The sequence below is a fragment of the Podarcis cretensis genome (genome assembly GCF_951804945.1).
Source record: "Podarcis cretensis genome assembly, chromosome: 5".
NCBI classification, from domain to species: domain Eukaryota; kingdom Metazoa; phylum Chordata; class Lepidosauria; order Squamata; family Lacertidae; genus Podarcis; species Podarcis cretensis.
The window spans coordinates 35,826,468-36,067,359 of record NC_137174.1 but is presented as its reverse complement, the minus strand read 5'-3'; the positions used below and the strand labels follow the sequence as shown (position 1 = coordinate 36,067,359).

The following is a 240,892-nucleotide window of genomic DNA, read 5'->3' as shown; positions in this document are numbered from 1 at the left end:
CCTTCAATATTTCTCCTTTTAGAAACCCCATCCTTCTTGGACTCCCTTCTCATTGAGTATTTCTGACCATGGGATCACACCCAGTAGCTCCTTCAGCTTTTCGAAATTGGCCTTCTTAAAGTCCAGAGTGCGTTTCTTGACTACACTCAGTTTTCCCTTGCCTCTGTATCATGAAACCCAGGAGAACATGATCACTTCCTCCCAAGTTTCCAAGCACTCCACTTCATCAATCAGTTCCTCCCTATTGGTGAGGACCAGGTCCAAGATAGATGATCCCCTTGTTTGTTCTTCCACCTTCTGAGAAATGAAATTGTCAGTGAGGCAATGGAGGAATTTGTCAGACCTTACACTCTTTGCAGAGTTTGAGTCCCAACAGATATCAGGGAAGTCCCCCGTGATTACTATTTCTCTCCTTTTTGAATGTTTGGTAATCTGCTCTAGTAAGGCATCATCCAAGTCTTCAGTCTGACTTGGTGGCCTCTAGCACACACCCACAGTAAGGTCACTGTTGTTTCTCTCTCCTACAATTTTTACCCATCTCAATCTGCTTTTCATGCTCCAGGCCATGGATTTCTTCACATGTGCACACATCCTTTATATACAATGCTGCTCCCCCCCCTCCTATTTGGTCTATTCCTTTTGAACAGGTTGTACCCCTTAATCCTACATTCCATGAGTCTCCATGAGTCTCATCCCACCAGGTTTCAGTTATGCCCACCAAGTCGTATTTGCCATCCTGTATTAAAAGCTCCAATTCATCTTATTTGTTTCCCATGTGCATTTGTGTAGAGACAACTGAAACCATGAGTTGTTCCATGAAGCTGCTTTCTTCTTGTAGTTTCTTGCCCTTTAGCAGGTTTCTGGAGCACCACCTCAGTTTCTTGTGCATCAATGAAGCTATTACCTCCAGTGCCATGTGCTCTTTTGTTGTTCGTATTGTTTTCTCCCTCCCCCTCAAGATCTATTTAAAGCTCTCCTGATCAGATTCTCAAGACTCTTGGCAAACACATTCTTGTCAACTACTGTGAGGTCCAGCCCATCTCTCACCAGAAGTCCTACCTAAAGGAAGCTGAGACCATGATCCAAGAAGCCAAATCCTTGCTGACGACACCACCTGCGCAGCCAGTGACTTGCCTCTGTATTTACCTCTCTCTTCTTGGGCCATGACTTTTAACAGGAAGGAGTGATGAAAAGACTACCTGTGCCCCATGTCTTCAGCTCCCTGTCCCATGTCTCATAGTCCCTTGCTATGTGTTGCAGTATTATTTGTACCCACATGAATCAAAAAGAAGGGGTAATGAGAATATAATCCTTCTTTAGGATAGGATATAATCCCCTCCTGAAGAAGGGGTAACTAGGATATAATCCTCATCCAATTTAAGACCATAGATCTAATCCTGCTCCCTGGATTCATTCCCTCTTCTCTGTGACAACCTTTCATTCCGCTGCCCTCCCCAGTCTTCAGTTGTGTTATTTCAATGAATAACCTGTGAAGTATCTTAGTATTATTACAGCATTATTATTATTATTATTATTATTATTATTATTATTATAAAAGCTTGATGCTGAGAGATGACCTAAAGACACCTAAAGCCATCTATGATGGAGGTGACATTTGAACTATGTTCTTTCTAGTTCAATGCAGATTCCACAGCTCTCAAAAAGTAAGTTCTTGAATCAAATTAGAGAGTTCTTCAAAAGCCTGTTCATGTTTAGCTTATTATCTTATGAGTACTAATGTCAGGGGTGGGATACCTGTGCAACCCTCCAGATGTTGTTAGACTCCAACTCCCATCAGCCTCAACCTGGCTGGCTAGGGACTAGGAGAGCCAGAGACCAGCAACATGTGGAGGGTCATAGATTCCCCACCTCTGGTCCTTTGGCCTGATCCAGCTGAGAATATATTATATTCTTAATGTTCAATTTATAGGATAGTGCAGGTATAACTATTATTCAGTTCTACAGTACATTCATAGAGAGCTCTGCTCAAAATGCAGGCTATACTTAAACACAAGCTTTTAAAAAAGTCGTTGCAACAGGGGGGGAAATTACACCACCAAAATCAAATTGAAGGGTATTACTTACCGTCTCCACTCCCAACAGCGTCTGAATCACAACTGAAATCTGCAAAAGCTTTGAAGGGAATTTATCTGCCTGTGTTCTGTGAATAATTATGGTGATGCTATATGCTGAGAACACAGTGTCTTGGATACTATTACACACCCAACCTCAGACCTATGTTAGTTAATGAGACATGCCATGGATTTGGTAAACGTTTGTGGGCGTAATTCCACAATCCTTTAGGGTGGTGATATGCTACCCTAATCGGCTTGTTCTTACTTTTAAGGTGGCCTTCATATGATTGCTTTGTGTGCGTGCTTTAATTCACTCCTGTTCCTTTCTAGTTTCAAATTAAATGAGACCTAGAGGTACAAAATCCTTGAAGTTAGAAAGTTCTGAAGAATTGTAGATTACATACAGCATGAGTATCCACTTGGCTGAACCAAGCAGAGCATATTTTAAATAATACAAAGTGTGAAGGAAATTGTTTTTATTTTATGTATTTTGTTTTTTTATATTGTGATTTTTATCCTGAGACCTGCGGGTATAGGGTATCATACAAATTTAATAAACAAACAAACAAACAATATTCTTCCCAACATCTCCCAGCCCCCATGAAGCAGGCTTTAAATCCTACTTGACCCCAGTTTACATTTTGGGGAAACAAAATGCAATTATAGATACAGTGGTACCTCGGGTTAAGAACTTAATTCGTTCTGGAGGTCTGTTCTTAACCTGAAACTGTTCTTAACCTGAAGCACCACTTTAGCTAATGGGGCCTCCTGCTGCCTCTGCGCCACCAGAGCACGATTTCTGTTCTCAACTTGAAGCAAAGTTCTTAACCTGAGGTACTGTTTCTGGGTTAGCGCAGTCTGTACCCTGAAGCGTCTGTAACCTGAAGCATATGTAACCCTAGGTACCACTGTATTCCAAAACATAAGATATTCTTGCTGGTTAAACCTGTTTTTAAATTAGCGTATAAAATTTATTTAGATGTTTTTAATAGCTTTAAATGTTTTAAACATTTATTAAATCATACTTTCCTTATGGAGGAAGGGCAGGCAACAAATTCAATTCAGAAAGTAATGTATAAATAATTCTGTACACATTGTGCAAGGGTGTTGCAAAAAATAAAATGCATGATGCATGTTTTATAATATATGTTTGCGATTGTGCAAAATAAAATAAAATAAAATTATGTAGAGTACTTTGCACACATATAAATGCTAAATATAAGTTCACCATCAGTAGGAGTTCTTTTATATTTACACTACATTTTCATATCTATCAATATCTTTCAGAAGTGAGGAACAGGAAATCTTCCCATCTTTTCCACAAATTGACTAAACAGTTTCTAGTACAGAATTTTATGGTCTGGATAACTACTAAAAACCATTTGGCACACATATAGAATCATTCATCAAGTCTATTCAATGCATAATAAGGTAGGCAAGGGTGAGCATGCTTTGAACAACAAAATAACATTAAATGTCAAATTCCAGTCACTGAACTGCAAAATATTGAGTGTTCACGGAAGGAGGCATGCTACACATTCTAGCCATTAGCCTCTCTTCCTGCTCACAACTGCAGATAGAGCATTTGGGCTGGATTCAACTAACCCAGCGTGCTTGTGTAAGCCAGCTCAAGGCATCCAATTAGCATAATGGGGTTTTCCCCACACAAACACTCTGTGCATCCCGAAATCAGCTGTGGAGAACCTCAAGAACAGCATGCAGGGGAAGAGCACATGGGAAGGGGGGGGGAGGCAGGAAAAATTGCTCTGTCTGGCAATCAGAATTGCTTGTGCTGTTGGAAAGATTAGAAGAGTACATTCCTTCTCACATTTTCTTTCCCAGGTCAGACCATAGCTGTCAACTTACAAATTTGAAAATAAGGGACCAGCAGCCTTGAAAATAAGGGACCAGCAGCCAAAATAAGGGACCTGCAGCCTCACCTGTTCCAGGCACTCCAGTCTTCCTGTCCTCCTGCAGTCTGGTCAAACTCATGCTGGGTAGCTTCGAGAACACTGTCCAACCAACTTTGTAACCAGAGGTTCAACTGAATATAATCTGAATCACATGCACCACAAGGCCTATGCAGCCTCCACTTAAGATGGCTCCCCGGCCTGGCTTTGCACTGCAAAGTTTGCAGCAGCACGTGCAACAAAATGGCATCCAGCATTCAAAAAACCTCTCAGCTTGCATTAGCTAGCCACACACAAGGCATGCAAGCTCCACCCCCCCAGTCGTTCTTAGATTTCTTATTGGGTGAGCAACACAACCAAGCAACACAGTTGGAGCCTCCCTCCTCCCTGGCTGGCAGGGGGGGAGGGAGAGGAGCTGCTTCCTTTGAAATTTAAGGGACATCATTTAAGGGACATTTAAGGGACATCCATCAATAAGGGACAGCAGCGGGACATGGCGCTGGAATAAGGGACTGTCCCTTCAAATAAGGGACACTTGATAGCTATGGGCCAGACTTCATGTTAGTGGTTATTACTGTACGCACAATGAAATGAGCCACAACAGAGTCCACCATTCCTGGCTGGGTGTCAGAGAGACATTAAAGGAAAGCAACTGGTAGTGACAGCCATGTAAATTATGAACATCTAACAAAGTTATAGCTGCTAGAACACACATCTCTTAAAATATTTAATAAACCTATCCGCTGTTCATGTCATTTGAAAGAGCTGCAAGCCATTACACAATTGCAGTCTTTGTGAAAGACTAATAAAACATATTAGTAATCCTACCCAGAATCAGTCATCCAATTATCTGACAGTTGTGTATTACTGTTCTTAGCTTAGATGCATTTTCTACATTTTATTAGAGAACCTCCTTGTTTTGTGGAGTTTGCAAATGTGTTTTTCTTTGTACATTACGAACCTCTTGGTGGCTGCAGGAGGGCAAGGAGTCACCACCAGCTTTGCTTTTGTTCTTTTCCTCTGAATTGGAAAGAAAGCCTGACTTGCCGTTTGTTCCAGTTCAGCATTAAAGAGTGGTTTTTCAAGAGGAAAGCAGGACACAGATCTGGAAGTGCAGGCCTGTGGCTAGAACGCTCAGGACAAAAGTAAGTGTGAATGAGATATCAGATGAAACCACTGATTTTCTGGGGGTACTCATGGGAGTACGCAGCACTGGCAACCTTTTTACTAGAAGAGAAGCACTGGTTAAAAGTGTGGCACTTACTGTAACAACTTCATGGTGAGTACTGGCACCCTTTTCCCCTGAAGAAAAGCACTGGATGAAACACACTTATCTCATCAGAGATTCCCACAGTGCATAGGAATCAACTCCTAGGGGCCACAGGGGCTTCGATTCCCACAATAAAATGTTTAAGGGTGCTGGGCCCCCACAAAGTTGATGGGCATTCCCATTAAAATGGTGTGTGTGCACTGCATCATGTGATCAGTTGTGTGAGGCGGGTCTGCTGCCATGCGATTTCTGTTCTCATCCTGAAGTAAAGTTCTTAACCCGAAGTACTATTTCTGGGTTAGCGGAGTCTGTAACCTGAAGCCTCTGTAACCCGAGGTACCACTGTACTGTGTTGTCCCCTGGACTATGTGATTTAGAATTTGCTGTCCTGCTTTAAGCAAAACCTGTGCCTATGTAACCTGTATGTCTTAATTAGGCCTGTTACTTTATGGCTTGCAAGCTCTTGTGGGCAGACTTGTATGGGGATAGGGAGGCAGCTTTCACACTGGCTAAGAGCTTCAGGAGTGGAATTCAGGGTTCACTGGAATTTCTCTTTGCTTGCCTTCAGAATTTCCTAGTGCAAAATCAGTTTCTTCTTTATCCTCAGAAACAAGCTTTTAACTTGACCTGAACATGTTTTGGGTTTTTTTGTGAAATTTATGCAGTTGGCGTCATTCCCCCCCCCCTCGCATTAACCAAGTTCACAATTAATAGTGCAACTGAAATTATAATAATGTAAATTATTGAATGCTATATTCACAGATGGCGTTGTGGCATCAAGGTTCTTGGTGAAACAAAGAGTTTTTTTCACCTTCTCTAACCATTTCCATAAGCAATGAATGTTGATTTGCAGTGTCCAAGTGCACAGCGGAATGATGAGGAATACGTGCCAACATGCTCTATATTGCTTTATTTACATTTCAAAGCTGGTAGATTACAGAAAAACATCTTGCCTCTGCCGGAGCAGAAAATGCATCCTCTCTCCTCTGAAGCACGGAGAGAATCACACTGAGAGAACAGTGAAAAACAGGAAACCAGTGTACGTCACATCCAGTCTCCCTTTCCCGTGGGAAAACCCAACAGTACAGACTGTGGAATGTAAACATTGTCTTGTGACAAGCCTTTCGCAGCACAGTGAAGAGAGCAGAAACCAACATCCTCCCCCTTTCTGTGAACATCACTGGGCAGCGTGTTCGTATAATATCAGTACAAACCCAACTTCTGCACATAGGTACAGTGTTGATCCCTTGATACAATCTTGGACAATACATCAGCAGGAATTTCATTACCTGGCATATAGGACACCGTTACGAGTCCCTTCTGAATACGTTCCCTAGCATGTTGCAATTTCTATTGCAAGTGCTTCGTGCTTTGCTTACAACCTTCAGAATTCAGCAAAGCCAAACATGCTTTGTTGTCCTGGTAAACCTGGATTGGACATTTGACAGGAATATTCATGTCTTTGCACAATTGCAACAACCATTCACAATCTTTGAGTGAATAAGACAGTGCATTCAGTTCAGCTTCACAAGTACTTAAGCTAACTGTTGTTTGCTTCTTGCATGACCAATCAAATAGAGCCTGATTGTACATATAGCAAACTCCAGACGTGCTTTTCCTGTCTGTAGTGTCACTTCCAAAACTTGCATCTGCAAATATCTCAAGACCACCAGACTTCTGATTGTTAAATCTCAGTCTGTAATGCATAGTGCCTTTCAAATACCGCGCTATGCGTTTCAGAGCTTTCCAATCCTTAACAGTAGGATTGTTGACTTGTCTGCTTAGCAAATTACAGCTAACAGCAATGTCTGGTCTTGAACATCTGGCTATGAAGTTTAGCTTGCCTAGCACACTTCTGTACAGTGTAGTGTCAGAAAATGCTTCTTCAGTGTCATCTACCTGATAACCTGTTATCATCGGTGTGTCTACAGGGTTAGCATCCATCAGGTTTAGTTTGCCTAACACATCAGCAATTTTCCGTGACTGGTGTACTAGAATGTTACCATCTTGATCTCTCTCTATTTCCAGAGATAGGTAGTTGTTTACCTCACCAAGATCTTTCATGTCAAAGTGTTCTTTCAGTTGAGCTAGGGCGTTATTGTACATTGTGACATCTTTCCAAAAGAATAATAAATCATCAACATAAAACAAACAATACAGTTTCTTTTGCCCCTCCTCTTTGACAAATACACATGGATCAGCTTTCCCTTGCTGAAAACCTAGAGAAAACAATACTTCAGTGAGTTTTGTGTGCCAACATCGTGCACTTTGTTTGAGACCATAAAGGGACCTTTTCAGAGCACAAACAAATCCCTGTTTTACCTGTACGCCATCAGGTGGAAGCATATAAAGTGATTCACCTAGAGATCCGTACAGAAAAGCTGTATTCACATCGTGGTGACTAATGTGTAGATTCTCCTCTGCAGCTAGCTTGAGCATAAGCCTAATGCTCTCATACCTCACTGTGGGTGAGTAGGTCTCGTGATAGTCTTCACCTGGTACCTGTGCAAAACCTCTGGCTACCAATCTGGCTTTGTGTCTGACTATCTTGCCATTTTGATCAGTCTTCGCTTTGAAGACCCATTTGCTTCCAAGCAGTTTCATTCCTGGAACTACTGGAACAAGTTCCCATGTTTTGTTCCTTTCCAAGGAATCAAGCTCAGCCTTCATGGCATTTAACCATGGCTCAGCTTCCTTTGAATCCAAAGCCTGGATTTCTTGGAAACTTGAAGGTTCAAATACCTTCTTGGAGCTTTTAACAGCTGTCACTGCTATCTTAGCAAACTCATCAGCAAATCTCTTTGGAGGTCTGCCTTTTGTTGCTCTCTGTGACCTGCGAATTAGCCTTAGGTCTTCAACACTCTCCTCTTCCTTCTTGGGTGAAAAGTGGCCTATTGTGAACAATGGTTCCTCCAATTCTTGATCAGAGCTTTCAGAGGGTCGCATAGAGGCTTTCGCACTCTTGAAATCCTCTGAATCACCCGATTCAGTTTCAGACTCAGAATCAGAATCAGAACTTTCATCAGTGGGTGTGGGTTGCTGTGGTTGCTTTTGACTATCCTCAGTCTCATCACTGTCATCAGGATAACATTGGAAAATTCCCACATTCTCCCCCCACTTGGCATTGTACTCAACACTTCTTGTGAGCTTAATGGTCTTAGAGTCAGTCATCCTTATTCTGTAAGAACCTTTCTCATAACCTAGAAAGATACCATGCAAACCACGCTTGTCCCAACGCATCCCCCCCTGTGGAACATGCCGCAGCCATTTTGTTGGCTGGGGCCCACTCCCCGGCAGCCCTGACCCCTCCCCTTAAGAACAAAATAAGACCTTAAAACAATGAAACCAAAACAAAAAAGAAACCCCAAAAAACAAAAAACAATACAAATAAAAAACTCCAAAAATTACAAATCCATCAAAATCAAAACAAATTCCCAACTAAACATCCATCCCACCCCCACCCCATCCCTGCATATACAGTAATAATAATGACAATAATAATAATAATAATAATAATAAAGAAATAAAAAGGAAAAGGAAAATTTTAAAACATTTTAAAAAGAACTCTGCACCCCTCCGGATCCCCCTGGGCCGCAGCAGCAGTGACAGCAATCGTCCCTGTCAGGCCTGTCAGGCCCCGCCTAGGCCAGATGGTGAGTGGCAGGAAGGAGCAGGGCCCTCAGACACCCACGCAGGAGAGTCCTCCTGGGCAGCAGAGCACAGCAGTCCTTATGGGGCTTCAGGCCCCGCCCCAGGCCAGATGGTGAGTGGCAGGAAGGAGCAGGGCCCTCAGACACCCACGCAGGAGAGTCCTCCTGGGCAGCAGAGCACAGCAGTCCTTATGGGGCTTCAGGCCCCGCCCCAGGCCAGATGGTGAGTGGCAGGAAGGAGCAGGGCCCTCAGACACCCACGCAGGAGAGTCCTCCTGGGCAGCAGAGCACAGCAGTCCTTATGGGGCTTCAGGCCCCGCCCCGGGCCAGATGGTGAGTGGCAGGAAGGAGCAGGGCCCTCAGACACCCACGCAGGAGAGTCCTCCTGGGCAGCAGAGCACAGCAGTCCTTATGGGGCTTCAGGCCCCGCCCCGGGCCAGATGGTGAGTGGCAAGAAGGAGCAGGGCCCTCAGACACCCACGCAGGAGAGTCCTCCTGGGCAGCAGAGCACAGCAGTCCTTATGGGGCTTCAGGCCCCGCCCCGGGCCAGATGGTGAGTGGCAGGAAGGAGCAGGGCCCTCAGACACCCACGCAGGAGAGTCCTCCTGGGCAGCAGAGCACAGCAGTCCTTATGGGGCTTCAGGCCCCGCCCCGGGCCTGATGGTGAGTGGCAGGAAGGAGCAGGGCCCTCAGACACCCACGCAGGAGAGTCCTCCTGGGCAGCAGAGCACAGCAGTCCTTATGGGGCTTCAGGCCCCGCCCCGGGCCAGATGGTGAGTGGCAGGAAGGAGCAGGGCCCTCAGACACCCACACAGGGACAACCGATCTCAGTGATCTCGGGTAGGAGGAGGAGTTACGCTAAGACCAGACCATGTCATTACAGAGGAGGCAGGTTTAGTCGTTGTCTGAGGACTATCCCTGCCTCCAGGTCTGGTCCTGACCAGATGGATACTAGAATCAGCAAGGGATACCCACATGACCTGAAGGTGCTGCTGTGCAATGCCAGGTCAATGATTCATAAGACCACTGCCATCCATGACCTGATCATGGATGGGGGATTTGACCTGGCATGTGTAACAGAGACTTGGTTGAATGAAGCGGATGGGCCTGTCCTTGCCGCTGCTTGTCCACCAGGTTTCTCTTACGCACAGCAACCCAGGCCTTGTGGGCGGGGAGGGGGGGTTGCAGTGATTTTTAGGAAGTCATTAGTTTGCACCAGGCGTCCTATTGGGAAGACCCAGTTCTCTGAGTGCATGTTCTGGAAGCTGGGCAATAGGGGCAGTACAGGATTCCTTTTGGTGTACCGACCTCCCCGCTGCACCAAGGATTCCCTGCCCGAGCTGCTTCAGGTCGTGGCGGATGTTCTCCTGGAGACACCTAGTTTGGTTGTCCTAGTCGATTTTAATATCCATGCCGACACGACCTTACAAGGGGCCGCTCGGGACTTCATGGAAAGCATGGCCTCCATGGGGCTGTCCCTGAATAGGTTTGGCCCAACCCATAGCCGCGGACATGCCTTGGACCTGGTGTTTACCTCTACGGATGTTGGTGACCTGACACTAACTAAAAGTGAAACAAAAGAAGTGCCATGGTCAGATCACTTCCTGGTGCAACTGGACTTCTCCGCGACCCTTCCCCTCTGCAGGGAGGTGGGACCGATTCGGATGGTCCGCCCCCACCACTTAATGGATCCAAATGGTTTCCAGAGAGTGGTAGGGGATGCTTTATCCCATGTTGATGGCCTTTCAGCCGATTCCCTGGTGGCCCGCTGGAATGTGGAGTTAACCAGGGCTATTGACTGTTTGGCTCCGAAGCGCCCTCTCCGATTGCATGGAGCCCGGAGAGCCCCGTGGTTTTCCACGGATCTGAGGGCAATGAAACAATCGTTGAGACGGCTAGAGCGCCGGTGGCGGATAACTCATTCTGAAGCTGACCGGACACAGGTTAGAGCTCAATGTCGAGCCTACCAAGTGGCGGTAGCGACGGCGAAGAAGACTTTCTTCACCGCCTCTATTGCATCTGCAGAAAACAGCAGCAGGAGACTTTTTCAGGTGGTCCGCAATTTAGCGGAACCACCTGCTACATCAGGGCCCAGTACGGGCCACATGATCTCCTGCAATGATTTTGCAAAGTTTTTTGCAGATAAAGTCGCTCAGATTCGGGAAGAGGTAGACGCCACCGTGGGAGCAGGGCCGGGGCGGGAGAGTGCTAGAGTCCTGTCTAGTCAAATTGCATGGGATCAATTCCAATCTGTTACCTCCGAGGATGTGGACAGGCTGCTTGGACGAGTGAAACCAACCACCTGTCTCCTTGATCCTTGCCCATCCTGGCTTATAAAAGCTAGCCGGGAAGGACTGGGCGATGGGCTTCGTGGGGTGGTGAATGCTTCCCTCCGTGAGGGAGCCTTCCCAGACCCGCTGAAAGAGGCGGTTATCAAACCACTTCTTAAAAAACCATCTTTAGATGCGGCCACGATGGCCAGCTATCGCCCAGTCTCAAATCTTCCATTCTTGGGCAAGGTGATTGAGCGAGTGGTTGCTGAACAACTCCAGGCACGCCTGGAAGAAGCGGACCATTTGGATCCCTTCCAGTCGGGATTCAGGCCTCATCATGGGACTGAAACTGCCTTGGTCGCACTGGTTGATGATCTCCAGCGGGCTAGGGACAAAGGTGAGAGCTGTTTCCTAGTTCTGCTGGATCTCTCAGCGGCGTTTGATACCATCGACCATAACATCCTTCTGGACCGTCTTGAGGGGCTGGGAGCTGGGGGCAGTGTTATACAGTGGTTCCGCTCCTTCCTCCTGGGCCGTGTTCAGAAAGTGGTGGTGGGGGATGAGTGTTCAGACCCCTGGGCTCTCACTTGTGGGGTGCCTCAGGGTTCTGTCCTCTCCCCCATGCTTTTCAACATTTACATGCAGCCGCTGGGAGAGATCATCAGGGGCTTTGGGCTGGGTGTTCATCAGTATGCCGATGATACCCAGCTCTACCTCTCTTTCAAATCAGAACCAGTGAAGGCGGTGAAGGTCCTGTGTGAGTGTCTGGAGGCGGTTGGAGGATGGATGGCGGCTAACAGATTGAGATTGAATCCTGACAAGACAGAAGTACTGTTTCTGGGGGACAGGAGGCGGGCAGGTGTGGAGGACTCCCTGGTCCTGAATGGGGTAACTGTGCCCCTGAAGGACCAGGTGCGCAGCCTGGGAGTCATTTTGGACTCACAGCTGTCCATGGAGGCACAGGTTAAATCCGTGTCCAGGGCAGCTGTGTACCAGCTCCATCTGGTACGCAGGCTGAGACCCTATCTGCCTGTGGACTGCCTCGCCAGAGTGGTGCATGCTCTGGTTATCTCCCGCTTGGATTACTGCAATGCACTCTACGTGGGGCTACCTTTGAAGGTGACCCGGAAACTACAACTAATCCAGAACGCAGCAGCCAGACTGGTGACAGGGAGCGGCCACCGAGACCATATAACACCGGTCTTGAAAGACCTACATTGGCTCCCAGTACGTTTCCGAGCACAATTCAAAGTGTTGGTGCTGACCTTTAAAGCCCTAAACGGCCTCGGTCCAGTATACCTGAAGGAGCGTCTCCACCCCCATCGTTCTACCCGGACACTGAGGTCCAGCACCAAGGGCCTTCTGGCGGTTCCCTCACTGCGAGAAGCCAAGTTACAGGGAACCAGGCAGAGGGCCTTTTCGGTAGTGGCGCCCTCCTTGTGGAATGCCCTCCCACCAGATGTCAAAGAGAACAACAACTACCAGACTTTTAGAAGACATCTGAAGGCAGCCCTGTTCAGGGATGCTTTTAATGTTTGATGTATCATAGTATTTTAATATTCTTTTGGAAGCCGCCCAGAGTGGCTGGGGAGGCCCAGCCAGATGGGCGGGGTATAAATAATAAATTATTATTATTATTATTATTATTGTCTAACTTGGAGTTTTGTGGTGAGTGAACCCACATGTCAGAACCAAAAATTCTCATGTGTTTGATGTATGGCTTCTTGCCAAACATCTTCTCATAGGGGGTACAACCAATCGCTGAAGATAACCTGCGATTATAACTGTAAGTGAAACATGAGAGAGCTTCGGCCCAATAACTCTCTGAAAGATTTGCATCATGCAGCAAGCTTTTTAACCCTTGAAGCAATGTTTGATTTGCTCGTTCCGCAAGTCCATTCTGCCATGGTGAGCGAGGACTAGACAAATCATGTTGAATTCCTTTCTCAGTCAGAAAAGCTTCAAACTGCTGAGAAGTGAATTCCCCTCCGCGATCACTGAAAAGAGTCTTTACCTTCTTACCTTGCACATTTTCCAACCAAGCACAGAATTCCTTGAACCTAGGAAAAGCCTCTGATTTCTGCTTGAGATTGTACACATAAATATACCTGGAAAATGCATCAATGAGAACCATGAAGTACCTATTTCCACCCAAAGAGGGCGCTAGTGGTCCAACCAAATCAGCATGAACAATTTGGTATGGTTCTGTAGCTTGCCTACTAGACACCTTACCTTTCGCAGCCATTTTCACCTTGTTTGCTGCGCATGCCTTGCACTTCATGTGGTACCTGCAGGGTTTAATAGTCATACCTTCAACCAAGGCAGGCATTTTAGATACTGCCTCAAAATTCAAATGACCAAATTTTCGATGAAAATCATGAATACATTCTGCATGCAAACTTTTGTCAGAACCTGCAATGCAACAAGTGTCATCCTGCACAACATCATCATAATACAAGACATATAAACGATCAACATATTCAGCATACAATACATAATCATTTTTCTTTGTGATGATGCACCTTTTGTTCTTAAAGGAAACGTCAATGTTCCGCTCATTCATCTGTCCAACGCTGAGCAGATTATGTTTGGCATCCGGCACATAAAGTACATTCTGTATCGATAAGTCCAAACTGTGAAGAACAACAGTTCCATAGCCTTTACTGGGGATTGTGTGGTCATCCGCCTGGTGAATCGCACCTTCCTGCGGTGTAAAAGACACGAACAGTCGCTTATCGTTGCACATGTGATGGGTTGCCGCTGAATCAACAACGAAGAAAGATCTAGACGTCTTCTGGACCTCTGCAACTTTTGGAGTGAAGCGTGAGACCATTGCCTTGGGCTGCGTTGTCCTGGACACTGGACCTTTGCCTCTGCTTTGGCCTTTTCCACGCGATGAGCTTTCGCTGCGCTGCTCTGTTTTGGCCCTGGGATATTTGCATTCCCTTTTCATATGGCCTAGACGTCCACACGAGTAGCATTTCACTGCCTTCAAAGCTTTGGCGCCATCTGGTGGTTCCACTGCACTCTGGGATGACGTCTGTGAAGACTCCCCCTTTCCCATGCAGCTATCACCCTGGCGGTATGCTTCATTCTGAATCATGGCAGTATCACAGGCTACTCTGAGCTGAGCATGTGGCTGATTGGCTTCAGATTCCCCACTTGCCTCAGCCAGCCTTCTGCAGCTAGCCACCATGACTCTGGCATTAGCCTTCTGCGTCATCTCTGCTGCTTTAAATCAAGCTGCTTTATACAAGCTGCGTCTCTGCTGCTTCAAGCCTCATTCCAAAGGCAAGTTCAAAAGTGCTTTCTCTCTGCTGCCTTAAATCATGCTGCGTCACTGTTATCTGCAGCTGCTTCAGCCCAAATGCACTTTTAAAAGTTACTTTCGATTTCCCCAGCATAGCCGCTGCCTGTTCCCGGCAAACGGACATAAAAGTTCAAAGTCCAGCCATAAAGCCATTAATTAGATGCTGGCAGGCTGCCCGGAGCAGTACCACATACCAAAATCTCAAAAAATAGAATAAAAATGAAGCCATATGTCCCAAGTTTTTCACCCAGAAGACAAATCCCTGGATAAAAACAAGAAAATAAGTAAAACAGAACAGCAAAACAATGCCTCCCAGAGACACATTTAAAATGCTATAGAATATTGATCAGCTAAAGGCCTGGTTAAAGAGGGATGTTTTTGCCTGGTCCCTAAAATATATACAATGAAGGCACCAGGCAAACCTCACTGGGGAGAACATTCCACAAATGGGGAGCCACTACAGAGAAGGCCTGTTCTCGTGTTGCCACCCTCGAGACCTCATATGGAGGAGGCACATGAAGAAGGTGTCAGCATCCCCCCTGAGCCAGTACCACCGACTGGACTCATCCACTTCAGCCCCAACTGGGCTAGGCGAGCTGGGTAGCACTTCCAGAGCCCACCTTCTGCACAGGAACAGGTCAAAGTGCTGTGGACTCACAGCTTAGTGTTGTGAGCACCGGATTCACTCCCACAAGAAGACAGTCATTGCACAGCAGAGTATAGCAGAGTATAGCAGAGCATAAACGACTCAGAGAGCAGCTCTGTAGAATATCTTCTTTATTCTATCTACAACTATAATATACAACTATATACAGAGCTATATGAGGTCTAAACTAAAAAACTGAACTGCACTGAGTATCTGCAGCTGCTCTTAGCAGCAACCTTATCTATACACACAATCTCTAACACTCAGTCCCTCTCTCTCTCCGACACACTGACTGACTGACTGACTGACTGACTGATGTTAGGGTGGAGCGGAATAAGTACAGAGCAGAACACTGCCCCTCCTCTCTGGAAAATCACCAGACTCATCAGCAGATTCTTGGATATGGGAGGGGTGAAATCTCATCAGAAGGGCCTCAGAGGATGAATGCAGAGTCTGGGGTGATTTATATGGGGAGATGTGAACCTGGCAAATGCACCATGGCCCTGCCAGTTTGGCATGCACTCTAGTACATTTTTCAAGCCTAAAGGGTGGCAGTGTTTTTATTTATAATAATCTTTATTTACCCCTTAAAAATTACACATAATCAGATACATTGTTCTGCTATGAAAGAAAAAAATTACCCAAAAGAAAATGGGGGGAAGAAAAAAAAGAAAAAGTAGAAGAGAGAAAAAAAGATGGAAAAAATAAAAAGAAAGTTTAACAACACATCTTATCAATGACATACAGTCTTTTAGGAAATGCAAACCATCATTGACATTATTTTAAACATATAATTCCAATAAGCCATCCTTTTATCTTCCCCTTGTTGATTTCTCCTCACTACTCTTACTTGCTTATCAGTGTCTATTCTCTGGTTTTATTCCTTGATTTGTTTAATGACTTCCTTCTACCACTATGCGGTTCCTAATTTCTCATATCTTAACATTTCTGTGTCTATTCTTGTTCTGCAGGAACCCATTCTCTTACCTCTGTGGAATTTACAGTAGTCTATCATTGGAAACATACTTCATCATGTAATTTTTTAAAACATCCCATTCTTTTTAAATTTTATTTCCCGAATGATTTCTTATTGAGTCTGTTAGTTTCACTAGTTCAAGATATTCACATAGCTTTAGATGCCATTCTTCTTTTGTCGGTTTTACAGTACTCTTCCAATATTTTGCTACAAGAATCCTGGTGGCTGTAGTGGAATAAAGAAAAACTCTTTTATTAACCTTTAAAGAAGAAGAAGAGAAGAAAAGTTTGGACTTGATATCCCGCCTTTCACTCCCCTTAAGGAGCCTCAAAGCGGCTAACAATTTCCTATCCCTTCCTCCCCCACAACAAACACTCTGTGAGGTGAGTAAGGCTGAGAGACTTCAGAGAAGTGTGACTAGCCTAAGGTCGCCCAGCAGCTGCATGTGGAGGAGCGGGGAAGCGAACCTGGTTCACCAGATTACGAGTACACCATGCTGGCTCTCCTTTGGGATATGTGTTGTGAAAATACCCAATAAAAATAATTCTGGTGGGGTTTTTGGGGTTTTTTTTTTCGAAATGTGGATTTTAACATTTCATTCAATTTATCATATATCATGTCCCAAAATTATTTAGTGCTTTTCAGCCAATAATGCCTCCTGAGCATTATTTACCCCACCAAATCATAACTTGTCTGCCCAGACTAGAAGCCAATTAAACCAATCAAAACTCCCACTCAAAGAACAGGACTCCAAGCGGTATGGAGTAAGTGAAAATGAAGAGTTCCAAGGTCAATCAAGGAGTCCCCCCAAAAAATTCCCAAATAGGCAACTAGCAAAGCTTCTACGGCTTAGGGCAAGAAGGAGAGTGCTGATAAGAAGTGATAAAAGTGCTGTGTTTGCAGAAGAAGAAGTTTCTGGAATCTTTCCCAACTCATTTGGCCTGATGCCCTACTTGGGCCTTCCCTAATTTCTCCCCAGGGCAAAACCATTTTGAGTCTTCTTCCTATGGGAGCTGAGGGTGGAAGCAGTACTGTCTCGCTCATACCTGTGGGGGTTTTTTTATAGTTTAGATTTTCCATTCCCTTTCTTATTGTTGTTGCTGTTCCTTTTAAAATAATTCTTTACAAATTTTTGATGGTGGAGGTATGGATTTGTAGTTAAAGGATTTTTAAACCTGGGTCACGTCTATCATCTTCATTTGTAGCTTTTGTTCTGGCAAGCCCATTTTTTTTACTGTACTCTCATTTTACACATCATTACCTCCCAACTCCCTCTCCAGCCCCTCTCCACCAGTCCCTATCCGCTGCCCCCAAATTTTCTCCTGTGGTCACTGACTATATTGATTCATTTATTATTACTCATACAAGTGATCCTTTCCATGTATATTCTTGTTTAGTCATTTAGTGGTGTCCGACTCTTCGTGACCGCATGGACCAGAGCACGCCAGGCACTCCTGTCTTCCACTGCCTCCCGCAGTTTGGTCAACTCATGCTGGTAGCTTCGAGAACACTGTCCAACCATCTCACCCTCTGTTGTCCCCTTCTCCTTGTACCCTCACAATCTTTCCCAACATCAGGGTCTTTTCCAGGAAGTCTTCTCTTCTCATGAGATGCAAAAGTATTGGAGCCTCAGCTTCACGATCTGTCCTTCCAGTGAGCGCTCAGGGCTGATTTCCTTCAGAATGGATCGGTTTGTTCTTCTTGCAGTCCATGGGACTCTCAAGAGTCTCCTCCAGTACCATAATTCAAAAGCATCAATTCTTCAATAGTCAGCCTTCTTTTTCGTCCAGCTCTCACTTCCATACATCACTACTGGGAAAACCATAGCTTTAAGATTGCCTGAATTCCATTTCCCCACCCACCAATCCAGAGGGATAAGTCATACTTAAACAACTTCGAAGAGTCTTGGATGATGAACAGGAGTCTCTCTGAGGACTCATCTACTGACACAATACTTTCCTTTCCTGCTGTTTGGTAAGTTACCACTATGCAGTTGACTACATAAACTGTGTTAGTTTGTATTTTTACATGCTAGTCTTCTTATCTACTACAGAGGTTACATTTAGCTTCTTTGTGGCATCTATATTATTCTGAGACATGGGTCATATGCAGAAGCTGAAATGTTTTAGAGATGTACTCCTGAACTCTGTCACTCGCTCCTTCAGGCTGGGCCCCAAAATGTGTGTGAAACCAGCAGGAATTTCACAAACACTGATAAACAGAACATGGAACTACTTTTCAGATGTGCACCTTCCTGTTGCATCATTGTGATCAGTTTAAAGATTTTGATCAATTTCTTATTTGCCTCAGATCACACTGACAGCTCTCAATGGAGCCGACCTTGTAATGGCTGTTGACACTTGTGTGAGCAATCAGCGATGACATGTGCAGTAGAATATCTGTGAAACCTGAATTTCTGGTTGCAAATTGTGGGCAGAGCAGTTTATGATTAATGCCACTGTAACTTCTTTTCTCCCCAAATAGTAATGGCTCTATTCTGTATTATAAACACCTACACAGAGCTTTCCGAACTGTGTGCTGTGACACATTAGTGTATTGGCTGCAGTGTGTAGGTATGTTGCGCAAATTCTCTCCGCAGTCCTCCGGTATGCTAGTAAAACTGAATTACTGTGTCACAAAATGATGCATGTCTAAATTGTGTGTCACAAACAAGAAAAGTTTGGAAAGCTCTGCACTACAATATAGACAGTCCATGCTTTCTTCCTCCTCATTTCAACCATCAACCTTGGCCCATACGTAAAGTTTTAACACACTGGTATAGAAGGCTCAAATCTCCCTGAAGTACATTTTTTGCTTTCTTCCTACTGTGCCTTTGCTTTTCCTTAGGGGTTCTCATACATACATACATACATACATACATACATGCATGCATATTTAAGGACGCACACTGCTTACATGGGTAAAGGTAAAGGACCCCTGGATGGTTAAGTCCAGTCAAAGGTGGCTATGGGGTTGCAGCGCTCATCTCGCTTCAGTCTGAGGGAGCCGGCGTTAGTCCACAGAGAGCTTTCTAGGTCATGTGGCCAGCATGACTAAACCACTTCTAGTGCAACAGGACACCGTAACGAAAGCCAGAGCACACAGAAATTCCATTTACCTTCCCGCTTATCTACTTGCACTGGTATGCTTTCAAACTGCTAGGTTGGCAGAAGCTAGGACAGAGCAACGGGAGCTCACCCCATCGTGCAGATTCGAACCGCCAACCTTCCAATCAGCAATCCCAAGAGGCTCAGTGGTTTAGACCACAGAGCCACCCGCGTCCCTTTACTGATCACATAACAAAGGTTACCGGTAACAAGCAAATTGAGCTCGCAAACAGACTTTCTATGGAAGCCGCCCAGAGTGGCTGGGGAGGCCCAGCCAGATGGGCGGGGTATAAATAATAAATTATTATTATTATTATTATTACTTCTTTACTCTCTTAAGAATCAGAAGGCACCAAGGCTTAAAGGTTGGGCAACACAGGTGAAATCAGCTAACCACTGATGGCAATCAATGAGTTTTTCACCAACCATCAGAGGCAAGGCATGTGGAAGAAACCATCCCTTGATGGCCCAAAGACAGCTTCTCTCTGGCCCTCAGGGTTCTTCCGCTGGAGCAAACAATAGCTCCCTAGTGAAGGCTCCTAGGGTTTGGCAGTTGAATGTCTTAGTGGCATAGCTTATACATCCTCTGGTTGTATTTTTCCCTATGCTATTTTTTGAACTGTAGACTGCTTCCACTTTGTTGTGATACTTACTGTATTAGAATCCTAGAACTGTAGAGTTGGAAGGGACCCCAAGGGTCATCTGGTACAACCTCCTGCAGTGCAAGAATCTCAGCCAAAGCATCCATGACAGATGGCCATCCAACCTCTGCTTAAAAACCTCCAATGAACACAACCTCCTGAGGGAGACTGTTCCACTGTTGAACAGCTGTTATTGTCAGAAAGTTCTTCCTAATGTTTAGCTGGAATCTCCCTTCTTGTAACTTGAAGCCATTAGTTTGAGCAGGTGAAAACAAGATTGTTCCCTCTTCCATGTGATAGCCCTTAAGATATTTGAAGATGGCTATCATTCCTTTTCCAGGCTAAACATACCCAGACGCTTCAACTGTTCCTCATCAGGCTTGGTTTCTTGACCCTTGCTCATCTTGGTTGCCCTCCTCTGAACACATTTCAGCTTCTCAACCTCCTTCTTATTGAACTTATTTGAGAGTGTAAACAAGCAGGTGGGTAGGGATAATCAGAGAGACAATGTAACTTCAAGTAAGTCTATCAGCAACTATTAGTTATGCTAGTACAGAGATGGCAAACCTTTTTGGATCTCTGGGCCAGATCCTTATAAGGATCAACCTCATGGGCCACCCACTTGTCAATCACATGGCATCATTATGATGTCACATGATCTGCAGGTGGGTTGTCCCACCCACCTGCACAAAATCCCTTGCACAGAGTTTTCTCAAGAGTGCATGGGAACCACACCCAGGGTGTGTTGTCAGCCCCATGTCTGGCACTATGGGAAGGTCAGAGCTCAGGGCTGGGAAAGGGCTTGCTTTCCCCTTCTGGCCCCTTGATGGGGATGAGAGAAAAAAGGCAGCAGTAAAGAGAAGGAGTCCTGCTTGCTGTCACCACTTGCAAAATACTGCTTTGTTTTGCCCTTGGATGGAGACCAAAGCACAATGTGCTGCTTATGAGCTGTTCAGATGCATCTGGTTAGCCATTCTGAAAACACAGGATCCTAGACCTTGTGGACATATTCTTATGTTACTATATCAGCTCTTTTTTAAAAAAAGTTTCAACTTTAATATGGAAGATAGGAAACACATACTTTAAATATAGAATTTATTTGAACTTCTGCATCAGTTTAAGCACATCAGGGTATAGCCGCTTTGGAGCATCGAGACCAAAGATATAATCCAGATGCTGCCAATCAGGGATATTCTTGTAAAAAACTAAATGAGGGATTCAAGGGATTAAGAGTTGAATATCCTTTACGTCTTCCATAATGTCCTGTCCTCCACTCCACAAAGCTGTTGGCACTTCCATGCATTCTATTTTATAAAATGGGGGTGTGGTCTGGGGGTGAAAAATAAAACAGAAATAGGTTTCAGTGATGACGCTGACATATTTTTGTACCTTTCTGACATTTCCTCATTCTGAACCTTCAGTCTTCTGGGATGTATGGCATCGGAAAAACTATTATATTTCCCTTTATGCATTTACCCCTCTTTAGTACTTGCATGTTTTCCCTGGGCCAGTAATACATAGCAAAACCTCCTGTGTTAAAATGTTAGTTACATGAAGTACATTTTTGCAGATCCATTAATTTGGTAGTTGAAGATTAATTACTCTAATGTATAATATTATGCTCCGGATCATGTGAATCAAGATCAGCAAGGAATGTGTGGAGTGACGATCCCATAAGCATGTAATAGCAAAAATGGATATCAATGCAGGAATTTAATTTACATATTTCATATTTGATCAACATTTACTTAGTGACTGTTAATAGTATCCTACAATAGTTTACTACAACCTGAGGAAGAACATTACGAAATTTTACTGACTCCTTTATTTAGGAAATTCTAGCATTTTAATGTTGAGAAGAGAAAATGATTTCTCTAATGTGCAGAGGGCACCGTGCTAAGCCTGCCAGTCAGATTCACACAATAATTTATACATGCTAAATTCAATGAAAGTTCTCATCTTAAGCTGACCATCTCTGCTCCCCAGTGGGAAAAACAGCTTCTTAACAAATGGTACAAGAATCTCTGTTGATTCCCACAGATAAGGAATATTTAGTGAACACATCACAGTTAAAATGATGATGCTGACAAGATGAAAAGAATTGTAAAGACATTAATGAGAATAACAATCATGGAGGGTACAAAATGAAAAAGTAGAGTACTTATGCATGTGAAAACATGTTGCAATATTAAAAATGAAAGAACTGATTACTCAAGAAGAAATATGATGGGGTCCTGCTGTTTTTTTTAAGAAAGTAGATGGACATCTAGTAAGGAAATTAAAAGAAGCAAAGGTCAGGATCCAGACTGGAATGCATATTTGTTATTTGTCTGTTTGCTTCCATAGAAATAAAACCATTGGATTGTATCCAGCCCTGCAGATCTGTTTATGCTATAGACCTCTGCATGCACTACTGAACTTCTGCCAACCAGCACACTCTTAAAATCTGTGCCAAGGATTGAGAGAGGTCCCAGAGCAGAGGTAGGGGATCCCTAATTATGCAAGTGGAACTTTGTGCACACAGTGTTGGATACAACCCATAATTCTGTGTACTTCTTTGATGTTCTCTCAGTCTTTAAGAGTCCCTGAAGGAAGTGTGCAAGAATTCAAACATTACAGCATTTTTTTAACGCGGAATTTTAAAACAGAACCCAAACTCATCCTTTTCCTTACCATATTGTATACAACTTTGTTCCTGCATCCATAGTCAAAAAATCTAAATTTATGCGTCCTAGTGACCTAGAAGAAGGACAAGAATTATGTAGAGTTTGAAAATTTTAATTTTGAAACATAGTCATGTGCTAATACAAATTCAGGTGATATGAATTGCTAGAATTCCTCCTCATGCAATATTTATGAAACCTCTTGCTTAAAATAGTGGAGCCCCTTAAAAAATATGTGTAAAAATATTTAATATATTTAAGGAATTAATATATAATATTTTATATCACTAAATATACATGATCCCTAAGTGGTTTACATAGAAAGATAGATGATAGATAGATGATAGAAAGAAAGAAAGAAAGAAAGAAAGAAAGAAAGAAAGAAAGAAAGAAGGAAAGAAAGATGATAGATGATAGATGATAGATAGACCATAAACTTAAACAATAAAACAATTAACATATATAAATAAAAGCCAAACTATTTTACTATTTTTGTAACTATTGTTTCCACCGGGAAAGTGGCATGTGGAGCATACTCCAGAGGGTGAATAACACTTCCTTGATGTCACAAGTTGGCATTCCATTTACCATGGTATAGCCAGTAGGCCTCTGCTGAAAATCTTAGCAATCTTTTGAGGGCATATAAAGCTATCCTAGTCCCAAGTTGTCTAGGGCCTGTGCTGATCTTTAAATATTGGTGTAATCAGTGCTTTTTTTCTAAAAAAAAAATATTTAGGAGAACTCTCATTTTGGCTGCTCCCCCTCCCCCTCAGCCCCCTTCCTGTCCCCCAACACCTTCCCAACCCCTAGACGAGGGGACTTGAGGAGGTGGCACTGAGAGTACGGAAAGGCCCACAGCAGAGTCGGCTTGAGAGAGAAGGGGAGAGTGCTAGCTGGCTGGCTGTAGCCCAGCATGAGGAGGAGGAGGAAGAAGAAGAGGAGGAGACCATTGCCCTCACCATTGCCACCCCAGACTCCCCTCCCCGGGCACCAGTAAGGAGAATGATAGAGCTCCAGTCCACGCTGTTACTGAAGAGACAGCTGGCATGTTGGTCCGTCCGTCGGTCAGTCAGTCAGGGCAACACAGAATGTTTAGGGGTACACGTACCCCTGCTTTTTCCCCCCAGAAAAAAGCACTGGGTATAATATATGTATAACTAAGGACTCTATTAACCAACCTGGCATACCCTCCAACATTCCTCAGATGAAAATAGGGGCATTTCTCACTCTCCCCCAACTGACCCTCCTTGACACCTCATTTTTTTGGCCCTTCCCTGCCACCGCAGAGCATTTCCTACCAGGAGGAAAATGAGTGCCAGCACTGCACCGATGGGATGCAGTACACATGCCCTCCACTGCCCCTTCATTCTAATTTTATTTTATTTTATTCTTTGGTAAATTCACAAAAAGAAAAATATACACTAAAATATAAGTTTTCGAAAGGGGCGAGATTAGATGTAGATGGGGGGGGGGATGAACCCTTTTTATAAAATAAACAAATAAAGACTCCTTGCGCTCTGCTCCAAGCCCTGCCCTCAGCCTGCCCCTCAGAGCAGGCACTTCACACAAGGCTGGGCCGCCACAGTGGCAGCCCCTCTTCCTCTTCGCTGCTCTCCAGCAGCTGCTACGAGCTGCCCATGGTAGGAGGCTCCCTCTCAGCCGCAGACACTGCCACTCGGTACAACCACTTGCTTATCCACCACCCCAAGTTTGGTGGTAGCAGCATTGGTGGGGGAATGAGGGACATTCCAGGATCAAATCTGAAGCAGGAATAGCTTTCATAATTCGGGGACTGTCCCTGGAAAATTGGGACATTTGGAAGGTATGCCCTGGAAAATTGGGACATTTGGAAGGTATGCCCTGGAAAATTGGGACATTTGGAAGGTATGCCCTGCCCATTTGATTATTAATAAACACATACTCTAAATGGCACATTCAGTCCAAATACCAGACTTTGGACTAAGGCCTTGGCACTGCTCTGAAGACAGTTATCAAAATCTACCTGGCTCCAGTGGTCCACTGCTTTGACAGAAGAAAAATCAGGAAAGATTCCAACATACACGTCTGCTCGACTCTGGGAAAACAAGGTAAGATGTCCTGCCTTAAGTTGTATGAAAACAGCAAACGCATTCCACAGTCTCTCTTATTTTGCTCTCTTCCAATGATGCTTTTGTGTAGCAAGCTCTTTTCATTCCTAATTCTCTTCCATGACTGGTTAGGGGCAACACTGCAGCATGAACCAGCACAATACCAGTGCTTAATATGATACCCATATGCTTTATGTTCTGATCTCATACTCTACAAATAACATCTTGCATAGCTTATTTTATGTTGCAGAGCACCATCCTATAAATATTCAATAGCAACTTTAAACATACAGAGAAATCTCATCTAAATGGAGGGCGCTCTGCTACTTGGGGTACACTATAGAGAAGGCTCACCCAGTGGGCCACACTCATCAGTAAAACTTCAAGCTGACCTCCCCCCTGCAGACTTCAGGGCCCAGGTTCTTTATTAGAATTCAATATGCAAAATATAACATGAAAACAATTGTTTAGTGTGTGCTGGGCTGCTATAGTGCTGCTGCTGCTGCTGCTGCTGCTGCTGCTCCATACTGTATAGAAGTTCACTTCTCTTTTTCTTGTGTCAAAAGATATAAAGAGAAAGCACCTACCACATTATAGTTTTTCTCGTTAAATCCCACCCCAAGGGAAAGGAACCGGAGGCACCATTTGTCTATAACTGGGTAGCTGCATATCTTGGCAGTGAGGGCTTTCAATTCCTTGCTAAGAAGACAGTATTCTTTATTGCCCCATATGAGCTGAAATACAAAAATGCGCAACTAATTCCAAATCTGCTTAGAAGCATGTCCAATTACCTTTAGCTCTTTATCACAGTCATAACACAAAAATGGATGAGTGTTTGGAGATCCCTTCTTTTATCCAGCTCACTTGCAAATTGGACAAAGGGGAATCACCCAACACTCAAAACTATTCAGAAATAATGATATTGAGTCCACTGTAATTAAATCATATAAGAAATACTTACTCTTCTGAGTCCATCAGGAATTACCAAAAGTTTATAGAAAAGTCCTTTGCTGTTTACCAATGTGTAGCCAGGAGCAAATGACAGATAGAGACTGATTTTCAGAGCAAGCTGAGGAATGATGGAAAAGGTAATAAAACCTGCAAAAAACAACAACCCCAAAGCATTCCATAAATGGGAGCCGTAAGTATTTGGGACAGTACATTGGGGTGGGAAACAATACTTGCATTGTTCTTATGCTCCTATGAATCCTTAACAGTGCACTCCTTTCCGGGCTACTCAGAAGTCCTACAGAATGCAGTGGGGCTTACACTAGGGATTAACAAATTGGTCAATTTCAGATTCTCTCTCTTCCTAATTTTCCCAGTCCAAAATTCAGTTTTCCACACTTCCACACCAGTTTGTGATTCTGTTCCACGAATAGATGCTTTTAATCATCAGAGCAACCCTAATTGGCTTTCACCTTAAGCAATTATCTCTTTCTAGAGTCGGTCACGACTAAACGACTAAACAACAAGTATGTAAGTGGCTCTTTTTTTTTCCGGTGGCGCTTTGATTTTTTTTTATAAATAATATTTATTGCTTTTAAACCTTACAAACCAAAAGAAAAAGAAGAGAAAAAAGAAGAAAAAACAAAAGAGAGAAAAAACAATACAATACAATATATAAACAATACACCACACAACATTAACGCATTAAACTAAACAAAACAGAACAAAAACAATTTAAAAACATACATCATACCATTTCAATGCCTTATCTTTCATTCCCTTGTTTCCTCGGCTTCCTCTCACCTCCCTTTTTGTATTCCACTTCTATTAATTGTTTCAGCAATTCCTTTCCATCTTTCACAATTTTCTGTCATATAAATATCTTAACTTATTTTAACCTTATTTTCCATTAATTCTATAATACTTATCTATACTTAACTCCTTATAACACTTCTACTAAAGCCATATAATTTCATTCCAACATTTTTCTAACACTCATTAATTTTACCATATTTTTATAAATAAACTTTAAACTTTTTCCAATCTTCTTCCACCATCTCTTCTCCCTGGTCTCGGATTCTGCCAGTCATTTCCGTCAATTCCATATAGTCCATCAACCTGGTGATCTTCTGTCCGAGGCTCTTAACTCTTTTCCAGGTCCCTTCTGCAAGTCTTCTTCATATACTTTGTCTTCTGCTGATCTTGTTCTTAATTTCCTTCCTTTGATGCTAAAGAGTAGGTCTCGGGGGAGCTCCAACCTAGCAATATTTTTATTCCTTCTCGACATGTCATCCACATCTCCGTGGTTAAAACTAAAATCCAAAAGATATTTCAGGACGTGTTTCAAAATCCCTCCAAATCTGAAGGTCCCCACAACTCCAATTTCCTTCTGACCCAGGTCCAGATCCCAAAGGTCAGTAAATCCCTGTATGAGATGATCTATCCAACTTTCCTTTTCCAGTCCAAACAGGGTTCCAATCTGACTTTCTCTGAATTCAATCATAGAGGGCAACAACTTGTAGCCATCAAATTGCCTCTGTAAGGCTGGAGCTCTCTCCCTCTCCACTTGTATTACCCTAGGTTCAACAACCACAACTCTCTCCCTCGGCCTCTCCACCATTTGGCATGTCAAAGTAGATTCCTGCATCGGTTCCTGAATAGTTTCTGTATAGATGTTCACTTTTTGTCCCAAATTAGTCGCTTTTTGTCCCAAAATATCAATTTTAATATTCATCACATCCATCTTCTTGTGAAGATGACTGACTTATCTTGCATAGTGCAATCACTAAGGCTTCTTCTGTTGACATTCTCAAGCGATCCAAGGTCAATCTCACGGTTTTCTCTTGCAGCTGGAGATTCCACCAGCCCAACTCTTGTAACAATTTCAAAAGCTCCCTCCAGAGGAAACAATTTCTGTTTGTATCAATCCTTTTAAGCACAGTTCAAGCAGTAAGATTAGTTTCAATTTTCAACTACTTTTACTCCTTTTTAAACGCAGAAGGAGACAGTGGAAACAATGTATTTCTCTTATTTAACTAACTGTCACAGTCAATGAACTTTCCCAAAAACGTCAGTCTTACTAGCAGGCCGTTTCCAGGTTCAGATCGGTGGAGAGGTGATCCAACTTTCTTCACTCTCTCCTGCAGGCTTACATGATCCAAAATTTCACCCCTCTTCTCCTGCCTCCAAGGGGGGTTTAATGATTTTAGCTGATGAAAGTTTATTCCTTTACATAGGACTTCCAAGACTTTAGCTTGCAAATTCTTTGCTTCAATCTATTTACAAAAGGGGAACGCGGACTTCCTGTTTGAAACCTCCCCGTTTCAGTGCCAAATTAAGACGTTTAAAAATCCAATTTTCTGTTCTACTCATGGGTAGTTGTTTAGAGTCAAATTGTCCACAGGAAAAAGTCAGCGCTCTCCGGCAACAGCAATGTGGCTTCACTCCGTGAAAGAAGCAGTCAACTCGAAGCACCGCGCCGCTCACCCCACATCGCTCCGGATCCCCGAAACCGGGTCTCCCTGCGAGTAGGGGAGGCACAAAAGGTGCCAGCCGAATCCCACGTTCACAGGCTTCTCCTGCCTGTGATTTTTAGTGGGTCTCCGCCTTCGGCGTGGCAGCCAGACCCTGAATTCCATGGAGCAAATTCCTCCCGATCAAAGGAACTCCGCCATTGCCGGAGGCACTAACCCAGAAGTCTCTAAGCGTGTAAGTGGCTCTTTATGCTGTCCCTGAGTTGCAAACTATTTGCAATAAAGCATACATGCAGGATTCAACAACAGAAGGGTTCACCTTAGTTTCAGTGGATTAGTCTTCCTAGAGACTCAGTACTGCATATTCAACTTCTTCTTTTTTCCCAATAGATTTTTATTGAGATTTTAAAGGTTACAAAAAGAAAAAATAAAGAACATATTTAAACAGAAAAAAGAAAATAAAAATACAGAACAATACAAAAACAAAGGAAAAACAGAAAAAAGATGCAGATAATTAAAGAAAAAAAAAGAAAAAACAAATCAATCCTTTACATAACTTTCTTTCCTTTGCTTATTTCCTTGACCTCCTCACACCTTCCTTTTTTGTATTCTAATTCAATTGATATTTCAGCAAATCCTTTCCATCTTCATTTCTATCCTGATGATTTATCTTAATATACTATAATTTTACATTCTGTTCTTTCACCAATTAACAATCCATTTTTACTTAATCCTTTATATTATTTCTGCTAAAACCACATTACTTCATTCCAACATCCTTCTAACATTCCTTAATTTTACAATGTTTCTGTAGATAAACTTTAAATTTCTTCCAATCTTCTTCCACCAACTCTTCTCCTTGGTCTCGGATTCTGCCAGTCATTTCCGCCAGTTCCATATAGTCCATCACCTTCATCTGCCATTCATCCCGGGTGGGTAAATCTTGTGTCTTCCAGTACTTTGCAATAAGTATTCTTGCTGTTGTTGTGGCATACATAAAGAAAGTTCTATCCTTCTTTGACACCAATTGGCCCACCATGCCCAGGAGAAAGGCCTCTGGTTTCCTCTGAAAGGTATATTTAAATACCTTTTTCATTTCATTATAAATCATCTCCCAGAAAGTCTTAATCCTTGGGCATGTCCACCAAAGGTGAAAGAATGTACCTTCAATCTCTTTACACTTCCAACATTTATTATTGGGCAAATGATAAATTTTTGCAAGCTTGCATATTCAACTTCTAGTCCCAACGCAATTAACGAAGGCTACAAGGATGAAATACGTTTCAATAACTTGATCATAACTTACCTAGTGTCCCACCTTGGGAATGGCCAATATAATATAATTTTTCTTGCCTAGTTTTCTTTAGGATGAAGTCTATAGTTGCTGGAATATCGTATATTGCTATTTCATGAAAACTGAAATACAGACATACAAAACACAGTAGTTGTATTGCCCACCTACCCTTAGATACAGAAACAGAAGATCCTGGAAGAACCTCTTTCTCGCTTAGACAAACAACTGCCACAGTGTAAAACAAGGCTAGGGAAACCTGTAGACCTTCCATGTTACTCTTCCCCTTCCTTTTTAAGGTAAACATCTAACAGCATACTACTAACCATGTCAATTCAAAGTAAGTTCAGTGGGGCTTAATCTTAAGTAACTGGGGTTATATATGTAATAATATACAGATATCATATGCATATACATGCCAGATTTACTAAAATAATCAGTGCATAAACAATACATGCAACTGTAACATGCAACAATACATGCAATTCTGTAACATTGGAGTAGCGTAGAAATTGCTAAGAGGTTAACAGTACAGAGTTATGCAGAGTCATATATATTGCTACAAGACCTCAATTGGAACATCTTCTGCCATGCTTCAAAGCCCTGTCCAAGAGTGAAGTGCTTTCCCTATAAGATAAGATTGCTATAGATGTTTGTCAGGGACAGCATTCAGGAAAAGCGTACTTCTTGTCTAAGCTCCAAAATGTCCTTTTAACATACCTGAAATTCCAAAATTCTTCTTGGTCAATTGACAAGGTCTTGTGTCTTCTAGACCAGCTGCTCCCTCTAGTATTTATTATCCAAACATCATAGCCAGCATCTGCTAGGAAGAATCCCAGGCTGTTGTTGGGAAGATTGGCAATCCAGCACCTACCTTCAGCAAGCAAGCCATGTACTAGTAAAACAACGGGCTTAGGCCCTGGAAAAGAAAGCAAAGAAATATAATCTGGGGGTGACCTCTCTGCCTTATACTGGAGAATCAAACCTGCCCACTGTGATGCTTTGTAGTGATGACTCCAGCAGGGTACACCTGAACTTACAGAGTTACTGAACAAATGTCGCTTTTTCTAGGCCAGACATGGTTACTTGTTCCTGTAATTCTTTTGCACCTCTTCTTACCACCTAACATTTCACAGATAAGAAGAGATGTTGTTATGGTACTCCTCATACATGAAGGACCACTAACCCTGCCCCACCTTTCACATTAGACACTGCTGTTGATGTCTTTCAGAGATTACTCAGCTATAGCCTGGCTTCAGAATCAGGATATGTTAGTAAACATTTGTTTTGATCTTAAGCATGTCTAAATGAATGAATGTTTATAGCCCGATCCCAAGCGCATCCACTCAGAAAGTGAATATCGTGTAATATTTAAACAGGAAGCATCTCATTTCTCTTTCATTCCAGGATAAGTACCGTATATGTGGCTAAAATCAGTCTGAAGATGGGATAGCCAACCTGGTGCTCTCCAGATGTTTTGGCTTCCATCTCCCTTGGGCCCCAGTCAGCATAGCCAATGGTCAGAGATGATGGGAGTTGTAATCCACAGCAGAGTGTGATTTTGACTACCCCATTTTATTCAGCATGACAAAGGAGTGAGCATTATTGATCCAGAAGGCCATACAATAAAATAAATGAAACCGTTTTTAACAAGGTAAGGTGTGAGAAGACAGGAATTCTCCCTAGTGAACAGGGACTGTTTAGCTCATTTATTAATTAATTGTAGCTTTTGCTGGGACCTTCCCCCCCACCCCCAAAATGAAACTCAAACAACTTACAAAAAAGAAATATGAATCCAAATGCACAGCTGTTACATTCCAAAATTATCTGTCTTGCCAGAACTGTTCATTCCACAAGGAATTCTGTTTGCTTGTAAGTAATAGCCATCCTCCGTCAGAATTTCATGCTCTTCACTGGGGTATCCCCAGTATTGAATGACTTCATCCTGCAGATTGGGAGGAAAAGAAATCATGACCCCATCCCACACCCCAAGGCATATATGCATAGCCAAGATAAATAACTTTATGAGCCAGCCCCTAAGCCACAGGCACCATTCACATGTGGGTGGTTGGACTGTAACTTGCATAATCCTTGCCTAGGGACCAGGCTGACTGAGGTCCAACAGAACCAACAGGTTTCCCACCCCTGCTTTTAGCTTTCTTAAACCAAGAACATAAAAGTGAACCAATCTAAAAACAAAAAAGCACTTTCTAATTTGATTCAAGAACTTAATTTTGAGAACTGTGTTATCTTCACTGAACTAGAAAATGCCTAGTTCAAGTCTCACCTTAATCACAGGCCACTAAGTAGCTCTCAGCATCAGGTTTTTGCATCAGCAGTTAGCAGCTGGTAATACTAACACACTTCACAGGGTTTCAGTACCCTAAACGGCCTTGGTCCAGTATATCTGAAGGAGCGTCTCCTCCCTCATCGTTCTGCCCGGACACTGAGGTCCAGCTCCGAGGGCCTTCTGGCGGTTCCATCACTGCGAGAGGCCAAGTTACAGGGCCTTCTTGGTAGTGGCGCCCGCCCTGTGGAACGCCCTCCCATCAGATGTCAAAGCAATAAACATCTACCTGACATTCAGAAGACATCTGAAGGCAGCCCTGTTCAGGGAAGTTTTTAATATGTGACATTTTAGTGTATCTTTCATCTTTGTTGGAAGCCGCCCAGAGTGGCTGGGGAAACCCAGCCAGATGGGTGGGGTACAAATAAATTATTATTATTATTATTATTATTATTATTATTATTATTATTTTCAGTAAGGGTTGTTTCTTGAAATAATGAAATAGCACATTTGAAAGGCTTTGAAGATTCAAAAGCACTGAAGGGTTACCAGAGAAGAGGGAAAGAACATGTTCTCTGCTGCCACAGAGGGCAGAATTAGATCTACAGGCTTCAGCTGTTGTTGCTGCTGTTTTCAATTTAGTACCCATCAGGTCTCAAGATGGCTTACAATATTCAAGAACAGAAGCAATTACCAAGAAGGGGAGTGTCACCTCTCTTGCTGGTGATCTTTAAGCAGGGGATGTGCTATAGCTCTGAATTTGTTGCATCAAGCAGGGGGTTTGGATTAGGTTGGATTATCTCAATGTTCCCTTACAACTCTATGGTGCTATGGTTCTATCTAATTTAGCATTGCCAAGAAGTACAAATCCAGGGAACAGACAAAATCCCAGACATTTCCTATTAAATTAAAAAAAAATTCCCAGGCGCCAGTTTCCCAGGCTCCTTAATCTAATTGCTAAATATTGCCACCAGTCTCAACAGTGCTATTTTTCTAGAGAAAGAAGTGCTGGACCTCACCATGAGTGGCAATGGTGCCCAGCTGAGAGGTGCAGGAACTGAGTTCCGGTGAGTTCCTGCTGAAAAAAAGCTCTGATCCTCAACATTTCCTGATTCTAGACTTGTTTCCTTCCATATGGGTGTACATTAGGAGTTCAGCAGAGCAGGGATTAGCTTTAGCAAAGTTCAGAGAGGTGCTCATGGGGACACTTTCATGTATTCAATGAATACAGGAGCAGATTCTGAGAAATACGCTAGGACCTTCCTCCACCATCGTCCTGGTAGGCCCACATTCAGCTCTTGTGAGAAAGGAGTCCCCTAACAGCAGCACAAGAGGGCAAGTGTAGAAAGAGTAAGCACCAAAAAGCTCAAAGCTAAAGCCCAGTTAATACATTAGAGCTGTCAAAGAGGCTGGTTTTAATTCCATCTAACAAAGGGATAGGCAATGTGGTACCCGCCAATTTTATTTTATTTTTGAACTACAACCCCCACCTTCTCTGATCATTAGCCATGCCAGCTAGAACTGATGGGAATTAGAATCCATTTTGGCTGTCTTTGTCCTAACAGCATCAATCAACATTTGGCCAATATTTTTGTGTGCAGTGGCCCAGCATGCTGATTGCCTCTGGTTTTCTCCATGCTGGTGCAAAACAGTCAAAGAAGAATCATTCTGTGCTACTTTAAGGCAAATTGCTTAATTTGTGTGGTAAACCAGCACAGAGAAATACATAAGATGTATGCCAGGTTTTTCATAATGGACTCATGTTTGCCTTCAGGTAATAATCTCCTGTAAACACAGGCAGGCTCAAAGTCAACATTTACATTAAGCTAGGCCCTCTGAACTTTCAGCAGGGCATAAATTAGCCCGATTCAGTCATTCACCTAACCAGAAAAGATGGCTTGTGTCAAACACTTGCAAATGAATAATCAGTTTCTTTGGGATAACCCACACAGGATCTGAAATTCTGCAGGAAATGCATTTAAATAAGCAACTTACGACAGTCATAAATTCTTGAGGATTCAAATGTCTCCCACTTATAACTTCTTCTGCAGCGGAAGCCTCTTGGATTAAGCAGGCCACTACCAAAATGAGCCACATTGTAGGCCTGGGTAAAGCAATACCAGTAGTTTCAAAGAAATACAATATCAATGTATTACAATATTCTTAAAGGTTTTTACATTTGCATTTGACGTATGGAGACCTTATGAGACAGCAGGTGTACAGTGGCAATTGGTATTTGGCAATATTTGATAGATGCCACAGAGTAGAATGGCTGCACTCTACATCAAACGGAGGACGCCCTTTGCATGCCTGAGCGCAGCACCCCCGATCCTACATGTCTCCCGGCAGAGCACTCCTGGACCACCTCCCCAAGTCATGAACCTTGAGGTTCCAGCAAACCTCAGTTTAAATAACCAATCGTGACTGGGGAGGTGGAGCCAGGGGAGCAGACCAAGTAAGGGTAGGGTCTACTCTTTAAGCATATAAGGAGGTGGAGCCTACCTAGGAGCTCTCAGCCAGCTCCAGAGTTTCACCTGCCCTACCCTCACTTTGTTTAGGCCTTTTATTGCAGGTTAACCTCTTCTTTACAGGTATGCAGACACTGCTATGGTCTTGCAATGGTTTCTGTTAAAGGAATTTTCACCACATTGGCAGGTTTCACCTTCCCCATAGCAAAACGTCACAACTTTGGTGGTTTCAGGCCTTGAGCAGAATCCTTTAGTCTTTCTTCCCTCAATGGGGGGGCATGAAGTGGTGACACCCCCCGTGGGTTCAGTCCCAGGGTTCCCCATTAAATGGGCTGTGTTGAGGGGAGTCACTGGCCATATGCTGAAAGGTTGTCAGTGCACTCCCCTGTGTTGCGGTGAAATGGGGGGCGGGCTGTCTGCTTAAACATACGTCATTCAGAGCTAGCCCAATCCCCAGATAGATTGGTTAACCCTGATGTGCCCCAGATGTGCCTGGGGACTGGGAGGGATAAATGCCCAATGCCTAAGCCAAGGTGTTCCCACATCTAAAAGTTTAATAAAGTTGTAGCCAGTTTTAATCCCATAACATGTGTCATGTGTCATTATTCCCCCTGGGTGTCACCTGGGGTCGGGGGGTCTCTGCCTGGGCACGCAATGTAATAAAGTGAATATTATTATTTTTTCAGCTTGTCAAAAATCAAATTTTGGTATCAACACTTGGTGTGAGACAAAATTCACATTCCGAAATTTGGAAAAGTTAGTTCCAGCTCTAGAATTAACCAACTACTGCCAAAATTATCTGTGTGCCACTGATTTGCCATCACTTCACCAATTAATAAGAGGACTGCACATTCCTGAGAACACCAGTGAGGAGAAAACATAGTACCCAAAATCATGATGCAAACTGCATCTCACTTCAATGGGATGTGAGAAAAATCTTGCCTAGTACATGACACCCAAAAAACAACAACAACACTTTATTTTATTTCTATTTTTTTAGTAGAATTTCCTAGGCCAGTGACCAATCTCCTGCCACTTCTCATGTCCAATAGGATTTTCTTTGTTGGTGCCAATTGCCAAAAAGGGGGTGGAGGGTAATTTCCACCAAGATTTTGACTGGGAAGGCTTCAAACCCCCTCCCAAGATGCTGTGGTGTCAAATGACAACCCACTTCATGCTTTCAAAACTTTTAAAACCATGTTACAATTGTTCCTCATGTAATTAACGCCATATCTAGCTAGGTCCACTGTTGTTCCACATGGTGGAAACACCATAATCTGAAATCTCTTAATGTTGCTTGGCAACTAATAGAAACATTAGAATAAAGGCAAATGTGGGGTGAATGATAGATACTGAATTTCATCCAGAACACAAATATGTACCCCACAATTTATAAAATAAGATGGGCCTGAGCAAAAGTTCACTGTACAAATTCTTGCAGGACTGAATCCAATGATCATATTTGCACTTCACAATTGGACTTTCATTCAGGTACTCCAATTGTGGGACTTCATCTGTTCCCCCAAAAAATATTTCTAGAAGATCCTATCATTTTGCAGTGTAACATACAACAACACAGGCATAAGGAATTATTTTAATGATTGCATTGTATTGCTTTTCAGTGTTTTTATGTGGCTGTACATTGCCCTTATATTTTGTGAGAGGCTGGTATAGCAATGCTCTTTAAAGATTACTTAATTTTATTTATAAAAATACAAAATTGCCTGAGAATTTCCCCATATTCTTTTCTGGAAGCCCAAACAATGCCCTGGAAGCCCAAACAATGTATTTCCAGCTGCTTTCTTTAAATCAGTCTTTTAAAAAGTACATGCAGTTTTTTGTACTCAAAAGTAAGCCCTACTGGGTTCAATGGGACTTACAGGTGAGTACAGGTTAGCAAGGGACGCAGGTGGCGCTGTGGGTTAAAGCCTCAGCACCTAGGACTTGCCGATCGAAAGGTCGGCGGTTCGAATCCCTGCGGCGGGGTGCGCTCCCGCTGCTCGGTCCCAGCGCCTGCCAACCTAGCAGTTCGAAAGCACCTCCGGGTGCAAGTAGATAAATAGGGACCACTTACCAGCGGGAAGGTAAACGGCGTTTCCGTGTGCGGCTCTGGCTCTGGCTCTGGCTCTGGCCAGAGCAGCGATGTCACGCTGGCCACATGACCCGGAAGTGTCTCCGGACAGCGCTGGCCCCTGGCCTCTTAAGTGAGATGGGCGCACAACCCCAGAGTCTGTCAAGACTGGCCCGTACGGGCAGGGGTACCTTTACCTTTACCTTTACCTTTACAGGTTAGCAAGCAAAAAGATTCAATGCTACATACACTTACCTAGAAGCAAGCTCCACTGAACTCAAGGGAGCTTACTTCTATGGAGAGACATGCATAGGATTCCACTGCAAATCTCACAGTGTGAAGTGCTTTAATTCTGCAAATTTCATTGGGGCTTAAACATGTATGACATTATATTAAGCATTATTCATTCATTGAGATTCGACATCTACAGGATTGAGTCTTATGATAATTAGCAATCAGTTATATTTTCATTAAGAGTACAATTTGGAAAATGTCAAGATAAAGAATATATCACCATACTCAAATTAAGAAGATCAGTGTTTTGTTTTGTTTTTAAAAAATAGCCCTTTGCTTACCTGCCGTTGGTACTCAGATGGAGCTGGGACCTTGAATAAATGTTGCAAAAGATCTAGAATGTAACAAACTGCAAGGAAGCAAGAAGTCATTGTAGCAGTGCAGCATTTAATTATACAACAGGTGTGGTGGCATTAAAAATGATGAAATGGAAGCAGCGCTTATTCATTAGACCAGATTTGCTTGGAACATAATAGCTGACTAAAGAGGCACAGCAAATCTATTTGAATTTCTGGGTGCTATGTTGTGACTTAAGGATTTAGAGGCAAATTAGTCTTGACGGCAACTACCGTATTTTTTGCTCTATAAGACTCACTTTTTCCCTCCTAAAAAGTAAGGGAAAATGTGTGTATGTCTTATGGAGCGAGTGCAGGTTGCGCAGCTATCACAGAAGCCAGAACAGCTGCTTTCACTGCACAGCTGTTGGGATACTGTCAGAGAGATAAAAGCCATCATAGCCCCCAAGCCGCCTCCGGACGATCCATCGATCTCCCGTAGATACAGTATCAGTCAATTAGCGACACGAAGCCTCGGAAATAGCTTTCCACATTCCAGAGCTCATGCACGCTCTATCAGCAGAGTTCGCACAACGAAAGATGCACTCAGGAGAGCATATTTACAAGTTTATTCAGCATTAGTCAGAACAAAGAAAAAAAACATGACTGCCTGCTTCGATGTCTCAGGCAGAGAGAAAAATGAAAGCAATGTACAAACATAAACTTCCTGTGAACAGGAAATACGCAGGCTGTGACACAACAACCTGCTCCCTTCTTAAGGTGGAACGGAAATATCCTAACAGCAGCAATCCCTCTTGCTGTTCTGGCTTCTGAGATTCAGAATATATTTTTTTCTTGTTTTCCTCCTCCAAAAACTAGGTGCGTCTTGTGGTGTGGTGTGTCTTATAGAGCGAAAAATACGGTAAATACAATTTTAATTAAAAAATATATATCACTATGGCTGTAATCTACCCAATGTTGGGCAATTTCCCTTCTGTATTCCCCATCCCTCATTGTTCAGGAGGGCAGCCAGAAGTTTGTGTTTCCTTTGTCAACTTTTTATTAAATTTTTAAGTCTTTACATATAAATTCCAGATTCCAAATGTGTTATACATTTCTTCTCTGCAGAGGTTTTTTGAGAGGAGTGCAGGTGACTTTACCAGGCAGGTGGGGAACAAATTTCCTAACATTATCTTGCAATTCAAGCCCACATTTGCAGTATATTTGTAATGATTTGAGCTTAAGAACAGCTTGAGCTTAAGGCCTTTTTTTCAGCTGGAACTAACCGGAACTCAGTTTTGTCACCTTTCAGGTCCCACGGGAGACTTTGCAAGTCCCCAGGGTCTGGGGAGATGAATGTGAGCCACATGCAGTTCTAGCTATTTTCAGAAACGTTGTGTGGATATTCTACCAACAAGCCCCTCACCTAGCTTAAGTTCAAAGTCTCTCCAATGAAAATGAATGGAGGAAAATGTTGGTGTTGTCATTTTTGCTTAGGTTTTTTGTGAGTGTTGTGAATTTTTGAAATGAAACACTTGGGGTTGACACCGCCCTGGATATAACTTCACATTGACTCCAAATGAAAAAATGTGCTCCCTAATCTCAGACACAGCAGAGGTTAATTATGATTAGTCTAGTACGATGTACTCTACAGAAGTAGAGCTTATCACTGCACATTTTCAGGACTGAAACATGCATTGCAAATGTGTTTTGATGTGCTCTGCCTCAAATGAAACCATCATTTTTTGTGCGTTGGTTGGAAAACCTGTTCCTTTACTTTAGAGTATAGAACTGTTTTGGATAATAAAAAGTTAAATTGATTTTTTTGAGACAGGAAAACTGCATTCAGCAGGAAGCAAGTGTTCTTCAAAAGTTTTTTGTGTTTTGTTTACTTTTTGGCAATGGATCTGGGTGCAATCGATGCATGAATTCAAAAAGCTTCACATCTCCATTTTGGCAGAAACAGAACACAATGTATTCATTATTCACACTTTAGAATGTTCAGGGAGATGTACTTGCATTTTTATGTACACAAATGCAACTTAATTTTGACTATGTACTTAAGCTTACTGAGAAAGCAATAAATCTCAGTGACTCGTTGCAAATGTCTAACTAGACATTTGTAAATGTCTAACCGTTGTAGCTTACTTGTTTTATCACATATATTTGTCACACTATTATATATTTAAATCAAACACTAGTCTAGGTTGTTTGAAACAAACGCCTGTTTTTTCCAGGAAATTCAATAGGATATAATGCATCACTCTACATACGGTACCTTCCTGATGCAATAAATAAATAAAACCTTCTTGCTTCTTACATTAAGACCTAGTGGTGCTCATACCTGGGCCTGGGTCTAAAAAACTTATTTTCATTTCAGTCCTTTCTGGAGCTGATTTTCATTGCGATCCTTTCTGGCTCCCTTGGAGAAGGGCTGTCTAGGAGGTTTGCAAGCAAGGCCAATTTAATAATCAAAATGAGGTGACATATATTTAAACTTTATTTCTGAAGATTGTGGGGATCTCAGAATCCCACCTTGATTTCACCATTAATAGAGCAACAATAACCAAACAGTTTCCCAGCTACTTCTCCATCAGGTCAAGTATTTCTGGGTACATCAGCTGAAAAGCATCGAGGCCCCAAATGAAATCCCAGTGGTTCCACTTAGGAAACTCTGTGTCATGAATGAGATTAGTAATTCGAGGCCGCAATTCTGCAATTTCCTTGGGCTGCGAAACCCAGTCCTGTCCTCCACTCCACATCGCTGTTGGGATGATGATCTCTTCAATTCTGTACAAGGGAGGAGTTGTCTAGGAAGAGACAGATAGATTGAATATCACCTAGATACATGCACACATCTGCAGCTTAAAAAAAATAATCTGTGAAATTGCACACAACAAACTTTCACCAAAGTAAAACCAAGTGATTTTAAATTGGGTTCTTTTATTGGATTATCAATAAGTTGTGAAAATCAGAAGTACCGGTAATTTGAGGGAAGTGTGGACTGCTACTTGAACAAGGATGGTGTTGTGTGGATGATGCACAAAAAATGCACACAAGGGATGCATCAAATCCAATTTAAACTGCCCCTTTGTACACACCCACACTTTTAATCCCCTTTGCAGGCAACACAAAAATTCAGCAAATTCCTACCTGGTCTATGTTCTTTGAGCCACAGTCAAAATATCTGAATTGACCTGCCATAGCTGTCTAGAAAACAAAAGAGAACAATAGATAGGTGAGTATACAACCCGCCAACAAAATCGAACAACAAGCAAAGCTAACCCAAGAGGAAGATGTTAGGAGAGGGCACTCTCTGAGAGTATCTTTCATTTTCATTTCATTTAACACTTAATTTGTATACCACCTTTCTATTTTACTATACCCAAGGTGGTTTACAAGCTGAAGAAACAAAGAATGTACACCTTGTAACACCTTATATGTACACCTTATAACAATCTAATCCAACACAAAAATGTGATAATAAAACATAACTTTAAAATAAGCAACTTATATCAAATAAAGTAATATTCAACAATCCATTAGAATAGTATAGAATATCAAATATCAGCATATAAAAATCCACCCTTAACAATTACAATAAATAATTTCTAAACTATCATCAATAAAAAGAACAGCAAGCCACAGTGCATAAAATAATACAATACAAATTGAGAAGCAGAGACTGGAGGGTGGGTCAAGGCAGGTGGAAGGAGGCCTTGCCTGATGAAGTCTCTCCCCTCACAGTTCTTCCTCTAAGCACAGCTCCCTTATGAGGACTCCTAGGGCTGGAAGGTGGAGCAAGGCAGGTGGAACGATGGTGACTGCACTGGCAGTTGAATCTTGCTGGAACTCTAGCAATGGAGAGCAACTTATGCTGCACATGAGGGCAACAGGCTAGCTTAAGGGCCACAAGGCAGCCCACACAGCTCTCTCCTCCAGCACTTTGCTTGATTCTTGCACACTTCCCACTCAAACAAATGCCGTGGGCCAGGCTAGTAGCTCCCTCTTTCCCTGCTCACTCAGCCAAGGACCTTTCTTAATGGTGTTCTCTTTGATGCGTTGGGAGAAAGTAAATAGACAAGACTTCCATACCGCCCAGTTTAGCAATAAGCAAGCATTACTGCTACTGGGGCACAGGCTCAGGAGAGGGCCACTGGCTTAAACATAAGGTGGGCTTCTGCTGCTGCACCTCCAGCACCCACCACCTAAGTTGACAGCTTCACTTTACCTCATGGTAAGGCCAATTTAGGCAGTGTCTGGGTTACAATGGCTTGTTGGTTCTGGTTTTGCCACTGCTAAATTGGGGGCTCAGCTATACAGCTGCAAATATAACGTTAAAACTTTGTTTTAAGTACATTATACAGATTTGTCACTAGATGACGATGGTGAGGTTATGTAAAATTCAATACATTTTTCAAAACGTTTTTCACAGCGTTTTTTTTATATGTGTCTAGTCATTTTACTACCTATCCATTCTTAAGGAAATCAGCCCTGAGTGCTTACTGGAAGGACAGATCCTGAAGCTGAGGCTCCAATACTTTGGCCACCTCATGAGAAGAGAAGACTCCCTGGAAAAGACCCTGGTGTTGGGAAAGATGGAGGGCACAAGGAGAAGGGGACGACAGAGGACGAGATGGTTGGATACTGTTCTCGAAGCTACCAGCATGAGTTTGACCAAACTGCGGGAGGCAGTGGAAGACAGGAGTGCCTGGCGTGCTCTGGTCCATGGGGTCATGAAGAGTCGGACACGACTAAACGACTAAACAACAACAAAAGTCATTTTACACTGGAAACTCATCTACAGTATATTCTGGCTCCCTTCTATTCAAACAATATCTAAGTTTTTATAAGGCAGACAACATTCAACAGAGAGAGAATGAGAGAGAGAAGGGAGATCTTAGTATCTCTACCTGGCCCCAGTGGATCATGTTTTTCACAGAGGTATAATCTGGAAATTGTGATACATATACATCAGTCTGACTCTGTAAGGGAATGGTAAATTTAGAAGTCATTTCACTTAACAAAAACTCTTTGTACTGGACTGTTGGCAGAGACCAAAAGCAGATATATGTTATTACATGTTTTTCTGAAGTGCAAAACTAATGCTGAGGAAACCCTGACATGCAGTTCATAGCAACTGGTACATCATGAATGAGTTGTGTGAACCAGCTGGGTGCCTGAACTCCACAGTTCTAGGATTTTATGATTCAGATACCTGTGAACAACCCTTCAAATGAACAGCCCTTATGTTCCGCAAGGAGTTGGATCATGGCTATCTGGCCCATTTCCCCACCCAGGACGCACCTGTTGTCTGTGCCCACCACCACCCACCTGCCCATTCAGTGACATGTCTAGAGCTCCCTGACATTATATGGAGTCTTGATTCGGCCAGGGTCTCCCCCATCCTTGCTTGTGAGCCTGCAGAGCCCCTTCTTACATTTGACAAGCCCCATCTGCCCTTCACTTCCCTCTTCAGCATGTGCAGAAACTGCCTTCTTGAGCATTGGACCCAATACTGGTCTTGTCCACTCAGTCTTCCACAGCCTGTCTAGGCATGCAGGGGAAATCTCTAACTCACCAAAGGTTTGAGACCCATTGCTTACCCTCACCTAGTTTAGCTGGCCAGGGGAAAGCTGACTGTAGGGTGGGGGGACCAATGGTGTACAAACTACCCCAGAAGGAGCACGACGTGTCGCCCAACAGAAGTACTACCTCTCCTTTAACACCCCACACACCCCAGTCATAAATACGATAAATAAATGAAGAGACATACCACATTTAGATTTTTTTTCATTGAATCCACCGACAAGAAAAAGAGCTTGTTTGCAGAGCTCATCTACCGGGCGCCGGCTGCACTTTCGGGCCAGAAGGGCTTTCAGTTTCGGACTCAGCAGACAAAATTCCTTTGTGCCAAATATAGCCTACAGAAAGCCAGAGATACTTCATAATCCCAATCTCTCAAAAGCATTTCTTAAATGGGGCAGTTTAAACGCTCCTGTAGCTGGTTCATATTAAGGGTTTTTTTGTTGCTGATTTGTAAAAAGGTTTTAATCGCCAAATATAAAAATTGCAAAGTTATCGCATTACAAAACAAGGGAAAAAAGATGAATCTATTGGACTGATATGATTTATAAGTTATTCTTTAAAAGGTAGAAATATTATACGTATCTTCCAAATGAAGAGTTTTAACTTCAAAAAGGTTGGGTGCAAGTTGATTTGACTGATTGATTTAGTTTGCACTGTGTGGGTTGGCTCTCCTAATATATCCATGAAGCTCAACCCTTGCCATTGCTTGTCTTGCACATCTTGGTAAACTTTAGTGACGCTAATGTTGTGACAGAAGCTCAATGGCACCAGACCACACAGTAGACCAGACACTCCTGCCATTTCCAAAACTCTATTAATTCTCCTCCAGGCTTTCCCTTTTTATATCCTTATAAGGTGAGCCAAAACATCTTGTCTGGTCTTCTGTGTTATGATCCTTGGTCTTCTTAATTTGGACTCTATATATCCAGTCTCAAGAGGGTACTTTTTAGTGAAAAACAAATTCCATGTATGTCTGAAAATTTAAGGGTGTTGGAATCTAAATTATTAATTAATCCCCCCCAAAAAACCATGTTTTTCCAGCTAATATTCCTATTAAAAAACTGGGCTTGAGCCATAAAATTAGACATCTCCCATTATGTCATAATGTCAATTAGAGCTTACGAAAATTGTGAAAAGATAATGATTGCACACATACCTTCACCAGTTCTGCTGGAAAGCGTATGATTTGTAGTGGGACGCTGATAGTGTACTGCAATGTATAGGAAGGGGCCAGGGCAAAAAACATCTTAATTTTTTCAGCCATTTGAGGTAAAATAGAAAATGCCACAAAAGCTAGAGAGGAGGGGGAAATGGAGATCCAGTTTAGTGTCCCTTAGTTTTGAATTTAAGTAATGCAGCATTTATAGGCAGACTCTAACTTTAAAACATAGTTGAGCAAAATTAACATTCATTTCATGTGGCACAATTCTTTTTCAAAATGGAAGAGTTAGACTACATGCAATATACAAAGCTATTTTATAGGATGGAATTGGAACCTCACTAAATGACATAATTATCACCATTGCAAAAAAATGACATAGGCTTTGTGTCAGATGAATAGATACATGTTTGAAACCTACGTGCTTTGCGATGGGGCAGAGTTGGAAAGCCCTCTATCCTATATATCAATTTCATTTACTCTCAGATTCTCATTTTTCCAATCTTAAATTCAGTTCTCCTCATTTCTACATCAATTAGAAATATTTTTTAAGTCTGCATGGAAGGCTCTCTCAATGTAATCATGCCCCTGAAAACTCACACTTCCCAATTATGTAGAAAATGTTCCCCACACATACACTTTCAGGCTCTATAAAAGGCTTATGCAAGAGATCAGGAACACACAATCCCACTCCCCCTTTCATGCATTCAAATAAATATCCAAAGAGTACTATGTTTCTTATAAAGACAGCAAACCTATCACAGGTTCTTGGATAACTGAAACTTCAGTAGATATCTGGTGCCATCTATAGTAGATACCTGGTGCATTCAAAAATGATGTTGTTTTTATGCCTTTATCTGAATTCTGCATATGACCAAGAACTAGTTCAACATTGGACCATCCCATGCCAAACTGGCCCTCTATAGAGTGCATGCCAAGGTTTATAGTTGTCATACCCACAGAGCATCCTTGAGAATGGCAGACATAATAGATGTTCTTCTGTCCAGTTTTCTGCAGAATGAAGTCTGCCATGGCAGGAAGGTCATAGATGCCCATCTCATGAAAACTGAAAACCACAAAACAAAGTAAATGAGAATTAAATGCACTCATAATCTTTGGTTACAAGCACAAGCTCTTTCTCTAGAAAGCACTACTAAGCATATTTAAGGAACAAAGGGGAAGATTAAGCAGACTTTACCATCAAATACCTAAAATTAGGCAATAAGAGGAGGGGAAAGAGAAACTTACTAGGGCCAGCTGTGCCCAGGCTGTGATACAACAGATTAACACTAAAAGCATGAGCACATTTACTAAGAAAAAAGTTTCTGCTTACAGAATCACAGCAAAGTCAGATGGTAAAACTTTTCCTGGACCATAAAATCAGACTGTCAATGAAGGGATTGCAGTGAAATCATTTCATGGATGTGTCCATAAATTTTATGACCTGGGTAAGCACTAAAAACAATTTGGCACACATATAGAATTATTTAAATGGCTGAATATAGCCCGACATTAGCCTTCATCAAATCTATTCAATACATAATAAAGTAGGCAAGGGTGAGCAAGCTTGAACTACAAAATAACACTGAATGCCAAATTCCAGTCACTCAACTGCAAAAGAATAAATCTCATTGAATGGTGAATTCCAGTGATTACACACCAAATGAACTTACCTAAAATCCCAGAATGCTTCTTCTTCAATTGAAAGGCTTTGGTGTCTTCTAGACCAGGAGTTTCCTCTGTTGTTTCCAATCCAAACATCATATTCAGCATCTGCTAATATGAAGCCCAGGCTCTGATGCGGCAGATTTGTGACCCAGATGCTGCCTTCCATGGTCAAACAGTGCAACAGCAGTATAGATGATTTGGAGCCTGGAAGTAAAAAAGACATTGATTGATTGATTGATTGATTGATTGGCTGATTGACTGACTGATCAGTACCTCCAAAACACAACACAAGTTACAAAATTAAAACTTAATCTGACATGGAGCAGTGGGCTTGGGTCTAAATGTTGGGTTTGGATGCAAGGAAGATAGGCTCCAGTTCCTGTCCAGCTGGAAAGCTAGAGTCTCAATATTACATGCAGAAACATTGGAACTGAACCTTGAAACCTAAACCCCCTTTCTTTCTTTTTTTAAAAAAGAGCTAACCCAAAAATTCTCAGGAAAGAACATTTGATCTGTTGTTGTTTTTTTTCCTTTTGTCTTGTCTTGTCTTTCTTTCTTCCTTTTTTGGAGCACTTAATAAATAGAGAATTTTAGTCCTTCTGGAAAAAATCTTTGTTTCCCCAGTTTTGCTGCCCACAAATACTATGGAGGAATTATCTATATACCACTTCCTCCTGAAGCAGCTATCTATTTCTTTATAACTTTTATATGCCACCTTTTTTCTGAAGAGCTCTAGGCATTGTGAAAAGTCCCACCTCCCACATTCGTATTAGAATCACAACAATTCAATGAAGTTGTTTAGGGTAAGAGAAAGTCACCCAGGAAGCTTCTTGGTCAGTTGGGGATTTGTACCTGGGTCTTCCTAGACTTGGGCCAAAGCTCTAACCATTGCACCACACAGAGTTAATAGAGGCAGAGCAAATCAGTGTTCATGGAAGGAGGCATGCTACACAGTCTAGCCATCAGGCTCTCTTCCTGCTCACAACTGCAGATAGAGCATTTGGGCTGGATTCAACTAACCCAGCATGCTTGTGTAAGCCAGCTCAAGGCATCCAATTAGCATAATGGGGCTTTCCCCACACAAACACTCTGTGTCTCCTGAAAATCAGCTGTGGAGAACCTCAAGAACAGCACACAGGAAGGGAGGGAGGAAAAATTGCTCTGTCTAGCAGTTAGAAATGTTTACATTCCTGAGACGTTATGGAATAAGAACCTAAAATTTACTACTTGCTGTGAGCTAAAAGAGAATTTCATGAAAATGATGTATAGATGGTATTTGACTCCTACAAGACTTGCAAAAATGTATAAGAACTAAGATATGTTGGAAGTGTAAAGTTTAAAGAGGGCATATTCCATCATATGTGGTGGACGTGTAAAGTAGCTAAGGCCTTCTGGGAAATGATTTATAGTGAACTGGAAAAAATGTTCAAAATAACTTTTAATAAAAAACCAGAGGTTTTTTTATTAGGTTTAGTAGGAGAAGAATTACCAAAAGATAAGAAAATATTGTTTATGTATGCGTCAGCAGCGACAAGAATATTTTACGCCCAGGGATGGAAAGAAGAAAGAGCCCCATTGAAAGAAGAATGGAAATTGAAGATGATGGATTGTGCAGAGATGGCAAGGCTAACCAGGAAGATCAGGCACCAAGAGGATAACAAATTTAGCGGAGAATGGCACAGTTTTATTGAATATATCAAAGAACACTGTAAAAGTTTTAAAATAGTAGTAGGATTCACATAACACTTGTAATTTAAAACAACAAAGGATAAAAATGAAGTATAACAAATTGGAATAAATTAATTAGATGCAGTTAAAAGAGGGAGAACTTCGGAAGCCAAGGGAGGAGTTCAGGGAACTCCATAAAGGTAAGGATTTGATTATGGGTTTTTTTAAAAGAAAAAAAAAATTGTGTGTGTGTGTGTAAAAAAACCCTGTGTTTTATTTTTGAAACATTGAAAATGTTTTTTTAAAGAAAAGAAAAGAAATGTTTACACTGCTGGAAAGATCAGAAGAGTACATTCCTCCCCATGTTTTCTTTCCCAGACCAGACTTCATGTTAGTGGTCATTACTGTACAATGAAATGAGTCACAACAGAGTCCTTGAGACATTGGGTCTCATGAGCTTTTCTGTACCTCCTGGGATCCTGTTCAGGCTCAAGTAATAGCCGTCTTCTGTAAGGACCTCATACTCTTCCGAAGGATATCCCCAGTACTGGATTATCTGACTCTGTAAGGATACAAGGCCACATGTTAGACCATTTCCTCCACCAGCAGAGGTTTAAAAGTAATTGCTAGAAGCTGAAAGCTTTCGCCAAAAGGCTCATTTCTAAGCATTAAGCATGGATCCTTCCTGACATGATCAGAATGACCCAGGAGAGCTGTGTACGAGAGTGAATATTTATATTTGTATCTCTTTGGATATTTGGGTAAGAATGAGCCAATACCGGTAAAGTTTATCAGCAACCCCTTGGGGGGAAAGGCAGCACAAAGAAAGGTGAAAACAAAAAGATCCATGGAAAGTACAAACCTATCCATTCTGAAGGAAATCAGCCCTGAGTGCTCACTGGAAGGACAGATCCTGTAGCTGCATTCTTCATGAGAAGAGAAGAATCCCTGGAAAAGACCCTGATGTTTGGAAAGATTGAGGGCACAAGAAGAAGGGGACGACAGAGGACGAGATGGTTGGACAGTGTTCTCGAGGTTACCAGCATGAGTTTAACCAAGCTGTGGGAGGTGGTGGAAGACAGGAGTACCTGGCGTGCTCTGGTCCATGGGGTCACGAAGAGTCGGACAGGACTAAATGACTAAACAACAACAATATTTCCTTAATATTTGTATGCAAAAAAATTAAACTATGTCCAATCTATTGCCAAAAGCCATAGCATATGCAATAATGACTCAATCTTTTATGCCTTTGCAACATTTCTATACAAAGTATTAGCTCACATGAACACAGATGCTATTGTCCAAAGCCTTGAAACATATTGTTGAAAGAAGCTGCATTCCAAATGGTTTGCCCATATGTGTTTGGACCTTGAACAGTCTTCTCCTTGTGCATGGACCTAGACCTTCCTAAAAAATATGGGGGAGGTTGCTTCTAATTAACAAAAAAATAACAGCTCTCTATTAAACCTTAATAAAAAGTTGGACTTACCATGCAGCATACTGTATATTGCTGTGCAGGTTCAATTTGCAATAAATAAATTCCACAATGCAGCAGTATGCAAGACCCTGGAAAAAAAATCCACTCTAAATTCTTATAATGCAATTTATTTAAAAACCTAAAAATTAAAACAATCTATCCTTGTTTCATAAAAAAAAAGTTGCGTGCTCACCAATAATACTTCGCCTGGTCTAATGTGTGTGAGACCTTGTGGGTAGGCTCCCTAACCTTTCTTCAAATGGGCCATCAATTCACAAGTAAGCTTCCCAGCCTACTGTTTCATGGGGCAAGACAGTAAATCTACCCATTGTTGGTGGACTGATTCTCAGAAGCTGATAACTGATATAGAAGTCAACTGGAAAGTGTACTCTAGCCTTCTAGTGCTGATGAATTTCAGGGCTAGCCCAACACATTTTGCTACCAGAAGCAAAAGACAAGATGGTCCCCTTTGTATACAAAAGCCTTCAAACTGGCAACAGGCCAATACCCTCCACTACACATGAGGGTAGGAGGTGAGCTTGAGGGTGCAGGGTAGGCTGCATGAAACACACAGCTCTGTCCAGGGCCATAGCTAGGGGTGGTGAGGTGGGCCCCCACCAGGGGCGCAGGCGATAGGGGGCACAAAATCGGCTAAAAATATGTCCATAAATATAAATATTGATTATTGCCTCATAAGGATGCGGGTGGCGCTGTAGGACGCGGGTGGCGCTGTGGGTAAAACCTCAACGCCTAGGACTTGCTGATCACATGGTTGGCAGTTCAAATCCCCGCGACGGGGTGCGCTCCCGTTGCTCGGTCCCAGTGCCTACCAACCTAGCAGTTCGAAAGCACCCCCGGGTGCAAGTAGATAAATAGGGACCGCTTACTAGCGGGAAGGTAAACGGCGTTTCTGTGTGCACCTTTGGCTCGCCAGAGCAGCTTCGTCACGCTGGCCATGTGACCCAGATGTGTCTGCGGACAGCGCTGTCTCCCGGCCTATAGAGTGAGATGAGCGCACAACCCTAGAGTCTGTCAAGACTGGCCCGTACGGGCAGGGGTACCTTTACCTTTATTGCCTCATAAGAAATGGTTTTTAATAGAGGGTGAATTGAATGGGTAGAAGGGGGTTAGAGGAGAGGCAGAAATAAGAGCTACTGTATTTTTCGCCCTATAGGGCGCACCTCGTTTTGGTGGTGGGGGAAATAAAGAAAAAAAATTATTTCCCCCCCCCCAGGCATGGGGGTGGGGCGGGGAAAACCTGAGCTTCCCCTGACCACAGCCCCCAGAACTGGCTGCTATCCGTAAGCCTCGGGAGCCCGGCGGGAACTCCTGCGGGCTCCCAAGGCTTGCGGATAGCTTCCTGAAGCCTGGAGAGCGAGAGGGGTCGGTGCGCACCTTCAGCGAAAGCCTGCATTCGCCCCATAGGACACACACACATTTCCCCTTCAATTTTGAAGGGGGGAAAGTGCGTCCTATAGGGCGAAAAATGCGGTAATTTGTCCATGGCTAGGGGGCGCAGTCTGGACGGTTCTGCCAGGGGTGCAAGATCACCTAGCTACGGTTCTGACTCTGTCCTCCAATGCTACCCCACTGCTCCATGCATCCCAAAATGTGAGCAAATTTGTGCTCAGTTTTGAGATAATGAACGAGCGTGCACAGCATGACAATAAACAGCCACCCACCATGAATACCAATGGCACGTAACCAATGATAATAATAATATAAGAATTAATAATACAGGCGGTGACAGGGATAGTCTAACTTCTGTGGCTTAGGCTCTGGTAACCTCTTGGTTGGATTACTGCAATGTGTTATACGTGGGGCTGCCTTTGAAGGCAATTCAGAAATTTCAGCTGGTGCAAAATGCAATGGCCAGACGCTCACCAGAACAAGACGGTTTGAGCATATACCACCAATACTGGCACAACTGCAGTGGCTGCTGATTCAAGTCCCAGTTCAAAGTGCTGATCATGACAGTGGCCAATGCCTGGCTGAACAGCAATGAATTCCCCCATAACTTGGGCCCTGATTGACCCATTGGAACTCAGTTCACTGGCCAGGCAGGTACACCTCCACAGCTGTGATGGCTGGGGGGGGGGATTCCACATCGGACAGTGACCATGTGGGTCTGGCTGCTGGGAAGGAGGTGGAGTGGGATGGTCTGCAACTGATGCTCACTGGGGAAACGGTAAGCGTCCATTATGAAACACAACATTTAGATTTATAGATGTATAGCTTGTTCTCCTGCTTCCAACTCACAAAAACTTTTAGAGGAAATGGTAAACTACTTTTTAAAAATTTATTTAATCATTTTTTCATACAAACATCAACCGCAAAAGACACATACAGCAAAAACCATAATGACAACACAATTTAACAATTCAGATTTGAATACACTGATATACCTATGACTACACCTTTTTTTAACAATATTTTCCCACCTCTCTCTCCTCCCCCTACTTCCCACCACTATCCGCCTTATCGCTTAAATATTTGTTCCATATTTCTTCATATTTAGCCATTCTTATTTTGCACCAACATGCAATTTGTTCGTATGTAGCTAATCTGTCCATATTATCAATCCATGTGCTTCTAATATAGCACGGTACATCCAATTTTTTTTACCCTTTGAAATCTCCCACATTTCCAGAATATAATTTAGAATTAGATTCAGTTCTCCTAAATAATAATTTCTTTTTATTACTCTTACTATAAATATCCTCACCTCGCACCAAAATGATCTTATCATCGGGCAGTTAATCAACATATGTGCTAATTCTCATTTTTACTCCCACATCTCCAGCAGTTGTCTGCACTTGTTATTTTCCTTTGGTATAGTTTTGCTGGAGTCCAGTGGGCTCTGAATATTATTTTCTGTTGAATAAGTCTTAGTCTTAGAGCCATAGAGGCTATTTCTGTTGATTTTATACTTGACTCTCATATATCATTTGTTATCTGTACCCCTAACTCTTCACTCCATTTTTGTCTATCAAATTCTAAATCATATTTCTTCCTGTTGCATAGGATTTTATATAGTGCAAGTGTAGAGTTTTCTGATTTTGTTGCAGAGATTAAATCATGTAGCAGCATGGGTGTTTCCAATGCTGCTATAGAGCCAGTGGAAGACCACTGTTTTAAAGAAAAATCGTTGCATAACAAAAGAGAAATCCCACAGCTATTTCTGCATCAGGTCAAGGATTTCCATGTACATCCGCTGATGAGCATCAATGCCCCAAATGAAATCCCAGTGGTCCCAGTCTGGATACTCCTTATGGTAAACAAGGTGAGTGATTCGAGACCGCAACTGCGCAGCTTCCTTTGGCCTGCAAACCCAGTCTTGTCCTCCGCTCCACATAGCAATCGGGACTGTGATCTCTTCTATCTTGTAGAAGGGTGGAGTCGTCTGTGAAAAGAAGAAAAAATGAGAACAAACTACAGATGCCACTGAAATGTAATCTAAAACAATTTTAGAATTTCTAAACTCTAATTCAAGGGATTCCCAGCCGTGCCCTCCCAGCAAAGCTCAAGAGCCGTGTGGAAGTATTACTATACCAGTCGACTACTATTTTTGGTTGAAAAATTTCGGAGGTGGAAGTTGCGAGTGGAGATAATTAGAACAAGTGTGTGATGTAGGACACTGGAACCCGGGGTGGAGGGTGTGGGGGGTACGCTGGGGGATGCCTGACCCGGGTGTCACCACTGAAGGGGGCGACAAAATGCCAGGCGGCACTCACCACAGGGCCTGCAGTGCGCCCGAGCCAAGCATCTCTCCTGAGAGTGATGTGGTGGCTTGGGCGCCTGCAGGCTCCGCACTACCCCAAATGGTCCACCCGCCGCCTCCCTCTCAGCTATAGGGCAGCTGAGTCTGAGGAGGCAGGCAGACTCCTCAGATGCCCCGTGGAGCGTCCTGCCCCAGATCGCCATGCCCCTGGGCGCAGGGCACGCATGCCACCCTAGGCGCCTGATTGGCTTGCTCCGCCACTGCTGGAACCAGACCTTTCCTAGTCATCCTTATCCAATCCAAGCAAAAAATATACATACCTGGTTGTATTTATCTATGTTTTGGGGGCCATAATCGAAGTATCTGAATTCCCCAGTTCTACCAGACTAGAAAATGAAACATAACACCACAGCTGTGTGAGCCTGTGTGCTTCTGCCAAGACATCAAAGCAGAGATTATCAGAAGAGGAAACAATTTAAGAAGAGTATTTCACAATTATTGCTCTATATCAGAGGTACGGAACCTCAGGCTCAGGATTCAAATGCAGCTTCCTTGTATTTAAACAAAATCATTATGTTGCAATATTGTAGGTAGAGAACACACAACAGATGTATTTCATTTTCCTAACTGTACCTGGTTCCAGTGGATTAAATTTTTCACAGAAGTATAATCCGGGAATATTGATGTGTACACGTCAGTTCGGCTCTGAAAGAAAAGGTGTATTTAAATCTCCTTCCACTTCAGAGGTTTTTGCACCATAAGCTGCAAGAAACAGTGTCTGCAGCTGTCTGCATACCAGGCTTTGAAAGACCATACAAAGACCATCCCCCTAGAACTGCAATTTCCAGCACCCTTAAACTAACAGCTCCCAGGTTCTTTGGTGCTTGCTTTGAATGAGCTTTAAAGTTTTGGTGTGTATGGAGACATAGTCTTGTGTGCATGTGTAGCATGGCTTCCTGGGATAAGCTAAGGAGGGATAAGTGTTGTGCTGATCAAAAGCAGCCACATGCTATTGTATTAGTTGCTCAAGTGTATTGCTGATGGCTCAAGGAACACATGTATAGATAGGTAACTGGCACCCCTTTAAGAAGTCATAAGTCAGTCCTTCTTAACTTGGAGTTCACAGTGATTCAGAGGCCGTGACATAAACAACCTTTGGCTTTGCAGGAGCCACGTCAGACAAACTCTTGAAAGTGGTCTTATTTTCCAGCAGGTTAAAATGCGTACACTTCAAGCTCGACTTTGTAACTTCTTTACTTTGAAATCAAACACCCAAAATAATCAATTTTATTATTTGTGCTGGAGAGTTTTCCTGATGCTTTTCATATTAAGTATTTTTATTGCTTGAATTAAGCCTATTTGAGCAATGTGAATAGAAAAGTGTATAGTAGGAGGGATATTTATCAAGCACACATAAATACCGCATTTAAATTTTTCTCGTTGAATCCACTGATAAGTAAAAGAGTTTGTTTGCAGATTACATCAACTGGTCGGCAGCTGCACTTTTGAGCCAAAATTTCTTTGAGTTTGGGACTCAGCAGGCAGAATTCTTTCGTGCCAAATATAATCTGTAAAAATCCAGAGACTCTTTACATGGTGACCCAATATATTTCCTAATACAGCAACAGATGTTCATATTATAATTTTAACCAGGATTACAGATTTTGCTGTCCTGACTTGATCAAATGCATTATTTACATAATTACTAATTTTATTTACTTAATTCCTGCATTGCAGGGGTTGGGTTGGTGACACTCAGGGTCCCTTCTATGATTCTGCTATATTTATAGGCCAGCTTTCAGTTGTGAAGGCTTCCAAAGCAACTCACAACAAATTACCCATGCTTTGATGATGACTCAACTCATTCTATGTATTCTCCTGCATGAGGATGGGTAAGAAAGTGAAATCTGAGCTAGCTCCCTCTTCTGGCAGGTTCGGTGTGGACAATGAAGGGTTTAGAGCTAGGCTACAGGGCCCCGAGGCATCTTAATGCTGAAGAGTTATTTAGCCAATCACCCTCTCACAGCCAGTTGGCTCAAAGGAATGTGGGAGGGGAACTACTCTTGGGCCCTGCTGGCAACATCACCTCTAAGCTAAGATGAGATGAGGCAGTCAGATATGTCATTAGCATACTTTAAGATACGCAGGTAAGAACGAGATATCAGCCAATTGACTGATCTGGTCCTTGGAGTCAGGATGGAAGGCAATTGCCCATGTTCAACATTGGAACAGTCTCCCTCAGGAGGTTGTGGACTCTCCTGCATTGCAGTGGGTTGGACTAGATGACCATTGGAAGTCCCTTCCAACTCTATGATTGTATGGTGCTACGTAAGCTAGACAGTGGGAGATGTGTCCTCTTAGCTCTTGCCCTGCTGCAGGGGTGGAGTTAGACAACTTCTGCTTATTACAGTTCCCTGTAAATTAAATAAAGTTGTGGCCCATTTTTATACCCGTATGCTTTCCCCTTAGCATCATTCCAATGTGTGCGTGTAGAGGCGAGATGAGTGGATCCTTTGCACCCTGCTATGTTCATAGTCCCACTATTTCTCTGACAAGCTTCCTGCTCTGTTCTACCTCCAGAGGCAGAGACAGTGTGCCCAGAATACTTCAGTTCTTGAACGTAATCCATTCTGGAAGACTGTTCGAGTTGAAAACATTTGGAAACTGAGGCAACTGAGGCAGGAATACCAGGTTCCACCCAACACTGATAGTGCCCAGCACACGCGCATGATGTCATACATCGCCCCCGCCGTGGGAGGGCATGACAGAGCGACCCACCGCAGCATGCAACACATTGGGTTGCCTGGCAGGGCACCCACAGAGATCATTTTGTGGGTGCCTTGGCACCCGGTGCTCCAGAGATTGCATCTATGACAAAAAGTAAATGAATTTAGTTTTATTTTCCCCTACAAAAGCTAGCCTTGCTTGTTTATTTTTATTTTCCTATAAAACTTGGATAAGAATGTAACACTTGACATTACTGATCTTGTAAACCCTACATGGTAATAAGAAAATCATCCTTTTACACATACCTTGAACAATGTGTTAGGCATACGCAGCACTCGTATAATGGGACTTATACTGAAGTGGAACGTGTATGCAGGCCCCATGGCAAAAAACATCTTTATTTTTTCAGACATTTGAGGGATTACAGAAAATGCAACAAAAGCTGGGAGGAAAAGATGATAAATTCCATTTAGCATTCTTTTAATGGGGAGGGGATGGTGTGCAAAGCAAATCAGTATTTACAGTCAAAAACTTGTAACCAAATCAGTAATTTAAATTGTCAACCTGTGTGTATATAGAATTAGATTGGGCAGTTTTCTAGACTCTAGATGCCTAGTACTGTTGATTGGTGTGTCCCTACCTGTTATGCAGATGAAAGGAAAGAAGGTAAATGGCAAAACTGGAAATATTGCTAAGGCCCTGCAGTCTATACAAACCACCTTTATGTCTGGACCTTTTCACAGCAAGTCATTTTGAGTCTCAGAGTACAAGTAGGTTAAACAATGCAACAGGTGTATGTTGTGCAACAGTGAATGTGATGACAGGGCCGATATTTGCATTCTCCAATCAGCCAGGATGAAGTTCAGCACTCAGCCTTTTCAGTTAATCTGATTCTTGGATAAAACACACCTGACATGTGTTCCCCTGCATTTCTACTGCCCCTGAGTGTGTGAGGAGAGAGCAAATAATGCAGTCACAGACTACACATGTCTTTTTCACAGCTAAATGCCAACTTTTATGCTTCACATACCTACGGTGGATCCCTGAGCGTGGCCACCACAGTAGATTTTATCCCGTCCGGTTTTCTGCAGAATAAAGTCTGTCATGGCAGGAAGGTCATAGATGCCCATTTCATGAAAACTGCAAGTCAGGAGACATCCGTAATAATTACGTGTGTGTGCTATGCTATGCTTACATGCACTGGCTATTTTAGCGAAGAGAAGGTAAGAAGATTAAATGATCTTCCGATAAATATGTAGAAAGAGAATATTTTCCAGGAACATTTGGTTTCAGGCTGAGTGAAAACAGTTTATGGTTACAATCCTGGGGTAAGTCTGCCAGGAGGTAAGTATCCATTTATACCATCACTGACCTCATCACATGTCTAGTGACATCATTAGCAGTGTGAGAGTTTTCAGAGGGGCATTCCTTCCAAAAAAATGTCAAGCTCTTTTGCTCAGCCGAATTCTGAATCAAGTCAAGAGTAGTTCACCCATCACTACTTCTGAGTAAATATGCTTAGGATCAAACTATTCAGGACCAGGAGTTTGTCTTCAAAGTCACCTGTGAGAAATGCAACTTGGATTGAGACAGTGCGATGATAGAGCTGGGGTTCTTCTGACCTTTGACCCAATATTCATTAACCCACCCTCAAAACTGTGACCAAAACTGTGCATATAATTTCCCAGGGCCAAGAAATCATGCACCTGCAATGTCCCAGGATCAGTCCTGCCACCCTGCCAGTGTAGATGCACTGAGCTGAGTTTTCTTTCATTTCCAGAGTGTGTTCAATGCGTATGTCCTTGTGAACTATTGAAAAACATTTTGCACATATATAAAATTATTAAACTTTATCTCATATTGATTACACTTACAAATCATCAAGTATACCTTGTTGAGTTATCTCACACAGGGGAGATCTTCAAAGGAAGAAAAACGCAACAGTCCATTGAGTGCTGAATTCCAGTCTTTTCTGAACTTACCTGAAATCCCAAAATGCTTCTTCTTCAATGGTAAGGTTTTTGTGTCTTCTTGACCAAGAGTTTCCTCTGTTGTTTCCAATCCAGACATCATATCCGGCATCTGCTAGTATGAAACCCAGGCTCTGATGAGGCGTATTTGCTATCCAGTCGCTGCCTTCCAAGCCCAAACCATGAATCAGCAATACAGTGGCCTTTAAGCCTGGAAAATGAAAAAGCTTCAGAAGTTTAAACCTCTATAATGCCACTCATAATGCTCATACTAAGAGTGCAGCGTACAGTGGCTAAAATGTTTTGTATGGAAATGAAGAGGCTAGTTTCAAAGAGTCCTAGGTTTTCTTTTCATGGAATGGAAGACAACTGGCACTGTGTATGACAGAGAGAGAGAGAGAGAGAGAGAGAGAGAGAGAGAGAGAGAGAGAGAGTATGTATACATGCATATCCACCTTAAAATTATTGGATCCAAATCAGAGTGCCCTCAGCAGCTTTCCCCCATCTCATAAATAGTTTTAGCAGCTTTACAGAAGAGGAAATCACAGCAGATGAAGTTTTAGTCACATCTGCATTACATGGTTGTTTCATCTGGCATTGCACATCAATCACAATTCATAGTCTCATGACCTTTATCAGCATTCTAGCCAATTGCTCACAGGAGGGCATCCTAACTGGTTGTTAGGAGTGCCAGGTCTAATAAGCACAGCAGCTCTTTTCGGTAGGCCTTGCCCTGATGAGGCAGTTGTAGAGACTGAAGGTCTGTGCCAGTAACAGTGTTGTTGCACTCTACATTGGTGGTGCTTTTTCCTTATTGGCCCAAACTGTGCTCTTTGAGGAGAAAAGAAGAAGGCTAGTGTGCAAAGAGGCAGCCTTTATTTCCTCTATTACAATCGACTTTCATCCTCAAGTTTACCTCCTGGAATTCTGTTCAGGCTCAGGAAGTAGCCATCCTTTGTAATAACTTCGTATTCTTCAGAAGGATATCCCCAGTACCAGATTTTTTCACTCTGCAGGAATTAGAAAACCCTAACATTGGTGTGACGAAATGAATTTTGTCCTGACTTTACTATGAGTCGAGTTTGGTCTGTTGAATTGTTCATGGGAACAAATACAGTGGAACCTTGGTTCTCGAACCTAATCTGTTCCAGAAGTTCATTCGACTCCCAAAACCGTTCAAAAAACAAGGTGCGGCTTCCGATTGGCTGCAAGAGCTTCCTGCACTAGGACATTCGGCTTCTGAAAAACGTTCAAAAACTGGAGCACTTACCGTATTTCCAGGTTTTTGGTGTTTGGGGGCCGATTTGTTCAACAACTAAGCCGTTCAAGAATCAAGGTTCCACTGTATGTATTTTTCCACTCTTTGTATTCACATATTGGGGGGGGGGATGAGAAGGCATCTTCCAAGTGAATGAAGACCAGCAAATGAGGAGCAGCAAACAGAGAGTCATAGCTCAAAAAATAAAGATCTTGTTTTAATATGAGGTACAGTGTACCATATTTTTTTGCTCTATAAGTCTCACTTTTTCCCTCCTAAAAAGTAAGGGGAAATGTGTGTGCGTCTTATGGAGTGAATGCAGGCTGCACAGCTATCCCAGAAGCCAGAACAGCAAGAGGGATTGCTGCTTTCACTGCGCAGCGATCCCTCTTGCTGTTCTGGCTTCTGAGATTCAGAATATTTTTTTTTCTTGTTTTCCTCCTCCAAAAACTGGTGCGTCTTATAGAGCAAAATTGCTCTGAAATGTTTTAAAGTATAGAGCAATATATATCTAATGAAACAAATCATGTGCTTCCAGAGAGGTTGTCATGCCAGAAGGGGCTAGCAGGGGCACTTGGATAAACATGTTTAGAAGCTTCTTCACAAAAGTGACCCCTGATAACACAGAGTGCCAAATAGCGAGGAAGCTGGTAAGCCAGTTGTAAGTAAGTTCCACTCAGACCTGCTCAACACAGGGAAGCCAGAAGTGGAGAGCTGCGGCACCATCTTCAGGCACACATTTTGCACTTGCATGTTCAGGCTAAGCACTTGAAGAGGCCTTCTGTCATAGCATATTCTGAAATCTCTTTGGATGTAGAAAGTCTTTGGGGGGGGGGGGACTCAGCCATTTCTAAGAAACAAAGAGCTATGAGAATTTGCTTTCCAACACAAAAAATGAGTTCCAAAGCTTTACTGGAAACAATCTTGAAATAGTTCCAAATAAACATTACAAAATGCAAAGCAGCACATTGCTGTTAAACCAGCAATCAATGTGGTTCTGCCTTCTTTTGGGCCTTTAATACAGTTCAATAAACATTCCTGTCTCTGGTCCCATAGATAGATGCTAAGCAATTTGCATGTTCATCAGCGTGGACACTGAGTTCTCAAGTTTGACCTTTCTCCTATGAAAGATCTCTTGGTTTTCAGAATGAGTCATTGGTTAGCCTAAACACTCTCCTAGCCGCATTTACCTAGAGACAAACCTCTCTTGCCTCTCTAATTTGAAGAGAGAGGAACCTATGTAAAAGTTTTCATTTGCAGACTTCAATGTGTATAAACTTTATATTTTATGCATATTGGACATTGCTGACAGTTCTTCAGTACTCTTGAATAAAAATAACATGGCCCAAGTTTCCCTGTTTGGTCAGGGAAGGCACCAGAATACTGTAGATTCACCATGAACTGGGCTCTTCAGATCCTATTAAGTCAAAATATGTGAATTTTCCCCAATGAAAGAGAGAGAAAGAATCAGTTTAATTGGGGGACCACATAGTCAGGCACTTATGTAGATGGCCCAGTTCACTGTGACAGCCACCTGCAAGGTAGGAAGATTTGCTGCCACTTTCCACCACTGCATCCCTACCAAACGTGTGAACCAGGGGAAACTATCACTAACACTGCTATAGTGCTGCTTTGTCTCAAGAGCTTAACTTACAATATTCATATATACTTCAGGATTCACTTCTGTTTTGCTCTTGGATTCTACTGGATTCACAGTGCCTTGTACAACCATCATGATAACCAGCAGCCACATCCTGGAACACCTGAAAAACGGATTATTTTAGAGAAACCTTTTTTTCTTTTAGTGATGAAATGGATCTACTTTTTAGTTGAAAAGCTGCTGAACATGAGCCAGTCGTGTGACATGGCAGTCTTTGGCTTCATTCACAGATGCAGTTTGCTCAGATCACAAGCAGCTAGAGCTCCACTCTCTTCTGCTCAGGGAGCATACATTTCTTTTTGCATTTTAATTGCCCCCAAGGCAACTTCCACCTTTCTTGTTTTCCCAACATAGTTTCCTGAAAGTGAAGGAATTTTAAAAAATCATTTGGGGATGATCTAATTGAGAGTGAAGATGCAGTGAAGGAAACATCGTTTACCTTCTCTCTGGAGAGATACCTATTTATCTACTTGCACTTTGATGTTCTTTCGAACTGCTAGGTTGGCGGGAGCTGGCACTGAACAATGGGAGCTCACCCCATTGCAGGGATTCAAACTGCCGACCTTCCAATCAGCATGCCCTTTATAAATTTACCAATCTATAAAGAAAGGGTTTCAGTCCATGAATGCTTATGCTTACGCATGTTAGAATTAAGGTTCAGCAGGTGACTGACATTTCCACTAGATTCAAAATAACAGTAATGCCCTTTATTCCAAGTCACTGAAGAATGAAAACTTTACAGAAAAGCAGAGAAATGGGAGCTGCCACTATATAAAAACTCACATTTTTCAAAGAAGTGAATATTAAGGTGCATTCTGCTTTGTTAGAGAAGGGAATTTTCTTCAGGGCTTAATTAAATATAGCACATTATTGGTAATAATCACATGTAATACAACTATTGTCCAAATCTTCATTTACAAAGCCATATTTATTTCCCACCATTATCTTTATTTCTGTTTTACATGACATAAAGGGTTAGTGTCTTAAACCAGGCAATAGCTGCCCCCTACATATCCTGAAGACAGACAGTCATGCCATGTATCCACAGCAGTGACCAGATGAAAAAATGAGAATTAGAGAAGCACAGAGAGAAGAAAAACCACAGTGCATCTGCTGCAACAGAATCGGACGCCTTCATTGCCTTACCTGTGATAAAGCATGTCTCTCCTGTATCTGTCTCTACAGCCACAGCAGGTGCTTTTACTCTCCAACAGTTTGACTTCACTCCTGAAAGTGCGGTCTTAAATTGTCTCCCAAGACAGACGGATGCCAAAAACAAATCCAAATCCAAATCCAAGTACAAATACAAATTATTAAATGTATATACTGACTATAATATTTGGGCTCTGGAGAGCTACAAGAGGAACAGAAACCTAAAAATCTCCAATGCCTTCAATAAATTCATGGTCCCCATTAAATGGGCTGTGTTGAGGGGAGTCACTGGCCATACGCTGAAAGGTTGTCAGTGCACTCCCCTGTGTTGCGGTGAAATGGGGGGCGGGCTCACTGCGTAAACATACGTCATTCATAGCCAGCCCAATCCCCAGATAGATTGGTTAACCCTGATGTGCCCCAGATGTGCCCGGGGGACTGGGAGGGATAAACGCCCAATGCCTAAGCCAAGGTCTTCCCACATCTGAAAGTTTAATAAAGTTGTGGGCAATTTTAATCCCATAATACATGTCATGTGTCATTATTCCCCCCGGGTGTCGCCTGGGGTTGGGGGGTCTCTGCCTGGGCACGCAATGTAATAAAGTGAATAATTATTTTGTTCAACTTGTCAAAAATCAAATTTTGGTATCAACACTTGGTGTGAGACAAAATTCACATTCCAAAATTTGGTAAAAGTTAGTTACAGCTCTAGAATTAACCAACTACTGCCAAAATTATCTGTGTGCCACTGATTTGCCATCACTTCACCAATTAATAAGACAATTGCACATTCCTGAGAACAACAGTGAAGAGAAAACATAGTACCCAAAATTATGATGCAAACTGCATCTCTTCAATGGGATGTGAGGAAAATCTTGCCTAGTACATGACACCAAAAAAAACCCAACACTTTATTTTATTTCTATTTTTTTAGTAGAATTTCCCAGGCCAGTAACCAATCTCCTGCCACGTCTCATGTCCAATAGGATTTTCTTTGTTGGTGCCAATTGCCAAAAGGGAAGATTTTGACTGGGAAGTCTTCAAACCCCCTCCCAAGATGCTGTGGTGTCAAATGACAACCCACTTCTTGCTTTCAAAACTTTTAAAACCATGTTACAATTGTTCCTCATGTAATTAATGCCCTGTCTAGCTAGGTCCACTGTTGTTCCACATGGTGGAAACACCATTATCTGAAATCTCTTAATGTTGCTTGGCAACTAATAGAAACATTAGAATAAAGGCAAATATGGGGTGAATGATAAATATTGAATTTCACCCAGAAAACAAATATGTACCCCACAATTTATAAAATAAGATAATGGGCCTGAGCAAAGGTTCACTGTACAAATTCTTGCAGGACTGAATCCAATGATCATATTTGCACTTCACAATTGGACTTTCATTCAGGTACTCCAATTGTGGGACTTCATCTGTTCCTCCAATACATATTTCTAGAGGATCCTATCATTTTGCAGTGTAACATACAACAACACAGGCATAAGGAATTGTTTTAATGATTGCATTGTATTGCTTTTCAGTGTTTTTATGTGGCTGTACATTGCCCTTACATTTTGTGAGGAGAGGCTAGTATAGAAATGCTTTTTAAAGATTACTTAATTTTATTTATAAAAATACAAAATTGCATGAGAATTTCCCCATATTCTTTTCTGGAAGCCCAAACAATATATTTCCAGCTGCTTTCTCACTCTAAAAAAAGTACATGCAGATTTTGTACTCAAAAGTAAGTCCTTCTGGGTTCAATGGGACTTACAGGTGAGTACAGGTTAGCAAGCAAAAAACTACACTGCTACATACACTTACCTAGAAGCCAGCTCCACTGAACTCAAGGGAGCTTACTTCTATGTAGAGACATGCATAGGATTCCACTGTAAATATCACAGTGTGAAGTGCTTTAATCCTGCAAATTTCCTTGGGGCTTAAACATCTATGACATTATATTAAGCATTATTCGTTCATTGAGATTTGACATCTACAGGATTGAGCCTTATGATAATTAATAATCAGTTATATTTTCATTAAGAGTACAATCTGAAAAATGGCAAGATGAAGAATATATCACCATATTCAAATTAAGAAGATCAATATTTTGTTTTTTATAAATAGCCCTTTGCTTACCTGCCGTTGGTACTCAAACGGAGCTGGGACCTTGAATAAATGTTGCAAAAGATCTAGAATGTAACAAACTGCAAGGAAGCAAGTCACTGTAGCAGTGCAGCATTTAATTATACAACAGGTGTGGTGGGATAAAAAATGATGAAATGGAAGCAGCGCTTATTCATTCGATCAGATTTAGATCAGAACAATGGGAGCTAACCCTGTGGCAGGGATTCGAACCGCTGACCTTCTGTATCTGTCTCTACAGCCACAGCAGGTGCTTTAACTCTCCAACAGTTTGACTTCACTCCTGAAAGTGCGCTCTTAAATTGTCTCCCAAGACAGATGGATACCAAAAAACAAATCCAAATCCAAGTACAAATACAAATACAAATCATTAAAAGTATATACTGACTATAATATTTGAGCTCTGGAGAGCTGCAAGAGAAGCAGAAACCTAAAAATCTCCAATGCCTTAAAAAAATTCATTGTCCCAAAAGACAAAATGAGGACCGAAAAAGGCCAATTAACTCTCCATGCACAGATGTAAAGAAATACTCACATCTAAAGTGCATATAAATAGTTTCCCACGATGTTAATTTGCTTTCATTACTTTGACGTATTCTCATAAAAAAGTCCGGTATAACCAGTTTAATACATAATGCTTGTTTCATCATTCCAGTGCCATGGCTTTCACAACCTGCTATGATAGGATATCTAAATTATTCTTCCATTTCACTAACGTATCCAACCAAGTCACCTCATCTTTGCAAGGAATTCTGCCTTTGAAGAGGCGTTTCTTTTCCCCCTTCCCTTGCATCCCTAGGCCCCCCTGAAATTTGCTCTGGAAAGTTGGGTGGAGATCAAGTACAGATTTGGGGGAGCATGGTGGGTGGGAGGAACTAAAGGAAGAGGGAACTCCATTGCACAAGCAGAAGTCTTTGTGTGAACAGGACAACTTTGTTGGCTAAATCCTTTAATTCAAAAGGGTTGTTTCTATACAGTAGACAGGGTGCACTGCATTTTATGTATCTATTTATTTATTTAAACAAAATTTCTATTGCTTTATTGTACAGTGGTACCTCGGGTTAAGAACTTAATTCGTTCTGTAGGTCCGTTCTTAACCTGAAACTGTTCTTAACCTGAAGCACCACTTCAAGGGGAGCTAATGGGGCCTCCCGCTGCCGCCATGCCACCACCGCATGATTTCTGTTCTCATCCTGAAGCAAAGTTCTTAACCCGAGGTACTACTTCCGGGTTAGCAGAGTCTGTAACCTGAAGTGTCTGTAACCCGAGGTACCACTGTCTATAGAATGTGTGAGTGAACTGCCCTGAGATCTTGTGATGAAGGGGTGGTATATAAATCTAATGAATAATAGTAATAATTTACCAAAAAACCACGAAACTAACATTAAAATGAGCAATAAAAGACATTAAAAACTGGAAATAAAGAATTCAAAAAAATCATTCTACTCTAAGCTAAAAACATATAGTAGAGAAAGTTGTCTATGTGGTAAGAATTCACTTCTGCAACACCACAGAACCAAGGAAACTATTTAGGGACCCAGCATTTATTATAGCTATTTCAGCTGTCCATGTTACTATGGCAACCTCACCTTCAGTGAGGAAAGTGCATCATAAAATCCTCTTCCTGGGTCTCAGATAGCTTCAAGGATTGCTGATTTACACTCTGCTGCAGAGACTGTCTGCAGGCAATGACCGCTCCCCACATTAAATGGGGGGTGCCCTTTGCATGGTCGCGCCCAGCCCCTGGGCCCTATGCGGCACCATTAGCACAGGCTTGGCTTCGCCTTCCTCCAGGTGGTATACTTTTTTTTTTAAAAAAAAATATTTTTTATTAACAGGCCAATCACATCACATTAGAGCCAGTGTGGTATAGTGGTTAAGAGCAGTAGTCTCGTAATCTGGGAAACCGGGTTCGTGTCTCTGCTCCTCCACATGCAGCTGCTGGGTGACCTTGGGCTAGTCACACTTCTCTGAAGTCTCTCAGCCCCACTCACCTCACAGAGTGTTTGTTGTGGGGGAGGAAGGGAAAGGAGAATGTTAGCCGCTTTGAGATTCCTTAAAGGGGGTGAAAGGCGGGATATCAAATCCAAACTCCTCTTCTTCTTCTTCATTATTTCCAAATCACATTAGTTCCAAATTATACAGCCAGATTTTTTAATTTTGTTGGGGGTACCCATACATCAAGCTCCAAACAGGGGTCCAAGCATCACTTATATTGCTGCTTTAATTAAACAGTTCTATCCAGTTCAATCCAGATAGTCTCTTTATTACTTTCTTCATCTTCTTGTTGTTATCATATATTCCTTTCTTTGCGATCTCTGATAATCTTTACAAGCGGATTAAAAACAGACATCCTCTGTGTGGGTTTTACACTCTCCAAAGATCATATCACTTAGGGACAGCCGCCATTCCACGCTTCCATAAAAAAATCATCTTCAGTCTGTCCTTTAATTTTCTCAGGCTTGCCAAGTATATCAGGAGGGCTCTGTCAGGTTAAGATCACATTCCAATCATCATTCACATTCCGATGGTCCTGATCCTCCTCCCCCGTCTTTCTTAGACAAGCCTGTCTTAGCGAGACGCCATTTAAAGCTGCGTCATAAAATTTTCCTCCGTTCTCCGTTGTTTACCAATCATCTCTTTAACTATAATCCACTCCATACAGTTCTTGAATTCTTGCTTGTGATTAATAAAACGCAACGATCTTCTTTCTGGGGTGGAGGGTTATTAATATTCACATAAGGCAAAGAAAGGGGGGGGAATTCCTCCACCCCCTTCTTTTTCACTCCAAACATACCAGTATCTTAATGGTGGTTCATCACTTTATTTATTTGTCCCATCCGAAGCTCTGGTCACAGAGATCCATTAATCAGCAGTCTTATCTCCCGAACTTTGCTTGATGTATGTGCTTTAGCTTCTTTCCAATTATATGTTTCCAATTATATTTTTGAGCTAAAGCGAACCAGCACGCGCTAATTGGAAACGGCGTCAGGAAGAGCCGACCTCATCAAGGGCTTGTGCCAAGTGACCGGCACCCCCTTCTTTCGAATCCGGGGGTGCATTATGCACACCGCTGGCAAGGCAGTCCCCCCCATCTCCTTGGGGGGGGGCAGGAAGACTGCATACTTCCCATAGCAGCCTCTTAATTACCTCGTATGGGTCGGAGAGATGTTATTGTCAGCCATCTTCCAATGCACCACCTGGTGGTCCCCCCTCCAGGTGGTATACTTGGAGGTCTCCGCCTACCTCAGTCACTTGCCCAATCCCACCTGGGGAAGCGTTAATAGGTGACCAGGCCAGGTAGGGGGAGGGACTACCTGCCCACACAATAGAGGGAGGATCTTACCTGGGACTCGTCAGTTGGATCCAGAGCTTCTCCCACCCTACCCACCCTCAGTTAAGACTTCTTTTGCAGGTTAACCTTTTCTCCACAGGTATTCGGGCGTTGCTACATCAAGGTCGCTGTTGAAGGGCCGGAAAAGAATTCCCCTGCATGACCCACGCCCTCCTCCTCTTTGCAGTGGCGATACCAGGGTTCCCCATTAAAGGGGTTGTTTGAGGGGAGGCTTTGGCCGTATGCCTAGAGGTTGTCATTGCTCTCCCCTGGAACGGAGGCGGGATCTCTCTGCTTGAACATATGTTCTGCAGAGCCAGCCCACTCCCCACACACACTGGATAACCCTGATGTTCCCCAGATTCCCAGATGTCCTCTAATAATTGAAGTTCATCTTACCTTTCCCTCATCCATCCCACCATTGCATCGAGGCACTAGTCCAGAACCTTGTTTGCATCTTCAGATCCACTTTTTGTGGAGAAACAGAGCTGAGCATCATCAGTATACTGATAACATCTTGCCATCAAAGTCCTAATGTACAGTTGAGGGTTGAGGGCCACAGATAATAATCTAGGGCCTAGTAGCAGGCACATCTTATGATGATGATTTTCTCACACTATCGGGCAGAAGGTAGTAATTCCACAGCAACAACATCCTCCCCACAATTTCTCATTGAGGGGGACCTCCACCAAACCCAACTCCCCATCCCGCAAGGTCTCACCCTGGCTAAGGGTCACAGGCCTGTCTCTTACAGTGCCTGGCCTACAATTCCATTTCCTGATAGACAGAAGGGTCACCCCCTGCCCTGTGCCCCCCCCATGTACCAACCCACAACGCAGATCCCTCTTGGTGTTGGCCCCTCTCTTATAGCAAAGCCAGGCCCTAGAACAGTGTTTCCCAACCTTTTTTTGGCCACGCCTCACCTAAGCCTCTCTAAAATCCTGGTGCCCACCCCCCCCCAAACATATAATTCTTATTTTTCAAAAAGTAAACTCCTATTCACGTGGAGGAAGCGTAAAAGGCCATTTCTTGGTTTAACTCATTCTCAAATTGGCCCCCTTAAAGATCAAATAGCCCCCCTGTGGGGCATGTGCCTCACATTGGGAACCACAGCCCTAGACTCAGGAACCAGCTTTATTCACTCAGGCAGCAATCAAAGAATACCACATACACGAACTAGCAATAAACCTTTTAAACCAGCAGGCAGGCTTGAAGGCATGAATGAACCATGCAAGATTCACAGGCAGGTGCAGGAAGAACACATATTCTTGCTAGCAAAACCAGCCCCTCCTGCTTAGTTTTCCTGCAAGCCTGCTCTCCTTATTACCTACTAACAAAACAATGTCTGAATAAAAGAACAAAAAGAAGCACATGCTCCAATGAGGAGGCTTCTAGACTGCTGCAATTCTGTGGATAGGAAAGTATACTGGCAAAGTATTAAACATGGCCTGTATTGGATCTGAACGTGTCAAATTTCTGTAAATAATTTTACTTCAATTATTATTATTTAATAGGTAGTTAACAGCCAATTCAACACTACCTGCTGCTCTGAACTGCAGAGCCCAAGGATGGCCCTTGAGAATGGTTTGGTGCAGGGATAACCAAAGAAGGATGACAAAAACATCAGAGTGATCAATTCTAATGCTTTATTGTAAGACGGAAGCATAAACTCGTAACACAGCCTGCAGAGCCTCGCCGCCTTTACAGACGCAGAGCGAACAGAAGCAGTGAGAGGCCCTCACGACTTGTCCATGAAGTGCTAACATTGCTAATATGTTAAGCATTATTTATACACAAGGCAAGGTACATAAGCTGGAATCAATAGCCTAATTAACTCACCCATGGCTTAGAGGCTCCCTTTCAACTCTCATCCATCTCAGATAAGGGAATGACTGACAGACAGGCAGCCAGCAGGAGAACTCTCCCAACTAGCTAAACCAAAACTAAGCCTTCAAAGCAGATAGGCCTATGAGCTCATTCTGGTATCAAATAACAATTAGTCTCGGAGTCATCTTAACTACCAAGATGGCATTTACCAGTCTTCCAGAACAGTCTCACTTTTGGTTCAACACAGCTGCATTTAAAAAAATAAAAATAAAATATCCAATATGAAGGTATCAGTAATGTATTCAGTCTTTTATAATTATAAAGAATAACAGAAACGAAAGAGATAGTTAATATCTAGCTTTGGCATAAGAATCCTTTGGGGTGAGTGGGGAAGGAAATTTGGCACCCAAATTGGAGAGAATATGTAGCACCCTGCTTGTGGTTAACGCTCAGCTGGAATGAAATATTCAACGCAGCAATAGAGAAATTAAAATAATAATTTATTTGTCAGACAAATAAATATGAGGCACAGTGGTATATGGTTACCAAGCTCTGGCCTGGCCTCCTGCCATTCTGGCCAGGACTTATATTTCCTTAATCCAGCCCCCTTGCTCCTCCTGTGGCTGCCTCTGTCCAATCAGCCTGGTTGAAATTCCTATTGGCTGTTTGCTAGAACCAATCACAAAAGATACACCCATTTCCTCTTGCCCTTTTATGGGAAACAAAAAGCTATATATTCTTCTATCTATAAATGACAAATAAGTAGTAATATATCTTACATGTGTCTCAACAAGGAACCTTAATTACCAGCTCACCTCGCCCTATTGCCCTCCAAAACAAATGGTTTAATCTTAAATTTTTATCTTAAACAGATGTCAAGGATCTTGAGTTCACATCATCATTGAAAGATCTCCTTCTCTTGGAGGTCTTTAAACAAAGGCCTGACAACCATATGTGTGCTCTAATGATGTTTCCTGCTTGGCAGGGGGGCTGGGCTGGTGGCTGATGGCCCCTGTATGAAATAAGAATCTAGCATAAGGATTTAACATTTCTTTCTTTCTAAATCCTTTGCATAATTACATTTAAGCCAATATATTTAATACATAACATAGATAGCTTTTTAGAAGAATAAACCTTTTCAAAGTAAAAAAGGAAGGAACAGTTTCCAGCCTCAAAATAAGATAGGAAGAAACCTATCTTCTCCAGCCAAGTCAGTTGCCTTTTTCACTGCTCTTGACCTTTCAACCTTAGGAAAATATGGCTCAAGTTTAATGGGAGGCACATGGTTTTATTTTACTATTTATCAACTCTTAATTATGTTTATCTCTTTTTTTATCTTCTGTAATATGTAGGGTCAGTGTAACCTTGGCTGTCAGCCTGTAATTCCCTTTTTACGACTTTGAGAATTGTTTTCTGCTATAAATCAGGGGGCCCCCTTGTCCAGGAGAATAAACATCTTGCCAAGGTTCTTAGGCAGCTGGTCTTCTGCCTGGCATGAACATTTGAAAATCTGTAAGCTCGTCTTAATATACAGGCGTTAATCAAAAATATAAGCTTTGATAAAAATGCAGGCTTATGATTAGATGCCTCAAATATAGGTGTCCTTTCAGAAGCCTATCCTTTCCTCCCTTCCCCCAGACTTCAGCTGATCTATTACTATCCACTATAGATTGAGTTCAGAAGAATTTTTTAAGATGTTGTGGGAAATGTAAAAATAAAAAAAAGTTGTGCAACGTGTCATCATTTTGGGGAACTTTGCAGTTCAGATTGAACTTAAAAATGAAAATTGTGCCTGTAATATAAAGTGTATTGGACCATCAGTCAATTAAGATTTGAACACTCTCCCACCCAGGTGCTTTGTTCTATTTTTGTATAAAAATCAATAGGAGTACAACAACACATGACTTGAATTACTCTTTGAAAACCAGTGGAATAAAAAACTGTCTTCCCCCTCCCTAAAAATCCCAAGTTTCTATTGGGTTTCTCTTCATCATATCAAGCACTTCTGAATAAAGGCGTTGAGGTGCATCAAGTCCAAAGAGGAAATTAAAGTGGCTCCAGTCAGGAAAGCACTTGTAGTGAATGAGATTAGAAATTCGAGGTATTAATTTTGCATTGTCCTTTGGGCGAGACAACCAGTCTTGCCCCCCAATCCACACGGCAGTTGGCACAGTCATAGCTTCTATTTTATAAAATGGCGGAGTTTTCTGGAAGGGAACATTGTCAGATTTTAATTAGTGAACTGCCCACAGGACACTCGGTATATAAATGACAAAAGCAAATAAATAAATGAACATGTTTCAAGTACTGTAAACTTGAATAAAAGGAAGAATGAGAAAAATACCGTAAATTTCAAAGAATTTGGAAACATGCAGCAGATTATATATTCAAATACAGAAAAGCACCACAACTATAGGGGAGGGGCAATGCACTTTGGGCAAATCCCCTTGTTTGGTGAAATCTAAAATGAACAACATTCAAAATTACCAAAGAAATTTAAATTTAAATGTTTTTCCTCAGGGGAAAGTTGTAGAGAATATGAAATGAAGCTAAGACAGTTTGACAAGGGGAAAAACCTATACATTTACCTCATCTTTTGCAATAGTTTTGCTACAGTGTTGACAATTTGATGAATTAAGAGTAAGGGATTCTGACATGTATGTAGCAAGAATGCCATATAGTCAATTCCACATTTCCGTGGGGGTTACATTCTGCAGCACTGCAAAAGCCTGCAAACCCCACATTCGCTCCCTCCAAACCTCCTTGCTCAAACGCCAACTCCCCACAGGCTTCAAAGATTGGTGCGAGGGCTCCTGGGATTACTAAACTCTGGTTTCGTGCGATTTTCATGCTCTCTCAGGGACATTTTTGCCCCTTTCCATGCCATTTCCGGGTTCGTGGCAATGCACGTGTGTGCATACATACCTTGAGCACACATAAATGGGGAGTTGCCTGTATATTATGCTTTCTTTTTTAATAATAATGATTAATTATTATTTATACCCCACCCATATTGAAAGTTCTCCACATGAAATATAATAAAAGCCAAGCTAATCCGAAAAGAAAAGATAAAAAGAAGAATAAGAGAAGGGAGGAAATAAAAAGAAAAGTGAAAGTGAATACAAAGCCGTCTATTACTATTGCATCATACCCCTTATTCCACTCACCTGGAAGTTTCTCCTTCTTCCCCTAGCCTGCCACCCTGGAAGATCCTATCCTGCCTCTTAGGCAGGGTCCTTCATATCCCATCTATCACCTTCCTGTGTGTATATCTTCATTAATGCAAAATAGGGAACTTAAATATCAACCAAAAAAGGAGGAACTCCCGATTCTCTGTCTGCCAATTATATATATGGCAATTATTCAAAATATACAAAGCAAACACTCCAGGATAACATATATATTATAGAGCTGCTTCTCAGTGCACTAGGTGTTGTTTTCTCCATCATCCCAGGCATCTCCAATTCACCTTTTTCCACTCAAGAAGTCCAGCCTGTACAGCAGAAACCTCCAATGCCATTGTACAGGGATGGAAAAAAACTTGTGCCATGCATTTACCAACACTAATGTAACAACAACAAAGCACATCCTTACCTGATGGTATTTTTCTTTGTTCTTGCAGCCATAGTCAAAATATTTCAGTTCCCCTGTTTTTGCTGCCTATAAGGAATAAAATTAAGCAGACATCATATTTATAAAACATTAGGTAGGCTACGTAAGCAGTCAGCAAGCTAATTTGCACATGTCTCCAAGAAGGTGGAGTTTTTAAAGATGGGTGACAATTGAATTAAACGGACCAGTTCTAATGGCTGGAACTGATTTTTTTCCCCTGATTATACCGAAAGTTGCATTAAGCTTGCCTGGTGCAGTTTTTCAAGCTCTGAGAATAATGTCAGCTCTAAAGTACAGAAGACAATAATTGTCAGGGCAAAGCTGAAGAGCAGTTGAAAGCTTTCAGGTCTTTCAATGTGACCTGAATTGTAGAATAATAGTTTGCCTTAAATACAGTGGTACCTCTAGTTATGGACTTGATCCGTTCCGGGGTGCCGTTCGCACCCCAAAAAGTCCGCAACTGGAGTGCCGCTTCTGCGTGTGCACGCACGCGGCACAATGGAGTGCTTCTGTGCACGTGCGAGGTACGCAGAACGCTTCTGCACAGGCGAACATGGCGAAACCCGGAAGTATACACTTCCGGGTTTGCCGCATTCGTATCCTGAAAAAATACAACCGGAGACTGACGTAACAAGAGGTACGACTGTATTGGTTTGTGTCTTCAGAACCATGAGTGACGTCCTGCTCACAAAATGCAGCTTCTCTGCCTCTTCTTTCTCATTACATCCTAGGAGCTTCTATATTTAGAATAAAAATCACAACCTCAGCTGATCATTATTTTTAAAAGAAGTACGCATTGCTTTAAAGACGTTACCTGACCCCAGTGTACAATATTTTTTACAGAAGTAAAGTCTGGAAAGTGAGCCTGGTACACATCAACTCGGCTCTGAAAAAAAAACATTTTAGAAAGACAAACTGTTAATGTGGCAGATACAATGAAAAGGGGCCAAGAAGTGTGAGAAACAAAAATCAGTGCATACGCTAAGAAGAGGCCTTGAAATCTATCTAAGTCAACCCTTATATTTCTCTTTTTAGAAAAATGACAGAATGAAAAAGTACCACAATCAATAGACCTGTAGTCAAGAGATTAAGAATGGGAAACAACAAGCCAAGGGACCAGAAGTAAAAGAGAAAGAAAATAATTAAAGATACATACATACCACATTTAAGCTGTTCTTATTGAAGCCACCTATAAGGTAAAGGCTTTGGGCGCAAAGGTTTTGTATTAATTGGTAGCTGCAAATCTTAGCAACGAATGCTCTCAGACTTCTACTTAATAAGCGGAATTCTTTCCTGCCAAATATAACCTGTGAAACATTAAAAGAATTGTGAACTTTAATTTATGTCTTTGTTCTCTTGCACTTATATTTCTTGTATCACACTCATGTGCCCAAGTGACAAATCTAAACATATATGCAATGAATAAAAATACATATACAATTTACTTGGAAGTAAGCCCCATTGATTCTATGGGACATGCTTCTGAGTAGACATGGTTAGGATTGCATTGTTGGATAGCCCAATACATTTTGGCACCTGAGAGGCGAATCACAAAATTCCCACCGCCACCAGAGAAGAAGGAGCTAGTGAAGTTCTACATCAGGAACAAAGGTGGGAGGAGACCTGCAGTAACTCCTGTTCATCAAGAAGCTACTGTAGAGGTGGGACGTGGGGGCGGGGCTGCCAAGGAGGCGGCAGATCCAGTCTCTAAGGAGTACACCACAGCTGACATTGCCACTGCAGTGGTGGCAGCAGGTGATGCGTTCCTTGGAGGCCAGATCTGCTGACCCTGTGGATCCTGCCACCTGAGGCAGCGACCTCACTTTATCTCACGAGTGGGCTGGCCCTGATAATAAGTCACAGCAAAGAAACACAGGGGAGGTTCAGGTCACACACAAACACACAAATTGAAAGATTATATTGGGGATTATAGGGCTGTGTGGACTAGGCCTTGCTCCAGATGCTGACACACACACAGTGACCACACCCCGCTGTCCGTGTGTCTAGTTGGCATGTGAAGTGCCTTGGTGTGTGTATCAATAGGTCCACACACACATGGAAGCAAATAATAACAAATGGGCTATATATTCTTTTGTAGGGGAGAAGAACTACCGTACTTGCCCCAATACATGAAGTGTTTACCTAAGTGGGCAGTTTTTAAACCCCGAATAAAGAGAGAAGAATGATTTTATTTCTATCTAAGGAGGCGAAAGGCTCAAGAAAGGCAAAAGATAGCATAGACAGGTGTGCAGAACACAAACAAATACAACATGAAATTAAGTTAATACAAAAGCCAATCAGCAGGGGTGAGACATACTCCCGACTTACTGCCATCAGTAATGAGAAGCCATAGCATGATTGACAGCTTAAATAAAGACCTTAAAAAGTTCAATTTATTTCTGTTGCAAGCTTTGGCTAGGAAAACTTATAATATAGACTGGCTCCTGCTCTGAATGCCCTAGAGTGCCTCCTGTGGTACTGAGAACCATTTGAAAGAGCATTTGTTGTTATATTACTATATATAATTATATATATAATAATGCAGCCATATACACTTTATCCTCACGTGGCTGTCTGCCCTTTCATTTGCAGATCAGGTGTGGCAGGACCTAGCTGCCTCATTCAAGCAAAATATTCAGCAATGAGTTTTTCGGGGCATGGCAGGGTAAACCAGCTTTCTTGCTGACTGAAAGATACTGCTGAATGCTCGGTTCCTTAAAGAGACAACACCTGCATTTAGCTCTAGTTGACGCCGTTCTACTCTGTTCTAAGACATGAATCCTCATTTCCCACTTATTGTGTGGTATCTTACAGCCAGCTTGAGCTCCAGTAAGTTTTTAAGAGCTCTGCTTGGTTTTTCCTCCACCCTCAACAAATTAATTCCAATCCCCACCCACAAACATTTGCATTGGGCCTCCAGGGTTTGGACTGGAGTCCTCAGAGAATAACTCCAGGTGTTTCCTGAGACAAGTGCTGGAGATTTGAAACCACATTATGACTAGTTGGGTCCATGCGCAAGGTGCTATCACAACACTGCTGAGCCTTTTAAGAAAAGAACACAGCTACAGGGAGTTGTTGAGCACCCCACCTGTTGGCCAGGGTGGCAAAAAGAGAAAAGAGAAACATGGAAACCAGCCCTGGTTGATTGTTTCAAAAAGAAGTAATGAGACTAGAAGAGGTGATGAGACAGCCTTAGGAGGGACAAAGAGAAGGAGCTGGGCATTAATTCATTCAGATTAGCTTGGGGGGGGGGGGTCATTCATTCCCACCAATAAATCTGTTTTCCTAGTCATTTCCCTACCAAACAAAGGTCAGTACTGTAAACCGGTGAGAGGAGTTGTAGTGGAGAGGTAATCTAGAATGAGCAGTCCCCTGTATGTGGCCCCTATGACAAAGTGTGCGACAGATGTTGGACTAAAAGTCATTGGGATTGCAACATGGGGCAATCACTTTTCCCACCAGTCTCCGTCCTGATCTTGTTTGGGTCCCCTGTTCTTACTTGCATGTTAACTACTTTCATGCAATTAACATCATTTTTAAATTTTGCTCACTTTCAAAAAGGGTTATTTAATGGCTTCCTGTTTACCTCTCATAAAAACGTTAGAGAAGGACACTTTATAAACAATTTGCTGTTTTAGCAAATTTACCATTTTTGTATTATTAAGCAAACTATACAAGTAGCTTGTCTAAGAAAACTGCATTCTGCAGATTCACATTGTGGGAAACAACTGAATGAATCCATAAAGAGCAAGAACAATGCAACTGATACCTTTATAAGAAAATCAGGAAAAAATAATATCTGGATTACTGGGCCTTTGCTGTTCTGAAATGTGTAAGCAGGAGCAAAAACAAAGAATAACTTGATTTTTTCAGCCACCTCTGGCATCATAGAAAAGGCTATGAAACCTGCAAAAAAAAATAATTTATTTACAACGATAATTGGGGAAAGCAAAGGAAGAAAAGACTCATCAGTCAGAAAGGCAAAGGTACAGAAGTCAGTCAGTTTTACTAACTGCCCTGACAAGAAAAAAGTTTTTACTAGGGAATTGGATACATAGTTGTGGGCAAATGTGCATACAGACTTGCATCACACAGAGATTTGTACCAAGCCATGAAGCATCCAATGTGCTCTCCACTCATACTACAGGGTGTTACTGGAGATGCACATTAATTATCATTAATTAAGCTCACAAATATTAGCTCTGGCTCAGGGTTGAGTCTTGAACATACTAACAAGCTCATCATCCGAGTGATGGCAAAAATTGCTAGATTGCAGAGATATCTCTAAGAATTGTATTTAGACTCGGGTATCAACCAGTTTGTGCAACTGGCTCTGTGGGTACCATATCTAAGAGCTGTTAAAAAAAATGATGAAAGAAACTTCTGCAATCACATTGAATCAAAACCTTGTAAGGACAATATTGAAGGAAATTTTGTTACAAACAAAAAAGATAGCTTTTGGCTTGCCGAAGCCAAATAAGGAGGAGATGTGTGTGTGTGTGTGTGTGTGTGTGTGATGACAGCCCTTCTCTATATTTGAAACTTACCTAAAGTAGCACCTTGAGAGTGTCCAATATAATAGATCTGCTTTTGGCCATTTTCCTGCAGAATGTAGTCTATCATGGCTGGAAGGTCATAGAGGCTCATTTCATGAAAGCTGAGGAGCAGAAACACAAAGTTGGGCATGTAATGCTGGTACACAAGATGTCTCATTGTTGATTAAAGCAGCAGCATTTCATATACATGAACAGTGTGAGCTGACCATTCATGGATCTCAAGACACAGAAGTCTCTTATGTTTGTAGTCGTAAACCATGTGTATTTATTTCCTGCAGCTGAAATCTAACATAAACTCCAGAAATAGATTGACAGTTGGGGAGCAGCAACACAACTAGCTTCCTAGCAGGTGGGCCACTGTTTCTTACTGGGTGGGGCAGATATGAGTGTGGCTCAAACGCACTGGTGGAGCCAATCTGGCAGTTCTGTAGTTACCTGTGCACCATGTCACCTCCCCCTCTCCCTCCTGGTAAGTAGCAGAGAGCCACCTGCCAGGTAGCTCACTTAGCTGCTCAGTCCCGCCCAGCAAGCCACTCCTGATAAGCCCCAGTGCATCATTGCTTGACAGTAATGGACAACCGCATATGCATTTCAAAAGTCTCACCCCCAATTTGTGAGGATCTACCTGAAATTCCAGAATTCCTGTTGCAAGACCGAAAGGTTCTGGTGCTTTCTCGACCAGGACGTTCCTCTAACATTCCCAAGCCAAACATCGTAACCAGCATCTGCCAAGATGAAGCCCAAACTATTACTGGGTATATTGGAGACCCAGGTGCTACTTTCCATTATTAATCCAGGAATCACCAAGACAGCAGGTCTGGAACCTGAAACAGATACAAAGAATTAACTTCTGTAAGAAAGACTGCAGCACACTAGGATGGCCATGTGGCCTTCTTTGCAGAGGACAGCCCGTCAAGACCATATAACACCAGTCCTAAAAGACTTACATTGGCTCCCAGTACACTTCCAAGCAAAATGCAAAGTGTTGGTGCTGACCTTTAAAGCCCTAAATGGCCTCGGCCCAGTATTCCTAAAGGAGCATCTCCACCCCTATCGTCCAGCTCCGAGGGCCTTCTGGCGGTTCCCTCACTGCAAGAAGTGAGATTACAGGGAACCAGGCAGAGTGCCTTCTCAGTAGTGGCGCCCTGTGGAATGCCCTCCCATCAGATGTTAAGGAAATAAACAACTATCTGACTTTTAGAAGACATTTAGGGAAGTTTTTAATGTTTGTTCTTTTATTGTATTTTTCATATTCTCTTCGGAGCCACCCAGAGTGGCCAGAGGAAACCCAGCCAGATGGGCGGGATATAAATAATATATTATCACCATTGTTGTTGTTGTTGTTGTTGTTAGGGCTGGCAGAGGGCTATCCTGTATTTGAAGGCACCCTCTGTTTGTCCAGTCCAATGCTAGTTTCAAAGAGAGAGCAAGGACTTTGAAGTTTCCCCATCAACAGTTTGCACCCAGACAGCAGACTGAGCAGGCATACAGGTCACCTGATCACAATCGTCTCCACTGTATATTGTGTTTATATTTAAATTATAGGAATTATATCTAACTTTGCACCTATACACATAAAGTAGCACACATAAATTTTATGCTGTGGAGGAGTTGGGCTCCGTAAGTGGACATCCTGCTGCACATCCAAAAAAAATTATCATCCCTATATTTTACTATCTAGAGTTGTCTGGTTTGGTGTTCTTGGAAAGTAACTTCTAAGAAACAGCCCTGCCCATAAGATTTCTACTTAATTGCTACTCAGATAGTGTTGGAGAATGCATGGGGCTTGCTATTACATTTTCATTTCTTCTTTCACATTGGAGACCCACCATGTTTGCCTCCTCTGCCATAAGGAATTCTGTTCATGGTTAAATAATAGCCATCAGCTGTCAGGATGTTATCATGGACCTCACTTGGATAGTCCCAGCGACGTATGATTCCATCCTAGATAAAGAAGAAACAAAATTTTCCAAAATGAAGTACTTTCAGAAAGGTTGCCTATGCTTCTTGGTCCATTGTTGTTGCGGGATTTAAACTGGTTAAATTAAAACCAGAATTCAGATTTTAGCTCATTTTCACATATACGCACTTTCCACTTTCGGCAGAATAGGGGACAAATATGGAATAGTATAAAAATTCATAATATAATGCAATAAGGTTATGTAAAGGATTGTCTCCAAAGCAGCCTTGAATGCATCCCACTGTGAACTAGTTCATTTTTTATTGATGCATGTATTGTGTATGCATATAAATCGTCACTTTTCTCAGCAAAATGCACAGCAGTGCTGTCTCCAAGCTTGAAGCAAATTATGCTCCCCACCCCACCCCAAATCGCTGTGCAGAGCAACAGGAAAAGGCTCCAGATTCAAAAGGCACTGAATTCTGCTTGCAAATGAAGGACTGAACTATGTTTGCAATGCTTCCTTTGCAGTTTCAAATCTGAGCCTCAGCAACATCAAGCATGGTAAAGGTGGCCAATTCATGCTTCACCCAGAATGGCCTGGCTGGCCAGCCACTAAGGCCTGGTAAACCTAATTAGGTATGTGGACCAGAGATTTCCCATCACTGTATTTGGAGAAACATGGGGAGGGGACACCCTCAGGTTGCAGATTCTTGGGGGACAGTTGGCAGTTGGAGGACAAAGCTGCCAAGCAGATTAAATCCCATTTGCTCTATATTTGGACATGAAATTGTTGATTGGTTCAGGCAGCAAGATGCCCTGAGCTGTACCTGCATCAAGCATTTATTTTTGTACACAGCACCAAGAAAAGTAGTCATTCAAGATACATGCACCTTTCAAATGCACTACCAACCTTGTGTATTTTCTGGTTGAACATTTGCACCCAATACTAAGTACTCTAAGGTGGCAAAATCCTATATGTAGGGAGGATGAAACTGTAAAATAGCGTCAAGCAATATCGTGCTCCTTTCACATCCAGAGATGTACTTACAGTATTCAGAAATTGTTCTGGATTTGGCTTGTTTAACTCTTGGAATTCTCCTGAAGACACAATTCCTTCAGTCATATACACCAACACAATCATCAGCCACATTTTGATTCTCTGTAAAAAGTAAATAAATTAAAGGGTCACCCATAAATAGACAACCAACTGGATGCTCCTTCATTTGAAAATCATCAACACAATAGGAATAGGCACCTGAAGCTGTCTGTGATATTAAACTGAATGGAGAAGGTCTGTTCCTATTAAAATGTTAACCAAACTGAATTGCTCCCCCATTCCACCATGCAGCAGCTTCACTAAAAATAGTGTATCAGCCAACTGCCTTTAGTAATCTTTTATCAGGAAGGGCCTTCCTTGAGGAAGGGCATAGCTCAGTGGTAGACCATCTGCTTTGCATGCAGAAGATACAATTCCTGGCACCTCCAGGTAGGGAGGTTAAGATTACCTGTCTGAAAACCTGGAGAGTCACAGCCAGTCAATCATGCCCCATCTCCATAACAGCAGACAATCTCCCAAATACTCTTCCACATCTTACCTGGTGATAACTCTCCTATCCCTGTTTCAGCAGAGGACAGGTACATTTGCAAATTAGGACCTGGTTTACACAAAAGGCAGGCAGGGACGCTTCTAAAGGATAGGGCCCTTGCCCTTACTTCATCCCAAAGCTTAAATATGGAGGCCTGGCTGGAAGAAACATGGATCATGTCGGGTTGGAGCCTCTCCGAGATTTGGGGTTTAATATTAAGGACTATCAAAAACACCGGCAGAGAGGAACTGAGAGAGATTTAAAAGCCTCGGACGTGAGATCTCCAGGCTAAATAGTACATAGAGAATGATGGTTATTTGTTGGGGACTGAAACCGGGACAAGGGTGGGTGGAGTTTGGGAATCCAAAGGGTATATAAATATAATTTGCTTTGTTTTTATTTTTTATTTGGTTATTTGTATGGAAATTGGGAAAATCATGGAAGGGAAATTTTGATCGACTTTAAGAAAAAGGTTCAAGATTAATTAATGAGGTATAAGTATTTATGTGTAAATTTAGACAAGTTAAAACTGGGATTTAAATTAAATAAAAATAAGGTTTGCAAAGATAAAATGGAAGAAATGGAAGAAAGAAGGAAAGTAAAATAATATTATGTTAGATTAAATTATTAAACTAAAGTGGAGATATATGTTAAGGATTTGCTGTGCTGAAAATTTTTAAATGGGAATACTAGAAGGGGAGGTGCGAGGAGGTCTGAGAAATAAGGTAAAAGAAAATAAGTAATTGAAACTTTATGTGTTTTTAATTGTTTTGTATTTTGTATGTTTTTTGTTAATTTTTGTTTAATTTTTGCTTTTTGTTTTGTATATGCTTTTTGAAAACGCCGATAAATATTCATTTAAAAAAAATAAAATACTTCATCCCAAAGCAAAGACTTAATTGGCATTTCTCCTTCATAGTTGACTTGCCAGTAGCAACCCACTGCTAACAAGGAACCTCAGGATATGACATCACCTGGAAGTAGTTTCCAAACAAATTCTGAACCGTATGTCAACCACAAATGTGAGGCTCCTCCTCACAATTCTTCCAGCAGCCCACTGGTTCCTCTTCCTTGTCACAGTGCTGCTAGAGAGCTGAGGGAACAAATCTGCCAAAAGTTCCTTGCCCAGCCCCCAGCTGGTCCTGATAGTCCCTCGACGGCTGCATCCTTAGAGGGCATTCCTTTGTTGGTATTCATAATAGCATAATCCAAGATCTTGGTGATTAAATAATAAAGCAAAATCTCCAGACAAGTTTTCAGTTGCGGCTGAGTTAGCTCAGTGTTGGAGCGTCTTCATTCATTGCAGGCAGAAGGTTCCATGCTCAATCCCCGACAAGTCTAGTCAGGCCTAGGACAGTTCTCTAGCTGAAACCCTGGTGAAGCACTCCTAGTTTTTGCAGACAGTACTGAGTTAAACGGACCCGTGGTCTAACTCAATATAAGGCAGTTGCCAAGGTACCTAAAAAGAGGTGGTGCTAGTTTTTGGTTTTAGCCAGCATGTTTTGGCCGGCCGGCCAAGGATTAATTGACAACACAGAAATATTGTTAGTGACTGGTTCCTCTGGTCGGATATGTAAAACTCCTTCTGTCAGCAAGGTGGTATACTGTTCTTTGTCAGCATTAGAAGCCTCTGGCAAAAAGCCAATTCTATCTCAGACATCCAGTCACACCCAAACTTTTAGAAAACCTGTAAACTCTGGGATGCATGCTATTTGCTACTTCACACGCTGTTATGCTTGCTGTGATTGATTTGCAAGCCTTGAGATTCCCACAGTGCACGCTGCAGTAACATGCACAAGAAGCCAAAATCTTCTAGGCTCTATTTGTATGCAGAAAATGTGTTTTCTTACCTTGTACCAGAATCTCAAGACCATTGCTGTATCCAGACTATCTCCTTCTTAAAATCTTGAAAGGTAATATTGCTATGGTTTCATTCAGAACATGCATCCCTCCTGTACTGATAAGCTGAGCCCAAATTTTCATAAAGTTGAGGTGCAGCTTTTAATGTCTTCTACAGTGGTACCTCGGGTTACATACGCTTCAGGTTACATACGCTTCAGTTTACAGACTCCGCTAAGCCAGAAATAATACCTCAGGTTAAGAACTTTCCTTCAGGATGAGAACAGAAATTGCACGGTGGTGGCACGGCAGCAGCGGGAGGCCCCATTAGTTAAAGTGGTGCTTGAGGTTAAGAAGAGTTTCAGGTTAAGAACGGACCTCTGGAACGAATTAAGTACATAACCAGAGGTACCACTGTACTTCCATTATGGCTCCCTGCCGCCACCACTGTTCCCTTCTGCTGCTGTCCTAAACTTACGTGCTGCTGATAATTGTAGTCACTTTCATACAAACTCTCTCTCTTATTATTCCACATTATATAACAACAGATTTTCTAATAGATTATGGAATAGATCCAGCAACCCCATTATCCAACTTTAATTTTTAACCTCCCGCACCCTTTATTTCCATCAAAAGCATTCGAAATACACACCATATGTGCTGAAATTCACTCCTTTCACACTTTTCCAGTACAAAGTGGCTATGACCCTGGGAGTCAGCAGTTGTCTGTAGTTAAAACAACAACAAAAAAAAAACTTTCTCATCCAGCCGCTTGTGGTATTCTTGCAAGCCAGGAAAGTGACAGAACACTTCCACTCCAGAACTTTGCCAGAGGTAGTTATAGCGAATATCACAAGTCTACATTCACTTACCAAGTTCTGCAGGATCTGCTAGACACCTGAATGTGCAGGTTCTAATGTTGCTCGGGTGTTAAAGCAAAAGGATATTAAGGAATGCATGATCATAGACTATTACACTTTCAGAACGTACAATTATGCTGTGTACATCCCACCCATAAAGTACCTTGATGTATCTTTTCATTAACTGCTCATTCATTTTAGCTACCTTATCCCCAAAGCCCAATATGATAGAATTGCATACACATAATGTCTCAGCTATATTCCTTCTTTCATAATAAAGAAGTGGCAATTTCATTCTTTGAAAAACAAGATGGTGGTTCATTCTTGGATAGGAATGGGGAACCTGTGGCCCTTTGGATGTTGTTGAACTATAAGTACCATTATCTCTGAACTTGCTGATGGAATCCAACAATTACAGTTGTAATATAGAAGGAAGTTCAGGTTTAGAAACCAGACATTCCTGGTTCTATAGCCTCTGGATCAACTGGTATGCCTTTTGAATTCTCATCTCAGAACAGTGGGGTTGCTGAATTTATCCCATTATATATTAAGAAGCTAAACTAGTAGAGGATCAATTGTATATAAGCATAACCAGGAAACTGGAGACGTGAGAGTTCCGTCATTTATTCACTGCACTGTCTGAAATGTACATGTGAGTTGCAGGAGGTAGTAGGCAAAATAATAATCTGGAAGTAGGGATGGGAGAGAGATTCAATTCAGTTCACATTGAAAGCAAAACCTATAAAATCCGTACTTTCCAAAACAATGTGGACTGAAATACAGTTATCCTTAGAATTCACTGAATTTTGCAATCCAGTTGTCTAATCAACCAATGTTTACAAAAATGCATATATTAGGAAAGTGTGCATAAAAATGAATATATTAATGGAAATAACATATACAAATGCATTGTATTGCTTATAAATGTGCTTACATTAGTCAAAGCTACATGGAAAAGTGTTTATTATGAGAAATTTGCCCTAAAATGCTGGAGAATTTTCATGAAGGATGATTTTAAAAAATCACAAATTGCTGCAGGAATGTAGAGAAGTGAATGTAAGATTGGAAACATGGGAAACTGGGAGAATTGATATCAACAGATCCTTCCATTCCTATTTGGAAGTAATGGAAGCCTGAAGTACCCTCATATCATACAGAATCTGACTAAGCGAGTTCTCAGCCTCTTTCTTAGATGATAATATCATCATGACAGAAACAATTGCTTGAAAAAGACACATTATATTCTAGGATTATTAGGCTGGATCCAGATTTAGGCATGCTTAGAATAGACGCACTGAAAACAATGGGGCTTAAATTGGTCACATCTAACTTGATCTCAGTGAATCTGCTCAAAGCATGACTAACAGTACAATCCTAGCATCACCTTAGAAGTGATTTCTATTTAATGGAATGTGGTAAGTGGGATTAGCAATGTAGGCTAAAGCTGGCTCCAACCCATGTTATTATCCCCATTGATAATTTTTGTCTAATTAGTGGATAAAAGCTACTAGATAGGATGCTGCTGTTATTTGTCCATGTCTCAAATAAAGAGCCATTGGAAGGTTGAGGATGCATGCAGTACATAACTTTGTCTGGAATAATGCACTAGCTGAGGAGCTGAACAAACAACTACAAGCACTGAGATGGCCAGACTATGAGGATTATTTTGTGGGTCAGCAGCAATGGCTTTATTCCATGCGTAAAGAGACCAAAGGACACTATAACACTTTTTTCATGGAACTCTATGGCATGACCTGTTTGGGTGAAGAAGAAGAAAGCTTTATAGGGACATTATTTTTAACCAACTCATCAATGTGAAACACTGTTGTTGTTGGGTTTGTTTGTTTGTTTGTTTGTTTGTTTGTTTTAAAGAAACTTTGGTTTTGTTTTAATCAGTTCATTGAAAAGAAATAGAACCATCCAATTCTAATTAACAGCATTTAAAGAGACCACATAAGTGTTTTCTTGAGATGATGTGCAGTGCAATTCTATACATGGTTACTCTCAGAACATGTTTATAGGCTTGCAGACCTATTAAGGAGAGTATAATTCGGAAACATACTGAACAAATTGCAGTCTGTGACTTCTCCTTATGTGTGATGCATTCATTGATAGTTCGTTCAGGCTTTGTTATTTATATTACTTTTTTATCATTCTGCAGTTTGAAGAGTCAGGTTCCGTAGCCTGTTTATAGCAGAACTGTGCAATCCAATACTGATTTGAGAAGAATTATGATTTGACAAATTTGGAATTGGGCAGTTTATGAGTTGCGTCAGATTTGTGCACTTTGCTGTAGCAGATTATTGGTTTTGGGGCTAACTTAACTGTTTTATGTGGACTTGTGTAACTTGAGGGATTGTGCAATTTTACATACAGTGTGGTACACTCTGATGTGGTTTAAAATTGGAAGCTTTAACTTGATTTGTTTCCAATGAGGCTATACAATCTTCCATATAGTCAGTGTAATTTCATTTATATGGAGCTAGGACTGTGCAACTTTTATTCAATTAGAATTTCCATAACTTTGCCCCCAATCACTTCAAAGAAGTGATGAAACTTAAAAGTTCTCACTGATAGACTGGATAAAATTTTGTGCAAGTATATTGTTCCCTTCAAATTAAAATGATTGATTTCCTTTTATTTATATTTAATCTTCCATTCCTTTGATCCTGCATACTGCTGCTATATAAGATTAAACAATAACTACAACTCAGCAACTTACATGACAACACCATATTCTGAACAGACACATGGCTTCTCTTTGCAGAGAAACCTGTTTCTTGGGCCAGGAGTTCCTCTTGCTAAATGATGTCATTTTGCACCTAGAGCTGCAGGGTGACCTCGTGCCTTGTAATTAAACAGAATATCAGTATATTGGATTATTGTGGGTGTGGCAGAATGGGGAAACTCAAGAAAGCCTTCTTGCACCTTGCCTTGCGCAACTGCTGCACAACAGTGCTGTAGGGTTGGCCAATTGCTTCTTAATAATCTGATAGTCACTTCTTACCTTCCATCTCAACCCACAGCCAGGAAGAAATATGGGGGTGCTTATTACAACCTCTAAAATCCTGGGATAACACTCCCTGCATTTCCAAGCCAGATCCCTTGCAGTCTACTCAGAGAGTAAAGCCAGCCCACAGTTCTCTGAATTCTTAGAGCTCATTGGAGCCTGCTAGTCTTTAACAACCCTGATCCTAAGCTCCTGTAGTATCAACCCAAGTGATCTAAGCCTGTGGGAGATTACACAATCTTTGAGTTTGGCAAGCATATACACTCTAGTCCTCCAAATTACATGAATGAATGAATGAATGAATGAATGAATGAAACTTTATTTGCGTCAGCTGTCAGCCATAACAACAAAAGAACATTGCAATATAATTGGGAAACACACTGAACAAATTGCAGTCTGTGACTTCTTCTCCTTATGTGGGATGCATTCATTAATAGAACAAAATAAAAAGTTGATTATAAAAACACAGTTTAGGGTCCTGAGTCAGCAGTCAGATAGTGGATCTTATTCTGATTGTGCAAGCTTTGCTGTCATCTGCTCCTCTTGTTCTGCCAGGAGAAAGGACACTCTGGCAGTGATTGAGCAACCTAGAAATATGAAAGGTGGCAAATGGACAAAACAGAATGCTGAAATAAAAGAGACTTGGGGAGACAATAACACACATCCTTTCTTAGATAGCTTAAACCAAGAATGAGAAGAAACTGCCAGGGAAGCCAAGGGCATGAACTATTTACTTTCTTCTGCTGCCACCTACTGACTTGTCCAGGAAATGAATAGCAATATGTTACTTGTTTCTGGAAAGCTTCTCCCTATAGATAGACACAGGTGGAATCTACACACATATAAAAGCATTCTGAAAATGCTTGTTTTAAAAATGCATCGAATTTTCCATAAGTCTCACCATCACCATCTAGTGTCACATGTATATTGCACTTAAAACACACTTAAAATGTTTTATTTGCAGCTGAGTCCACAGCCTCTGCATTGCATCCCTCGTATACTTTCCCCCAATAGCATTTTTATTCTTTATTTTTTTAAGTGCTTAAGTAGTGCTGGATTTTATAGCCTGCATAGCAGGAATTTCTGCAAATGAACTTATTTCTGTTTTTTTTGAAAGAGAGAGAGAGAGAGAGAGAGAGAGAGAGAGAGAAGAGAAGAGAAGAGAAGAGAAGAGAAGAGAAGAGAAGAGAAGAGAAGAGAAGAAAAGAGGTAGAAATGAAGAATGGGAAACCAAACAACGTGTCAGGTCCTGAAACCAAAAGATGGAAGAAACACACAATTTGTGGGCAGTTTTGTATATCTGTAGCCTGACACAGATGGAATGGCATAAAATGATCCATTATCAACTTGGGAGTTGAGGGATGAAAGATATGTATAATTCAGATAAGCGTTGGAAGAGGGGTCTTTAAACTCCCTTCTGCCCACACCAACCACACACTGAAGGCTCCACAGGGTCAAAGAGCACTCTCCAAGCATCACTCTCTGGAAAAAACCATCCAAGTAGGACTGGAAGCAGCACAAAGTGGTGCCACCCATCCCTAAACTCAGACAGCTGCTCCAGAAAGATACCATGGCTGATGGTATCGAAAGCTGCTGAGAGGTCAAGGAGAATTAACAAACACACAATTTGGGCAGCTTGAATGCTTACATACTAAGCTGGTGCTTTTGCTCCAGCAGAGTGACTGTCTCCAGTGCAATAAAAAAAATTATTATTATTACATTTGTTAGTTGCTTTATGTTGCCCAGGGCAACCCAAAGCAACTTCCAACCAAACAACCAAATAATAATAATAATAAATCACATTGATACTGTCATGAGTTTGACAGTGTGGGTTGGGGACTAGGCTTTATGTCATTCTAAGCCTGGATCCAGCAAGTGTGAAAATATAAGCCAGGTTAACTTTCCATGTTGAGGTGTTAGTCTGGCTGCCCACGCTTTCCCTCAGCTAGCTGCTAGCTTCAGAAAGTCAAAAGACAAGAGATGAGTGTGGAGTGATGTGACCTTGAGGTAAAACAGCAAGCTGGAGAGAAAGTCAGAGTACCGCTGAAGAGCAATGTTTGATTTACGTTTGAATCCAAGGCTGCAGCTATGGGGAAAATTGTTAGGAGCTCAGCCTACACTCGAGAAGGACCCTGGCAGAGACACATGCCCAATTGGCATGTTCTCTCCCTCCTGGTTGATTGTTCAGAAGCTTCAAAAGCTTTCTTCAGCCCGAACATCACTTAGGGATCCTCAGAGTCTTCACAGCTTCGCGTGACAGACCTCAGCAACTCAGCATTTTGGCTAATCTACTTTATTTGCATATAAACACACACGGAGCACTGCAACATGGCTCCCTCTCTCTCTAGCATCAGACAGCAAAGGGAAAAAAGAACAAAGGACAATAGTCCCACTTCATGGAACACAGTAACACAAACATCCTGTCTCCATCACATCCCACTCTGTGGAGTCAAAACATACCACGTCATGTGAAAGACAACAATCCCATGACTGCAATCATGGAGCAGGAATTCTAACAGAAACAAGACCCCTTTTGGGTGTGGATGCTGTGAACCCCTCCATTGTTGGCTCAGGTTGTATACAGTGGTATCTTAGTTCTCGAACTTAATCTGTTCTGGGAGTCTGTTCGACTCCCGAAACCGTTCGAAAACCAAGGCGCAGCTTCTGATTGGCTGCAGGAGCTTCCTGCACTCAAAAAGAAGCCGCATCAGACGTTCAACTTCCAAAAAAAATTTGCAAACCAGAACACTTACTTCTGGGTTTGCGGTGTTTGGGAGTCGATTTGTTCGAGAGACAAGCTGCTCGAATACAAAGGTACCACTATATATGTGTAAATAAACTGCATATCGTGAGGACACCAGAGTCTCTGCTGTGCCACATATCCAAAAACCCTGGAATATTGCAATGCTTGGAGACTGAGGTGGCGCACAATATTACAATAAAATAGTGGAAAGCTTTTGCTTGGTGCCTAAAGATATATGATGATGGTGCCAGGCAAGCCCCACTGGCGAGAGCATTTCACAAATGGGGAACCACCACAGAAAAGGGCATTCTCCATGATTTTCAGGTAGAATTCAGCAGGGCAGGAGATATCAGATCCTGAGATCATCTCCTGAGGCCCTTCTTCATGTGCCTCTTCCTTGAGAGGTCCAGAGGATGGCAACACAAGAACAGGCCTCTTCTGCAGTGACTCCCTGTCTGTGGAATGCTCTCCCCAGGGAAGTTCGCCTGGTGCCCTCATTATACACCTTTAGGAGCCAGGCAAAAATGTTCCTTTTTAACCAGGCTGTTGATTGATCTGATTTACAACCTATGCTCTTTTAAAATGTGGTTTGCAGGGGTATTGGGTTATTGTTTTTATTTTTATTAGTTATTATGTTGTTTTATATCTTGATTTTATTCTGTGAATTGCCCTGAGACCCTTGGGTATAGGGCTGTATATAAATTCAATAAATCATCATCATCATCAGGAATGTCCTGGGTGATGTGTAAATTGGGCAATATATTTATCAAATCCAATTTGACTGATGTGCATTTAAATCTAAGGTGGGGTGAAAATGTACTGGGTACAGTAATACTATGAGAAAGTTTTATAAATGTTATGTACTGAGTTGAATAGGATCCAAACTGCAGCAGTCTGATTGGTCCTAGAACAATAGGATCCAAATTGCAGCAGTCTGATTGGTCCTAGAACAATGCAGCAGTATGATTGGTTGGCAGGAACCACCCAATCATGCTCCAGATATAAGTGAATCCACAACCTGATTGGCTTACAGTAGAATTCCAGAATTAGCCAATCATGTGCAGCCCATTGTGTAAATAATGTATATAAAGCAGATACTTTGACGGGACTTTCATTCATTCCTCCTCACCACTATGAGCTGAATAAAGAGCATGAAATCACTTTGCGACTCTGAGTATATTTCAATAAAGTATTAGTTTATTTCTTTATTTTAAAAAATCAGACAATCAGGAAAGCAAAGGGACTTTGTTCCTATTCCAAGAGAAACATTTCCTTAAAGGTTCTCTTTTAAATTCTCAATGATTTTATAATACATTCGATCAGCAGCATCAAGACCAAACACAAAATCCAGATGATTCCACTCAGGAATATATTCGTGGTAAAGAAGGTTTTTGATCTTGGGGATTAACATATTGACATCCTCAGGGCCAGAAAGCCAATCTTTTCCAGAACTCCAGACTATTGTTGTTACATTCATATTCCTTATATTGTATTCAGGAGGTTGAACCTTTAAAAAAGATTGAAAGAGAAAATGAGCTCAAATGAAACAGAATAAGATTTTAGCAAAGTTTTGTCCATTTTTTATGTGTAAGGGGAGGGGGAAGAAATGTAAAGAAATATTTCATAAAAGTTATGCACTGTTAAACAAGAAAAACCCTAATATGGTTTACAAAGGAGATTTTTTTAAAAAATCAATAAGAAGAGTTAACAACAATAATCTAATACTTCTGCAAAGTTAAAATAACAAAAAACAAAAAACAGATTGAGATCCTGTAGCGTTTTTTTATTAGCTTGTTTTACTTTAGTTGTTTGGTAAAAGGTACAGATTATTATTATTATTATTATTATTATTAAATTAATTTTAATCACTTCAATGTTTTAATCACTTCATCAGGCAGTGTAAGCCAGCTTACTCTCTTGAACAATCTGCTTTCTTTCTTTTGCCTTCTCACCCTTGCCCCATTGTCACCTGTCAGTTGCTTTTTAGAATAAATACAGCATGGCATTCAATGCTTTAAGGGCAGTGGAGATAGTAAGGGCATTTGCAAACTTTCAGTATTTTTATTTTCATTTTGGAACAAAATCTGAAAAAGTTGGAAAAGGCTCTACCTTGCCATAACGAGCTAGGTTGTCAAACAATCCATAATCATAAGCTTGGAGTTTACCACTAAGGACGCTCTGCAGATAGAAGAGAATCTCAAATGTATGCATGTATCAAGAAAAGTAACAATGGGAGAGGGGGAGGTTAATATTTCCAGTGGACCATACCTGCTTCCAATGGATTATATTCTGCACAGATGTTCCAGATGGGGCTTGGGCTGCATACACATCTATTCGGCTCTGAAAGATAAAACAGCTTCTTTTTCACAACCCCACCCAGGCATCGAAAAGGTTAAACAAGTGACTCAGAATAACAATATTTATAGGATTAGCTAAACGCGCATGCAGTGATGTACAGAACTGTGGCCTGACGACAGCTGAAATTTTGTGTATGATTGCAGTTTGTTCCCTTCTTGCCTCGACTGCTTAGACCAGTGATGGGGAACCTAGTGGACATCGTTGGATTCCCATCAGCCCCAGACAGCATGTTCAAAGGTCAGGAATCATGGGAATTGTAGTCCAATATCTGGATGACCGGAGGTCCTTGGTTTAGACAGAACCAGACAGATAATGTGTCTCTGTTTATCCAAGCCATGCACCATCTACTCAGTTGCATGTTCAGGCTCCTTCCTTGGTCTTTAAGTGGTCTATACTTGAGTGTGGCCATTGCTTTTCATAATACATGCGATTCAGGAGGAGTAGGTGGATGGAACAGATAGTCTTGAGAATGCAGAAGAGCATATATTAAAAAATTCTACTCACCAGGTTTAGGTTCTTCTCATTAAATCCACACAACATGAACAGGAGGTTGCCACAAATGGGGGCCAATAAGTTTCGGCTGCAAAATTCAGCAGCAATCGAAGAACCAAAAAAAGTTTTTGGTAAAAATTCTTTCATTCCAAACATGGCCTGCAAAATTTCAAAGTGACACTTGTGTTAAGGATACGGAATCCTTGTTATTCCAGTTCCGTAGAGTGATAATATGATCTAAAAAGTCCCAAATTATAAGCACTTAAGATAGGCCAGGCACAGACACTGCTCTGCATGGCAAATGTCTCTAGTTTAAGTACTATTGGAATGCGATGAAATGTGGGCCTTAAGACAGCCCTTCTAATAGACAATATTATCTATTAATTGATTACGATACGATATCTTTATTGTCATTGTCCCTTGCGGAACAATGAAATTGAAAATTGAAAATTTCATTGCTATAAATTGAAATTGAAAATTGAAAATTAAAATTTTGGAAAGGCATCTGCACGTGGATTCCAGTGCAAATGAAAATACAAACATTTGTACAATATTAAAACAACAACGTTCAGTGTAATGCGGTAAAATCTAAAGTAATTGTACATCATATATGAAGGACAATCCTAAAGTCCTGAAAAGTTAAAGACCAAGAGTGGCAGGAACAAAGTGAGGTTGGGGCAGGACTTAAAGCAGACAGAATGCACCTCAATGGAGATGCAAATCATCCCCTCCCTGGTCAGCAGATTTGATGGAGTGTGAGGAAACAATCCTCCTCCTTCTCAGCTGACCTGCACAGATCAGCTGACCTGCACTGTGTATCCTGTGTGTGCATGGGATAAGTGTGTGAGCAAGAGTGTGAGGTGGCCACACCCACTGCTGACCACAACCGCTGTTGGCATGGGGCCCCTCAGAGGCTTAGCCATGCGTGAATGTGGTCCTCAAGTCAAAAACATATAGCCAGTGCTGAGTTAAACCAACGGTCTGCCTAGTTTACAAGGCAAAGTTGTCCACTGATGCACTTTTTTCACGGGGCCACTGCAAGGTTTAATAAGGGCCTGGCCAAAGTGCCCTCTGGTGGTGCCCTTTCACAGCCTCCCAGTTGTTTCACCCGAAGCTTACCAAGAGATGGGTGTTGGCAGTGGCAGGCAGCAGAGGAAATGGGCAGCTGCGGTGAAGGCACTGCAGACCTAGCCACCCGATACTACGACTGCCGCCATGCTTCACTTCACAGCACCAGGCCACAGAGAAAAAAAGAGGCTGACCTCAGCTCCAATGCTTGCCCAACCCACGTCAGGTGTTGATGCCCAGCCTGCCAGGCATCACACAGTGCTAAAGGGTAAGGAGTTGCTCTCGTGGTTCTTAGGCCGCAGCAGCACTAAACTGTTTACCACTACAGGGTATTCCGCTCTGGATCTGTATAGTGAAGACTCAGAAGAACGGCATACCTTGATTTGCACTTCATGAAGCAGAGAGAGCTTTGCCAGGGGAGTTTTAGCATATTTAACTGTGGCAACGGGAGCCAAGGCAATGTACAGCTTGATTTTTGCAGCCAGTCGAGGATTGGTAGAAAAAGCTATAAAAGCTGAGGGGAAGAAAGAGGAGAGAGGAACAGGTTTTGTCATCAAAGAAAGGAACTATTGGGGGGGGGGAGTTTAATGGTAAAGTTGAAGAACTGGTTTGTTGACATTTTAGCTTCTAGGGACAAGGCAAAGCCAGGACCCCACACCCCACCCATCACACAACTACAAGCAAACAAGTTTAGCAAAATTGTCATCTACAACTTCATATTTCACTGCATGTGGCTATGCAGAGTGAATGTAAATAGGAACCTTTAAATAGGTTGCAATTCTAGGCTTGCCTATTTGGAAATAAGTTTTACGTGTACCTGTTGGTCAAGTTGCAAGCTTTTGAACTTACCAATGGTGGTTCCTTGTGAATGGCCAATATAAAACAGTTGTTTCTGTCCAGTTTTCTGCAGAATATAATCTATAGATGCCGGAAGGTCATATTTTGCCATCTGATCAAAGCTGGGGGGGAAATATTATCCACATTAAGCTGGCTTCATGGGGATAACAAAGGACTTTCCAGACTCTTTGAATTCCAGAATGTTATGTCAGGACTATTATCTTCCCATTTGCACTGTGCTCAGTAACTACAGATACTCTGAGGTTACTGAGAGAAGAGGGCCTAACATTATGATCTTTTCAGCACAATAGATGCTGATGTGATCAATGCATTCTCCAATGTGGGGCTGTCTGTAATGAGAGCTTTATAGCTGGGACAGGAATGCTGCTGCCAGACTGCACACTTTTGCTGTGCAACAATCAGGTTACCTGAATTCCCAGAACTCCACTGATCTGGGTGAAAGAAAGTGATGTCTTCTGGACCAGCTGTTCCCTCGGCTGTTTCCTAGCCAAACATCATAGCCAGCATCAGCTAGCATGAATGCCAGGCTGTTATGAGGAAGGTTTTGGAACCAGTTTGCAGCATCTACAAGCAAGCCATGCTGCAGAAATACTACTGGTCTTGGCCCTGAAAGAAAGGAAAACAATCTGGGGGATGCTTTGACTGGGCCCATTTTTATGACACAGTAATTTTCCACAGGTGCAGCTTCAACTTGCACACACAGTATATCAGGGACAGGGAAAGAATTTGGATAAATGTCTTCAGAACATGAGAAGATTCTTGTATGATTGGCATGTTCATTTGTTTACTATTTAATAGCACATCCAAGGACAGATGATAAAGTGAGTTGAAATTTTACATTCCTCTTCCTAAAAGGACAGGATATTTAGCACATGCCACCCGTCTACTGTTGAAACGCATCAATAGTATCCTCATCTTCCATTTCCAACTGTGCAGGTGTATCAGTTTCATTAACTGGTCGTCCATCAAGTCTGAATCTAAACTGTCTCATTGACAAACCCTGCCTCTCACAATAGGCCTTCATTACTTCATTACTTAGTGGTGTGTTGCATTTTGTTTTACTTTTAAATTGATATGGTCATTATCCGTTTTTCCTTGGGCTTCTCTTAGGACATGGTGTCGCGTCAGGCAGGGACCTCTCAAGGAGCCAGTCCACGCATGCTCGGAGCCCCCATCTTCCTGCACTCTCCTCTCCCGCCCACTTTCTGGCCTCCCATCATTATCTTTGAATTTTGGCAAGCTCAAAGGCAATGATGTTGGAGGATTCCACAGGAAACAGAAGCAGAAATTGTTGATATTCACTTCTTAGTCCCATGTCCAGAGCAGAAATCAATCCAGCAAATACAACTGGCATTTGCTGTTGTTTTCAGTCCACAAATGATATGTAATTGATTACTACACACACACACACACACACACACACACACGACTTGCATTTCCTCTGCATTTAAATAAATGGTGTGGAATAATGTAACAATAAAATGATTACCTCTGTAATTATGTAAAATTCTGCCAGAGGACAGTGAAAGGAATAACTTAGTTTTGTCAGAAGCTGAACTGCAGAATGGAAACAGTGCTGAATGCAATGAATGCAGGTCATAATTGAAATTGATGATTTTTTACATCACCACTCAATGGTAACTTTTGTCCTGTAATATATCACTTGCTGCTATATTAGATTATGGATCTATTGCTAAATACATATCTAGAAAAGTCTGTATGTCTATTGTAACTACTGGCTGCAAATATTTTGACATGCTCTATCTGAGCTAACCTGTCCCCAGTAGCAGTGATGCCACTCTAATTTTTAACCCCAATTTCAGTGCCCCAGACATGCACAGAGAAGGGTCAGATGAGTGGGAGTGGGGAGCAGAGGAAAGTTGAGCAATTTTAAAATCCAGGAGGCAAACTAGATATTTATACACAGATTGAAGGGAGGGGGAAATGATTCCCCCTTTAAAAGCATATTAATTCTTAAGCATTGTTAAGTCTTAATGGAAATCAAGCAAATAAGAATTTATAGTACAAACTCGTGCCTGGGTCCGGCCTGTCAGCTCTGCCATGTGGAATTCTGAAGATGGTAAGTATATAGCCATCGTCTGTCGTGACATCATGTTCTTCAGCAGGGTATTCCCAGTACTCGATGAGTGATTTCTACAGGGACACACACAATATTTAAAATCAGTTTGAGAAGCTTTAAAAGGCTCTGCTACAAGTAAGTATTGTAAGTATTCTGTCACAGCTCATAGGGTCTGGAGGAGGAGTAAAATCCAGACACAGCCATGTGAATGAGAGCACGCCTTGCTCATGCATTCCCTTCTTTTTCACTTCCTCTCACATCTTTGACAGTGTTGTGGGAGGCAGGAAAGGAGCATACCATGTATGGGGAAGGGGGAAGAAAAGAATCTGCCTCACCCTCTTTGTACAGAACAATGGTAGTAATAATCTGGCCCTCACCCATCCCTCATAACGTTTCTTTTTAGGGATGCTTCTCTTTTTCCAATGATAATAATCATTGTGGCCCCTAGAAGCTTTCCAACTCGTGTGTCCCCTGGAGTAGATCTGAGCTCAGTCAGCGTGAAATGATGTTTGGCAGAGAACGTCACACATTTTGTGGGCTGAACCCATTTAACTGATCCCCTAATGGGCTTCTCTCATTCTGTGTCTTGAGGAACATTCCCTGCTTTACATTACTTACCGCATTTAAAGTGGCTTCATAATCAACCGATCTATCCCCAATAAGTCCATGAGCTAATGCAGAGCCATAAACCAAGCAGATGAGAATGGAAGCCCACGACATCGTCTGTTTGCCTGTTGGGAATGGATCTTAATTAGCACACCCAAATTTGATGAGTTTGAGCTAACTTCACATGCGTCAATGTTATGCGTACTCAAGGCTTCTAAAGCGTCATAAATCGGGTCATTGCACTTCAGGTAAGTCGACAGTGTTTTCAAAGAAAGAAGTGAATTAACTGCTCTTAGGAGCACCGTCCTGGGACGCAGGTGGCACTGTGGGTTAAACCACAGAGCCTTGGACTTGCCGATCAGAAGTCGGCGGTTCGAATCCCTGCGATGGGGTGAGCTCCCGTTGCTCGGTCCCTGCTCCTGCCAACCTAGCAGTTCGAAAGCACGTCAAAGTGCAAGTAGATAAATAGGTACCGCTCCGGCGGGAAGATAAACGGCATTTCCGTGCACTGCTCTGGTTCGCCAGAAGCTGCTTCGTCATGCTGGCCACATGACCCGGAAGCTGTACGCCGGCTCCCTCGGCCAATAAAGCGAGATGAACGCCGCAACCCCAGAGTCGGTCACAACTGGACCTAATGGTCAGGGGTCCCTTTACCTTTACCTTTTAGGAACACCATCCTAGACAGAAATCAACACTCAGCAGATAAGAAGTATTGCAATGTTGGCCACTTATTAAAGTTTGCAAGAACAAAGAAATTAACAGTACCTCCAATTTGGTCCCCTTCTGCAGTAACAAAAATAAACAAAGCACTTCCTGTCAAATAACATGTTACATTAGCTGCGTATCTGTGCCTTTAGGTTTCTACCCTTCCCCCTACACAGCAGCAAACCAGATCAGCAATAGGGAAAAATAAGTTCTCATCGAAGTGAAAATTAGAGGGGTTTTTCCTCAATGCAGATTGTAGGCACTGAGGGGTCGGTTGGGTGGTCTGAACCAGGACTGCAGCAGGTGGGTTAAAGTCACCCTAACACCATGCTAGGGTCCCTATCTGCATCAGGGTCCCTATGCTTACTATCTGTGTAAAACAAACAAACCAGCCCTGCATTTAAAGGCACAGATATGGAGCTAAACGTACCATATCGTTTGGCCCTTGTATGAAACATGGCTACCGCTGCAACTCAAGTTTTCTCCATCCATATACATTTTCCACATTATATATCATAGGTCTCTCTTCTGCAGTAGGCAGCGACCATCAGTTTTCTGTCAATCTGCCCCTCTCTGTGTAGAGAGAGGACATTTTCTACACCTTTATCAGCAGAATCCATGTGCTGTACACATTGTGTGTGAACGATAAATCTAGTATTAAAAACATCTTCGATCTAACCGTATGCACACTTATACACACCCTGGACAGTTCCGAGAACCTTACCTCTGAAGATCCAATGCTTCGAAATGGTTCAACTGCAAAAACAGCAGCACCTGCAAAAGTCAGAAAACGCAAGTAAACCTAATGAAGGGCAGAGCTAAAACATTTAAGGGCAGAGCTAAAACATTTAAGATGGCAAAGGGGAGCCACAGTTCTCTCACTACATACCGTTTAGAATAAACTGTGTCTCTTGTTGACCGAGCCTTTCTAATATATAAACTGTAGAGCTCAGGGGCTAGGGAGGGGAGAAGAATGCAGGGGTGACATAAATAACTGTGACACTGTCTTGGCTATCAAAAGACAACAAGCCACTTGAGATAAGATCTTCTTACAGTTTAAGCAACCACTTGGGTCGGTTCTGCTTACATCCCCCTTTCCTCCTCCCAAAAAATATTTAAGTACACTTTTAAAAAATGATACATCTAACATCTTTACAGGGTCCCAGTTAACCTTCATGAAAAGGTTAGCTCATAAATCAGAGCAGTTGCGTGCTTTCCTAAGCTATTGTGAAACAGCTACGCAAATTACGTTTGGACAGCCAATTAATTGTTGGCTTCCAGAGGCTATTTTGAAAGTTTTTGTCAAACAAGGTTAATGTTAATCTCAAAGTTAATTTTAGGATTAACATTAATCTTAAAGCTAATCTTAAAAAAGCAGGGTTTGTATAAATAAGAGAATGAAGAAATCAGTAAATCATGCTGTTTCAAAATCACAGCCTTGTGGTGATCCTTCAGTGGAATGGGGAAACTCTGCGAGGGTTTCCCCCTGTTCTTACCTGTGGACAACTGGTGGGATAAGGATGTGTCAGTAAGGTCAGACATCTGCCCAGGCTGACAGCCCAGGCACTAGCATTCAGTGCACTGCCAAGTTGCACCCCTACAACTGACTGCCACGCCAGACATAGCATTGGACTATTACCTTTGCACCATGTACAAAGCACTTTTTTTAAAATGGGGGGAAAGAAGCAAAGGTTCAGCCAGAGCAGTAAACAGCTGCTGGTGGTGGTGCTAAGCAAACTCAGCTAAGTCAGTTAAAAAAAAAAACCCTGCTGCAATGCCCCCACCTACCAAACGTCAAAATGAGGGTAGCCTTCACATCGGCAAGATTAATTGTCCTTCCATGAGCAGATTGGATGGGCTGAAACAAAGGAATTCCTAAGAAGGACAGAGCTTGTGGTTTAGTCAATAGAAGATATAATTCATGAATGCCCTTTTTATAATGATCTTAGAAACAATTGCAGGTATATTTACCCATTGTTAAGATCACGGAAGGGAAGCTGATCCCTAGCAAAGACCTGTTTTCTGCTGTCTGATGTAGTATATACTTCAGAATATCTAAGTTTCCTGCTTCAAAAAAATCTGTGCTATTAAATTTCAAATTTCCTGCTTCAAAAAAAACTGTGCTATTAAATTTAAAAATTAAGAAGCAGAAATGTAATTCTCAATAATAATAATAATAATAATAATAATACTTTTGTTATTGTTTTCATGTGTAGAATGGCTGTCTGCTAACACACAATAAACTAACTTGACTTAGCCCAGTCTTTCTGTGTGGCCTTCTTGCTCTTCTGCCGTCTATTCATCACTACACCATTTCAGGTCATAGACTCCAGGGGTTGGGGCTGCTGAGGTCCAGCGGGCAGCAACACAGAGGAGCAGCAACCGTAGTGCCAAGGATTAAGTCATCCCAAGCCCCAGCCTGATCGAGTCAACCCAGCCCAACCAGGCTGTGCGTCTGCAGGTACTGAGATTCTTGTCTGGACCTGTGAAAACCTGGAACAAACCTCTGCCTTAAAGATATGTTGTTGGCATCCGTCTGTCGCAGGCAACGATGGAGGCAGCGCCTCTGGGGGTGAAGTCAAACTTCGGGCGCAGGCTGTAGCAGAGCCCCATGTCTCGCGGAACCGACGAGCTGTGCGCGCGTCCGGGCTGAAGGCATCCGGCAGGCAGCAGCTCTCAGCACTCGCCGTGGTCCCCGCGCGTCAGGGCCACGGAGAGCGCGCCAGACAGCCCCTCCTCACAGCCCTGCCGCCGCCGCCATGCTGCTGCAGCTGCTGGGGCATGTTGCATTTTCCTCGCCTCTCTGCCCTCCTCCTCCGGGCAAGCGGCGTCATTTGGTCGGCAGCGCCAGCGGCAACTCGCCTCAGATCACCTGACATGGACCCGCCGCCGCCGCCGTGGCTACCTTACCATAAATACCCCAGCCCAGGGAGCAGCAAGAAGAAGCTGGCAGCGGCGGCAGGTTAGGGGTTAGGGGCGCAAATTACTTGCCTTGCCCCGGGTGCTGACAACCCACGCTACGCCGCTGGATGGTTGTAGCACCCGCTGCGGCTGTAGAGATGGACATATGGGAAAGACATGTTTTGTTGCAGCTGGGGCAAATGAAGACACCTGGTTGTGGTGATTCGGATGCCCTATGGCATTTCTTTGCGCTCCCCCAGCAGTCATTCCACTTCTGGTCACTGCCATGTATACACGACCTGACTGTCTCCAGGCACTGCGGTTGTCTGCATGGGGTTCTTACATGGTGGGGTTGATGTTGCCAGCCTTCATGTCCCGCTTGCAGACATCTTTGCAACACACGGTTGGTCTGCCCAACGGGCCTTGAAAAATAAAATTGCTAGTATCACAATGCTTTTATATACGATCCGATACTATAAACTTTATTGTCATTGTCCCATACACAACAACAAAATTGAAAAAATCTACATCAGACATTCAAAAACCAACAAGCCTGCTATCCCAGCTATCCCAGCCTGGTTAACCCCCTAAAAACTCTGATACCCCATAATTAAATACAATGTACTCCCACAAAGACTACCTTACACTGCGTCTAAAACCAAAATCACATTTGGACTTCCGGGTCGGCGCCATCGCCGAATGGCGGACTCCCTCCGAGCTCCGGAGGGAGTCTGCTCGGCAGGGGCTGGGTTCTACCGTGCCGGCAACGCGGGGACCCTCAAAAACCATGGGCGCTGAAACCCATGGGCATGGTGACTCGGCTGGCACCATTTGCGCCCCCCCCCGACCACGCGAAGGAGCCTTTTTAAAGGCTGCGGAGCGGGTGACGGGGGGGGGGTGGTGCTGTGAGTCCTCCGCTTCCCCTGCCGAGCGAAGCCGCATGCCATTTGGCGGAGAGCGCTGACTTCTTCCATTGAAAATCTGGACTTAAAAGAATAACCCGTGAGTAATTGGAACTTGGATTAAAAAGGGGAATAAATTTTTTCTTAAATTCGGAGCGAGCGGGGGAGGTATAAAAAGGAAGTCAACCTCCCCCCTGTTGTAGAGGAGCTAAAGCAAAGGACCTCACAACTAAGATCGAGCGCAACCTTTTCTTTTGATAAAGATATTAATTTCGCGATGGAAAATTATAAGCTGGGCTGGAGGAGAAGAGTGGAATGTGAATTAAAATACAACCCCCCCCCCGGAAGCCCCGGGAGCGATCCGTGAGAGCGCCTGGAGAGGAGAAATAGAGGTTTTGACAGCTGTCAAAGGAGCTGCCAAAACTGAAGAACAAAAAGAGAACTTTGTTACGAGGACTTTGCTGGTTACATTTGCTATAAATTGGATATAAACTGTTTAAAACAAGGAATAATAAGTTACTTTGACTGGTGGGTGAGATCGGGAATGAAACTGAGTTACTATAATCCCTCTAGAGGAGCTGTGGGTTATTACAAGTATCGCTGGCATGGAATTTGAATCGGACATTTTATCTCCTGGGAAACTGCAGAAATGGAACACTATTTTGTCTATAGAGGTCTACACACTAAAGGAGACAATAGATTTATCTATTGAAGAATGGAAGGGACTTGGCGTAATGCTTTGTTCCTGAATAACAAAGCCTCTGTAGAGGAATTACAAGCTTTTTGGAATTAGAACATTTGTGCAGGAGAGCAGGGGGGAAAAAAGAAAAAAAAAAGAGGAGAAGAGAGAACATCAAGAACAACAAGAAAAACAAGAACTGGACAAAGTTGGAAGATAGACCCTTTCTAAGATTGGACATTTGAAATTAAAGATGATTAAAAGACGGTAAAGATTACTAAAAAGACGGCAAAGCGGACTAGTGAAGGATTATGGCTTAGATTATGTTAGCATACCAGTTTGCAAGGTGGGGCAGAGAGAATTAAAGTCCTCGCAAATGCTTATCAGCATTTTGGTATGCACCTCTCCTAATATACCCATTTTTCTATGCACTTTCCCCAAATATAGATACAAATAGCCTTCCAGAGTGGGTGGGACAACCCAGTCAGATGGGTGGGGTACCTCAGCATCATCACTGCTACTGCTTCAAAGTGGTTTCCCCTAATATAATGCATTTTGTATGTTATTTTCAGAGATGCGGGTGGCGCTGTGGGTTAAACCACAGAGCCTAGGGCTTGCTGATCAGAAGGTTGGCGGTTCAAATCCCCGCGACAGGGTGAGCTCCCGTTGCTCGGTCCTGCTCCTGCCAACCTAGCAGTTCGAAAGCACATCAAAGTGCAAGTAGATAAATAGGTACCGCTCCAGCAGGAAGGTAAGCTACGTTTCTGTGCGCTGCTCTGGTTCTCCAGAAGTGGCTTAATCATGCTGGCCACATGACCGGAAGCTGTACGCTGGCTCCCTCGGCCAATAAAGTGAGATGAGCACTGCAACCCCAGAGTCGGTCACAACTGGACCTAATGGTCAGGGGCCCCTTTACCTTTTATGTTATTCTCACTAATATAAGCATATACCCTGGTGTGCATTTTTATACATATGGTTTGGCTATAGAGAACTGCACTGCAAATCTCGGAGAAGTTTGAATTTCCCAGGATGGCTGTGTCTTGTTTGCGCATTGTTTTGGAAAGTGAAAATAGGCCAGGTTCATCCTTAAATGTGAACTGCACCGTGCTGCCTTCCCATCCCCTAGCCCAATCAAAGAGTGCCAGCTTGTTCCATAATCATTCAGCTGTTTCTAAGGAAGTACGTTTTGGATTTCTAGTGCACATCCAGCATGCATATCTACACATTTTTGAAAAGGAAACAGGGTTGACACTTATTTCTGCACAAACAAAAGCAAGTACTTAATAAGCTGCCTTCAACAGCCTTTGAAGGTTGCAGCTACTCCATGCCACAGTTTCAAACTTGCTACAGTATTTACTTATTTGTTTTCTAAGAAATATTTATATACCACTAATTTGTTTTTTAAAAAATTGGAACAGTTTACAACAATTGTAGTTTTAAAAAAAGACACTGAAAATTTTTGCTTAAAAACAGAAACCAGGTAACTATTATTTGATACAAGTTACTTTGGTGCACATAATACTGATATCTAAACAGATTCTTTAGGAACTTTCAAATGGTTTCTGAAGTACAGTGGTACCTCTGGTTACATACGCTTCAGGTTACAGACTCCGCTAACCTAGAAATATTACCTCGGGCTAAGTACTTTGCTTCAGGATGAGAACAGAAATCATGCTCCAGCGGCGCAGCAGCAGCAGGAGGCCCCATTAGCTAAAGTGATGCTTCAGGTTAAGAACAGTTTCAGGTTAAGTACGGATCTCCGGAACAAATTAAGTACTTAACCTGAGGTACCACTGTATAGGCCTATAGGCCTCCAAATACCTGTGTTTAGCAGTCACAAGTGGAAACTCAGTCACTCAGTCCCTCCTCCTTTTTATTATAAACCATTACTGAACTTTAATAAGTAAATAAATTACCAAGCACAAAGTGTTGCCTTCCAGGACAAATGCACGTACAGATGTTAAGTCTTGTATGCAGTCATCCACGGAGCATTAAAACTGACTTGGGAAATATTTTACATTACACATTAAGCCCACATCTTGAGGGTTTTCCATAGGCTGCCATAGGTTGGCTGCCAGGATCCTGGATGAGATGGGCCTTTGGTCTGATCCCGCCATGTCTTCTTACATCAGGAATAGGGAACCTGTGGCGCTCCAGATGTTGCTGGCCTACAAATCTCATAATCTCTGACCACGGCCCTTGCTGGCTAGAGCTGATGCGAGTACAGAGTTCAGCATCTGCAAGGCCACAGTTTCCAAATTCCTACGCTGTGTGATATTGTGGTGTGCTCAAAAAACCCCGAATCAGACAAATCGGGTGTCACAAGGCCAGAGTAAAGAGCGAGCTTCTTCTTCACCCCAGGCTGTTCTCAATTTCAGGCGCTTCAAAATCTCGCTTTGCATGCCTTTTCCTTTGCAAATGCCGTCACTTTCGGTTAAAGTGTTGGTTCTTTGACATGTTCAATGGATATAGCTACCAAGCCAACCAAGTTTCTTTTGCAACCTCATTGCAACATAGTTGAGCGTTTGTAAATTTTTACAATTTTGAGAAAAGCTTGTGAAACAACCTGCTGTGGTCCATGTTTTATAAGCCTCTGCAAATTATCACTGCAGCTGTTAGGCCAGTTAGCAGGGTCACTGTAATTCAGATAAAGCATAAAAAATACCACCTTCTTTTGCAAGACTTTACAGTCCTCTCACATTTCTTGACATCCTTTTTTCTCTCTTTGTGTTTTCCAGAAATATCTCCAATTTGTGAAACTTCCGGCTTAGAGTTTATAAATGCAACCAATCAATCAATTTCAGCTCCTTCAGTGCTAGTTTCAACAAGAGTATAGTCATATTCTTGTTCTTCCATTTCTTTCTGTGCACAAAGGTATTTCAGGGGGGAACCCTCTTGCTTTACTTGCTCCTTAACTTTTTCTTAGCCTTTCATTTGCAGCACTGAACTCCAGACGGTAGCTTTTTATCACCCATAGCTCTCTAGAAAAATGAATACATTTTAAAATAAAATTAAGATATGACAGTAATGTATTTAAAATTAAGTAATTTTTCACATAGAACATAGTTGATTGGAATTTATGTTTCATCTCATATACAGTAAGTAAGCCCACGAATTACATGGGGGTTAGGTTCTGGGGATCACACCTAAAGCCAAAATCAGGTATAACCAAACACACTAGTTGCAATGGTGGGCAGGTTTGCCAAAGTTTTTTTAGCCAGATACCTGTCCTATCTCCACCCCCTTTTTATTTTTATGAACTTTTATTTTGCCAAGCACATAAAGCTGAATATGCACAAGTTAAATGCATGCAAGTTGAGGGTGTGTACCATATACCAACCCCCTTCCCCAACAATTCTAATGTATGAATTACTTCAAAAATGATAAAATTATCCAAAATAAAAGGAAAATATTTTCAGAAATTTATCAGATATAAAAACTAATCTGTATAAAGCTGCGCCTCTCAGAGGTCTCTGCCCTAGGCAACTGTCTAGCTGACCTAATTATAGCACTGGCCCTGTCTTCACCCTACAACGAAAACTAGGCTGTACGCACATTGAAATGTACTCCAGATCCACGGCACTCCCACCACTGGTATTTCAAGCTTAGTACACCTAACACCGGCCACAGCCCATGTGTATTCTATTACTTTCTTGAGAAATGCTACTGTTTCGATGCACTTTCCCTCAAACCAGTTTCCACCAGATGTGAAAATGTAAGCTGTGGCTGAGCTGACATGTGTACATTTGAGACACTGCTGCAAACTATGGTTTGCTCATCTCAAAGCAAGAAACATGCTTAATGCATCTGAGCTGTGAACTTTCCTTGGAACGTTTTAATGCATGTTATACTGAGTATTGTGAAATATTCTTAATATTGAGGTGTGTCAATATTACATATTAAGATGCTTCTGTAATTTATACATATATTATTATTATTTTTAAAAATCGCATGCATCTTTCATTATATTTCTTCGTTTCCAGTCAGGACAAGGCTGCCCAGGACCCCACCCATGAGGCAAGGGGAGGCAAGGTGACCTCAGGCGGCAGGATGCACAGCGGCAGCAGATCCTAATGTATATTTTGATTCCCCTGCTTGTTCCTGATTTTGATCTTCACTCCCCCTCCTTCTTCCCCTGTGGGGAGTGGGGCACTGTTTTGTGGTTTACCCCAGGTGCCAAAATGTCTTGGGCAGGCCCTGCGCCGGTAATTAAGTATGTAATTTGGTTCTGGTACGCAATCCAACTGAACAGGGAGCGGGGTGTGTTTTTGCACAAAACAGGGTTCCTATGCACGCTTCCTAACTTGGAGAAATTAAGGTCCTTTTCCTGCCTCCTCCACCGAGAAGGCCGGCTCTGAGGAACCTCCGCGCTCGCAGTGGCACCAGGACCGGGGAACAAGCTACCAAGCAGCGGTTGCCTTCGCGAGGAAGCAGCGCGATCTCCCTCTGCCGGCGGCCCGCTGCGAGTCGGCTCCGCCTCCCGGTTGCACAAGCAACTCAGGAAGAGGGGGAGAATTCCGCCCCCATCCGCCGGCCGGTCCTGCCATGGCGCGGGTTCTGATCGTGGGCGCGGGGCTGACGGGCAGCCTGTGCGCTGCGCTTTTGCGCAGGGAGCTGCCGCAGCGCCTCCTGCGCATCGTGCTGTGGGACAAGGCGCGCGGCGCAGGTGGGTCTCTCTCGTCTTCGGCTGTAGTAGAATTTAAAAAATAAAAATAAACCGGGCAGGCAGGCTGCGGGATCTGGGAAGGCTGGCAGGAAAGGTGCCCGGAATAAACGCGCCCAAGCTCCACTTCTCCACATGAGCACGCTGCAAAGTGTCCGCCTTAAACCTTTGGACGTTTACTCAGAGGCAAGTCCCACCGTGTTCCTTGGGACTTGCAGAGTCTGTGGCCGTCCTGCAGCGCAATTCTAAACTAAAAAAAAAAAGTTGAGCGAGTCCCGACAGTAGATGCGTTAAGCATAGCACACACGGCTTCAGGAGACGTCCTCCCATGCAGGGCTTATTTCCGAGGTAGCGCGCATTATACTCAAGGCTTGGATAAAGGTAGATCGGGATCTACTAATAGATCTGCGGCTGATTTGCCAGGGGAGCGTCAAGGATTTCTGACTCACCGTTTTAATAAAATGACGCACGCGCTTTCCAAATTAGACCGCAGAAAACTCGAGTTAACCAGACTCGATTTTTGGGTGGAAGAGCTGTTGTTGTGTTTTAACACTCTACATCGCTTAGGTATATTTATAGGTTTGTAGAGTCTGTCAGTCAATCAATCAATCAATCAATCAATCAATCAACGAATGCGTGTCCTTTGCACCTAGCTGCAGCTAGTGGATTTGGGGTGGAGGGAAAACACAAGAGCCCTGAAGTCTGTTCTCCCAAGATGTACACGATGAAAAATCCAATTCTGGACGAAGCTGGGGTTGTTGGGTCTTTATAACTTGGAACCGGATTCCTAAGCAGACAGCTTTAGGCAGCAATCCTATAGATGCACTTATCTGGGATTGAGCTCTTAATTGAGCGCTAGGCAACAAACCATCGCCCCTGCTCGGAATGACTTGACCATACCCCTGCCGCTTCCCAGTTACTAGGCGCCACTGGCTTATTTTGCCCCACGGAGGAAGCTGATTGGATACGCGCGGCTGTGCTTTAAAAAACTTCTTGTCTCCACGCACGTGATTTTTAAGGGGGAAGAATGGCTACAAGCCGCAGCACTCAGGATCCGAAATGCACGGCAGATCTAGGAGCCCAGTACGTCACTCGGATGCCCGAATATGCCAAAAAGCACCAAGGGTGAGCGGGGGAAATGAATGACAACGGGCTGGGTTTTTCTTTTGGGGGGTGGGGGGTTCATATGTCAAGGGTGAGACCTGCCAATACTGGTACAGCAACCCGTGGTTATTGATTACATTGCAACCTACCGCTGAGTACCAATGAATGAAAGATTAAAGGGAATTTGGTAAAGTGACTTTTAAGAAGGAAAGTGACACTGCTAATGAAAGTACCTTAATTTTGCTAATTAGATCTTACTGAAACTCTTGAGATGGAATCTCAGTTGGCATTTTCTCTGTTCATGCTCAGCTTTTTCCTGTTTCACTTTTTGTTTTTTGTTTTTAAAAATAAGAGGTTGCTTTAGTTTTGTACACACTTGTAAGCTACAGTTGTGTTTCATCATTTGTGAAGCTTTGGTGTCTGTATGACTGTGTTGACGCATCCTAAGTGGCTCATGTAGGTCTTTTGTCACAAATCTTGCACATTCTTAGTATATGAAAGAGCAATTGCAAATCTTTGTTAACATAAGGATACAGTGAAAGTTGAAATTTTCCCCCCATCAAGTTTAGTCTTCTGTTTCAGAGAGCAGGTAGTGTAAGGTTGCCAAGTTCTCAACCAGCTAATGCACCTATGCCTTTAGTGTGAGTAGCAGACAGTTTTAGCTTGCAGCCCTACCTATCTCCATTCTGTGAAAAGCTTCACCTGTTAATTTTTTGACATCAAAGTCCTGTGAAAGATTTAAGAGTTTGGCAGCCTATTTTTGCCTGATCAGTTGGCATGTCTGTATTGATCCAGTGCCTATGGAAGCTCACAAGTAGTATTTGTTGGAAGAGGACTGTTCTACTTACGACTGACTACAGGCTTGAAGCAGTCCTCGGCAAATTGTCCTCCATGCATCCGGTAGGCTTACCTCGTGATGCTGCTCTGCCAATCAGTGCCTGTTGGCGACCATTTTACTGGCCTCGAACAATGCTATATCAAGTGCTTCAAGGTATTGTGGGAAACTTAAAATGGTGGCTCAAAGCAACCCGGCACATGGCAAGGGAGGCCCTAGACAGGTATTTCCCTTCACATATGGCACAACCCTGATCTAAATCACTTGCTTTTTAAAAAGAAAGTGCCATTTGTAGCTTTGAACATGGATCTCTGATGTAATTGACAGGTTTGGGCCCTATTTGTTCTGTTTCTCTGTATGTAGTGGGTAGTAGCTGCTGCCAGACATGTAACCAGGAAGCCAGTACTACATCTCATGCTAGTGAACTCTTCACGTTCACAAAACCATACCATTAAAAAAAATACAAACATTCAAGATCATAGAATCATAGAATCATAGAATCACAGAGTTGGAAGAGACCACAAGGGCCATCGAGTCCAACCCCCTGCCAAGCAGGAAACACCATCAGAGCACTCCTGACATATGGTTGTCAAGCCTCTGCTTAAAGACCTCCAAAGAAAGAGACTCCACCACACTCCTTGGCAGCAAATTCCACTGTCGAACAGCTCTTACTGTCAGGAAGTTCTTCCTAATGTTTAGGTGGAATCTTCTTTCTTGTAGTTTGGAACCATTGCTCCGTGTCTGCTTCTCTGGAGCAGCAGAGATCAGCTAACTGTTACAGAAATATGCCTTCTTAGTTGCCTGCATAAACCTGACAGAATATGGAAGTTTTCAGCATGTTTTTTGAAGTTGAAAGAGAAGACACCTGCTGAATCTCTGTTGGCAGAGTCATTACACAGGACTATTTTGTGGAAACATAGCAAAGTCTTTATGGCCTGAGGCATGCATCATTTCCTTTTCATGTTCTCCCATGTCACGTTGTTTATCCTTGTGTTTTCCTTCGGACATGACAGTGTGGTAAGAACATGGGTAGCTTCAACAAGAATTTGAGTAGCTTCCATTCTTGGTAAGCTTGATAGGTGTGATGATAAATTTGTGATGATGAGCAACTGTATAGTCATCTTTCACTAGGAAGAGAGAGGGAGTTGGGCACATGGACACCTGCTTCCAGCTTGTAGATTGCTGCTTTATCTTGAGAGGCGGGGCAGGAGGGCTTGCTTCTCCCAACCAGAACATAAGGCAAGGATGGGGAAATGTGGCCTGGACTCCCAACTCCCATCATTCCTGCCTGATGTGAACTGAGGTCCAACAACATCTGGAGGGCACAGACGGCCCACCACTGATGCCTTGGGTGAGCTGTGCAGTCCCCTTACACCTGCTGTTTCCTTCCCATGGAAACTAGGAGTATGTTATTTGAACTGGGATGAAAAGAGTCTGTGCTAGAATGAAATAAATTTAATCCAGATCCTTTGATCAAGGAAAGCCAGAATCTGTGACTTGTGTAATCAGGAGAATTTTTATTTTTATTTATTATTTACTTACTCAGTGGGTTATAAAAATCTCTCCCAGGGTACAATTGCCCTCCCAAGGCTGTGCTCAAGATTTTACAATAGAACAATAACAATAGGAGTACCCAATAATGTAGTCATCCAAATTAAGACCACATTGCATTCCCTTTAAACTGGGTGTGTAGCAATTAATTCATCACAGAAGAGAATAAAGACCTGACTAAAATAAACATATTTTGCAGTTTGCTTTTTTTTCTTTCTTACTTTAATCATTTCTACTGCAGTTTCAGATATTTTTCAGCATTTGCCTTGGTTTTACTAGTTGCAAGAGGATACTGGCACTAACAGACCTTTGCCTTCTGAGGTTTCAGCAGGCAGCATTCGTGCACTTTCAGGCCTTTTTTGGGCCGCTGATTCCTGTCTCCATGCCTGCATTCTGTGCATATCCAGAGGGCCAAAAGTTCCTCAGGCCTGATGTATTGTCAAGCAAAGTGGCCTAGTACCAGATGTTCTTGAAGTTCCAGCATCCCTGACCACTGGCAGTGCTGACTGGGGTTTGGTAGTTGGGGTTTTACCTCCACTGTTGAAGAAAATATGCCTCTGAATGCCAGTTGCTTGGAATCACAAATGGGGAGAGTGCTGTTATTCCCAACTTCTGTGAACCTATGGCTTCCCATAGGTTGACAACTGTCTTACATTCTTACATAGCATCTTTAGGGCAGCAGATTAGCTTCATACACACACACACACACACACACACACACATATAAACTGGTCAATCAGATCTTAAAATTAGGGCTGTGAAATCAGTTCTTGGTAATTTATCTTAAGTAGCAATATCTTTCTGGTGAATGCAAAGGCCATTGCTGCGCATGTGGATATTTTTCCTTTTGATTTTAATGGTTGTGGATTTGATCACTCAACTTTACGTTGGGTATTTCAAACAGAAGCATCCTTTTGGGGATATAGTTAATACAGTAGCTATAGACAATTTGACATCAATTTGTTTATGCTTTTGTTTTGCTTGTTTTCAGCTTCTATGAAGATCTGCTGACTCACGGAGTGCTGCGGCCATTGACTGCCCCTGTAGAAGGAATGCAGATGAAGGAAGGGGCGGAGAATTTTGTAACACCAGAGGGAATTTCATCAATTGTGAAGCACTATTTAAAGGAGTCAGGTATAGACCTTGAAACAATGATCCTAAATATATTCTTGTGGAAGCATGCCCCACATTTAAAAGTGAATCTTTCGGTGCAATCCTACACATGTTTAATAGGAAGGAAGCTCCATTGAGACGAATGCAGTTTGCTTTCAGGCCATTGTGTATAGAATTGCATTCTTGGTGTGTTTATAAAATCACATTTGGCAGGTGACATCTTACTATGGATAAACCCTATAGTCTATTTTTATTTGTTACTATAAATTCATGCTTCTCTCTCTCCACACCCACACATATACTAATGAATGGTGGAACAGAAATAGAACTACTGGATTTGGCCTGTCTATGCATTATTGTACTTAACTTAGTTAAAATATTTATCTCTCTCTCTGCGTCCTATGCTCAGTTCAGCAAATTATTGTGTGCATGGTGGCAAAGCAGTTTCTGGCCTTTTTCATTTGGGTTTCGAACCTGGTTATGATGATAAAACGGCTCCAGAGAAGCTGCAAGGTTCTTCACTCGTAATTAAAACTGCATCATCCACTGTTAATAAAAGCAAACTGCAGAAAAGTGAAACATCTGCTGCAGCACTTAAATATCCAGCCAAAGTGACCTCACCTCCCCATTGCTGTTTGCATAACGAAGGTCTTGCAGCCCATTCTAAAAGCCATCGGGGATGTGCTACTTTGCCTTCCTGACTACCACTCCAAGCAGGTGAGCAAGATCTGGCTGGCTCTCTTAACCAAACAGGTGTCAGTTATGAAGACAGATTTGTTTCTTGGAGGATAGCTGCTTTCCTTACCACAGGCCTGAGATTAACTAATGAAAACCAAAGAAAAAGCTGTTGAACCTCTTCAAGTTGGGTTCCATCCAGCTGGAAGAAACAGAGCCCCAAATTCTTTCCATTCTCTTACATACCTACCCTACTCTACTATTGCTTGTTTCAGTGTCCCAGACTTACACTTTGACTCTCATAGTCCACCCTCTGTGTACAGTAGTTCATGTCAGAGGAGAAAACCAGAAAGTTAATATATCACTTGCATTAGCTGGTGTGGCAGGGCAGACAGAAGGACAAGCTAGCAAGTGAAATCCGGCCAGGAAGGTGCTGGGAGAGAAAAGAATATTTGCAGATTGGTTTTTCTTTCTGTCTCTTCACAGAGCAGAGAAGAACAGGTCCATTGTGATTTAAGGTGGGATTAAAGCCAAGAACCTATGGCATATTTAGCTGCCTTATTCTCAGCTGCTAGAGGAAAACCATGTGAAAATAAGGTCAATTAGTTGCAGTGGAGTTGCTTCAATGTGACAAAAAGAAAGATACAAACAAATCAATACAATTTAAAAACAACAGTTATAAATGAAAGAGAACAATGAACAGCTACATAAAATACCACGTGAAACTTAAAGACCTTAGAAAATGTAAAGGTCTTTGTCACCGAAAAGGCATTTGCAACATATGTGTCTACTCAAAGGTAAGCCTTGTTGGGTTCAATAGCTCTTAATCATAGGGAAGTGTGTAAAATATTTCAGGCACCGTCCCATATTCAGGAGAAAGTCCTGTTGAACGGAGCTTGCCTCTCAGTAGATATGCAAAGGAAGGCGCTGCGAGAATTCCCAAATTGAGGTTCCACAATGGAGAACCTTCCCCTCTCCACTGTCACAGCCCAGCTCATCTAAGATGGCCGAAAAACCCAGAGGAGGGCCTCACTTGCCAACCTGGTGCTGTAGTTTTAGACTACAACTCCTGTCAGCTGCAGCAGGGACTGGAACTGATGAAAGTTGTTGTCCAAAACATCTAGAGGTCACAAATTTGGAAAATGCTGCTCTGATCTACTGCACAAGCAGACTTGAGACAGACCAGGCACCAATGAAGATGGGAAAGGAGTGGAGTCGCATGTTCTGCCTAACTGGGTCCGGTCAAAACCTGCGCAGCTGTGTTCTTAAGAGGATGAAGTTGCTGGACAGCCTTCAAAGGTATCTGTGAGTAAAGTGTGTAGCATCAGCCTTGATGTGACTAAAGCACGGTTGATGTTTGTTCGTTAATTGGTTCAGATATCTCTTAGGTTCTCTCTTTCTTTCGAAGCAGGTGCTGATGTCTTCTATAACCACCACGTCACACAAATCTGCCTCAGAGATGAGAAGTGGGAGGTTTGCGTCAGCACAGGCTCCTCGGACCAGTTTGACATGGTTATTCTCACAATGCCTGTCCCACAGATTCTTCAGCTTCAGGGAGACATTGTGAACAGTAAGGTTCCTCGTTTAGTTTAGTTTTACATACTTGTTTGTTTACTTGCTTGCTATATTTATATCGTTCGCTTCTCACAAGGAGTTTAAAGAAGTATACGTGGTTCTCTCCCCTACCCCCTATTTTATCCTCAAAAAACAACCCTGCAAGGTAGGTGTGGCTGAGAGAGAGTGGCTCAAGGTCTTCCAGCAAGTGTCATGGCTGACAGGATTTGCAGCCAGGGCTTCCATGCTGGCTGGCTGTCAGTTCATACTGGCGTTGTGAAGACCACAATGTTCAGTTATTAATGTAATTTATATGCGCTTTTATGTAGTGTAGTATATATGGAAACGTATACCTGAACTTTGCAGACGTTATCGGAGACATGCCTCCATGCCTCCCTCTGCCCCAGCCATTTTATGTTTGGCATGTGGCGATTGGAGAGATGAGATGCCATGATTGAAAAGGGAATCTATGGAATAATATCCCTAGGGAGGCTCTGCTGGCACTGTCTTTGATGCCGTTTCTGCACCGGGCAAAGATCTGTGTATTTGTTACGCATTCTGGCATGTTCTGTAAGCTCATTTGGGTCAGGTTTTGTCTGTTCTGCCGAAGTGTTTCGTTTTGATGCAGATTCCACCTTGGAATGGTTTTGTATTTCAGCCACCCGGAGAGGTTCGTTGCTTTTGTTTTTTACGTGTGGCATACAAATTCTCTAAATAAATCCGTAATTACTTTGTCCATTACATCTAGGACAACTGAAGGCATAATTGTTATTAAGGTGCCAGGGCTGTGCTACTTTAGACTACAGGTACGGAAAGGGACATCTCAGGTGATAGATAAATAAATAAACAAAACATCCCAGCCCATAGAAAGCTAGGTATAGGAGTTACTAAGCATTCTCACCTAGTTCTAGCCACAGTTGCAGGGGAAATTGTAAGGTTTTTCCTTTAAAAAATTATAATAATAAATCAGAATTTCTTCTTTTTAATAATTTTTATTAAATTCTCCATTTTAACAATCCAATCAAATCACATTAAGTATTCCAAATTATACAAATACATATCATATAGTCCAAATATTCTGCCAAATTATAAATTTTTGTTGGGGCTTCCCATGCTTCAAGTTCAGTGGGGCTCTAATCATCTTATGTTTCTACTGCCTTGAGTTTCTAATAGTTCCTTCTTTAAATCTTCCTGTTGTTATCCTTCCTTCTTTCGAATAAATCAGAATTTCACCATGCCCAGTAGAAAGATTCTTGGACCTGTTTGCTTGTGCTTTGGCAGTTTTAATCCTCACTAAAGGAATGCTGGGCATGCAAATTCCATCCACTTTTCAAAATGAAAAAAATACAGATTATTGTTTATTTCCCAACAGCAAATTGAGGGGTGGAGGATGAAACCTCCCCACCACCAAAGAAACTTTGCCTTGGACCCTAAAACTGAGTTAAACAGCCTTCAAAACCCTTCAGATTGAGGCATGCTGTTTTCTGAAGCTCTGAATGGGGTCTGGACCTAATCTTGGGGGCAGTGCATAATTTGGTTTATCTTATCTGTTTACCAGGTCTCATAACAAAGGAAATAATAGTGTGATAACTGGAAATACTGAGAGATGTGCAGTGATTTCTGTGGTTGCTTCTGTCGCTTAGAACTGAGGAATTGGCATTTCCACATTACTCATCTATGTTAATTTTATTTTTGTTTCTCATTGTTGCTTTAATACCTTTCCTCTTGTGGATGTGATTCTGCAATTGAAGACTATTTCACAGGACACAGAATCTTGAGCAGGCTGCAGCCTAATATTTATCCTGATCAGTTCGAACACATTCAAATGAATAGGCTCCTTTAATGGGAAGACAAAAGCTGCTCCCTTATTTATAAGTTTAAGCTTATTTTTACTTGACATTTACCTTTAGCAATTTCACCCTACATGTGCAAATATTTTAATTATTAAGATGTTTTTTCTCAAAATGAGTCGGTGATTTAAAAACAAAAAAATTGCTGTCAGTCAATGGCTATTGCCACTTCCATGGAATGGGGTGGGGGGAGAGATTTCGGAAACACAAATTCCTAAACATTCAGTTTCAGAATGCAAAAGCCTGCAAGCTAAAACTTAAAAACCAGGAGCAGCATAAGTTTATCAAATTGAATCCCCACTGTGACACTTAACTGCCAGAATTAAGCTTCAAAAGAACCAATATTTTGACATGTTTCAAGTCTAGCACTTCCTTGCATTGGATTTATCGGGCGGGAGAAATGTTTGGCACTTGAAGGGTTACCATTTAATGAACCTGGAAGTGTTTCGCATGTTGCTCTGGAACCAGTCTTGCAGGGGATGAGGCAATCCTGTTCTAAGCTGCAGTATTTTAAAGAGGCAGTGGATGGCAGCATTTTAATGGCCTTTGAAATGGCTAGATCAAAATGCCTTTAAAAATCGGAAGGTAGGTTCAGTTTAGCTGTGAATAAACGCCAGCTATTATTTCAAGCTCAACTTCGGCCTCTAAATCAGTGTTTTCTGCAATTAAAACATTTGTGCTGACTTCATAAGGTTTATTTAAAATTTGAAGGGGGGAAATGTAATAAATAATAGGAAGTTCCTAATCCACACATGTGTAGGGAAGTGAGATTTTAATTATCCATCACATTAACAGTGCAGTCCCAAGCATGGAAGTAACAGCCTCTGAGTTCAATGGGATTTACTCCCAGGTAAGTGTGTAAAGCAAGGGAAGCGAGTGTAAGGTTCCCCAGATGTTGTTAGACTGCAACTCCCATCAGCCCAAGCCAAACTGATAAAATGTCAGGGATGACGAGGCTAGCAGCATTGTGTATAGGATTGCACTCTCGGCCACTACACATGATGAAGCATGTCCAGACTCGCCCTTGATGACTTGCAGCTCCAGCACAGCCTCGAGGTTGAGGGGATGCCTGGTGATTAAAATATGAAAGCCCCATATTTGGTGTTAGATCCTTGGCAGCTCATTCCCACATGCAGGTCACCACTTAACATGCCTAATTTGTGTGTAAACTGCAAAATTGTGTGTAAACAAGTGCTAAGAGAGCATTTTACAGATTTTCAGGTGGATTTCAGGAGAGTGGGAATTATTTTCAATTTCAATAAATAAACCCCCACCCCAACATTCCCCTGTAGTAACATGAAGGCTTTCCTGAACTGGGAATGCAAGGGTGTCCCAACAGAAGTAATCACAAGGTGGGTCCATTCCTTAATTTTTGGGGGGCATTCATTGTGCTCCATAGGCAGTCCCTAAATTTAAGCTTGCATCCTTGCCTAGCTCCTCTTTCCCCAAAATTTCCCATTAAAATAACACTTTTTTTAGCCCTTGGTAGCTTTTGGGGGGTTTTGGTTGGCATGTTCTGTTAAAATTCAATAAGAGGTGAACTGCAAAGCAATAAAGATTTGTCATCAATTATTATTTTTAGTAGTAGTTGTAGTAGTAATAGTAGTAGTAGTAGTATTATACCACCCTATACCCACAGGTCTCAGGGCTGTTCACAGGATAAAATCACAATATAAAAACACAGAATACATAATCAAAATAAAAACAAGAACAACCCAATAACACCCCCAGAAAAAAATACATTTTAAAAGGGCATTGAACGTCAGTCAACCAAAGGCCTAGTTAAAGAGGATCATTTTTACCTGGTGCCTAAAGGTGTATACTGAAGGTGTCAGGTGAACTTCTCTGGGGAGAGCATTCCCCAACAGGTAGCCACTGCAGAAGAGCCCCGTTCTCGTGTTGCCACCCTCCGGGCCTCTCAAGGAGGAGGCACACGAAGAAGGGCCTCAGAAGATGATCTCAGGGACTGGGTAGGTTCATATGGGAAGAGGCGGTCCTTGAGGTATTGCACTCCTGAGTTGTTTAAATATACTTTTATTCAGAGTAGACTCATTGAAATTAGCAAACCAGAGTTAATTATAGCCATTCATTTCAATGGGTCTTCTCTGACAACTCAAAGCCTTTTTGTATACAGGCAGATGTCTGTGTTATACTGTCAGTGAGTGAGTGAATGAATAAATGTCTTTGTGTCTTCATTCCATAAAACTCTACCTTTCCATTTTCAAGGCTTCTTCCCTCTTTCCCCCCCTCTCCTCATCTTCTATCCAAATCCGTGTCAAAATATTCCAAGTTCTGTACGCCAACACTTATCATCGGAATTTGTTTTTGAAACAGAGGAGACCCACCTCATGCCTTATTTGAACAATGTTATTTGGACTGGAGAATTTGGGGTGCTAAAGCAAAAAATAAATCAATCTAGATCTCTCCTTGGTGAAGTTTCCATTGCTCGCTCGCTTTGCATTAATGAAAATGCCAATGGGCATGATAATTCACATTTGTTCTCTGATGCCTTTTAGAGCAATTCCCCATGGCTTTGTTCCATAAAGTTACACAACACAATTGTTCCATAGCACAGTCAGTTACTTGTAGAATCTTCAGTCAATTATTTTCCCTTTCCATTTTAATGTATGGCTGAGGGTGAAGTGGAGCAGTCAAGCTGTCGTCTTCACTGAGGAAAAGGGCAGAGGCTGAGGCTGGCTAATCAAGAGGAATAAGCAAGTGTCTTCTGTTTCACTCTGCAGCTTGCAGTTGTCCCAGTCGGCTATATAAGGATGCTGCAGAGTGGATCATCTTTTTTCTGATCGAGATGTTTGGGACTGCAACTTGCATTGGCCATGCTGGCTGGGCAAGGCTGTCTCCTATCCATGTATACCCTCTTTCAGCTAACACTGCTATCAGAGTTCCCTGATAATAGTGTTAGCTGAAAGACAATAGTACCATACCACCAACACTTCAGATGTGTGAAGTGATTATATTGACTACTTGCGGTTGTATGCATGCATGTATTCCCTCCATTCAACAGTTTTTTTCCTGTTTGTGTTTTTTTGTTTTAAACAATATTTTTATTCAAGTTTTTCACAATACAATAACAGCTACAAAAAAAATACAAACAGAACAAGTAAAACATGGAGTCGTCTCCTAAAGGATTTTCAGCCCCTATTACCCACAAATAGCCCCTCCCAGCTCTCACCTGGCACCCCTGTTTTTTCCTCCTAACATCTCACCCTGGGAGACCGACATTCCCCTGTCTCGCATCCAGGGTCCTCCACAGTCCTTGGAACTTAGCAAGTGCCCCAAACATAGGACTCCAAAGGAAAAAAAGAAACAAGAATGTTTCTTTTCCTTTTGTCTTTCTTTCTTTACTCTCATTCGGCAGTTTGGTTTGTGTGACTGTCCCCTTTCAGCTGGGTATGGTGCCACACACATGAGCTTCCTTTTCATCCCTGCCTGTTCATCAAGAGTTAGCTTGAGACAAGCGCAAGACTGCTGTAAGCTGTATTAAAACAGAAGCATGGAAAGCTGATATCTAGCATACCATCTGCTTTCTGTGAAAACCATGTTGTCACAAACTAGTGGGGGTTTGGGTGTAGCTGGGGGAAGAAAATCATTCTGAAAGAGCCAGGATTTTTGAGTGCCCTGATAGGGAGGAAGCATAACATAATTGTAAATATTTGTATTTTATTTTTTAAAAATGTATATGATGTTTAATTGTTTCAACGATTGTTTTTTCTATGTTTTTAGCAATTCTTGTTTTTATCTGTAAGCGCTTCTTGTTTTTATCTGTGGCGCTTTGTCCTGGATCTTAGGCAAGTCAATCAAAAAATCACTTTTTTTGGAATTTTGGAGTTTTCCTTAAAAAAGCTCAACAGTTTTGGGGATTTCCTGAGGGGGGAAAGCTCAACCACCTTTGGGGTGTCCTGGTTTTTACTTTTTGAAATATGGCAGCCCTATTTAAATAATGATAATAATAGATTCTAATATTTATGCTTGCCAATGCAGTAGACCAGACTACAAGAGAAAGAGAAAGTAATGTGTGGAATATGTCTTAAAACCTTTTACTAGGTGAGAGCCAAACTGTACCCAAACTGTAAAATACTACCTACTTCCTTAGGAATTTGCTCCTATATACGTATGTGCTTCACTTGGGAACCTGGGTAGTATCCTTAATAGAGGGCAAGGCTAGGCCAGGACTGAGGAAACCCAGGTTAAAAAACCTCATATTTGAGGTTCACTGGGTGGCCACATACTGTCTAGCCCACAAACAGGTTGTATGAGGGGAAGAAAATGGAGGGGCGCTGCTTCTCCTCAGAGAAATGATGGGATGTACTGTACATGTAGTTCAATCACAAAAATGCTAATCTCCATATACAGCAAGATAAGATTATTCCTCACTTCCTTCATACCTCAACAAGCATTCAATTAACTTGAGTTTAGTAGGTAGGTAGATAGAAACTTTATTTTCATTAGCCACAAGTCGTAGCGATAAAGGAAAATATACTGGGGATAGAGCTAAATAGTTGGCTATACAAAATACATTCTGGAGGTTTACATCAAAACAAATGGCAGAATTGATACATGATCCTTTAAAGGTAAAGGTAAAGGTACCCCTGCCGGTACGGGCCAGTTGTGTCCGACTCTGGGGTTGCGTGCTCATCTCGCTTAAGAGGCCGGGAGCCAGCGCTGTCCGAAGGCACTTCCGGGTCACGTGGCCAGCGTGACGAAGCTGCTCTGGCGAGCCAGCACCAGCGCAGTACACGGAAACGCCATTTACCTTCCTGCTATATTTATACTTGCACTTAAGAGTGCTTTCGAACTGCTAGGTGGGCAGGAGCTGGGACCGAACAACGGGAGCTCACCCCGCCGCAGGGATTCGAACCGCCGACCATACGATTGGCAAGTCCTAGGCACTGAGGTTTTACCCACAGCGCCACCTGCGTCCCATGTACATGATCCTTTAGCCACAGAGAAAACATGTTGAGCCAATAGGCTTTCATTTGATTAAAAAAAGAAAAGAAAAAAAGCTGAGCAATGTTAGAAAATTAATCATATAATAGATCTTATTCTGATTGCCCCTGCTAAATATTTGCAGTTTTTGCATGCAATTAACTTGAGTTTAGTGTGTGTGTCTTTTTGTGTGATTGTGTGTGTAACAGCCTATATAACATGTCTTGCTTCATCGTGGGAATTCCAAAAGGTGTCAGGCTGGCCTGCACAACCAAATGTAGCCCAAATGTATTGTAGCCTGCCAAGTCCTTAACTCCTGTTTTTGCAGGCCCAGGCAGGCAGTAAAAACAGGAGATTTATTAAGCTTCTAGTAGGCTGAATCCAGCTTTTGGGGTCACAAATTGTACACGTCTGATATTGTGCAGGCATAATTTCTTATTGTTGTCATGTTCTAGCACCCCACACTTAGCTTGAGAGGGCTTCACTCAGCCAAAATTGTTTAATAAAAAGGTGCTAATGGAGCCAAAAGATAAACATTCCCATGCTTTTATAACACTGGTGATTTGCTTATTCCAAGCCCTTATCAACCCAGTGAAGTTTCTGTAGCAATATCTGTATAACATTTGCCTTTCTGGAAACATCACACCATTTTCCATACTGCCATGATATGAGGAAGTATGTCTTTAAAAGAAGTAAGCTTTTTGTTGTTGTTTAGGTTGCTTTTTTTATAGAGTTATTTTCTGCTGACTAGCAGGCAGCTAGAGATTTGCACAGCTTCATAATTGTCCTGGGAATGTCAGAATCCAGCTTCTAATGTGAAGCCAGTTTTGTCTTTCAGCTCTGCATGCGTTTTCTTTCTTTTTAAAAAAGGAAACACTGAGCCCTCATTTCTTTTGGGGGGGGGGGATAAGGCGGTTGGCTTGCGACATGAAAGTCGAGTCTGTTTTAAGATCTATCATCATCAGTTCATTTGCATTCCACTTTTCCACAGTGATGCTCAAAACGGCTCATTACATACCAAATGAGCAATAATAAATGTAACAATTCATTAAGAACAGACAGAAATAATGGCAAAAAATGCAAAAAATAAATAAATCCATACAGAAGCAATACAAATAAGCTAACCTAATTTAAACGGAAGAGAGAATATTATCCAACAAGGAAATAAAATGGTAGCATTCAAACTGTAGCAGGCGGTGGGGGTGAGTCTTTATTCCCATAGGACATTCCACAGAAGCTCACCACAGTTAATTTGCATATTTTGTATGGTAGCCTTATCTCCTAGTTCTGAGATCTCTCTCAATCATTTCCTCATCTCTCATCTGCAGGTGTAAAGATTGCCAGTCCTTCTTAAAAGCTCACCTGCCCTCACAGTTCAGAAACTGCCGATGAATGGATGTCTTTCTTACATACAAGCCATTGGTGTTCCACAGAGACACTGAAAGGCTGTCAGATAACATCACATATTTAAGCACATAAGATTACTGTCATAATATATGTACTATATAGTTTATATGTGCTAAACTTTATGATAAAATGGATTAGTAACACTGAACATTGATTCACATAGATAAACCTATCTAGTGAATCAACATTTAAGGTTACTAATGAATGTACTGTGTCTATTTTAACTTATTTTAATGGAACACAGGAGGAACAGTCGTGGGAAATTATGAATCATAATAGTATCCAGAAACATTTAGGATGACTGAAATTAAGAGCAGAAATTATCAAACATCTGCACAATTCAAACAAACAAACAAACCTTTTCCTAATGAATCACCTAATACTTAAACAGGTAGACCACTAAAATAGCTTTTCCTTTGTTGTCATTTTGGCAAACTTACCAGTTACATTGGCAAAGAAGAAGAGTTGCCTCACAAGCTTACTTCCTGCAGAGAGCATAATAAGGTGGTTAAAGCATGTGGTAGATCTTAACAAGATGCAGACCTTTAATAGTTTCAGTTTACTAAAGGTATGCTTGTCTGTGCAGCCCATGCTGGAATTTAACAGAGGTTGTCACACTGTACTGAGTCTTTATTCATTGCTGACTGTGTCCTTGCAACAACGTGGGTACATAGATTAGTTAATTGTGTGTGCAGCGAATCCAACAGGGATAGGCTGCAGCATGGTAAAGCTTCTTCGAGTGGGTGTTGGGGCCCAGTCCTCCTCTTTCTTGTTGCTTGTTCCAACTTAAGTCTTCAGCCAAGGAAGCACTACATCATGCTGCCAAGCCTACATGTGTTCCTGATCACATGAAACACATGCACTCATGTGCAACATTACTGCAGAGGCATGATATTTTTAGATCTTGGGCCCAGAGTCTCCATGAGGATGTTGCTCTGCATGTCAGTTGCCATGGGGAATTAGCACCATACCACTCAGTCTCAATTTGGATTAAATCAGCGTGGGTTTAGTTGCAGAACACCAAAACGATATCGGAGAGGGAAAGAGCTGTGTAGTTAATACCACCAAAATGGTTAGAGATCATAAAATGGTTACTTGGGAGTAGAATGTATGCGTAAGCACCAGCATGCCTGGACTAATGGCTTACAGTTGCTGCTTTGCTTCTGTGATAGGGATAGATTGGGAAAGAGAGACTTAGTTTGCCTACTTGGTGTTAAAGCAACCCTAAGGCCCAGGGGCCGGATCCAGCCCAATCGCCTTCTCAATCCAGCCCGCGAACGGTCCGGGAATCAACGTGTTTTCACATGATTAGAATGTGTCCTTTTATTTAAAAGGCATCTCTGGGTTATTTGTGGGACATAGGAATTCATTCTTGTGGGGTTTTTTTCCCCAAAATATAGTCTGGGCCCCCACAAGGTCTGAGGGACAGTGGACTGGCCCCATGCTAAAAAAGTTTGCTGACCCCTGCTTTAACAGAAGCAGGGTGGGATGCTAGAGATTTGGTAGGCTGAAATGGAAGCTGAAAATTCAGTAGTGAAAACTAATCGAATGGAGGAGGTTTGGCTCCCATTAGAACAGAAAGGACAGGGGAAACTGAGAAATGGGGGTGGTTAGGGGGGACCAGGAAGTGGAGTGCTGTTACTTGTTGCAAGAAGAGGAGACTGAGTAGAATCAAGTTTCCCAAATTCCCCAGTGACCCAAGAGTTTAAGACCATGATCGTATGTCAAGGTTCCTAGAGAGTCTACGCCCAAGTTCCTGGATGTCATCCACAGGTAGATATACCTCCTTAGGTTGCCTTTAGTCTTGTATTTAATAGATAACTTGTGTTTCTTAGAACCCTCCCCAGATTATTGAAATACTGGGAAATGACCTTTAAGGAAAACGCATAGCTTTGTGTCCCACCCTTAAAGGTCCTGACTAACCAAACAGGGAAGGTAATGGAGTGAACGAGGCAAAAAACGGACTTGGCTGGGGTTGTAGCATCCTCCACACTTCCCTTGGGGTGACTGGAGCAACCCAGGAAGGCTGAAAGGTTTTGCTGCCTGAGGGGAAGGTCTACCCAAGCAAAAAGTGTCTGGGGGACAGGACGGTTTCCAAATGATAGGTGGGTATGCAGAACTCTGGAGGCTGTGTACTTCAAGGGGTCAAGGGTGGGCTTTAGAATACCTGCTCAGTGCATGGCCTTCTTTTGTGGTCCGTAACCGCTGCACTGAAGGTCCAAGGTAAAAAGCCAGATGGGGCAGTTTTCCCCACTCCCTACCTCTGCACCCATGGCGGAACGTACAGCTGAATATGGTTTGGGGGAAAGTGTACATCACAATACCATGTCTAAAGCATTATGTATTTTAGAACCAGCAATAAGGACAGAGAAACACAGCTAGGATATTATTAGATGGAAGTACACAATCATATTTTCCATAATTGGTTAGCTAATTATTGGATGGGAGACAAAAGCTCTGTTACAACAACAGTTCTTGTGTACCATGTAGCTACTGCATTCACAACTTTGCCTTATAATTTCTGAGTAATATAGAGGCATCTGAAAAAGATGTTGGCAGTTTTGACACTGTAACAAATCAAAACTGTTCAGTTTTGGTCTTTTCATTCTCGGACAAGGCACACGTGTTCCATAAATTACGAAAATAATTTCTGAATTTCTTTCGTAGTATTTGTATGCTTTTATGTCTTCGAAGTCTTCATGGTGATTGATATTCTGGAATTCACTGATATGACAATTCTTACTGTGTTACATTCTGCTCCTTATCAGGCTTTCGTTGTTGGCAGCATTTTTCTAAATAAAAATTCCCCCTAGAAATCAAGCTCCTGGGGACAATTCCCACAACCATTTTGGTGGACTGGTTTCAATCTAATGTTTCATCTTTTTATCAGCCTATGTGGAATGTGGGCTTTTTGTGAAGTGAGCATCTGAGCGTTCCCCTGTGGCCCAAGATCTAAATTCAGCACACCACTCTAAATGCCATAAAAAAGGCTGCAGATTTTGTAATGGTGCAGTAGATTGGGATTAGTGCAACATTAGGTGCTTGAGAAATAGAATTAACCATGAAGATCTGGCCCCAGTTCAAGGAACCCAAAGCTCATCTATAGTGTTGTTTAATGTGAATAGTAAGCTTGTACCCTCTCCTACTTTCTCATATGCTCTATTTTTCAGAGTATCCTTAGTATGAAAAAATCCAGAGGGGGTACGTGTGGGAAGGCAGTGATTTGGTGGGAAACCTCATATGGATGAGGGAGAATTAATGGAGGCACAGGACGCCTACTGTTTGCATTAAACAGGAAGTATGGATGAGCCCTGAACTGATTGCTTCTCCATACCCACAAACATTCAGTACAAGATGACCAAAACAGCTTGCTGTGATGGCCTGTGAACCTGCTCTGTTCCTCCTTGGTGCACTAACCCAGAGGTGCCCTGAGCATACTTTCGGATGTGGAAATTCAGTGTTGTTTGTCCTGGCTTCTCGTGCATCGTAGAACAGTAAAGGCAGGGGGATTATTCAGGCAGAGTTCTTGCAGCACGTATCTGTGTGCCATTCTTAGCAGTTATTAAGAATAAGCGCTGGCTATTGCAGTTATATAATGTGAGTGGCTGCAGCTTGGGTCAGTTCATCTTGAGCTGAATCAGGGCACATGTGGAGACAATCTGGGCAATTCTCTTCTGGTGCCTTGAGACGGAGGGGAACTGCGACAACATAGCCGCTCTCCGAGTCCTCTGAACTTGTCGCTCTTTAACGAAGGGATGCTTTATAAATATTTGAAATTGGGTAGAAGTGCAGTGGCACGGTATAAGAAAGTGAGCTGTCTTTAGAGAGGGGAAAAATTGGTTGGTTACACAGTGATCAATGCTGACGACCGCGGTACTTGTCAGAAGTCATACTAACCATATTAATAAAAGCACATGGGCTGTTCAGGGGGTGTATATGCCTCCCATCTGTTGAATTTTTAATTTGAATATAAAGTTGTGGAGTTTTTCCATCCATCTTGCATGCAGCCAGTATTTACTCTACCGCATTATTATTACTTTTTCAACATGGAAAAAAGGATGAACATCTTGTTACGCAATGCCAGGAGATAGGGCCCTCAGAAGACCTTTTCACCATCAGAGAGCTTTATCTGATGCCTTGAAGAACTTCCTTCCAAATGAATAAGATTCACCAATTCATGCTAAACTCAGGCAATCTGAGATGAAAATGGACTGTATAATTAATGCTAGCGTGCCACGCTCTGTGTGCTTACCAAGGACGTTGCTAGGAAAATTATTCCATTATTTAGCATTATAAACCAATTCCTCCAAACCACCTCAGCTGCTCATGCATGCAAGCTTTCATTTCCACAGCGTCGTTCTCTTCAGCAAATGCTGTCTCATAAAACACAACAGGAAGGAAGTCTTTCCACAACATAAAATAAAGCTGTGCTTTAATTTCATCTTGTTTTCACATCAAGCATCAGAAATGAACAATCGGAGAATCGCTTCTTTGATTGTTCTTCTGTTATTCAACCGCACCCCCGACTCCCAAATTTATATCTTCTATGCCCAAATTTCCATCCTTGGGAAAAGTTGCAAGAGAGTGAAATGGAAGTAATATGTGGGCAAGAGAAACATTTTACAAACTTAGGTAGAATCCCAGAGCAAATGGCAGAAAGTTGCAGGGTGGATATTATCACTCAAGATTTCTATACTACATGTTAGCATAATTAACAATTGTAGTCCTATAACCGTCTATCTGAAGTCAACGCCCTTTGTGTTGAATGGGCTTTAGGATTGAAACTTGAGGTTACAATTGTATCTCTTTTACCTGGGATCTGTGCATGTTTTTGCAATTCCCCCAAAATATTACTTATTTATTTAAAACAAAAACCTATTTTTCTCTGAAAGCTTGTACAGCGGTACCTTGGTTTAAGAACAGCTTAGTTTATGAACAAATTAGATTAAGAACTCTGCAAACCCAGAAGTAGGTGTTTTGGTTTGTGAACTTTGCCTTGGAAGCAGAACACGTTCCGCTTCCTGTCGAGTGTGTTCCATTTGTAAATTGAATACCCCACTGCTATGGAAAAGCATGCCTTGGTTTAAGAATGCTTTGGTTTAAGAACGGACTTCCGGAATGGATTAAGTTCATAAACCAAGGTACCACTGTACTGTAATGTCTTTTCTTGCTTGAAATACAGGAATATAATTGTTGTAATTTTATAAAATTGCCAAAATTAGATTTTTCTAACACATTCTTCAAACAGATATTTAAAACTCCTTTTCCCAAGTTATATATATATATTTTGCTCAAATTGTTTTCTGCTTCTAATATGTGCCCTACTGTTTCTCTTTTTTATACGTCTTTCGTGTGAGAACTGCATGTGGCATAAAATGTCACAACCTATTAGTTTTATTATTTATGTATTTTTATCAGTAACTTCAAGTTGGGGACCTGGTTTTAAAGGTGCAAAGAGATTATGGAAAGATTGCTTATTTCCAAACATACTTCATAATTTTCAGCCCGGCCATATATGTAAGAAGTTAGATTTGTTCTTTCTTTTTGGTCTCCTGTGAGCTATATCACTCAATGCAATGCATTTTTATTTTCTTCCCGGTTTGTAATACTATTGAAAAATAAATCCATTTTTTAAATTTTATTGCCGCAGGTTAAATTTCTCTGGGACTTGCTTCCCAAATATAATTCTATCATTTCTTGGATAAGTCAGTCTGATGTTAATTTTCCCATTTTAAAACAATTAATGGCTTAGGACCTTGATTCCTGAAAAATAGCTTCACATATATCCCAATCTTGAAATCTGCTTCTCAGTAGGGCCTTCTCCATGGTGGCACCCCAGCTGTGGAATGCCCTTCTCAGAGAGGTGCACCTGGAGTCAAGTTTATGGTCATTTATATATCAAGTGAAGTTGTTTTGTTTTGTTTTTATTCTCTCACAACTTTAGATAATTTCTGGTCTTAGTCTGTTTATAGGCTGTGTATTTTCAGTGATGCTGTAAAACTGGTTTTATTGCTATCTCTGCTGTAATTTTTTTATGATACAATTTGTTGTTTTATGGTATTGTATTTTATATTGTTAGCTGCCCAGAGAACACTGTTATTGAGCAGCCTAAATAAAATCCTTAAATATAATTGTCATCAAGATGCTATACATTTTTTTTTAAAGTCCTATGCATACATTCAGCCAACACACCTTTAAATCATGTTTGGTCCTTCTGTTTGCACCCTTCAAAACAGGTCCCTAAATTGTAGATGTTGAAAATATAATTAGATTAGTGAAGCTGGTACCTTCTGAGGCATCAAAATTACTGTCATTTCTTGTTATGACAAAGGCTAGGTTCAGACTCTCATATCTTGATGTAATAACCAGATATGAACAAGTCTTGTGCCTCCCACAGCCATTTCCTTCCTTCCTTCCTTCCTTTCTGCCATGTCTGAATGGAGGTCATAAATCTCCAATTAACCATAGTTTCCCATTTGGTACAAACTTTGATATTAAACCATGGTTTAAGTTGGTTTAAGGTTCTGACTTGTTCCAAAACTGGTAACCACATAGTATTCAAGTTTTAAAATTATTGAAACCAATGGTTAATTAGCACTGGAAGTATTTAATCATAGCACATGATGAAATGATGAGGGAATAGATATTTCTCACAGGCAAAACTAGTATGTAATATTTTATAATATTTGGGGGTCTCTAAATCACCCCCAGTACTCTGTTGCATTGTTTTTAACTGTATTAGCAGTATCTCGTTGCTCATATAAAGTGATTCATCGCTTACTGAATTAAACATGTGTTGTGGTGTCCTTACTATGATTATTTTAAAAATAGAAACTAACACTTATTTTTTATATCTGTTACTTGTTCCATCTATGGCGTTTATAGTTACATATCTGTCATGCTTTTAATTATCAGTTGATCAAAATTATCATTGACAAGATTTACCGGTATTTATGATCATAGATCATTTTACTCCTAGACTCAGAGGCAGTAATAATGTTTTATTTCCATATGATGAAGACCAGGCATCCCCAACCTTCGGCCCTCCAGATGTTTTGGACTATAATTCCCATCATCCCTGACCACTGGTCCTGTTAACTAGGCATCATGGGTTGGGGATGCCTGATTAAGACTTTCACTAATTTATTACCCCATATCTTTTGAAGTATACTTAGGAGATCAGTTAACTTTCTTGTGTCCCATGGAATCCTATACATATCTATTTGGAAATAAGCCCACTCAATTCAATGGGACTTATTCTCAGATAGTATTTATGGAACTGCAAACTACGGCAACACTTTGAGCACTTATCAAGATCAATTGATGCATAGCCATGCTCAGTTTTTCTGTTCATGTCTTTTTTTCTTTTATGTTGCTTTTCCAAAATGTCTGTTCCTGTAATACTGTGCAACCTTTTTCTTCCCTTTGCATATAATCAGAGGCTGTACTGATTATTATTATATGTGCAAATCTGTTTTCCTTCACTTCCCATTTTTAGATGTGTGCTTAAGCCCCAAGCAGGCTTTTGGTTTCAAAGTGGTCAGCTGCTTTTCTGCTTTGTTTTGTTGTCACTGTCGTGTGTTTTAAGAGTGGTTTAGGTATAATTTGTGTGTATGCATGCGAATTTATATTTTATACTTTTACTGATGGTTGTTGATACACAGCAGAGTGCGGGGAGACGTTGGGATTTGTCAGCTGGTTTGAATACAAAGTTTTTATAGGGAAGTCGAACGAACATCTATTTAATAATAGCAATAAAATGTATTTATTATCCAGTGGAAAATTGAAAATTGGCAACCGTTTGCAGAATCCTTAGGCAAGCTGAAGAAAGCATCTCCCAGGGCAGCAAGTGTTAAAATGAAGGCTTGTGTTAACTTTTCGGAGCCTTAGGTTTTGAAACATTGTGCCCGTACAGCTATTCCCATAGATTTTGCCTCATATATACAAAGACGGGTGGCTGTAGTTTCTTAGGGAATGGAAAGCTGGGAAAGGGGATGAGGTATTGCTGAGTCATAGCTTTTGAAAATTGCAGAGCTATATGCTTTTGTTCTCCAGCTCCAGTTTTAGATGTAAAACTGAAGGGCTTTCCGATATTTGCTTCTCGCTTTTCTTCTGAATTTCACGGAGGAAGTCACTGTACCATTTAACTTGGGCAGCCATGCATCTCATCTGTAAGCTCAATTATATCAGTTCTTCCATTTGGTTTGAAATGATAGTGCTAATTGGCAGCTTTTTCAGGGTTTCCCTAATTTCTCATCTTGCCCCGGCAAGAAGGCATGATTATCTCCAGATGTATTTCCCGCCCCCCCAGGCAAAAGGTAGCAATGTGTTCAAAGTGAAGTGGCAGGATTCTGTATTGTTAAGTACTGCTTTTAAATGTCTCCCACTCAGAATCAACCACTTGTTTGGTTTTAGTTCTTCGTACTAGAGACGAGGCACCGTATATTTCAGCACAAACACTTGCTCCCATTAAAAGTTTTGGTGTTTTGCACAGATATGATTAGATTTATTTTGAATCTTCACAGCGAGCAGGTGAAGAAGAAGAAAATCTGTTTAGGATTTTTGTTACACACACACATGCAAACGCAACACAATAAAAACCAATGTAAAGGCAGGAACAAAGCAAAAACCCAAATAGAATTTGAAAATTTGATGCAGCAATGCTTGGAACACTTTGTGTTTGGGGTTCCTGTTCTGTTCTATTCTATTCTATCTTAATACCTGATTCTTCAGGCCTGTTTTAAAAGGTACTTTTCTAAGTGGCAAAGCGTGTTCTCCTTCACGGAGAGCACATGTTACGGTGGGGGCCGCCAGGACACTCCAAAGTTGGAGGCAGGCTAATTAACCATTGGCCACTGCGATTGGGGCTTCCCTTGTTGTTGGGTTGATTGACAGCCAGAAATGTTAAAACTTCTTGCATGAGGCTAGGGCTTCCTCTTTTCGCCTGTGCATCGGATTGCCCGTCCCTCCCTCCCTAGAATAGGGTTGTTCGCTTTGACCTTGCTGTGCCTGTCATGGGGTCGTCTGCTTTGGGGCAGGGACCCGGTAAGAATTTTGTCCATCTGGCTGATTGGCTGGGGCCATTTGGTTTTTGCCTACTGCATAGCAAATCGTCACAACTTGTAAGGTTCACGGTTAGGCATTGGTTTATGGTTTGGTTGGTTGAGGGGCATGGATTGGCTGTGCCTGCCCCTCTAATGCTGCTGCTGCAAGAGATTCTGTTAAAGGAATCGGAGGCTAACTATTGCTTGTCCACTCTGTCAAGGAGGCTCGGGCCATAGCAATGAGCTCCTGGTTGCATTTGGGGAGGGCTGAGGGCAGGTTCCCTGCTCCGACGCTACCCCCAAGTGTATTCCCCTATTCTGACTTTCGCATTGTGCGGAATGTCAGTCTGTTCCCCATGGTGGGGGCAGATAGTCGCAACCAATGCCTAAGCAACCACTCACAAATTTGTATTTTAATAAAGTTGTGGCCAAAATTATGCCAAAAATCTTAAACAAAAATTCTGTGTGATGCGTGAGTTATTGGGGTGGCCCTGGGGACCTCGACACCCAACATGTTTTGGATGTCCAAATCCACCTGGGGCCAGAGAAGTAGATTTCTATGTGCGTGTCCCTTGCTGAATGGGGATCCACATACACCAGTAGATGCTCTGCTCATTGTTCCCTTACCTGATGCAACAGCCAGAGCCAAAGATATAAAGAAAACAAAGTCCTGAGTATTTTCACCATGGTTTGGCTTCGCATGGGCCCCATCTCCAAACTTCGATGTAATCACTACTTTAAGCCCCTGAAAAATGTCGGGATCTTGTATCTGCTTCTCTGTAGAATCTTTCCCATTTCATGTGAGCAGGTATCAAAGGGCATGAGTTTTCTTTATGCACACACCTCTATGCTTACGTGGCTTATACCATCCAAACAAATAAGACATATTGTACTTAAGTATCCCAAACTTTTGTCAAGATGTTGCTGTCTTTTGTAATTAGTGAGCAGAAGACTGGGAACGGTGCAAAGGAAAGCACACTTTTGCTGTTGTTTCATTCCTTATTACGTTTCATTTCTTTGTAATAAAATGGAGTTTTATGTACAGGTCAGTAGGTTTATGCACAGTGAATTCATAATGGCTTCCCAGATGTTCATATTTAACTAGCAACCATATTCCTGAAAAGAGCAATGCATTCAAAGGTTATCTCCTTGATTAATTACTTCAACTAGTCACTACTTTCAGCTTAGTGATTTTTATAGTCCGCCAGAAAATTTAACCGTATAGTTACCCAGTTTGCAAATTGAGGCAACTGTGCCACATGCTATGGCTAACACAATACATACATGAGTCTTCTTGACATTCGTGCATTGCATGGAGTGTGTCCATCCCATTGAGTTTTTGAATGTGCATCTCCCCTCTTTAAGCCCCAAAAGATGCGTAGAAGAGGGGGGCAATTTGGAGCACGGGTGTGGTGTGCGGGGAAAGGGTTAAACAAACCAATAGTGTGTGTGTTTGGAGGAGCTGGGCCAGTCAGAGTAGATGGGCAGCGTGAGAAGGAGCGGGTGCTTAACTCTTCCCTTGCACCTTGTAGCCCTGCTCAAATTTGATCCCCGTGCACTTTCATTGATTAGTATATACTAATGCCAGCTTTTGGGAAGGTGTTCTCAGAAATATCCTTTTTAACTATCACCACTGGGGCTGGATCTACATTGACCCCTTTAACATTATTTCATCCTAATAGAACAACATTATATATGTCATTTTAAAACTTTTTAAACAGGGCATACTTGTTAATTAAAACGTTTTTTACCTTGGTGGTCCGTTCCCCCCCCCCCCCGTCAAATGTAAGTAATACCCGGCCACATGATTTTCCAACATGCTGATTCTTTCCCTGCTGGTTGCTCTGCTCCACTCTGGGGTCACCTTTAAACCCCCACTCCCCCGCCTCTTGTCTTTTGCTATCTGCCCCTCAAATACCAATGGAGGGAGGTAGGGACATACGAGCAGTGTTTCCCCGATATAGCAGCGTAAAACGATTTAAAAATAAGTGATAAAAAGACAAGTTAATAATGCATTATGAACGTAAAAAGTAGGACGTCGATATTATCAAAACCATCCCTTAACCCTTCCTTAACGTTAAAAACCATGAGTGTAGATCTGCCTTGGGTTGATATCCTCTAGTCCAGTGTTTCTCAACTTTGGGTCTTCAGCAGTTTTTAGACTACAGTTCCCATCATCCCCGACCACTGGTCTTGCTAGCTAGGGATGATGGGAGTTGTAGTCCAACAGCAGCTGGAGACCCAAGGTTGGAAAACACTGCTCTAGTCAGTAATATGCATTATGCTCCTGCTTTTAAAAATACTACCCAATGGGAAGTAGAGCAGGCTGATCAGCAGTGAGGCACAAGAACCAAGCAAACGGTGGGTGCATGTATGAACTTAATAGATTTGTATCCTGCCCTTCAGTCTAAATATTTCCACAAAGACTGGATGGTGGCTTCTCTTTGGGAGGGCACACTTTCCACACAGCATGTTGATGTTTCATCTCAAAGGTCTTTCCCAAACCGGCATAGCTGGGTTTGTAGGATTAATTGCTTTTGAAATCTCCCTAGTCAGTTCCCAGTTCAGAAAAATAGGGCATCTTCATTCAGCATTGTTTCACTGCAAGCCCACCCACAGTGGAACTCTGGCAAAAATGAATATTTTTTATAAAATAAAATAAAATAAAATAAACACCCTTCAGGATGCTGAGCAGAAAGAAGAATAAAATATTTATTTTGGAGATCAGAAGAATGGAAGTTGTCATGGGGCAGAGGAAGCGAGGCATTAGGGAAGCCGTCAACCTCCACTCCAGAGAGGCTTCCTGGTGCCCTCCTTGATAGATCTTGATGCGCCTGCAGTTTTCACCAACATCCCTCAGTACTGCAGGGCAGAAAAGGACAGTTCATAACCAATCAGGAAATACAATTGAAGCCTCTAAATACGGTTGAGGCCGTTTAAGTGGTTATATATAGTCTAACTGTCCTAATTCTGAACTTTTTCTGTCAGCTCCATGGTAATGAAATATTCATTATCTTTTGAAGTTTACATTGGACTGTACTTCAAAAACTATCAGCACATCAAATTATAATATATAACTGCTCTTTAAAAATCTGATAGTTGTAATCCTTTGTGAGATGCATTCCCTTCCCCCCCTCTTTTTGCAATTTCTTCATCAGTGCAGATGTTAGCAACTCACACGGGACAGCTAAAAATGTCTTTCATAAAAGCTACAGAAGAAAGCTGTAAATCATATGCTCCAATTAAGGGAGAAAAACCGAGGTTTTGCGGCTTACAAGACAGGCTCACAGGAACAAATTAATACAAGGCAAAACATATAATGCTAAGACTAATGCTGTCCTTCCTCGTTATTAGGTTTATTAGGCGATTTGACTTTTTTGTGAGTTAGCATCAGTAGTTTGGGGAACCTGTGGTCCTCCGGCTGTTGTTGTATACAATTCTCATCATGGTCGACAATTGGTCATGGTAGCTGGGGCTGAGGGGAGTTGGTATCCAACATCTGTAAGGAAACAGTTTCTACATCCATGCCACATACGACCCAAACAGTGCACCTCAGAACCCCTCTGCACTCCTTTTCACCTAGAGAAAGGAATAAAGCTTTGACCTAGCCTTAAATAAAACTCATAAGGAAATTGGTTCTTGAGTGACCGTAGAATGTATTGAACAGGGGCAAGTCTACAATCTTGATCAAACTGCTGGCCATGTGGCTCCTTGGTAAGTATTGTTCCAGTCCTAACTAGGAAATATAAAATTGGGGTAGATTTCAATTTTTGAAATTGTGTGCTTTGTTGTCATAATCACTTTTGTTGTTGCAATCACATGATACAGTTTTTAATTTTTTTAGCAAGGCTGCTTACCCACTGGATAACATCCAGAATTTATTGTCTAACTTGACAACAACAATCATCTGCTAGTATTGAATCTAGAACCACTTTCACTGCCAACAGTCATGTTAAAAAAAAGAAAAGAGATAGCAATTATGCGTCTAGAATCATTTGGAAATTAGGTTTGGAAATTACTGTATTTTTCGCTCTATAAGACACACCCGACCACAAGACGCACCTAGTTTTTAGAGGAGGAAAACAAGAAATAAGAAACCAATGCAAAGCCTCTTGAGCAAAGAGGCAGGAGCGCTCCGGCTGCACTCAAGAGGCTTTGCATGGCTATCCCTGAAGCCAGGAGAGCAAGAGGGATTGGTGCGCACCGATCCCTCTGGCTCTTCTGGCTTCAGCGATAGCTGCGCAGCCTGCATTCGCTCCATAAGACGCACACACATTCCCCCCTTACTTTTTAGGAGGGAAAAAGTGCATCTTATAGAGTGAAAAATACGGTAGGTTTTTGAGCCTTTCATTCAGTGTTTTTAATGCTTGAAATACTGTGCTGCTGCTGCTGTTCACTGAAAGCTGATTCCTTTAAAAATACCAAAACATTTTTATAAAACATGTTATCCCTAGAGGATAGTTACGTAATGGCTATAATCAGCACTATTTTTCTAGAAAAAGAGGTGCTGGAACTCACCATGAACATCTCTCGTTCTTTTAGAATGCCAATGGCGCACACCTGAGAGGTGCCGGAACTGAGTCCTGGCGAGCTCCATATGGGGAAAAAGCCCATCTATAAGTCACTCCTGGAAAGAGACAGATAAATGAAATTAAGAAGAGCTGGCTGGGACTGATGGGAGTTGTAGTCCAACAACATCTGAAGGGCACCAGGTTGACCAAGGCAGCTATAAATCAACAAGCAAGGACTACATCAAAATCAGCCAGCTCAGCTATTTCTTTTTACAGACAGGTTTTCTAAAAGGCCCCAGCACATAATTAGGGCCCACAGATGACAGTGATGAACGTGTAACTCAGGAGAGCTTCTCTGTCTGCTGCAGCACAAACCATAGTTAAGGAATTTTAAAGCAGTATGATGAACGGATGTACAGTGGTGCCCTGCAAGACAAATGCCTCGCAAGACGGAAAACTCGCTAGACGAAAGAGTTTTCCGTTTTGGAGGTGCTTCGCAAAACGAATTTCCTATGGGCTTGCTTTGCAAGACGAAAATGTCTTGCGAGTTCCTGCGGGTTTTTTCCCCTCCCCCCCCCCCTTTTCTAAGCTGCTAAACCGCTTATCTGCTTATCCGCTAAGCCGATAGGCCGCTAAAAGCCGCTAAACCGCTAATAGCGCTAAGCCGCTAAGCCATCAATGGGCTTGCTTCGCAAGACGAAAAAACCGCTAGACGAAGAGAATCGCGGAACGGATTCTTTTCGTCTTGCGAGGCACCACTGTAAAACCTGCTGCTCCAGAGCTGGCATTGGATTCTAGAAATTCCAGAAAGGATAGATTTCCTTCCCACTTATGCCTCGATATCCAGTCCTCTGAGGGACTGCAACTGCACACCGTGTTGGATTAGGTTGCAAAGCAACTTCTTTTGCAGAATCAGTTTGCACTTGTTAACTCATAAATGAGGGGGGCAGTGCACATCACGGGGGCAATGGAGCAGGTTGTTATTATCCTGCTCTGTTTTCTAAAAGTAGGACTAGTTGCCATTTGATTTCAGATTTTGTGTCTCCCTTCATACATATAGGAGCTGGCTGGTTAGCGGTAAAGAAGTGTGATACGTTTTTCATGGGACGTAGCAGCAATTTGGTTGGCAGTGGATTTTACCTTCCGAGAGTATGAGTTATGATTCCTCAGTTTTAGAATGTGAAAACCTTCTCCAAGACTTTTTAAAAAAAAACCAAAAAAAAAACAAACCCCAACAACCTCATTCTCAATTAAGATGATAATTATTTCAGCCTTTTCCCAGCAATCAGATAAAGAGAAGGAAGGGGGGAAGCGGGAGACACGGCATCCATCTAGGATATATTAAAGATAAAATCTACAAATCTGCTGTAAAAAAGTACGGAATTAGATTTCTAAAGCATGTCTCAAAGCCTCTCAGGGCCATGTTAATTTCCTGTGGGCAGTTGTGTTGCATAGGAGAACAATGATCCTTTATGTCTTCATTGGATGATGTTCTGTGACCCTCTTAAAATGCAGAAGTGCAATGTCATAATTTTGCATTGCTGCATGAGTATTCTTCTGTGTGTATTCTTCTCCCATTTCTATCCTCCTAGCTTTTGCTTTGAATTATTTTAAGGATACTTTCAGTTACTTATTTATTTGACTCATTTCTTTTTGGAAAGTACCGAGCAACTTTTATAAGACTCTCAAAAGTCTCTCATTTAACAACAGATCACTCGCTACGCCTACGTAGCTTCAGCATTGCTACACTGTGTAGCTGACTTTCATCTTAACAAAATAATTACTCCATACGAGTCTCAGACATGGAAACGAAAAGTTGCCACCCCACCATCCAGACATCTTATGAGGTCCTCCTTCCACAGTTCTGAATACCCCCATAGCATTGGATCAGAATACTCAATAAACTTTTACCCACACATTGGACTAAGGCTGCAGTCCTATACCCACTTATCTTGGGAGTAAATTCCATCAGACTCATGGGACTTGCTTGTGAGTAGAGATTAAAGGATTGCAAGCTAAGTTAGCTATGACTTAAGTTTCAGTAGGACCTTTTATTCCAAATCAGGACCAAGAAAGAAGCCCCCCTAATTCCTCATACTGTAGGATCCCAGTCTAGATTGGGGCCCCTATGGTGACAATTCATTATTATTATTATTATTATTATTATTATTAGTTAAATACTCAGACAGAACTATGAAGATGTGGCCGTGTGTCATTTGGCCTTCAGCAGTGCAGGCCATGCTTTGCTCCATGAGCAGTTCATTCCCCATGTCTCCACCCTCTACTAATCAGTTTAGACAATACTGAGCTGGACGGACCATTGTTCTTCCTGGGTGTAAGGCAGCTTCCAAGGTTCCTACCTATGTCAGATGTACCTGTTTAGGGAAGTTTTTAATGTTTTATGTTTTATTGTGTTTTTAATATTCTGTTGGGAGCCGCCCAGAGTGGCTGGGGAAGCCTGGCCAGATGGGCAGGGTGTAAGTAATTATATTATAATATTATATTATATTATATTATATTATATTATATTATATTATATTATTATAATAATTTTTATTACTTAGTGGGTGGAACTGGTCTGTATGATCAGGATGCCTTCCACACATAGAACATGTCTATAGTCACAGCTGACTATTAAAATGTGTGATAAAACCAGAAATCTGACAAGTGCTAATCTTAGCAACTGATTGAAGGTATGCAATGGCTTGGGGGGGGGGGGGTTGTTCTGAATTTTTTTAAAATGTTTTCCATTGTTTTGAACGTGAGTTTAATTTATTTTAAATTGTACTATTTTAATATTTTGATGTTTGCTGCCCTGGTTTGCCTTGCTCAGAAGAGTGGAATAGAAAATTAATAAAATAAAGTCACATGTGGGAAAAGTACTGTTGTGTTCAGGCACTGCTTCTGGGCTTTCCTTGGTTGTCTGGTTGACAGTGGCAGAACAGGATGCCGCGCTAGCTGGGCCTTTGGTTTGGTCCAGGAGGGTCGTCTTACGTTTGTTGTTGTTTGTTTAAAGAAAGCAAAACTGGTAAAGATGCTGACAGCTACGTTGGGAGTGCAATAAAATAACCATTCAGATTTAATTGTTTATCAAACATTACTCACTTGCAGGTGTGTCAAAAGTGTCCTGCGGCAATGACTTTTACAAAGGCCCCCGTTAGCTTCCAGAACAGCTTTCCTTGTATTCGTTCATTGACGGTAACCTGTGCAATCATTGGTGCAACTGAGTAATTCGCTTTGCAAGAAAAAGAGGTTTTAGATTGATGTAAAAAGGGGATGGCCTTAGGAGTGAATGCTTGCAGAAGTGACTTGAACGAGAAATGGACAAATATACACCTCCTTGCCCTTATGCTCACTGTTGGCTGCTGATCTTATGTTGCCTTCCCTCCTGCCTTTCCTCCACCTCTGGCTTGACATGTCCTACCCTACAAAAATCTTACTCCACTCTTATCACTTAGAATTACTCTCTTGATTATAGGACATAGATGGTTACCTGCCTCTGGTTGTTGTTGTTCATGTTTCTGTTGCTGTTTCATTTTCCTTCCTTCCTTTCCTTTCCAATTATTGTTAACCCAGCCCAATCATAAATTTTGGTTGGATTTGGTATAATCGTCATTGTTTTATTTTTAGCTTTCTGGACCTTAGCAGATTTTCCGTAAGATAATGGGAACCCACAGTGAAGAAGAAGAAGAAGAAGAAGAAGAAGAAGAAGAAGAAGAAGAAGAAGAAGCTCTTTTTAACTTGTGGGAATCCCAACATGAAGAGAGATTATTGTGTTCTCAGAGAGCTGTATGGGTCTTGCTGCCCAAATATGTTAAAGTAGGCGTTTGTTATCATAGCTCCCCCCACGCTCCCATCGGTTGTTCTTCTGAAATCTTAATTATATGATTGCTACAATATGTACGGCTTTTTCATGCTTTTAAGAAGAAATGGGACCTCTGAACTTAAAAAAAAAGAGAAGTGTAAAGTGTTGTTGTATTATCTGTCTGATCTTATTCTGTTATTTATTGTTTTCTTGACTGTGGATGGGCTTCTTGTGTAAGCTTTGTCCTTTCATGTTCGTTTTAAAGGGAGCTCCCACTCATAAACACAGAATGCCCAGACGTCGCTAGATTAAAAGAATGTCTTTCTGTCCAAACAGTCATCTTTTGTAGAATAAAAATTGGCTGTCTGATATTTAATGAACAGAGGTTTTACTTATCGTGCAAAAATAAGTGGGAGCACTTACTGCATTTCTGATCTGTTTACTTTCCAGAATTTAGAGAACATTCTGTCTTTTAAAAATTGCCACGAAACTGACAAGCGCCATTTCACAAACAGCACAGTTCTCATGCTCCACATGTGCCATTTTGGAGCACATGGAGCTCTAGCCAGTCATGGGCTTCCCTGTTCATAAGGATGCCAGGGTTTACTCACACATGAGTTCCATATGCTAATCCATTTTTTTGTTTTGTGTATCTACTAGATTGTAGGCCTAACAGCAGGGACAGTCTTCCTACAGATACTTGAAAGCTGCTCTGGGATTTTATTTATTTTTTCCTGCAGCAGAGCATGGCAAAAAAAGAGAACAACACTGAGTATTATTATTTTTTAGTACAAGAAGTCACTAGATCAGTCTTCATGCTCTGTGCCAATTAAGCATAATAAAGTATGTTTTATTAAATGCAATAATTTCAACAAAAAGCATAATTTCAACGAAAAGCACTGAGTTGTTAGGTAATAATTCTGCTTACTAATATTCTGTGTTACTGTAGCTCTTGCAACACTCACAAGGTGGAAATACTCCTATTCCTATTTGCTTTTCCGACTTCATGAATAAGGGGAAATTTGAGCTGGAGGCTTTCGAGTTTCCACTCATAGCCACTACATGAACTTTTACATTTCTTTGCTATCTGGAGTGATTTTCAAATTCATCTCCACTTGCACTGTATGTTGTCATACCTTAACTTGTTTGGGTGTCTTTTTAAGTGTAGCTTTCATTATTCATTTCCTGGTTATTCAATGCTTGCTCGGTGTAAAGTGAGTTAGAGCCATGTTATGAAATAACCATTCATGTGAACGAGTGCTGGGATACCACAGCTACTTGATAATTTAAAGTAAGGGGAAAGCTGCTGGTTAATTCCTTCCCAGCCTAAAAAAGAGATGTCAAAAGTTTTCGCATTTTGAGTGGCCAAGCCCATTTTCCCTCCCAACTTCTTGAGATGTGGTTGTTGTTCTTCAGGCTGATTATTCTAATAACTAAAGACAGGGAAAGCAATAACAAAAGACAGGGAAAGCATTGCAATGAAAGAAAGAAAAATCCTGATCAGTAGGAAGAAGTACAGAGTGAAGGGAGCAATGAATGAATCCACTTAGATTAGCAAAATTCCATTTGGTTTTTCAAGCACCATTGGGGGAAAAGAGGTTGCATTTCCTGCATCGCTACTCAAAGCAGTGATGTGCTTCTGCTGGAGATGCAGCAGTTATTGCAACTGGTTCTAAATAGTTAATTGCTCACAAGAGTGTGTGCCTTTTCAGGAGCCTTGTAGTGCCCACATCAAACCCTAGTACTTTATTGCTATATTTGGGATCAGGGGGTTCTGGTAAGCCCCCCCCCTTCCTTTTCCACTCTTTCTTTTCCTCCCATAGTTTAGGGAAAGGACTTCACCTCAAGGATGTCATAGGTTGTTAGCGCTCCAGAAGGCCAATCCTGCCCCCAACAAACATTTCCTTCTTTCTCTCGAACAGACACTCTGACTCTTAATCTCAGCATCGCAGCTTCGAACCCCAAGTTGGGCAAAAGATTCCTGCATTCTATGACTCGGTGCTCAACGTTTCATCAGTACTGGAAGTTGAAAAGCATGGGCTCTCTGGCCATTTAGGGACTGGGTGGCAGGAATGCAATTTTGTGAAATGTAATTGTCTTTCGAAATCACAACCTGACGTGCTTCTATATGGTTGCCCTATTTCGGGGTAGCCCTGTTTCACTTCCTATCAGATAGCCATTAAAGAACATGATATCAAGCCTGAATTCCAGGCTTACGAAATAGTCTAGGTGGCTTTGGAGAAGAGTCTCTAAGCCTAAAGTAGGTCATCAGATTGTTCCAAGATAACCCTGTGCACACTTTTGAGTTCCTTGGACAAAGGACAGCATCCAAACAGAGTTTGAGTAATAGCAACAACTGATTGTGGATTTGGTGTCCTGAGGCCCTGCTGCAACTGGAAAGGCTGCACAATTTTCTAATTGTGTTTTAAAGTGCTTTGAACTGAAGGAATGCCAAGTCAATATATGAAACCTGAGACTACTATAGAAAGGTGCAGAGACTAACTGTGATTTAATAATTTATGCAGTGGGTTATATTCTTCGCCTTCTCCTAATGCAACGATTCCTCCAGACAGCATTTACTCCTATTGTAGCTTTATAACTACTACACCTTGAAGGGACTGTGCTAATATTGAGTTGTGTTGGCTGTTCCATTGTGTGCAAGAGGATCATATTCTTCATGACTCCCAACACACCAAACCTTTCAGTTACCACTATTTCTCGTAACAATATTTGAATACTGTCCTTCATGCAAAGAACTCAGAAGCATACAGGGTTGTTCTATGTGTTGCTTTGAAGTTTGTGTATTTTAATACTTGAAAAAACGCCCTTTTGCAACTTCATTTAATGTATCTAGCTTAGCCATTTAAAAATCCTATGACATTGTGTGGCAATATTTTCCCAGAAGATTCTTGTCCTTAAAACCCTACAGATAATTCTGTGGATGAGATGAAGGCTTCACAATGACACAGCTAGAACTTATATTTTAGTTCTCAAAATTAAATTAATATAAGGACAACAATAGTGCTCAATACAGCAGATTGTTTTGTTGGTAAATTACAATAATGAAATGTGAATATATTATGTGATTTTGTGCCTGCCTCCCTCCCTCCTCTGTTAGGGCATTTTAAAGACATAATTTTAAAATGGATGCTTTAAGAACATAATTCCAAAATAATACCAGCAAGGGATTGCTAATAGTAATAACATAATATGCTTAAAACTCTGAGAAGTTGCCAGCATTATGAGTAGGTGCAGCTTCTAAATGCTTATAGTGTAATTCAAAACATCATTAGAGGGGTGAAACAATGGAATCAGAACTAGGTCATAAGGATCTTTTAAATATTTCAGTGCATCTGTTAAGGTTTACATTTTGTCCATTAAAGGCTTAATCATATTGTACTTTTGGATCATTTACCAACCCCTGCAACGACTGACTTGCAGATTTATAGGAGTCTTGTCTGACCAGGGGGGAAATACTATTAGAGAAAAGTATTTTAAAACACATTTCCCCTATGTGGACATCAAAACTACAGATCTCAGTCTACCCAGAAAACATGAAAGCTTAAGCAGCACTTCACACATTACATTTTTTAATATATACCTGAGTAGTATAATACTTTTCATTCCTGGAATTACCGATAAAGTGGTTTGATCCTGTCTATGAGTCCCTTTCACGATCATTTGGCCTTGGATGCTCTGTGTCTATGAAGAGACTGTGGTAGAGACTTGCAGTTTTTTTCATTATCCCCACCCCCAATTTCTAATTTCTTATAATATATGGCTTTTGTAAACATACAGACAGTAAACATAAACAATAAATCAGTATTATTGATGTATGGACAAAGTCAATACAAGTAATTTAAGTATCTAGATCTGGGAACAAAATAGAAGATAGTACATTTAATCAGGAGGTTAAAAGAGGTGAGGAGATATAGAATTGAAACATCTCTGTAGCACAGCTAAAAAGTATTGTTTGTGTGTCCCCCCACCACTAACAATGGCTTGCATACTTTGTGTGCCACGTTGCACATCTAATTTGCATTGTGGTTGAGACAGATTGCCTTTTTTTTTTTTTTTTTTGCCCCGTGTGGCAATTTTCAGAAGTTGAGTTATGAGCAGACTTCAAACAACCAGCTTTCTTTTCTGCCTTTTTTATTTTTTTAAATAATTTTTTATTAGTTTTTACACATATTCTCCAGCATAACATCCTTTTAAACATCATTTCGAAATTTTTGGCTATCACAGCCTAAGACTTCCTTCAACCTCAGCTGATGGTTTTCTAAAGTCTTTCTGATTAAGCATTTTGTTACTATAATTATTGCTATAAACTCAAATTCCCAATACATCTTTTCTTAATTCTTTTCACAATAATTTATAAATTTCTCCTTACAAAACTTCTTTTAACCCTACAAGCGATGTCAGTTGGTTACAATTGCTTTCCAAATTTATCAAAAACTTCTTCCATTCCTTTAGGAAAGTTTGGTCCTGCTGGTTCCGAATTTTCCCTGTTAGTCTCTCCATCTCAACATAGTTCATCAGTTTCTCTTGCCACTCTTCTTTAGATGGTGTTTCTTCTTGTTTCCATCTTTGGGCTAATAGTATCCTTGCTGCAGTTATCGCATATAAAAACAATTTTTTATCATTCTTATGAATTTCTGTACCCACAATACCCAATAGAAGGGCTTCTGGTTTTTAACAAATGTATATTTCAACATTTTTTTATCTCATTCTAAATCATTTCCCAGACGCCCTTCACTTTCTTACATCAAACAACCAGCTTTCACGTGGGCCTTGATTTTTGTGAATCCTAGTGCGCTAGGAATGGGAAACTTGTGGCCCTGACAATTGGCCAAGCTGGCTGGGTCTGATGGGAGTTGGAATCTAACAACAGAGGGTTGTTTGTATTTTTAAACCTATATAGTCCTTTTCCATATTTGAGCAATATTTGGCTATTAATCCATGCTTTTCCTATTTAAATTAGACCAGAGTAGTCCAGATCTCAGGGGAAAGCACTGCGATTGGTGTTTGTGGGTAGCGTCATGTGGACTATACAGATTAAATGGGAATGGAAACAGCTGCAAGCATACCCCATGTTGGCGGGGGGGGAGAGATTTCTGCTCAGGGAATTGTCACAATCAAGTACATTTCCATCATCCACTTCCAGGTTGAGATGGGAGCTGACAAGTGAATTTCCAAAAGTATTTTGGTGTTTATATATAGTTGGATGCAAAATGTACACACCATATTTAACCTTTAAGCAGTAGTGCCTTTGTGATCCCTGTAGGAGGTTACAGCACATTACACTATTTGAATTTGAATTCTTTTCTGAAGTCTCATTTGCCCCAGTTTGCCAAGAAATGGTTCCGAGTGCATTTAAAAGTGCAAATTGCTTTGCAGGCGTGACGAACTCATTAAACCTTATGGCAAGTCTGTGGGATACAGATCATTAACACTCACATTTTGCATTGGTTATGAGTAAGTTTGGTCGTGGATATTCCCATGGGCCTCTGTTAGATAGAGGGAAGGGGTTAACAGAAGGTCATGCTGTGGTTAGAACTTATACGTAAGCCCTCTGCAGAGCTTAAGTATTACAGTCCTGAAAAGCTAACATGAGAAGAAAAGGGTGGCAAGGCTACACGAATAGACGCTCTCCTGCCATCATGCAACATGTGCTGGCTTTGATTACTTCTGCAGCAGGAAACCTTTTCTACTTGTGAAGGCTCCCCTTGCAGCTAAGAACCCTGATCTTTCCAAGTTCAGAGGACAGTTCTCTGTTGGAAGTGGTGTCCAGTCCAAGGTCAGATTAATGATAAAAAATAACTCCACTAAGGAAGAGTAGATAGAGGCCTTGAGGTTTCTCGTCAACAGTGAGCATCTTGAGTCACAGACTTGACCAGGCACACAGATGTATCCCACTATTTCTATTTAAATTTTACTAATTGTTTCCAAATTTGCATCTATGCCTATAAATTAGCACATGACAGTTTTATGCAAGTCTGTGTACTTTGTAACTCTTTACGGCCCTTTTAACAATATGTTGGTGGCTACAGTTCCCAGGATTCTTTGGGGGCAAGCCATATTCTTTAAATGTGTGTTAAATGTGCTTCTGATGTATGGTGTAGATGTGCCTTGTCTAGCATCCTATTACAGTAGTGAACTAGATGCCCGTGGGAGCTTGCATGCAGGACCTGAGTGTAGAGTTCTGAACCATGTGGGAAGCCTACTCGCCTAGAGGTCACCTTCATTCAGACCTTCCCCTCCTCCATGCATGGAAGGTGGGGGAGGGGGTTAAAGAGGGGGGCTGGGCCTTCGAGTGCAGTCCTACTCTTCCCCTTGCACAGTGGTAATCACATGAGGGGACAGTGAGTGAATAGGGCTTTGTGTAACACAAATTCTACTGCAAGATGAACAAGAGATCTGATTCAGAGACGTCTTTGGAACCATCGTTTGGAATAATGGACCGAAAGGGTTGGGAATTCAATAGAAATGGAAGCATTTAAGGCAGACGGGTCAGTAGATGCCCAGTGTTCTCGGCAAAATCCATTTGTTGTCTAAGTGGTTGCGCTTTTGTGGCGCCTACTTTAATTAAGGCCCTGACAGGATTTCCATTATAAGCCCATGTTTTAAGAGGTTTCTTGCTCGGCTGTAAAAATTTGCTCCAGGCGGCCTGTCTCAGCCTGAAAACGTATTCTCAAATTTTGAAAAAATAATAATAAAACAAATTAAGTTATGCAAGTAAGGCTTCTGAGATGCTCGTTTTCAGTGGCATGTAACTAAATCAGCTCTCATGTGACACCAGTCTTGTTCTTCAAGCTCTAGAACAAGGAAATGCCAGTCGAAGTGATCTGATGCTGTTAAAAGCAAGGCTTGCATCTGCAAAAATGTCTCGGTCCTGTGTACCTAAAAGACTACCCATCATAAGCTCTAAGTTCAACCAGGAGAGCTGTCAGCAATGCAAGTACAAGGCCAGTACAGAGGGCATGTGGGGATGTATTTTTGGCATCTGCCCAACCACTTTTGCTCTTGCTAAAGTCCGAGCCTAGGCATTTTCTGAAAATCTTGTTAAACCATTTTTTTTATTTTTTTTTAATCTGACGTTTTTGTGGTTAGGAATAAGGTAGCTCAAGGAGAGAATAGAGATGCTTCCATACGAGACAGTTACATACAAGAATAGCCATACTTGGTTCATTCACAGTTTATGTGGTGTCCAGTCATTTTTCTGCCGTTTTATGTTTGATCCCCCACAATCATTATTGAGACTGCAGAAAATGTGACCATTTATTTGTACAACTAATAATACAGCCTGGCACAGTAGAGTGATTTCCATAGGTGTGTTCGGGAAAAAACTGCAGTTGAGGTACCCGGTGAGAGGATGGTTCAGGAAACCACAGGAGCGGGGAGTTCTCTCTCCCTCGGGTCCTGTTCTGGACATGGCATCTGGTTGGCCACTGTCAAGAACAGGATGCTGATCTAGATGGTCTGATCCTGAAAGCTCTTTCTGTGTTCTTCCAGTCAAATAATGGTGTGGATTAGTGATGTTTTACCATTTCCTGTTTGCAGTGCCAATCTGCAATGTCCCTTCCTGTATTACTTTTCTTTCAGAATTTGTACACCACTTAGAGAGTTTTATGATAAAGCAGGGTATATCAGGGGTGGGTAACCTGTGGCCCTCCAGATGTTTTAAGGACTCCAGCTCCCCCCAGCCCCAGGCAGCATGGCCAGTGGTCAGGGATAATGGCAGTTCCAATAATATCAGGACAGGCACAGGGTTCATCATCCCTGCACGATATAAATCTTTCTCAATAAATAATAAATAATAATAATAAATAATAAATAATAAATAGGTCCTGGAAGAAGGGAGTGGTCCTCATGCTTTCTGTCCTCTTTTGATAATGAAGAACAGAAATTTACTGGTGTCTGCCTCACTCTGCTTGATGCTCAGGCCAGCTCCTGATCTGGGTAACAAGAGGGTCTCCGATTACTGGGAATATTTAATATTCAGAGAGATGTTTATCTAGCAAAGCCGGTTTTCTCAAACAAAGCTTTCACTTGCCCCCAAGATCTCAAAATGCATCTTGTGGAAATAGAAATTAGAAGTTGACTTTTAAATGTACAGTATGCACAGTACTTCTGTGCAAGTAAACTGGAATTCCACCTATGTGGTTTTTTTTATTTGTAAATTATACATAAGCTTTCTAACTGCTGCAAGCATCACCTCTATTATTTAATAGGCTTCCCTATCAATAAATTATGGAATTTCAGTGGTATGCAAATTCATATCAATATTTGGGTCCTTCAGAACTTCAGACCCCAAACACACTTAAATTATACATACTAATGTAGTGATACTCCACAAAAGTGTTTCCCCCGCCCTCGCTTAGATAGTACTTTCTATAAAGCTATGCTTTGATCTGCAAGTTTTATTTCCCAGTATAAGGGCAAGAAAGGTATGTACCAGGCATACTTTGTTTAAAACTGAAATGCCAATTACGCGCTGTTTGAAATAGACAACTGAACTATAACCATTATTTTAAAAGGAAGGGATTTGTGGTATGTAATAAAGGTGGTGGGCCATTGGGTTAAAAAATTTCAGAAATAAAAAGGACTTGCACAGCACAATAAAATGTTCTCTAGCGATGAGTAATCAACCAAAGGCTGAGATATGTGTTTGTGTATGTCTGTGTGTATTTGTATGTATTTCCCCAGATTAGGTTATATATTCCTTTGCCGTTGCTTATCTGTGCCCCGTTCATTCTGATACATTTCATCTAGCAAGAGTCCTCTTTTGTTCTCTCACTAGAACCCTTCTCTGAGGCTACCAGAATACACAATAGGAATCAATCTCATGATTCATAGCCCCATGATTCATCTTCACTTTCTCAAACCAAATTCAGTTTTTTTATGCTTGCTTTCGCATGGTATGCTCCAAGCATCTTTTGAGATGACAAGCCACCATATTCAGATTAAAGGTCTAACATGTTCCCCCAATGCCTAGTTCTGAAATTCTTCCTTTGTCCACCCCTTTCTCCCCCCCCCCTTTATTTTCCTCTTGAGACTAATGCACCTCTATTATTTTTTTGCTTGACGAAGCAGGTTCTTTTGGTGGAGCATATGAAACTGTGTTAACATGAACTATGGTTATTTTAAAATAAACTCACTTCAAAAGTAGGGCAGTACTTTTTATTAGGCAAACAAAAATGTCACAAAAAGATCTTCAAGTTTTCAAGCCGTCCACAACTCTTCATTAGACTAGACAGCTTCTTAAAAATAAAAATAAAAAGGTGTGGGAGAAGAGAAAAATGATCTGGTGATAAATCTATATCTGCATCTAATAAAAGTTTTAATTTGGAGTGTGGAAGAGCTAACAGAAATTAGAGATTTGTGGACTTTGCTGTCCAGGGCGCAGTTTGTATTCCCTTCCCCTCATTACCCCATCCAACATGTTGAAATAGTTTTTTCTCCCTATCCCGTTGTTGTTGGCATCACACAACAGATTATACGTTGTTCATCAAGCTCATATTTAGATTCAGGAATCATGTTCAACATAATCTGCTTCTTTTGTTAAGTAGATCGCTCAGCACATTCTCTTTTGTAGGGACAATGGGCCTTTGCAGAACTAAAGACTTGGCCAAGTATATGTGATTGGTTGCCTTTGTATCTAAAGATAAATGATAACATTTGGCTACAATAATGTCAGCATAACATATACTGTGTTGTTATTTTATGGATACAAAATCCTTTTTTAGAGCCAATACAACTTGCTAATTTGCCATGAAAACTGACAAAACGTAGGAAATGAGCAGATTTGCTCAGGGCAGATAAATGCAAACCCTGCAGGGCACATAGACTCTTACCGTGCATTTTAAAGGGGGTGGGGGAGTCCTTGCATGCTCTGTAAAAGAAGTTATAAACTGAAACATCTCCTTGCCCCCCCCCCCCCGTACAGTTGCTGTGAAATAAACTAGCCTAGCCACTAAGGGTTTTAGCCATTGAGTGAAGCCAGAGCTATGATTGAACCCATCGTTCATTCTCTCTCTGCAAAACTAGGATGAGGTCCAGAAGATCAAAGACTGTGGGAGGGGAATCCCCTTGGGGTTTTCAGTGTGCCATTTTTGTTCACTGTCTACATGCTTCACATGTGGTTGAATTGTAGCTGAATAATTATGAAAGGCTTTTTTTATTTTGAGAAAGCAAATTAACTTTTTTTAAAAAAAGTATTTAGTTTAAGAAAGTAGACTTTAATTTACTATTCCGCCTTGTGCATTGGTGTACCAATATAACAGGGGCACATGATAATAAAGATCAATCCTAGAATACCTTCTGATGTCTAAGTTTGTTTAAGTTGCGAGTAGAAAATCCTGGTGAATAACAAAAGTAAATTGTTTATTCAAAGTGCATATTTTCAAAGATTCCTGCAAATGACAGTAAAGAATGGTTTTTGCCCTCCGACACACACTTTTTGAGTGTGGAAACATTAATATAAAGAAGTGAACAAACAGAAACAGCCAAAATTGAAATTATTTTTCATCTGTACACTGTGTGGAAGATTCCAGGGAGAGCTCAGTCTGTTGCTGTAATCTGGCTATAACTAGCATGGTAAACCATAATGATTCCTTTGGAGGTGAGGCATATAAAATGGGTGAGTCTTACCCCCAACAAATTCAAAATTTTATATTTTTCCTTAACAAGAGGGGACTGCCATATTGGTAAAGATTTATTTTAAAGGGGTGGGGCCACAAGGGAGGAGGAGGAGTGTCATTTGAGGAGGAACGAGTTGTGGGGGACAAAATGCCTACTGCTATCTGACCCCAAGGGCCCCTAGGAAGCTAGACCCATCCCTGCTTCTTGGCAGTAGATTGCTTGGGGAGGGGAGAAAGCAAGGGACCCAATGCACATGCAGTATCCTGGGCCCAGGAAATCCTTGTAGCATTCCTGGTTGCATGCCTACAGATTCTGAGGATTACTTCTGATGTCAACAGTGGCTCTGCACTGAAATGACACTGGCCTTTGTCATCCCTCCCCTCCACTACCACCTTCCATGACACAAGCTAAGAGTGGGGAAAGCTGCTTTCACCTTTATCAGTTCACTGTGGCAATCTTTCTTAGCAAAACTCCTCACTAGCCTTTCTGCCTGTGCTGGAAATGTGTGAATTTATCTCTCAGTAATTTAGGACATTTCCTTTCCATTGCTTGAAAGTACGAAAAATTAATGCGTTGGATCCAAACTAAGTCAGGATCCAAGTAAAATCAATGGGACTTAAGTTTTGATGAATAACTTGTCCCATCTGTTGAGTATCGTGCAGCTAACTTGTAATGCAGTCCTATACATGTCTACTCAGAACCTTGTTTCATTGAGTTAAACGAGACTTACTCCTGGGGAGGTGTGTCTAGCAGGGGTTGGAAGCCTGTTGCCCTTCAGATCTTACTGGACTATAACCCCTGTTGTTCTCAACCACAATAGCTGGCGTTGACAGGAGTTGGGAGTCGAAAATCATCTGGAGGGCCGCCGGTTTCCTGTCTCTGGTGTTTCAGATTGCAGTCAAATCTATTATAGGTATATAGCTCAACTTTCATAGGTGCAGCCATATACAACTGGCAGGTACACAGAGTTGTTCATCACAATCTGCATCATGTCATGAATAATTATTATGCCTTGCCTAAAACTCTACCCAATATCATTTCCAAGAAAGGTGATCCAATGGTATGCAATGCGTTTTGCAATCTTTTTCATCTTTTCACCTTGTTGCCAACAATCTTTCAGGACTGAGATCTGAGATGGACTGAAATATAATATGACCTCTAGAGTGTAGTGTTACAGAGGCTGTGTTCAGAGGATCACTATTGTAGAATGTCTTCTTAACATTTTATCTACCACATCACATTCTATGCAGAAATAGTTAATGGATGATTCTTCCTGATCTTTTGATTTCCCACTCTTGTGGGAGAGTTTTGCACACATTGGAGCCATTGACATTAGTGGAATTAACTTGGTCATCGTCGTTAATTTGAGTGGGTCTACTCTGAGTAGGACTAGCATTGAGTACCACCCAAACTGTCTGCCTCCTGACTTGCCAGGCCAAACTCCTTAACCCACCATTTCCCACTGCAACAAGTTCCTGGCCCCATCCTATTTCTGCCTGTGCTTCCTGGACCTGAGGATAACATGAGACGTTTCTCAGAAGACCTTTTTTGTGGAAGAAATCTTTTATTTTTCTTAGCTAGAAAAAGTCTGCTTTTCATAATCTTCTCCATCATGTGCCGGGGGTGGGGGAGAGAGAGAGTAGATGTCATCCTCTCTGTAGGCCACCTTCCTCCAATGTCGCAGAATGGCACTAGGTAGGTCCAGGGATTTTTGGAAGATGTAAATGGTAGCCAGACTACCAGCACAGTTGCTCCTGCTCCCACCTGCAGAAGCAGCAGCAGCAGCAACAACAACCCCCAACCCTGAAAGGCAAGCAAACAAACAAACAACCTCAAGTGTGCTATTGTGACTGTTATTGGTGAGACCTACTACTCTCCACCACTAGAACCAGGGCTTTTTTCCAGCCAGAACTCACCAGAACCCATCTCCAGCACCTCTTAGGTAGACACCATTGCCATTATAAGAGAACAAGGGAGGCAGTCATAATAAGTTCCAGCATCTCTTTTTCTAGAAAAATAGCACCTTTGGGATAATTTTTACCCCCCACTGCAGAAGTTCAGGATTTATTTGTTTTTAACACATCAGTTTCTTTGCCCACAGATAGAATAGAGCAGTGGGCAAAGAAACTGATGTGTTAAAAAACAAATAAATCCTGAACTTCTGCAGTGGGGGGTAAAAATTATCCCAAAGGTGCTATTTTTCTAGAATAGAGCAGGCGGGATGCGGGTGGCGCTGTGGGTAAAAGCCTCAGCGCCTAGGGCTTGCCGATCGAAAGGTCGGCGGTTCGAATCCCCGCGGCGGGGTGCGCTCCCGCTGCTCGGTCCCAGCGCCTGCCAACCTAGCAGTTCGAAAGCACCCCCGGGTGCAAGTAGATAAATAGGGACCGCTTACTAGCGGGAAGGTAAACGGCGTTTCCGTGTGCGGCTCTGGCTCGCCAGAGCAGCGATGTCATGCTGGCCACGTGACCCGGAAGTGTCTCCGGACAGCGCTGGCCCCCGGCCTCTTGAGTGAGATGGGCGCACAACCCCAGAGTCTGTCAAGACTGGCCCGTACGGGCAGGGGTACCTTTACCTTTACCTTTAGAATAGAGCAGGGGTTTTCAACCAGTGTGCCGTGGCACCCTGAGGTGCCCTGAATGCTGGTCAGGGGTGCCACAGGCAACACTGGCCTCTGTCCCTCTTTCCTCCCCCCCCCTCGCGTCTCTGCCTCCCCAAGGCTTGCACAGCTGTTTGTTGCAGCAGCCCTGGCTACAAGCTTCGCAGGCAAATGGTGGCTCTGGGGCTGGTCAGGGAGTGCTTGTTGCCTGGAGCTGAGGCAGCCTTGGAGTAAGCAGGTGAGGGAGCCTAGCCAGCTAGTCCACCAGCCCTTGCAGTTGGTAATGGACAGACAAGTTGAAGGCTGGGCAGGCAGGCAGGCACTGTGCTGGCCTTTCTTGTGCTTGCTGTGTGCAAGGCCTGCCTGGGAGCAGTGCCTGGGACCGGTGCTGAGGATGAGCCTTTCCACCATGCAGGCCCTGCAGCACCCACTGCTGCCACTGCTGCTTCCCAAGGTAAAGTGTTCACCTTTGGCCAGTCTCCATTAGACCACTAAGGCTTGGTGCATCCTCTTCCCAGGCCCCTGTGGGGCAGTGTGAGGAGGTACCTCTCTTTGGGATGGTAGGGGCAGCTCAGACACCAGGGCAGCAGAGCCCAGAGGACTCCCAAGAGAGGGGAGAGGAGAGGAAGCTGAGAGAACACTGCACAAGGGAGGGTGTTCGAAAAAGGGTGAGAGGCTGCCAGCTCTGCAGGCAAGGGTGACATAACTGGGCTCCTGAGCCCCACAGGGGTGCCGCAGAAAGAATGCAGTTGGTCAAGGGAGCCGTGGACTTAAAAAGGTTGAAAACCTCTGAGTTAGAGAATTTTGTGAAGGCATTTGCTTACAGCTCTGTCACAGGCCTTCTGTCACACATGTGGACAGGAACCTTGAAGGTTATCTGGCGCAAGCACAGAAAACATGACAATGCTAGAAGGCTGTTATCTGCAATATATTTAGATCACCGAAGATTCTCGAAGCCTCACTGGCAAATATTGCATATCCTTCATTAATTTCTAATGTACAAGCTTGAATAACTTGATACATCCAGTCACAGGTAATTAATACATATTTTGAGTAATGCCAATTACTTCCACTTATCTTATCAAATATCTTTCATCTGCCCAATCAGGGTGATGTGAAATTTGAGGAGAAAGCAGGGAGTTTAATTTCCTTATTGAGCAGCGCCTTTTGACCAGAACAGTGACAATTGTTTTCTGTCACTAATTATCTGGTGCAGCAGATAATGTGCTGGATCAAGGATATGTATGCCAGCTGGAAATACTTAAATATATTAATATTGTTATTATTATTTAAGCAATTTCCTAATATATGTCAAGAGAACAAACTGTACAGCGGATTAGCATATGCCTGCCAGCACTTCCAGTTTTTCCTCATGATTCACTGACTCCACCTTGAAGTAAACGGTTCCTTGGCCCAACACAATTCACTTGAGATTTTGCTTTCAAAGAAATGTAGGGACAGGAAAGAAAAAAATGTCATTATATTCTGCCGTAGCAATTCCCATATCTCTTTTAAAGACCATGAAGTTATATTTTGTTTCCTGTTTCACTTTGTGGCCTGGAGTCAGTGGGTTTAGCCTTATAGTTATTTCTTGCTCAATTACTTGTGCGCTAAACAACATCAAGAGACTTTTCTAGTACATTGTCCTTTAACTAACCTTGGGTTAGTTTAGGATTGCACCAACCAAGGGTGTAGTTAGCCAGGGTTGAGGGTCATTGATCCATTATGTTTTGTGGGAGCAGAGTTCTAGGAAAGTCCCCATGTTGGCACCCTACAACCCAGCTCCCAATGAGTGATGATTTGCATTGACTTATGCATTGCTGCTGCAAAGTTCTCATATTAATTGCCCTCTAAGTAGCTAAAGAACGAGACTAATAGGTCATTATCTGCAGCACCCAAGATTTTTCCCTCAGGCAGTTTTGCAATTTTGCACCAGAATGTCCTTGCCAAGAGCATTGCCAAGGACATTCTGGGCTATCTAAAGGCTCTGCTCTCTGCCGCCTCCTTCCCTCTGGGGAAACGCTTGAAACGGGCTTCATTTGAAGGCAAATTGCTATTGCTTTGGGAAGGACCCTGGTATTTTGAAGCTGAGGACTTGTAATTTAATTTCTGCACATTTATGTCTCTGCCCTGTAAGGGTTGGTTTTTTTAAAAAAAATATTTTACTTGTGGGCTGTGTTATTGAAACTTTTAAAAGCTGCTTTGCTTTGTTCTGCAAAAACCCAAAAACGTTTTGCTCTGAGCGTGTGTTTGTGTGATTTGCTCTGAGTTGTAACTTATTCTCAGCAAAAGCCAAGCCTCTTGCTCTTTCTACCTTTGTCGTCTTCTTGATGAACTAAAAACAAACCAACAAACCCATACCCTGATCCCGCATATATTGTTCATCGGAACTCCAAACAAAGCAAGAGACCGAAAGCTCATTTTTGATGTATAATCTTAGAAGATTGTATAATCTTAGAAGGCGGCATGGCTGTGAGGAGGTGTGGAATGACTGTCATAAAGGAACCCTGCACTTCTGAATTTGCCACTAAGCTACCAGTACCAACCATTGGCGTCCAAAGGTTGTTTGGAGAGGATATATGTGTGTGAGGAGTGGGTGAGAAAAGGAGAGAACCCAAAACTGACAGATTTGTTCCTCCCTCATCTGGGAGGTGGGTTCTCAGTCTTTGGCTGAGTATAATAAGATCCTCATTGCTTTAATCTGTTCCTGATTATAAACACCCCCAAAGTGAATTGCTTTATTATGGTGTGAACTTACATAGAACTCACTGTACCAGGTGTATAATACAGACCCTCTATCCAAATATGAAGTGGACTAGTTTTTAAAAAAATGTATTCACAACTCCCCATGAATGTTTCTTAAAAACAGGAAGGAATCATTTTAAAGGGAAATGACAGGTGGGGAAAATACACAGAGGGATTAATCAATGGAAGTAAAACTAACCAGCCCATAATGTCAATGACATGCGATCATGAGGACATAGTCCTACGTAAGAAATACTGTTCCTTATACACAGTGATATGATCATGGGAATGAAAGCGGAGCAGCAATTGCTATGAAGGATCAATATTTCATTGGGTGGGCTGTGAGAGCAATATGCAAATGTATCAAGACAATGCATTAAGTGGTATACAGTGGTACCTCGGGTTAAGAACTTAATTTGTTCTGGAGGTCTGTTCTTAACCTGAAACTGTTCTTAACCAGAAACACCACTTTAGCTAATGGGGCCTCCTGCTGCCGCTGCACCGCTGCTGCACAATTTCTGTTCTCATCCTGAAGCAACGTTCTTAACCCAAGGTAATATTTCTGGGTTAGCGGAGTCTGTAACCTGAAGCGTATGTAACCTGAAATGTATATAACCCGAGGTACCACTGTATGTTGTAAGAGACTTTTTTTAAAAAGAAAGCATGACAAGAAAAGACAGGGGTTGACTATGCTTCGCTTCACAGAAGTGAAGAAAGATTGTTTTATGCTTATAGTATGTCTTTTGTGCTGCTCAGCCCATCAGCTGCTTCCCATAGTGTTTTGATGTGGTTTCGCTGAATCACTTGAGGACTTTAAGTGGGAGTAGATGTCAGCTCTTTGTTCTGGCCCCAGAAGGATAGGCTGGGTCAGATGATTTTTGTGCCTGGGATGCATTCACATGTGAACTTCCACTCTACCTGCTCCCCTTCCATTCAACAGGGCCCCACCCCACCCCAAAGAGTGGGGAGAAGTGGCTTCCAATCTGCTGGAGGTAACAAGCCATTGTTTTCACTTCAGCAACTCTGTGTGGTGCTGCTGAGAATCCTTGACAGTGTCTTGACAGTGTCTGTAGCACAATGGAAGCTCGGTTTGGAGGGAAACTAAGACTGCACTTGGTGGAAATATCTGTCAATATTCTGACTCCAAAAAATGAGCCATGCAAAATGAATGTGGTGGTACATTACTGCAGAAGTGGGGGGTCTATGGCCCACAGGCAAAATTAGACTCAACTTGGCCCATGAGGCCATTCGACAAATAACACCCAGTTGGCCCACACCTGACAGATGTGGGGGGGCAGGTAAAGACACAGCTGCAAAGGAACAAGTGGGAGCCTTGGAATTCACACCTAATTGTTCATTGGTAAGAAAGGCATGTTGTCAGTGCCAATCAGCCAACTGAGAACTCCCTGGTGTAACTTGACTTGTGTCTAAGCCAGGCTACAAAGGAAGAAAGGAAAGAATGGGGAGCGCACTCAGAATGCCATTAAACTATTATTTCTTTTGACGTTGTGTCTCCTGGCGTCTTGCCAGGTGATTGACAGGTGGGCAGCCCTGCCTCCCTGTCAGCATGGTACATGGAGAACTGGGATCTGGCCAGATCCTCTTACCCACTCCTGAATCACTGGGCCAATCTGTGTTGTGTAGAAGCATTAAGGAAGCTTTGTGAATCTTGTGGGTATATTCCATCTCTGGATGAAACAGGAAAGGAAGCTGGTGTTGTGCCTAAGGAAGATGGGATTGCCTTAAATTGTGATCCGCCAACCTGGGGTATTGCCCATATATTTTATTTCTTTTCCCTTCCAGCTGGTCTCACAGTTGTTTTTGACTTCATGCTTTAGGCCACGTTCGGCCTGCTCTGCTCACTTCTCCTGCCAGAAGACTTTTAAGCGTCCCACTGAGCAATGACATCAGGGTGCAGAGATTAATCTGCTCGATTTCTGCCTTTGCCCCTATCTGGTTCAGAGGGAAAGAATACATAGATCTGGGTAGTACACAGAGGGCAGCCCGCTCCAAAGCACCGTTCTTCCAGCATGTGAATGTTGGAACAAATGGGAAGTAAGCATTTTCTGCTTACATCAGGGATGGGGAGCCAAGTGATTTGAACCATTGTCCATGCTGATTGGGGCTCATTGGAGTTAGACTCCAACAGTAACTGGAGGACCACAAGTTACCCATCCCTGGCTTACGTGGTGCAGAGGTTAGGCCAGGTGCCTTACCACAGGTGTGTAAAACCTGAGATCTACCAGCTAGAGCTAGGTGCATGAGTGAATTCTCCTAAACCAAATATTATTTTGATCCATCATGAGTGTGGAGGAGATAAACAGGTCGGTCAAGATCACTAGACGTGTCTTTGTTCTCTGACGAGGGAGGGGCCACCTCAGAAACCCAGATTCTCTTTTGTGTGACTTGAAAGGAGGCTTTTAGTGCCATTTCTGCAAATAGTGTCATGCACGAAGAAAATGAATGCTCTTATTTCATTGTTCACCTCAACTGCTTGAGGCATGCTATGCTTTATGCAAAAGTTATTTGCTAAGTGCTTTGTAATTAAGATTATATAAGCAATGAGAGTTTTATATTTATGGCATGTACCGTGAAAAGGTTCATTGTCTAAATCTCCGCACTTCAAGGTAGGAAACAAAGCTGCCATGGCGTGGTCCAAATGATTACAAAGACCATGGAGTAATTCCAGCTTAATTAATAAATACATCCATGGGGGGGGGGGGAGGCTGTTGCTATGCTACACACCCTTTTGCCAGCACATGATCTTAAAGTCAGACAATTGGAATTCATAATTTTATCACTTGATAAAAGTGAACCAGTTACCCTGTTTTCAAAATGCACAAAACAGAATACAGTATGCGTGCACTTCAGGAACACAGAAAGTTGCCTTATAATAAGTTGGAGCATTAGCCCATCTACTCAGTATTGTCTGCACTGACTGCTAGTGATTTTATAGAATTTTGTCCCAGCCCTACCTAGAGATACCAGGGATTTGAACTTGCAACATTCTGCATGCAAAGCAGATGCTCTATGACCCATCCCCAGAGGAGAAGCTGGGTTTGCTAAAATATGAACTACTGAACCCCCTAAGCTAAATATCATTTCTTCTAATAGTGAACTTGCGTGCAAGGTACGAACAGGATTGTAGCCAAAATGGGGTTACTGAGAAAGAAGAGAGAGGTATCAGTATGCTGAAGGGAACCCTGAGTTTTACCGAAGCACAACAAATTTTTAGCAAAAAAAAAAAAACCCTAAGGAGGCAAGGACTGTGTTCAACTAAGTTCTGTTCAAAGTAGGCCCACTGAAATTAAGGAACCTAAGTTAGTCATGTCTATTAACATCAGTGGGTCTACTCTGAGTAAGATTAACATTAAATATAACCCTAAAACAAAACCCCAATAAGAACGTAGTATAGTGTTTACCTACAGAACATTGAGTGTTAGAAAGGGAAGAAAGTTGTGTGGTGTGAAATGCCCAGTTTGACCTCTTAATGCCTTATAGCAGATACTGTAGTGCTCTCATCATACCTGAACACTGACCATGCTAACTGAGACGGGTGGACACTGGAATTTTACAACATCTGGGTGGCCACAAGCTACCATTTCCTGATTTGTTGCAACCTAAAGGAGGGCACAGCTGGCTGGCTGGCTGGCTGGCTGGCACCTAGAACAGAAGTATTCCTATTATTAGGCGGCAATATACTGAAACGTTTTGTTACAGATCTCACCACCCACCAGTACAATGCCTAGGCTAACAGAAGAGCCATTTCTCCCCTTTGCATAATGAAACAGCATATTTATGAGCAGGGCCCTCCAAATCATTATGATCGGATTTGGAGGAAGGTTTTTCTGGTTAAGCATGAGCTTACAAGAAACTACTATTGGGTGTCCTTGTTTTCTCCGTGCACTTTCTGTATTTAGAAAGATGATTCATAATCTCACTACATGAAAGTTTACCCAGCTATAGCTCTTTTTGCTGCACTTTTCAGAGGATGTACTTAACTCCTTCCCAAAGAGAACCGTGGGACTCGGGTGTTTTGGCTTAGCCAGATAACACATTTGATCTGGAAATATGTGGCAATGATATCACTGAGAGGCATATGCCTACGTAATATTTTTAGAATCAGGGTGTTCCACTTAAGTTGGTCTGTATCAGAACAGCGTTCTAGCTGAGTAATTTAGGATTTTATGTGAATACAGTGGTACCTCAGGTTAAGTACTTAATTCGTTCAGGAGGTCCATACTTAACCTGAAACCGTTCTTAACCTGAAGCACCACTTTAGCTAATGCTGCCGCCACGCCACCGCAGCACGATTTCTTTTCTGATCCTGAAGCAAAGTTCTTAACCTGAATCACTATTTCTGGGTTAACGGAATCTGTAACCTGAAGTGTATGTAACCTGAGGTACCACTGTAGCTGCTTGAGTTTCTTATAACGATTCTGTTTTTCAGTTGTTTCACTGAACTGATACACACACCTGAAAAGTTGTCGTAACTCATTATGTTACTTCGTAAAACTCATTGCGACGTAATTCTTCGTGTCTTTTCCCCTGCTTTGATTATATAACTCCATAAATGTACCCTTTACACATCTTTCACGTGTCACAAACTTCAGGCAATAAACTTTATAGGAAACCATTCATGACGACAGTGATTTAGAAATGCCGCTCGTTAATAGACAATTGCCGTAATGTTCCTAAGCACTGTGCTCTTGCAAAGATAACTATTATGCTGCGGCTCTCAGTAGAAACACCAAAATGGAAGTTCAGCATATTCGAAGTGCACTTACATTTTTGCATATCTCTTTTTTTAAATTGCCATTATTGTGCAAGCCTTAACATGGCTGAATTTATCTGCAGTGCTGCCCTTTAAAATCTGAAGACATGATAAGGAAACGCAGCTCGAGGACCATGTCTTTCTCATAACCTTTGCTACCTCCTACGTAAGTATAAAAGCAGTCAAATGCTCTGCAGCTGGAAATGGCCTATGCGGTGGCAAGAAGCCAGCATCCTTTCACTGTGACAGTTAAAAAAAAAACCTTAATGATTAACAAATGGCTTCTTTTTTTTCTTTTTAAAGTCTCTTCTTTATAGCCTCCTCACAGATAGTATCTTAATAAGCAGCTTCTGATTCTCTGGTAGAGAAATCCCACAAAGGAAGGAATGGTTTTCTTGCTTGCTGACTTCATCAACTTTTAATGTAATGTGTAATTTTGTATAATTCAAGACCTCAGACATAATGCTGTATAGAGTTTAAGGCCTGTCAGGTTGAAACAGTGTCGCTTCTGATTGCAAAATGTCCTTTATTCTAAAGGTAAAGAAAGTATTTCAGGCTCGTTCTCACATTGCGTTTTAAAAATACAGCTCTACCCTTACAAGTCGCAACAGTGTTCAAGGGCGGTTTCCTATGTTACGGTTTCGTTCTCAGAAGTGCTTCTAAAAATTTTCTCCATAACGCAAACAGTAATTCTTTATAGTCTTACATAAAGAGTATGTTTTTAAACTTCCCCTCCTTTTTTATGGATAAGCAGAATTTAAATTGCCTAAATAAATAAACTTTTTACTTGTAAGACAAATGTCCAAAGTTGCTTATAGACAAGGGTGGATCTGTTAATTTTGATTTCTCTCTGTTTCTCCAGCCTTAAATTCAGTTCACCACAGTTCCATTTCTAGATTGCATTAAGGAAAAAAATTATCATGAAAATTCACCATCATTTTAGTGTGTATTTGTTGTAATAAAGATGTTTGTGTGCAGTTTTGCCTAATGTACACATTCTTTGAAAGCAATGTACCCTAATATAATCAAATGGTGTGTGTTGCTTTCATTGGTATACACACTGGCTGGAGAATTGCATTGCAAAATTCAGAGAAGCGTAATTTTGAAAGATGGCTGTGTTTTGGTTCATGTATTCTTTTGGAAAATACAAATTAGGTAGGTTTGGCTTTATAGAATCAAACAGAATCAAAAAAAACTTACCTAGCTCTAGACTTGCATGTCACCATAGCATGTGGGGCTTCGGACAACTGGTATCAGAGCAACCGTCTCGAACTCACACATAAAATTATGCAATTACTGTGCGTGAGCTCCCAGTTACCAACAGTTTTGAATAAAATTTAGGCTACAATACAATACATACTTTCCTGTTCAATAGGCCTTACTTTTGAGCAGACATGCCTAGGATTGTGGTGTCAGTTATCAAATATTATTGTTACTGTTTACACCCTTAATGACACACCAGAATAGCATATTTATTGTAACATGTGGAAGCTTTGCTTATATGTCTGTTCAGTGCTAATGTTTAACTTGAGTTTTACCTAGTTTGAAATTAATTTGGTTGGTGCACAGGAAGCATACTCAACGGATTTAGGCTGAAATCCTATACTGACTTGCGTAGGAGTAACTCCCACTGAACTCAGTGGGGCCTACGTCTGAGGAGACATGTATAGGATTGCCAAGATAGATATGTGATACCCATTTAAAAAATGCACGTTCATGTAATCTGGATGCAACTAATCGTTGTTTATCTTTACCACATTTGTGCTGCTTTCATATCCCAACCCATATTAAGGATTCAAGGTACTGTGCCACAGTGCGTGGTGTACAAGGCACATGAAGGAGCAATCTAGTTGAAGTGAAGCAGGTTTGGGTTTCGTCAGTGCCTAGATGTGAGACATTCTGGGAAACCCATGTACATCTCCTTGAGTTCCATAATGGGAAGAAAGCCAGGGTTATAAATATACCAAATATTTCCTATGTGGAAGTGCTTTCGCTTCAGGAATCTTGTGGCACGAACTCTATGATTCTGTGATTTCTGAGAGTCAAATTCAGGTTTATAGTACATCCACTGAAATCAATGGAGATTATGTTAATCATCACTAACTGAAGTCCCATTTATTTCTATGAGTATTCTCTAAAGGATGACTAAATCTGGATCCATCTCCCAAGTACAGTGGGAACTGCAGAATGCTTGAACTTTGCTTTGTATTGTTCTTCTCTTAGCTATTGTTGTGCATGTATTAATCCCCACCCCCCACCCCAGTATCTTCCCATGCATGTTCAGACATGGCTTTTAGTCTCATGAGTAAATGAATCTCCTTGATCAAAACATTTCAGGAAGTTGCCTTTCTTTCCATTTCCCACCCCACCCCCTTATTCTAGACATTCATTGCTTTGCCATCAGTCTCATGGAATGGAGAAAGGGACTACATGTGTTCTGGTTTAACCCCCTGAAACAAGCAAGGGCTGTATCCGTCCACCCGGCAGCCTTCACAGTCCAGTCCACACTGGCCAACAAGCAAGGGAGCAGGTGCAGCACAGCAACAAGATACTTATGAATAGCTGTAGATGATTCAGGCAAAGAGCCCAACCACACAATGCAAGGAGAAGACATAAAATTCCCAGGGTCTCCAGCCAATTTAGCCAGGGGGGGTGGGAAGAGGAGGATTCCTTCGCAGCCTGGAGTCTGTTGGATCAGTCAGATCCCCTCCAGTGAGTCATCCCAAAAGAACATTTAATTGGGCACCACTTCAACAATCCTATTGCTAGTTATGGCACAATCGATGTTCCTTGTTTTTTGGAACATTCCAACTCCACGGAACTAACACCACATCTTTTCTTGTATCCCTTCTTCTTGGAATTTGGTCTTGGCAACCATCAGCTCCAAGGTAAAAAAAAGGTCAGGCTGCATAATCTGTCAGGGCAAATGTTCTTCTGAATTCTGTTAAACAGAATGCCCACGCTAAAAATACCTATGTTACAGTTTAACCACAATTTCCTTTTTAACTTAAAACAGCAATCAGCAGCAGCTCCAAATACTACAGCTTGTTCAGGCAATCTGTATCTAATTGACTAGTTTTAAATTCTTGGCCAAAGTATGATTTAGTCAGACACTACAAATAAAATCATCTTAAACAAAACAGTCTGTTGAAGGAAGAAATAATATATTTTTTGCACTGCATTGAACATTGTGTGTGTGTGTGTGTGTGTGTGTGTGTGTGTGTGTTCACACAACCCCAAGCATATGTATATACATACAAAAGGAAAGTAACAAAATAAAAGGTGAACAGTACAATTCTATGCTCCTCTACTGAGCAGTCCAGATCTGCCAGTCTCACTTAACCTTTCCTTGTGTGAATAGATCCAGCATAATTCAGTGCTTAAAGTATCAGAGCTAGAGAACTGGGGACATCTAGGTTCAAATTCTCATGAAGGTCACTGGGGGTTGTTCTGATGATCATATGAGGAGAAAGGAGGACTGCACACTGTACCTGAGGAAGGGTGAGATAAGTGTGAAAGAAAGAAAGAAAGAAAGAAAGAAAGAAAGAAAGAAAGAAAGAAAGAAAGAAAGAAAGAAAGAAAGACTTTCAGCCACCTAATATTTAAACCCTCCTCCAAAAGCTTTAGAATATCACCTCATCGCCACATATTCCCCATATCAGATCAACCTTCTGACATGAAAGAAGGGTAGTTCACCAAGCCCTAGATTTTTCTACTGATTCAAACCTCTGTTTGACAAGAAACAGTCATGGGGGAAAGAAGCACAGAAGCAAGCAGCAGGACTCTCTTCCCCTCCTTTGGTTTCTAGCAACTGTATTCAGAAGCATAGTGCCTTGGGCATGCAAAAGTTCCCAGGTTCAGTCCCCCATTACCTGAAGTATCAGGTGATTTGGAGGACTTTGGCCTGAGAATCTGGAGAGTCACAGCCAGCCTGGGTAGTGAACATTGGGCAAGGTGGATAAACAGCCTCACCTGGTTTGCAGCCTATCTCTGTGTATAGGACATTAGAGTCAACTCATAACACTAGTGCGCTGAAAGCTACACTGGTTGCTAATATGCTCCCGGGCCAAATTTAAAGTTTACTGGTAGTGTATAAAGCCCTAAACATGTTTGAGAGATCAGTTTACTCCCTATATACCTGTCTGCTCTCTGTATGGGCCCACCTCATGGTTCCATGGGCACCAGAGGTTTGTTTCATGGTTACTCAGATCAGGTCCTTAAGCACGCCTGTCCACGAAAGTTAGATAAGTACCAACATCATACACATTTCATCAGATGCTAGAAACTATTTCTACAGGACTTCCCAAAAGGTTCTGTCGACTCAATGTCAGATATCAGATTTCTTTTGGGAAACTGTTTTTAATCTGCCTTATTTGTTGTGTTTTTATTATTGCACACCACTAATTTTTAACTATGATTTTTTCCAAATAGATGAATCAATAGAGAGTACATTGCAAAATGACCTGACCTAGTATAAAGAAGATTCATACAAGGAGCCTGTTTCTTCTTTTCTTTTACTATCAAGAGCTCCTTTATCCCTAGTTTCCTTTATCCTTGCCATTTACGGTAATATATTTCATTCAACTGATCCCACTTCCTACAATCTCCCTTTCCTTGCTCATAAATGGTCCTTAATTCCCACACATACTACTGCTTATGAGGGGTTTTCCCTCCAGATCAAGGACATGGGTCTCTTTTTTCTCCTTCCTAGCTCATTCCCCCATCCAGCTTCATCTTGGGTACCACCACTCTTATAAGAAATACAGGATGCTGCCTTACAGCACATCAATCTGTGGGTCCATCTCACTCAGTATTGTCTACAGCAAAAGTGGGCGAACCTGTGGCCCTCTAATTGCTATTGAACTCCAGCTCCCATCATCTCTAGCATAGCCAATGGGTAGGGATGGTGGGATTTACAGTCCAGTTAATCTAGAGGGCACAGTGTTGGCTACCCAACAATTCTCCAGGGTTTTAGACAGGACTCTTTCCCAACCCTACTTGGAGATGCCATTTATTGAACTTGGGACCTTTTCCATGCACAATATGTACTCTTAATACTGAGCTACAGCCCTTCCCCCTGCATCTGGGAGCCTTAGCACGGTGAGGCATACCCTGAACCCCCACCATGTGTTTTCTGCTTTCCTCTTTACAGAACCCATCTGTCCTTTGCTTTCATCCAGTTGCACCAACCTAGAGCCTACACACAAGTCATCACTGACCTTGACCCAGCAGATGACTCTTGCTGGGCATTGTCCCACTGCTCTACCACTTCCAAGTCAATATTGGGTATTCAGGTCAATTCCTTCACTCTCTATAGAGAGTTTGTTGGTTCTCATTTCTTAATTTATAAGTGCTCAACGTGGTTATCTTCCAGCTCTCATGGTACATGGGAGTGTTTTCTGGCTTTTGCACATTGGAGTCCTTAATTTATCACTTGTCCATATTAGGATGGAGCACTAGCATCTTTGTTTGAATGTTGTAGCATCGGGATAGCGGTTTTTCTTTCTAAGTCATAATGGAAGAGGTGTTGCTACATCTGAATGATAATACAGTTTTGTTTTTAGTTTGTTTCAGGGGGAAATAACCATCTCTGTTTCTTTGTAATTAAATTGCCAGTGGGACAGTTATGACCAAGGCTTCCGTTTATGCTCCAGTTGTGGTGGTCTGTTGCAAACCTTCTATCCATGACTTAATTAGCTTGGCTTTTTAGAACTCTCAGAGAGCTCCAGCATCTTGTACTCTGTATGAGTGCAGTCTAAAAGCAAGAGCGCAACTCTGCCCCCAACACCCACACTCTAGAGTTGTTATTAAATCATACCTGCTTTGGGAAGGAAGGAGATATATATATATATATATATATATATATATATATATATATATATTATTTTAGAAACCATGTCAAATCATCTACCTTGTTCAAATTCAAACCAACACACACAGAATTCCCAAAACTGAAACTCTCACCTTGATTGAACTTGACTCACCTCACTGTCCTTAGTAGAAATCTTCACAATGCCAGGCATATAACTGTGCATTGTTATGCAATATTTCTGTTAATCTGATCTAGGCAATGGGTGAAAGACAACACTTAACGTGAACATTTTTTGTCTTTCATTCGAAACTTGAATGTTACGTTGACGTTCAGTTCACAAAGGCTTTTATTTGCTCAGACTAGATGCTAATAGGCCCTCAAACACGACCATACATGTACACTTTCACCTGCCAAATGGCTTCTTAATAATGAAACAGCACAGTAGTGTAGATGCATGGGGAGGATATTGCATATTTTGTGTATATATATATCCATCTGTTCCAATTAAAGGAGAAAGTTGGTGCAAGTGCATTGGTAATTTGAATAATCATATAAACTTACTTTAAAAGATAAACCTAGTAGAGGATTGGTTAGTTTGGCACAGACTCTTTTAAAGGAAGTGTCTGCTTTATATCCTTTTTTGTCACATTAACCATTTAACTGGTGTTTCACCTTGAGATTTAAGCCATGTTTCCAGTGACTATTCAGTCACGGTTATTACTGAGATAGCTAACAAAAGGTGAAGGGCACCATGGGGAGGGTGCTTCATTCAGAAGTCTGAGCACACGGGGAAACTCTATAAGATCCAGATTGTGCCTGTTCACAGATGATCAGCTATCCCATGTGAATGTAAAATAGTATTAATTTCAGCTTAGCCTTCACCTGAAATGTCTGGCACATGGAATACTGTCACTCAATAGTTCACAAGAGCCACAACTAAGGAAGCAGGACTTCTTAACACAACTTGTAGAGGGGGTCACAAACATGGCACCCATGAGGTCTTTCCCTAGCACCCACAAGTCTTCTGAGACACACACACACAACTGACTGCTCATGAAGTGGTGAGGGTGGCTACATTTTTCTCTATTGAAAAATACATGGAGCTGAAGCTGGATGTGCCACATTCTTTCCCACTTCCTCTTTCCTATCTTAAGTGTTTTTCAAAGGTCAGATTAACTCCACAAGATCCGACTTTGACATAGATCTCTTGGAAAAGTGAAGTGTGTTTGTGTGCGTGCCCCCTTATCTCTCTCTGTCTCTCAGTGAGGTTGATCCAAAGGAGGGGGAGATAAGTGGCTAGAGGGTTAAAGTGTCCCACAGGCCTGAAAAGGTTAGTCATCCCTTATTTGTAGAATTGAATGTAGTTGGACTACTTTGGTGTGTTTCATATTTTGAAGTGCTGCGCTTGGTGAGGGAAATCAGATACACAGGTATAGGCTGGCGGGAAGGGGTAAAATTAAATGCACGGGTATAGTGGCTTAGCTGTAGTGAAAAGACCTCAGGATTGTGGGCAATCTTGAGTTGATCGTAAGTCAGTAGTATAACATGGCTGCAATAAAGGAAAATGCAGTTTTAGGCTACATTAATAGAGACATTGTTTCCAAGTAGCAATAAGTAATAGTCCCATTTTATCCTGCAGTCGTCACACCTCATCTAGAGTACTGTGCCCAGTTCTGGGCACCACATATTAAGGAATATATAGCCAAATTGGGGCAAATTAAGAGGAGAGCAAGGAACCTGGTGGGCGTTTGAAACAAAGTCCTATGAACTAGGTTAAAAGAATATTGAGGGGGGATATGATGGAAGTCTACAAAAACCTGGATGGCTGCACTGTGCAAGAAGGCAAAGACTTGTCCTCGGCTGCCTCAGATGGCATGCCTAGACCTCATGGGCTTAATTTACAGGAGGATAGATTTGCATTGAAGTTTCTTTGGGGGGGGACTATTGATGGTAAGAGTGATTTTACTTTGGAACCAGTTACTTATGGTGGCACCAGGTTGTAACTTCATGGGGTGTCTCTAAGCAGGAGTGGGTAGCCACCACAGAGCCCTTGTCTATGTCTCACTTTGGGAGAATGGTCAGTTGTGATGAGGAGCAGGACAACAGCCACAGCAACTAGGATGGTGGAATGCTTCATTCTATGAGGTTTGGGGAGCCTCCTCTCTGATGGCCTTCTGTTGACTTGTGAAGACATCCTTTTCTTTTATCAATCTTTTAATTTTCCACACTGAGGCATTTTTATTGAAGACTGTTTTATCTGCCATGCCCGTGTCTGTTATATATATTTCTTCTTCTTGCTGTATTTTCTTCTTGTGATTTTAATTATCGCAGGGTGCCTTGAATAGCTCATATATACAGGCAACAATCAGTTCCGGACTCCCATGCGTAGCGGTGGGGCCCACGTCAGCCTACCCCGTTCCGTCGCCTTTTCGGTGACATTTTGGTGGTGTTTTTGGGTCACTTCCAGGTTCGGCACGATGCGTGTGTGCATGGTTGAGCACATATTGGATACTCCTAAAATGGTTGCTGCCTGTATTAAAAAAGTGAGGCATAAATCTTCATATCAGGGGTGGGGAATCTCAGATCTGGGGGCCAGATGCAGTCTTCCAGGCCTTCCTATCTGACCTTCTGGACTCTCCTCATGCCACAGAACCTCTCCCCAGGCCATGCTCCTCATCTACCCTGCTTTAGTCCCTCTTTTCATGTTGAAATGTGTCCTGTAGCTCTGATGATGGCATTTGCTTGCCTGGATGGAGGATAGATAGAGGTATGTGTAGAAACCAGCTAACATATAGTACAAAGCTAACATTTACGTTTGTTGCCCCACTTACTTTTGCCTCTGGCCCTGGCCACCCTTGGCATTTGTTCCACCCAACCAACAAGTTCACCACCCCTAAAGGTAAAGGGACCCCTAACCGTTAGGTCCAGTTGTGACCGACTCTGGGGTTGTGGCGCTCATCTCGCTTTATTAGCCGAGGGAGCCGGCGTACAGCTTCTGGGTCACGTGGCCAGCATGACTAAGCCGCTTCTGGTGAACCAGAACAGCACACGGAAATGCCGTTTACCTTCCCACCGGAGCGGTACCTATTTATCTACTTGCACTTTGATGTGCTTTCAAACTGCTAGGTTGGCAGGAGCAGGGACCGAACAACAGAGGCTCACCCCGTCGTGGGGATTCATAGCACATAGCACATAGCACTGTAGAGTTGGAAGGGACCCTGAGGATCATCTAGTCCAACCCCCTGCAATGCAGGAATATCCAGCTGGTCCATACAGGGATCAAACCTGCAACCTTGGCATTATCAGCACCATGGCCTAACCAACTGAGCTATCCAGGCTCATCAAACCGCCAACCTTCTGATCGGCAAGTCCTAGGCTCTGTGGTTTAACCCACAGCGCCACCCGCATCCCTTCACCACCCCTGCATTATAATAAAACATAGGGCCCAGGACCTCAGGCCTCCTGGCCTTGCCTAGCTGTTCTCCAATCTGCCCCCCCCCCCCAATAAAAGACACACACAAAGCCACATACCTACACCCTCTCTTATTGCTTTTGCCTGGCTAAAATGTGTTATTGAACTGCAATAATGGATGGAGGATAGACAGATGTCTGTATGGAAACCTTGTGACGTTTGCATAGCTTGAATGCATCCTGCTGTGCAAATATACGAATCACAGCCGTTGCTTCACCAGCTTTCACAACGGGCCCTGCCCATCATTGCCATGTAGGTTTCTCATGAGGGAATACTTCCCTCAGACTTGGGGTGGGGGGGGGAGGTTTCCTCACCTCTATAATAAAATTAATAACTGTTGGGGATGCTTTAGCTACAGATTTCTTGCATTCAGCTGAATGAAATGGGGGTGGGAAGGGCAGACTGGGTTGTGTCGCCTCCCACTTCATTGGTGTATATAAAGTGTTTTAAAGAGTCATTAAACTTCAATGCCCGTGGGGTGAACGAGGCACCGATGAAAGGGTGAGTCAAGTAGTCAGGGCGGAGGCTGTGAATACAGTTGAAGTGCATGACAGCTATGGATTAGCAGCCCTTCCTATTGCCCTGTGGGGCTTGCGGCTCTGGAGTTTGCTTCACAACCACTGCTGGGTGACGCGAAGCAGTGACAGCTGTGACTACCTGCAGATGGCACTGGTGATTTCTGCAGTTTCAAGGAAGCATCACCTTCATTTAGAACATACAGTCGTACCTTGGTTGTCAAACGCCTTGGTACTTGTCCATTTTGGCTCCCGAACGCTGCAAGCCCGCAAGTGAGTGTTCTGTTTGCGATCGTTCTTTAGAAGCCAAACGTCCGACGGGGCTTCCACTGCTTCCAGTTGGCTGCAAGAGCTTCCTGCAGCCAATCAGAAGCTGCGCCTTGGTTTCCAAACATTTTGGAAGTCGAACGGACTTCTGGAATGGATTCCATTTGACTTCTGAGGCACCACTGTATTTGTCTTTGTCTTTCACAACGTTCTGGTGGATCCTTTCCCCCCTGATGCTCCTTCATTTTTCCTAATGACTTTTTTAAATATAATATCACATACCATGGCATTCTTTTTCAGGCCAGAGCACTCTAATTTTCCTTTTCACAGAAGACATGTGAAAATATTGACTGCCCAATGAATAGCACTCTTCAGAATACTGGCCATATTTCAGAGGACCTTAAGAGAATAATGGACTTATAAAACTTTGGCTGCCACCATTAAGAACATGGGAAGTTGCCTTATACTTATCCCTTATCCCTTATGCCTTATCCCTTCCAGTCGGGATTCAGGCCTCATCATGGGACTGAAACTGCCTTGGTCGCACTGGTTGATGATCTCCGGCGGGCTAGGGACAAAGGTGAGAGCTGTTTCCTAGTTCTGCTGGATCTCTCAGCGGCGTTTGATACCATCGACCATAACATCCTTCTGGACCGTCTTGAGGGGCTGGGAGCTGGGGGCACTGTCATACAGTGGTTCCGCTCCTTCCTCCTGGGCCGTGTTCAGAAAGTGGTGGTGGGGGATGAGTGTTCAGACCCCTGGGCTCTCACTTGTGGGGTGCCTCAGGGTTCTGTCCTCTCCCCCATGCTTTTCAACATCTACATGCAGCCGCTGGGAGGGATCATCAGGAGGTTTGGGCTGGGTGTTCATCAGTATGCAGATGATACCCAGCTCTACCTCTCTTTTAAATCAGAACCAGTGAAGGCGGTAAAGGTCCTGTGTGAGTGTCTGGAAGCGGTTGGAGGATGGATGGCGGCTAACAGATTGAGGTTGAATCCTGACAAGACAGAAGTACTGTTTTTGGGGGACAGGAGGCGGGCAGGTGTGGAGGATTCCCTGGTCCTGAATGGGGTAACTGTGCCCCTGAAGGACCAGGTGCGCAGCCTGGGAGTCATTTTGGACTCACAGCTGTCCATGGAGGCACAGGTCAAATCTGTATCCAGGGCAGCTGTTTACCAGCTCCATCTGGTACGTAGGCTGAGACCCTATCTGCCTGCAGACTGTCTCGCCAGAGTGGTACATGCTCTGGTTATCTCCCGCTTGGACTACTGCAATGCGCTCTACGTGGGGCTACCTTTGAAGGTGACCCGGAAACTACAACTAATCCAGAATGCGGCAGCTAGACTGGTGACTGGGAGCGGCCGCCGAGACCATATAACACCGGTCTTGAAAGACCTACATTGGCTCCCAGTACGTTTCCGAGCACAATTCAAAGTGTTGGTGCTGACCTTTAAAGCCCTAAATGGCCTCGGTCCAGTATATCTGAAGGAGCGTCTCCTCCCCCATCGTTCTGCCCGGACACTGAGGTCCAGCTCCGAGGGCCTTCTGGCGGTTCCCTCACTGCGAGAGGCCAAGTTGCAGGGAACCAGGCAGAGGGCCTTCTCGGTGGTGGCGCCCGCCCTGTGGAATGCCCTCCCATCGGATGTCAAGGCGATGGACAACTACCTGACATTCAGAAAACATCTGAAGGCAGCCCTGTTCAGGGAAGTTTTTAATATGTGACATTTTAGTGTATTTTACATCTCTGTTGGAAGCCGCCCAGAGTGGCTGGGGAAACCCAGCCAGATGGGCGGGGTACAAATAATAAATTATTATTATTATTATTATTATTATTATTATTATTATTATTTTCAGTAAGGGTTGTTTCTTGAAATAATGAAATAGCACATTTGAAAGGCTTTGAAGATTCAAAAGCACTGAAGGGTTACCAGAGAAGAGGGAAAGAACATGTTCTCTGCTGCCATAGAGGGCAGAATTAGATCTACAGGCTTCAGCTGTTGTTGCTGTTGTTTTCAATTTAGTACCCATCAGATCATTGCTGCATCAGACTCAGGACTGTCTACACTGATTAGCGGTGCCTCTCTGTGGTTTCCAAACAGGGTACCTCCCAACCCTAGCTAGAGATTGAACCTGTGACCTTCTGCATGCAAAGCAGGTACCCCACCACTGAGCCTAAAGCCCCACCACTGAGCCTAAATGGCCAGTCAGTCCCTTCTCCCTCCTTGGGGAAAAGCCCCCAAGAGCGGCGCGCTCTTTAAAAAAAGCCAGCAGAAGCCGCACAGCCCCTTTAAAGAGCGTACGGCTTTTGCCTGCTTTTGCGGGAGGTGGGGGAATTCCCCCATCTCCCACAAAAGCCCACAGGAGGGAGAAGGGACGGACTCAGACAGTCCGTCCCTTCTCTTTCCTTGGGGAAAAGCCTGCTTTCCCCCACCGCCAGTCTCAAAGCCGGGTTGGAGAATAGCGGGAAGGCATCACGCACCTTCCTGCTGCCCTTCATCCTCTGGGGCTGGCGATGGGGGAAGCGCTGCTTTCCCCCACCACCAGCCTCAAAGAGCAGACTCTCCTGGCTTCAGCGGAAGCAACGCGAAGCCTCTGGAGCGCAGGCTTCGGAGGCTTTGTGTTGCTATCGCTGAAGCCAAGGAGCCTGCATTCACCCCATAAGACGCACACACATTTCCCCTTCATTTTTGGAGGGGGGAAAGTGCGTCTTATAGGGCGAAAAATACGGTATATATAAGCATGTTTCGGGGGGGGGGTTAGTTCTATGGTACCAACTGCTTTGAGGGTCCTTAGCAGGCGTGAAAGTGGAATAAATAAATGAATGAATGTCTCCATGTGTGTTTAGTCCAGGGAAATTACTCTGGAGCCATGTTGAAATGAAACAGCACTTTTAATCTCTAATCATGAATGCACTGGTTCTTGTCCACGACTCACAATCTTATCTATACTCACAGCAGCATAGACATATATATTTTTGTACTCATGAACTCCCAGATCTAGAGGTCACCAAGAACTGAGTCTGCATTGTCAAGAATGTTGCTGATTAGTAATGAAAAGATTATTTGGTATTTAAGATTGATATTTTCTGGAGTCCTTGTTCTAAATTCCAAACATGCAGATGCACACGTGTGGTTGCATGACTTTCTGGTAATTTTTTGCACGCAAAGGAAATCTTGCGGGTAATTCTACTGAGTACAATATTACGTATGTATTGTTATTTATTATGGAAGCTTGGAAGTATTCTCCTTGACTACTTTTAAAGAGAAAGAGACTAAAATAAGACTCACATTCTTGAATTCATGTCTGCATTATAATAAGAGGACAAGGTCACCAGCCCAGACCACCACAGCGGCCCACCACAGTAGGGGGATACAGTGGTACCTCGGGTTACAGACGCTTCAGGTTACAGACTCCGCTAACCCAGCAATAGTACTGTTTCTGGAGTCTGTAACCTGAAGCGTCTGTAACCTGAGGTACCACTGTACTTCTACCAGCAAATCTGAAATTAGTTCTTAGAGCATGAATAATAATGTAGGCTCCTCACGGTTAACACACGGTGTTGTAGTGGTCAGTGTCAGAGTAGGACTGGGGAAACCCTGGTTCGAAAGCCCACTCAGCCGTTGGGCAACCTTGGGCCAGCCACTATCGCGCATCCTAACCTACCCCACAGGATTGTTGTGAGGATATAATAGAGAACCACATATGCCACCTTGAGGTCCTTGAAGGGAAGGTGGGGTAGAAATGTAATAGCAATAATAACAAAAATTTGAAAGTACACTCAGGGACTTCCTTTGAGTTTTATTCCTTGGGAGGAAATGGATTCCTATTTGCCTAATAACATTTTTGGAACGGGTTTCTGAATGGAGTACCACGTCTCTGTTCTTGAGTGGGCTTTTAGAATTTACTGTAAGTTATGAAATGTCTCAAATTAAATGTATTAATATGTGATACGATACCCTTTGTGAGATGTAATTCTTCTTCTTCTTCTTCTTCTTCTTCTTCTTCTTCTTCTTCCTCTTCTCCTCGTTATAGCCATTAGCTAGTAATCCGATTACATATATTTTGTGGGTGATACGATTTTATCTTGCAGGACTTTCCTCTTAGCCGTAATGTGTTCTCAAGATTCTGTTGTGGCAAAGCTCTCCACCCCCCTTTTTTTTGTGTGTGCAAGTGGCTTATATCGCCTCCCCACCCTTTGCTCTGTTTCACCTCCGCTCGCATCTACCTTTTCCATTTTATGCACAAGGATATATCCCATGTTTCATAAAACGTGGCTTCTTAAGTATCCTTAAAACTGTCTGATGACCCTCTGTGTGACAGTAACAAAGACCCAGGACTACATTCGTGTTCTGTCATTTGAAACTATGCAACGGCGCATGACTTCTGCCGCCCGCAACCCCCCTTCCTTTTATTTCTAGGCACATATGAGTGCTGTTTTAGGAAAAGTCTAAGCGGCTTAACTATAGCATTATTTGCAGGTTTAATGCTCTGAGAGAAAAGTAATTGTCTAATTCCTTTATTTGTCTTTTTTTTTCTCCACAGTAATTAACAAAAGTCAAAGGCAGCAACTGGAATCTGTGAGCTACTCCTCTCGTTATGCTCTGGGCCTTTTTTATGAAGCCGGCACACAGATTGATGTCCCTTGGGCAGTACGGTACATCTCCGATAATCCCTGCATACGCTTCATCTCCATTGATAATAAGAAGCGCAATATAGGTCAGTGCTCCCATTATTCCCTTTAAGCACAGTAACAAAGGAGGGTGTAGATCATGAAGGGCGGGGGGAGAAGCGACTTAATTGAGTGTTGCTATTCTGAACAGAGCAAGTATTTAACTCCATGCCGTAGGGGATTAACAACAAAAAAAAAAGTAATGTCACATTTGGCCTGTAATAAAATGCACAATGAAATTAAGAAGGATTTTTAAAAATCATCATCATCATCACCCGACACATGGTTTATACTATAGCATTTTATGAAAGCAGTGTCAGAGATGGGTTAAAAAGAGAAAGAGGAAGAACAAAGGAAAACATCAAAACCTGGCTATTCCAAGAAATGCCCTGGTTCTGCTGTTTAAAGCTTTGATTTTTGCACAATTTATTTTACCGTCCATCCAGAATTTTACTACCCTTCATCACTCTTCCCCGCTGAGTATGCTTGGCTCCAGAAATGAAATGTGTAGGCATGGCTGCTGAGCCCAGTCCTGTGGCAGTGCTGGGGGGGGGGGGTGTTAGCATGGAAGGACCATGACATTTCCTTAATTCCATATATTATTCAAGAAGACCTTTCCCCCCCCCCAAAGTGCTGCTTTTATCAGTGTTTCGGGATACGTTGTTGAAAATGGCTGTGGAAAAGGCATTGGGTGCCACTTTTATTTTCCCCCCTTCTAAGGCAAATGTCTTCTTTGGAGGAGGAGAGATTTTCATCAGGACTGTGGCATGGAAAGAAAGGTTTTAACACCCACCCACCTTCCACCTCGTTTCTCCTGTCGCAGTTAGGATGTGCTTCCCCCGAACTTCAGCTGCTCCTACATTGCAGTTTCCAAGACGCAGTTAACAAACCACACATTTAATGTGTACTTTGGCTCTAAAGTCTCCAGAATTCTGCATTTTGCCACAGGTTCTAATGATGTGCAAATGGTTGTCATCATCTATCTGTGGCATGGGCCCCTGAAAGTGAAGTCCTATTTCCTTAGAAGTCCCTTTAGATTGTATATTTCCAAAGGTGTCTTCTCGAAATGAAGTGAGTCTTGCCTTTTTCCAAGGCAGGAACGCACACAGTCCGCATGTTGTGTCTTAAGACTGTATTCTTTCAGGGGAAACTGTTCCAAGCTCTTTCTGCAGAGGTGCTGTTGCAAAGGTGCAAGTGCAGTGGCAATTTGCACCAATTGGGTAGAATCTGCAGACATTCGAGCCTCTGCTCTTTAAGGGCACTGCTGTGGGCCATCTGCCAGGAAAGGCTGCCCTCTGCTCCTACTCGTTTCACCCTTGTCCCTGTAACTGCAGCATCCCTAATGAATGCAGCTGTCATGTAGGTCATATCAGGAGGCCATGGGAGGTGCAGCCCACCAAGGGCATAGAAGGTCAAGATCTGGACCTTGGCCTAAATCCAATATTGAACACAGGGCAATGAAGCATGAGAAGTATTAGAGTGATGTGCTTTCAGTTGCAGCCTGCTGTTTCCTAGATGGCTTTCTAAGTTGGTCTTCATTCAAAGATGGTTATATATACATGGCCATCTATGTCTATGTATAGATCTAGATATAGATGCCCAGCCTTCATTTCTCTGCTCAGATCACTAAATAAAAATTGCACAGATTTAGTTTGGTTGTGCAGGATATTATTATTATTATTATTATTATTAGGCAAGCCCTGACTTCCAACAGTGTAAGAACCATATAGAAGACATACTTTTTTAAAAAAATTAGTAGTAGTATTTATAAATTTGTATCCCACCCTTCATCTGTAGATCTCAGGGTGGTTCACAGCATAAAAATGCAAGATAAAAGCACTAAATATATTATAAAAACAAGGACAAACTAAAACAAGCCAATAACACCCCCACACCTCAATTTATAACCAGAAAAATACAGTTATTAATAACTACTTTTATCTGTCCTCATTGTCAACAACAGTCATACTGTCTTTGTTTTATTTATTTTAGAGATTCATATCGTACCTTTCCATAAAATTCCCAGGGCATCTTCCCAGTTTTCACTTCAATCAGCATCCCTTGGACTGTTCCCCAAATCTTGCTCTGCTCTCCCAGTTGGCTTACGGTTTATGTTTGTGATGTGGGAGAGGAATTTTAACCTTCCATCTATTATATTCTGCATTTAGTACAAAATCATGTGTGCTGTGAGGATTCTCACATTTAAAACATCTGAAACATGAAAATATATTAGTTATATTAAAGTATTGGTTAAGAATTGATATTTAAGGGCATTTCTTTTTTTTTTAGCAGAGGGGAAAGACGTAACTTTTCACCTGAATTCTCTGCATGGTTTGTCAGGGAATCTGGCTTGGCTTCTTTCCCTCATCTTCTCTTCTTCTTTTTCTCATCCATTGCCATCTTGCCATCAACCAACTTGTGGTCCTGCGATTGTGGCAGCTGTGCTTGCCCAGATCAACCATAATCCTGCAAGGGCCCACCTCCTGTGGCCAACGTTGGCAGGTGGACAGCCCCACCCACCTGACAGCGTTCTTGCAGGTGCACTTTGGATTCAGACCACACCTGCAAATGGATATTTCTCTTCTGCAAACTGAGAAAATGCACAACAGAAGCTGCTAGCCACTTCTGGAACATTGGGGAGAAATATTTGGGGCTAATAGCTACGGTAATGGGATGGGCAGGTGCCTGTTAGGAAACTTGTATTGCCCAATGAAGTGCCAACTCCATTATTGTTTCTATTGTGTTTAATTAATAATAAACAAAACAAGAAGGGAAGGGGGAATAAAATGTCAGCCTCCATTGATTGAACTATCATGCCATTGTGCCTGTATACATGTAAGCCTGATTTAACCAGCTGCTCCTGATGGATTAAGAGAAAGCCACAGTGTATCAAAGCATGCTCATCCTTCATGACACAGATTTATAAATTGAGAGTTGGGAGTGAGGTGGGGGTGGGGGAGAAATATTTGTTGGCAGTAATTTGTCTAAGATAACCAGCTTTCTCAGAGGGAGTGAACTATATAACTGTTATAAGCTTTATTTAAAAAAAAAGCAGTTGCAGATGAATTTCTTCCCACAAGACCTCATTATGACATATGGTCCTCCTTCTCTTTTGTACTCTGTTGCCCCTTGTTAACTCGGTTGAATTTTGCAAATTGCAACTCCGTTCCAAGAAAAGTAGTAGTAGGACAATGTGCTTATTAGCAGCAAAATAGAAATAGTTGTGATGGCAAGGGCTCTATTTAATCTCAGGGGTTTTATGAGATGGTTCCATATTCTCTGGGTTTTCTTTAATTTTAAAAAATAGCAATGAAATAGCTGAATGAGAACAGTAAGAGTGAGGGGATTTTTGTCCTTAAGGACATACGTCTTTTGCCATGTTTAATGAGCATTCCTGCAAGCCAGGATGCTTATGATGAAGACTATCTAGCCAGGAATAGATAGATGATACATAGATATGATAGATAGATTAGATGATGATAGATAGATAGATAGATAGATAGATGATAGATAGATAGATAGATAGATAGATAGATAGATAGAGGTAGGTAGGTAGGTAGGTAGGTAGGTAGGTAGATTCCCCAAAACTATAATGCTCACAGTCATTGCATAGATATTATAGATGCTTCACATGCACAGGCATGTTAGCTGCCCTGTGCTCCCATTGGAAGGAAGATAAGTACGAGGGTATAAATAAGTGCTTAAAACTGAACTCATACACATTGTTCTCAGTGTGCAGTGCATAACATGTTTGGCCAACTCTGGTGCACGAAACCCACAAAGAGTGGGCTTTGCCGAAAGAAGAAGCAAGCCATAGGGTGCAGACAGAAGGTGTCATTCTTCTTTGTCCTGCCTACAAGCTTCGTGTAGGCTTCTTGGCATGGTGCCAGTTGTGTCATGCCAATATGCATCAGACAGAGCAGAAAACAGTGTTCCTTGCAAGGCTCATTCTCGCCTGGTGAGACTCAGTAGATCAGGGATGGGGAACCTGTGGCCCTCCAGAAGTTATTGAACTACAGTGATCATCATCCTTAACCACTAGACATGCTGCATACTGCCTCTCTTGTGGCTTGCTTTGCAGTTAAGAAATTTGCAGGAAAACGTTTTCAGCTTTTTTAAGCTTGCTCTAGCCTCCGCATATACAGTTTCTTCTCCTCCTCCTGTTGCAAAAAGGCCTTTATTTACTTTGCCTCCATCAGCAGGTCACTCCACCAATACATTTGACTCCTCTTTGCTTTATCGGTTTGCTTTATAGCCCCTTTCGTAGCTCCTTTCAAGGCCACTAAGAAATTATTCACGAAGATAACGAAAGACGGAATAGGTTATCCAGCATTCTCTTTGCAGGACTCCCTCTGATATGTGCTCTATACATTAAGGTGATTCCAGGAGGAATAGAAGAAACTCAACAAGCCATGTGAATTTTTAATAGAAAAACCAAGAACAACCCATCCGTTTGCAAAGTAGTACGTTAACGTCAGTACTGACATTTCAGAGGAAATTCCAAGTTTATTTTTAGATTCGAAGGAATTTATTTTTATTCATTATTCATAGCTAGATACATCTTATTAAATCCAAAATGATTTTTCTCGATAGATATTTTAGAGGCACCCAGTCCGCTCAAATAACGGATTACCTACTTTCCAGGTTTTTTTCTTCTCACTCTGCTTGTCATTAGATCTCTATTTGTGTGTGTCATTTTCCCTTACAAATTGCCATTCAGACTTTAATTCAGGGGTTGCCAGCCCTTTGGGGAGCATTTCAAATTCTGAAAGAGGGCTGGAAGTCCCAGTCACAAAATGGCTACCATGGAGGAGGCATGGAATATCACAAAATGGCTGCCACAGGGAGCATGGCAAAATTCAAAATTAGAGAGAAGGGCACCCCTGACATCCTTATGCTTTCCATGGGAAGTTAGCTATGTCCTACTGGTCCTGATTATGGAGATCTCTCTCTCTCTCTCTCTCTCTCTCTCTCTCTCTCTCACACACACACACACACACACACACACAAACACAAACACACACACACACACACACACAGAGAGAGAGAGAGAGAGAGAGAGAGAGAGAGAGAGATCATTCCTAAGCACTAGGAAAAAATATACAAGGTAGCCACACCACCAGTCTCATTTCACAGAAAATGCATAAAAGTTTCCCACATATTTGCCCTGCAACTTCCTTTATAGGAGAGCTAGAGATTTTATTTATTTTTTAAATGAACACTTGGGGTCTAGGGAACTTGCCCAATGGTGCCTATGGGCACTGAGTTGGAGACCTCTGCTTTGTTGTTTAGGGGAAAGGAAAGGGGAGTGGTCAGAAATGGCATTTTTTCCCTGCCATTCTCTCTACATAATTAAAATAAATTGCACTGGAGGCTAGCCTCTTATATAAATGCTTTCTTATTTATTTCAAAAATTCTAATCATGCAGTCTCAGCACAGTGGACTGTGAAAGCTAATAGCTTATAAAAATACAAAGTGCCACATAATATTCGTTCAGCACTTGCAAGGAATCAGTCCTTCACCATGGCAGCACCTACACTGTGGAACTCCCTGCCCATTGAGACTGTACTGCTTTTGATGCCTGCTAAAAACGTTTTTGTTTATGCAAGCTTACCTAGACTTACACATTTGATATGTATTTTAACATGCTGGGTTTATTTTGAAAAAGTTCAGACTAACTTTCTTTAGCATCTGATTTTATTGGTAATTTTAATGTGCATTTTATGTAAACCACTTAGAGATTTTGCTGATTGAGCCAAATCGATCCTGTATAATAAAACAAGATTAAAAAAACACAATAAAATAAACAGTATTAATTAAAACTAAAAAAAAGAAAAGGCAAGCCAGCGATCTTCCTGAACAAGCAGGTCTTAACTTCCCATTAAACAGGACACGAATGGCAAAACCATTGCAAGGAATGGCATGCGTCAGAATTTGCGCACCTGGAAAGGATCGTTAGATCAGGACACAAATGCAACATTTAAAAAATAGTGAGCACAAACGCCGCTTCAGTAGGCAGACTAATTGCCGTTGTTTTAGCAATATTTCAGGGCAAAACATGCGTGGCACAGCGGATTCTATCTACGCTAAAAGACAGAGTGTTGCCTCTTACCACTTAAAAGTACTGAACATATGCTATGTGTACACCATACCATAAAATGTCTACTGTACCATAAAATCAAGTGGCTAACTGAAATATATTTTTAAAGGAAGCCTGAGGATGTGGTTTGGTCATTTTGCCCTTGGGCAACAGCATTCATATGGTGAGAATAAGGATGAGACTTGAGAAACCTAATTGCCCAGGATTATGGTGTTGGGGGAAGGGCTGTTTTGGGAGGGAGAAGGGTTAGGCACATTGCACATACATTACATGCAACCTCCCGTCTCTCACGTGAGTTCAGATGGCTTTAAAGGGAGATTATTGATTTATTTGCATGTTTACACCCAACATTTTTATATCGACCTTTCACAAAGTGACCAAGCTCTGATTCTAGGTCATCTTATGGACTGACCATCACAACCAGGCCTGAAACAAATACCTATGGTTCTTTTAAAAAGGGGCTTTTTATAGTCATACTGTTCTCCTTTTTTCTCTCTCTTACACATCAATAAAATAAAACACTATGAACCACGGGGCAGAGATGCATATGGAAACTAGCACATGCTTCCTCAGTTTGCCCTAGAAATACCACTTCATTCACAAACGGGAGGAACTACCACTTCTAAAAGCAAATGTGGTTTAGTTTCTCAGCACATTCTGTTCTCTGTATCCCTGTGGAGACCATGAACAAAAGTGTTGATTGTGGTAGGGACTTTTGGCATCAAATCCTTTTTTAAGTTCAGAACTGGGTAACAATCAGCGATTCAATTTGCACAGAATGCGATTATACTTGGGCAAATACAGTTTGTTTGTGTTTTTTATATTAAAGAAAAATCAAAGATTTTAGAGCTTTCTTTTTTATTATAAGAAATGTCAGTTTCTGTGAGAACTTGCTTGATAACTTGTCAAAACAGCATTTTAAAACAACGGCAGAATTATTCTAATTCTGTGGCTTTCTGTGGGGTTGTCAAAAAAATGAATAAGAGCAGAGACCACTTATTTATGGGGGTATGGTATGTGGGGCCCTTCAAAAGCTGCATCATCCCTGACCGTTGTCTAATGCTAACTTGGGCTGATAGGAATAAGAGTCCCACAGCACCGGGAAAATGTCACATTGGCTGTCAGTGGTTTATTCCTTCCCTATTTCACATGTGTGGGAGGCAGGTGGCGCTGTGGGTTAAACCACCAAGCCTAGGACTTGCTGATCAGAAGGTTGGCAGTTCGAATCCCCGTGATGGGGTGAGCTGTTGCTCAGTCCCTGCTCCTGCCCACCTAGCAGTTCGGAAGCATGTCAAAGTGCAAGTAGATAAATAGGTACCGCTCCGGCAGGAAGGTAAACGGCATTTCCGTGCACTGCTCTGGTTCGCCAGAAGCAGCTTAGTCATGCTGGCCACATGACCCGGAAGCTGTACGCCAGCTCCCTTGGCCAATAAAGCGAGATGAGCGCCGCAACCCCAGAGTTGGTCACAACTGGACCCAATGGTCAGGGGTCCCTTTACCTTTACCTTTATTTCACATGTATAAGAAATACTGTAATGTAAATGAAAAGGTAGCTGGCAAACACAGTGAATTTTGCAAAAAGAAGTTTCTTGGTTGAACAGACCAGGCATCCCTGCCTGCTTGACTTTAAACTGTTGTTTTCAGACCTCACCACTTTCTAAAACCTTCCTGAATTGCTGTATTGTTTCCCACTTTCATAGACTATGTATAATTTCTACCTTCTCCAGTCTCCACGGGAAGAGTTCTCACGTTGTGAAGTGTATTGAGAGAGACATTTACTCAAGCAAAACCTTTAATTCTTCATGATTTACAATCTGCTAAGATAGCTTAGACATTACTGAGCGCAGGTTTGTAGTTTAGCTAAGAATACTGTAGAACCATTTTCACTGATACTTCTTTCCTTCAAACTTCATGGATGTCATGAGCACTTTTAATCATTAAGATTAAAAAGTTAAATCACTATAACTTCTTAAACATTTAATGTCTCTTTAACATGAACTTTTCTTTATCGTGATACTCCCAGACCCCTTTCTGGCAGTTAGTTATCTTAAACTCCTTATTTTTCTTTAATTCTTTTTTTTAAAATCCATTTTCCCATAGGCAAAATACATGTGAACAAAATTGTTTCTTGAAAATATGTGGGAAAGCATGCAATATCCATATCTGTCCGTCCCAAAGTCCTTCTTTTATCAGAAACAAGTAGCAATAACATAGCTACTTGTTAGCTATGTTATCACTTTCAGTTTATCCCAGTTCCCCATTTTTCTAGCCTTCAGTTCTCTACATTTCCAGATCAGTTTGCAATTTTCAAAAAGGTGTTCATGAAAATTCAGCGTTTAATGCAAGTTTCTCATAATATACACATTTTTAATTCAGTGCTGCCATATTTGCAAAGCAAATATAATATAAATTCCCTAAGATACAGTCATACCTTGGAAGTCAAACAGAATCTGTTCCGGAAGTCTGTTCGACTTCCAAATAGCGGCTTCTGATTGGCTGCAGGAAGCTCCTGCAGCCAATTGGAAGCCACGGAAGCCCCATTGGACTGGAAAAGTCACTTCTGGGTTTCAAATGTTTGGGAGCCAAAACGTCTGAGTTCCAGGGAGTTTGACAACCATGGAACCACTATAACCTTTTTTATATCATTTTCACTAATATGTACATTGTTAAGTACACATCACTGCGGCAAAGAACTGCACTTGAAAATTTGGAGAAGTGTGAATTTTAAAGAAATAGGCATGTTTTGTTGGTTCATGTATTGTTTCAGAAAGTGTAAATTAGGTGGGTTCACCTCTAAATGTGAATTAGCACAGAACAAAAATACTGTTCAACTGAGATTAGATTAAATGATTTCATTGATGTGCTGTAATCCTTCTGTGTTTCAGCTGATAAAATGAAAATGGAAAGCAATTAATATTTTAAGATGTATGACATCAACAGTGCTAATATATTTTTCCCTAACTTAAGATTCATAGCCCCCATTACAGAATATCAGATGTGGGCCAATTCATAGAAACAATTTTTGAATGGGATGGTTTGAAAACAGTCAGTGTAGCTACAAAAGTGCTAGAATCAGAACTTTTGGGAAACCAACTTGTTGTTGTTGTTTTGCCTTGTATCTTTCTTCAAATTTATTTGACCTGTCTCTTTGCTTTTTTTTATTTCAGCACATGAGTCCTAAATACAATAAAACACAATAAAAATGATAAACCCTAGCTGATTAACTATATGAGTTTTAGCTGAATGGTTAGTTGATTGATCAAATCTGCATGGTTTTTTGTGTGAATAAAACCAATCATAGAATAGAAAACATGTTTTGTTTTTGGACAATGCAAGCATTTGTCACAGCAGAAGCCATGTAGAAAAAAACATATCCTTTGCTCAAGAGGGAATTTCTCTACTAAGATAGCAGCTAATACCAACAGTTTTTTGTAAGTTATTTTAAAATATCAGCCTCCCAATTCATCGGGTAGCAAGTTTCTAGCCAGTCAAAACATGAATATACCAACTGAAACAATTAATTAACCAAATGCTACAACCCTACTAAATACACCCTGGACTTCTGACCAGAGGGATTTCTGGTTAGAATCAAGTGACAGTATTTGTAAACTGTCACAAAAGGGCTTGCAGTCTTCTTGCCCATGTTGGCTATGCAAGCAGCAGTCAATACAAGCTAACAGGTGATTGTTTTAGGGACAACCTAAAACTCTGTTGCCAATATTCGTGATGACATCAGCTTTGAGGACAGAGTAGCACCCAGGCACTACAGGCTCCACCTCCCCAGCTTTATTATGGAGTAGTGACAGCCAGATTGGAGAAGTCCTTTTTATGTGCTGGAAGTCAACAAAGTTGACTTTTCCCAGTGTCATTGTGTATGGAGCGAGGAGCCACAGCACAGTGCTTCTTGATATATATTTCCATATAGTGACTCAGCATGTTCTGGTATTATTTCCTGAGCAAATTCTGACTTGCTTATTTCTGTTTGCCTTTCCACCAGCATCGGTCCCATAGGCTGTCAATTATTTGAAAGGTGAGCTCTAGTAGAACTGGGATCAGAATTGCAATGGAGCTCTTGAAACAAACCCGCAGGAAGGTTCATATGGAATAATCACCTGCAAGTCAGGGTGCAATCTGAGAAACCTGTCTCGAGCAGGTCTAGTTTAAGGAATTGACTAGATAGAAAGGCAAACAGATAAGGATACTATGGGCTGGGAAGGAAGCGGATGGCAGGGGCACGAGCAGAAATACTTAGAACAGTCCAGTGCAAAATCTTCATGAGGTTTCATTATCCCAAGAACTTTCCTCTATGCAGAATGCAAGTAGTATGATGGTCCCCTGGCAGAAAGACGACTATAAATGCAGTGAAAGGGCTGTTTGTTTGATAGTTACAGGGGAAAGACTTCTGCAAAATCTCTAACACTCTGAATAATTTGCATCAGAAATTGGGGGATCAACTGCAGTTTTTCTCCTTAGGTTATTTTCTGTTTTCTGAAGAAGGGATGAAAGGACTCTTTTTAAAATCAAAAGGGGAAAAAGAATGCCTTATTCTCTTACATTTTAACTATACCAAGAAGAGGGGTGTGGGGAAACAGCCTAGCATGGGTACAGCAGGGCTAGAAAACATCAAAGATATCTACTGCTCACAACCCATGGGGTGAATATGGTAACTGCTGAAGGAAAAGGAGGAAAGGAAGAGCAGACTTTTTCTTTTTACAATATTTATCTGTTTCCCCATAGCAATGTTCTCTAGCCATCTACAATGATAAAACATTAGCATACAATAACAATCAATAATTACAGCCGAAACCAATCAACTCATACACCTCAAATCATAATGTTCCTCCACTGGAGTGCAGGTATACCATGGGAAAGAAGAAGAAATAGCTCCAGATAATTCAGTCACGAAAAGGGAAAGAATCTGTCAGGGGCTCAGGAGCAGAGGCACAGGGAAGAGAGGAGATGGAGAGCGAAGGGGAAGAATCCGAGGGGAGCGTAGGAGAAGAGGATAGTGGACCGAGGGATTCCATGAGCCTATCCAGCGAATCGGAAGATTCACAGAAGGGGGCGCCAGTGGCCAGGGGTAGGGGGTTCCCAAGGGGAACTCCCCAGGAGCAAGGGGGCAGCAGGGACTCCCAGAGCAGTAGCTGGAAATCAGGACCAGCTTCCCCACCAGAGCAGAGTGGGGGGGAAGAGTCCCAAGGATCGGGGCCAGTGCATTCCCCACCAGGGAGAGAAGATAAGGCAGGGCTGACCATGCCTCCATCAGAAAGTCGGACAACGGAGGAGAGGTCAGATCCGGCCAGTGTCCCGGAAGAGGGAAGCAGTGACCGAAGTAGTGTAACGGTTAGGAGAAAGGTCACTGGGCTGGCGCGAGAGGCAAGTTCAAATGTACAGGAGCGCGGGACAGCAGAGAATGAGGATTGGGAACCGGGTCCTAAAGCCCGCCGGAGGGAGGGGGAGGAGCTAAGCGACTCAGCGTCGGAAGAGTCCAGAAAGGGCAATGCCCCAGCGGGCAGGAGGACCCAGAGGAGGAGAGAGCAGCGTAAAAGGTGGAGCAGGGCTAGGATCTTAAACTGGTGTCATAGGGGAGGGGACTCAGACGGGACTTCGCCGATCTAGGGTTTAAGACGTAGGGCTGCACGCTGTGGCTTTGAAATGGAAACTGAACTTCAATAAAGACTTTTGTACATTACTACAGCCTAGCGTTGGTCCTCTGTGAGCTGGGACCTAGAGGCAGCTCTGACAGTATCAAATTAACAGGAGACAAAGCAGGAAATGTATGCCTATAAACATATGCAGGAGAGTCATGAAAAAAGACGCAGTGGGAGAGAAGGATGAACAGGAGCATCAATATGACCCAAATGCCTTTGCATGTAGTTGGCAATCCTAACTGAGTAGTAAGTCCTATTGAGTTAAGTGGGGCTTATTCCCAGGTAGGTAGGGTTACGATTGCTCCCTAACTTGTTTTGGAAGCATCTAACCAAATTTAGTTGTGTTAGTCAGGTTCCTAGAATGTTACTGATTCATTCCTTAGTTGGCAATAATGAGTGAATGAATGGTAGTTGGCAATAAGCCGGAGGGCCATTGGTACCAAGATCTTTCCCATAGTTAAAATCACAAATATGGTACTTTCTTCTTAATGGCCTCTCTCTCTTTCTCTCCCTCTCTTTCTTCACTGTTGTGATATCTTGTTTCTCTGAGTTAGACTCGCCACTGCTATTTGTTTATTTTCTATGAGGTATCGGCCATCTTTTTGGAGTGGGCAGTGATACTTCACCGTAGCAAGCTTCTAGTTCCCAATAAATAATCCTCCCCTAGGCTTTGAGCGGTAACAAGTTTTTTAGGTTTGTTTCGAGACTATCCTGGTGGTCATACGCAACAGAACTGGGGCTGTACCAAGTGCTTGAGCCCTGTTTACATTTTGGCTCCAAACACAAGCATGTTTGACATTTCTGAGTGATAAATGAGTTCTGTGCCTGAAATCAGATGAGGCACATGCTGAGCAAAGTGTAGGAAGAGCAGCAAATACGCAAAATACAGGAAGATGCACTCCTATTGTATCACTTTTAGTTTTGGTCAGCTTCTGCATTTCACCACACCACTGTTTTCATGGAACTTAACTGTGATTCCCCCGCGCCCCCCGCCCCCATAAAAACATAGCCCGTCACTTCAGAATCCGATTTCGCTTCGTGTGTTTTCGAATGTCAGCTTCTAAGAAAAACCCTTAATTTTAAGAACGATCTTGCTCCAGTAACCTCAGCATTAAATCCATTGCAGTTTGGGTTTCAGCCTCAGTCACACACAGTTCTCTGCTGCCATCCCAACAAAAAACCAGCTTCTCGGTTGCCGTTTCTTATTGCTGAGTGAGCACAGCGTCCCTCTCTACTTTTACTAGGAAGCTTCCCATCTCCTCTGTGGTTCATTGCTCCTGGGCAACACAACCCTCACAGCACCCCTTTGGGGACGAGCTGAGAAGAGCTTGTGTTGGCAGATAAATCATTTACACATTGCACAAAGTTAGGCCCAAAGCAGCCTCAGGTGGCTTGGGAGGATTTTAGGTGTGACCTGCAAAAGATGTAAGAAAGAAAGAATATCTGAAGCTAGACAGAGACTTGAAGGAGGTCTAGTAAGAACTGCCTCAACCCCTGGAAGTATCTCAGGGTTGCCACCTTGCACTCAGATTCATGGCATTAAATTTTCCACTGTAAAACATCCCTAATTCATCCTGCTAATGCATTCACCCAATGTGGTTAGTAGGGACATGGTTTGTCTGAATAGTGAGGGAAGGGAGAAAGCAGCTGACAGGACCAGGCAGCAGGATCTACCACCATCTCACTGGTGGCAGCACACTTTGATTTATTGTCTTACTACAATTATTTCTCCAATCAACTCAGTGTGGTGCACATGGCTGTCCGCTAACCTGTTTTAGCCTCACGCCAACTCTGGAAAATAGGTTAAGTGAATATGACCAGTACAAGTGTTTACCAATGAGCTTTGTGGCTGAGTAGGCATTTAAACCTGGAACGCACTGGTCCTAGTCTAACCCTTTACCTACTACAACATATTGCATATTGCTGGACTACAACTTCCTTCATCACTGACCATTGATCATATTAGGTGGGGTTGATGGGAAATGGAGTTCAGCAACATCTGGAGGACCACAGGTTCTGCATCCTTGGCACACTGTGTGCCTAGTGCTGAGCCTCTTCGGCTTGCCAATCAGAAGGTCAGCGGTTCGAATCCCCACGACGGGGTGAGCTCCCGTTGCTCTGTCCCAGCTCCTGCCAACCTAGCAGTTTGAAAGCATGCCAGTGCAAGTGGATAAATAGGTACTGCTGCGGCATGAAGGTAAACGGCGTTTCTGTGCGCTCTGGTTTCTGTCACGGTCTTCCGTTGTGCCAGAAGTGGTTTAGTCATACTGGCCACGTGACCCGGAAAGCTGTCTGTGGACAAACACCTGCTCCCTCGGCCTGAAAGCGAGATGAGCACTGCAACCCCATAGTCACCTTTGACTGGACTTAACCATCCAGGGGTCATTTACTTTTTAGCTTTTATATACTTTAGTTACTAGGTGGTACATTCCTCTCTATATGGTCCTCAGGACTCTCTCTCCAAGCTATACCCCCTGTCCCCAAGCCACAACTTTAGTGTTTTTGCCCACTTATATTGTGTCCTTGAACTCCAATAATGCCTCCTGCTTGCACAGATAGATGACAGAGAGGGGCTTGTGAATATGTAAAGATACTAGCCCATTGTACAAAAGTAAAAAATACATTTATTCCCTCTGGCATGTGGCCCTCAGAAGGGGATGCAGTCTTCAGGCTGAAAAAGGTTCCCCACCCCTGAATTAAATGTTGTTCAGAGAGAAAACAGATTATAATGCTTACTTTGTGCTATCCATATTAACTCTTAGGTAAAGGTAAAGGTACCCCTGCCCATACGGGCCAGTCTTGACAGACTCTGGGGTTGTGCGCCCATCTCACTTAAGAGGCCAGGGGCCAGCGCTGTCCGGAAACACTTCCGGGTCACGTGGCCAGCGTGACATCGCTGCTCTGGCCAGAGCCAGAGCCGCACACGGAAACGCCGTTTACCTTCCCGCTGGTAAGCGGTCCCTGTTTATCTACTTGCACCCGGAGGTGCTTTCGAACTGCTAGGTTGGCAGGCGCTGGGACCGAGCAGCGGGAGCGCACCCCGCCGCAGGGATTCGAACCGCCGACCTTTCGATCGGCAAGCCCTAGGTGCTGAGGCTTTAACCCACAGCGCCACCTGCGTCCCATATATTAACTCTTAGGGAGCTACTATGCCGTTACACAGTACGCTGTTTGCTATTAGGTATGTTCATCACACTGCCCCTGAACTAAGTTAAGAAACTATTTTGTTTGTTTGTTTTATAAAAAGTCCATTTTTTAAAGACATATTAACTATCCCATATTAACTCTTAGGGAGCTACTATGCCGTTAGTTGCTTTTGGATTCCAATTGAAGCTGCATTTAAGGTACAAAACAGTGCTGAATCTTGAACATAATTATTTGTACGCCAAATAATATATATATTTCTTTGTGTCTCTTGCAGAATCACCTGATGTCGCTCCATCTGTTGTTGTTCACACCAGCGTTCCCTTTGGAACTAGCCACTTGGAGTCAGACAAGGAAAAGGTTCAGCAGTTGATCCTAGACCAGCTGAAAGATGTTGTACCTAGTTTGCCTGAACCAGCCAGCATCAAGTGCCATAGGTGGAGGTATTCTCAGGTAATCTATAATAAAGGATGATAGCAAAATGCTCAAGTCCAATGAGAGCTTGTTCAGGAATGTGAGAGGCGCACAGGATTTTTATTCAAGCATTGCACTGGCTTCTGAACACTGACTCGCTGTAGTTTGTTCAGCATTTTGTGAGACATTTGAATGCAAGCCACCTACATAGCTCAATTGTATCAGGATGTGGCCCCTTGCTGAAGCTCTGTGGTAGAACACAAAGAGCCAGGGCTTTGTTGTGAGGGCACATGATGCAGTCACCTCATTGAAGCTAAGCAGGTCTAGATCCAGACAGAAGGGAGACCACCTACCAACACCATTTACAGCACTTTGAGTTCTGTATGTGTGGGTTTAGTTGAATTATTGGCATCTCCAGTTAAGAAGTATGCCTGCCGCCAACTATGGAAAATGTGCAGAATTGGGCTAAGCATTCCGTGAGGTTGACCCATTCTAAGGTAGGTTCATACCAACCTTTTTTAGAAAACCACCCTGCATGGCTGGGATTCCGTGCTGCAATGGCATCAGCAGCAATCATGGTGGTCAAGCGTATCACAGAGAGAGATACTATATCCATGCACCACTGTGGTGTGAAAACCTGGTCACACAGAGGGCCTGAAGTCTATTCTTTATTCTGCTATATTCTTTCTGACCCTGTTAGTTCTTTGATCTTGCTACAGGACAACTGAGTGTTGCAGGACAGTTACTTATCAAATGTGTGAAATGGAGCAGAGAAGCTATTGCTATCTTGGTTCCCCGTGTGAGTCCCTTCTGGAGATACATGCCCCCCATCCCAGGCTGGGCCTCCAGCTAGCCAGATGCTGGGAACAAAAAAATGGTGCCTCTGATGCAATCCTGGTTAGCTGTTTTCCTATCTCTGGATAAAAGATAAAGGGAAATAGTATACAGCTGACTGTCAAATATGAGACACCTTGCTCTGGTGGCTGAAATGGCCGTTTTCTTCATACACGTTTCTCTTTTGGCATAGCTCCTTCTCTTCTTCTATGCCTTCACATAAGCAAATGGAGCCATAACATTTGTAGAAGGAGAATGAAATATATATACCGTATTTTTCACTCTATAAGACGCACAGGACCATAAGACGCACCTAGTTTTTGGAGGAGGAAAACAAGAAAAAATATATTCTGAATCCCAGATGCCAGAACAGCAAGAGGGATTGCAGCAACGCAAAGCCTCTTCAGGGCAGCGGGAGGAACGCTCCCCCTGCCCTGAAGAGGCTTCGCTCGGCTATCCCAGAAGCCAGAACAGCAAGAGAGATAACTGCGCAGCATCCTGCATTTGCTCCATAAGACGCACACACATTTCCCCTTACTTTTTAGGAGGGGAAAAGTGCATCTTATAGAACGAAAAATATGGTATATTAAGCAACTGTAATGTGTGTATATACTGTATGTGTGTGCAGATAATTACCAGAAGATGCTGATAATTACCAGTTGTAAAAATAAAGATGGACACATATCTGAAGTGTCTAATTCAGGCCAGGCTTTTCAAAATTCTTTTTTTCCTTTCTAAATGAAATTTAGCAGCCTAACCACTTAGTGCAACTCAAAATGGTGTGTGTGTATGAGTATAGATAGATATAGATATAGATATAGTTAGCAGTTAGTTATGGTTCTTCCATGATGCCCCATAACCAAGGTTTTCGACAGAGGACATCACATCACACAATGAATTTCACAAGATGTTACAGGACAGGACCAGACATGGAGATAGACCTGTTAACACTCACAGTACGCTGTTTGCTATTAGGTATGTTCATCACACTGCCCCTGAACTAAGTTAAGAAACTATTTTGTTTGTTTGTTTTATAAAAAGTCCATTTTTTAAAGACAATACCCTCAAGTAACCAGTAGAAGAATAAACAATACCAAACAGCAAAGTAAACAACAATCAAACTGCATGATAAAAATATCAAGGCCAGCAAATTAAACAGCGGCTTAAAAAAACAAAAAAAAGACAAAGAGGGGATCTTAGAGACATTAAAAGCATGAAAGAACAGTATAATCTTTCCCTTGCACCCAAAATATAACTAAGGAAAGATCCCAGAAAGCATATCTAGGAACAGGATTCCATAATTTGGCACCACCACTAAAAGGACCCCCTTGCTTGCAAGCACCTCCCTGCCCCCAGAAGACTGAAGGGACTCTGAAGATAAGTTCATGTTGAAAGTGGTGGTCCTTTACACACCCTGGCCTTAGGCTGCTCAGCTTTAAAAATCAAAACTATGATGAACATGAAAAATAAATTCCCCTGGAAACAGTGAGTATCTTTGATAACTCCATTTGCTTGTTTTCTTATTTCTCTGCTTTGTTTTCATTTTGTACTGTGCCTTATAAGCCATTATTTTAAATCGCCAATCATCTTGTATGCATTGGTAGAAAGAAGCCATATAAACTTAGCCGCTGAATAGTCTGTCACCTTTCCATTTCTGCCATGGCTCTGGAGCCTGTGTTTTTGAAATTAAAAGAAGAAAAGTAAATTTGAAGCCACGGTTTTTGGCCAATGCACATGATTCATACTCATCTTGTAGCGTGGGTTTGTCCCTTGTTCTTAAACGTTGCGACCACAACACATGTGCAACAGCCTCTTAGGAGGTGAGCATAGCCTGCGCTGAAACTTGAGTTTTATCACTCGCTCATCTCCCCACTTTCATCTAGCTGCAGAGTGGCTCTGGGACTCCCTTTCTGTTGAAGGAAGGGGCAAATTGAGCTTCTGCCTCAGCAGCAGGAGGCTCAAATGCCACTCTTGCTCCAGAGTGGCAGGAAGCAGCCTCTGAACCAGCAAGAGGCCGTCTGAGGACCAGAGGTTAAAAATACTACCATAAGGTAATCTGTTTTGATCATAATATAATAGCAGCAGCAGCAGGATTTCCAGAGTGGTTATCATTATGGCAGCTAGATTTAATTACAAAGATAAAAACACCAGGTTGTTAATTAGGTTTATTGTGGTTATTATAATTCATCACTCGTGCTACTGTAATGCCCACAATGCCTGCACTGTAATAGCTGGTTGAAATTAGGGACATGGTATTTAATTCCTGGAGCCCAGAGAGAGGAAGAGAGATGCACAACTCTGAACACGATTCATGGATCTTAGGGCTGCCATAGAGCAAAAACAGAGGGCACCACTGAGGCAGCCAGGGCTTGACAAGTGTGTGTCTTGTAAATGTGTTTGCAATTATCTGTTTGCCACATTTCATCTTTTAGGTAGGCATCTAAGGTTTCAATCCTATGCACCCTTACCCTAGGAGTTAGCTTCCCTAACAAACATCATCAGCGTCATCACAGCGTACACCGCCTTTCCACACAAAAAAGATGTTGTGTTGTCCACAACAAGAATAACAATACATCACGTAATCAACAATTGTAAGAATAATTTCACACCAACAGCAATAATAAAACAGCAACATACAAGGAACATAAGAGCATGCAAAAGACAACAACATTTCAGTACTATAAATGTAGCAAGATTACACCACTTGTCTACATTAAAAATAATAAGGGTGCTTTGAACAGATCTTTCCATGGACCTAGATATTCTCTAGCCACTAATAATAATAATAGTTTATTATTTTCCCTCTCCCATCTGGCTAGGTTTCCCCAGCCGCTCTGGGCGGCTTCCAACAAAACACTAAAATACAATAACTTATTAAACGTTAAAAGCTTCCCTAAACAGGGCTGCCTTCTGATGTCTTCTAAAAGTTTGGTAGTTATTTTTCTCTTTGACATTTGGTGGGAGGGCGGGTGCCACTGCCAAGAAGGCCCTCTGCCTGGTTCCCTGTAACTTGGCTTCTCGCAGCAAGGGAACCGCCAGAAGGCCCTCGGCGCTGGACCTCAGAGTCCGGGCAGAATGATGGAGGTGGCCTTCTGTGTCCACTACAGGTTAGCCAAGAACCAAGCATAGGGTTGTGTGGCATGGTACTTTAGGGCTAGGCATATGGGGCTCAGGGCCAAAGTAAATGGGACATGAATCTTTGCATTTAACATTTATGCAAACCTTATAATGCACATAATAACCTACATGCCAGATAATGTCCTCTGCACGTGAAATCATAAATCACCTAGTGTTTTGGAGAACATTGTCAGCAATATGCTGATGGCACATAGCTCCACTTCTCCTTTACATTTACAGGTGAGGCAGTGTATGTGCTGGACCATTTTCTTGCTTTGGTAATGGACTGCATGAGAGCTAATAAACTGAAGCTCAATCCATATAAGAATGAGGCATTGTTAGTGAGTGGTTCCCTAGGCTGAATGGCTGGGAGGTGGTATGCTCTTGATGGGGTTACACTTCTTCTGAAGGAGCAGGTACATAGCTCAGGGGTACTTTGCTGTCACTTGAGGTTCACGTGGCCTCGGTGCCGTGGAGTTCCTTCCATTAGTTTGGCTGGTGGCCCAGCTGCACCCATATCAGGACAGGGACAGTTTAACTGCTGTTGTGTATGCTCTGGTAACTTCTAGGTTAGATTACAACAATGCGTCATACGTGGAGCAGCCTCTGATGACAGTTCGGAAACTTTAACTGGTGCAGAATTTAGTGGCCAGGTTGCTCTCTGAGGCAAGACGCTTTGAGCATATAATGCCAATCTTGGCCCAACTGCACAGGCTGCCAATTAGTTTCTGGGCCCATTTCAGACTGCTGGTTTTGACCTATAAAACCTTAAACAGCTTAGGACTGCAGTACCTCAAGGACTGCAACATGAGAATGGGCCTTTTCTGCAGTGACTCCCCATTTGTGGAATTCTATCCCTGGGGAGTCTTGCATATCTTTAGGTGTCTGGCTAAACCATACCTCTTTTCCCAGGCCTTAAGATAATTAAACTGTGACCTTTTAATCTGGGGAGGGGGAAAGAGATACAGTGGAACCTTGGTTCTCAAACAGCATAGTTGACGAACAAATCTGCTCCTGAATGCTGAAAACCCGGAAGTAAGTGTTCCGGGTTTTGAATGTTTTTCGGAAGCCAAACATCCAACGCGGCTTGGATTTTGAATGTTTCGGAAGTCGAACGTACTTCCGGAATGGATTACATTTGAGAACCAAGGTACCACTCTATTGTTTTGGTTTGTTATTATGGTATGTATTTCTTCTGTTTTTATATTGTAAACCACCCTGTAATCTTCAAGTAAAAGGTGGTATAGAAATTTAATAAATAACAATGGTGGTGGTGGTGGTGATGGTGACAAAGAGGTCTTTGCCTGCCCCATTAATTCACACATGCTTATATATTAGATGTGGCTGATTCATAAGAAGCTTATTTGTCAGCCATAGATCTGTCCCCGTAGATGGCATTAAGTGAATGTAATTGAAGAATGCATTCTCAGAAAGGAAGCTCCCTGCAAGAACTGACTACGCTTAAGTGCTATACAGTGGTGCTCGCTAATTACCTTACAGCTATTTCTGCTTTAACATTCCAATCAACTATTGACACAGCAGCAAAAGGAGAAAATGAAGGGTGGACATGGTCCCCCCAACCCCCCGAGGCTTTCAAGCGGGATTTATTCTTTTTGTTAATTCAGTACAGCCATTATGCCCTTCATATGGGCCAAATACAATCCCAGGATTAAAATGCAGACATTACAATTATCCATGGAAGATGTGGGATTAGTCCTCCCAAACTTCTATTGATACTACTTAGCAGCACAGCTGCCGTGCTCTATCCCATGGTTTAATTATGATAAGACAACATTAGCATCAGCAATCAAGGATTCCTGAGCCAGAAAGTCTTTTCAGCCATCATGTTGCATTGTGGTAGGACTCGGGCGGGGGGGGGGGAGCATAGCCTTAGCAATATGGCCATTTCATACTTTTTTATAAGCAGCGCATTTGCTGTATCATTGAAATTATATGTTAAAGGAGCCCACATTCCTAAAGCAAAGAGGTAGCGCCATTTAAAAGCAGACCTGCCTCCCATTCCCAAGCTCAAAGGGTCAAGAGGCACGTTGGCTTGGTCTCTCCTGCTGAATTGGAAGGGCATCTCTGCCACAGGTATCGTACAGCCCAAACGACCCTATGGAAGTGGATTTTGAATTTGGAAGTACAGCACTGTCAGCTAATAATAATCCTACATGGGCATTTCTTCCCTGTGTGCGTGTATATGTATGCATACTTGCGTGATTGCTGGATTACAGTGGGGTTGGACTAGATTACCCTCAGCATCTTATCCAACTCTACAATGCTATTATTCTATGTACACACTGACTAGAAGATCCAATGTGGCCAAAGGACAGAAGACCTCTTTTAACTCTCTTCCCCTCCATAGGATAGGGTTCTCATCTGTCCATTGTTTGAATCAAGAATTGTAGGTCCACAGGCTTGTGTCTTGCCCAGTTGCTTCTGCACACCGTTGTTCACTCCTGTTGCGCCCTGCTCCCTTTCAGGTGGCCCTCTTTTGCTTTGTCCATTCTCCTCCCCATTACAGTCCAGGAACAGGTGAGCTAGGCTCCCTAGTTTTAACTGGCTTAGAGTGCCAGTTAAATTATTAACAGCAGAGGGGCTGGATTTTCCAAGTCCCAGTTAAACACCTGAGGCAAATGAGATTTATTATCTTGTAGACAATTATTTTTCTTTCGAATGATCGGAGCTGTTGTTGCTCGGTACCATCGGTTTCTTACTAAGGTTGATGCTTTGTGCTGCCCTGTACCTAGTGGCATACAATAACACAAGGGAAGTAGAGCAGTAAACTTGACATTTGTAGTTCAGCTGCACTTCTAAACAAATCTTTGATCCAGAAGAAGCAAATCCAAACTAAACAACAACAGATTCCAAGGAAGAGTCAAGTGGGAAATTTTACTGGGAAGATTTGAAGGGGGGGTTGCATTCTTCTTCTTAAGCTGTTGTTTATTATTTTTTAAAACCTTCTCATTTGTTTTGTTGTCTTTCATTTCTACAGTATATCCTTTGGTCTCACTGCCAGAGGGATGTACATCTTTTGATCTACCTAAAAGAACCTTTACTCTGAACCAAGCGTAGATCTATGTCCCATTCCCCACCACCACCACCAAAAACATTAATAATGTTCATTTCTACTGTGTGTTAAAATGGGGTTTGGTTGTTCAGATGACTTTTGGTCCAGTTGTCATTTCAGTTGCCACCCTATTCTATTTCATCTAGTTTTAAAAACTCTATCTTTTTCCCTTTCACATTTCACAACACTGACACTCTAAGGCAGCTAAACAGCATCAAAACCAAATACAGTTATTTGAAACAGCAACAACAAAAGCAAAAAAGCAGCAGAACAAAAAGCTCAGTACCATAGACAGCAAAAGGTGCCTTGCAAACACACTGTTTGTCTCGGAGTTCCAAAGCCTTAAAGCCACCACAGTAGAGACCCTGCCCAGGGCAATTCTCTCCCATACATGAAGTGAAAGCAGGCCTCCAAGGAATATTTTGAAGAATAGGTAGGTTTATAGTGGAGAAGATGGTCCTTTAACTACTCTGAATGGCAGTCAAAGATTAATGAATTGGGCCCAGAAAATGAACTGGGAACCACTAGATTTCATCAGAATTAACATACAGTCATACCTTGGATCCCGAATGCCCTGGACATTTTGACTCCCAAATGCTGCAAACCTGGAAGTGATTGTTCCACTTTGCGAATGTTCTTTTGGAAGCCGAACATCCGATGGGGCTTCTGCGGCTTCTGATTGGCTGCAGGAGCTTCAGAAGCCATGATTTGGTTTTTGAATGTTTTGGAAGCCAAACGGACTTCCAGAACAGATTCTGTTTGAATTCCAAGGTACGGCTGTATATTCTCTGTGGTCCATCCTGCAGTTTGGTGGCCACATTTAGTACTAATTGTTCACAAGAACTCTTCAGAAGCAACTATACATCACAATACAGGATTTGAGTAGAGCATGGCACTGATTAGCTTCTCTAAAAAGAGTGATAATTACAAGTGAATCTTAATAATGTAGGCCACATAATAATGGAAGTAATAATGGACATTAGGTGTCCTGATAAATATAATACAATTTTCATAGCGTTTTAAATTTCTGGATGTTTTCCCATTGTTGATCAATATTTCTGGCAAAATGAAAAGGAATAGAAAACTGGTCTGAAACAAAAAGAAACCGAATTCAACAGAGAAAATTGCAGAGTTCTTCAGTTAGAGGGAAGGAAATCAATTGTACAAGTATAGGATTTGGGGGGAATACCTGGCTGTGATGTCTGGATCACAGTCCTGCACAACGTGAACATGAGTCAGCTGTGTGATACAGCATCAATACAGGCTAATGCAGTTTTAGCCTGCAGTTAATAGAGCCATGGTTTCCAATACGTAAGAAGTAAAGGCACCACTTTATTCTGCACAGTTCAGAGCTCATCTGGAAGCACTGTGCACAGTTCTGCCTTCACACTTTAAGAAGGAAATAGACAAACCAAAACAGGTTCAGAGAAAGGCAACAAAAGACAAATAGACAAACCAAAACAGGTTCAGAGAAAGGCAACAAAGATGATTGAGAATCTGGAAAATAAGGCCTATGAGGAAAGCTTGGAAAAAAATGGGCGATTTGGGTCTGGTGAATTCTGAGGCAGATTGCAACAGCACTCAGATACCCAAAGATTCTCACACAGAAGACAGCAAAGATTTGTTCTCTGCTGCCCCAGAGGATAGGACGAAAACTACTGGGCTTAAATCGGTATAGGAGGGTGGATTTCAGCTGGAGAAACATCTTAGTAAGAACAAGCCTATAGTCGAACCAATTATCTAAGGGAGAGGTGGAGGTCTTTAAGCAGAGTCAAATCATCTAGCTATGGGTTTCTTGTACCAAGGAGGGGGTTGCACTAGATGTCTACAAGGCCCCACTGAGTTTGGTCATTCTTTTCCTTTCCTTCCTTCCCCCTTGTTGTATTCATTCCTGGATACAACTGTCATTTCACTGGGGCATGCCCTGCCCCTGCCCTCCTTTCCGTGACAATGTGGAGCGGCGAAAGCCGGTCCCAGAAGCGTGCGCCTGGATTCCTCCTGCACGTATGTTCTCTGCAGACAGATTGCTCCTAGGCACTGCCATAGATGCCGTGCCCCTCTGCATGTCCCTTGAGAAGCTGCAGCTTTGAAAACAGCAGTCTGGCACTGCGTTACAGAGTTCAGGAAAGAGAAATTCTCTCTCTCCCTCTCCCTCTCTCCCATTAACTCCTCCCACACACACACACCGTCAGCCTGAACAGGCAGGCTTACGGATCCATAACGATAGCCGTGGTAGCAGATGTCACAGTAGTGCTCTGCATGACTCATCTACTGTACTCTGCACTCTCTAGAGAGCCCTGCTTTTTTTATATGGGCTCGTTTGCAAAAGGTGGAATCAGGCAGGCCAAACAGGCCACCACGAGCTGTCAAGTCTCGAACTGCTTCCTAAAAGCACATCCCTTCCATTATTAAAGAAAGCTCAGTGGCCCACATATGACAGCTGGCTGGAGACAGTTCTTTCCTCTCCCCCCCCCACCACCTTTTAAACAAAAAAAGGCCACTGGGCATGCTAAATGTTAAAGGGAGCTGATACACATGGGAAGGAGAAACTTTGCTGGGTTTACTGCACAGTTGGTTCTTGGCTGCAGATCCTTAACCACAGTGGTAGAATGTGTAGGGGGAATATCCATTGACTGAGTTGGAAAGGCTGATGCAGGAGGCGAGGAGAGAAAGAGAGAGAGAGATCCAAAAGTCCTCTTTCCCATAGGAATGTGTCTGGCCCCTGATAACAGGATGTTGGATTAGATGGGCCTGCTGGGCTCTTCTTCGGCCATGGCTTAATTTGGTCACATCACTTTCCTGTTGGGCCCTGCTCCACTTTGTTTTCACACCCTATCTTCCCCTTTTCCTCCTTGTACAAAATAATTTCTTTCCCTTTCTTTCTCTCATCCTGCAGGCTCAGCTATTTGTTCTCTGTAATGGGTCAGTTGGGAATTTCCAAGGGGCTGCTCCCCCCACCCCCAGAATGGAAGGAAAATTGGACAGAAGTATTGGACAAAAGTATCTAAAAACAAAATCCAATTTTAAATTTAGAAAGTTCAAGGCACTGTATACTTAGATGGTTTTTAAACTATGCTCATGGAGCAGCAGGGTAAGAGAAGCTCAGCCTTCTCTCACTGTATTTTCAGTTTCATGGCTCCTCCAGACAGTCAATTGAGCATCCTGATTTGCTTGCATTAAGCTTACAAGGAGGTTGGATTGTACTCAGTCTCTGCCTGGATAGAACAATGAGCATTCTGATATGCTTTCAGGGCATTTGTACTTCTGGTTAATCATTCATTCATTCCACGCTTTTCAGTGCATTTCCCCCATCACCTTCCTAACTGCAAAAAGCCTGTTTATTTTTTTAAAAGTGTATTTGTTGTGCTAGGATGGCGGAGTGCTTTAACCCACTTCAGCTATGCAAGGCTCAATTTCCCAGTATGCACTTCAGCCCTTCCCATAGATTGTTGACAGCTTGGAAGTTCCCTCAGTCAAATATCATGGTGAGCCCTAACACCCCACCTTTCTCCAGAGGAAAGAAAAGGGCCTGGGTTCTGTCTGTTCCCTAACTCCATCAACACTCAACGCGCGCGCGCGCACACACACACACACCAGTGGATGTTGCAATTGGTGTCAATAGCCAACCATGCTACTTGGCATGAAGTGCATGTAATGTAAAGCCCTGGCTTTACATGGCTCTGTCAATGGTGAGGATAGATATTGGGCTTTATATTACATGCATAAAGGAAAATGAAAATGCAGGCCACTCTAAATTATTCATTGATCTCAGTTAACATGATGCACAATCCCTTCTCTTAGTCTTGCCAGAAGATGGACATTTCAGTCAATATTACAAGCGTATCTCTGATTCAATAAATATTAGACAGCAACATTCATAAATATTGGCATCCATCGTAGTGAAAAACTTAACCAGGGAGAGCGTAAAACTGGACCTTTTTTCAGCCATGTTGATTGCTTTGTCATCAGATGCAGCCATTAGCATCACCCACGTTATCCATTCCCTTGAGATTTTCAGCAGACTTCAGCAAAAGCCACTTGGGATGTTTCAGTTCACACATCTTGTCAATTATTATGATACAAAGGCTGATGCTCTTTGTTAACAACTGCCTTCTAAATAAAAGTTTTGCAAAAGTTGGTGTTGCAACGCTTGGTGATAAACATGTATAAGATAAAGCAATAAATGAGTAAAATAAAACTGATAAAGGAGGAATGTCTCCATCAGTCAGGCTGAGCATTATGTTCCTGTGAATGTCTTTAGCTGTTAATTTGAATACGAAACAAGAATCCTGAGGTTTAAGACTTGATGTTAGATTTGCTTTAAGAGTTGTTAGTAATGTTTTGCCTGCCTTACTTTAGCGGGAGTGAATAATAATAATAATAATAATAATAATAAGACGCGGATAGCGCTGTGGGTTAAACCACAGAGCCTAGGACTTGCCAATCAGAAGGTTGGCGGTTCGAATCCCCACGACGGGGTGAGCTCCCATTGCTCGGTCCATGCTCCTGCCAACCTAGCAGTTCGAAAGCACGTCAAAGTGCAAATAGATAAATAGGTACCGCTCTGGCGGGAAGGTAAACGGCATTTCCATGTGCTGCTCTAGTTCGCCAGAAGCAGTTTAGTCATGCTGGCCACATGACCCGGAAGCTGTACACCAGCTCCCTCGGCCAATAAAGCGAGATGAGCGCCACAACCCCAGAGTCGGCCATGACTGGACCTAATGGTCAGGGGTCCCTTTACCTTTAATAATAATAATAATAAATTCTGCTTGTTGTTAGAAGGATTCAGCCATCTCAAGGGTGAACTTTGCTATGAGTTATATATAGGGAAACAAGGCAGCATAGGAAGATATCTTGTACTGAAGCAGACCCTTCCTCCATCAGGCTCAGTGCTGTCCACACTGCCTGTCAGGAGCTCTCCATGGTGTCAGGCTGGGGGTTAAACCTGGGACCTTCTATATAAAGCAGATGCTTTACCACTGAGCTATGGAAGAGGGGGCAAATGCAGAAAGGTCAGATGAGTAGGCAAGAAGGTAAACATGGGGGTTAAAAGAGGGAGGCAGTAGGTAGCCTAGGAAAAGGCATATGGTAGAAGTGATAGCCAAATGGAGAAGGGATGGGGATGAACAGGACGGATGAAGCAAGATGTGAAGGAAAAGGCGGGAAGCAGGAGAAGGCTAAGAGTGCAGGAGGACAGAAAGCGAGGCCAAGAGGAAGGAAGAAGGGGCTGACATTAGCTTGCTGACTCAGCTGTGGCTCATCTTTATAGCCATACGGCCATATGGCAGGCATCGCTTTAATTCAAGATAAAGTATTTCCGTATCACTTCTTTCATCTGAGTCAGAGGTTTCGATAAGCAGTAGTTGCTGTTTTGCCCTGTTGACATTAATCTGTGGGTGTGTCCCTTTTATAAAGCCCAGGCAAATTCCATATCTGTAAACATATAAACAGCTATTTCCATTTGCATCAGCAGTAATCACAGTCTATGTTCCTTTTTATTTATATTGTACTCTCTTTCTGTAAACAGGTCTATTGATGCTAAAAGGAATCTATTCCACTCCTCTCCTAACAAAGTCAAGGGGGGTGGGGGACCACGCATGCAGTGTTTACTTTGCCCAGAGAAATGTAATGCCGTTTCTCACTGTTTAGAGAATTCCTTGACCATTAGCAATATCATAGGCTCAACATACATTGTGTTTTAATGTACTGGATTCAGACCACTGCTTCTGTGCTCTCTTCAAATTGAGAGGTGTTTCATTTTAATAATGCTGAATATAGGCAAACCATTGCTCCAGCCAAATCCCAAATCCTGAACTGATTCTGGTTGACCCAGGATTTAGCCAGAGTGGGTTGAGGCAGCCCCAGGTCTCCCAGATCAACCTGTGCTTGTTTAAAGGGTCGGTCAGGAGGTGAGGTGAGGAAGGAGTAGAAGGAAACACATGCACACTGACTCCTTCTCCCTCCCCTACCTACCTACCCATCCAACGTTCAATTGTGGTTTTAAGCCCTAATTAAAAACTCTGCAAGGCCACAATCCATTTCGGGCCCTGGATCAAGGTCAGGAACAGATTAGGGCCACTCAAAAGGGCCAAATGAGGCCCTGAATCAGATTAGGGGCATTCACAGCCATAATGCAAGCCTGCACAGTGATAAAATGGCTTGTGGGCAGAGGCTTAGGCATGCTCTGTCCAGAGAGGCCTACCTGGATGGCTTCTTTATCATCTTTTTGGAGCCAGCTGAAAACCTTTTTATTTACCCAGACTTGCAAATTGTACTTAAAATCCAGACTCTTAAAATCCAGACTCTTAACTTGATTCATTCGCTCTCAGTTGTAAGGAGGTTTTTGCTGCCTCTTATTGTTGTGGTTGCTTTTAATTGCTATATTTTGTCTTTTTAACTTTATTTTGTTACAAGTCAAACAAGGGATATTTTTGGTGGGTAGCTATATTAAATGATGATGGTGTTGTTGTAGTACTAGCTGTCGTAAGAAATCTCTTAATTGGAGTCGTAGCCTATATAAGACATGGGAATTCAATCTTTCCAAGTTTAAATTTATTTATTTATTTATTTATTTATCTCTCTAGTCATGCATCCATTTATTTACATTTATATCCCACCTTTGTTCCAACCTGAAACTCAAGGCAGCGTTGATTGATTTTCCCAGGGGGACTCCCATCCAGAATCTTTTTGCACCCAGACCTGCTTAACTCTAGCAGTCATGGGTGTTGTATCATGCAGCTTCAGACTATGCTGAAATTGGTGGGCGTAGAAGCCAACTCCTAGGAGCTGAGGTCCCTTCGTCCCCACCTCATAAAATATTTGAAGGGGCCACTCTCCCCAAAAGTTGAAGGGAATTCCCATTCAAATGGTATGCCATGTCATTTGATCGAATGGGACTTACCTTCCCTCCCCCCAATATTTTATTCAAGTTGGCACCCATGTTGGCGGGTGCAGGGGAGGCACACCAAGCCAACTTGGCTTGGCAGGTGCCATACTGGGGAAAATACTTTTCCCAGTGCAGTTTGCTCACGTGTGCGGCAGCATGCCATGTGCAAGAGAGGAGAATGAAAGACCTCCTTCGATTTCCCCATGAGATCCAGCGAGGAACGTAAATTTACGAGTGAGTGGAAATGGCTTTGGAACCAGAAAAAGCAGGCTTCGGTACTTTGTATTTTCTTTGAGACAAGTATTGTGTGCTGCTAAGATTCGTATTGCCGATGTTCCAAAACTCGGCAACGTCAGTAGTGCAAATGTATTTTAGGCAGATGGTCTTCATGAATTTTATAGAGGTTTCAGTTCCTTTTCCCTTCTCATGTCATAAAGCATTTTACTATAGAATGAAAGAGCACTAAGCATGTTTGTTGTGATAGGTGTCAATTATTATTAAAACGAAGGGACGGTTTCTTCCAATTAACACACGTCTTTCCTTGAGATATGAGTTACTCATATGTCATGCAATATAATGAATAGCTACTTATTTTTCTAATCCCCTCTGTGTGTTTTTTTTTCCAGGTTACCAAAGCTTTCCCTGGCAGTCCAGGACAAATAACTCTCCATACGAAACCGTTTCTTGTCTGTGGAGGTGATGGATTTATTCATTCAAACTTTGATGGGTGCATAGATTCAGCAATGAGTATTGTGCAGGCTTTGAAGTCCAGTTTGTAGGATTTTTCATCATTTGTTTGTTTGTTTCCTGCCATCTTATTTCTATGACGAATTATACAGTATACTAAAGCTTGATATACTTGACCTACTTGACCTCTATTTTAAGGAAATAAATCATGAGAAGTCTTCAGACGTTTCACAGATTTATTGCAATAGCTGGAAATGTTGCTTATTTATTTGCTCTGCCTTGAAGACACTCGCTGTGATAACTTTTCTGGCTTCAGAGAGTGTCAGACATACATCAAAATGGTTGTATGCCTTCTGTCTTCACCCAAATTCCCCAGCTCTGGGCAAAACATTTCCACCAGTTTTAGATGGGTAAGGGGGAAGAAACCTTAGACTACCTCCTGAATTATTATAGGGACCAACCACCAAAGAACAGCAAGCCAGTGTGGTAAATGGGTAGTTGTGTGAGTCTAACTGGGATCAGTCATCTGTATTCACCAGTTTTAGCATCTTATGAAGTCACATGATGCAACCACTATGCTGGATGCAGTGAGGGCCTAGATGGGAGGCTGCCTGGAAAACCAGTGGACACCAGATTGAGTTCCACAATGGAACAAAGTTGGGATATACAAGCCATGGTGGTGTGGCTTTCCTGCCCATGTTCACACGCTAAAACGGTCTTGCAAAATGTTCAAGTTGCCAAATCCTGGGGAAGCCAATATCATGACACAGCTTCTATTTCAAAACATGCTTTGGATGTTTCTCTGTTGCACAGAAATGACATGAACCAGTTCTCTACGCAGTGATGTCAATGCAAAATGGGAAGGTGGTGTGGTGACAGAACAGGAAGTGCAGGGAAACTGATGAAATCTTTTCCTGTGCAGCAAGGTAGCACCCAAAGTCTCTCATAGTACCTCATGGCCTTTCACTTTTTTACAGAACCGTTTTACCATGTGAATGCAAAGGAATGTCACCTCATGGGGATTATTCCACCTTTTAAAATGGCCACCTAAAATCACTATTGCCTAAAATGGCCACCTAAAATCACTGAGAGAATTGTGGAATTGCATGGTTTCACTGAAGAGCATATATCAGAATATTTTGTGGCTTGAGATTTCATTGCAAACTTCACCAATTATTTCCCTCAACGTATTGCTTGCTGGAATATAGTTTGAGAATCACTGAATGAGATTATAATAGTGTGTCCTAAAACAATTAACAGTTTGTGATTTTTTAAAAGCCATTACCCTGACTTATTTACCACAGTTCTTTGTCGTATACAGGCAGTAGCTTTGTGTGCACAGTATCTAAGGAATCTACTAGAATGGCAGAGCTATTCAGGCGGCAATTCTATACCCATTTACCTGGGAGTGAGTCCATTAAACTTAGTGGGACTTACTCAATCATAGACATGAAGAGTAGAGCATTGTTACCCCATTTCCTCTTTGATAGTGAATGAAAATGCTTTGCTTTTTCTTATCCTGTATGTTGTCTGGCTAACAAACAATCTAACCGTGCACAATAAGGAAAGAATTAAGAGGATTTGAAAGAAACTTAAGTCGATTTATGTTTCTTCCAGCAATCACATTTTACTCAAATTGTTATCTTGAAGTGTCCGCTAACATATACTCGCTCGCATTTGGGCTGCTGCAACTTTCAGTGTAGCAGACAAAAACAAAACCAGGAGACAATGCTAGATGAGTCTGTGATTCTTAAACTGTTGCACAGTCCAGGGCAACTTGGAGGTTGCCTCTAAGATCACAATGGAAATAGAGGGAAATGCTGAAAAGCCAGCAGGTTATTTGAAATATGGTATCTGCTTGTATGGTGGGGGAAAAACAATTAGTTTTGTTGTTGATGGTGTTGAAAATGTGAAGTTGAAAAGCAGCTTGACTCTGCAGCAGCACAAGTGGCTACAACAGAAACCTCAATAAAACTTCAGGCCATGTGCCTGGTTCTCCTCGGTAATCTGACCAGTGAGGTAGGGTAGGAAGAACACAGTTCCTTGCGTCCAGTGCGTTGTGAGGAAAAAATGGCAGCCATGATAGCCGCCTCTTCCACACACTGTGTTCAGAAGAGAGGTGAAGGATTCCCACTGTGACTGACACATAACACACAATCTTGACATTAAACCTTGAAAAAATTGTCCGCCAAATTTATCACTAGTGAACAGAAATTCAGAATTTGGAGACCATTTGAGTTTGGCCCCATTAAGCACTTCTCTGGCCCTTCCCAGAAACACTTATAAGTGTGTATTTGTCTTTTATTGAGAACCCGTCAGCCCATTTCCTTAAAAAAAAAAAAAAAAACTTTAGGAAATTGACAGAAGCTAATCATTTTTATTTTTATTTTTAAGCATATGTGTGTTCAGCTTGGAAACGGGGTTAGTAGCTGCATGATATAATGCATGTTGGCTAGTAAGCACAGCCTTTGCTGAAATAAAACTTTACGATGCTGTGTTGGAAAAGCTTAATTAACAAACTGTCAGCCCACATGTCCTGTTCAGGAGCTGAGGATGACAAATGATCACAAGTGAGCAGTAATTTTTTTCCACCTTGAATGTTTTCTGCAAGCAGGAAATTACCTTGCCAAAAAAAAGAGGGGGGGGTGTAGAGAAGCTATTTTAACATTGTTAAAATACTTTGAAAAATAAATGTGTTGTTGAGACCAGCATTGACATTTTGATCAGAGAATTTGGGGGCGGGGGTGATCCTCACAGGGAAAGGAAAATTAATCTACTCATCTGCATTTACATGAAGATATTACATGTGGAGTGGAGCTGTTAGAGAAGAGCACATCACTCGAATTTTGAGAGGTCTGTGTTGGCTGCCAGTGACCTTTCAGGTCCCCTTTCAGGCATTGGTACTAGGGTAAAGGTAAAGGAACCCCTGACCATTAGGTCCAGGCGTGACTGACGCTGGGGTTGCGGCGCTCATCTCGCTTTATTGGCCGAGGGAGCCGGCATACAGCTTCCAGGTTATGTGGCCAGCATGACTGAGCCGCTTCTGGCGAACCAGAGCAGCGCACGCAAATGCCGTTTACCTTCCCGCTGGAGTGGTACCAATTTATTTACTTGCACTTTGACATGCTTTCGAACTGCTAGGTTGGCAGGAGCAGGGACCGAGCAACGGGAGCTCACCCCGTCATGGGGATTTGAACCGCTGACCTTCTGATCGGCAAGTCCTAGGCTCTGGTTTAACCCACAGCGCCGCCCGCGTCCCTTGGTACTAGTGTACAAAGCCCTAAATGACTTGGAACCCAAGGAGAGCCTTCCTCCATATGCCCAGATTTAGGGAAGGCGGACTTCTCTCAGTGTCACCCCTGTGGGTGGCAAGGAGGACAGGAATGCAGCAGAGATCTTTCACTGTGGGAGCATCCCCAACTCTGGAATTCCTTTCCATGGGATGTAAGACTGTCCTCTTCCCTGTCCACATTCAACAGAAATTTGAAGACATTTTTATTTGTCCAAGACTTTGTAAGGAAATAAGTATTGTTAAGCTATGGGTTAAACATTGCTGTCATGTTAATTTATGGACATTGGATATTGTTTTGTTTGATTTTATGTTGTTGACATAAAAATTTTATGCTGGAGCTTTTTTGTGATCTAGCAGAGCTCTCCTTATACTCTTCTTCTTAAGGAAGCCTGCTCCCATTTAGATAGCCCAGTCTTAGATTCTGCTCCTTGGACACACTAGAATGTGACATAAGGTTCAGAGAATAAGACAAAAAGTTTGAAGCTGGATTTGATGTATATAAAAATCTGCATTGAAGAAGACCAAGATTCATCTGTGCCTCATAAAATTTCCAGAATCTTCTACTGATATTTAAGCACCTGTTCAAATATTAAATATATATTCCTTAAAGGTTGCAAGTTGCTTTCTGACCTGATGAAGGCTGTGTAGTTTCAGATTATAGATAGGTAAGATATACTTCTACAGATAAGGTGCATATTATTATTATTATTATTATTATTTTAAGGAAAGATACTTTATTTGTTTTTGTAATTTTGTGTTTTGTTTTATTTGCATGTATTTAGGTGATGGTTTGTATGTTTAGTTCTGTTTGTATGTAATCTAATATATTTGAGCTATGAAACTTCAAAGAATTTGGGTTTGGGAGGGTTAAAAAAGAGATTACCCAAAAAAAATCAGGGTGGTAGAAGGAAAAAATATGGTTCTTGGTGTGGTACACATATAAGATCAAAGCAGAGGAATAGAATTTCCACAGATCCAGAAACTTGTGGTCTTAACTAACATCCTAGCATAGATTCGCTTCCAAGATATTTGTGGAAGATCAAATTCACTGGTGTCATCAGTCATGACTTCAGAGCAGAAGTCCAGGGCCCCACTCAGCTGAATGAGCTACAGGTTCCGAAAAACAGCAAGGCTAGCTTAATACATTTTAAAGTAAGTGAAATAATACTCAGAACCATCTAAAAAGCCACCCAGGTAAGACTTTGAAATCCAGTGTCTAAAATTACCTCTGCTCTTATTATTTGTTAACTTTCATATTATTTGTTTACTCTTAATTGTTGAAAATATAGATGGATTTACCATCTCTACACTGTGACATAGGAGTTTCATCTAGCTATTAGAGGGGGGGAAAATAAGCTGTGGATGTTTGTTATTCTGCAAATGAACAAGGAAAGCTGTAATGTATGGACTGTAGGCTTCTTTTCTGCTAAGGCCATTCGCAATGTATTTTGGAGGGATGCAAAAGCTCATATTCACTATTATAGAGGGGTGTTTATCAGTTGTGCATCAGAGCTGCATCAACTTGTCATCATAAATCTGCCCAACTTTCAAAAATGTTCAGAGAAACCAACTGGGAAAGATGAGAAATGTCAGAGAGGGTAAAAATAGAAGACGAAAAAAGATGAAAGATAGTTGGTTTTTAGGTCCTAAACAAGGCTTTGTGAGGGGAGATGAAAACCAACATAGGCCTCACAATGGATTTGGCCACTGAAAATCTTGTTCCCTAAAGTCTTGTTGAAGAGAAATCTTCCCTTGCTGCCTTTCTTTTTCTTCTAAAAAAAGGGCAAGCAAGAAGAGGCCCTTGAAGCACACAATGTGTACACAGTGACTTACTAGCTTCATCCAGGTTGAGGGTGCATGTCATGTGTGTCTAGTTTACATATGTGGTGTCTTGAGCAGGCCTGTGAATTCTACTCCAGCCTTGAAACTTGAGACATTTCACAGCATCTCAAATGTGTTACATGTGGTAACCAGCATCACTGAATAGAGCCACTGGGGTGTCGTGGCTAGACTGCTGGGGTTCAAAGCCCTATTCAGCCATAAAGTCTGCTGTGTGACCTTGGACCAGCCAGTCTCTCTCAACCTCACCTAACCTCACAGGTGGTCGTGAGGATAAAATGAAGAGGGAGAGAAGAAGTATGTAAAACCACCTTAAGCTCCTTGTATCAAAGGTAGAATATAAATGTAGTAATAATAAATGTTTTAAGTGGGTTTCTAGTATAAAAAAGAAGCTTAAAAAATCAAGCTTAGGGTTCCATCAAGCTTACAGTCTCTATCTACGGATGTGGTTTAATTATGTATTTAAAAGCAGTGCTCATCCACACTGTCTTCTTCTGTTCACTGCCTTACCTCTCTTTACTAGGTACAACTTCCTGGTATGTCCTCTCCATTTAAGCTAATAAATTATTCCAAATTGCCTGCAACAGACTATAGTCTTTTGCAGGCAACTTGGGTTATATATACCACTGGTTCACATATATGTACAGTGGTACCTTGGGTTACATACGCTTCAGGTTACATATGCTTCAGGTTACACACTCCGCTAACCTAGAAATAGTGCTTCAGGTTAAGAACTTTGCTTCAGGATAAGAACAGAAATTGGGCTCTGGCAGCACAGCGGCAGCAGGAGGCCCCATTAGCTAAAGTGGTGCTTCAGATTAAGAACAGTTTCAGGTTAAATACAGACCTCCGGAACGAATTAAGTACTTAACCCGAGATACTACTGTATACCCTCAGTTCAGTATATTGCATCATCATAACAGAAATACTATACACCACATATGGAATCTCCTTAACACCTTGCATAGACTCAAAAGCAATGTTTTTCAAAGGAGTCAAGTCACACACTCAGCTCCTAGTCCTCAAGCAAAGAAAAATTAAGTGATGTACATTGTGTAAGCAAGCCACCAAACTTCAAGCTAGCCCCCCACCACTCACTTAGGCTGTGTACACACTATACCTGTAAACAGTGCTTTTTTTTCTAGAAAAAGAGGTGCAGCTACTCACCAAGAAGTTGTTACAGTAAGTGCCACCACACATTTTAACAACAACAACAAAAGGAGGTACCAGTACTGCATACCCTTAAGTACTTTGGGGGGGGGGAGCACTGCCTGTAAAGCTCATTCAAAATACATTATTTCCCTCAAAGAATTCCAGGCACTCTAATTTATTCCTCACAAAGTTACTATTCCCAGCCTGAGAACGGTCTATACCTGGCCAGGTGGAAGCGAATTAAAGCATATCTGTGTGGTGGTTGCTCCAGTCAAGGATGTGAGGATAGAATTGACACACTGAGCCATTTCACTACTCTTAGTGTAATCCTTTTGGTTTCCCTTGAAATTATTCTAATGTTTCACCTAAGGAGGGCCACCCCATTTTTTCTTCTGCTTTAGGTGAAATTTCAGGGACAATACCTTTCTTAAACATTAGCTCAACCTCGGTTAGCAGAAGCACACAGATTTTGTAACAGTTGTTCCTAAAATTGCAGCTGGTTACAAACTGGCAAGTTCCTGTTTGAAAAATGCAGAACTAGAAGGCTGATGCGGCACAGCTCTGTGGCATTAGGTTTTGCTCGTCGCATCGTAGAACTACATGCTCCCTCCCACCCACCAGATTTAACTTCACAAACCAGAAGTGAAATAATGAAGAGTGAGGCTCAAATGCCTATCATTAAGGCGCAGTTATGAGTGGGCTAGACAACAGTGATTGTGTCTGGCAGATCAGATGATCTGTTTGAGAGAGAATAAGGGATCTTCTTCCTGAGCCTGTTTACTCTTGAGCTGGCGAGCAGACATTCAGGAGAAATCGGGGGGGATGTGATTTCCTCCCCACCCCCCTTTCTAATCCTGGTTCTGATGTGCAGTTGGTAAGCTGCTTTGCTAAAATCCAGAGACATTGATGATGTCACCTTCAGCCACTGCCCCAGGCATTGTATTAGTTGGATAATAGCGGTTTGTTATGGGTTGCACTTTCAGTCAAATCAATCTGTATCCAGAATGGTACCAGTATACTATTTGGGAAAGTAGCTGATATTAAACTGGTTGATAAAGCAGCCCTACATCACACTGCCCAGTGCCAGCTTTGGAATAGTTATATAGTCCCTGAGCCAGCGAGGTTGGTTGATGACCACACAGGGAGATAAATGCTTATTATAATTTTAGTCTGGACCACTAGAGATTGAAATTTGGTGCTAGAAATGCATAATTCTTTGCTGTTGTTAGAAATTGATAGGGAGGCCCTGCAGTGCAGCTTCAGAAATCTAGCCACAGGCAAGCTCAGATGAATGGTTGACAACACAGAGAAGTCAAGTGTTATGATCTGCTATCACCTGTTTCCTATCCCTCCTGAGTTCTTGACTATTTTCCTGATGCAGCCGTTGCAATCCTGCATGCCTATGAACACACTGTTTCAGTATGACTCACACACACAAACACGCTCGCCTAGGTGGTACCAAAGGTACTAATGGTCAAATTTGACATCTTGGCTCCTTGACAATATGTGTGAGTCTTTCTGAAATGGTATACATGAAGGTCTCACTATCGAAAACAATGCATTCACAGGATATTTTTAGGCAAGCATTTGCATGACGAGGCAACATTTTCCATTGATCTCTTTGGGGAAATTTCTAATGCGTTCCTGATCACAGAATTTTGACTCTGGAAAGGGGGTGGGGACAAGAAAACCCTTGAAACCTTGCAAAAGGCAAATGTGGAAATGAAAAATTATCTAATATGACCATTCCCTCCCCCTTCGTACCTCCTCCCTCTTTCTCTCCATGGTTTCTGGCAAAACGACTATCACGGACCAACAAAACACAAAAAGTAAGGCTTGTTTAAGGTTGCTTCTTTGTGTACAGTACTGCACACAGGTCCAGTTGTTTGGATATCTGAATCTGCAGTGTGTATAGTGAGGTTTGGGTCCTAATTCCTCAAGTTTAGATAAGTGAGATTTGGGTAGCAGGACATGCAAGAACAAGCAGGCTTGCAGCCACTATGTAAAAAAAAAAAAAATAGGCAAGGGCTCTGAAGAAAAGGTTATCTGCTGAGTAAGGCTGGTGCTATCCATCTCATGCCAGAGTAAAGCCTGCAAAAAAATTAAACATTCCCGACATTATATTTTGAGCTCCCTGCTGTGTTCGCCATCTACAAACATCTTATTGGGGGAGAGGAGATAACTGTCCCGTTTGATAAGCCATTCAGGGTTATCATTAAATTACAAGTGGAACGACGAGAGTGCATATAATCATAAAAGAAAATTGAACTGCATTAAAACGACCCATCCAACCACCCCCACCCAGCCTTCAGTCTGGGAGGATTAGTGCTAAAAGCCATTTCTGCAATCACAGACGATATCTTAACCCTTTGTACACTACGTGCATCCCACACATTTTAAACATCCTCCTGTTCTTGCCAGTGATTCACAGAATACACCAGAGAAATAGTGTGTAGTCCTCACATGGCATCTTAAATTGCCATTTTAGATTTATTTACTGGTTTATAAGGTTATTTTTGTTTTACAAGCGGTGCACAAAGTATCTCTGTAGCTTATGATGTTTTAATTGTGGCTTTATTTGTGTGTGTGCACGCGCACGTGTGTGTGTGTGTGTGTGTACACACAGAGAGAGATAACTATAGACACAAGAATGTGAGCCGCTTTGAGACTCCTTCGGGTAGTGATAAAGCGGGATATCAAATCCAAACTCCTCCTCCTCCTCCTTTTTTGTATGGTGCCTTAGACTCCATATTGAAGGAAAGGTAGGGCATAAGTCCAACTGATAGATTAAAAAGTGGTGTACAATAAATCAATAAAAGTCATTCCAACAATAATAATATTATAATCCTAATGCACGAACACAACCAGCCATATAGGCAGCTGAGCATATACTCGCACACACTAAAAGCAACCTTAACATACGAAGGATAAGGAGAATGGTAAGTAACAAAAGACTAGGGCTATGCAAGTATTTAATGAAGTGTCTACAGCTATACAGGAATGCATTCTGCCACATGCCCAGAAAAAGAGAACCCTGGAGTTTTGGTGCCACTACTGAGAAGGCTTCGTTTTAGGTACACATCAACCAACCGTGAGGGCAAGGAACCACTAACAGGACATCAACAGAGCTTCTTTGATTCCTATGATTATATAAGGATCTGGCTTCCTCAAGTATTGAGAGACGAAAATGTTCCATTGTCCTTAGACCTGGAGATGGAAGAGTCTTTGTTCATTTCTGGCCTCCGTTCTTTTATAGAGAAAGAGATCGTGCTTGACTCTCATGCTTTCTTGAACTGTGGGAGCACGTACATCCATAATGCACTCAAAAGGCTGTTTTGTTTATAAGTGAAAATTTTAAAGAAAGAATGGGTTAAGCTGATGCAATTAAAGGACAGAAGTTTGTTTGTATTGTGAATGTTCTGCTTAAGCCTAAGTCACAAGGGTTGGGGGGGGATGTCTTAAGCCTTGCTGCAGCCAGCATCTGTAATGCACAAATGACCTCTGCATGCATGCAAAGAGGTTTTGTGCATGGGCACGCCCATATGTGCACATGTCTGCATTTCTCTTACTGTGGGAAAATGAACTTGCTTTCAGTCGCCTTATGCATCTGACCACTCAGCTGATCAGTAGAGCATTGTGGTAAACCACAGCTAAGCTTCAGAGATCTTTTTTAGAACATAGTTCCGGTAGGACTGGATGGTACCTCTTGCATCACCTTGCTCCTGCACCAAGATGGCCTTCCTTCCTCATCTTTTATCTTTTCTGAACATGGTTGCATACTCCTTGATAACACCATTACAACAAACACACATCAAATCTTTGTCTGATTAGCAGACCGATAGCTTCTCAGTTGGGTTCGTTGTCGTGTGCAGCCAAGTACACAATCTGTAGCTTAACTAACGAGAATGGAAGGTTTGAAAACAAAAATACAGGACGCTGATTAAAGAGGAAAACGGTGTTGCAAGTTGAGTAGGATTTAAGCAACAGCATCACACAAGAGCATCCAAACAAACAAGACTTAGATACATGATTTCTCAGCTCTTGCAAGATCTTACCATGTAAACTACACAAAATGCTTATGTTCAGATATAACAATGCTGCTGTAAATAAATAAATGAGGGTAATGCAAGTAGTAATGAATTAAAATAATAGGGATTCACAAATTAAGAATTTGGTGCGCATGAAAAAATAAGATAAAAATGTACAGGTGTATGTTATGATTTTATGATACTGTATAGGTGGGAAATTTCAGGCCTAGAATCCAAATACAGCCCACTCGGTCATCTCCTATTGGGACCTCAAAACTCCCTCTAGGACACAACCCTCTCCCAGGACCGGGGCAGCTCCCTCAATGGGGCAGAAGTCCCACTGCTGCTTATGTGAGGTGATGGCAAGGCTGGGGCTGCACAGATGCACCAGCAGGAGTACTGGATTGGCTCTGCTGGTGCACCCCCACAACACTGACCTCACTGCCCACTCCCAGTAAACAACAGGGATGCCACTGCCAGGAGGGTTTCACTGTAAGTTCACTGGGTGAGCCATTACACCAGGGGAAATTGCTTTGCAAAAATATGTACATTAGCCAAAATTGCATACAAAAACAAATTGTGATATTAGATATGAGCATCTTAGAGCTTTTCTCCTAGCATTACTTTATGCTGTTACATGCTCTGCTGATGCAAAGCACTGCTCATCCAGGATAGAGACAAGCCGGCTGTACAAAGCCGGCTATACTCCTCCATTTCCAGCTTAACCAACTTAATGCAATGCAATGCAATGCTTAGCTCTCTTAACATGCCTTACAGAATATATAGGTCAGCTTTTGCTGGAGTCCTCTGCCTTGTAGGGCTAGCCCCAGAACAAAGCTGTACAACCCAATCTGCACCCCAAATGCTTGGGTCTGTGGTTTATGGCCCAGATCCAACAAAACAAGTTTCTGGGAAGGAGAGCCCTGAGAATGGCCATGGGTGGGGGAGAGGGGAGATCATTCCACCTGGCAAGCTCAAACACTTGAGCTTATGGCACAAACATAATAGCATGAAGTTGAATTTGTCATAATGTAACTAACATCCGAATCTTTGACATATCTCCATGTCCAGTTGCTTCCAAGGACCAAACTAGATGTGACACCATTCGCACAATTAGCAATTACATTAAAAATAAAATTAAAGATGAGGCACGAGGTCCCATATCTGGATCAGGACCACAGTGGGTTATGGTCAAAGGGATGAAGTCCCTTTAAACACCCCCACCAGAGTCTCCATCTGGACTAGGGACCCCTATTATTTACTTCTTTTTTAAAAAAAATGCTTTCATGATACTGCTAATTGCTTGCAGGGTCAATTTGCTGATTGTGGTCAAGTTATGGCTGGCTGGGTTATTTGGACACTTGAGGCAGAAAATCCCCCAGGGAGTAGGGAATATAAAAATAATAACTAACAATTTACTGCCCACAATCTGTTGCCTGAGGCAGCTAGCTCACTCTGCCCAGTGGTAGGGCCGGCTCCAATTGTTCAAATAGTGTCACATCTTGTTTGGCCCTCAGTAAGTGAGCTTATAATGACTGGCTCTAAATCTGCTTAGATTCTAAACATGATGGTAAAAGGAGAACTAATTCGCATAAATTAAAACTGCTCAGATCCGTCCAGTCCATGTCACTTTGGAGCTTGAATTGGAAAACCGAAATGGGCCATAAAAACTAATTGGCAGAGGACACGATCCACCAGAAATCCCTCTTACAAGAATGAGAGCTTCACAAAAACACATGAGTACTTCCAGCCTAGTTCCTATGCCTCTGTCTTCAACTATGGGAGTTCAATCAGAGTTCCTCCCATGCAAATGTGCATAGGATTCCCACCTAAAAAAGCAAGGCAGAACAGAACTATTTGCATGTCGGAAGCACACGTCCTGAATCAAGCATAGCACTCACACGCTATGTCATATTCCCTTTCAACCAGGGAATGGGGGGGGGGGGGAATTGAGTCAGTTCACACTTAAAGGCAAACCCCCCCACCCCACCCAATTTGCATTTTTCAGAACAGTACTTGAACTGAACTGCAGCCATCCTTCAAACTTGGCACTTCTCGAAAATTTTGCAATGCACTTATACGGCCAAGTAATGTGTTCAGAAATGCATATATTAGTGAAAAGGATATGGGGGGAAATGCATTATAGCAGGGGAAATCGTTTTGCTTAAACATGTAAACTAGGCTAAAGTGCATGGAAAAACTTGTAACAAGAAATTCGCACAGAAATGCTGGTATGTTTTCATGAGGACTACAGGGGAGGGGAGCCATAGACCATTGTTGGAAATGAGGAGAACTGAATTTCAGGTTAGAAAAATGAGGAACTGAGAGACACTGAAATTGTCAATTTTGCCCATCTCTACTTTCAACACAGGGACGCAGGTGGCGCTGTGGGTTAAAGCCTCAGCGCCTAGGGCTTGCCGATCGAAAGGTCGGCGGTTCGAATCCCTGCGGCGGGGTGCGCTCCCGCTGCTCGGTCCCAGCGCCTGCCAACCTAGCAGTTCGAAAGCACCTCCAGGTGCAAGTAGATAAATAGGGACCGCTTACCAGCGGGAAGGTAAACGGCGTTTCCGTGTGCGGCTCTGGCTCGCCAGAGCAGCGATGTCACGCTGGCCACATGACCCGGAAGTGTCTCCGGATAGCGCTGGCCCCTGGCCTCTTAAGTGAGATGGGCGCACAACCCCAGAGTCTGTCAAGACTGGCCCGTACGGGCAGGGGTACCTTTACCTTTTACCTTACTTTCAACACAACCATGTGCCAGGACATATGAATTGCAAGAGGGGCACAAAAAAAGCCTTGCACTTCTTATTTTTGAAGGTGAAATGAGCAAGGCCAAGAACCACTAACTAGCATCTTAACAGCCATCTTAACAACTACAACAACAAAAAACAGCTACAACAACAAAAAACAGCTTCTTCTTTACACACTACTTAGAAGATAGACAACTCCTCTTCTACATATTAACTACCGACTTGCTAACAGTACTGTTCACATATTCACTACCATAGGATGGGAGGCAATATTCACTGGGCAAGCAAATGCCTGCCTACCTGTTCTGAAATAGTTCGGCACACCGGTCTTTACTGAAGTAGGGAACAGCTTCATGTGGTTAGTACTACTGCTGCTGCAACTTGGCCAGGAGAGCAGAAAGAAAGGGGAACAAAAACGTTGGCATCTTTGACAGATAACTCCTGAGCATGCGCAGAATCCTTATCCAGATATTTCTAGAGATTTTACGTTGCACAGCATACAGAATTCACATTGCAGTCTGAGGCAACATTCCTACACGGTGCGTGCATATAGTTACGACAGCAAAAACAGCTCAGCAAAAAAATTTCTTTCTTATTCTGGAAACTGGCCAGGAAGATGAAAATTGGGTGTGCCTGTAAAATTCCGGGAAACCTACATCCCTGAAAAGGTGAGAATGGAGAGATGTGATGGGGAAGGGAGGGAAGTCAAGCGAATCAGACCCTTCTACTGCATAGGGAGTGTCTTTATTTGCCAATGACATATGGTGAAAATATGGGTTAAATTGCAGAGGATGTATGTGGAGTCTCTATACACGCACAATAACCAAACTTTTGAAGGCAGAGTCGGTGTCACTGTATGCTGCAGTCAGAGGATGTGGTGATGCATATTGTCATTGGCAACGTCAAAAGCAGAAATTCAGAGGGGACAAGAAGTTTTAAAAGAGCAGAGGGAAGTTAGAGACAGTCTACAAAACTACAGTACAAAGAAATACAATTCAGCAAAAAATAATAATGATATGTCCTTCAGTCGTGCACGGCTCTGGCTATCCCAGGGGAGGGAGTACAGCTCTGCAGAATCAGAGACAACCCTGCATGCATGGGCACGGACAAACTGCAGCTTTGAAACGTTTAGCTCTCGGGGGTTCCTTTGAGAGTGCAATTGTGTGTAAGGGCTAAGGCTGTCTATGGCAGAATTGGAAAGCACTGGCCCCAGTGCCCTTGGGTGAGCCTGCCGCTTGCTCCCCCACCTCCTGCACTGTAAGAACAGCCCGATTATTCCTTGTCTTTGCTTCCTTAACCAATTGCAGAACCGTAAAAGAACTAATCCTTCTAGGCCAGCTTTCATAGGCATCTGCTTTATACCAAGTCAGGCCATTGGTCCATACAGCTCAGGGCTGCCTACATTTGACCAGCAACAGCTTTCCATGGTTTCAGATGGGGGACATTCCCACATCTGCCCAGAGATGCTGTGGATGGAACCTGGGACTTTCTGACACACAAAGCAGATGCTACACACAAAGATGAGCTATAGCCGTCCCCCAATGTTTTTGTTACCCATGCCAATGTTTTTGTTACCCTTTCCGTTGCACCTGCAGGGTCCTCCCCTACACCTGAGGGCAGTGGACTGTATTTGGGGGTGCAGGACAGATCATGTGGCTTATGCAGCTCCGTCCTCCAGTGCCTTGCTGCGGCTCGCTCACTGCTCTGCCCAATACCTGTTCACTATCCACTCAAGCAGGACTGGCCCTACCATGAGGCAGAGTGAGAGAGGCACCTCAGGCGGCAGTTGCTGGGAGATGTGGCGTGGTGCCCCCCAAATTAGCCTGCTGCCTTCTGTTGCAGAGCAGGACACCACCAGAGTCCATGTAACATTCAGCTTCTAGTTTGGTCAACTTACGTACATGGCAAGGAGAGGCACCATCTTGTCTTTCGTCTCAGGCTGCAATATTTCTCGTGCAGGCCCTGCACTCAAGACAAATGCAGAAATGTAGCCAGCATTTGTCACATGAGCAGATCATCACGCACCTGCTAGAGTGTGCAGCCTGGGCTATCTTATGCACACCCAGCATGCCTAATGGTAGGGCTGGCCTCGCATATCCCCTACTACTGAAATCTGGAAAGTTACCATAGGCACATAGAACATTCACCTGATCCAGTAAAAGCCAACTTTACAGCACTGAGATATTGCCTTCTATTGAACCCAGCCAGTTTATGTCCTTTAATCCAGGTTGCCTCAAATTTCACTAATGTGGGGGGGGGGGTTGTCCCTATGTGTCAATCTGAAACAATCAAATGCTGCACTGTTTTCAGACGCTCGCCTTTTTAAAGGGGGGCGGAGACACACCCTTCCTAGCCTTCCAAACGGCTGTATCAGTTTCAGCACAAATCTGTTCTTCAAACGGCCAGCACATGTTGAATCTTGCTGTCCTCTGAGTTTACAGGAAGAGGCCTCGGATGGGTTAACCACAGCGGAGCCAACCTTTTCAAGTCATTTAAGGAAAAGAAAAAGACGAGTGCTTGCCCCACAATGAGTTGAATCGTCGCCGAGGCTGCAGGAAACCCTGACCAAATAAGTGGGGTGGGGGGCAGTCATTGGGTCCCTGTCTCTCTCTCTCCCCACACCCCACCCCAGGCTAGCAGCGCAAGCCAGCAATGCTGGTTCTTAATAAGAGAAAATGCAGGCTTTGGGTATCAGTAAACAGTCACATAACCCAGATTTGAAGCTGCTCCTAAAATTACAGCTGTGGAGCAGACATCCCGGCAGTACAACCTGCTCCTGCGTGCATTTCTCCAACTGCAGCCGAGTGATGTCATTCCTCACTCCTAGGGCTCTCAATTATTGCTATTCTTGTTGTTTTCATAACGTCTGGGAAGAAGCTGTCTGTTATTTTTGTTAGCCGAGCATGAGTGTTCTGTAAATTCCCACCACGTCGCTGTGCAGCTGACATATTCCACGTATCTCTTCGACTCCCACTGCTTTGGCTCAGAGGCTGGACTGACTCCTTCCCTGGGTGGGAGAGGACAAATAATGCACAGCTTTATGGGAGCTGAGGATCAGCCCTAATGAACCCACCACCCCTTGGCAGGGTCGCAAGATAAGAAAGCCCTGTTGTTTTTCTCTTCGTTGCTGTCCACATACACACACATTGCACACAAATTTCAAGTGTATGCTCAGGTGGTGAAACCGCTGCTCAGGAACTCATTTTGATCAGGGGCCACATTCTGAATTTAGCAAGGGCTGAGGGGCCATTTCTGCAGGTGGTGCTCAAGGCTAAACAAGGCTGTACCTGAAACGTGTCGTTGCATCTCACCGATCTGTTGTGCGTTTCTAAAATTCAAATAGTAGCAGAAGGGGTGTTAAATCTCCCTACCCCACTTGCAGTTTTGAATCAGTACTCTCACACACACTGATTTGAAATGGCAATATGGCCTGATAAGAGAAGCTGTAGTTGATGCCACACACTTGGAGGTAAGTCCAGTTGCGACCAAACGTAAGTCCAACAGAATTAACAGAGCAAGAGCTGGAATGATAATACCACGTCCTTAAATTGGGGGGAAGTTGCTGGGTATAAAACAAACATATTTACTGACCTCCACTGTGAATACACTTCCAGTGTTTCTATGCTGCAATACTCGGTGTAGATGATGTGACATTTCTAATTATATAAACATAATTAAGGAAGATTACACCCAGCCTCCTTCACTTCTGGAACATGAATTGCCCCAACAAGGTTTAACCATTAACACCACAATAAACCATGCACTATAACTATTATATCCACAAAGACATTTGTTGTAGCTAGTGCTACACTTTGTTTAAAGAGAGGGCTGTATCTTTAACATGCTTTGCATTTGCAAAAGTCCAAAGTTCAGTCCCTCACATCTCTAGAGTTAAGGTGAATAGAACGGGGTTAGGAGAGACCCCTACCTGAAAACCCAGAGAGCCCCTACCACTCAGTGCAAATAAAAATGGGGGGGGGGCATAAACCAAGGGTCTGACTCAGCATAAGCTATGTTCCTAAGATAGATTAGGATCCTTCTCAAAGCAGGATCTGAAACAAGCCAAAGTTTCACATCCTGAGTTAAGTGGTGACCATTGTTTGTGTGTGCTAACCATGGTTAATACTGCTACAGACATGATAGTTAGCAATAGTTAGAGACCCCTGTTTCCCTCACAGAGCTAAAATGCCCAAGGCGGTTTAGCAATCCCACTATGACTGCTTAACATGGTATGATATTGCTTTGAATGTGTAGTAGAGATCAGGCCTCATTGTTCTTTCTAATATGACAGAATAACAAAGTTACCATTTTGGAATTTACTCCCATTTCTATTCCTATTGAAGAGACACGGGTGGCACTGTGGGTTAAATCACAGAGCCTAGGATTTGCCGATCAGAAGGTTGGCAGTTCGAATCCCTGCGACGGGGTGAGCTCCTGTTGTTCTGTCCCTGCTTCTGCCAACCTAGCAGTTTGAAAGCACGTCAAAGTGCAAGTAGATCAATAGGTACCACTCCGATGGGAAGGTAAACAGCGTTCCGTGCACTGCTCTGGTTCGCCAGAAGCGGCTTAGTCATGCTGACCACATGACCCGGAAGCTGTATGCCGGCTCCCTCGGCCAATAAAGCGAGATGAGCGCCACAACCCCAGAGTCGGTCATGACTGGACCTAATGGTCAGGGGTCCCTTTACCTTTACTATTCCTATTGCTGAGCTGCACACAGTTTCGCATGTCATTTTGAAACGCCTTTTGTTGCCAAAGTTGGGACCCCTCACCACAGTTTCAGCAACGGCGATTACAATTGCAGCAGCGGCAAAAGGGAAATAAAAGGAATGTAATTGGAAGTCAGTAACCTGGAAGGCTGGGAAACGCTGGGACATTTCAGAAACAGCCACAAGTGGCACGTTCTCAACAAGCAGAAAACAGGAAGTAGGAGGCCGTCTGCAGCTTCAGAAGCCCCAGGAGGGAAGAATTCTTGCTGCTGACTCAGTTAGAATTTCTCATGGGTTCTCTCCCAGCAGAAAAGCATACAGCTGCCATAGCAACACCTTTCCCCTCTAATTATTTCATGCATTTGAGAAAATGTGCTCCATACAGCAAATCAAAGCAAATCTAGTAGACTCCACTGATGAAAGGAGGAGATGAGGACTCCTCCCCTCCATCCACCAGCAAGAGATTAATAGTACATCTAACTGCAATGTATGCATTTTGCATCCAGATAATTCCTACACTTTTCTCATGTGCAAAGACATAGAGAGCAAGAGAGGGGGAAGGACAGGGGCAAAAGTTTCTTTGAACATCTGTAGATGATGTATGTGTGTATTGGGCACCCCTGGGACTTTTTTACTGTAAAGGATAAGGGTGACTTCCTTTCAGGCTGTGCTTCCACCAGAAAAAACTAGTTGGACCTGCATTCAGACAATGAACTGTCACTAGTAATGTCAATACCTTAGTCACTTGCTGATGCTATGTGGCACTATTGATAGCAAGGTGGTTTTCTGACACAGAGCAGTACCATCAGTTCATCCATTATTCCCTTCATTTTGGATTAAACCAGTGATTTATTTTTTATTTTATTTTTTAGCTTTTAATTTCAAAACAAAAATCAATTTAGAAAGCTAGCAAGCAGAAAAATCTCTTGAACCCTGAGTTTGACTGGCAATGATGTTGGTCAACAGGGCTGAGTTCTCCTTTAAGTCCTAGGGCTGATTCATGCATGTATGTTCAACACTTGAGAACAGATGTACCAAGTGATGTCATGCATGTTCAGGTAAGTCAAAATACTATACCCAGAAAATGTTTCTATCACTTTCCAACTAAGTCAGTTCAGACACACCTTCAGCTGCTGGTCATCAAGTGCCAGAAAACCAAATGCAAGTGTAAACCAGAAATATTAAAGAGATGCTAGTTGATGTCCCTTTAGAACAGAAAGGCCATGATTCAGAACTCAAGTCACATATGGAGCTTTCCATGACATTGAAAAGGATAGGTAAAACTGCTGTTCGTACTGCTATGTGCTCATTTGGAAGCCAGCAAATGTAACTGAATCCTAGGCTTGAGTATTCGAGTATTATCACCCTATGGTCCATCTCCAAAGATATTGTTAGATTCTCAAAATAAGAGGCACTTGTGTAGTTTGGTTGACATTTCCATATTGCTGTGACCCATACTCTGAAGCCATATGGAACACAGCCTTGGTCATGGCAACAACACATGCCTTAGTCAAATCATAATTGGATGCATGCCATTTTATTATTATTATTCTGGAACTGGCTTTGAAAAGTGTTTGAAAACTTTCAGTTGACCAGAGCTGAGCATGGGGAGTTAGAGCATGTAATCTGTTGTTGGTCAAAGTATACTGGCTTCCAGTCCATGTTCAGGTTCAGTTCAAAATACTGGCTATTATTTTAAATGGCTTGGGGCCAGGTTACTTAAAGGGCTATCCATGCAGGCCATCCAAGGAGGCCTCCAGATCCCATTGTGATCCAAAAAACACTCAGTTGGCAGGGACATGGGAGAGGGATTTCCCCACTGGAATGCCCAGGCTCTCCAGAACAGTTGTGCTATCTGTTTTTTTTATCACTTTTGATCACGCACAGTGCTATCTGTTTTTTGATCACTTTGAGATTTTCTGATGAATATTTTAAATAAATAAATGGTTTCTTCTGCTTTTTGTAGTTGAATATCAAGGTGTTGCAGGATATTCCTAAACATTGTGTTGTGGGCCACCTTGGGTGGGTATCTGCAACTGAAAGATTAGATATGCACATTTGAGTTAATAAATAAGAGTGGTTTTACTTCCTGCACCAGTGCCACCCCTCCTCAAAAAGTCATGGCATTTGGCATGGGTAGCTGTGCCAACTTCTATGCGGTTTGCCCATTCCTCATGTTGTCCATGTGATATGGGAAGCAGCTGAATAGAAAAGATAACCATGTTGTTGGTGTTTTAAGAGCTGGCTTTAACAGAGACCCGCTTTTAAACTGATGCTTCAGAGTTCCCTGGCCAAGTACAGAATTAAACTGAAGACCAAAATGTTTGCCCTCACACAGCTGATTTTTAAAATAGCCGGGGAGCGGGGGGCAGAATTGGGTCAGAACCATTAACCATTGACTCTTTCCATGGTTCCAGTTAGAATTTGGGGGGATAGAAAATTGCACTATTTCTAGTTTTGAAGAAAGCTGCACAAAGGAAAGCTTTATGACAAACCTTCACCCAGTGGCGTAGCGTGGGGGGTGCAGGGGGGCCAGGCGCACCGGGCGCAACATCTGGGGGTTAGGGAAATCCACGGGTTAGGGGGCGCAAATCCACGGGTTAGGGGGCGCAAATCCATGGGTTAGGGGGCGCAAATTACTTGCCTTGCCCCGGGTGCTGATAACCCACGCTACGCCACTGCCTTCACCTCTAGTTTGGCCCTTTGGGGCAAACAGCTTACTTAAAATCTTTATATATCCCCCTTTCTTCAAATCTGCATCATTTCCCTCATCACCCGTTAGCAAAAAGAAAAAAAGAAAAGGTCTTGCAGCCCCTGTGACTGCTGTCTATTCTATTGCTCAAAAGGTTGGGAGAAATAGCAGGATGGGATTGGCGGTAATTGTTTACAGACAGCAACCCAAGTGGCATGGCTTGATTTATTATCGGCCCACAGGATTCAATCCCCGGGAAGCCAAGCTTTGTGCCCAGTAAAACTGGTAATTTTAGAAAGAACATCTGTTTGAAATGAATTTTTATGCTGATGACAAAAGTTGATGAGCAGACCCCTACATGTGTGTTGTGTCCATATGAACACCACACTCTTTCTTGCCTCTAATGAGAAACATGTACAGCAGATCTCAAAAAGGAGGGAAACAGAGAGAAACAAAAAAAGGAAAAAAATGAATATGAAAGAGTTAATCCCCTCCTTTCCCTGTTCCCCCTCCCTCTCATTTCCTCTGAATAATGAAATTAGTTGTTCCACAGTCTCTTGAAGGACTAGTCTTGGTCTTCTTACAGAATAATACATGCTGAGCTCGCTGTGAGAATGCTCTTCCAGTGAACTTTAATCTCCACATCTGTTATAGAGAAATAACTCTTATTCCCAATTGGCCATTACTAGCAGAAGACTCAGAGTTCATCCATGCTTTAGTGTGTGTGTGTGTGTGTGTGTGTGTGTGTATCAATGTACTTCAGCCTTACAGGCATAATAGATTGTTAGTTGCTATTTATACACCTCATTAAAATGCATCCACAAGTTTTATTCTTTTCATTTGACAAATGGGAGCCCAGGCTCTCATTTTGCAAAAGGTGAACAGTTGACCATTATCCAGCATTACCCTTTGGAACGAAAGAAAGAGAAAATGACTATGAAGCGAGGGAGTGGGGGGGGGATCAGTTGCTTATTGCAGATGTGCAAATGACATCGTGCAAAGACTTTCCTTGAGGCTCTGTTGCTTGATGTTGCTGCTTCGTGTATGAATTAACATTAAGTGTCTTGGGGAAATTGTTGCAGGAAATGATTGATAGTCGCCTAATCTTTCAGGAATAGCTTTTCACTTTCTTGCAAATTCTGTCCTTCTGGCCCCCTGCCAATGCTCTTGCCTTTAATTTGGTTTCGATGAAAATGATTGGGACAGAGACTAAAGGCTCAAGTGATACGAGTTCAACTCAGATATTCTCGCTTACTGCAAAGAGCACTGACATGCCTCCTCTTTGTGTATCTCTTTTAAAGAAACGGTTTAAAGAAACATCTCCCAGACTGATTGGATGTGATTTATGATTTTTAAAAAACTGATTTGATGGCCTCTGTTCAAAAGTTTAAAGGCTAGGTTCATATTTGATGGGTTCCGATCCTAGTGGAGAGAAAAACTATCTCCTAAGATTACAAAGGCCAGCCTTACCTAGGACTTTCAAAGGCGGAATTGACATCCAGGGGGAATTTCCGAAAGGCGGTACTTTGTTCTGGATCTTAGGCAAGTCAATCAAAATATCACTTCAATTTGGGCATTTTTGTAAAAACAACTTTGGGGTTGGTCTAAAAAAAAGCTCAACAACTTTTGGGGTGTCCTGCCCCTCTGTGTAGATAATATTGAGCTACACTCAGTTTGTGGTCGCTGCCATTCGGCACAGACAGTGCTGAGCTGCACTCAGTTTGTGGTTGCCACGACCCCAATGGGGACCCATTGGGGTGCCCCTATTTGATGCAAGTCATAGGGCTCCCCCATTGGTGGTTTACCCTTAGTTGGACTCCCTACAGATTGGTGGGAGTCGAGATATAGCCTGGCTTGACCCAATGCCTAAGCCAAACTGCTCACATCTGTAACCAATTAAGTTGTGGCCTATTTGAACCCATAAACCTAAATACTCAGGTCCATGTGTTTATTAACTACTAGGGAACTGCGGGTCATGGGGCCTTGGCATGGAACTGAAACGGACAGATCCTTCCATCTCTGTGCTGCGAATCGTCCTAGAGTCGGGTGCCGGGAACACGCCTCCTTCCCCAATTGCCCCTCTGCTCAAGCCAACAATCAGAAGATGTGCAGCGGTATCAGGTATCTTTCATGCTGGCGCAATAGACCCATGTCTGAAAAGGCACTCCAGAGTTGCTGTTCACCATCATATGAGTGGTTCCAGATTGAACAGAAGGGCTGCAGCAACAGTTCACAGAGCTGCGCCGAAGACATTTGCTGATAAGATGTCACCCACCCCCAATTCTACATGCAGGAGCCAACCAGGCTGATATTGAATCAGACTTCAACAGTGGCTGCCTACACAGCACCTGAGGGCAACAGGTGAGCTTTGGGGGCACATAACAGGTTGCCTGGCATGCACACAGCTCTGTCCTTCAACTTCCCTCTCCTCCAGCTGCCCTGCTCTGCCCAAAGGTAGAAACCAGAGAAAAGCTTTAAAAATGGAAAAGAAATCAAACTGATTAGCAATTGTTGATACTTCTTACAGTCAGAAAGGATGTTTTTAGAAGTGAATCACATATGAAGAAGTAGATTCTTATAGGAACATGCTTACCATGATGTATGTATTTACTTTTTTATTTTAAAAAATTGAAAAGCAATTTTTAAAAAACCAGAAGGATGTTGTCTTTATTTTCAAAGAAAAGGAGCCTTTGCTGAAAAGCAGAGAAGCGATTTTGAAAATCAAAAGAGTGTTCTTTGTAATTAATACTGCAAAAGAAAGAAAAGACAAGAGGGTGGGTAAAATGTAAACTACAGAGAGAGAGAGAGAGAGAGAGAGAGAGAGAGAGAGAGAGAGAAGGGACAAAACACACAAATGGTGGAAAGATTTTCACAGGTCTCGATTTGTGTATATAAGCAGGTTGTGTTAGTACAGCAACATATACACTTCCAACAGCCATGATGACAGATGGTGACTCAAGCTGCTGTAATAAAACCGAGTGAAAAGCGGTGTTGGGTTGATGGGCGCTCCTCAAGTGCCACAGAGGCTTCAGATGTTGCATTATTTATCGGTACAACATTGCAATTAGGATAAAAATGCCAAATTAACATTTACCAAAACTTTGCTGATTAACAGTCTTGCCTAGACTTGCCTAGAGGGGTGGACGCTGCAGAGATGGGTATTTTTGTGTGATAATTGCTCCCGTGTCGCAGGCATCTCTGCAGTTTGTCAGATGCCGCTAGGTGGAAGATCTAGCACCACAGATTTAAACTGTGGCTGCCATTGGAGTGCCAGCTCCCAACCTGTGAAGAGAGTGGGAGAGATGCGATGGGGAGGAAAGTGGGCGGAACAAGAATAGACCTGCAGAATAAAGAAGAAGGGACAGAGAGAACTTGCTCTGTGCATTCTAGGAAGTCGAAGAGTACCGAAACAAAACGCACCTGCCATTTAAATGACAGGTTCCAGGATAAAGGGCTTCATTAGGAGTATGTGGTAACAGTGGGCTGGTAAGAGGATAAACGTATTTAGTGATGAGTAGGAAAATAAAGCATATTTTCTAATATTTATCAAGCAGCGGCGTAGCGTGGGGGTGCAGGGGGGGCCGGCCGCACCAGGCGCAACATCTGGGGGGGCGCTCGCCGCCTCCGGAGTCGCCGAAGAGCCTCGGGCGCAGGCTGTAGCAGAGCCCCATGTCTCACGGAACCGACGAACTGTGCACGCGTCAGGGCTGAAGGCGTCCGGCAGGCAGCGGCTCTCAGCGCTCGACGTGGTCCCCGCACGTCAGGGCCGCGGAGGGTGCGCCAGGCAGCCCCTCCTCACAGCCCTGCCGCCGCCGCCGCCGCTGCTACTGCAGCTGCTGGGCCATGTTGCATTTTCCTCACCTCTCTGCCCTCCTCCTCCTCCGGGCAAGCAGCATCGTTTGGGCGACAGCGCCAGCGGCAACTCACCTCAGATCACCTGACACGGACCCGCCGCCACCGCCGTGGCTACCTTACCGTAAATACCCCAGCCCAGACAGCAGCAAGAAGAAGCTGGCAGCGGCGGCAGGTTAGGGGTTAAGGGCGCAAATTACTTGCCTTGCCCCGGGTTAGGGGGCGCAAATTACTTGCCTTGCCCCGGGTGCTGACAACCCACGCTACACTGCTGTTATCAAGTGAAATAGATACATTGGCTCAGCATTAGCTATCAAAAGCTAGGATTGCACTAACTAACTGCATTGCAAACAGTGCCGATGCCCCTAATACCTTGATGGTTGTCTTGTTGCTTTACCCCCTAAAACATGTGTCAGACTCTGGGGAATTCTCTCCCTCCCCTGGTGGCCGCAAGAAGCAGATAAAAACAAAGAGTTCTTACTAATGAGTTTATTCAATCATCACAGCAGGAGACAAAGAGCACAGGCTGCCTCCCTTGATGTTGTTGCTCCAACGGAGTTCCTCCAGCCTCCCTTCCTACCAACAACACTTCCGTTTATGGTGTCTGTCAGAGGCTAATTATCTCTGAGACCTTTGCTCTTGCACCCCCAATGAACGCCGAGTTCTGGGAGAAGGGGGATCAGAAATACTCTCCAGTGATAACGTGTAAGCTGGCTGCTCTGTCTCTGTCTCCCCTGTCTCTGTCTTCCCCCCTCCCTTCTTCCAACACCTCCCAACTCTTCTGTTCACCTGTCTCTGAGCTGTGACCTTCCTCAAACCACTGCTGTAGTTCAAGGCTGTCTTCATCTCCTCTGGAAGCTCCAGGAGAAGGGGGGGGCAACTTCCACCATTCCTCAATCTTTTAGTCCAGTCCCTGAGACCCAACAGGTACAGATGACAACAACTTTGTGGACTGTTTGTGAAATGTGCCTCCTTTTTCAGGGTATGAGTAGCTTTATACAAATTCTCCCATGAACTGAGAACATGGGAAACTGCTATGTAGCTACACTCATAGGAAGTTCTACCTTATTAGGGACTGAACCATTACTGCACCACACCACAGCATACCTAGCCTAATTATTGATTTGGCACCGCCAAGCAGCAAACTCAAGAAGCTGCCATCTCAACACATCTTAAATTGTTATGCCTCTGTTGCAGACCCCAAGTGACACTGTGCTCGGAGGCCAAACAGCATGCATTAAACTTACAAGAATGTCTCCAACCCGTGGCAAGGATGAGCATGCAAATCATTCCCCCTTACTTAACTTGGGTTTATTTTGTTTATCAACCATCTCAGTTCTGAAAGATAATGCAGAGAGCAACCTTAACTCTGCCACATTGGAGGTTTATTTTTGGGTTAATTTCTATTGTCCGCAAGGCTCTTAAGTGACATGTGTGTGATAACAGCCTAGAAATGCAGTTGGAGGAGGTAGCGAGCCAGACCCCGTATCTGGAGCACTTCTTAAATGTCTACTTGTATTCATATAAATCTTGACTCTGTAAAAAGCTTCATTGTTCCCTATCCCAATCTCTCTCTCTCTCTCCTCAAATTTAAATGCCAGCAATCCAGCAGCCTTCTTGAGTAAAACTATACAATAAAGAGCCCTTTCTCACTTTCCATGAACGGCAATGACGGCAGCATACATTAGTCTAATGGTTTATATACTGTAATGGCCTGGTAATGGGGATTTGAAAGGGGGAGTCACAAAGACTTGCCAGCCACACTGGTATATGTGGCAACTTTTCCAGCAAGGTATTCTCTATGCCTAGAGCAATGTTTTCCAGCTATGCTTCTGGGCTCCACTAGCATCCCCCAGGAGTGGCCAAAATGTTAGTGCCCACCATGCCTTGAGTTTACGTTTGGTTTATGATATTGGAAGCATACCCAAGATATAATTATTGATGTTGTCTTTGCATTATGCAAATTGCTCTGGGGAACTGCCACGTGGCTCAGTGGCTGAGCATCCGCTTTGCATGTTCAGTCTCTGGCATCTCCACATCGGGCTGGGAGAGACCGTTGACTTGCAGCCCTGGAGAACCGCTGCCAGTCCTTGTAGACAATACTGATGTTGGCAAACCAGTGGCCTATCTCAGTATAGGCCACTTCCGATGTTCCTTTGATCCAGTTGTTAATCAGATTACTTGTTATCCATTTTTACCTTGTGGGGTGGGACCAGGACAGGGAGAGAGGGCTGCGGTTTTGTAGGGTATCACAATGAGTTTCAGGGCTTCCTTAAGAAAGGGCTGGCAAAACCACCAGCCTAGAGAATGGACTTGCTAATTGTAGTCAGGCCTGCAGCTTTGAGATGTAACCCATCTTATATTCTAAAGGGAGAACCCAAGGCACTTTCCCCTTGGAAACTTCTACTTTTGCTACACCTGAAAAGCAGGCTTCTCTTGGCGGCTTCTGCTGCTAGTCTCTACTCCTAGGCTGGAGAAGGAACAGTACTTTTAAAACCAACACAAAAAAGGCATATTTCTCAGGTGAGTTGCGTGCTGCAACAGGAAGAAGAAAGGAAGTTGCAGCCCTGCCAACCCAAGAGAGAAACCTTAGAACAAAACTGAACTTAGAACAAAACTGCAGCCTCCTTTCCCAAGAACAGTTTTACAGATGGCTATGATTTATTAATGTGCTAAGTGCCATCAAAGCATGACACGAAAAAGCAAGTGTGGTGATGAGTAGGTGGTGGTGCCATCATCTGTCCTTTGTTATGTGTTTATAACTTGTTTCTAGACATCACCAGAGAGTACGGAAAAAGTGAATCACCCTTGCCCTTTTATTTGCACTTGGAGGCCGGTGTGCAAAGGGGTAGTGGGTGTGCCTCTCCATGCATGAGAAGTCCTGCATCCAGGCACCATCAAGAGCCCATGCATCCTCCTCTTTACTAGAAGTAAACTTAGGCAGAGGGATAAGTCATGGATTTTACATGTAAACTGAAGTCATGTATTTCTTCAGCAACCAGGTCAATTTGTCCACAATTGTCCTCATCCCCACAACTAGCTTTTAAATCCGCTAACAGAGGATCGATTCATTTTACCTCCCAGAAATGGTTCATTAAAAAACAAAATCAAACTTATTAAGAGCATAAGCTTCTCTCGCCTCCCTTACTGCCTCCTCAGTAATGCTTTTTAATAGTTTTAGGTATGCTCCGACTAGTCACATGTCTAGCATGTTGCACTTGCATCTCTTCTCAGCTACATCAAGGAGAAAGCAGGGAATCCACGGGTCTAAGCTGCTACAGACAAACTTCTAAAAAGCAGTCATCATAGCTGGCGACAATAGATGGATAGACAGACAGACAACTTGCATACTGCCCTTCAGCCGAAGGTCCCAGGGCAGTTCACAACATAAAAATACAAAATGAGAACACAAAATACACAACAGATGTGTCAACTCTAGGGGGCAGAGGTGTCGCCGGCCCCCACAATATTGAGTGGGTGGAGAAAGATGAACCACTGAGCTTAGTGCGGCACAGCATCAAAGGCAGGCTGCTCTTGAGCATGAGACAGGAGGAGTCACCCAGCGCCACACAGCTTCAATGGCTGCAAGGCCTCCTCCCAAAGGCACTCCTCCCCTGACAAGGCTGTGTGATGTGACGTCACAAGCACACGGTTCATGGTGCATGTGTGATGTCACGTGTGTGCCCCACATTGCTGCAACAAACAACGGCTAGTGGCTCTTGCTGTAGAAGGCAGCTTCCCAAGTCCATGGGATTCTTTTATGAGCGTGCTGTGGGTGACCCAGTTTCATAAAAATTGCCGCATGATTTCAACCACTTCTAACCTGTAACTGTATTCGGGATTCAGCTTTGGTCATGCTACCGGTAACCCACATTTAGGGTGGTTTGCAATGGTATGACAAAAACGGAATCCCACATGTGGCGGAATGTGCACATGACAAGCTTGTCATGAGCTGCAGGCGTGGCTGGAGTTAACACAGGGGTCAGCGTTTTCTCAAATGTTTTCGCATACAGCGATGAGTCAAATGACTGTTGGCACGCGAACACACACGCCTTTATCACAAATCTTCCTACAAGATCAGAAATGTTCCTACAAGACCTCAGGTGGGCCAACACTGACACCAGTATATGCCACTGCAGAACATAGGGCTGAAGCTCAGAAATGTCCTAGCAGCACAGCATAATGCATTATATCTATATACATGGTATGACATAAGGCATGGTTGGTCTGCAGACAAGTCTGGATGCAGTGATTGCCAATGAGTATCTCATATATATGGGGAGGCAGGTGGTGCTCTTGGTTAAACCACAGAGCCTAGGGCTTGCCGATCAGAAGGTTGGTGGTTCGAATTCCCGTAATGGGGTGAGCTCCCCGTTGCTCGGTCCCTGCTCCTGCCAACCTAGCAGTTCGAAAGCACGTCAAAGTGCAAATAGATAAATAGGTACCGCTCCGGCATGAAGGTAAACGGTGTTTCTGTGCGCTGCTCTGGTTCGCCAGAAGTGGCTTAGTCATGCTGGCCACATGACCCGGAAGCTGTACGCCAGCTCCCTCAGCCAATAAAGTGAGATGAGCGCCACAACCCCAGAGTCGGCCACGACTGGACCTAATGGTCAGGGGTGCCTTTACCTTTACCTATCTCTCATATATATATATCATATATATATCCAATAGCAAAAATTATTGGAAGTAGCAGCTTCATCAAATACAGAAACACTTCCTCTTTTTACTATTTAGGGATCCTTCTTTTGGATCAGCTTCAAGCCTATATCTAGTCCAGAAGCCACCTACAGCAAACATTTCTTGCTGCCCCCTCTGGGACTGAAATATTTTTGTCTTACAAGGCCTCCTAGAAAGAGAGAAAGCAGGAAGAGGAGTGTTTTGGAAGGTCAAGCTGATAGCTCGAAAGTGATTGTTTCCACATGTATAATTGGTCATATTTCCTTGATATGAACAAGGACAACAAACAAAAATAGAAAGCATCACCCCACCACAATCTATTAAACCAAGGCCCCGGGTTCCACAAGCCACCTAAAGCCATGGCTGATATGGCCCTTAACAGAAAACAAGTAGAATGTTACGATTGTTCTATTCTGGGTGCATTTCTAGCTGTGTCAGCCTTGTGGGAGAGGGACAGCCGTGTTAGCCAGTCTGCAAATGGAAAAGGTCAGAGTTCCACAGCAAGACACCATAATTCTTCAAATAAACAGGCATCAGAATGTGGGTGTGATGATACCATTTTGCTTTACCCCACAACTTGTTCATGTCATTTCACCAATGTGATATTTTGTTATTAAGGAGAAAGGAAGGTGTGCTTTGTCATTCAGCTGTCTGCTGAGAAGAATAAAACAGCATTGACTCTCCCCTCCTCCCCCAAAATAAAGCTGCATTTGTGTCACCTTAAATATTTATTGTCACCTGTGCAAAACGAGTGCAATGCCTTGGCAAGAATGGGATGCCTTCGTTTTCTTTCAAAAAGAGACACCTAAAAAAATCAGATGCTGAAAATATCAAATAGCAGAAAATTATATTATAGCCTAATGAGAGTCCTTTTGGAAGGAGGCATAAAGGGAAGTGGGATTTGATCTCTCTGAATTAGCTTTGCTTCAAAAAGTAAATTTCTGGATGAAGCTGTTTATAGAACATGGGTGTTACTGGAAGAAATCCAGCACCCCCAGCTTCTAAAACTTGTTCAAAGGTCAGAAATATCTTTTTGGTATACTATCACTGAAAAATATTATCTCTTTGTTTCTCCCTTACCCCTGTCCCATTACTGCAGCTTTACTTCCTCTTCCCAGCAATCTCAGGAGACTAAAGCTGTGCAAACAAACACCCCCAATTTAAAAGGCTAGCTGATAAAAAGCAAACATGATTTGTCACTTTCCCTACATAGCCATTCTCCCAGTTGGCTACCATAAGTAACTGGGGGAAATCCACAGCCAGGAGCTTAAAGAGTCTGCCTGCAGCTGGCCAGGAGGGTCAGGAGGCAACTCACTAAGCCTCGTTGGAGGGACCTGCTTACAACAAACATTTCACCCATTTTGCCCCCTGAGCTACACAAGCAAGGCTATCTCTTCTGTCTGATTCCCATCCTTCGTGGAGCATAATTCAGATGAGTCAGCAGTGAGGTTTTCCGTATTATTTTTAGCTTTTCATATGTGGTGACCATATGGAACAGATCACCATTCCCAAGGCCAGCCATGTGTGTGTGTTATCATGCTCCTTCATTTCAGATACTATTACTGCCCAAAATGATACTTAACATGTGGCGGTGCTGGAAGTTTACATTCTGTTCTGACTACACAGATGCACACAGAGTCCTTCGTCTGACAACAAAATAACTCCTGGTTCTTGCTTAGCTTCACAGCATCACCATTAAGTAGCAAAAGTGTCACTATGCTTCAATGAGTTTCTGTCCTGCGATCAAGAAAAAACACACTACCGAAGCTGCATGGGATCCCACCACAAGCCGATGGCTCCCACCTGGTTGGGTAAAGGGCATTAGAGAAAACATTGACTGTGATATTTTTCCAGACCATCTTACAAGGATGGGGTTAGAAGCAGCTGCTTTCTGACAGATTCAGGCCTCTCTTGAGGATCAGTTACATGATATAGTGTTGGGTGGGTTTCCTGCTCACCGCCTAGCAGAGCCAGCCCTAGACATTTTGACACCTGAGGCGAAACACAAAATGGCGCCCTCCGTGCCCAAGGAAGAACGGATGGGCAAAGATCTACATCAGGGTTTAATTCAATATTACCCGACAGTTGAAGCTGAAATCTAAAGCCAATATGGAGGTGCTCTAAATTACAGAGCCCAGGGAACCCCAGAAGACATCCCCTGCCATTTCCTTCCTAGGGTTGGGAAGAGACCAGCAGCATCACCTATTTGCTGAAAGGCCTTTGTGGGGACAGCACTTGGGGGGGGGGCTGCCGAGGAGGCAGCAAATCTTTCGTCCAGGGAGAGTGCCACAGCTGTTGCTGGTGACGCATTCCTTGGAGGCTGGATCTGCTACCCCTGTGGTTCCTACTACCCAAGGTGGTTGCCTCAGCTTGCCTCATGGGCTGGCCGGCCCAAGTGCCTAAGGCCATTGGCTTCTTGTGTCCCACAGGGCTCAATCACATCCCTATGTTATTTAATATTTGCATGGAATTTCTGGGAGAGATCATCTAGGGATTTGGGGTGTGCTGTGTTCCATCTGCTTATTAGAGACATCTCTCTCCTTTTCAACTTGTAATTGTGGAATTTCCTTCCAGTTGAGGTTAGAAAGGACCCCTCTCAACTGATACTCAACTGATACTTACTGAAGACATAAAAAATAATAATATAGCAGGCCTTTTAATAGAATTCATATTTTATAGTTTTCTCTTGTTTTTGTTTTTATTGTGTTTGATCTCCTGTGGCTAAGCAATATACCAATTGCCAAAACAAGCAAACAGTAAACAATATCAAGGAAGCTGTAAATCTTACGAATCAATTCTTGGAATCAGTAATGGATTGGATATGGGCTAACTTAATCCTTCAGGACAAGACAGAAATGTCATTGGTCAGAAAGCATTTGGACTCTGGAGTAGGAATGTAACCTGCTCTGAATGGCATAGAACTCCCCATGAAGAAGCAGCTTCACCATTGGGTGGGGGGTGTTGCTACTGGGTTTGGATTTAGAGTTGCATGATCAATGGTGGCTGTGGGTCAGGGGTGCCTAAATCTAGTGAGTCTGTCACACCCATTCCTGAGGCCAGCTTTGGTCATGCCTTGGTTGCCACACGCTCTACATTAGGCTACTTTTAGAAAATCCTTGGACACTTTAGCTGGTCCAGAAGGCAGCTGAAAGGATACTGGTGAGCAATCCATTCTCTGCCACTTGCAGGAACAAAGAAACTCAGTGCAATGACATTGAGTCATGCATATATCTTTTTTATTAGGTTTATTTATGGTGGGAGAGAGGGAGGAGATGCAGGGCTGCTGCTTTTGGCATCAGCACCACAAGCCTCTCATAATATCTAGTTCCAGCCTTGGGAGCAAAGTTGTCGAACTGGGTAATTGGTTGGGTAGGCAAGAATTTCAAGAAGCACTAATGCAATTAATCCAATAAGAACGCAAATAGGAGTTCCAAAAGCCAACTACTAATCTGCCATTCAGTCAAGAACGCTGCCTTTGGATCATCCCATGTAGTATTGTTTGTTTGTTTGGCTTTATTACAGCTTGCTTGCAGTCATGTAGCCAAGGACATGAAGTCTGCTGGGGATTTTTTCCTTTCTTCTTTTTTGGTGTTGCCTCCAAGGATTCATTATTCTGAAATATAGAGTCAATAGACTTTCCCATGAATGTTTCCAAGCCACTTTTGACTTCACACACACAGAAGGGGGCTCTTGCACAACTGGGTGGAACTGGTGTCAAAATTCAGTGTGATGCTGGCAACTTGAAAGCAAGGTCTGGGTCATTCTGGGGGCTTATGCAAAGCAGAGGAGAACGTCTTTCAGGTTTAACAGAAGCCTTTGTTATTAAATGAATTTTAAAAAATAGGAATAACAGAGCTCTTTAAAATGTGGATGTTGTTCTTTGTTGTGAATAGTCAGGAGGAGGTGGGATTTGTGCTTTGGGATTCTGTAGGGTTGGACGCTGTACCCTGTGCTGTACAATATCTACTATAGAAATTGCTGAGCAAGGTTCTCCAGGTGTTTGAAGTGCTTTGCCATCAGCATGCAGATGGCATGGAAGCAATTCTATTTCTCTTATTCATCTGGCTCTGGTGAAGTGGAAGAATATGCTAGACCAGTGCCTGGCTGAGGTCACGGGACTAGACAAAGGTGCGATCCAACCATTTATGACATTTATCTCTAGAAATTGTTTAAATGGTTCTTTCAATTTTTTGGGGGGGGGAGGTATTTTGTTTAATTTTGATCTTGTACACAGATGCCATGAAGTGCAAACTGAAGCTCAATCCACATAAGACAAAGGCACTGTTAGGAGGGGCTCCTCCACCCAGATGGGGTAGCTGCTTCCTCCACCAGCTTCAGCTGAATGGCCACATGTCCAAAAACAGGTCACTTCATGTCATTGTGACACCAGTGACTGACAGGTGGATGACCCCACCCATCTGTCAAACTTCACCTATTTAGGGCAGAGCAAGAAAAAGATCCAATCTGCCAGTTGGATCTAGTTCACCCACCTTAAAGGATCGTGTTCATGGTCGGGGGGTCTTCAGCTCATGGATCCATCATTGTCACTGGAGATGCAACTAGCCACAATGCCAGTTACCCCCTCTTATTCTTCCAACACCCATCAGCCCCAGATAGCATAGTCAACATTCAGGGAAGATGGGAGTTCAACAACATCTGGAGCGCCATAAGTTAGCCATTCCTATCTAAAGGAACACCTCTTCCCATATGTATCTCTAACTGTGCCCTTAGGTGGTCTTTGGAGGCCTTGCTCTGAATGGTCCCTCCCAATGAAGTGCAGAGGGTAGCTATGGGGGAAATGGGCCTTTTCAGCAGTGGCTCCCTGTCTGTGGAATGTTCTCCAGTACTTGGAATGAAGGGGATGTGATATTGGTGAGATAAGCACCATGCCTGAAGGAGGCACATCCTATTGCATCTGCTTCCTGCAGCAACTTGAAGCTCACAGAAGCAGCAGCAGCAGGGAGGATACATGTGGTGGTGAGGCAACTGAGCAGCAGTAGGTGGCAAGGCCAGCAAGCCTGTGCCTGTATGCCATGTGGGTGGGAATTTTTATTGTTGTTATTGTTGCATGCGTGGGAATTGTAGCCGGGCAGAGAGTGGCAGTGCACCAGTGAGTTCAAGCAGCAGCAAATGGCGGTGCTACTTGCATAGATAGGTCACAAACTGCCCACCCGTTGCAGGAAGAGATCCAGCGTGGTGTAGTGGTTGGAGTGTCAGACTAGGACCTGGGAGACCAGGATTCAAATCCCCACAAGGCCATGGAGCTCAGTGGGGGATCTTGGCCCAGTCACTGCTGCTCAGCCTAACCTCCCTCAGAGGGTTGTGGTGGGGATTAAATATGGAAAGGGATAGCCACATACACCACCCTGAGCTCCTTGGAGGAAAAGGGTGGGATTTAAAGACCACAAATAAATAACTAGTGGCCTGTATCTGGAGTCTGGAAGAAATTTTGGCCACCACCTATACCTCTTATTCCAAACTCAGCAACACACCCAAAAACCACTGTGGGGCCCAATTATTCACCTAACACTGTGTGTGTTGGTATCTTCTTCTTCCTGTATTTTTTATACTTTAGCAGGGCAATTTGTAAAATTCTGACGGCTGACAAAGATTGCCAAGCACCAAGACTGTAAATTTAACTAGTTCCCTTTTGGAGGAGGTGAATTAAAGTGAAACTAATTCCTTTTTGAAGAAGGTGAACTGGAAATGGAACTACTTCCTTTTTAAAATGAACTTTCCAAGCACTGCCTAGGACTGAGAAAGCAAACACACATTCCTATCTGAGTACAAACAATAACTATTGCCCTCTTCCAGTTTGCCTCTTTGCAGACTCAGAAAACCACTAGTCCTTTCTTCATGGGACTGGCACCAATTTCCAAAGAGCACCAGCTCAAATTCAAAGTCAAGGGAGTGTAAGTTGAATCAGAAGGACCATAAGCTACATGTTGTTTGTGAGCCACAGATTGGCAGGCACCATACTCCCAGCCAGCTCCTTTGGCAGGGAAGCAGCAACCCTATTATTTGCATTTCATGCCCACACTGTTGAGTTTGCTTGCTCATCTTCAGGATTACAAGTCAAAGCAGGGCACATGCTTTTTAAAGGGAATTTGATATTATCTAATGCAATCTTACAAGTTTCAAACCACAGCTTCAAACGAATTGCTTCCCGTAAGAGATTAACATAATTGGGCTAACTAAAATGTGGCCTATTTACCAAACATAGGGAAACCCACTTTTATTTTCCTCCAAGAAACAAATGTTAAAAAGGAAGATTTGTTGAAATCAGACCACGTGTGCAAAATATGTAAGTAAAGATGCTTCAGTTGATAATTAGTGGAGACGCATAATTCAACCTACTTCAAATCCGATAGTAGTAGAGCTCCTGGCTTCTATATGGATTTCAAGTATCACGCAATCTGACTGAACATCACTGCCCAAGCATAATTTCCCTGGGACTAGCAGAAACTTGTTAACATATGACGCCCATATCCAAAGGTACCTGAATAAATAAAGTACATTTATCAGGGCCAAATAAATGTCTTAAAGTACTGAGCAAGTTTTGAAGTTCCCCATAATGCTTCTTCAGGCTGGATGTTAAACAACTTGGGGCCAGGAAATCTAAGGACCACATCTTTCCCCATGAAGCTTCCCATTAACTATGGCCTTTTTATTATCTGAAATGTAGCAGTACAATAAAATAACTTCTATTCTAAAAGTGTTTGGTCCACATGGAAATTTCAACTCTTCCCACCCCAAGTGCACCCATGCCTTCTTTAGAGAAGAGCTAACATGGTGCCCTCCATATGTTTGAACTACAACTCCCATCAGCCTCAGCAAGCATGGCCAATAGTAGAGGTTGGTGGAAGCTGTAGTTCAAAATGTCTGGAGGAGACCATGTTGGCTATCCCGGCAAAGACCTTTAAGTATTCTTCCACCCTCTGAAAGTCCTATCCCTAGAATGCTCAAGCCTCAAAAGGCACAACTGACTAAATTAGCAAACAAATAGTGAAAGAGAAGCAAGAGGGAAGAGAGAAATATAATTATGATAAAATAATAGTAACAGCACCAAAAAAGGGAGAAGGGAATGTCTGATATTCTCAGTTAGCCACTCAGTGTAAGCAGAAGACCAACACGCCCTCTTAATTCCTGAAGAGGTCAAGAAAGCCCTGCCAAGTATCTTCAGATATAGCTAGTTTCATGTAAATCAGTATCTCATTGACTGCAAGGGCTAAGACCTGACAAAAAAATTTGTCAGTTTTGGTTCCTCTCCATTTCTAACTTTTTCATCCTTAAGTTCAGCTTGCCCTCGGCAGTTTAAAAACTTTTCTTAAAATTTGCATTAAAATGTGTAAGTATTTTTGAGTACGTTTCTTCTAATATACACATTTTTTAAGCAATTTCCCCAGTAAAATGGATTTTTGCATGCTGTTTTCACTAACACGGGCATATTTGTACAGACCTTTCTGTAACATACGGTACTTTTTGTACACTTTTTTATTTTTGGTGCAAAATTGGGGGAAATGTGGATTTGAGAGACTAGCTATGTTTTGGTTCATATATGGTTTCAGGAATTGCACAATAGATACATTTGCATTTAAATGTGAACAAATTCCTCCCCCATGAGACCAACGATCCATATCTCAGCCTGTTTTGTCTTTCTAGCTTTTTCAGAATCAGCCTCTTGGACAATTGTAACAATCTCAAGCTAGAATGCAAGAGGAGTTATGCAAACTTAACTAAATCATGCTGGGTGAAGACATACCAAGAGCTTGCTCGCTAATTTGAGATATTTGAATAGTCATAATCAAGGTACTACCCTCCATCACATTTAGATTGCTATTGTTTTTCTTAAATGGACCACAGGGTCACCTGCAATTTTTGTGTCATCCTAAAAGTATTTGAAAGAGCTTCTGTCAGAAATGGAAAACTTCAATATAGCATGAAATATGATTTTATAAATGGGAAATTAGGGGTGGGAAGACATCAACAAGAATACATACATATGAAAAACAGAATTTTGGCTGGTTTCTACTCAACCAGGTTACTGTCCTGGAATGACATGATCTGAACTATGTTGTGCAACCAGAACGGCAAGTTCAGCTAGCTAGAGAGAAGTAAAATGATACCATCATTTTTTATGATTGCTTTAAAAGAATTTGGCAAATTGTAGAGATGATAAAATTGACTAATTTTGTGTGAGTCAGAAGTCACCAGCCATCTGAAAGTTTTAAGGATTATGTTCAGCTATGACTTGCTAGTATTTGACACCTGCTGGGTTTCTTCTTGTTGTTTTATGTGCCTGATATGGGCACGTGTTTCTTTGCGTGATGCTGAGGGTGATCCTGGCATATCTGCCCCACAAGCCAATCAAATGTCAACGGTGTTCAATGCTTAAGTCTCCCACCAAAGTCAATGGGACTTCAAAAATGCCTAATTTTGGCTAGATAGTGCTCTTGGAGTTATATTTGGAGTATTTCCTTTCTTGATATAATGCATTCCACATTTGGATTCTCAAGACCTTATTGGGATGAAGTTATATAATAATGTTTTGACTGCCTGGAATTAATTTGCATTTGACTTTCTTTCATGCCTCCTGTTTAATGGCATTTTATAACTACATTTCTG

At 42.5% G+C, this 240,892-nt stretch overlaps 5 protein-coding genes and 1 long non-coding RNA gene across 8 annotated transcripts; 1 reads left to right on the top strand and 5 right to left on the bottom strand.

The window, feature by feature from the left end:
- Positions 1-21,076: 21,076 nt before the first annotated feature.
- LOC307217435 (lipase member M-like) lies at positions 21,077-39,478 on the bottom strand (the record flags this gene model as incomplete). Its single annotated transcript, XM_079978584.1, has 9 exons — positions 21,077-21,187; positions 22,532-22,597; positions 25,196-25,342; positions 25,570-25,706; positions 29,337-29,446; positions 30,042-30,240; positions 31,158-31,266; positions 33,604-33,712; positions 39,303-39,478. 9 exons carry the CDS (start codon positions 39,476-39,478, stop codon positions 21,077-21,079), a joined length of 1,164 nt encoding a protein of 387 aa, XP_079834710.1.
- Positions 39,479-42,427: 2,949 nt separating this feature from the next.
- On the bottom strand, positions 42,428-47,356 carry LOC307217434 (lysosomal acid lipase/cholesteryl ester hydrolase-like; the record flags this gene model as incomplete). The annotated part of the gene is made up of 5 exons (XM_079978583.1): positions 47,269-47,356; positions 45,138-45,336; positions 44,421-44,530; positions 43,462-43,598; positions 42,428-42,640 (listed from the first exon to the last, which is right to left on the bottom strand). The coding sequence occupies exons 2-5, from the start codon at positions 45,296-45,298 to the stop codon at positions 42,428-42,430; spliced, it is 621 nt and encodes a 206-aa protein (XP_079834709.1). The 5' UTR covers positions 45,299-45,336; positions 47,269-47,356.
- A 3,651-nt stretch (positions 47,357-51,007) lies between these two features.
- On the bottom strand, positions 51,008-82,456 carry LOC307217432 (lipase member M-like). Its single transcript, XM_079978577.1, has 20 exons — positions 82,437-82,456; positions 82,217-82,290; positions 79,188-79,298; positions 78,066-78,180; positions 76,862-77,060; positions 76,228-76,337; positions 75,450-75,586; positions 72,841-72,987; positions 72,495-72,566; positions 71,663-71,728; positions 70,037-70,275; positions 59,608-59,716; positions 57,612-57,705; positions 56,708-56,906; positions 55,756-55,865; positions 55,031-55,167; positions 53,420-53,566; positions 52,632-52,703; positions 52,319-52,384; positions 51,008-51,680 (listed from the first exon to the last, which is right to left on the bottom strand). The coding sequence occupies exons 2-20, from the start codon at positions 82,217-82,219 to the stop codon at positions 51,453-51,455; spliced, it is 2,361 nt and encodes a 786-aa protein (XP_079834703.1). The 5' UTR covers positions 82,220-82,290; positions 82,437-82,456; the 3' UTR covers positions 51,008-51,452.
- A 6,906-nt stretch (positions 82,457-89,362) lies between these two features.
- On the bottom strand, positions 89,363-97,959 carry LOC307216288 (gastric triacylglycerol lipase-like). Of its 2 annotated transcripts, none has more exons than XM_079976442.1 (11): positions 97,841-97,959; positions 97,069-97,118; positions 95,652-95,764; positions 94,984-95,107; positions 93,361-93,559; positions 92,945-93,054; positions 92,473-92,609; positions 91,040-91,186; positions 90,446-90,517; positions 90,287-90,355; positions 89,363-89,684 (listed from the first exon to the last, which is right to left on the bottom strand). In XM_079976442.1, exons 3-11 carry the CDS (start codon positions 95,751-95,753, stop codon positions 89,451-89,453), a joined length of 1,194 nt encoding a protein of 397 aa, XP_079832568.1. In that variant the 5' UTR covers positions 95,754-95,764; positions 97,069-97,118; positions 97,841-97,959; the 3' UTR covers positions 89,363-89,450. The 2 variants fall into 2 exon arrangements, with proteins under 2 accessions (XP_079832568.1, XP_079832569.1); XM_079976443.1 differs by lacking the exon at positions 97,841-97,959 and adding an exon at positions 97,234-97,293.
- Positions 97,960-105,335: 7,376 nt separating this feature from the next.
- Positions 105,336-203,501, top strand: RNLS (renalase, FAD dependent amine oxidase). 2 transcript variants are annotated; one of them, XM_079976474.1, is made up of 7 exons: positions 105,336-105,492; positions 106,509-106,614; positions 109,971-110,113; positions 112,179-112,337; positions 173,247-173,420; positions 188,546-188,721; positions 203,219-203,501. In XM_079976474.1, the coding sequence occupies exons 1-7, from the start codon at positions 105,372-105,374 to the stop codon at positions 203,369-203,371; spliced, it is 1,032 nt and encodes a 343-aa protein (XP_079832600.1). In that variant the 5' UTR covers positions 105,336-105,371; the 3' UTR covers positions 203,372-203,501. The 2 variants fall into 2 exon arrangements, with proteins under 2 accessions (XP_079832600.1, XP_079832599.1); XM_079976473.1 differs by having other exon boundaries at positions 112,176-112,337.
- Positions 132,625-137,649, bottom strand: LOC307216352. The gene is made up of 3 exons (XR_013839053.1): positions 137,571-137,649; positions 137,174-137,280; positions 132,625-133,145 (listed from the first exon to the last, which is right to left on the bottom strand). It is a non-coding gene; the product is annotated as an uncharacterized lncRNA (long non-coding RNA).
- Positions 203,502-240,892: the final 37,391 nt, after the last annotated feature.

Bases quoted from the DNA above. Each gene is read 5' to 3' on its own strand.
- LOC307217432 (XM_079978577.1), bottom strand. The intron at 71,729-72,494 runs GTAACGTCTTTA...TATTCCTTATAG, and splicing joins ATATTGTACACTGGGGTCAG to GCAGCAAAAACAGGGGAACT. The intron at 52,385-52,631 runs GTACAGTTAGGA...TTCATTTTCTAG, and splicing joins ATTTAATCCACTGGAACCAG to TCTGGTAGAACTGGGGAATT.
- RNLS (XM_079976473.1), top strand. From the start codon at position 105,372: ATGGCGCGGGTTCTGATCGTGGGCGCGGGGCTGACGGGCAGCCTGTGC. The intron at 105,493-106,508 runs GTGGGTCTCTCT...GTGATTTTTAAG, and splicing joins GGACAAGGCGCGCGGCGCAG to GGGGAAGAATGGCTACAAGC. The intron at 106,615-109,970 runs GTGAGCGGGGGA...GCTTGTTTTCAG, and splicing joins TATGCCAAAAAGCACCAAGG to CTTCTATGAAGATCTGCTGA.
- LOC307216288 (XM_079976442.1), bottom strand. From the start codon at position 95,753: ATGTCGTGGGCTTCCATTCTCATCTGCTTGGTTTATGGCTCTGCATTA. The intron at 93,055-93,360 runs GTAACCTGATTG...TTTCCCCCCCAG, and splicing joins GTGGAGTTCTGGGAATTCAG to CTTTGATCAGATGGCAAAAT. The intron at 90,356-90,445 runs GTATGGTCCACT...TTCTATCTGCAG, and splicing joins ATATAATCCATTGGAAGCAG to AGCGTCCTTAGTGGTAAACT.